Source organism: Culex quinquefasciatus, chromosome 3, assembly GCF_015732765.1.
Source record: "Culex quinquefasciatus strain JHB chromosome 3, VPISU_Cqui_1.0_pri_paternal, whole genome shotgun sequence".
Lineage (NCBI taxonomy): Eukaryota > Metazoa > Arthropoda > Insecta > Diptera > Culicidae > Culex > Culex quinquefasciatus.
This window is the reverse complement of record NC_051863.1, coordinates 42,246,566-42,534,923: the sequence shown is the minus strand read 5'-3', so window position 1 is coordinate 42,534,923 and position 288,358 is coordinate 42,246,566. Positions and strand designations below refer to the sequence as shown.

At 37.6% G+C, this 288,358-nt stretch overlaps 18 protein-coding genes, 1 long non-coding RNA gene and 1 pseudogene across 23 annotated transcripts in view; 8 read left to right on the top strand and 12 right to left on the bottom strand.

Moving 5' to 3' along the window:
* LOC6047723 (gustatory receptor for sugar taste 64a) overlaps positions 1–19 on the top strand; it is a 1,424-nt gene extending 1,405 nt beyond the window's left edge. The window contains exon 3 of the mRNA XM_001864709.2: positions 1–19. This exon is cut by the window's left edge and continues 174 nt beyond it. The gene's annotated coding sequence lies outside the window, so the exon portion shown is untranslated.
* An 8,885-nt stretch (positions 20–8,904) lies between these two features.
* LOC119768936 (mevalonate kinase-like) lies at positions 8,905–9,542 on the bottom strand (the record flags this gene model as incomplete). The annotated part of the gene is given in 3 exon segments (XM_038260755.1): positions 8,905–9,034; positions 9,037–9,287; positions 9,522–9,542. Coding segments are annotated over 3 exon segments (402 nt in total), but the record flags the coding sequence as incomplete, so codon positions are not given.
* Positions 9,543–14,551: 5,009 nt separating this feature from the next.
* Positions 14,552–16,759, bottom strand: LOC6047724 (integrator complex subunit 10). The gene is made up of 3 exons (XM_001864710.2): positions 16,465–16,759; positions 16,141–16,399; positions 14,552–16,075 (listed from the first exon to the last, which is right to left on the bottom strand). Exons 1-3 carry the CDS (start codon positions 16,653–16,655, stop codon positions 14,639–14,641), a joined length of 1,887 nt encoding a protein of 628 aa, XP_001864745.2. The 5' UTR covers positions 16,656–16,759; the 3' UTR covers positions 14,552–14,638.
* A 1,156-nt stretch (positions 16,760–17,915) lies between these two features.
* LOC6047725 (GPI mannosyltransferase 3) lies at positions 17,916–21,370 on the bottom strand. The gene is made up of 3 exons (XM_001864711.2): positions 20,945–21,370; positions 19,049–19,903; positions 17,916–18,990 (listed from the first exon to the last, which is right to left on the bottom strand). The coding sequence occupies exons 1-3, from the start codon at positions 21,073–21,075 to the stop codon at positions 18,417–18,419; spliced, it is 1,560 nt and encodes a 519-aa protein (XP_001864746.2). The 5' UTR covers positions 21,076–21,370; the 3' UTR covers positions 17,916–18,416.
* A 1,072-nt stretch (positions 21,371–22,442) lies between these two features.
* LOC6047728 (SUMO-activating enzyme subunit 1) lies at positions 22,443–27,984 on the bottom strand. Its single transcript, XM_001864712.2, has 2 exons — positions 27,753–27,984; positions 22,443–23,448 (listed from the first exon to the last, which is right to left on the bottom strand). The coding sequence occupies exons 1-2, from the start codon at positions 27,842–27,844 to the stop codon at positions 22,539–22,541; spliced, it is 1,002 nt and encodes a 333-aa protein (XP_001864747.2). The 5' UTR covers positions 27,845–27,984; the 3' UTR covers positions 22,443–22,538.
* A 111-nt stretch (positions 27,985–28,095) lies between these two features.
* LOC6047729 (dynein light chain Tctex-type protein 2B) lies at positions 28,096–36,015 on the top strand. Its single transcript, XM_001864713.2, has 2 exons — positions 28,096–28,459; positions 35,651–36,015. Exons 1-2 carry the CDS (start codon positions 28,282–28,284, stop codon positions 35,905–35,907), a joined length of 435 nt encoding a protein of 144 aa, XP_001864748.1. The 5' UTR covers positions 28,096–28,281; the 3' UTR covers positions 35,908–36,015.
* Positions 36,016–37,387, top strand: LOC6047730 (sialic acid synthase). Its single transcript, XM_001864714.2, has 2 exons — positions 36,016–36,166; positions 36,229–37,387. The coding sequence occupies exons 1-2, from the start codon at positions 36,050–36,052 to the stop codon at positions 37,255–37,257; spliced, it is 1,146 nt and encodes a 381-aa protein (XP_001864749.2). The 5' UTR covers positions 36,016–36,049; the 3' UTR covers positions 37,258–37,387.
* Positions 37,274–42,595, bottom strand: LOC6047731 (zinc transporter 7-A). 2 transcript variants are annotated; one of them, XM_038260638.1, is made up of 3 exons: positions 42,388–42,595; positions 41,851–42,152; positions 37,274–38,566 (listed from the first exon to the last, which is right to left on the bottom strand). In XM_038260638.1, the coding sequence occupies exons 2-3, from the start codon at positions 42,029–42,031 to the stop codon at positions 37,629–37,631; spliced, it is 1,119 nt and encodes a 372-aa protein (XP_038116566.1). In that variant the 5' UTR covers positions 42,032–42,152; positions 42,388–42,595; the 3' UTR covers positions 37,274–37,628. The 2 variants fall into 2 exon arrangements, with proteins under 2 accessions (XP_038116566.1, XP_038116567.1); XM_038260639.1 differs by having other exon boundaries at positions 41,851–42,104.
* A 6,217-nt stretch (positions 42,596–48,812) lies between these two features.
* Positions 48,813–49,671, top strand: LOC119768935 (annotated as a pseudogene).
* A 2,471-nt stretch (positions 49,672–52,142) lies between these two features.
* On the top strand, positions 52,143–53,295 carry LOC6047732 (40S ribosomal protein S25). The gene is made up of 3 exons (XM_001864716.2): positions 52,143–52,229; positions 52,707–52,983; positions 53,053–53,295. The coding sequence occupies exons 1-3, from the start codon at positions 52,227–52,229 to the stop codon at positions 53,130–53,132; spliced, it is 360 nt and encodes a 119-aa protein (XP_001864751.1). The 5' UTR covers positions 52,143–52,226; the 3' UTR covers positions 53,133–53,295.
* Positions 53,296–57,806: 4,511 nt separating this feature from the next.
* On the top strand, positions 57,807–59,381 carry LOC6047733 (vacuole membrane protein 1). Its single transcript, XM_038264454.1, has 2 exons — positions 57,807–57,939; positions 58,026–59,381. Exon 2 carries the CDS (start codon positions 58,055–58,057, stop codon positions 59,285–59,287), a length of 1,233 nt encoding a protein of 410 aa, XP_038120382.1. The 5' UTR covers positions 57,807–57,939; positions 58,026–58,054; the 3' UTR covers positions 59,288–59,381.
* Positions 59,382–67,847: 8,466 nt separating this feature from the next.
* On the bottom strand, positions 67,848–68,886 carry LOC6047734 (nucleolar protein 12). The gene is made up of 2 exons (XM_001864718.2): positions 68,708–68,886; positions 67,848–68,644 (listed from the first exon to the last, which is right to left on the bottom strand). Exons 1-2 carry the CDS (start codon positions 68,791–68,793, stop codon positions 67,891–67,893), a joined length of 840 nt encoding a protein of 279 aa, XP_001864753.2. The 5' UTR covers positions 68,794–68,886; the 3' UTR covers positions 67,848–67,890.
* A 120-nt stretch (positions 68,887–69,006) lies between these two features.
* LOC6047735 (protein FAM114A2) lies at positions 69,007–71,063 on the top strand. The gene is made up of 2 exons (XM_001864719.2): positions 69,007–70,754; positions 70,814–71,063. The coding sequence occupies exons 1-2, from the start codon at positions 69,120–69,122 to the stop codon at positions 70,886–70,888; spliced, it is 1,710 nt and encodes a 569-aa protein (XP_001864754.2). The 5' UTR covers positions 69,007–69,119; the 3' UTR covers positions 70,889–71,063.
* Positions 70,951–72,161, bottom strand: LOC6047736 (probable dimethyladenosine transferase). The gene is made up of 2 exons (XM_001864720.2): positions 72,001–72,161; positions 70,951–71,941 (listed from the first exon to the last, which is right to left on the bottom strand). Exons 1-2 carry the CDS (start codon positions 72,056–72,058, stop codon positions 71,079–71,081), a joined length of 921 nt encoding a protein of 306 aa, XP_001864755.2. The 5' UTR covers positions 72,059–72,161; the 3' UTR covers positions 70,951–71,078.
* A 13,421-nt stretch (positions 72,162–85,582) lies between these two features.
* Positions 85,583–199,576, bottom strand: LOC6047737 (histone-lysine N-methyltransferase trithorax). The gene is made up of 6 exons (XM_038264934.1): positions 198,652–199,576; positions 104,039–105,260; positions 91,725–101,193; positions 91,522–91,655; positions 86,552–86,727; positions 85,583–86,397 (listed from the first exon to the last, which is right to left on the bottom strand). Exons 1-6 carry the CDS (start codon positions 198,979–198,981, stop codon positions 86,224–86,226), a joined length of 11,505 nt encoding a protein of 3,834 aa, XP_038120862.1. The 5' UTR covers positions 198,982–199,576; the 3' UTR covers positions 85,583–86,223.
* Positions 199,577–209,449: 9,873 nt separating this feature from the next.
* Positions 209,450–210,485, bottom strand: LOC6047739. The gene is made up of 2 exons (XM_001864723.2): positions 210,300–210,485; positions 209,450–210,225 (listed from the first exon to the last, which is right to left on the bottom strand). Exon 2 carries the CDS (start codon positions 210,216–210,218, stop codon positions 209,631–209,633), a length of 588 nt encoding a protein of 195 aa, XP_001864758.1. The 5' UTR covers positions 210,219–210,225; positions 210,300–210,485; the 3' UTR covers positions 209,450–209,630.
* A 2,300-nt stretch (positions 210,486–212,785) lies between these two features.
* Positions 212,786–217,429, bottom strand: LOC6047740 (histidine-rich glycoprotein). Its single transcript, XM_001864724.2, has 3 exons — positions 217,325–217,429; positions 216,911–217,141; positions 212,786–213,349 (listed from the first exon to the last, which is right to left on the bottom strand). The coding sequence occupies exons 1-3, from the start codon at positions 217,337–217,339 to the stop codon at positions 213,152–213,154; spliced, it is 444 nt and encodes a 147-aa protein (XP_001864759.1). The 5' UTR covers positions 217,340–217,429; the 3' UTR covers positions 212,786–213,151.
* Positions 217,430–231,973: 14,544 nt separating this feature from the next.
* LOC119770268 lies at positions 231,974–233,301 on the top strand. 3 transcript variants are annotated; one of them, XR_005278741.1, is made up of 5 exons: positions 231,974–232,009; positions 232,068–232,134; positions 232,204–232,462; positions 232,844–233,074; positions 233,141–233,301. It is a non-coding gene; the product is annotated as an uncharacterized LOC119770268 (long non-coding RNA). The 3 variants fall into 3 exon arrangements; XR_005278739.1 differs by having other exon boundaries at positions 232,193–232,462; XR_005278740.1 differs by lacking the exon at positions 232,204–232,462.
* A 22,045-nt stretch (positions 233,302–255,346) lies between these two features.
* On the bottom strand, positions 255,347–256,018 carry LOC6047742 (general odorant-binding protein 72). The gene is made up of 3 exons (XM_001864726.2): positions 255,928–256,018; positions 255,706–255,873; positions 255,347–255,641 (listed from the first exon to the last, which is right to left on the bottom strand). The coding sequence occupies exons 1-3, from the start codon at positions 255,997–255,999 to the stop codon at positions 255,444–255,446; spliced, it is 438 nt and encodes a 145-aa protein (XP_001864761.2). The 5' UTR covers positions 256,000–256,018; the 3' UTR covers positions 255,347–255,443.
* Positions 256,019–265,100: 9,082 nt separating this feature from the next.
* On the bottom strand, positions 265,101–288,273 carry LOC6047744 (putative mediator of RNA polymerase II transcription subunit 26). Of its 2 annotated transcripts, none has more exons than XM_038265302.1 (3): positions 287,853–288,273; positions 267,223–267,500; positions 265,101–267,159 (listed from the first exon to the last, which is right to left on the bottom strand). In XM_038265302.1, the coding sequence occupies exons 1-3, from the start codon at positions 287,868–287,870 to the stop codon at positions 265,524–265,526; spliced, it is 1,932 nt and encodes a 643-aa protein (XP_038121230.1). In that variant the 5' UTR covers positions 287,871–288,273; the 3' UTR covers positions 265,101–265,523. The 2 variants fall into 2 exon arrangements, with proteins under 2 accessions (XP_038121230.1, XP_038121231.1); XM_038265303.1 differs by lacking the exon at positions 287,853–288,273 and adding an exon at positions 287,250–287,267.
* Between the last annotated feature and the right edge of the window lie 85 nt (positions 288,274–288,358).

Below are 288,358 nucleotides of genomic sequence, written 5' to 3'. Positions count from 1 at the left end.
GTCTAGTGCCCACGTGGTTTTTGGATAGCCCTACAGCATACACAGAAAAAAAAATGTAAAATTACACGTCACTGAATCGATGTATTTAACGTAAACAACCTTAATTTAAAACTGAAATCCGTCGTAAAGTGTTAAATCACACATAAAGAGGGTTCATGTAATTTGAAATTGAACGTAATTCTTGTTTTTCATGTAAATGAGAATGAAATTGCTGTTTATCGGCGAATTTGTAAAAATAAAGAGCATGTAAACGATTATTCAATGTAAATTTACTCAACGTAAAAGTTGAATGTACTGTAGTTTCAATTGAAACATTGGCTATTTTTGTCAATGACAGTTCAACATTGTTTACGATTGAAGAGAGTGGTGCGGAAGTGTTTACGGATAATTTTTTTCATTTGTTCGGCACAATTTAGGACTTTAGTGGGTAGTTTGGCATGCAAAGGTTTTGCAAAGAACACTCGATTACAATTGTAATTGGAATGGATGGAGAAGGCAAAATAGACGCCAAAGTTGCCACATATTTTTTCGCGCAGGTCGTACCCAAAACAAAACTATTATGCCGGAAGTGGTCCTTTCGAATCTGATGTTTATGCGTGAAATCAAATAACGGGAAGATCATCAGGACTTCCAACTATATTGAAACGAGTTAAACAGGTGAGCAAAATACTCTAGCATTTGATCAACTTACTCATTAATTGGAACAATTCTGCAGATTGTTATTCTTGCTGGCATCAGGAGCTGTCTTTTCGGCAAAATAGACAGCTTTCACCTTGCTGCGGCGGCAGCTTCCTCCGTCAGTGTCCATTTGCTCGCGTTTACTCCTTGTTCACATCACGGACGGAAGGGGCAAGTTCGTCCAAGGCAACGGCCAGCTATGTTCCTTTACACATCGGCGCTGACCCGGGCTGTAGATTCCTCAGCGTAGGCCGGCAAATCATCCGGAACTGCTGACCGATGGAACGGTTGCTGCGGAAAATGTTGTTCGGTGAGGCCAGTGATTCAGTTCGCCTTTGCAGAACTCAACATACGGACCAGGTTCCCGTTTCGTTCCTAATGGTAAGAATTCTCCGTGTTATGGCCATCCTGGCAAAAACTGGGCGATTTTGTGATGGGTACTTACGAAATAGGGGAACTATACCCTTTCTCAGCCTATTTCTATTATCGGCCTATGAGTACTTTGATCATGAATTACAGCTTTAATAAAGTGTTTTTGACTGTTCTAAAGTAATAAATAGCTCAAACAAAAGTGAGCAAGCAATTCTCCATTGTTGATACATCTGAAAATATTCATTTAATAGAGGAAAACAGCAAAAGTGATGATAATTGGTCGAACGGCTTAGTGTGATTAAAATGGGCATATTTCCCCTAGTTTTATAAAAATTAAAACTCAAAAAATTCACACAGTAGGGGAACTATACCCTTTCTCAGCCTATTTCTATTATCGGCCTATGAGTACTTTGATCATGAATTACAGCTTTAATAAAGTGTTTTTGACTGTTCTAAAGTAATAAATAGCTCAAACAAAAGTGAGCAAGCAATTCTCCATTGTTGATACATCTGAAAATATTCATTTAATAGAGGAAAACAGCAAAAGTGATGATAATTGGTCGAACGGCTTAGTGTGATTAAAATGGGCATATTTCCCCTATCTTTTGATTTTCAAATTAAATTTGACAGAACGTTGAAATTGTCGGAGTACACGGTAAGCTTTAAATATCAATATTCTTTAAATTTGATTGGTTTCCAACTCCGACAAGCAGAGTAGTCTAATTTGAATAGGCTACAATTTAACCCCAGTCACGACGTTCTAGCAGAGTTCTAACACAAAGCTGGATATTCTTACAGCACTCAAGCAGAAATCTAGAGTAAATTTTCAAAACAACCTATGAGTCATGGTTTTCCTATGCAGGTAGGACCTTTTGAATATTCAATCTAGAAATGTTCAGGATTCTGATAGAACCAACTCTGCTAGAATATTTCGTGATTGGAAAAAAGTGAGTCATATTCTTGAAGGTGGCTATTTCGAAGGTTATTTTTCCAATTTTTTCCTTCTCTGTCTAATTCGTTCTCTTTAGTACCAGTAAACTCTCTCCCCATTTTGAACAAATCAGCTGTTGAAAGGTAGTCCATATCTCAGCTCAGGATAACAACTGCACCAATGTAATTGTTTAAGCAACCTAATAAAATGAAATGAAATGAAATGAAATATTCTTGAAGGGGATAAAGGAGCGTTCTTTTATTACGTAACAATAAATATGTTTTTTGGACCCTCTTCCCACTCCCTTGTAACAAAATATAAAATGTCCATACATTTTATTTAATAATAGGAGCGTAACACAGGTTCGCAGGTTGCTAAAATAATACAACCCAAATTTGTGATTTCAAGCCCTCTTCCCATACAAATTTAAATTTATTTATATGAATTGTTACGAAGCTCCTCTTCCTCGACTTTAACTGCGTTACCGTGATCTGGGCGAATCGAGACATAGGGGCAAATCAGGACAGCTGTTTATCTAAGATTTCCAAATTTACAGGTTTTAAGTGGTCTAAAAGCCGACAGCTCGTAGAGATAAACGACTAACGAGCCCATCGTGACTGGGCTGTAGACCTGATTTTCCCTTGTTGACGGTACGTAATAAATAAACTTTTCCTTTAGAGATAGTAATGAAATGTCATAGTAGGTTTTATATTTTTATAATAATTTAATTAATTTTTCAGGAACTCTTTCAATAATGTGCCAAAAAAATCACAAAAGAATAGAAGTTCAATGGACACCTGAAAATGTAAAAATGTTCCAAAATTACTAAAGTTTAACGATGAATTTAGGCAAACTAATTACCCCTTTTTCTAGAGCTTGGGAGTTTAGGTGATAAAAAAATAGGCCCGTTGAATCGATTGTGCATACTTTTTAACAAACCTTAAATTTAAATGCGATCAATTATGTAATAAGTAATAAGTTGTATTTCAGCAAAATTGAATATCGCGTAAGTTTAATTTTTTCATGTTCCGTTACACTTGTATGAGATTTTAGAGTTCACTAGGATTGGGACCATCCATAAACCACGCGGACACTTAAAAAAATAAGAACCCCTTCCCCCAATCCCCTGATGTTAACAATAATTGTTCATACAAACAAAACTTTTCAGTATGCAGCGTGAACATGTCTAGCAAAATAATGCAAAGGGCCGTTGTGGGCTTGTAACCAAAGAGTGAATCTCTTTCATGTCAGATGTAAGCACCCTCTTTGTTTACAAACACACAATGGCCCTTTGCATTGTTTTGTTAGATTTTACGTAGTGAACAATTGCAACCACCTCCCTCCCTAAAGTGTCTACGTGGTTTCTTTTACAACTTTTCAAGTTATCATAATTGGGTCCTAAAATGAAGCTTAGATTGCTGATATTATTGTTTACAGCGATAAAGCTTATTTTTCTTAGTACAATGACCCTTTGTACGAGTACAAAGAGTTTAAAATGGATTTTTAAATCAATTTTGAAAAATTAACCTCGCGGTCCTTCTTGACAGAAAAGCTCCTACTTGACAGCTCGTTCCAAGGGGACCATAGTTGATCCATCGAAAAAATGTTGTCTTGTCAAACAAAATTTTTTCATTAAAATGAAAAAAACTGATCAGAAATGGTTTTTAATCGTGTTTTTTACCGTTGTACATAAAAATTGACATAGGACTTTAGTACCCAATTGCACTAATTGTAAAAGTGTGTTAAATCAAACTGGAGTTGGTGTTATGCTAGTCCCAGTGTACTAGTGGACTAACATTATGTACCCTAAATTGAGTAGGTGCGAAGCAAACACCAACTCCGACAGATTCATACCAGTCTACTGTTTTTTCATGAACGTGCATGTTATTGAATTTCAAATGTCAAAATTTTCAAACAAAACAATGTTTTTGGTGCCCAAAATAAATCTGCCAGTTTTGTTGGATTTAGTAACAAATGCTAAATCTGTTTTTTACACTGGTTCAGGGTGTTCGTGTGGAAGGTAGGTGAAAAGACTCCTAGGGAATGGTAAATTTTAGAGTACAATGAAAAGTTCGCAAGAAGTCCACGGTCGGGCGCCGAAAAGTGGAGAAGATCGAGCCGGAGTCACAACAGCCAATTAGGAGGAATTGGACAAAAGATAATTTGCTCCCAAAGGTAGATTCGTCGGAACCGAAAACGGATAAACTCTCCGCAACGAGTAGAATTCCAATAGGATCGTGTCGTCCAACGAATACGCAACCTAGCCAGGATTTGTGAACAGAAAACAACCGGAAAGTGATCATATTTGTAACCGAAATCATCGTCCTGACTCGTTTAGATGCTTTACAGATCCGAAACGTGGGTGCCTTAAAGGCAACGGTTGCTTCCCCCTAGATTCTCTGTGTTTAATCACAAATATTTATTTGGTTTTAACGGTGTTAATTAGTGGTGTCTAAAAAGCACGTCCAAATATTTAATTCCCACGAGACTGGAACCGTATTGTTAAACTAATAATTTTGGTGGATCGTTTAAACCTTTTCGTCGCACAAATTTAGCACACATGCCAGGATGATATTTGGCAAAGAAAAGTCGATCCCCGCTAAACTTTTCCCCGATATGAAATCTGGAGTTTTTTTGAAAAGGACCAATAAACCAAATTTTCAGTTTTTGCTTTTGGGTGTTTTTAAACATTAAACATAATAAAACATTAAACAATAATCCACCAAAATTATCAGTTCAACAATACGGTTTGAGAGTTCTTCCTCTTCCCAGTGAAAAAAATGTTGGATTTTCGTGGCAAATTTTTTAATACCGTTGTGAATTAAAACAAAACCTAAAACTTTGATTTGAACTTTTTTATTCCACTTTTTGGACCTTGTCCATCAGGAAGGTTGGACACAATGAAAAATCATGATTTCTATCTTGAATTTCCAGGATTCACCAGTCTGAAGTGCTCGCATGGCCCAAGGAGCCTGGACATAATACGAGACAAGTTTATCTGGGCAGTAGCTGTAACCACGATATGATACTGGCCAGATTCTAGACCATCCGTAAAACAAGTAACGGTTCAGGGGCCGGGAAGAAACATGTATCTACGTATTGGCACGGAATCATTACAGACTGTCTAGGGAAACAGACTGGCCAATGCAAAATAAACAGGCACTGGCAACGTATGTTTTGCGCTTGCAACACTGCCAGTTTTGCTGGGTGTAAAGGGCGGTTGGTGTCCAGCGCGTTTGGTGTCCAGAAACATTGGCCAATCTGTTCCCTAGACAATCTGTAGGAATCATCCCTGTGGTGTATTGATGACGATTGGAAGATAAACCGTAAGTTAAATTTGTGAATTATTTTTAACAGTTTTGTCATGCTCATGCTCCGTTGAATTTTGAGTTCGATGTAGTTTTTTTAATGCTTATATTTCATACTGTGTTGCTGTACGTTGCTCAAAGATTATGCTTAAGTTAGCTGATACATAACGAAAAGCATAGCTTTTGCGCAATACAGTAAACAATGAAACATAATACGCATTGAAATTACATCGGATTCAAAATTTAACGGGGTAAAAAAAATTTTTGGCTTTTGTAAAATTACATCGACTTCATCGGAAAATTACATGTTTCTGAAGCTATGTTTGTTCGGCACGTTTACGACGGATGGCATTTAAATTTACAATGAATTTCATGTAAATTAGCATCATTAATGACGTGCACTTTTGGTACATCATAAATGATGTAAATTTACCCAATTATTTTTTTCTGTGCACAGAAAAAAAAATGTAATTTTACCCGACACTGAAATCATGTTTCATACGTAAACATGCTCAATTTACATTTGAAATGCAATGTAAAACGTTGTATCGCATTTAAAGTACCTTCATGTAAAATGAGATTCAACGTAATGCATAAATCTCATTTAAACAAAAAAATTGTTTCCACCAAATCGTAAATTTGAAAAGTTGAAAGGCATGTAATTGTATTTGTAATGTAAAATTTACTAAATGTAAAGTTGAAAAGCATTTATATTTAAATAAAAAGTTTGTTTTATGAAATGACAGCTCAAGCAGAATACAAAAGCAAATCAGATCAATGTTGTGATGTTTGGTGCGCATTGCAGTGGGAGTGTTTTCCAATCAAAATTTCGATTTGGCTACAATATTTACGTTGATATCTGCATTAAATTCCCGGGTTCAAATTGATATTGAAAGTGAGACCAAGTAATTAGTTAATTTCGGTTAATGTTCAGAAAACCGTAAACGGTAAGTCCTAAAAACAAGAGTCAACATAACAAAACAAAGAAAAGGGCCGTTGTTGGTTTGTAAACAAAGAGTGTATCCTGTTCACGCTAGAGGAAGTTTACATATAGCACGAAAGGGATACATTCTTTGTTTACCAACCCAAAACGGCCAATTGGAACTTAAACTAAACATCACCTTGCAGTGTCCCGCCGGTGGCGCTCAACGCCACCAGGATTTGCTGGTCCAGGCAAGTTCCACGTCAACGGCCGCGTTGAATTCTTAACTCTTATTGGATCGAACTCCACTCTGACAGCACAGATTGAAAATTGTGGCTCTCGAAGTTTTCCGGTGGTACGGCAACCAGCTGGAAAGATTCCTGCACGCTGGAACTAGATTTATAAGCAAACCGGGACTTCCAGAAGTGCCGATGCGGACACGCTTGCTTCTGGCGCGGCAAGATTCGGTACGACCTTGAACAAGCTGCTCAGGTTCCGTCACTGCGCCGGTTTCGTTCCGGTTGTGCAATTTCTTCCTCGTGACTGTTCCTTGCTCACTCACTACAATCTCGGCTTGATCGTAACTCAACGTAAAGGGGACGGAGCGTAGGGAATCTGCAACCGGATCTTGGACCAGAACCATTCCGAAATGCTCAACAATCCACATCAACGGTTTCACGGTTTGGTCAGCAATTTTGAGCAAATTTGCGCTAAAGTTGTTTGCAGAACTGCGTTGATGGAGGTTTATGTTAAACTTTTGCAAAACTGGTACCATTTTTTCAAAAAGCAAAAACTTATTTTCAGCTAAATTTTCTTAACATAATATTTATTTGACAGATAGACAGTTCAAACGTCAGGTGAGAACCCCTGTGACTGAAAATGCCGGTGTTTCAGCGTACCAAGGAGATTTATGATGGAGGTAACGAAAAATTGGGTGCAATAAGAAATTAATATTGTCTGTTTCTCTAGAAGGTACACGCCGCGCGGTATTTCAGAATGAGCCGTAGACGTTGTTTTCAGCTATTTTCAGCACTTTTGATGCAACAAATTCATACCTGGCAAGAACAACAAATTCAAAACGTGCAGTATGGGATTTGACAGCGCGCTTTTGCCGAAAGTGCGTAGTTCGAGGTTGATTTGCCGCGTACCTTTTAACATTGTGAAATTTTTAAATAGTTATTTACCTGTTGGCTCGAAATCTGCAAAACACGATGCCTCCACAGCCATCGGATAATTAGTATGGACTGTTATTCTGATATAACTTCGGCACCTGTTTTTTTTTTAGTTTTAGCAATAACAATTTAGAAAAATACAAAAATGTTAAAATACAAATATAAGAGCTTAGTAATTTTACGCCATCTATTTACAGAGCACTTTGTCTCAAGCTAATATATATTTGGTATTTCATTTTTTTAAATTCTTTGATTCTAGAACCATTACATTATAATGGCCATGACAAAATGCAACATTGCAAAGAGAAAATAAATTTTAGGATCAGTTTTGAAGCAATGTTTTTTATGACTTTTTAAACATCAATCGTGATGAGCAAAAGTTAAAGATTGGGGTTCCACATTTATTTGGTACGAAAAGAGGAATTTTTATGAAGATTTTCAGAAAATGTGGCAATTTTCCGGGTAAAAGGTTTTTCATTGTAAGGTTGTTTAAGAGCCAAACTAGATCAAAATCACTTTTAAACGAAAAACTTGCTCTGTTTTCAAAAAAGTCCAACTGAAAGCGTTTTCTATTCAGTTTTTCATGTTCAACAAACTTACATAGTAAAAAAAATGTGAAACAATTTGTCTGTTTGATCATATACAGAGTTATATTTTCGAAAAGATCCTTTAAGCTGTTATGTTTCATATAATTGGGTCCTAAAATGAAGCTTAGATTGCTGATATTATTGTTTACAGCGATAAAGCTTATTTTTCTGAGTGCAATGACCCTTTGTACGACCACAAAGAGTTTAAAATGGATTTTTAAATCAATTTAAAAAATAACCTCGCGGTCCTTCTTGACAGAAAAGCTCCTACTTGACAGCTCGTTCCAAGGGGACCATAGTTGATCCATCGAAAAAATGTTGTCTAGTCAAAAAAAAAAAAATTTGCAATAAAATGAAAAAAAGTGATCAGAAATGGTTTCTAATCGTGTTTTTTACCGTTGTACATCAAAATTTACATAGGGCTTTAGTACCCAATTATAGGACCTTTTAAAAAAATAGGTTTTTACACTTTTCTGAAAATCTCCTTACCTTATCTAATACATTTACATTGAATGTTGTCTGTAACTTTAAGCCGGGACTAAAACCCTGTTAACTTATCTAGTTCAGTAGTTCACCTGCTTGGCATGCCTCTGCAACACTCAGTCGCAGGGTGACAAACGTCATTTATCCAAATTCAAAACATACAATTTTTTGGGAGCACCACCTCCACCCGGAACGACTCGCGCCGAAATCCAGAAGTGCCTCGGGTTCCAATAGAAAAGTGAAAGTGTTTGCTGTTGCAGCTCGGTAAACATCACAATCCGAGTTCGAAACGATCCCGTCGGAATTAGGGAATCGTCGCTCGGCACGATACGTCCGGTTCCACGTTCGGCTTTTTTCAGAAATAATCAGCGAGTGCTGTTCGAGCAACTGTAGCAGGTGATTCAGGTCATCGTGACCGACGAAATGCGGTTCCATCGAAAAAGGGTCTTGCGTAGTCCTGCGGCAAGAAGACCAACGCACAGCTTCCACCACCCGCTCCGGTCAACTTTGCACTAAATCCACTTTCTTCAGCCAATCGGAAGATCCGCTCCAGCGTCGGATGGCTTACGCCGATCGCCGTTGATCAACGAGATGTCCTATCGAGTCCAACATCCCAGGGTGGCGATTCTTCAAATCTGCCACGCCCGCCACCAACTTCGCCATGGTCCGACTAACTCCGGTGTCCACGATCGGGATGTTAACCTGCTGGCGAAGCTTCAGACCCTCGAGCGGTTTTCCACGCTTGAACTTGATGAGATTTCCGTACGTGCAGATCGTGTTGTCGATGCCGGAAGGCCGCTCGTGCATCACAATTTCCGAATCGAACGCCCACTTCTAGATCTTCTCCAGCACTTCGGGTGAGTCTTGAAGCGAGAAGTTCGCCTCGAGTTCACCTTTAATGATCTTCAAGAGTAGAAACGCACCAGCGGAAACGCAAACGCCATATCCAGCGGGTCCATGTGAAAGAAGGTGCTTCAGAGTTTGCCGAGCGAGTCCGTTTTGCCGCTTTTACCAGTACGTCTTCCAGAATAATCGATCGGAGATGTTGGCTGGCTTGGCCACACATACTCTCGTTTTCCGTGCCGTCATAGAGGTGGGTTGTTGCTGTGCCTTGCCTCTAATGCCAAGAGATTAATTTTGTTTGTTTATTTTTATAGGCATAACATGGGTGTGGCCTACCAAGATTTCGCCAATTCTGCGACAAACTGGATCCCTAAGCAGCTTCCGGTTCACAGCTGGCTCCGTCCAGCGCAGGGTGTATCGTTGTTCCACGGCGAAAAGTTACACTTGATCAGGAGTGCATGTGGGCGATCGGCTTCTGGCACTAGAGATTCAAGAGGACCTCGAGGCTGTTGGATTGACCCCTAGCAGATTTTGATCAGCCATGTAGTAAAACTGTGAGTAGGTATTGTATATTTTTTTTTTTTCAAATTTCTTGTAACATCCGTAGAGTTGAAATCACAATTATACTTATAAAACAAGCTTTCTTTTTAATGAGTCTAATTTTGTATTACTCCGTTGAATTTTAAATCCGATACTTTTTTCAAGCTCAAGCCCAGTTTTTATGTTTGTACGATACAATTTTGTCTTTTTTGATCAAAAATAAGCAATGCATGAAAACAATTTGTTTACAATGTGCTTAAATTGATTAGAATTGATAAAATAATGCAACTTTACAAACATTATTTGGGCGAAGTGATTGAAATTTACATCGGATTCAAAATTCAACGGAGTAAAAAAAAATTTTCAACTTCGGTAAATTTACATCATTTTCATCGGAAATTTAAACTTTTCGAGGTCGAATTTCTTCGGCGTGTTTACGTTGCAAGGCATGTAAATTTCAGTTGAAGTTGATGTAAATAAGCATCATTAATGACGTGCACTTTTGGTACATCATAAATGATGTAAATTTACCGGATTTTTTTTTTCTGTGTAGAAGGAAAGGCCGACGAGTTGATCGGGTCTTGGGGTTAAAATGCTGTTGCACCTGGTCTTGAGGTAACAGTTCCTGGTTCCAGGGCCCAGATGCAAGCAGTTACTGCACGGGGTCACGTTCGGCTGCTTGTTGCGGTAGGCCTCCCACCAGATGATAGTGCTTGCCACATTTTTTATTGCAGAGCGCTTCTTCAGATTGGTGAATCCCTTGGGGAACACAACAATATATGGAGTTTCGTCCACGGTGGACTTTTCCTTCCGCTTGACATGTACTTCCAGCGCTCCAGCTTGAGATTCCTCTTTAGCAGATACTTGACCTCATTAGGTTTGAGTTCAGGTAAACCACGAACAACTACAATGGTGAGATCGTTCGCTCCGTCGTCAACTACAATGGTGAGATCGTTCGCTCCGTCGTTCGTGTTTGTAGAATTCCACTTTGTTCTGCTCGAGGAATCCTTGCAACTTGTCAAAATCTTTGACATTAAAACATGTCACTCTGTTTCCAAATCGGGTTAGTTTGTAAATCGGCTCGAACCAAATTTACAACCGTCCACTATCCTCAAGAGCTTGTAAAAAGCCGTGGTATATTTTTCACAAAGGTGATTGCCTTGGCTTGTTTGCCGACAGGCCGGGTGCTGCAACCGCCGGGGCGTCCCCTCCTCCTGCTGGCGGCCTGAACTTGTTGTTGTTGATCAGATTCTGCTCCACCGATGATCTCAACGGACTTTTTCTCTTCCGATTCCCGGGGATGGAATGCTAATCACCAGCTTCCGAGGACTCCTCCGCCTCCATTCGTCAAACACGTCAAGGCACGCAACGATGCATTCAGATCGCACGCAAACACGTCTACTTCTGTCAGGCTGAGCAACGAGACTGACGAGTGACGAGTACACAGCCACTTCCAACTGAGAATATTGGCTCGAGCCTCGAGTCGATCTGGCTCGAGATCAAGCCTCAGCCGAGTCGAAGCTCGAGCCGAAATTCTCAGTAGGTACTGTAAAAAAAAATGGTCGGAATACCTACTAGACGAATAGCGACAAGCAAACCAGTCGGATGTAATAAACAGTTTACGCTAAACTAACTGTCGTTCTGTAGCCTAGCCACCGCTCTTACACTAATGTAGGGGAACTGTACCCTTTCTCAGCCTATTTCTATTATCGGCCTATCAGCACTTTGATCATGAATTACAGTTTAAATAAATTGGTTTTGACTGTTCCAAAGTAATAAACAGCTCAAAGAAAAATGTGCAAGCAACTAATCATTAGGTCTATTCCCGTATTTGCAGAATTGCAGAATTTCTGCAGGATCTGCAGAATTCTGCAGCCAGCATAAGTCACTTTTTTGCAGCACGTTCCCGTACTTTTCAGCTCGCTCTCTTCAACTCTCTCTTTTGCAGAAGTTCTGCAAGTAGAGAAGCGGCAAAACTTTTGCCTGGGTAACGCATTCCAGTACTTTTTCTGCAATATTGTTCACAGATGAGTGGATTTACTCAAATTGGGAATTAAAGTTTTTTAATTATTTCAAAATATTTAAAAAAACATGGTTGCCGAACTTGTTGCCGAAAAAGTAAATGAAACAAGTTTGCCTCTAGAAAAGGGAATTTTTTTTTATGCAGCACAACATTTTATTAAATCAAGGATGTATTATTTATTAAGTAACTAGAGATTAATTATGCTTAGGTAGACATTAATATTAGAAACAACTAAAAACTTTTACATTAGGTAAACCATTTTACAAATGAGAGTGGCAAGTACGTTTAATAAACCTGATTTGAAAAAAAAGACAAACAAAGGTTTAATATAGAAGGGACCAAAAATACATGTTTTAATAGCAGAATATTTGAAAGATTATTCAGGATAACATAAATAGATTGGTACTGGATGTCTCATGAGAGAACAAATTTAAAAAAAAAATAATCGCAAACTCAAAATTTTTAAAACACATAAATTAAGAAATCTGGAATTAGGAAATCCATAACTGAAAATATAAAAAACTAATATTTTCAAATTGACAAACTTAAATAAACATAAATCGGATATTTGAGAATTTTAAAAATGCAAATAATTATATCAGAAAAATAAAAAAATAAACAGAATTTAAAAAAAATAACAGAATTTTTTAATTTTACTTATTTTTTAAGCTATAATTTCTTTAATTTTCTGTCTTATTATTTTTAACTAGAGCTTTTGAATTTTTGGTGTTCTGCACTCATAAATATTCAAACTATTGTTTTTTTTTATTTTGATTTTTTTTTCGACCTTTATTATGTTTATTTTGAATTTTAAAAATTAATATTTTTTTTAAATTTTAAACATTTTGAAATATTTAGTGTTTATGTTTAAAATTTAAAAAAAAATATTAATTTTTAAAATTCAAAATAAACATAATAAAGGTCCAAAAAAAATCGAAATAAAAAAAACAATAGTTTGAATATTTATGAGTGCAGAACACCAAAAATTCAAAAGCTCTAGTTAAAAATAATAAGACAGAAAATTAAAGAAATTATAGCTTAAAAAATAAGTAAAATTAAAAAATTCTGTTAATCAAAAATTTTAAAACAAAAATATAAATAAAATAGAAACAGTCAAAATTTCCAAACTCTAAATCTAAATATGTGTTTCTAACCTAAAATATGACTCCAAAAAATGTGTATTTTTTATGATTCGAGATGGCGAAGAAATTAAGAATTTAAGAATTTAAAAATTGAAGAATTTCAGAGTTTCAGAATTTCAGAATTTTAATTTCGACAAAATTACATCATTTTTTGGTTGATATAAGAATACAAATTGGTACAATTTGTTAAAGGTACAATTTACGATTTGCCAATTAAATTTACCTATCATTTTAAAACACATATTGAGTATCTTCAAAATCAATTTATGATCAAAAATAATTCTTAAACAAATATTTATTTGAAATTATTAAACTCAAAAGAAATGTGTCTTTTAAAAGTTTTTAAAAACTATTTGTTTTTAAAGTACATTTTTTGTAGGGGTACTAGCCGTGCTGTACCACTATGGCTTAAGTTGTATCAGGTAAAAATATAAACACTAAAAAAATCGCTTTATCATTTACATGAATGAACTAAGCCTGAAATCGTTAACATAAAAAAAATCGTTCTCAATAAAACCAGACATAAAAAACAACCCCAAAATCATTTATTATTACAAATAATAATAAAATGCTTGATTACACCCAAATTGCAAATTTTACGTAAGCGTTTACTCAACATCCATCACACCGATCACACCAAATTGCAGTAACTTTTCAACAAGAAAGACAAGAGAGAGCTTGCAGAAAAGTACGGGAACGGTTTTGCTTCAACTTCTACCTCTCTCATTGCACAAGTTCTGCCTGAGAGAAAAGTTACTTTTGTTGCAGAAAAGTACGGGAACGCTCTAGAGATCCTAAATTGGGAGACTGGACGAAGTGAATTTGACGTACCCAAACAGACGCGAGTTTGACGTATCCAAACGAGCATTTGCCTTTACGCACAGCAAAACTTATCAGTGTTGCCAAGCTCAAAACATACGTTGCCAGATCGATTTAGCAAGCTTAGACCAGTCTCCCTATTTAGGGTCTCTAGAACGCTCTGCTGCCGTTTTTGTGCAGAATTGCAGAATTCTGCAGTACGGGAATAGACCTATTGTTGATACATCTGAAAATGTTGATTTAATGACGGAAAATGGCAGAAGTAATGAGAATTGGTCGAACGGCTTAGTGTGGATTAAATGAGTTTATTTCCCCTACTATGAGCTTTCATTATAAATATTTGAAAGACCTTTCCAACGAATCCAACAAAAAAAAAGATTTGACGACCCTATCCCGATCGAGACATAAACTCAAGTTATGAGCATTTCAGGTGATATTTATGTATTTTTTAAGCCGGATCTCATTTACCTGTATGCAAACTAGGGGAACAGCATCTAATTCCAGCGTGCCTCTAATGTTGGCAGGTCAGAACTTTGACATTCAATTAAAGCTAATTAAAAACGTTTTCAACTGAAATCAAGTGATAAATAGATCAATAAGAAGTGAGCAAGCAAGTTTCTATAAAAAATTATGCAAAATTAGTTGTTTAAATAGTGAAAATCAGCAAATTGGATGGAGTTAGGAGCGAGCGCTTAACCTGCCAAACATACGAGAATTTCCCCTACGTACGGTTTCGAGAAAATAAAGCAATTTAAAACATTTATTGTATATTCTCAGCTTATCCATTCACAAATTTCATCCCCCACAATCTCGCAGCATCATTTCTCGAAAATATTCTGCAACAACGCCAGATGGTTCTGCTGCAAAAACTGCACCAACAGCTCGTCCAAATCCTCGTTGGCGCGTGCGATCTGCCCGCGGATCACCTGCTTAAAGTCCTCCTTGACGCCCCGATCGGCGCCACGCGTCCCTATCCGTCGCGAACCAGCAGTGCCGGCTCCAGCCGCCAGCCCGCCTCCCGGCTGCGCCACGGCAAATTCCAGCTTCACGTCCGGGCAGTTTTGCCACAGGTACATGAACTCCTCGATCATTTCCACGTTGATGATGTAGCTGGTGGCGTGGAGGTAGCTGAACTGACGGCGCGATTTGATGATTTCGAAGATGATCTCGACGATCGTGGACTCGTGCGGCCAGTTGAGCTGGCAGAGCACTAGTAAGTTGCCGAGCAGGGCGTTGGTGCACTCGGGGTCGACCAGTTTGGCTTTGAGAAGTGTGATCAGGGTTTGTACGATGTAGTGGAGGATCGCACGCTTAGTTAGGGGCATCAGCATGAGGACTCGGGGAGCTGGGGAGAGGGACACGTTCTGAAGGTAGGTTCCGTTTGTGGAAGGGAGATTTTGAAGGATGGAATTCATTAGCTCGAACAAGGGCACGTTGATGGTTCCTTGCACGAGGGCTAGGCCGAAGAGACGAACGTCTTTCTCGAGCTGAGACATGCTGCGCGAGTTTTGTGATTGCAGCAGAGAGTGCGTTTCCTCGTGCTGACCGACGTAGACGGAAAGATCTATGAGGAATTTTTGTATCCACAGAGATAACGCTGGAATGCAGATGATAAGCTGGGTAAAATCTGCCTTTAGGATTTCATTTGAGTGAAGCAACTGCCAACAGTTGTACGACGTAACGAGGCAGTTCGGTGCGTCTGGATTGACGGGACCATTCACTACGACCTGGGGAATCTCCAGCACTGGTTCCCTGCGTTTCATGTCTATTTTGAGCTCCTTTAGGCTTTCTACCAGGATAACTTCAATTTCGTTGTCCTTTCCCTTCAAACGAGAAAAGTTGATGTACTCCTGAAGCGAAAGCACAAACACGATCGTGGCGCAGAACAAAATTTGCTTGTTCTCCGAGGGTCTCGGCGGTGCGGACTGCACCAGCTGGATGATCTTCTGCCAGTAAATGTCCTTGCTCCAGCCCTTCTTGTACGGCATGAACGGTTCCCACTTGAGAATCTTGCCGCAAAACTCGAGCATTTCGAATATCTTGCGCCAGCATTCGGCCGTCACCCGTGCCTTGTCCTCCGTCTCCGCTAGCATCTGGTTCAGATGGTACTCGAAGCAGATCGCCATAATTTGGTGCACAAGCTTGTGGGGCAGATCCGGTGGCCGATTGTACACCATCGGAATCGCCTCCTGAACGAGCATTTCCTTGAAGCCGGGAATCGTGCTGTTTTGAACTAATGTTTCGAGCAAACGAGGCTGAAAAGAAGCAAGACCTTGATCAGTATATACGTTGACATCCAAACCCACAAACCCCAACTCACCGCATGCGTCGATATTGCCTGCGGAAAGCGCTTCAACAGCAGCAGAATCAACCGGCAGTGGTCCATGCTGTTGGAGTGGGCCGCCGTTAGCATCAGAATCTTGTGCTGCACCTCGTACGAAATGTACTGAAACATCCGCACGAAAAAGTCCTGCTCCGGCGTGGTGGTCCCCTCCGGTACGCGCAACGCCGACGTCATGCACGATATCTCGTTCAGCAAACTGGCCGGCGTTTTGTGCGCGTTCTGGAAGGTCATTATTCTACAAACGAAAACCGGAACCGTTAATTACCCGCCGTTCGATCACCAGTTCCTCCTTCAACCTACATGTAACTCAAGCATTTGGCCGCCTCCTCGAAGTTCTTGGCGTTCTTTTCGATCTCGTACGCCTCAAACTGCACGCCGAAATCGTTCGGGAAAAGCGTCTTGGCCGCGATGATCCACGCCTTAGCCGTGTACGGATCGGTCGTTTCCTTGGCCCTCGCTATGAGGTACTTTTCGCTGGACAGCACCTCCATTTCCCACAGCCGATTCTATGCCCTAAATCCGGAAAGAATTCAAGTTCTGAAACGCTGCAGAACAGAGTCCGATGGTTCTATCTGGTCGGGTGTGTGTTTACAATAACGAGTTTGACAGTTCTTAACGTCAAAGTGCACTGCAGCAAAAAGTTCATTTTCGGGGGGTCCATCGCTGTAGGGAACGCTTGCGTTCGTGTAAATACCGCAGGTTTTCATTCTGGTGGAGAGTAGCACAACAAAAAGGTTTAACCGACGACTTTTAGGTGTCACGCTTTGTACTGTTTTTCGGATCGTATCGCGAATTTCAGAGATTGTGTATGTTTAAAAAAGCTCTACAATAATTGGGTACTAAAGCCCTATGTCAATTTTAATGTACAACGGTAAAAAACTCGATTAGAAACCATTTCTGATCACTTTTTTTCATTTTAATGCAACAATTTTTTTTACAAGGCAACATTTTTTCGATGGATCAACTATGGTCCCCTTGGAACGAGCTGTCAAGTAGGAGCTTTTCTGTCAAGAAGGACCGCGAGGTTAATTTTTCAAAATTGATTTAAAAATCCATTTTAAACTCTTTGTGGTCGTACAAAAAGTCATTGTACTCAGAAAAATAAGCTTTATCGCTGTAAACAATAATATCAGCAATCTAAGCTTCATTTTAGGACCCAATTACCTATATATCTTTACAAGTCGTTTTTTTACTTTAGTGAAAATTGGCCTGGTCCACAAATTGGCCTGGTGGCTTTTGAAGTCCTTGAATTGGGTCCTAAAATGAAGCTTAGATTGCTGATATTATTGTTTACAGCCATAAAGCTTATTTTTCTGAGTACAATGACCCTTTGTACGACCACAAAGAGTTTAAAATGGATTTTTAAATAAATTTTGAAAAATTAACCTCGCGATCCTTTTTGACAGATAAGCTTCTACTTGACAGCTCGTTCCAAGGAGATCATAGTTGATCCATCGAAAAAATGTTGTCTTGTCAAAAACATTTTTTTGCATTAAAATGAAAAAAGTGATCAGAAATGGTTTCTAATCGTGTTTTTTACCGTTGCACATAAAAATTGACAAAGGGCTTTAGTACCCAATTGATTTTATAACGACTTGCAAAAATAGTTTCAAATACATTTGCCTAAGTTATTTTTATTGCTCATCTGAGTTCCGATTTTATTGATGAAAAAACGGACAAATATCAATGTTGGGCAGGCCTGATTGAAAGCCTTTAGGCTTTCGGAGACAAAAAAAAAACCCGAACAAGAGTTTCTTCAAAATATGAACACTTTATTATTTTTTAAAAAATATGGTAAACTTATCAAGCAAGGTATTCGGCAATCCCTGGGAATCTAAATCTAGGTTCATGGTGGTGTCATTGTTCGTACTACTTTAAAGGACATCTAGGAAATCAAACAAACCTTACTACCTACTGGCAGTTATCTGGGATAAGATCAAACACATTTGTTAAATGCCATTCTCTTCCTTTCTCAAAGAAAGTCAATTGCAGTGCTTACTAGCTATCAGATGGACAGAGTACGTTTCTTGATAGAATTAAAAATAGAATTTTAGAAAATTGCTAAACATCTCGTCCAATATTGCCTCGCTTTAGTAATGTAAACTTTTAGCTCGTTTTAAATTCTGCCACCAAATTTTAAATAATAATTAAATTTAGTCACGTACTCCAAAAATATATACTATTATGAAATGAAGGAAAACCAAGTCAAATGCACACGAAAAACTAAACTAAAGAATTACGAAAAGCCTCGTCTAGGCTTCCTCTGCCTCCTCTTCTGCAGGATTATCGGTCGTTTCCTGCGCGATCGGCAAGTCCGTAGTAGGTTTCGTCGGATCAAACCGCTCGTAAATTACAACATTCCCACCAACCCGATCGGTGGTGTAGTCCGAATGGAAGAACGACTCCTTCGGTCTGTACACCGACAAAAAGTCCTTAATGCGCGGCTCCAAGCTGTCGAACGCGATCACGTGGCTGGGCAGGGCGCTACGAGGGTGAACCGGCAGGTTCTTCCTAATCCAGCCCATCGGGTCGCTGTAGAAGGTGTCCGCTTCGTCCGAGTAGTTTTCAACCCCGTTGAGGTTTGGCTCGCACCGCAGAAAGCGCATCGTCGTATTGTGGTGCACGTGGCTATGATACGGTGTTGAGTGACAGGGCATGAGGAATATAAGCTTGGCCGGTTGATCGAACTCGTCACGGTAGGTGCGCGAAATAGACTGCAGCGACGACATGACGTCCAGCGTTCCCCGTTGGTGAACCCAGCTAAGGTATCCTGCCGGCAGGACGTTGCCAACCAATAAACCGATGGCAGCGAACCAGACCAGTTTCCTACAATAAAAATATTCTTTAAATAATGATTTCAATGTATGATAGAGTGCAACCATACCCGGAAGCCTTTCTACTCCAGCGAGACAGATAATCGGCTGACACGTACAGGCAAAGCGGTAGAATCTGCAGGATAAAACGGAACTCCTTGTGTGGAAGTAGAGAGTAAATCACCAGCGTGAAAGTGATCACGGTCAGCAGGATGGACCGTTCCTTGAAGGTTTGTCGATTTCGGATGGTTTCCACCGCAGCGAACAAGAACGGTAGCGTTCCGATTCCTAGTACGGTTGGAAGACCGACATTAGCGTACCAGTACCACGGGTGCTCTCCGTAGAAGCTACCGACACCCTTGAGTACGTTATAACGGAGAAACTCGTACGGCGATACCAACAGCGAACCATGCAGGAAGCTGTCCAAACCCACGGTGGCGGTCCCGACAATTAATCCGTAGAGTAAATAGCGCTTCAACAGCACTTCCCAAATCGGGTGGGTTGACTTCTTCAGATGGTACAAGCAAAGTGGAACCCATGGGATAGCGGACGTCGGTCTAATGAATACGGACAGCGCAACCGGCAACAAAAACTTGGTACACTCGGACGCGCCCCACGGGAAGTAACTGAGCGCAATCACCGTGAGCGAGGTTTCCAGTGTGTTGGATAGGGTACGCGACGCCGTGTAGAACCAGAACCACGAGGTGGCCAGCACGAAAGCGGACCACTTGCTCTTGTTTGACCACAGGTAGAAGCGATAGTCGGAGTAGGCCGAGAGCAGGGCTTGCAGTATGCGCGGCAGTAGCACCAGCAGCTCTACGCAATCGAGATTAACAAGGGCCAAGAGCTTGTAGAGGCCGGCGATCAGTGATGGGTAGACGTAGCTGCGAATTCCTTCGGTCCATTCCCAGGTTAGATGACCGTAACTGAAATGAAGAGAAAAGATGCATCGATCAAATGGGTTAAATTTCAATATCGATTTCTAAAATTTTCTTTAATCGCACATTATTTCATCATTAATTTAACGTTCAATACTTACCAAGGTAATTAATGAAAGAACCCGGAGTTGAAATAGGTAAATCTTGTCGGTTAATAGTTAAAGAAATTATTATGGTTCAATGTTGGTTAATTTTGGAGACTTATAGTCAAAATTATGAACTGCATTAGGCAAAAAAAGCCCATTTAAACTTTAACTAGCCCGATTCGTCGAAAGTATATTTAAATTTAGGGAGTCAGAAGTTTAAAACTGTCGAAGTTGAGTACCTACGTCAAGTATTTTGAAAATATTTCTTTTTGCATACTTTTCGCTGCCCTCCTGGTTAAGTTCGAATAAAAAAGAAAGCAAATGTCTGTGTCAACGGTTAAAGTATTATTCGATTTTCTCAACCATGACAAACCCATTTTTGGTCAAATAATTCGTTTGATCCAGTGTTGAATTTTAGAGATCCCAATTTAAAATTATAAAGCCTGACGATTTTTTTAAATGTATGAAACAACGGGTTTTTTGAGGATCCAAAAGATATGTACAAAAGGGGAAATATCGTAGCAATAATCATGCCTGAGAAGTATTTTTTTTTTAAATCTATCACCTGAACGGAATTGAAATCAAATATAGTGAACACATAATTTGTTTGCAATCTGTAAATTTGATAGACCAGATGATAGTTTGTTTATGAAATGCGAATTAGTTCGGACTCACATTTAAAAATTTTGAAATTCATCCCAAATTCTTTTTGATACCCCATCAATTACACACAATTTATGCCATCTTAGCACCCCTCGTGGAAAACCAAAACAAACAATCTAGCATGGACACAAACCCCACGTGATGAGAGTTCATTTCTGAAGCGTTTTTTCATGCCTCCCCAAATGAACACAAAATTTAAAATTCTTCCTCCCCGCAACGCCTCAGGACTTCCCGCAGACACCACTTCCCCCCGGAGAACAACAACAAGAAGACAACTCACCCAAACGCCAGCCGATGGGCCACCTCCAGACTCTGCCAGTACTCGTCCGGAACGTACCAGGTCCTGACGAGGAACACCGACGCCACTCGGAGGGCCACAAAAAACAACAGAACCTTGTTGAGCAGCAGCATGATTCTACCGACGGTTTGAATTTCACTCCAAAATCCGGCCTTCCGCCCGGAAAGAGGAAGAAGAGTTGACGCGTGCTTTCGGGAATTTGAATTTCTCCGTCCAATCGTGCGTGAAACCGGCCACAAATTAGCACTTTGGCGAAACCGTCACTGGCCGAGCATGGCGGGATCGACTTAAACTGAGAAACTCGCGAAAATAACGGGAAAATTAGTGGAAAAGTGAGCGGTCACCCGCGCCGAACCGGGGCCTCCTCGAAGAACTTGGCAACGCACACAAACTTGCGTGCGGCGCGTTGGAAACGAAAATAAACTTCTCGCTTTGAAGGCTGGAGTAATTTTTCAAAATGGTGTAATGTTTGATGTTGGTCATACGGTTTGGACGAATTTGAAATTCATAAATGGTCGCTTGAAGGAGGATTTTAATAATTTTAATTAGAGTAAAACTCAAACTTAATACGCCATCTCGAAATAACTCGCTAGAACCATTGATGACGTACTTGTTTTCATTTCACTTGCCTCGCGATTATGCGTTCGCGAGCGAGATGCCGTAACCATGGCGCGTTTCAACCGTTTCAACGTATTTCCTACTCGACGAGGGGTTCGTCGATGGAAGAGAAAGTTGGTAATTTCCTTCCTAGCGGCCAGTAGGATAATAATTAAAAATATATAAATATAATATATATAAATAATTAAATTATTTCGTCTTGGGACTTTGCTGTGTGATTTGACGTAGGACTACCCGTTAAACTTGAATGTTCCGGGAAAGATCCGACAGCAGGTTTGTACTGGTTTGTTGAGTGTGACGAAAAGTTTGGATATGTCAAACAACAACAAAGCGCCAGGCATGTACCGGGTACGGCAGTTTCTCAGAGATGCCGCTGTTCGGGTGGTGGAACATTTCGTATAGACGCCCTTGCTCCCATCACGTCATTGAAGTTGTGGAGCGACGAGAAATTAATAAGCATGCTACCCCAGGCCAAACAACCAGTAACACGCAGAAAAATAAGGCATATTTGAATCAACAAAACATTTTGTTGATTTGAAAATCAAGATTTTTGTTGAATCAACGCTAAACGTCAAAGCAACTTTTTCAAAACAACAAAAGATTTTTGTGGAATTGAGAAAATCAAGGTTTGTTTCAACGCAAAATCGGCGTTGATTATATTCAACAAAATTTTTGTTGAAACAATCCTCGTACAGGCTGATTCTACAAAATATTTTTCTGCGTGAATGAAGCTGGCATTCCACAAATCACAGCGAACGACCAAGGGAACACCCTACCGCGTATATAGTAAAATTGGCGTGGTCTTATATTTAAATTTGTTCGATGGTCTGAAACACTTGAAACCACATAACACTACTCAGCATTTACGTTAGTGGAACTTGTTACATTTATTGAATGGTTACATCTGCACGGTTAGAGTTGATATTATAATGTCTTAAAAAATAATCCGCGCGCGCTCCTAAGCGTCCGCGACCCCGATCGACTCGATGAATCCGCAGCAGCTCTCCGGATCAAACAGGAATACGTTGTGGTGGGGTGCCTCCTTCTGGGAGACGGTCTTGATGATCTCGTGGGCGACCGCTCCGCCCACGATGGCCGCGGCCGGCGAGATCTGGGCAAACACGTGCACCAGGGCCGAATCCGGCACCAGTTCGGGCGCGATTTCGTCGCGTATTTTGCGCAGCTTCTCCAGCTCGGCGTCCCGTTCCGTGTACAGCGGGTCGCGTCCCTCGACGTCGCGGAACTTTTGCAAAACACGCAGCAGCGGCAACGCCGGCCCCGATCGCTTGAGCTTGCGCGCGTACGACTGGGCGGTAAAGTCGAAATCGAGCACCGCCTGGTAGGCGGGATAGGACAGGGTGCGCTTCACCGTCGACGTGACCAGCTCGGTTTTGGTCTTCTCGTGGGGCTTCGAGATGATCTTGTGCTTGACGACGTCCTCGGCAAAGTTGTGTTCCTGCAGGTCGGCGAAGCTGAAACCGAACATGCCCCACAAATCGGCCGCGAAGAACTTCACATTTGCGCTGCGACACACTCCGTCGATGCGAACCAGCTGTTCGGTCGGTGCCCCGATGATGCACACCACGTCGAACCCTTTGAAATAATCGTCGGCCTTATCCGCCAGCTTATCCGTGTCCGCCTTCAACTCTACCATCGGGTTCAGATGCTGGGCACGACCGAGCGATGCCTCGGCACGGTTTGTTCCCAGTGCGGTTTGCGGCGCCAGAAATTGCGAGCAAAAGTCCGACTCCTTAACGAGCTGGTCGTCGAGCAGCGTGACGGCCTTCACGCCCGACAGGATGATGTTTTTGGCGATCTCGGCGCCGAGACCGTTCAGGCCGGCGATCAGGATGCGGGCGGCGCGAAGTCTGGAATGAAAAGTGAGGTAATAGTTACATTACGATTGGATTCAGTGATACTCAGTCATAATTGAGCAAAATCAACCTGTAACATTCTCCAGAATGTCAACTATATCGTTGGTTGCTTAGTGTAACAATGATCAATGGTTTACTATGATTGTTTCTGTATGGTACATCTCTTCCTTGTTTTAAATAAATTTGAAATAGACATGTCCTTTTATACGTTCAACTTTTTTTTTTTTGGGAGGGTGATCCAGCCGCACATCGTTGATGTCGAAACCTCTAAACTGGGCCCTCGTCCTGTCACGTCCGTCAGTAGTCTTGTCGAACATTACAACTAGAATCAGATCTGCCAATGAATTAGTACACTTCGACCAAATAAACACTGACGCTGTATGGATCTGACTCTAGAATAAATGCACAGTTGTGTGTTATTCATAAGTCCAAAATGTTCAATTATTCATATTAGTCCAAATATTCATTTGCGGATAACTACCTTACTTGAATTGAATACAAGATTTAAAGCAACCTATCCGAAAGCTACTCTTATCTCAAATCCCCGACTTTTTAATTATTAACCAAAAAAAAAACTTTTCTTTTAAAACCTGTCTGGCTTCTTTTAAAAAAACAAAAAAAAAAATAAAAGTTGATATTTTACAAGTCGTGAATTGAAAAAGAGACGACCATTTGTTCGTCAGAATTCCAGTAGATCCTCGATACGCAACAATGGTCGATACAATCATAATCCGACAACCGTTAGTTCAACAGATCAACGAATTTAGTCCGATATCATTTCACTATTGATTGATCGAGACTCCATGGAAATTTTGACAAATCAGAATGGTTTTTATGCTACTTGAATGAAAATCACCGATTCTGATAGAATTACTAAATTCACTGTTACTAATTTTGTCCCTAAATAACTAAAGGCAAAGTATAAAAAGTTGATATTTATAGTTAAAATCCTAAATTCTACAAACACTATTTTTAAACCCGCATCCTAACCTGACACCCACATTAAGATAGGGAAAAATCACATATGTAGCGGTTCATTGTACAAATGTGATATTTCCACTATCAGAGAACCTCCTTGTCTCGATGACAGCTTACCGGCCATCGATTAAGCCCTGAGACTACGCCAAAGTGGGTTCTCGTAGCATGAAGTGGTGTCCATGTGTAAAAATGGAAGCTTCAGCAATATACTGAACACTTCGATTTTAATTCCACATCGAATCAAATCATACTCTTTGCCAAACAAGCATCAAACCTATGACACTCATTATGACAAAGCCCAGGGCATGTCCTTTTATACGTTCAACTTTATCTAATAACAAACATTTATAATCTGTAAGACCAACAATGTCTCATGACGATTCATTGCTTGAACAATTATTTAATTTCACAAATTTGTTTGTTTTCTATGCTTAAACTCCCTTCGGCATCTTTCTCCTTCTTCTTAAAATGAAAAATATTTAGAATGTGTCGCAAATGCAATATTTTCCCTAATGGAAAGTATTGAAAGTATTGAAAACAATGTTAAATAATTTGTAACTGCTATTTTGTGAATAACTAATCACAATGATCATTATCTCTTCAATCGTTTTATCAGTTCGATTTCTTGGTAAACAGAACTCAATCGTTTATTAAAGGACACTAATTTCATTTAATCTCATGTTATGTCTACATTGACTAATGTATGAGTAACGTAACTCTGTTTGACCAATCGACGGATCGACCTGGCACGATGAACATTTAGTTCCACCGATTTCCTTTGTCAGACCGGAGTCTCGACAAAATAGACCGAACGACAGGATCGTTCCAATCCCGGCAGACCAGAGTCCTACCGTTACTTTGGCAGACCTGAGTCTCGCCAATAAAGTCGAACGACAGGATCATTCCGATACGATAGACCGGAGTCCTATCGATTTTCTTTGTCAGACCGGAGTCTCGACAAAATAGATAAAACGAACGGATTCATTTCGATCCCGACAGACCGGAGTCCTGCCGATTTCTTGCCAAGCCGGAACCCCGACAAAGTAGACTGAACGATAGGATCGTTCCAGTCCCGGTAGACCAGAGTCTCACCGATTTACTTGCCAGACCTGAGTCTCGACAATTAAGGTTAAACGATCTAATCGTTTCAACCCCGGTAGACCGGAGTCTCATCGTTTTTTGAAAACATTTCTTAAAACTTACAGTCAATTACAGCTCAATTTGATATTCGCAATTCGCAATTTTCAGTGTAAGAACGGGCCTTGACCGATCTTATGCACTAGGTTCTCGACGAACACGCACTGCCCTTACACCTACATCTCACCCTTGCTCTGAGTCAGTACGAGCAGCACGCTAGAACACGCTTTGAGTGTTCGTGCCAGGCATGCACACCTTCTTTTCCGGTTACGCATTTTAACTCGGCCGGGGGTGGTACATTACGTAGGGTTTGATGTAAGTATAAGCGCCTAACCATTTATAGTGTGCCTATCAACTTTTATTAAAGCAAAAAACTGTTTTATTTTTAGTTTGAATTCAAAAACTAATTGTTATTTACTGTGTATTGTTTTCTCCTGAAATCTTCCATATTGTTGAGTCTTGTTTATCTGTTACTATTTCTTTTGTCGCGGTGTTTTGTTACAATATTTTGGTTCTAAGCATTTTATAAAAGTTTTTCAAAAGTACAATAGTAATATTTGTGTTAATCCTTTGATCATTCCATAAATTGAGTAAGGGCTCGAACCTCACTTGCTTAAGAAAAAGGTGAAGTTTCAAAACAATGGACAGTGAAGGAAATATACTATGTAAAGAATCAATAGTAAAAGAAAGATAGTAATTTATGAAGTAGATAAAGAAATTAACAATAGTTAATAAATAGAGGTAACAAACAAGCTTGGATTGTATTGAGGGCAATTTACAGGGAAGATGAGAGATTATTCAAATAGATAAATAAAGAAAAGGCACATGATAAACAAAATTGACATCGCTGCCAAATTAAGGGAAAGCAGACAGTTTTTTACAGCAGCTTCAATTGGTAAAATAGAGTGGAAAAGCGTTGAGAAATAAGAGAATCAAATAAGTAAAATCAAAATCAAATGGAGGATAGTAAACAGAAGCCATTTTAGAAAATCAGTGAAACAAAATAAACAGAAGATAGCTGTTAGCTGAAATGGAAAGAAGAGAAACCCCGTTCTGCGATGATCAGGTACATCCACAGCAGTTGACTCAACATACTGCGAATCAAAACAATACCGTCTACAATCACAAATTACTTCCCTTTCCCACATTGTCGCGCCCCTTTCTTTTAGCCGTCTCTACTCTGACCCTCGCTGGTCAAAGGTTTACGAGTCGTTTCCACAGGCCACCAGCTAGGTTACACCTTGTCATCATGATGACTAAACCAAGCCAACGTGGAGGTAAGAAAATAGGACACTTGCAAGGAACCAGAGCCATGCTGTTTTGTCCAAACAGCACTACGGATGTAGTTGGGCTCCTTCCGGGATGTTCCTCGCCTAGGTGTGTCAACCGACGAGTATCATCAGTATCATGCACCCTTGGCCTGCAATTACAGCTCAATTTGATATGTGGACAAATCCAATTTAACATTATATCAATTTGTAATTTTTCTTACTCGCAGTTTCAACTTACGTGTTACCTTTCACCGATTATTAGGTAAAGGGAATATCAGGATAAAACAAATTCCAGTAGGTTTTCAACATCTTCATTTAGCTTAAACTAAATAAAATCAATGAGTCAAAATAAAACAACTTATTTTCACCAATTTGCCAATTAGGCGCTTTCAAGCAGCAATATCACATTATTCGCAATCATTTCTCTGTTCATTTTTTGACATTTTTTCCTTATTATTCGCTTGAGCTTTGATTGCAATATAAATTTTCTTGTTATTTTCACAATTTTCAATTTTTTCCTCGTCGCCAATGTAACATTCTCCAGAATGTCAACTATATCGTTGGTTGCTTAGTGTAACAATGATCAATGGTTTACTATGATTGTTTCTGTATGGTACACAACCCATTTCAACGATTCATCTGTGCGGTAAACGTTGCCTGGTAGGTCTGGTCAATCTGTGTTCGAAATTTATAATTGCATTGAAAAGCAGCAAAATTTCCAAATTGTTAATATTGGTGAAAATACGTTTAAACAACTAAAACTGTTGTTTATACAAGAAATAATTGAAATAATTATTATTGTAAAAAAGTAATATAACAAATCTCATAAAACGTAGTCCCAAGTCAATCGCATTAGCCTGCAACAAGCTCCCACTAACTTTGAGGTTAGAATGCACCCCGGAGGCTTCTTACCTCTTTTGCGAGTCGAGTCCCCAGAGGCGAATCTGCCGGTCGTACAGCTCCGCTTCCTGCTCGGTCAGCTCGATTCCGTTGGCCTCGACCATTTTCACGTAGATGCTTCGCCCAAACGCGACTTTTACACCAAATAAAACCTGATTTCTTGCTGCACTACGGCGTCTTTCGTTTGCAAATTTTCGGGAAGCGGCTTTTGTTTGAGGTTTTTCTGACAAGTCGATGAACTTGACACATCGTGAACTCTTTGCACTGAAACAAAAAGTTTTTAAGTTCATTCGAAATGTTTTGCGAAACCCACCAACCTTGAAGTTTTGCTAAACCTTGCTCACCCCGGGAAACGCGAAATCAAAACAAACGCAAAAAAAAAAAACTGCAAATTTGAACAAGATCTCACAAGTTTAATTTAAATAGTAAGTTTTGCTTGAAAATTGTTAGTAAAACATCAAACAAGTTGAAAATTAAACCATCTTGTAAAGTGCCATCTACTCAACAAATCTGTGATAGCGAAAAAATCTCTAAAAACAAAATGCTCCAGCAAGAGCAACTGCTCAAAGTGGACCGGCCGTGTCCGGATCCGGACCCGAAAGTTGCCGCAGAATCGGCCCCTCCGCCGCCGGCCACCTACCAGATGAGGCCCACGCAGACGTTCAAGTCGGAAAAGATCAAGCAAATCATCGGCACGGTGCTGAACGATACGTTGAGCGGTAAGTTCGGGGGGAACCGTAAAATGGGGCGAACCGTAAAATGGGGCGAACCGTAAAATGGGGCAAAACGGTAAAGTCTTTTTTATGTAATTGTTAATTTTAATTCTCAAATAAAAAAACAGCATAAAAATATTTTATTGACCAAACGAACGTTAGTAAACTAATGAGTTTTGTAATTTTGAATTTTGTTTGTAATGCTTTTACAGGAAAATTGCAGAAAATACATCTTTTAAATAAAAAACTTTAATAAACCACTTCAAATTCATATGAAAAATTATGCCATCCTAACACGTGCTAACACTCTGATAGGCCGAAAAGTTGCCTTTCTTCGTGCGGTTTTTGTGTGCAATATGTTTGGATGAACAAATCAAATCAAGCGAAATAACATAAATGGGCCAGTGTAAATTTGTTAACAAAAAGTGTATCCTGCTCACTCCTAATGTAAATATCCACTGATATACTCTTTGTTGACAAACTTTCATTGGCCCAATTACACTGTTTTGCCAGAAATAATTGGAAATTGATATTCATATATAAAAAAATATTTTTTTTTTGCATTCTTTAGTTCTTATGTTTTAAAATTCTATTATTCTAAAATTCTATTAATCAAAACATCCAAGACTCCAGAATTCTTCGATTCAAGGATCATAAAATTAAAAATTATCTCATTGTAAAATACTCAAATTTTAAAATATATACATTCAATAAAATCTGGAATTCTCATGAATTCCAAAATTTTTAAGTTCCAAAAATTTTAAGAAGAATTGTAAAATAAAAAATTAACAAAAAATAAATGTATAAACTTGCAAAATTTAATAGCTCGGAAATTGAAAATAAAAAAAAACATTTTAAGGATTTTTAAATAACATTTTTTTAAATCAGATTCAAGAATTCACTCATTTTAAAGTTCTACCAATAACTTATAAAAAAAACAAACAAAATTTGAGAGAACTAAAATTTATTCAGTTAACATTTAATACCTAACTTTACAAATCAGAGTTTTTTTTACAATATGTAAACAATCAAAATTCAAAAATTAAAATTTAAAATTCTAAAGTACACATAAAAACATAACATTTAAAAATATAAATAAAGTTCAATTCAAAGGCTCAGAATTTTTGAATGTCCAAAAATTAAAAAAGAAAGTTAAATCTTAAACTTGAGAATTTAATGGCTCGGAAATTAAAAATTCAAGGAAATAATGTTCAAATCATTCATAAAATAACATAATCATAATTCTGAATTTGAAAAAAAAAAATCAAGATTTCACAAATTTTAAGATAAAAAAATGTTTTGTTAATTATTTAAAAAAAACCAAAATAAAAAAGAGCTAAGATTTCTTCAGTCAAAATTTAATAAATCAACAAATTTTAAGTCCGCATTTTTGGCTCAAATTGAAGTAGGGGGCAGTTATCGATTTTTCTGAAGAAAATTTCTTTTTTTTTAAAAAAAAAGCTCAGCATTGTAAATCTAAAACCAACAAAAATCCAAGACTTCAGAATTCTAAAGCACCCAGTTAACTCAATCCGAATTCTGAACCGGAATCTGAATCTTGCGATCCGTTTAGAATTCGGATTGATTTGACTGGGCATAAGCTCATAAATATGAAAATTCTGGAGCAACATTTGAAAAGGGCGCATAAGTATTTTGACAGCCAGAACTTTTTTGCAAATTCCGAACCAACAAGTAACTATTTGACAAAACCCGCAGTGCTAAAAGGTAGCTGAGAAGGCCAACTATTGTTGTCAGCGATGGAAGAATCTTCATCAGAAGAAAATCTTTTGACGCTCATCCAGAGAAACAATCGGAGGGAACTTGGATCTCCTCTCTCGCGCACGAAAAATCTGTAAAAGGAAACTGAAAAAATCATCACAAAGATTCTTCGGCGGTAATATCACACGTCCAAAAATGACCTATCACTGAACAATGTTTGTAAACAAAATGAAATAAATTGATTTAAGTGGTTCTAACAATGAGAATCACAAACAAAACTTCTACTGATTGATTTTTTTCGAAAAGTTCGGGAACGATTTTCTTTTTGTTATAGGTACATTTCGAGTTTTGCGCAAAAGTTACCGGTTGGCTCGGAATTTGCAAAATAGTTTTAGCTGTCAAAATGCTTATCCGTCCTTTTCTCGTGTTGCTCCAGAATTAAAATAATTTTTTAATATTTAAAAATTTAAAATTCAAGGATAAAAAATTGAAATTCTGTTATTCTAAAATATACATTTAAAAAATCTAGGAACAGAAAAAATAATTCAAAAATTCAAAACTTATGGTTTTAAAAATTATTTTTTTTTAATATTTTAATATTTTAAAGTAAATTTTACGTTCAAAAAAAACTTGTAAATTTAATAGTTCGAAAATTAAAAGTTTCAAAAGATAATATTTTAGAAAGTCAATTACTCTGAATTTCAAAAATAAATTGAAGTATAATACTTCAATTTATTTCAATTCAGCAATTTTTAACTTGCACAAAGTCAGCTAAAATCTTGACTAAAATTAATCTAAATTCATAGTCATTATTTCGTTTACGTTATCCAACCATTTTTTTTACTCAAAATTTAGATTAATTAACAAATAATATGTAGAAAATTCGCAATTCGCAATTCGCAATTCGCAATTTTCAGTGTAAGAACGGGCCTTGACCGATCTTATGCACTAGGTTCCCGACGAACACGCACTGCCCTTACACCTACATCTCACCCTTGCTCTGAGTCAGTACGAGCAGCACGCTAGAACACGCTTTGAGTGTTCGTGCCAGGCATGCACACCTTCTTTTCCGGTTACGCATTTTAACTCGGCCGGGGGTGGTACATTAAGTAGGGTTTGATGTAAGTATAAGCGCCTAACCATTTATAGTGTGCCTATCAATTTTCATTAAAGCAAGTACTGTTTTATTTTTAGTTTGAATTCAAAAACTAGTTGTTATTCTACTGTGTACTGTTTTCTCCTGAAATCTTCCCTAATATTGAATCGTGTTAATCTGTTGCTATTTCTTCTGTCGCGGTGTTTTGTTACAATGTTTTGGACCTAAGCATGTTATTCAAAAGTTTACCAAAAATACAATAATTTTATGTGTGTGATCATTCAATAGTAAGGACTCAAACCATACTGTTTGAAAAAGAGCGTAAATTTAAACAATAGACAATAAAGGAAAGCAAACTACATAAAGTTCGATACTGAAAGAATAATTGAAGTTTGAAAGAAAGAAGAGTAGGAGCCCATGAAAATTACATTTTAATAGATAAATAAGTGAATGGGTTAAGGAAAGATCAATGATAAACAGAAGTTAACATCGTTTCGTTTGCATATTAAGGTAAACTGTTCTTGTTAGGGAAAACACGTTTCAGTATTTATTGGGAAATGAGAGCAGAAAAGTAGACAGATGAGTGAAGCAAAATTAAAATACAGCACTTGTTCGGTAACTGAGCTTGTTTGACTGAACTACTTGGGCTGTAGCTCACTTAAAAAGCAGACAAACATAAAATAACCAAACAACCTGTAATGATGAGGGGCCAGTGGATGCAAAAGCAAGTTCAGCAAATTAGAAATCATATTTAAGTTTTAATGAACATCAAACATCAAAATTTAAGGAAAAGGAAAACCATCCATCAATTTACATTTTACATTTGCAGAGAAAATGTTATGCATCGGTCCCCTAGTCATTTTTCGTTCAGCCCAGTTTGCGAGCAGCATTCGGTGACTGTGCTACATTCTCAGCCAAGTTACCGAACAAGTACTGTTGTTGGAAATGTGCAGAAGAAATACCCCGTGCTGCGATGTTCTAGGTACATCCACAACAGTTCGTTCAACATGCTGTGAATCAAAACAATACCTTCTACAATCACAAATGACTTCCCTTTCCCACATTGTTACTTTGTTATTGTTGTCCATGCTCTGCAAAGAAAGGGATGTTAATAAAATATAAAAACTATAAAATAACGATACTAATACTTTCCGGAACCTGAGTGCCATCAAGTTGTTGTTGTTGCTGTTGTTTCCAATGTGATAGATATCACACCGGAGACTTCTTGATTCGGTTGTCCTGGTGCGACCGTCCTCCAGTCGTAGGCCCAGGCATGACATGAAAATGAAGACAAAAAGATGCATTAATACGTGAACTTCTTGCTCACGAATAACCCAATCCCACCCAAAACAACACAGCTAATCTAGGTATGCACCCAAACCAACTGCGTTGTTCCGTGCCCTCCTCATTCGGCTGCAGGGTGACCACTCAAACTTCATTTTCAAATTCCCGACTTTTTCCCGACTTTTTTCCAGACTTTTCCAGAATGCTCAAAAATAGGCATTTCTTATTTAAAGAATGATTTCAAACAAAAAACTTTCTTAAGATAAGTCAATATTAACCACCTAAAAAAAATCTCAATGAATTAAAAAAAAAACCCAAATGTAGGTATTTTTTGTAAATAAGGAAACTAAACAATAACTAAAGAAAACTTCAAAAATTTAATTTTATTATTATGATTCAGAGTAGAAACACAAATAATTAGTTTTTGAAAAAATAATCAAAAGTTCAACAATACTTATAACTTCCATGGTATTTTTTAAATTGGCAAACGTATAGTTTTTGATATTTTTATTTAACTTCATAATCATTTTAAATCGAAGAATGATTAAAACATAATTGCTGTCATTATTCATTAAAAGGATTTAGAAAAATTTCAAGGAATTCATAAAAGAAAATGTTTTTGCCAAGTTCCTTTTTAATTTTGTAATTATTGATATTGATTTTTTTAATCATTTAAATTATTAATCAATTTATCGGTATGGTATGCAGTATTTAACTGTTTTTTTTTATGTTTTCCCACTTATTTTAAGCAAAATGTTTGAAGATACAATTTTTTAAACAAATAAGCAATAACTCAAAATTTCTTGGATTATTTTTTTTGCAATTTTAATATTTTCTTTATGTTTTCAAAACGTAAAAAAGTTTTTCAATTTTGGATTTTATTCGATATTTAAGTTTTCCGCAAACTGAAAATCAAGCTTTATCTATGGTAGGTAATTTACCCATACTCACAAAAAAAAGATCAAGGGAAACATTTGGAAAAAAAAACATATTTTAAATTACTTAATGAATTTAGTTGAACAATCACAAATATTTACCCAAAAAAAAACCATTGCCAAACTCAAGGTTAAATATTCAATTATGTGACAAAATGAAATAGAATCATTATTCTAAGCTGGCCATTGGGCTCTATTATTATATTAGTTTTTCATTAACTTTACCTTGTTTTATGAACAAAAATTAATAGCGATCATTTGATTCATAAAAAAAGACTCAAATATTCATAAAGATTTTGAATGTCTTAACGTGAAGACTTCCATGATTGTCATGATTTTTCGTTCAAAGATATAAATTTTGCGTCGCTTTCAATATTGTGACAAAATTCTTTCAGAAAGTTGTTTAGAGTAGTGCCCTACACATGCCGATTCCTTTTGGTAACAATTTTCCCATTCCTTGTAAAGTTATGGAAATCATCATTAATCAATGATTGCCAACTAGGACGTCAATGACTGTGCCACAAAATCATATAAATTTTGAAGCACAATTGATTTAGATCAAAAATTGTTTCAGTGGCTTCAAGAAGGCAACAACCGGCACATGCTGATTTCTTTTGGTGGAGAAATTCGTTAAATTGAATGTAATACAGAATATTTTATAGTGATGATCAATTTTCTTCGAAAATGACCAACGGCTTCACCTGAAACAGCTTTTCCATACTCAAATATATTGATATAGTGAAAAAAAAAATCGAAAAAAAAAACAAATTATTCGCTCTACAGCATTTTCTTGGCGTTCTCGATTGCGAGATTCCTACTCGAAACTAGGTGTCCGAAGGCTTGATTGTTGAGGCAATTGCAAACCTCTTTTTACACCTCCACCCCGGGATACGAACTGACGACCTTTGGATTGTTAGTCCTACAGCCTATCAGCGACTCCACCGAGACAGGATCCAGGGAGACGACTCCTACACCTGGACTGAGCTAACGACCTAACCTTTAGGTTAGTCCGGTGCCAACATTTACTTCCCGTCCGACGGAAGGCGCGATCAGACAAATCTCGTCTCGAAAAATGCCACCGGGACCGTCTGGGATCGAACCCAGGCTGACTGGGTGAGAGGCAATCACGCGTACCCCTACACCAAGGTTCCCGGCATAGTGAAATAGTGAAGAGAACCTTAAATTTAAAGTAAGTTACTAGAGTAGAAATGAGTAAATTCAAATTGAAAATTGTAAAATATTACAAAATTATTCAAGAGTTAAAAAATAATTTTTAAACAAGTATGCTCAGAATTCCCGACTTTTCCCGACTTTTTGACAAACAATCATGAATTCCCGACTTTTTCCCGATTTTTGGCGAATTTTTGCGAATTCCCGACTTTTTCCCGACTTTCCCGATTTCCCGACTTGAGTGGCCACCCTGGGCTATTTCAATATAATTGTCCTGGAGAATCCTCCCTAAGGATCGTTAAATTCCGAAGTAACTTCCCAAAAGGGCGCAACCCCTGTTGCAAATAAACAGTTCACTTTGAATGTGACTGGAATAGGCTGCCTGCTCACACCCAAGGCTACGCTCCATTGAAAAATCACTACGGAACTCCCTAGTGATGGCCGTCCACGCAATCATACTTCGTCATGATAGTGCTACCTTGTCACTCGCCTATACGTCGGTTACGTAAATACATGTGACAAGACAGGGCAATCACCACGATTCGAAACATGGACATCATCGACCGCCAGCTAGACAGATGTTCAAGTCATCATCTAGCATACGGGGAGGCATGAGGATAGGGAACTGATGCAGGACCAGAGCTATACTGTTCAGACTCTCATAACCAGGAATACTAACAACCAATATTTGGCAGATCGCTTCCCTGATTACGACAGTCCCAAACAGGACTGCCGATACAGTCAGTTCCGCTCCTTCCAGGATGTCCTGCACCTGGGCATCCCTAGTATCCAAAGGCATTAAAACATAGTTCAAACTAGCAGGACTGGGAACTTTATTTATTGCACTGTGGATACTTGGAATCTTGCAGCCCTTGGCCGACAAATAATATGTAGAAAATTATAAAAAAAAAACCGGTAAAATCAATTATCAAATATTTTTTTTTAAATAAACAAAAATGTCCTAAAAATCTTATCTCCACTCTCCTCCCCCAGGCCAAACCTACACCGCCCTGGACGCCGCCCGCTGGACCAAATCGCTCGCCGACGAAATCAGCCTCAAGGTGAAGGACCTGGAGATGAAACGGTACAAGCACGTCGTCCAGGTCGTCCTGGGCCAACAGCTTGGCGCCGGCTGCAAGTACATCGCCCGCTGTCGCTGGGACGCCGAGTGCGACAACCAGACGTCGGCCGAGTTCAAGAACGCCACCATCTTCTGCATCGTGACCGTGTTTGGGCTGTATCTGTATTGAGTATTTTTTTTTCTGTAAGGGTTTTAATTGGGTTTAATTGATTGTACACTATTGATGCTTGAGCGAGACGAGCACCAGAACAGAATAGACGGATCTGCTTTTGCGCAACGTTTGGTGTTTTGGTTTTGGTCGGGCTCTAGTTATGAAGATTTCCGGGAGGGACGTCGGGGATGGTCATCCGGTGTTTGTCGTGGCCGAGATTGGGCAGAACCATCAGGGTTCGCTGGAGGTCGCGAAGCGGATGATCGTAAAGGCAAAGGTAGTAGATTGTTTTGTGTTGTTTTATTGTTGACTTGAATCACTTTTGAACTTTTGTTCTAGGAGCTCGGTGCTGATTGCGTCAAGTTCCAGAAGTCTTGTATTGCGGCTAAATTTACTCGGAATGCTCTTCGTAAACCCTACAGCGGTGATAATTCGTGGGGAAGCACCTATGGCGAACACAAAGCATTTTTGGAGTTCTCCCTGGAAGACTACAAAGAACTTCAGCGATTCTGCGCCGAGCAGGACATTCTCTTCAGTGCTTCAGCTATGGATCCAGTGTCGCTGCAGCAGCTGCTCGAACTGCGCGTCCCATTCATCAAGATCGGCTCCGGCGACGCCGACAACGTGCCGATGTTACGAACGGCGGCCGCTGCAACCTCCGTACCTTTGATAGTATCAACCGGGATGCAGAGCTGGTCCCAGGTTCAGAACATTTACCCGATCATCAAAGCTCATCCGTCCGCCGCCCTTCTTCACTGCATTTCAGCCTATCCGACGCCCCCGGAGCAGTCCCTGCTGAACCTGGTTCCCCTGTACAAGGATCAGTTCCCCGAGTTGGTCATCGGATACTCCGGCCACGAGATGGGACTTCAGCTGAGCGTTGCGAGCGTGCTGGCGGGAGCAAGAATTGTGGAAAGACACTTTACCCTGGACAAGAGCTGGAAGGGCACCGATCATCGTGCCTCGCTGGATCCGGCGGAATTTGGCCGGTTGGTGCGGTACGTGAGAGCGGTTGAGGGGATGAAAGTGGAAGGGGAGCGGATTGTGGAAGTGTTGTCATCGGTGCTTGAAGCTCGGGACTTTAATGGGGAAGAATTGGCGCTAGCTTTGAGGTCGGTTACGGGCGAGGATAGAAAGTTGCTGGTTTCGGAAGTGGCCTGCCATAAGAAGCTGGGGAAATCGTTGGTTTTTGCCGGGGATTTTGCGAAGGGACACAAACTGAGGGAGGAAGATGTTGCTGTGAAGGTCAGCGATCCGCACGGTTTGTCACCGACGTGGTATGATCAAGTTGTTGGACGAACCGTTGCACGAGATTGCCGTCAGGATGAACCCATTTGCGGCGAGGACATTGCTGGTTGTTTCGGATGAATTAAAATGCGCACGCTTCATGCTGATTTCAGGGATTCCTCTATTCGGGAACAAGGTATATAAAATTAAGTTCTTACTCTCTGTAACATTTGTTTTAAAGGACAATAAAAAGTAACCTAGGCTTAGCAAATAGAAAAATTCTTAATTTACTCGGTCCACTCGGCTGTGAACCGCTCTCCCTGGTTACAATCGTCCCCTATATTGTCACTTCAAAAAAGTGTACCTCAAAAAAACATTTAACATAAAGAATGTGTGTGGCTTGGACTACAACCTAAATATCTCTCTGAGCTTGAACCGAATCAAACGCACTCACACACACAATTGTCCAAGAATACTTACTATCTCAAGCGCGCACGCGGAATGCCTCCCTATCACATGGCGGCGTAGTCGAGCTGGATGTAGATTTGCCGCACCCCGATCGCCTCGAAGATCATGCGCGTGTGCTGCACGACGTAGCGCGCGTCAACGTTTTTGGACACCTCTAGCTTGATCGCCCCGACGTACGCCTCGCTGCACAGCGTCCAAAAGTGGGGCTCCTGCACGCTGTACACGCCGGCCAGTCCCGTCACCTTCTGGTAGCACTGCGGCAGCACGCGATCCAGCGCGACCGGTTGACGCTGCATCAGCACCATCACCGACTCCCGGATCAGCGAGAGCGTACTCAGCCCGATGGTGAGCGCGATAAAGATGCTGCAAATCGGGTCCGCCCGCATCCAGCCAAACAACTGCATCAACACCGCCGAAATGATCACCCCGACCGAACCCAACGTATCGGCCAAGATGTGCAGAAACACCCCGCGCATAATCTGCGAGTTGTTCGAACTGATCGTGGGCTCCACCGAAACCGACGTCGACCCGCCGTGATGATCGTGCGAGTGCCCATGACCACCGTGGCTGTGGTTGTTCAACAAACTCTGCGTATCACCGCCATGCGAATGCCCGTGACCACCCCCTCCCCCATGCGAGTGCCCGTGACCTCCACCACCCCCGTGACTATGCCCGTGGGCGCCACCATGCTGGAACGCGTAAATGCCAACCAAGTTGACCAGCAGCCCCAGCACCGACACCACAAACAGCCGCTCGTGCTTCACCTCCGGCGGTTCGATCGCGCGCTCCACCGCCTCGGACATGATGAAGAAGGCGATAAACAGCAGGAACAGACTGTTGACGAAGCCGGCCAGCACCTCGGCGCGCACGTACCCGTACGAGTACTTGTCGTTGGCCTTCCACTTGGTGATGACGGACGCGGCCAGGCCCGCGAGCAGCCCGGTGCAGTCGAAGAACATGTGGAACGAGTCCGAGATGAGACCTGTCGGAGGTGGGGAGAAGTGGTTATTGTGGATAATCCGTGGCATGACGTATCTTTCAAAAACGCTATCAAGGGTAGTCGATCTATAACAATGGACGAGTTAAGGCTTCGATTCTGTTCACCTAAAGGTGAACGTCAAAGTGCTCAGAGTCAACATTAGGTGCCCGTTGGAATTACATGCTGTTTGTTTAACCTTTAAAGCCTGATTTGTTTTAGCATTGTTCAGTTACAAATTTAGTGTCAGCAGTTTAGTTTTGCCAAAAGTGTCCTGGAGAGCGGTCAAAAGTGAACGCACATGAAGTTGAAACGAACGAAATCGTGTTCAGCACCCAAGTAACTGCCCGACACGTTGCTGCGCATTTGAAAGCACTACAATCCTGGAATACAGATTTTAAAGTATACCGCCATAACAGCACAATTCTACCCAGTTTTCGGTTATATTTCATATTCGATGTTGTGCTTGGGAACCTTCGGCATCACTATGAACTCTGTGGATCACTTTTGGGATTAAGTAGGGGAAATATACCCTTTCTAATCAAACACCTATCTTCGTCTTATAGAGAGTTTGATGGTCGATTAAAGCTCCAAAAATACTATTTGGGCTATAAACTTACCAGCAACAGCACCGCCTTGAGTAAGCACGCAAATTTATGCCATTTACTGGCCAAAAAGATCAAATTTAATGCACTGATCATAATTTCTAATTTGCGAGACCATTTCTCATCATTTTGGTGGCACACACATCCACACGCAAGAGCAGAGTTCACTGTTTAACGAAAGTCGCCATCAATATCTTTTTACTTGATATAAAATTGCTTCCAACTACCGGCAACATGTTCCTTTGCACATTAGTTAGTCACTCACTTGAAAAATATCCCCGAAAATGTAAATAATTAGCAAGCACCATAAAAAAAACAAACGCGCTAAATCTATTGACGTTTCAATTTAGACTACCCATTCCAATCGAAGGCTGAAGAAACCCGAGCGAGGAGCGAAGGCAAATAAAGAACAAAGGGTGGCCACCAACACCACCAACATGCTGGGGCAGCGCCTGTTGGAGTGAGCAAGTGCTGCCAGGAAACTTTCGCTATAAATGCTACTTTTCGTGAGTGTTCGCTTAAAATTTCATCAATTTTGGCAGCACTAAGCAGACCCAAAAGAGCGCTGGAAGAAAAAAAAGAACTAAGCTGAAAATAGAAAAATGGGCGTGGCACAATGCACTCGACTGATTAGAATGCATTTTTTAAATATTTTTTTACATGCTTGTAAAAGGAATAGCATAACTTTTAATAAAAGTGAAAATAAAAAGAAATGTTCACAGAAAGTTGCTCTACTGGTTGGTGTACTTGGTTTTAGGGAATTTCAAGGAACAATCCAGATTATCCAGCATCATTCAAACACGACCGCTTATTAGGCTTAAAATGGGCATATTTCCCCTACTGTAAAGTATTACAACCTCTGGCCTTTAAGTTCTTGGAAGATAAATCTGTATTATACAGATTTTTCGATCCCAAAAATCACTGAAATCTGTATATGCAGATAAAAAAAATGATTTTATTAAAAATTTCAACAATTTAGTAATTGAATTATGCTTTAATATGATTAAAAAGCTTAAATCTGTTGTTAAAAGACTAAAAAAAATCTTCTATGGCTTCAAATTTGACATGATACAGATAAAATACAGATTTTACAGATCTCCCATAAAATAATATGGCATCGTTGGCTGGGACGACCTGACTTGTTCCCCTTTATCGCATGAATTCAATGAGCGGTTCAGATAGGAGTAACACAAAGGTGCATGTCACACTACCAATATGACAAAGAACTTTGTAAAAAGCTCTTGATATAAATGCATTTATTTAAATTTCAATTATTTTATTTCAAAGTCCAAATATGTTTATGTCCTCTCTTCTAAGCCTATTGCTCAATATCGTTGGGTTTGGTAAATATCTATAGCACCGGCCACTCCAGAATGAGGCCACTACTGTCGAAACGACTATGACCATGTCCAGTGTCAAAACATTGAAGTTTGATACCCATGTTGCCCAAACAGGTATGATTTGGTAAATGGTCCGTCCATTGGAACACCCCTGCTGGGCCTATCTAGGCTACCTGCTTCCAGGTATAATAATCGGCCGTCAGTGATAGATTGATTTGCTTGAACTGACCGAGCCGAGTTTTAGTGGCCTATAACGGAGATGCATACTCCGCATCTTTGCACAGTTTCTCCGATATCTACTTCATTAGCTGTTTGTGGCAACTGGGTTGAAGATTTTCGCGTTGTGGACCTCTTCCCTAACACGGACGAGAACTTCAAGTATCTGAATGAGAATCGTCTTGTAACGCGCAACACTTTTCTTTTTTCTGGAATGACACCTCATCAGAAAAAGAGCCCAAGGGAAAAGTTATTTCCCAAAGGTCAATAAAACGTAGTTTGGGATGTTCTACCATTTCTTTGAACACAATACAAGCATTAGAAATTGTGACCTGCCAATATTTAAAAATACTTAAATCCATCACCTTTCACATTTTCGGATAAAGTCGTATAAGAAGACGATCCGTAAGGCGTGCTCGCCACCGTAAAAGCAATGGCTTCCGAACAGCTCACAATAGAACGTTCTCCCGTGCTTGACTTTCTTGTAACTTCCGTGTTTTGGTGGCATGGTGCACAACCAGAACCTTCTTAGTGTCTTGCCAGCAAATGATGGTCAATCAATTTATCAGTAATATTTCCGCTCTTGGGTGAGTAGATTCCTCCGGTTTCGTAGAATGGTTCCGTTAGCAATAGCATTTCAGATCGCAGCGTTCGGTCAGGAACCTTTTTGTCTTTGACAAAATACGTTTGCATGTTGTAGACGTATCCAGTATAAAGAGCATCCGCACGGCACTTCTGTTTTATCAGTTTTATACCCCTTTTGATGGGTTTCAGTGGATTGTACTGTTTGAATCCACTTCTTTCGTACTCCACTGCGGTAGACTTCATAATCTCTATTTCAGCATTTGGTTTTCTTAGAAAGTCCCAAAAGTGGTCCAAAGAGTTCAAAGTAATTTCCAACGAAATTTATTGATGGATTTTATAATCACGAGAATTCCTTCAAAATTGTGGCATTCTAGCTACTTGAATTTGACATCCGTGTTATGAATGCTTTTTTACTAAAATTTGTATAGTATTCAATATTTTATAATTATTTTCTGTAGCGATTCAAACTAATTTCTTAAGATAGAATATTTTTAAAAATAAAATTATTCTGAAGAATAAAAAAACGAATCTCCTTTAAACTCACCTAAACTGTTGGTCCAGATGCCGTACATCAGCTCCACAAAGGCAAAGCTCAGATTCAGCAGCAGAAACAGGAACAGGTTGCGCGAGTTCCGGTCGGAGAAGATCAACCGGGTCAGGCCGTTGAACTTTTCCCGCACCTTGTAGGTGAATCCCCGCGAGTCCTTGTGCGTCAACGGAAGCATCTTGCCGGGCGTAGAATTATGCTGTTTTCTTCAATACTCCTCTCTTTCACTCCAGGGGCCTTCGTCCTCTGCTCTGTCAACTGGAGAAGATGAAAAAATCGGTTCCAAGGGCTCTCACACTCTACAATAAAACGATAAGAAAACCCCGTTATCAGTGTTGAGCCTCAATTCGGTGACGATTGTCAATGCTGCGAGCGGTGGCGCCGCACAAAGATAAACATTAACGATTTGATTATTGCCTACGTGTTCGTCCCCCGAACAGAACACCCTTTCGGCCGATCGACTCATCACCGAGCCGAAAAAAAGCTCCCAGACACAGGTTGATTTTATAAACAAATTTTCCTCAATGGTCTCACCTGTGGAAGCCAGTAAATTGTAGCACCAAACGACGCACACTCAGCGGCGCGTCATTTTACGCCAAACTCGGACACTTTAACGATTCACAAACGGACAAATTACCGGTCCATTATTGCGGAACGGCTACGTGAAAAGTTGGGAGGAATTTTTTGGGAAAATCCTAATCGAATGTTGATTCGCCGCGTTGACAAACGGCACTTTGACAGGTGGCAGCTGTCAAAGTTTGCGTTTTTCGAGTTGTTTGGATAGTGGTATCGCAACGGGTTTAAAACTGGACAAAATTTATAGGTGGAGGTGGTTTTTTTGAAGAGGTTCACCTAAGGGTTATTCACTTCGAGTATATTGCATACTGTGTACGGCAGCATACCATACGCGCGTACCAAGGTTGACACAGAAAAACGAAGGCAGAAAAAAAAATGATGATGATGATAGATTTTGTAAATTCTGTACCATTTTTCTGAGCGGTCAAACCTCTTCAAAGTCTTCGGCAAAGTTGTGCCCTGAAACTCAAACTATAAGCTCATGAGGTTTTTGAAAAATCCAAAAATCGTTGATGGACTCAAAAATGGCAAAAACCATAACGCACCGATTTTACAGGTAAAATCCCATTTAAACTTTGAAGCCGGAGCGCCAGGTCTTGTCGCAACCAATCGAGCTCATATTTGGGATTCTGACTCAGTACACCTAGGGGATCATCCCCTGAAATGCCCGCAAAAAAGTGTGGTTTTGTTACATCCTAGGCGTACAGTCTTTCCCAAACCGCCAACCAGAATTGCCGTCATGTTTTCTTATGAAACGGGGTGCAACATAATTACTGAGAATTTCAGCAACAAAAATCACGTGTCCCGAACATTTTAGCACTCTTATCGGATATTTTGGAAGTAGGGATTCAGATTTCTAAAATAATTTGGCCACTTTTCTCCGGACCTCGAAAAAACACCACCGTTTCAAAAGAAAACACAAAACTTTTGACAAGTACTTTTCCGATTTTTACCCAGCAACCCCCAGTTTGCTGCGATTTGTTTGGCGGGTTTTAAAAATCATGCATGTCAAACAGCGGGATTTAAAAGTCATTGTTTATGTATTTGACATTAGTTTACATAAAGAATTCTCGCCCAGCTGTAAAATCTCAGAGGAATCGACTCGTAGTACGATGTGGCTTTTTATACCAGCTGCGATACCCTGGACTTTATGTTGATCAAATCGTTTTTTCCCGGATCTTTGCGTCCGCATCAGGATTCCTTCTATCTATTCACTTAAATTAACAAAATTTTAATCATCTGGCCGCTGAAATTCAAACAATCTATCAGCTCGATTCCGTCCCCAAATGTAGATGAATTGCCGACAGATCAAGCAACAGATTCTTTTCCAGAACTCGAAATTTCCCAATGTGTTGTTTATTGTTTATTATTTTGACCGATTTTGACAACTACACCGATATAAATTGTATCCAAAAGTTGACCATACCATGTCAGTATTATGCGCGTATGGTACGCGCGTATGGTATGCTGCCGTACACAGTATGCAATATACTTGAAGTGAATAACCCTTAGAGAAAAGTACTTTAAAAGTTTTGCTAAAAAACGATTTGGCTAGAGTTTGAAATATTGTAAAAAAGGTTGGTTTTTGTAAGAAAACCCGTTATGCTATATATTGTTAGAAAGGTATTTGAAAGACCATTCCAACGCGTTCAAAAGATTGAAGATCTGACAACCCCATCAAAAGTTATGAGCACTTAAGTGGTACGTATACACTTTTTTGATGCCGGATCTCAAATATTTTAATCTAATCTAATCTAATCAGACCCTAGCGCAGCCAATCTTTCGAAGGGATCCTGGAGAGTGCCTTAGGTTAGATGACGCCTAGCACTCTTCTTGTCATTTATTAACATTTGCAGTGCGCCATTGCATTAGAATGCATTGAAACATCACAAGCGTTAAAGCGGCCAGGCCTACTGCGTAAAGCCGTATCGCAGAGATGATTCGTAATTGGGTTGAGTTTGAGCACTGAGTGTTCGAACAACAACACAATTCTGAATCGACAGGGGAGGAAGAAGCGTGGGGGCACACCACCATACGCTCCGAGATTTTGGTTATATTCGTTGGGAGCACCATGCTAAGAAGGTTTGGTACTCCGGGACCCTCTGGGATGGGACATTGTATTTCCACGAATGCCCTGGACATTATTTGCCGTGGTTATAGCGCCACAACTCGCTCTCTGTAACAGTATTCCTAATTCCAGTCCAAGCTTACCAAGTCGTCATGGCCTAGTGGTTAGCATTTTTGCTTACCAACCCAAAGGACGGGGGATCGAACCCCGCCTCGAGCGACTTTGATTTTAGTTCATATTCATCATTTCAAATTCTGTGTACTTAACATTCTCGTTGGGAGCAGATGGGAATCGAACCCAGAACCATTCGTTTACAAAGCGAACACCGTAACCAGTCAGCGACGGCTGCTCCTTGATGCCGGATCTCAAATATTTTGATGAAAAAGTTGTCCGGACCTATCATGCGACCCATCGTTGGATAGGTAATCGAAAGGCAGCCCTATCAAAAGTTATAAGTACTTTAGTGTTTTTAATGAACGCTTATTGAGGCCGGATCTCATACACTCAGCCAAAAAACTTCTTACCAGCCATAGGTAAACCATATAGATTTTTTCCATACGCTAGCCATATAGATTTTATAGGAAAACGAATTGATTTTTTTCCATAAGCAAACCTTATAAATATAATGTTGGAGAGTTGTTTGCTTTCATATGCAAACCTTATAAAATTCAGATGAGAGAATATAGCAAATTTTAATACTTATATTGCAAACTTATGAATATATTTAAATTATTTTTATTGAGAATACATTGATTTTTTGCTGATATGTTAATGTTTATTTCAATTAAATTACAATAATAGAGAAAACAGAACAGAGCACTTATTTCTTATAAATCTAAGACCCGTAACGTTAAGCTGATGGAATGTCTTTCCACATTCTTCTGTTAACGGTTAAGGCAAGATTGCTTCATTGTTGAAGCCGCACCGGGAGCAATATTTCGGTCAATCGGAGGAGTCTTAATTTGGCCAGGACAGACTTGTTAGCCCCCAGCTTTCTGGTGGCCTTCTACCTCTTCATTGTTGTGTCGTCCCCGAAGGAGTCCGTTTGACACCCTGGTTCCGTCATCGTCTTAGTATGCGTTTTCGGAATGACCTTGTCGACAATTCTCTTGTGCGGACCCTTCAAATGAATAAGTGCGGTCACGGCCTTCATAGCGTTGAGTTGCTTCGTTCCGGTGAACTTCAAGATGCCATAGGAACGTGCTTGACGGCAGCGGGTGACAATCGTTCCGATTATGAGACGGAGTGATTTTGACGGCGCCTGTTTCGAAGACCAACACACGAGGGTTTACCAACTTCTTCTCTTGTGGACCAGGTTCGTCACGGAACGATGTGTGTCACTTTGTCGAGTTCTCGATGGGTTACGTCAGAGCCTAACATAGATTTAGCGATCCGGTCCCGTCAGATGGCGGCGATTGTCATGTTTGCGCTGAAATGTATTACATTTTTTTAACTTTGATTCATTTAGTTTACTTCAAAACACTCACGTTATTCTGTCTCAGCGTATGGCATATTAAAAGAATCCGGCAATGTCTCGGCTTTCCGGAGCGACGACTCTGGATTCGGTGTGCCGAGTAGGTATCACATAGAACCGCAACATTTTCTTCGATTTTCGGTTATACACTCAACCCCCGGTGGTTGGTCACTTTTTCGTTTGACACTTTTTTAGTTTGTACCCCGTTGGTTGGTCAAAGTCAAACTAAAAAGTGACGAACTGTCACTTTTTACACGGCGCTCACGCACACTATCAAAACAAACGTTTGGTAGTTTGTGTGAACTCCGTGTAAAAGGGGTGTCAAACTAAAACGTGACCCCGTTCGTTTGACAACAGTTGGTGTCAAACCATCGGGGTTTGAGTGTATTCTATTCAAAATGCACCTGGAACAACAAAAAAAAACAGATTAGTTGCATTAAAAACGAAACAATTCATTTAAACTTACGTTTTCAAAAAACTATTCATAATCTCTCCTTTCGACTGTCCTGTTTGTTTCGCCATCATAAAATTTGTTTTCATATGGTCTGCCATATGGCTTTTTCACATATGCAATGTTGGTAGATTTCATAAGCTCACCATATAAAATCAATAGGAGCAACAATGAATCATTGAGCAAACATATAGATTTCATAAAAGGTGATTTTGATATCGTTTATATGGGAGACCTTATGAAATTTAAAAGTTGTTTTGGCTGAGTGTATATTTTGATAAAAATATGAGAGGAAGGCACCAACCACCTAAAGGCGGATTAAGTAACGTTTTTTAACATACTGTTTAAAACTTTTAAAAATTAATATAAAATCAAGCCTAGAATCAAGCTATTTTTTTTGAAATTCTCTTTGTAGTATTTAATGTTGTTTTTTTTTTTTTTTTTTTTTTTTTTTTTGAATTAAATATACTTTATTGAATCTTTCTTATAATAATTACATTTGGTTTACATAATAAGTGGTCAGCTGTGGCTCTTCAGCTTTAGTTTGCTTTTCGTGATTTAAACACTGTTCATATTCATAACTTTAAAAGTATATGATTTATCATTTTTGTAACACTAGGTACAATGAAGAAAAAAAAAATTAAGAAACATAACCTAACCTAAAACTAACTTAATCTTACCATAAACTAATTTAATGTTGTTTATTCTTGCTATAAAAGGTTTCTTTTCCAGTTAAAGGCTAGTACGCTGATCGGAAGGAAAGGGGTCAAGAAATGGCTTTACGAACAGCAGAACAAAGGAGAGGGAGTGATTCCTTGGGGCTTTTCTTCACCCTCTCTGGCTTGCTTTAGCTGCCGCTGCTGCCCATTTGATTTTTTTCTTGACCGGTTTCTTCCGAACTGCGTATACCGCTTAAAAGTAAAACACTTTTACCGATACAACGATTTTGTTCCATAAATGCATGGTAGTATCAAAAACTTTCCAACTTTTAAATTGAAAAGTTTTAACTTGCTACGAATATTCACCAACGCGAACTTTTAATCCAACGAACGATATTTTTAAATTAAGAGTATTTTTTCTTTTTTTCTATCATAATTGATAAGTATATGGTAACTACATCTCTTTTAGTAGTGATATACACTGTAACTGAAAATCGCACTTTGCTGAGTTCGTTTTCGCACTTTTTCATACGATTTTTTCAGTTCAACTACGATTACACTTTTTTGTGTAATCGCAGTCGAACTGAAAAAATCGTATGAAAAAGTGCGAAAACGAACTCAGCAAAGTGCGATTTTCAGTTACAGTGTAGTTTGGAATATTCCCCCGATGGTTTTTGATTATGCGGGAAGTGGTCCAAAATCAGTCATCTGAAATCCGGTCTTGCACGCATTTTTGAATTTTATGAAGATTTTTCTATCTTGACTAATTTAACCCAAACTTAAGTAATTCCGCGTGCGCGTGCACACTCCAACATCGAAAAACCCCAATCAAATCGTTTTCCGCTTGACGGGTTCATTCCGCTTCGAATTCCGCTTCGAAAATTGGTTCGAAATATTCTAAACAGATTGTCTGATTGGGTTCCGTTTCGATTCCGTTTGAGCATTTTTTGCACAAGGGCGACACCTGCTGGTGTACGGCGGAACCTCGATGACATTTCGCCGCGTTTCGCCGAAGCGGTTTTTCTTTTAGTGTGTGAGTGTTGCCTGCTGAAGCAAATGTCAAACTTGCTCAATCAGGTTTTTTTTCGAGTGCCGACGCTTTTTGACAAGCTTGCCACCAGTCTGGTGCCGACAAAGTGTGCGCCAGCAAGTCTCGTGATGGACGCAGCAGTCGAAGCCCCCGCGGAGGAAATCGCGCCAAGTAAATACTTTGTTCGCGTTTTAAAAAATTTGCTGGCCCAGGCCCCCTTTGGATTAATTTGGATTGATCTGGAGATTTCTTTCATTTTCTTCGCAGCATGTGGTGAACTTCCGCCGGAGTGCTGCGGTCTGGGATCATCAGGCCATCAAGTACGCCGGCATTACGGTGTTGGTGGCCCTCGGCGATGGTCTGTCGCGGCTTGCTCAGCGCGCCATCATCGACGGTGTGGCCGCGGTTTAGGGGAAGATGGCAAGAGTGGGAAGTGTCGATCGGTGGCGCAGTACCACATTCCGGATTGTTGGTTGCGATGGGCGTCTTGTTGTGCCGTCTAGCGCCGGGGTTGCGATCAGATTCTTCCGATTGATGTCAAGGCCTCGACATCGCTGAATGATGCGATATAATAAGGACGGGTAAGAATTGTATTAGTTTGATAATTGGACTAGAAAAGTAATATATTTATCTCTTTTAGGGCTCGTGAATAAGCCGGTTAAGGAAGAAGAGAAGGCGCTGGAATAGCTACGAGAGCCTAGAAAACCATCGAGATCATAGATGACCCCATTCTGCGCCACTTTTACGACAAGCGCATAGGTGTGGAAGTTGGTGCCGATCATCTGGGCGATGACTGGAAGTTATACGTCTTCAAGATTGCCGATGGCAACGACAAGCAGAGCGTGCTGACCAACCCCCGTGTCCGTCTGCTGCTGAAGAAGGGCCACTTTTGCTGTCGGCCGCGTTGTGCCTTCCGATACGATCGTGCCGCGTCGTCTTGAATCGAAGCGAGCAACCAACATCCGCAAACTGTGCATCCTGACCAAAGATGACGACGTCCGCCAGTTTGCGGTGAAGCGCTCACTGCCAGAGATGGACGGCAAGAAGACCAAGTTGAAGGCGCCCAAGATCCAGCATCTCATCGCGCCGGTGGTGCAGGAGCGCAAGAGACGTCGTCTCGACGTCAAGAAGCTTCGCGCAAGGAGGTTCTGGCCCTGTGCCGTCGCCAGCAGCATATTTGTCGCCGGTCCCGACTGTCGTCGATACGTGACTCGCGCAGGTTGGTCGGTTCCGGAGGAGGACAATCAAGGCTGCCAAGAAGGTCGCAAAGAAGGAGGCCTAGAAAGTGACCGAAGCCGCCAAGAAGCGCGACGAGGTCAATACTGCCAAGAAGTCCGAAGAAGACGATAAGAAGACCGACACCTCAGAGGTGCTGTCTAGACCTTTAAGTGTATTAATATATTGTGAAACTTACAAATTTATGTAATTAAAAACCTAGGGATTCATGGTGGGGAGTGTTTTCTTGTTTAATTTTTAAATACTAATAAAAATTGCCTAAATAGGCCAAAACAGTTAAATCAGTGTTAAATTTCGATCTAATTTCAACAAAAAGAAAATCAAGGGGAAAACCACTCTGATCAAAGAGCCCTGGGCACCATCGGGCACGTTCTCGGCACCTTCAGGCACGTTCTCGGCACCTTCAGGCACAAGCTCGGGCACCTTTCACTCTGACTTTGACATTCGAAAAAATCTTTTGGAAATATCAAAGTAATCAGGACTCTGTCCCAAACATTACAAATTATCCGGAGAACTGTTTTAAGTGCATTTTGTTCAATTAAACTGGTTCAAGTGCATTTTGTTCAATTAAACTGATTTGTGAGCAATAAAATTTGAGTTTGTTGTGAAATCCTGTGTAGTGAAAATTAGTATTCTTCGAAAGAAGAAAATTCCATACAGATTTGAGATAAATTGCTAATGTGGACATTCTGTTTATAGGCCAAAGGAAAATAATTTCTTAATTATGACTTTACACTTGTTAAACCCATCTTTGTTTTCTAGATGCAGGAAGAAAAACTCGTGCCTAAGGATGAGTTCGATTGAAGCAAAACTTCAAAATTCAAAATCCGGCTGCGGAAGAGCTTAATCTTTAATATTTTATAATGTATTTAAATTGTACAAAAATAAATATATCAATGGCAAGCTTCAGGTGTACCATTAATGAAAACTGAAAAAGAGTCAGAACGAGGTTTATGGTTTTGAAACTGGCTTTGTCTGTGCGAATCGTCCAGCAAATGATCATATCAAATCAAATTATTCGCTCTACAGCATTGCCTTGGCGTTCTCGATTGCGAGATTCCTACTCGAAACTAGGTGTCCGAAGGCTTGATTGTTGAGGCAATTGCAAATCTCTTTTTACACCTAAGCTTCCATCCTCACCAGGATTTTAACTGACGATCTTTGGATTGTAAGTCAGACTGCCTACCAGCGACTCAATAGAGACGACTCCTACCTAGACTCCTACACCTGGACTGAGCTAAAATCATCTAACTTCTAGGTTAGACCGGGGCCAACATTTACTTCCCGTCCGACGGAAGGCGTGATCAGACAAATCTCGTCTCGAAATTTGCCACCGGGACCTTCTGCGATCGAACCCAGACCGACTGGTTAAGAGGCAACCACGCTTATTCCTACACCACGGGTTTCGGTCAAAATGATCTTATATCGACTTCAAATTTTAATTTTGGAGATCGTCGATTTAATTACATTGTTTTGAATATGATGAAATAGATGTAACCTTGTTGATCATTAGAACATTGCCATATATTGTAAAATCGGCCCTTTGATTCAAGTAAAATTTCAATATTCTTGTTATTTCTAATAAACACGAGTTTTTTTCTTAAAATTTTATTGATAGTATCGATGATGGTGATTTTGTTTTTTTTTCTTGGCACGTGTTCCAGGCCCAGCAGCCGTATCGTGGACATGTTGTCAATGTGGAACCAGGAGCAGTCTCCGAATTCGGCGCAATTCCTCGGTGATTTTCCACTTGTACACGATCACGGGTTTGACGAAGGCTGAGATTTTCTCGCTTTTAAAGTCCTGCAGGCTTTTGTACTGCTTGATGCCGAACTCGACAAGTCCAGGATCTGTCTAAGGCTTTTCGGCCGCGCGGAACAGATCTGAAACCAGCTTTTGGTCATCACCAAGATATTTAGTAAAAGGGTGAGCTGGCGGGGATCAGTTCTTAATACACTCAAACCCCGATGGTTTGACACCAACTGTTGTCAAACGAACGGGGTCACGTTTTAGTTTGACACCCCTTTTACACGGAGTTCACACAAACTACCAAACGTTTGTTTTGATAGTGTGCGTGAGCGCCGTGTAAAAAGTGACAGTTCGTCACTTTTTAGTTTGACTTTGACCAACCAACGGGGTACAAACTAAAAAAGTGTCAAACGAAAAAGTGACCAACCACCGGGGGTTGAGTGTAGTAGTAGAATGACTTGCTTCATTTTTTTTTCCTGGAAAGACAAAGTTTCCGATCAAATAAATTCTTTAGCTCACATAATGCTTCTTACCAATTAAGAAATAAGAAATGTTTGCAATACTAGAATTATTTCAGTGATTTTAAACTGGAAATTAATTTAATCTAAGCCAAACCAATAACTCAACACTGACAGGATTGACAAAATTTACTAACAAACATTTTAACACGGTTGCTAAGCTATGTTTTTTTTTATCTTGGCTTCATCGCTCAATCGGGCACCCTCGGGCACGTTTGGGCAATTTTCGGGCACAGCCTACCCGCGGGCAATGAGCAGAGTGGTTTTCCCCTTGAAGAAAATAAAAAAGAAAGAAAAACAAGAAGAAGAAGCAGCTGTCAAATCTTATCCGTCCATTCGGATTCGATTCCGTTTGAATTCCGCTTAAACCGATTTGCGGCGAAAACTCAAACGGAACCGGTTGTTGCGTTTGAAACGGAATGCGGTTTAGAATCTAAAACGAACACTGTTTAGAATTCGAATCGAACTTTTTTCGCTCAAGCGGAATTCTAAACGGAATTCAAACGGAACGCTCTGAGTGGGACGCACCCAGCTGTCAAAGTTTGCGTTCGGCTGCTTCCGTCTTTCATCGTCCGTCGTCCGTCGACGTTCTTTTCGAGTACATTTGCCAAGATGGTAGGTTGTGTTTTGTGCTTTTTCGATGATTTTATCGTAATTTTCCGCCTCAAATGCGACCGCAACCGGGTTTAAAGTGTGATTTACGGCCGTGGCTTGTTGAAGAGATGAAAATTTGGTGTGGATCTATGTTTTTATTGGCACAATTGACTGAAATTGTGGCCGGAACACGAAACGTCAAAACAACAATCCCGACGATGAAATTGTTTATGGACCGGGTTTCTCTGATGTGGCCAAGCTAAACTTGACTGGAATCGTATTGATTGCGAGTGCCGTGATTGGCTTTAGTTAGAAGTGTTAATTGAAACAAAAAAATAAAGTTTTTGATATTCTCAGTTACTCGAAGAAGTGAGCCGCAAGTTGTTTGGTTTAACCTCAAAAGATTCCAGGACCGGATTATGGTGGTCGTCGCATTTGAGCCAAGAACAAAATCATTGGATAGTATCTTAATCTAAATTCGATCTCCGTCCGTTTCAGCCTCCGAAGAAGGACACCAAGGGAGCGGCAAAGCAGCCGCAAAAGACCCAGAAGAAGAAGGAGGGGTCCGGCGGCGGCAAGGCCAAGAAGAAGAAGTGGTCCAAGGGAAAGGTTCGCGACAAGCTGAACAACCAGGTCCTGTTCGATAAGGCCACCTACGAGAAGCTCTACAAGGAAGTGCCCGCCTACAAGCTGATCACCCCGTCCGTCGTGTCCGAACGTCTGAAGATTCGCGGATCGCTGGCCAAGCGCGGCCTTCGGGAGCTGTGCGTCAAGGGTAAGTTTCCCGTTGGAGGTGTTCCCGAATCAATTTGTCTAATTGTTGTTTATCTTTTTTTTTTTGCAGGACTGATCAAGCAGGTCGTTCACCACCACGCTCAGGTCATCTACACCCGCACCACCAAGGGAGACGATCCGGTGGCGTAAGCTTGGGATTTATCAATCCTATGTGTATTTGTTGAACTGGCGCGCGGAGGTAGGTTAAGGCGGAACATTTTTTTCCCGGGTGTGTGTACCATCCACAAGAGAATGTCAAAGAGGACGGAGCAAAAAAATATACTTACTGCTAAGTAAAGAAAGCCTGAAGAGCTCTGGTTTGCGTTTGTTTGTGTTATGAAGTGAAGAACTCGATGACCACGTCCTCGCAAAGAACCTGTTGCCAGTCGGGAGTGTGCACTGGTTAATGAATTGTTTGTCTACAGCACAAATTGGAGATCCTGAGATCCATCAGCAAGGTCGGGATATATCTTGTTTACAAACTACTGCTTTGCTTGTATCCAAAGTACATGAAGTTGACATCTGTGTTTGAGAAGCGCGATTTTTCGGAGAGCGATTTTATGCATTCTAGGTACCTACTTTAAGTTTACGTCGGTTTTCGGTAAGCGCTTTAATGTTTTTGAAACATTTCTTTAAAATACCATTTCTGGCAAAGAATTTTGTCTTAAAGCTCCATCTGCGGTGTCAATCCAATCTTTTTGAGGATGTCGCGCGTTACCATCGCATGCCTTCGGCGTGATATTCTAAATCTTACGTCCCAAGCAGAGATGATGTCTGCAACGCAACAGTTATCTGTTGCGTGGAAGCAGCAACATGCCGTACGATACTACATAAGCTAACAGATAGCCGCTGGAGGGTTTAGTGTCGATCAGACTTTCATCAAAGACGGAACCTACGTTGGGAATTTTATTATTTTATTGAATGATTTGGGGCAGCAGGGTAGATGATACGGATGATACTCGTCGGTTGACGCCCAGGCGAGGAACCCAACTACATCCGTAGTGCTGTTAGATCATCTTGTCAAAACAGTATGGCTCTGGTTCCTAGCAAGTGTCCACGTTGGCTTGGTTTAGTCATCATGATGACAAGTTTGAACCTAGCTGGTGGCCTATGGAAATGGTTCGTAATTCTTTGACCACCACTGGTTAGAGTCGAGACGGCTAAAGAAAAGGGCGCGCCAATGTTGAAAAGGGAATTAATTTGTGATTGTAGACGGTATTGTTTTGATTCGCAGTATGTTGAGTCAACTGCTGTGGATGTACCTGAACCTCGCGGAACGGGGTTTCTCTTCTTTCGATTTTTATCTACCATCTATCTTCTGTTTATTTCAAAGTTTATTTTGTTTCACTGATTCTCTAACACGCCATCTGTTTACAATCGTCCATTTGATTTCGATTTTACTTTTTTGATTCTCTTATCTCTCCACGCTTTTCCACTCAATTTTACCAATTAATGCTGCTGTAACAAACTGTTTGTTTTCCCTTAATTTGGCAGCGATGTCAATTTTGTGCTGTGGGTCTCGTGGCGCAGGGGTAGCGGCTTCGGCTGCCGATCCCGATGATGCTATGAGACGCGGGTTCGATTTCCGCCTTATCCACTGAGCTTCTATCGGATGGTGAAGTAAAACGTCGGTCCCGGTTTCTCCTGTCTCGTCAGAGGCGCTGGAGCAGAAATCCCACGTTAGAGGAAGGCCATGCCCCGGGGGGCGTAGTGCCAATAGTTTCGTTTTTTCGTTTTTCGTCAATTTTGTTTATCATGTGCCTTTTCTTTATTTATATATTTGAATAATTTGCCCTATAAATTGATCTTAATACAATCTAAGCTTGTTTTTTACCACTTTTTATTAACTTCTATTTGTTTCTTTATCTACTTAATAAATTGCTATCTTTCTTTTACTATTGAATTTTTTAAATAGTATATTTCTTTCACTGTCCATTGTTTTTAATCTTCTATTATTTCTTCAAACACGTAAGATCGAGCCCTTACTCAATTTATGGAATGATCAAAGAATTAACACAAATATTACTATTGTACTTTTGCTATATATTTTTTAAATAAAATGCTTGGGACCAAAAATTATAACAAAACACCGCGACATAAGAAATAGCAACAGATAAACACAATCCAACACTAGGAAAGATTTCAGGAGAAAACAAAACACAGTAAAATAACAACTAGTTTTTGAATTCAAACTAAAAATAAAACAGTTTTTGCTTTAAGAGCGAGTTTTTCACCAATGTGTAACAGGTTGTATCAAGGTGCTCCGATTTGGATGAAACTTTCAGCGTTTGTTTGTCTATACATGAGATGTACTCATGCCAAATATGAGCCCTCTACGACAAAGGAAAGTGGGGTAAAACGGGCTTCGAAGTTTGAGGTCCAAAAACCCTAAAAAATCTTAAAATTGCTCGCATTTCCGTAAAACTTCATCAATTCCAACTCTTGTAGATGCATTTGAAAGGTCGTTCGAAGCACTTCAAAATGGGCCATAGACATCCAGGATTGGTTAGACTTTTTCTCATAGCTTTTGTAAATAACTGTTAAAAATGGATTTTTTTTTAAACCTTAATATCTTTTTGCAACAGCCTCCAACACCCATACTCCCATATGGGTAATTTTATGGACTATAAGCCTACGGCATTGACTTTTTGGCCAATTGCAGTTTTTCTCATAGTTTTCCGATTTTTCTACAACAAACATTTAACAACGTTAGTTTTTGCCCTGTAGGCCTCCATAGCGGCACTTTTTGGTCTCAATTTTGTCATATTTGGAATCCTCGGAAAATTTCACGTTAGTTAGAAGTATTGGAGTGGTAAATTTGATTTAAAAAATAATTAAATAAAACATTTTTGAAAAAAGAAATAGATTTTACTTACCCTGCGATCAATGCGTCAAATGCTGTATCAAGTAGGCGAAAACCTGTTTCACCCCTAATCCAACAAATTGTTGAAAAAATATTTTAATTCATTCTAAAGGCAATTTTTCCAATCAAATTTATAACTCCAATACTTCTAACTAACGTGAAATTTTCCGAGGATTCCAAATATGACAAAATTGAGACCAAAAAGTGCCGCTATGGAGGCCTTCAGGGCAAAAACTAACGTTGTTAAATGTTTGTTATAGAAAAATCGAAAAACTATGAGAAAAACTGCGATTGGCCAAAAAGTTAATAGGGTAGGCTTATAGTCCATATAATTACCTATCTTTTGACCCATGGAAGTATGGGTGTTGGAGGCTGTTGCAAAAATATATTAAGGTTTTAAAAAAATCAATTTTTAACAGTAATTTGCAAAAGCTATGAGAAAAAGTCAAACTGATCCTGGATGTCTATGGCCTATTTCGAAGTGCTTCAAAAGACCTTTCAAAAGCATCTTCGAGAGTTGGAATTGATGAAGTTTTACGGAAATGCGAGCAATTTTAAGATTTTTTAGGGTTTTTGGACCTCAAACTTCGAAGCCCGTTCCTTTGTCATAGAGGGCTCATATTTGGCATGAGTTCATCTCATGTATAGACAAACAAACGCTGACAGTTTCATCCAAATCAGAGCACCTCGATACGACCTCTAGAACAAACCGAGCAGAATTTACAAATATTGCCTCTTATACTTACATCAAACTCTACGCAATGTACCACCCCCGGCCGAGTTAAAATGCGTAACCGGAAAAGAAGGTGCGAATGCCTGGCACGAACACTCAAAGCGTGTTCTAGCGTGTTGCTCGTACTGACTCAGAGCAAGGGTGAGATATAGGTGTAAGGGCAGCGCGTGTTCGTCGGGAACCTAGTGCATAAGATCGGTCAAGGCCCGTTCTTACACTGAAAATTGCGAATTGCGAATCTACACTGAAAGCCCGACCATGGTAATTTTAAGAACATTTGCTAAAAATGTTGCTTATTAAATTAACTGCGGCTTTTTTATAAAAGTAAACGCAAATATGGTAAAATGAACCATGCTTCCACAAAATTGCATGGTAGCAATTACGAAATCATTATCATTCTCTACGTATTGGAGGGTTAAAATTTCCATACCGCTCACGACATAGTAAAACTGACTGCGTTAATCAGTCAATCCAAGCACGGAATGTTTTTAGCAAAAATACGTCGGTGTGTTCTCAATAGACGTATCCAGTTTGAAATGGCCGCTAGGTGGCCAATGGTGTTAGAAATGACAGCTTCCATGTATTTGAATATGGGAGCTCAGGAAAACTCAATTTTTAAGCAATAAAATGATTATTTATGATAAAAGTATTGATTGATTAGGTGCACAAAATGTGTCTAGAATATTATTAAAATAAAAACTGTTCAAAAAATTTGCAATTGAGATAAGTACACCATTCGATTCAGCAGGAATTTTGGGCACCAAAAATATATAGTTTTCATATGTTAAGTGTTTTATTTTAGAAGAAAATTAACAAAAAGTATGAAAATCGAGACATTTAGTATGGGAGCTGTCAAATCTCTCACCATCAAAAAGCAGCGTTGAGCTTTCGCTGGATTTGTCTATTTAACCCTACAATATGGTAACAACTACCTTGGTTGGGTTTTCAGTGTACGAGAAATTCGATTTCAAAGTCTTGGTGCTCTGGTGTTACCATGAGCGTTAGAGAGTTAAAAACTTATGAGCAATGTGTTTTTTCTAGCTCAAAATCATAATGATTTTGATGATTTTAATAACTTACAAGATTTTATCATTATTTTTTATATTTAATTTAATATTAAATTTTAAGTTCTATTTTTCTTAAGCCAGACCTTTGCTTCCAAAACGCTGCACTTTGACAGCCGTAAAGGTATCCAAAACTGCAAACTCACCTCCTACACCTCATGCTTGACGCTTCTTGGGTGTGTTGTGTGTGTCATGTGTCATCCTGACTGCCTGTCTTGCTCTGCGCTAATGAACTTTTCTGTCTCTGACATGGCTAAAGTGGCGTGAGACTGGTCGAACAAAAATTTTCTTTAAAAGGTACTTACTTGTTTTCGTGGTGGCGCTCGTATGGCGTGATCGTGTTGTGCTTAGCTAAGACGTAATCGTTACATTGGACCTTGCAGAGAGCCTCGAACTGGGCCAGCTCGACGAGATGTCTCAAACGACCAAAGAACCACGGAACCGACGCGGAAATCACCAGAAAAATGGAAACGGGCCCTTCGCAGGTAATACGCCGTCGTCGTTGTCGTCGAAGCAAAAGGAGGGGAAGAAACAGGTCAACAACAAGCCCGACCCGTCGCTGGTGCTGTGGAAATCTCCCCTGAGGACGTTGAAGTATGCTGGGTTGGAGGTGGCCTCGTTGGTGCGCTGCTATGGCAAACAGATTACGGGCCGTCGGAAATTGGCGATTGGTTTGTTTGTGGCTTTAATGACCGCCCTTTGCTACCTGCCTGGACCTCATCAAAGATTTATCCAACTCATCAAGACTAATGGATTTTTCGTCGTTTACTGGACGGGCCTTGGGGTGCTGTCCTCGGTTGGCCTTGGCACGGGACTGCACACGTTCCTGCTGTACCTGGGGCCACACATTGCGAGTGTGACGCTGGCCGCGTACGAGTGCAACTCGCTCAACTTCCCCGAACCACCCTATCCGAACGAGATCGTTTGCCCGGACGATGCCAAATCGACGCTGGTGCCAACGATGTGGGCAATCATGTCCAAGGTGCGGCTCGAGGCGTTCCTGTGGGGTGCCGGAACTGCCCTCGGCGAGCTGCCACCGTACTTTATGGCCAAAGCATCGCGACTGTCCGGAGGCGGAGAGTTCGAGGAGATCGAGGAGCTGCAGCAACGCAAAGACCGCGGCGACAAGCTGGGCATGTTCGAGCGTGGCAAACTTGCCATGGAGAAGATCGTCCAGAAGGTCGGCTTTTTCGGCATTCTCGTGTGCGCCAGCATTCCAAACCCGCTGTTCGATCTGGCCGGCATCACGTGCGGCCACTTTCTGGTGCCATTTTGGACCTTTTTCGGGGCGACCCTCATCGGAAAGGCCATCATCAAAATGCACATACAGAAGATATTCGTTATCATAGCTTTCAATGAGCATCTCGTAGATAAGGCCGTCGACTTGCTGGTTTTAGTTCCCATCGTAGGTAAAAAACTCCAGGAACCCTTCAAGACCTTCCTGCAGAACCAGAAGAACCGACTTCACCGCGACACGGCGGGTTCTTCGCCCAACTCATCCAACATCATTTCAACCATCTTTGAGTACTTTGTCATCGCCATGGTCTGCTTCTTCGTCACGTCCATCATCAATTCGCTTGCTCAAAGTTATCACAAAAAGACACAACAAACACAACATTCTAAAAAGAACGCTAGGAAATCTTAAGCTACATCAGTTTAATTTAGTGCTGTAATTTATTTCGAAGGGATGTAAATAAATAAAACAAACAAATGCGAACGCCAAATAAATAAAAAAAAAAAACAAAAAATCTCAGATTTCGAAGCTATTCGACCTACACAAACAAACACACACACACACACTCTTGCTCTAAATTACTTTCCTCTGTAACCCTCCCACTATATATGAATGACACTTCTCTAAATGAAAATTTAAAATAAATTAGACACGGTTGAAAATTGAAAAAAAAAAAACAACAACTTCTCTGTACGCTTTATTTCTTCTGATAACGAGACAAAGAATCCTCGCAAAAACGCTTTTTCAATTTGAGCCCGGAAAGGTGGACGTCTAAAAATAGGTTGCTAATCTGGTTTTAATGAGAGTGTGAAACGGGTTGACCTTATTATTTTTAACTTGAACAAGGCGAAGACATTCTTTGTTTTTTTTCTGCTTAAAATGCTACATTTTCTTATTTTTTAGCAGGTTTGTTTATCAGAGCTAGCAGCTGGTTGCTGATTCAGCTGTTCTCGTATGAAATTTTCTATTCAAGGCTGGGGCTTCATGTGAAGAAAAGCCACAGTCAAGCATGAGTAAGAATAATGCGATCGGTAAAGCTCATCAGTATTTGATTGAATGCAAGATTGAATGACTATTTTTTAATGTTTGAAGTTTAAATTTTAATACTCAAAATATAAATCATGAACAAAAACTTGAACAATCGACAGTAAGCTGTATAGCATAATTGAAGCCTGTTCAAATTTCGATTTTCTGAACCAATATTTTAAAATTAAACGTGGTGATTATTGCACTCTATGATTAAATAGTCCAGACTCGCTTATCCAAAGCTTTGATTGTCCGAAGTTCAATTGGGTACTAAAGCCCTATGTCAATTTTTACAAACAACGGTAAAAAACACGATTAAAAACCACTTCTGATCACTTTTTTTCATTTTTTTACAAAAAAAAAAAATATTGACCAGACAACATTTTTTCGATGGATTAACTATGTTCCCCTTGGAACGAGCTGTCAAGTAGGAACTTTTCTGTCAAGAAGGACCGCGAGGTTAATTTTTCCAAATTGATTTAAAAATCCATTTTAAACCCTTTGTGGTCGTACAAAGGGTCATTGTACTCAGAAAAATAAGCTTTATCGCGGTAAACAATAATATCAGCAATCTAAGCTTCATTTTAGGACCCAATTTATTATGCAAAGGTTTGTATGGAATTTTAGGGTGTAATATGATGACCCGTTTTGGAGTCCTAAAAAACTTCTCAAAGTTTGGAAGTGATTGGTTACGCTGAGCGAGGAAATTTTTGATACCTTCTGTGTAATTACTTAAATGCTTAATTTTCCGTCTAAAAATCTGAAATTATTGGAAATAAAGCGAACAGACGCGTGTTTTTAGAAAAACTAAAATTAAAAAAAAATAATTATGAAATAAGGAAATCAAAAAATTATGTAATCATGAAATAAGGATATCAAAAAATCAGGAAATTAGGAAACCAGGGAATTAGTAAATTTGGAAATTATGATATTAGCAAATTAGGAAAATATAGAAAATAAGAAAATTAAGAAATTATGATATAAGGAAACAAGGAAATTAAGAAATTAGGAAATAAGGAAATTTGGAGATTATTAAATTAGGAAATTAATATGAAAGGAAATTAGGATGTTAGGAAGTTAGGAAATTTGGAAATGAGGAAATTAGGAAGTTAGGAAATTTGGAAATCAGGAAATTTTTAAATTAGGAAACTAGGAAATTAGGAAGTTAGGAAATTAAATTAGGAAATTAGGATATTAGGAAGTGTGGAAGTTGGGAAATTAGAATATCCGGAAACTAGGAAATTAAGAAGTTAGGAAGTTAGGAAATCAGGAAATTAGGAAATCAGGAAATTAGGAAGTTAGGAAACTAGGAAATTAGGAGTTTAGGAAGTAAGGAAGTTAAGAAATTTGGAAATATGTAAATTAGGAAATTAGGATATTCGGAAACTAGGAAATCAGTAAATTAGTAAATTTGGAAATAATAAAACAAGGCTGTTACAAATGATTTTTTCTTGAATTTTTAAATTCCTCTATTCTTAAATTCTTAAATTTCTTAAATTCTTATATTCTTAAATTCTTACATTCTTAAATTCCCTAATTCTTAAATACTTAAATTCTTAAATACTAAATTTTTTAAATTCTTAAATTCTTCAATTCTTCTTTCAATTCTTCAATTCTTAAATTCTTCAATTCTTAAATTCAAAATTTTTATAAATTTCCAACCTCTTAAATTTTTTTAAATTTTGGAAGAAATAGAGTTTTTTATTGTTATAATTTCGGGATTTTCGGAAATTTGTATTTACGAATTTCTATATTTTCAAACTTTTTGAATTCAGACTTGTACATTCGTTTCGAATTTTAACATTTTTGAGCTAATGAATTTATAAAAACTTTTATATTATAATTATTATTCAATTGCAGGCCAAGTGCGAATGATGCTGATGATACCTCTTCAGTTGACGCTCAGGTGAGGAACATCCTGGAAGGAGCGACACTGACTACGTCCGTAGTCCTGTTAGATCATTCTTGATCAAGACAGTATAGCTCTGGTTCCTTGCAAGTGTCCTATTTTCTTACCTCCACGTTGGCTTGGTTTTCATGATGACCTAGCTGGTGGCCTGTGGAAACGGCTCGTAAACCTTTGACCACCGCGGGTCAGACTCGAGACGGCTAAAAGAAAGGGGCGCGACAATGTGGGACAGGGAAGTAATTTGTGATTGTAGACGGTATTGTTTTGATTCGCAGTATGTTGAGTCAACTGCTGTGGATGTACCTGAAACATCGCACAACGGGGTTTCTCTTCTTTTCGTTTTTATCTACCATTAGAGAGCCTGGAGCGAGTTCGTTTCGCGGTGCCTGTCCGTCGGGACGCATTTATTTTCGCGTTCCGTTTTCTTCGTTCGTCGTCGGTGTGTATTTCGGGTGAGTTCGTGCGTGTGTGTGTGAAGGTGCGGCTAGCTCTGGTTGTCATGATGACAGCAGATCTGAGCCAGTTCGTTTCGAGGTGCCTGTCCGTCGGGACGCATTTTTTTCGCGTTCCGTTTTCGTCCATCGTCGTCGGTGTGTTTTTCTCGTTAGTCATGTATTTGATACACATCACAGTCGGATTTCTTTGTTCTATGATTTGCAATTGTTTCACGGGAAGATTGTTTTTAAATTGCGTCAGCAAAATATAAATTATCATTCAATTCGACCATTCGTTTCCCGCGAATCACGGCGACAAATATTGTTTCAACGCGATTGTTCAAGTCCTCCAGATAACATCATAACTCTTCAGTCATTAATTGGTCGCTCATCTTATAATAATTTAAAAGTATAAATAGTCTCAGGGCAACTCTACGTAAATATGTTACGCTGAGTTTAATATTTCACCTTTTAATCACACATAATTTTGATTCTATCTTTCCACAGCCGGCTGTCTAAGATTGAATCATTTATGTTAAACTCAACACCAAATAACCGGGAACGGTCTCATCCGCATCATCCGATTGTTTGCCTTGAGAATACATAATACATCACCCTATTCAACAAAATTCATTGATTATTGGGCCACATCATCATCCTCTATGATGAATCCTGGCCATTACCCTTCCCCACTAACAAAATCCCAAGTAGAAGTAGTTTTCCGGCACACGCGGGGTGTGGATATCGTATAGAACCCACCCTTGGTAGCAGCCTGTGCTAACTAACATTCCCGTCCCATCCCCTCGAGATCTACAAACTGACATGGCGGGCGCCGTTGGTGGCCAACGACTGTTTCCTATTCGCACCGGCTCTAGTTTTGATGATCGTGATGTTTTATCTTTTCAGCGCATTCATGCATGCTGTTGATAAGGGAAACATCATTTGATCGTTGAAGCGTGTGACCGGTTGTGCTGATGGGATATTATGGTCCTGTTCAGCAACGGAGAAGGACAACCATGGGTGGTCTCTCATGCTCATGCTCATGCTCATGCTCATTAGAGAGCCTGGAGCTTGTTAGAGAACGGACATCTCGAGCCTGAGGTGCCAGTCGAGGCACGGGAGCTGACAAACGTATGGTGCCTATCGAGCAAAATCCTTTGTGACGGTTCTCGTGCTTCGATTGGTGCTTTTGATTTGAGATGTCCGTTCTCGAATAGGCTCCAGGTTCTCTATCTACCATCTATATTCTGTTTATTTTGTTTCACTGATTCTCTAACACGCCTTATGTTTATTATCGTCCATTTGTTTTCGATTTTTCTTTCATGATTCTCTTATTTCTCAACGCTTTTCCACTATATTTACTAATTGATGCTGCTGTAACAAACTGTCTGTTTTCCTTAATTTGGCAGCGATGTCAATTTTGTTTATCTTTATTTATCTATTTGAATAATTGTTCATCTGCCCTATAAATTTCCCTTATACAATCTAAGCTTGTTTGTTGCCTCTATTTATTAACTATTGTTAATTTCTTTATCTACTTCATAAATTACTATCTTTCTTTTACTATTGATTCTTCAAATAGTATATTTCTTTCATTGTCCATTGTTTTCAATCTTCACCCTTTTCTTCAAACAAATGAGGTTCGAGCCCTTATTCAAATTTTGAAATGATTAAAGAATTAACACAAATATTACTATTGTACTTTTGAAAAACTTGTATAAAATGCTTAGGACCAAAAATTGTAACAAAACACCGCGACAAAAGAAATAGCAACATATAAACACGACTCAACTCTAGGAATGATTTCAGCAGAAAACAATACACAGTAAAATAACAACAAGTTTTTGAATTCAAACTAAAAATAAAACAGTTTTTGCTTTAATGAAAGTTGATAGGCACACTATAAATGGTTAGGCGCTTATACTTACATCAAACCCTACGTAATGTACCACCCCCGGCCGAGTTAAAATGCGTAACCGGAAAAGAAGGTGTGCATGCCTGGCACGAACACTCAAAGCGTGTTCTAGCGTGCTGCTCGTACTGACTCAGAGCAAGGGTGAGATGTAGGTGTAAGGGCAGTGCGTGTTCGTCGGGAACCTAGTGCATAAGATCGGTCAAGGCAAAACCGCTCTTTTTAGGAGCCGCTCATTTTCGTTCGCTCTTTAAAAAGAGCCGCTCTTTTGAACGGCTCTTTCGCTCTTTTTCAAAATTTGGATGAAAAGGGTTTTTTTCAAGAATCGTGTGATTTTGTAAGTTATTTCACATTGGACTTCTATAAATTCGGCCGCACCAAATATTTTTTGAAATTTATGTCCCTCAGCTCTGACCAAATCACAAAAAATACACGTCCCCAGTTGCATTCATTAGTATCGAAGTATGATGAACTTTTTTTTAAGCCAAAAAGGAAACTTTTGTTTTCAGTTTATAAGACTTCTATTTCCATTGAAATTTGAATGTTTTTTGAAAAAAATATTGTTTTGCCCCCTGATTTTTCGGACCGATTTTGAAGGGGAGGGGTGACATAAACTTTGAAAAATATTTATAACGGCCATATTTGATAAAAAAAAACTGAAAACGAGAAGATGCCCTTGAAAATCATAGGTCTTGGTGGTCTCTATGTCATGATTTCTATTCAAAACTGAACATTCGAGTAATTGGATGGCATCCAAACTTAAATCTAGGATGCTGGAAAAATTCATTCATCATCATCATTTTAAAATTGCGTTTATTTCTGCATGAATTGAACTAATGCTGATATTTTATTTGGAGAAAATATTCTGTGAACTCTTCTCTACATTCTGATTTAATAGATAAATTCTATAAACGCTAAAGTTCAATCGCACAACATGATTATTTTTTCCAAAATCTCTCGAACATTCAGTAGATGTATGGTAATATTTGACAAATTATGCTTTTCGAAATGCTCAAATTTGTATTCCGGTATTACTTTAATGTACACTCAGTTTTACAATGAAAAGTTTATTCCATTTTGTTTTGAAAATCATTTACTTTTGGTATACATTTTTATAAGCATTGAAATTTTTGAAATTGCATTTTCAATTCTCAAAAAAAAAATTTAATTAGCATTAGTATTAGCAAAAAGGTCGCACAATTCCGGATGGCTGCACAACGCCTATTTGCTGTTTAACTGTAATTAAACGTATAATAGCAGCTCATCCGGTTACAATATTCCAACACGGGAGCGTGTAATACTATCCAGTAAGATAAGGGGCTCCTGGCCGGTACCTTGCTAACCTCGGGGATTGGAAGGCATGTTAGTAAACATCTATCTAGAATGCGCAGAGATCTCTCTCTCTCTTTTTTTAACCTAGGTTTTGACTCAATGTTAGTAAATTGAATGTTCTAATTCTCAAAAACAAATTTAACACTATTTTTTTGGAAATTCAATAAATTATATTTATAACAAAAATCATGCCATATTGAAACGGTTCATTCAAAAGACCGGAGTTTAAAAAAGAACCGCGGTTCTTTTTTTGTGAACCACGGTTCGTTCGCTCTTTTCAGTGAACCGGCTATTTGAGCGGTTCGCTCTTTTTTTGCCCACCTCTAGTCAAGGCCCGTTCTTACACTGAAAATTGCGAATTGCGAAAAATCCACGTTGCACGCTGTAATAGTCGAAACGAGCATTTTTTTTTTAATTTCGCGTAAAAAGAGAGGTAAAGCATGAAATGTGTAATAAACCGGCTTTGGCTTTAAAAAAATCTTTAAAAAATATTCGCAACAGCCTTAAGTACGGTTAAGTTAAAATAAAATCGGAATTGAATAGATTCAAAATGTTTATTCAAAAACTTTTAACAACAATTATGAACAAAATTAAGAAATCAATAATTGAAAATTTCTTTAAAAAAAAAAAGCAAAAAATTAGAAATTCTTGAATTTTGAAACTAGAAAAACTAAAATTAAAAAAAAAAATGTAATTATGAAATAAGGAAATCAAAAAATTATGTAATGAAATAAGGATATCAAAAAATCAGGAAATTAGGAAACCAGGGAATTAGGAAATTTGAAAATTATCTCGGGAAATCAGGACATTTTTAAATTAGGAAATTAGGAAGTTAGGAAATTAAATTAGGAAATTAGGATATGAGGAAGTGTGGAAGTTGGGAAATTAGAATATCTGGAAACTAGGAAATTTGGAAATTAAGAAGTTAGGAAGTTAGGAAATTAGGAAATCAGGAAATTAGGAAATCAGGAAATTAGGAAGTTAGGAAATTAGGAAACTAGGAAATTAGGAGTTTAGGAAGTAAGGAAGTTAAGAAATTTGGAAATATGTAAATTAGGAAATTAGGATATTCGGAAACTAGGAAATCAGGAAATTAGTAAATTTGGAAATTATAAAACAAGGCTGTTACAAATGATTTTTTCTTGAATTTTTAAATTCTTGTATTCTTAAATTCTTAAATTTCTTATATTCTTATATTCTTAAATTCTTAAATTCTTAAATACTTAAATTCTTAAATACTAAATTTTTTAAATTCTTAAATTCTTCAATTCTTAAATTCTTAAATTCAAAATTTCAAAATTTCTAACCTCTTTATTTTTTTTAAATTTTGGAAGAAATAGAGTTTTTGATTGTTATAATTTCGAGATTTTCGGAAATTTGTATTTACGAATTTCTATATTTTCAATTTTTTTGAATTCAGACTTGTACATTCGTTTCGAATTTTAACATTTTTGAGCTAATGAATTTATAAAAAACTTTAATATTATAATTATTATTCAATTCTGCCTTTTTTTTATTTTGAATTTCCAAATTTCAGATTTTTATTGAAATTTTCTTTATTATTTTTTAAAAACAATGTTATTTGAAATATCTGAAATGTTTGTTTTTTATATTTTTGAATTTGTTGTTTGGTTTGATTTCAAAATTTCAGATTATTATTGTATTTTTAGTAAAAACATAAATAGATATTTGTATGATTATTGTCAAGTTTAATTTCACTCCGATTTACTTCCTTTTGGACCCGCGAGTGTGGATCAATCGGACAGCGCAGGGGACTCATAATCCAGAGGTAGCTGTTTGGTACTAGCAATAAATAGTTAGTGACACGATGGCCGACATCTATAAAGACAACTTCTTTTTTTTACTCTTCGACCAAAAAAAAAACTAAATCTGCCCTTTTAATTTCAATATTCTGGTTTTTAAGATTCGGCGGGAATTTCAAATATTTTTATATACCCAATACAAAATTATTAAAACGTTTGTAATTATCAGTCGCATTCAAAATGGAAAATTACAATTCTTTGATTTTTTCATCAAAACATATTACAAACAAGCACCGCGCGAAGAAACGTCAAACGCAATCTTTCCGTTTCTGTTACTTTTCAGCTGCGTACCGCTTAAGAAAAATCTTTTCGTGACCCTTTCTTGGGCGTTTTTTATATGGAGTTTGGCGTTCCTTCCGATCAGCATACCAGCCTTTATTTGGAAAATTTGATTTTTTTAGACAGTTTTTTTTTATTTGCGATTATTCTTTGGGTATAAATAATTAATGTTCCAGGCTTTGGCAAAATCGGAAAAAAAAGTCGGGAATCTGAAAATGGGACACTCTGGATATTTCTCATTAAACTAAAAGAATCATTTTTAGCAATAAACTTTATTCAAAATCCAAAAAAAAATCTCCCTAATCCCGTCCTCCGCGCCGTTTCCCACCCTTACCCCCTCCGCCACCGCGCCCTCCGTCCCCAGACGGTAGCTTTCCCTGCTTCTTGAGCTTCTTCTCGCGCACATGCCTCACCCGGCGCGACTTCTTCAGCTGTTTCTGCTGCTGGGCCCGCTGCGTCTGCTGGTAAGCTTTGCTGTTCTTCAACGATTTGAGCGCGTGCCGTTTCAGCTTGTGCTTCATTTCCTTCTTCGAGCGGATTCCCTCCAGGTTGAGCACCGGCCCTCGCTGCTGGTGCTGCTTTTTCGCCGGCGCTTCCTCCGGCTGCTCGTCGTTTTCCCCGTCCAGGTTTAGGTTGGGCTTCTTTTTCCTGCTTGCCGCGTCCAGTTCCATGCCCGGGATGGTGTCTACCTCATTTTCGTCGTCTTCTTCCTCGCTCGACTGCTGCTCTCCTTCGTCATCGCTTTCGTCCTCGGCCTCCTGGTCCCCTCGCACCATTCCGTGGTTCTCGCCGATCCAGTTGTTCTGCTTGGCCAGCTCCTTCGTGGACAGTTCGACCACCTTGACCGTGACGTTTTCGGTGTCGTATTCCTGCTCTTCGCGATCCTCCGCCGTCAGCTCCGGAATCGGCTTGTACGAGTGGTACAGCTTCTTTTTGTTCTCCTTGGCCTCGGTTCGGATGCGGCGCGTTTCCTCCTTCAGTTTGCGCTCCAGCTGGCCCTGGGCGACCTTTTTGCGATGCAGCTTGCGCTTGTGGAACCCGGATAGGAACTCACTGCGGGGGCGATTATGGATCATTTAGTTACAATTTTAACGCCTTCAGTCCATCAATACTTACGTTCTTTTCAGAGGGTCAAAAACCAGTTCCGTTTTGCGCTTCGCGCCGGCACCTGGACGGTTGCCTTCCTGTGATTTTCGCTTCATTTTACTGGAAATTTAGTTTGGATCACGAACCACATGAAACTATCGGCAGAGTGGGCAGAGTATTTAACGTAAACAACAACACCATGCGGACCATTTTTGACAGAGTTTTGTTTACAGCTGGCAGCGTTGCCAGCATCCATATTCGCGACACGTGATGAATCGTTCCCGGTCACTGAACGCAACGACACCTGCAAACGCAATCACCTTGCTCCAATTTGACGTTTCTTTGTGTTTACGAATTCAGTTTTGCGTGATAAAAATTTGCAACTTCAAGAAGCAGAAAGTAATTTTTTTAGATTATTCTTGTAAATTCTCAAACATTTAAAATGTGCGACTCCGACAACGAGGAGTTCGAGTCGGCGGACGAGGATTTCGACGTAAAAGAGCAGCGAAAAGAAGCAATCAAGAAAACAGAGCGAGCTCCCTCACCAAAAACATCGTCTCCAGCCTCCACGGCATCTGACGTGGAACCTAACGTCGCTGCTGACCCAGTGGAAGAGGAGCCGAAGAAATCTTCCGGGGTGCGGAAAATCGTGCGACCCGATCCGGATCGGCTGAAGGAGGCCAAACTGCTGGTGGAAAGCAAACCAAAGCCGAAGGAGGTTCCCGCCGCGGTCGAGGACGGCTGGGACGACTTTGACGATGACTGGGGTGACTTTAGCGTGGAGGCCAAACCGGACGAGAAGAAGAAGCCGGATCCGAAGGTGAAGACCAGCTTTAAGGACGTGGACATCGACGAGGTGGAGCACAAGCTGAAGGACTTTATGAAGGGCCAGGATGACGATGCGTCGGTCAGCTCGGTGCTGGATCGTTTGGCCCAGGAAGAGAGCAAGGCGGCGGCCGGGCAATCGTGGTCCGGCTGGAAGCCCAGCTGGGGTGGTGCGGCGGTGTCCTTCCTGTCGTCGGCTTCGAAGAGTGTGGCTTCCATCACGACCAACATCACGCAGGTCATCGAGTCGGGCATCGGAGTTCCGACGCCGGAAGAGATGGCCAAACGGCAGGCGGAAGAGCAGGCCAAGCTGAAGGCAGATGGGTACGTGCCGGAGGGAGACGTCGACCAGTCGCCGGGAGATCGGTTCGGGTTCGACCAGATTGTGTCCGGGGTTACGCAAATCAGCAGCAAGGTCATCTCCGGCGGACTCGACACGTTGGAAGGCATTGGCAAGAAAACAATGAACATCCTGCAGGAGAACGACGCTGGTCTGTTGAGCAAGCGAAAACTGCTCGGGATGGGCAACGACGACGGCATGGTGTTGAGTCAGGTTCTACGTGAAGCTAAGGAGAAGACCGAGGAGCGCGAAAATAATCTGAAACAGGTCCAGAAGCATCTGTACAAGAAAAAGCTACACTTTGAAACTCTGTTTGACGATTACCACGGCCTCGTACACCTGGAAGCGCTGGAAATGCTTTCCAAGCAAGCTTCCCTCAAGCTGGAATCGCTGCTGGCGCCACTCAGTGGAAAGGCTCTCGACGACCTGCAGGAAACGATGAACGAAGTCAAAGAACTGTGCGAGCTTCCCGAAGACGAAGATGACGGCTCCGCCGATGGCCGGCACACCGCGCAAGAGCTGGAATCCAAACTCAAAGAGGCCGTCGTCGATCTGGACGATGTCAAGGTAGACTTCCAGGACCTGCTCAACTGTTGGAAGGAAAACGTAGAATGGCTCGAAAGCGCTTCCCCCCGATCGGCGCAGCAAATCTTTGAAAAGGCCATGCACGGCCTAGCTCAAACGACGGCCCTGTGCGTCCTGCGGATGCACAAACTGGCGGAGATTCTGCTCATTCTGGACCGCCACAGCACCGCGAACGAGGCGGACGCGCTGGTGCAGCTGACGGGCGTATTTTGCTGGCATCTGAGCGGACTTGCGGCGCGGTTTTCCGCCGAGCTGAGCAAATCAAACGGAGAAAGCAAGCGCGGCGAGGACTGCGACAATGCGTTGATCACCAACATTTTTCTGGAGGTACGAGCATCAGAACCTAGTTGAAACAGCCGGTAACAAAAATGGCTTCTTTTTTTCAGGGTTCAAACAGCATTTCGTACGTGCAGAATGCGTTCCAGCTGTTCATCCCAATCCTGCAGATCGGTGCTGCGTAGACAACCATCCCAATTGTGTACTTCTTTTTACTATGGTTCACGGAGCAAAACAAAAAGTTTTATTCTTTAACATTACAACGTGTGTATTCCGGCTTACGGTACTCTTTGCGCCTATACACCTTTCTAAAGCATATATAAAATATGATGTATTAAATTATTGTTAGCCCACCCAAAACCGCGCTCTCCTCCCTTAACTAAAGTGAATCCCTTCCGCATTGAACGCGTGCAGCACCGCCATAAAATCGTCCGTGTCCATCGTGCGGGCACGTTTGCTCCCGGCATCGATCCCGTTCAAAATGTCCTCCACTTTGTCCTTGATGTTGAACTCCGCCGGCAGATCCACGTTCTTCAGCGAGCAGTGCATTTTGTAGTTCTGCTCCAGCGCCGTCAGCACCGTAGTCTGCTTGAAGGCTGCCGACAGCGTTTTGTTCTTTCGGAGGAACGCTATCCGCGTCAACCCGTCCCACTCGGTGTAGTTGATCGGCGGCGGAGGATTTCTCGGTTCGATCCGCACCACGCTGGACTCGACCTTCGGCGGAGGTCGAAAATTGTTCTTCCCAATCTTCATCAGCATGTCCACCCGTGCCAGCAGCTGTGTGTTAACGCTCAACCGGCAGTACAACTTATCGCCCGGTTTGGCCACCAACCGCTGCGCAAACTCAAGCTGGAACATGAGCACGGCACACCGAAAAAAAGGCCGGTGCAGCAGCAGCTTGAACACAAACGGCGAACTGATCTGGTACGGCATGTTCGCGACGCAGCAATCGAAAAACGGCAAATCCGCCTTCAGCACATCCCCGATCAAGATCTGCAACTTGGACTGCATCGGCGTGCCCTGGACACGCTTCTGCAGTTCCGCCACCAGGCGGGGATCGATTTCGCACGCGATAACCTTCTTGACCTTTTCCAGAATCTTGACCGTCATGTTGCCGGTTCCGGGGCCGATTTCCAGCACCACGTCCGTCGGCCGCAGCGCCGCCTTCTCCAGCATCGACGTCACAATCAGCGGGTTCTTCAGGATGTGCTGGCCAAAGTCCTTGTTGAAAACGATACCTTGGAAAACAAAGCAAAAAGTTCAAACGACCGTACAGTGCGACGCCAAGCGATCTTACCCTGTTTGGCCACCTCCGTGTGGACGCGGGTCTTCTTTTCGGCACGAACTTTGGGCATTTTTGTGGTGATTTAAAACTCCGGATCGCACCAGGAATCAAAGAACGTAAACAAGCACGGACCATGTGCGAGGAGTTCAAACAAGTGCACTGTCAAAATAAGAGAGAGGTAAACAAATCCAATCCAGAGACTGGGAACGCCGTGGCTGTGATGGACTAATGCTAACGCTCGCCGTGTTGCCAGTAAAAGGGAATATACTTTGAACAATTGGGTCCTAAAATGAAGCATAGATTGCTGATATTATTGTTTACAGCGATAAAGCTTATTTTTCTGAGTACAATGACCCTTTGTACGACCACAAAGAGTTTAAAATGGATTTTAAATCAATTTTGAAAAATTTACCTCGCACTGGTAAACAGCATTACACTTTTTTCAGTTCACTTTTACACACTTGTATGGGATTTTTCAGTTCAAGTATGATTACACACTTTCGTGTAATCATACTTGAACTGAAAAATCCGATACAAGTGTGTAAAAGTGAACTGAACAGTGTGTAATGTTGATTATCAGTGCGCGGTCCTTCTTGACAGAAAAGCTCCTTCTTGACAGCTCGTTCCAAGGGGACCATAGTTGATCCATCGAAAAAATGTTGTCTTGTCAAAAAAAAAAAAATTGCATTAAAATGAAAAAAAGTGATCAGAAATGTTTTTTAATCGTGTTTTTTACCGTTGAACATAAAAATTTACGTAGGGCTTTAGTACCCAATTAATTTGAGGATTTTTGTAATGGCCCTATAAACTTTTTTTCCTTATTTGGGTGTTTTTTAAACCGCCTTGAACCAGAGGTACTCAAAAACACCCAAAAAAGCTATCAAAAATATCACTGTAACAAGAAAACATTATTTTAAAAGATAAAAAAAAGCTAAAATAGGATCCTAAAGCCCTATATAAATTTTAATGTAAAACGATAAAAAAAACTATTTAAAAGCATCTCTTAACGCTTTTTTTTTCATTTTAATACAAAAAATAAATTGACAAGACAACAATATTTTGTTGGATCAACTATGGTTCCATTGTAATGAGCTGTCAAGTTGGACCTTTTCTGTCAAGAAGAACCGGGAAGTAAATTTTTCAAAATTGATTTTTTAATCCTTTTTAAATCCGTTGCGGTTGTACCTAGAGATCCTAAATAGGAAGACTGGCCGAAGTGAATTTGACGTACCCAAACAGACACGAGTTTGACGTATCCACGAGCATTTGCCATTACTCCCAGCAAAACTTGTCAGTGTTGCCAAGCTCAAAACATACGTTGCCAGATCGATTTAGCAAGCTTAGATCAGTCTCCCTATTTATGGTCTCCAGTTGTACCAAGTGTCATTGTGCTTAGAAAAACAAGCTTTATCGTTGTGTACAATAGTATCACAAATTTTGGCCTCATTTTAGACCCCAATTCTTAGTGGGTATTTAAAGAATTCGGCGCGATGGTTCAAGCGTGGTCTTGTGCGAAAATGGTTGGGTTCTACACTTTTTGGCGTAATTCTTATCTTCAGTGAATGGTAAAACCAAGGGGGTTGACACTCGATCATTCTGGAATAATTCTTGTTTCATTCCGGAATAATTGCAATGAGGAAGAGGATTGTCCTATATTTCATGAGTATTATCACATACACTGTAACTGAAAATTGTACTTTGCTGAGTTCGTTTTCGCACTTTTTCATACGATTTTTTCAGTTCGACTGCGATTACACAAAAAAGTGTAATCGTAGTTGAACTGAATAAATCGTATGGGGAGGTGCGATTTTCAGTTACAAGGTAGCAGTGCACAGTGGTCCAGATCGCAAAATTAAGTGGAAAACGGATTTTCCGAAAAATTGTGAAGTTTTGGAGCTTTGTTGTCTTCAGAATAGTTGTTGCAAATGGAAAAGGGCAACTTTTGGTTTTGTTGCAAATTAGGGTGGTTCACTATTAGGGTGATTTTGAAAAACTAACTTTTCAGGAATATTTTTGGGATTTTTTTTTATCTTCTAGAAAGTTGTTGAGCTTGCCAATCCAAGCAACTTTGTCGAAAACACCAAAATTTTATCTCGTTATCTACGCCTTCTACGACCAAATTAATAGAAAGCATCTGAGCAAACCTTCAAAAATCAGTTTTTCGAATGTGGTAATTCAGGGTTAAATTTTAGAGAAAAGTGGTGTTCGGGGCACTTTAAGAGCTTTAAAAAACAAACAATTTTATTTTTTGACAGGTCAATTTGGACTTGAGAGTCAAAAGTTACAGCCATTTTAAGGTACAAAAGATGCAAATTTAAAACTCAAATATCTCGAAAAGGCGCAAGCCAAATTTTAAGCACTAGGTTGCATTTGAAAGAGGAGATCCAGCACTACTAACGCTTTAAACCCGAGGGGTGTTTTTCTTTAAACCCGAGATATCTTCATTTGAAAAAGGCTAATTATCGAGGGAAAACCTTATGGGACCACCCTAACGTATTTCAAAAATTGTCCAAATACATGTTTTTCCATGTAATTTTGCCCGCTGAATTTGAATCTGCCTTCTGAATTGACCCAAAGTGTCGCAAAATCGATTTTTGGTCATATTTTGGGTTCTAATGATAATTTTACATGGAAACCCAAAATATGACCAAAAATCGATTTTGCGACATAATTCAATTACCAAATTGTTGAAATTTTGAAATATAGCCATTTAAAAAAATGTATATATTAATTTGTAAATCAAATTTACAACTCCAATTCTTCAAACTAACGTGGAATTTCCCGAGGAATTCGAATATGTAAAAATTGAGCCCAAAAAGTGCCGCTATGGAAGCCTAAAGGGCAAAAACTAACGTTGTAAAATGTTTGTTATAGAAAAATCGAAAAACTATGAGAAAACCTGCGATTGGCCAAAAAGTTAATACCGCAGGCTTTATAGTCCATGAAATTCCCTAACTTTTGACCTATGGGCACGGTGCTCAAAATACCGTTATTATGAAAAAAATATGCACTCCGATATTTTGGGGTCTATCGATTCCTTACACCATAGCGCATCTCTGTGCAAAAAATAAAAACATTCACTGATGTAGTTTTCGAGATACAGCCCTTTTAAGATGTTACATCCGATTTTTAATGAGAAAACCAAAACAATCAATTTAATTTCAGCATTTTAAAGAATATGCATTTCGAGATAATGATGTTTTTTGCTTCATATGACTGTCAAGTATATCTGGGCCAAGTTTCAGAAGGTTTGCTGATGTAGTTCTCGAGATACAGCCATTTTAAAATGTTATTTCCGATTTTTTCAAAGAAAATCCATAAAATCAATACAATTTCAGCACTTTAAAGAATATGAATTTCGAGATAAAGGTGTTTTTTGCTTCATATGACTGTCAAGTATCTCTGGGCCAAGTTTCAGAAGGTTTGCTGATGTAGCTCTCGAGATACAGCCATTTTAAAATGTTATTTCCGATTTTTTCAAAGAAAATCCATAAAATCAATACAATTTCAGCACTTTAAAGAATATGCATTTCGAGATAAAGGTGTTTTTTGCTTCATATGACTGTCAAGTATCTCTGGGCCAAGTTTCAGAAGGTTTGCTGGTGTAGCTCTCGAGATACAGCCATTTTAAAATGTTATTTCCGATTTTTTCAAAGAAAATCAATAAAATCAATACAATTTCAGCACTTTAAAGAATATGCATTTCGAGATAAAGGTGTTTTTTGCTTCATTTGACTGTCAAGTATCTCTGGGCCAAGTTTCAGAAGGTTTGTTGATGTAGTTCTCGAGATACAGCCATTTTAAAATGTTATTTCCGATTTTTTCAAAGAAAATCAATAAAATCAATACAATTTCAGCACTTTAAAGAATATGCATTTCGAAATAAAGGTGTTTTTGCTTCATATGACTGTCAAGTATCTCTGGGCCAAGTTTCAGAAGGTTTGCTGATGTAGTTCTCGAGATACAGCCATTTTAAAATGTTATTTCCGATTTTTTCAAAGAAAATCGGAAATAACATTTTAAAATGGCTGTATCTCGAGAACTACATCAGCAAACCTTCTGAAACTTGGCCCAGAGATACTTGACAGTCATATGAAGCAAAAAACACCTTTATATCGAAATGCATACTCTTTAAAGTGCTGAAATTGTATTGATTTTATTGATTTTCTTTGAAAAAATCGGATGTAACATCTTAAAAGGGTTGTATCTCGAAAACTACATCAGCGAATGTTTTTATTTTTTGCACAGAGATGCGCTATGGTGTAAGGAATCGATAGACCCCAAAATCTCGGAGTGCATATTTTTTTTCATAATAACGGTATTTTGAGCACCGTGATGGGAGTATGGGTGTTGGAGGCTGTTGCAAAAAGATATTGAGGTTTTAAAAATCCGTTTTCAACAGTAATTTGCAAAAGCTTTGGAAAAAAGTCCAACCAATCCTGGATGTCTATGGCACATTTTGAAGTGCTTCAAAAGACCTTTCGAATGCCACTAAGAGAGTTGGAGTTGATTAAGTTTTACCACAGACAAACAGACATGAAAGTTGAGGTCACTAACTTGTCCCAAAAATGTAACGGTCATTTTTCAAAAATCATACAGCATGGTTTATGCTTTCCGGATTCACCGCCAGAGGCGCCTTTGTGCTCAGCGGCCAGCGCTTTTTTTTAAAATGACAGCTTTGAGCTATCTTTCTGTTTTGTTTTGGTTGCAGAAAACACGTGGAGCATTTTTTCGAAAATCTTCGGATCAAATTCGTTTTTCATGTGACCTCGCGTCGGATCGATGTTTTCTTCTGCTGAATTAACAGAACCGCGAGGTGATTACGCACGGCCGCTTTCAGAATCTATTGATCCGGTGGAATAGGCTCCGCTTGTGGCTATGAAGATGGTTCCATCAGTGCAGATCCTTGAATAACCGGTGCAAAAAGGGCAAGTTCCCTTCCCCCCTCTCCTCCTCCAGCTACACAGCCCGTTCTTCTTGGCGCGTTTGTTGTCACGTTAAAATTAACGTGGTGGAAGATTCCACGGTGCGTAGAGTGGCCAATGCCTTGTGCAGGCGCCCAACGGAATTTTCTAGCTGCTAGGTTAGCTAGGCCATCTAAAACAGACAACTGGGGTCTTCCATCACCAACCTACCCTGAGTCATCGTATTTTATCTAGGAACAGTAGACGGAAGAAACAAAGTGACCCTGGAGCCACGATTCTCCATCGGGCGTCTGAATGGGTTAATTCCGTCGAAACGGAACGTCTATTTTCTTTCTTGTACCTTCTGACATCCTAGAACCGGCGGCAGCGCCGAGTGCTTTGCCCACTTGATTTCAATTACATCCTGAGCAAAAGACCGCATCCCCAAAAGATGGAATCGCCAACATTGCAGCCGCCTTGAGTGATCAAGAAACGGCAGGAGGATATTCCGGCAAAATGATCACATTTTTTCTCTTAGCCGGCAACTGCTCAGTTTCAATGTTTTGTTTTGGTTTGCCTTTTGGTGCTATTCTTCATAGGTTGACATACACACATACGCATGCCCTAATGTCATTCAGGAAGAGGAGATTCTAGGAATCGTAGATAGGTGTCGTTAGTGAGCAAGCAAAATTCAAATTCAAATTGGTCCCACTTTTTGAACAAAAATGTGTTCTAAGTTTCATGTCTGTTTGTCTGTGGTTTTACGGAAATGCGAGCAATTTTAAGATTTTTTTAGGTTTTTTGGACCTCAAACTTCAAAGTTTTACCCCACTTCCCTTCATCGTAGAGGGCTCATATTTGGCATGAATTCATCTCATGTAGAGGCAGGGGGGAGGGGGGGGGACGCAGAATGGTCCGCCTTAGTAAAATGTACCGAAAACCTTACAAAAACTTACAAATTTATGAATCCAGTGTAGCAGGCTTATGCTTTGGGATGTTCCCTTCAATTTCGTATACTTGGTTGATGAAAATTTTCAGCTTAAAACTATTTTTGATGCACTTTAAAAAAAATGTTTTTTCGACTTTTCCTGGGTGCGGGGCAGATTGGACCACCCTGCGGGGCAGATTGGGCCACCTTAGAAAACAAGCGTCTAATACAACGACGAAGGGTGATAAGAAATGACTTAAGTAACCTTTCCAACATAGTTTCCATGAAGTTTGATCACTTTTATAAAAATATTCACTCAACAAAACAAACATTTTTGAAAATAATGCAATTGTGCCGAAATAAGACACTATTTTTACAAATAAGCGTCAAAACAATTAAAAAATCAACTAATATTGCATTAAACGTGATTTCTGAAGTTACCAGAAGTGAAATAATCCATTTAGCTAAAATTTCGCAACTTTTGATTGTTTTTATAAGGCAGGAAAAGGGTGGTCCATTCTGCCCCCAAGTGGATTTTTATTTAACACTTCCACCACCAAGACTCTAAATGATTTGAAGGTTCCGTTGTTGTTTGATTACCTTCGTGATAGCTTCTGGTAACATTCTAAACATTGAACAAACTTTTTCAAACAATCCAACTTTTCAGAAAGCTTATTTAAAAACCTCGAAATAACGTTTGCGTGGTTTTCCAAAAAAAAAACATTTTTGCTCATAATTCGAAAAATACAATGAATTCAAACGCCGTTTTCGGTATGGTGATGTAATTTGACATCCTTTATAAGACCTTTGCCTTACAGTTGGTCTAAATCGATTCTAAAGCCCAAAACCAAGGGTGGTCCATTAGCCTGTCCCATTTTGAGGTCATGTCGAGGAATTTCAGGTGCTCACTTCTTAAATGATAGATTATGATGTTAGGAACAATGTTTTCTTAGACAAGAAAAAATAATAAAATACTTTCTCGCACCCCCTAGTCGATTTACTGAAAAAAGTCACTTTTGAACAAATTTTCTAAAAACGCTTGGAATCAATACAAAAACTGTTTCGATCAGGTGTGTATTATCTTCAAACGATAGGTTTTTGTCCATAGATTAAGATGCACTATCAATATTGGACCAAAATTTAAGTTTTGGACTCTCCCAGGCGGATTTGTGTCGAAAAATCGCATTATTTCGAAACTTTTTTCAGAAATGTTCATTTAATTTAGGGTAGCCTATTTTTCCCAGTGAAACCAATACATGCAGCTTGTAGGAAATTTCATGGCGAACATTTTTCCCTCTGAGAAAATCCAATTTCGACACTCCAGAGCCGAGATATTTGAGTTTTAGTGAGGAAAAAGTGCCAATTTTCAAAATTTCTCAGAATTCAGAAGCAAGGCCTACTAATTACACGATGTAGCAAGCATATGTCTCAAAAGTCAGGGTATGCTTTTTATAGTAATTTTGGCCGCTGAATCCGAATCTGAAATCAAATTTTGTGTAAACAGTGATGTTTTGGAGCTACACCCTTTTGGAATGTTATTTGCGTGTTAAAGAGGCAGTTTTTGTAAATATTGCTCGGTTTGTTCTAGAGGTCGTATCGAGGTGCTCCGATTTGGATGAAACTTTCAGCGTTTGTTTGTCTATACATGAGATGAACTCATGCCAAATATGAGCCCTCTACGACAAAGGGAAGTGGGGTAAAACGGGCTTTGAAGTTTGAGGTCCAAAAAACATAAAAAATCTTAAAATTGCTCGCATTTTAGTAAAACTTCATCAATTCCAACTCTCTTAGATGCATTCGAAAGGTCTTTTGAAGCACTTCAAAATGAGCCATAGACATCCAGGGTTGGTTTAACATTTTCTCATAGCTTTTGTAAATTACTGTTAAATTTTTTTTTTAACCTCAAAAGTAAGGGACTATAAGCCTACAGTAATAACTTTTTGGCCAAACGCAGTTTTTCTCATAGTTTTTCGATTTTTCTATAACAAACATTTTACAACGTTAGTTATTGTCCTGTAGGCATCCATAGCGGCACTTTTTAGTCTCACTTTTGTCATATTCGAATTCCTCGGAAAATTCAAACTTCAATGCCCGTTTTACCCCACTTCCCTTTGTCGTAGAGGGCTCATATTTGGCATGAGTTCATCTCATGTATAGACAAACAAACGCTGAAAGTTTCATCCAAATCGGAGCACCTCGATACGACCTCTAGAACAAACCGAGCAATATTTACAAAAACTGCCTCTTTAACACGCAAATAACATTCCAAAAGGGTGTAGCTCCAAAACATCACTGTTTACACAAAATTTGATTTCAGATTCGGATTCAGCGGCCAAAATTACTATAAAAAAGCATACCCTGACTTTTGAGACATATGCTTGCTACATCGTGTAATTAGTAGGCCTTGCTTCTGAATTCTGAGAAATTTTGAAAATTGGCACTTTTTTCCTCACTAAAACTCAAATATCTCGGCTCTGGAGTGTCGAAATTGGATTTTCTCAGAGGGAAAAATGTTCGCCATGAAATTTCCTACAAGCTGCATGTATTGGTTTCACTGGGAAAAATAGGCTACCCTAAATTAAATGAACATTTCTGAAAAAAGTTTCGAAATAATGCGATTTTTTCGACACAAATCCGCCTGGGAGAGTCCAAAAACTTAAATTTTGGTCCAATATTGATAGTGCATCTTAATCTATGGACAAAAACCTATCGTTTGAAGATAATACACACCTGATCGAAACAGTTTTTGTATTGATTCCAAGCGTTTTTAGAAAATTTGTTCAAAAAAGTGACTTTTTTCAGTAAATCGACTAGGGGGTGCGAGAAAGTATTTTATTATTTTTTCTTGTCTAAGAAAACATTGTTCCTAACATCATAATCTATCATTTAAGAAGTGAGCACCTGAAATTCCTCGACATGACCTCAAAATGGGACAGGCTAGTGGTCCATTCTGCCCCCCCCTGCCCCTATAGATAAACAAACGCTGAAAGTTTCATCGAAATCGGAGCACTTCGATACGACCTTTTACACATTGGTAGATTCTTCAGCCCCATTATTTTTAAATTTTAACTATTAAATTTTAATTATTTAAACTTTTGAGTTTTATCAAAAAGCTACATATTTCGGATTGCTTTGATTGATTTTTTTTTTCGGACAGAATGACAACGACAAACTGCTAATTTTTCAATTACGTTTTATTTTGAATTTTTATCGCTTAAATTGTTCAATTCAACATAATACTTCAAATGAGAAAGAGAACTAAACTTAATAAACTGCAATTACATTTCTAAGTTGTATTTAGTAGGTCTGTTTGTAATAGTATTGTGTGTGTGTGTGTGTATTTGTGTGTATGCCAAAAATGTACACAATTCAAGCCTGTTGTTGATTGTGTGCTGTTTGCATGCGTGTGTGTGTGTGAACTCTTTGCAGTAGCTTCTGTTTAACACTACCAAAAGACTCTTTCCACTAGGATTCTTACATAGTTACGGTATTTGTGTTTTCCTTTTCTGATTTAAACATTGTATTTGCATCATGTGATTAAACTATGCACTATGCATACTAGTTATTGTATCTGTGAGAGTGTGTTTGTGTTTGTTTGTGTACCATTTAGTAATATCGTTTTGTTTTCATTATTTGTGTGCATTTCTACGATTCAAAGTTTACATTCATTGTTTGTTTGTAGTGTGTAGTAGCGTTTTTTTTTTCTTCTTTAAGTTAGGGTAGTTCAAATTATCATGATTTCTCTTTACCTTCACTCTTTCTCGTTAGTATCACATTTGTTTTCACTTCACCATTCGCTGGAAATGTTTCCAACTTAAAAAGAAACTGAACTCATTCTATTAGGCATACTTTTGATTATTTTCTTCACCTTCTCAAACCGGACAATGACTACAATGTCGCGAATAGCACGAAACGAGTTAAGGGTTTTGTTGTTTTTTTTTTGTTTGCTTTAAGTTATAAATTATTAGTTTTAGCATATTTTTATAGTTAAAAGTAGCTGACGGCGAACATTTCAGATGTTCGTCGTTTAATGACTTATTACAAACATTTAATGTTTTGATGCTTACGATGCTGAAAGTTGATTAAAAATAATAACAAACAAAATGTGTAATAATAATAATAAAAAAAATAGGTAAAACGGAAATGGCAAGATAACGTTCACTGCTTCAAAGAAATAGCGTAATAATCGATAGGAATTTACTTGCAGCAATTTCCCTGACTGAAATTCGATGCTTGTTTTTTTTAGTTGTTGTTTTTATGTTTTGGGAAATACTAACTTAAGCTTAAACGCAAACTTAAAACCTAGAAAAAGCGTAGTAAAATTGTGTGTGTGTGTGTTTGCTTCTGTGTGGGCGTAGAAATTCAACTTTTAAAACGAGTCATACTTTCTTTTTCGTTAAATATATTTACAACTTTCTGCGACGACTATTTCCTTGCAAATCTATGCGTTTTGATTATTTGAGGTGAGCTAACACGGTGAGAGTTGGGGGGGAAGAAATCGTAAAATGCGACGACTTGTTTGAACAGCAATACTACAACCTTGAATCTCCCACAGGTAGATGGTTACAGTTAGAGTTTTGTATTTTGATTTGTTTTATTTCGAACAATTCGCTGAGACTGTGAACAATAGTTTTTTTTGTTTGCTCTAATTTTTTCTGAAACTTTTTTCTTTAACCCTGAAGGTTATTCTGCATTAAAACTTTTGTTCTGTTTGTTGTCTTCGGCGTTAGTTTCGGTATTATATCCTATTCTGTTTCAAATATTTGCTCAAAACAAAAAGGTCAAAAAACCATGTTTTGGCGAATTAGGATAATGAATAATCATGATTCAATTTCCAAGGGTAAACCATGTTGGCCCGTAAATGAGGTATTAGAATGTGACAGACAAACAAACAAACTAACCCTTTTTGTAGTTTGCCTGCATTTGTTCGCAGAACATCAGTCTGCATACATTTTTCATCGTTTGCGAGTTTGGCAAACTTCCAAACACGAGAAAGTGCGAATTTGTCTATTTGCCACAGTCCAATACCTCCTTAGCCCTGCCTGCTAGTACCGACGCACGACCATGCTTTTGGTAAAATTTCTAAAAGGCAGCAGCGGCAGCGCAAGCAAGTCAGAGAGGGTGAAGAAAAGCCCCAAGAAGACGCTCCCTCTCCTTTGTTCTGCTGTTCGTACAGCTGTTTCTTGACCCCTTTTCTTCCGATCTGTGGCACCAATCAGTCACCTTAATTTTTTTTTATAGAAAATTCCATATTATTTGCATTTTGTTCGATTTTCAAATGACTTTGAATCAAAATTTACCATAATTCAAATGTTAGGCTTTTTTATTGAAAAATTTCTGTGTAAAATCGCGTGCAAAAGCATGCACATTAGGGTGGGTACGGATTTTGAAAAGTTCTCAGATCAAGTTCTGGTGTGGTTCCCCTTGTAGGGCATACCCAAAGGGACTCTCACACCAAATTTCAGCTCATTTGGTTGAAAACTGGCTTGTCTCAAGCGGGTTCAATTTTACATGGAAATTACTATGGGAAATTTTGAATTTTCGTTCATTCGCTCCTACAGGCCTGGGGAAAACATGTAGAAACTTCTAGGATGGCCAGAAATGAGCGGAATCGTCTAGAGAACAACTTTCCCTAAGAGACCAGGTCGATTCGTTCAACCCCCATCGAGCTCAACGGCAATACATCCGGGGTTTTCGGAACCAACGGTTTTCCTCAGAAAAGCAACAAATTTTCCTTAGCATGCTATGAATGCTTGATGAACACCGCGACGCCACATGTCAAACAATTACCACGTGGACTAGCATCGCCTATAAAAAATTACTTTTTATTACTTTTTGAACCATAGAATTAAAATTTATGGTGATCCTGATACTATTTAACTGTATTCTAAACCTCCAACTAAGAAAAAAAATGTTATGGTGCAAATTTTACAATCACGTGGTAGCTGTTTGACATGTGGCGTCGCGGTTTTCATCAAGCATTCATAGCATGCTAAGGAAAATGTGTTGCTTTTCTGGGGAAAAGCGTTGGTTCCGAAAACCCCGGATGTATTGTTGTTGAGCTCGATGTGGGTTGAACGAATCGACCTGGTCTATTAGGAAAAGTTGTTCTCCAGACGATTCCGCTCATTTCTGGCCATCCTAGAAGTTTCTACATGTTTTCCCCAGGCCTGTAGGAGCGAATGAACGAAAATTCAAAATTTCCCATAGTAATTTCCATGTAAAATTGAACCCGCTTGAGACAAGCCAGTTTTCAACCAAATGAGCTGAAATTTGGTGTGAGAGTCCCTTTGGGTATGCCCTACAAGGGGAACCACACCAGAACTTGATCTGAGAACTTTTCAAAATCCGTACCCACCCTAATGCACATCACCTTTGTGAGCAAAAGCATGTAATATTGCATGAGAAAACGTATACTCAAAAAGCGTGTACTGAAGAAAAAATAAATTTTGCACATTCCAAAATTAACATCAATCATCTAACCTATCTCGCCGCTGTGAAATTAGCTTGATCAACACCGATGTTGCTGTAAACTCCCCATTCATCGTATACAGTAAATACAGTATACGAAGTACGAGAAATCTTCTGATACATCGGCGTTTAACCTAACATTTACAAGACGGCAAGATAGCCGAGAAGGTTGGGGCGCGGACTTGGCAATCTGGATATCACTCTCCCCAGATTCTTGTTATTTTTGGAGTATGCCAAATCTATTTTTTTCTTTTGTACATGTTTTTTGTGTACACGTTTTCTCACACAATATTACATGCTTTTGCTCACAAAGTTGATGTACATGCTTTTGCATGCGATTTTACCATCGGATTTTTTGCTGTGTATTATTTGCATTATGCGCAAAAAATAGATTTCAAAAATTGTAAGATTCGAGGAAAAAAAATGTTTAGGCAAAAAAAAAGTTCACTAAAAATCGAAAGAATTTTTAATTAACCCAAATGCATTTTAAATTGATTTCAGTTGATTGCACTTGAATTTCCATTAAAAATTCTAACTTTTTTGAAAAACAAATTCCCCCGCCTGATTTTTCGAACCGACTTTGAAAGGGGTGCGTGACAAAAACTTGAAATAAAATTTGTACCAGCCTTACGGAATTTAAATTATTTTTCAAGAAAAACTTTCAAAGCGTTTAAAAATTGTCTGTTTTTCTGCGAATTTTTGTATTTGCAACATATTTTTTTAACTTGATTTTTTGAAAAAAAAAGATGAAAAAAATCTTATTGGGTTAGTAATCTTTAAAGTTTGCCGAAACCACCAAATTGGTCAGAGAGTCAGATCTCAAGAAAAAAAGATATTTTTATGGACAGCTATCAAAATTTTAAGTCAACTTGTCCAAAGCTACTGAAGCAAAAAAGCCCTCTTTGAAATTAACGAAAAAGTGAAGTAAAATTGAAATTTGAGCCAAATTTTAAACACAAAAAAAAAAAAAAATGATTGTCCAAAGTCTCAGCAAATCATTCATCTACTTCCTTTCTATTGCCTTTTTAAAAACGTGAATTGCATTTAAAGACGGTACAGTTTGTTGTTCGGTGTGGGGGTGCAGTTTTAAAATAGTTTTTTTTAGTGGTTAATATCTGCGCTGCGCGAACTATAGGATGTTGAAGCCTTAAAACGGTTTTTGGTAAAATGGTTCTGTACAGATATACCCCCCTCTTCGAAAGCTTCTTTTCTTTACCCTTTTTTTTTAACTGACAGCGATTAAAACGTTGAGTTTCAAATTCGAGCTATTTGTTCTGTTTAAGATGGTTGATTCAAAATGTTTAAGCTATGTTTAGTATACTGCCTTTTGTTTTTGTTACAGTTGGACAACACGTTCAGAGGTTTAAGTTAAAATACACTGCTTGTTTTTTTTAGGTCAAGTTTCACTCGCAAATTGGTGCACAAGAGTAAGTTGGTTGTAATACAGAGGTCCTGTCCTAAACTGCTACATACATTGTCGGTTGTGTTATCTTGAAAGCACACTCACATGCGAGAATATGTACACTGAGAAATAAATAGCGTTCGAGCTTTCTCCTCGCGGGGGAGGGCGCCGAACTTCACACGGATTCAACCTGCTTTCTACGTCAAACAAACATTACTATTTTCTACACAACTATAGTTACATATATGCTAGTTACGATTATATAATACACTTTTTTTCTGGAGGAACTCCCCGTCTGTAATGTCTAAAATGTGTACGTTTCAGTTTCGAGCATAAAAGGAAACTTTCAAACTTATGGCCTTTTTGTTCAGTTTGCGTGCCTACAAATTAGTTGCTTCTTGTGATGCATTTCTCATAAAATATCATTCAACGTTGTCTCTAGGACAGCACCTTTTTTTTCGTTTTCGTTCCCCTTTCGTTCCAGCTATTGCTTATTGCCTAACCCTTCCAACCCTCCACTTATCTTTTTCTTAGTTGAGATACTTGCGACACTTTTTCGAACCGCACGAGCACGGTATCTTGACGTCCTCGAACGGGAACTTGTAGTCGTAGGTGAGCTCCTCGCCCTGGACGATGCGCCGCAGCGCGAAGATGATGATGTGCTTGTGGCCCAGTATGTCGACGACCTTCGAGTAGCAGTTTGGCTGTGAGTGAAAGGACAACGATTAGACGCGCAAGTTCAAGGTCAAGGTCAGCGCGGGGTGAAGGTCAATTTCGCGTCTGCGAAGAATCAACCTCAACCCACCCACTGGCTGAGAATTCCTCGAACAAAAGGACGACAAAAGGTGTAGTACGTACCTCGCACGAGTGGTTGATGAAGCGGGCCGCGTTGCCGCGCATCGTCGCGTCCACCACAAAGTTCTCGTCGATTTTGAACATGTAGCAGCCGATGCCGCGGCCGTCGTAGTACCGCTCCCGCTTGTCCGTCAGCGTCGACCGGATCAGCTCGCCGGCGTACTCGATCACCATTTCGCCTAAGGAGAAGAGTTAGGGAGAGAACAATAAATCATACAGAATTTATTTAGCTGATGATTTTTTATTTGTTTTGTCGGCTGCAACACAGACAAACAGGCGTGATTTCACTGTAATTTTGACTTCACCACAGCTTTTTCATACAGTTTGATAGTTTCAAGCAATCTTCAAACTAGTGTAGGCGAGTTGAGGTGAATTCGAATTTACAGTGGTGAGTTTCCAATCGTTTAAATTGGACGTTAACCCTCTACAACCTAACCCCGCCTTTAGACGGGCTTCGATCTGAAAAATTGCCAAAAATCCATTTTTCAACCAATTTTTGATCTTTTAAATGCATTGGAAAGAAAAACTCTTAAAATTTTAGAAAAATTTAGGGTTGGAAGTTTTACTTGTTTTATGTGACTTTGCCAATGTTTTTAAAAATGTCATTTTTTAGGGGTCAACTTTGGCTGTGATTTTTACTAACATTTCCTATATTTTAAGTAAAAATAAGTATGCAGTAATTTTTGTAGTGTCCCAGACTATGCCTCTACGCATTTTTTGCAATATAAATGATAATGGTGCCATTCTATAGCAGAAAATGTGAAAAACAAGTAAAAAATTAAAGTGACTGTAAAAACATGAAAAAATTTAGATAGGCAAAATGTAATGATAGGAGGTGTTAGAATAGGCCAAATACTACCAAAAACAGACATAAACTAAACAAGATAAATGAAAATTAAAATACTAAAAATAAAACAAGAAAAACATAAAACAAGAGAAGTGAAGTTTTTCGTAGAACAAAAGTTGCTCAAAATGACTTCCTGAACACGGGAAAAATAAAAAATCTCGAAAAAAAAATTTGGGCAGTAGGGGGTTAAATGGCTGATTGATGGATTTAAAATTGAATACCGTAAACCGGGGTGACTTTGATAGGATTTCAAATTGTTTTTAGAATATTTTCCAACAGGTAAGGGTTTTCTCATGATTATTATTTTTAAAACATGTACTGGGGTAGGCCACACAAAGTCCATGCATTATTTTGGAAGAAAAAGTTTTTTCAGTAGTGTTTAGAAAAATAGTTTCGTTAAAAATTCTTAGTTTTAATTCCGGGGTGACTTTGATAGTCATAGTTTTTCTTGCTAAAATCATATTTAAGATGTTCCAACTTTATTTTTACGTTAAATGTACCATCACTAAAGTAGCTGATATAGTTTGTAAGAAAAAAATCAATGTTTATGTTAAATTAACTAAGTTTATAAGCTTTTTAACAAAATACATATAAATTTTAGGTAAAATTGTTAAAAAGTCGAAATTTTGCCTGAATTTTGTTAAAATTAGTTTTGTTTATAAAATTATTGATTTATATTGCATTTTATACTGAATTCGAAGCACGAATCACAAGTTTAAACATTTTACATGAAATTTGTTCAACTGAAAATGCCTATAAATTTGAAGATTTTTTTAACTGTGTTTCAAAAACACATATTATTTATTATTTACAAACTTATGTAATCTTCTCTTAGTGGAAAATTGTCCAAAGAATCCGAAAATGCATTCCGTTTTCCGATTCAAAATCATGTTAATTGAGAAAATCATGACACTTTGAGAAGTTTAAAATAATGACTTTCATTAACATTTTCTTAACTATAGTTAACTAACTTTTTAAACTCTTCAAAATTTTATGAAAACTTCTTCTTGAGGAACTTTGAACACTTCTCTACCACGGTCAGTATGTTTCTGAACCATTCCTTCATTTTGCGGAAAAATCGCTAACCTATCAAAGTCACCCCGTTTTACGGTAACGCAAACTATGAAACATTTCGGAAGATGTGAGCTTTCACAAGTGGATGGATAAGCTGTCAAAAATAAACACGTTTTTCTGGAAAAATGAATTTCATTTATCCCGTATACAGTACTTGTTCGGTAACTGGGTGTTGTTTAATTGCAGTATAACAGCAGATAAACGTCAAAAACCAATAAAAAATTAAAATGATCGAGGGGTCAGAGGACACAAAAATGATTTTCAACAATTAAATATTCATTTTTAGGTTTTCATAAAATTTCATGTCATATTCAAAGGACATAAAGAGGTCTTGAACTATTTTTGAGCGACCTTTATTTTTATTTGTTGCTTAGAAAATATAATGCACCGATGTTCCCCTCCTCATTTTTCGATCAGCTCAGTTTGCGAGCAGCATTCGGTTACTGGGATACCTTCTCAGCCCAGTTACCGAACAAGTACTGTATTATACAAAGCCGGATTTGGCATTCCAGTTAAAAAAAAATTAAAATTATGAAATACATTTGTAGAACAAGCTTAAAAAGTAAAAAAAAAGCGACTTTCTCAGAAAATCCTGAATTAAATTACGGCAAACACACGCGTGTGGACCTGTGGTGAATTTATAGTTTGCTGGCCAAAGAAATAGGAGCCACCTCTTTTTTTTTAAATTTTCTTGTAAATAATTTATAAAAAAAAAATATTAAAGTGGTTCATTTGCATCATTATTTTTTTCCAGACAAGTCTCCATACAATTTTGGGAGCTGGTCATACAAAATGGGTATGTTAATGTATAAAGTTTTGTATCTTGAGAAGGAATTTTCTGATCGATTTGTTGTCTTCCGAAAAGTTGTAGGTTATGTTTAGGGCTTTGCAGAAAATAAAGTACACGGATATAATTTTTGTAACTTTTTATCACTAAAACTGAATTCCCAAAATATTTTTTTTATATTTATATTTTTACTTATATTCATCGATTCAAATGGCTGTAGCTCAAAAACTAATTGTCCGATTTTCAAATCTTGAGAGAGAAAATTGTAGGAAATTTTCATAGTTTTCAAAAATATTTTTTCATTTGTGAATTTCTTCGTAACATATTAAAAAAAACAAAAACTTAAGAATTTCACAAAATTTTGACCTCAAAGTGACTTTAACTCTAGGTGATGCATAGAGAGAATGCGTAACGTGATTTTTGAATGAACCCACTTTGTTTACATCTACAAAGTAGGAGGCTGTTCAAGCACAAGCATGACTTTTTTATTACTGGTAAATGAGCTGTTTTGCCTTCCTCACCTCAATGAGGAAAGGCTATAAAATCACTCGAAAAATGAACTTCTTTATTAGACCTCGTAGACCCAACTTCACGTATACCTATCGACTCAGAATCAAATTCTGAACAAATGTCTGTGCGTGTGTCTGGATGTGAGTCCGTGCACCGAAAAATATGCACACGATTATCTCCGGATTGGCTAAAACGATTTCAACCATTTTGGTCTCATTAGATCCGTCTTAGTTAATATTATGACCACCCACCTGAAGGTGGATTAAGCAACGTTTTATAATCAATAGTCTGTGTTTTTCTTTGTCTAGTTCTCGACATTTTTTGTTGGAAAATAGTCGCGTTTTGATCGGTTAGAAGAGATTTTTTCTTTTTTAGGGTGATTGCGGCAAGACTGTCATTCTGCGATGTCGCAGAGAAATTCCCTGGCAGATTTTGGAATCCTGCAGCTCTTCCTGGTCCAGCGAAAAAACATTGCTTATTCTAGCGAAGCTAATTCAACAAACAGAGACGATTTTCACTGAACCAGTAGATTTTCAAATGGAATCAAACAAAAAAGACAGCTTTTTTATGAACACAACCGCATCGACTCCATAAACAACTTCCATTCATAATTATAAAAAAATGACGATTTCGCCTTCAACTTTCTTGAGATTTTTTGACTTCAACGCCAGGTTCTCTAAAACTACACATTTTTCATTCTTGCAAAAAAAAAAAACAATTTTTATTTATCGATAACAATACTTTCTACTTTTGGCGAACAGTAAATTGGTTCCACTTTGACAGTTCAAAATTGAGGTCGTTTTGCGAACCAAGGTTAAAATGCACCCAGGTCTACATAATCTACAAATTTACCAGAAAATCACATCTCATCTGATTCAACGTTGCTTCTTTTAAAATAACAAGGTTTCAACAAAGTCTTCAAAAAAAAAAAAAAAATAAATTAAAAGAGTTTTATCCAAATCAAAAAATTAAATTTAAAAAATCGCGAACCAATTTGCGAATATTTAGAGAACTTTTCATTATGCTTATTTTATAATTATTCAAATGGGGCACCGTGCACGGATTTCAAAAAGCGTTAAATTTGAAGAAAAAAAAAAAAATTCCATGAATGTTTGTTTTTCGTGTATGTGGCATTTTGCGATGCATTTTAATTATTTTTTTTTTTCAAATCTGGCTTGGAAATTGAAAATGATATGTTTTTTCGATAGCTTTAGTTTTTGCATTGAGATTTTTTTTTCATAACTTATTTTTATTAGGTCCTTTTAGGTGCTGCGATCAGGTTAGGACCGAGGAACGATGATACAAAAAATAATAAAAAGAAGATGATCATTTTCCCGCGGCATTGAGAATTTATGAAAGTATTCGAATTGGCCTTGTGTTCTTGACTTGGTATTTGCATATTTTAAGTTTTCGGCCTATTTAACATATATTTTTCACTTATTTTTGTGCCATAAACAATTGAAAAATATTAAATAAAAATCATTTGCTTTAATGTCGCTAAAAAATTGTAAAGAACAAAACCATGAGCAAGCAAAATCTTTATTATTTTGACTCAAAATATTAAAATCTTGATTAAAGCTTTCCCTCAAAATAGTTGCAATGTTGTCAAAACATTAAACATTATGCAATTATTGATTTCATTTCTGGTTTGTGTAGAATATAAACATTTAGTTTAGTTTTTTTTTTTACAATCTATTTCTACACAAACTGGCGACATTTCGATTATTAAACCAGAGATCAAACTTTTTAACTCACCAGCTTCGATGTCCCGATTGCAGAACAGCCCACGTCCATGGATGTGCGACCGATACACCCCGACCGACTCCTTGGAGGTTTCCTTCAACGTGCGGTAGCGCATCGCCATCGGCAGGTTGCTTCCGCTGCCACGTCTGAAAGAAAATAAAATCAAAAGACATCAAGTTTAATTTCTCGATCTGTGTCGATTTTGCTTGACTTACCTCGGAATGATGGTATCGTCGACGGTTTGCGCCACGACCGGCATCGGCGGTTGCTTACGGTGGCGCGACGCCAACCAGCTGAACATGTCGTACTCGGACCGGGCGCTGTACGGCTCGCAGCGGGCCGCCCCGTACGGGTTCTCGCGGATGTCGTCAAAGTAGTCCGCGTAGAGGGCCGCCGAGGAAGCGCCACCCAGCACGGACGCAGTGATGTCCGCCATCGGTTTCTTGTGGTACTGGGGCTGGTACTGGGTGCACTTCTCCACACCCGGCAGCTGCTCGAGCAGGTAGCGGATGGCGTTCGTTTTGAGGCCGAGCATCTGCACGCCGGCCATCTCCTCCAGCTGACCCTCGGGCAGGGGCTGCAGGCCGTGGGCTTTGCGTGCGATCTGCACCGCCTCGAACAGCTTGTCCCAGATTTCCGCGATCGAGGTGGACTTGTAGGTGAAGCCGTCCTGCGATTGGATCTCGTACAGCAGTTTGGGGCTGTTGGACTTGGGCGATTTGGGCTGTGGTGGCTGGCTGCAGGTCTTCATCTTGATCAGCACTTCCGGCAGCTGTTGTTGTGGTTCGCTGCAGGTGGTCATCATGTTGCTGCTTGTGCTCGGAGCAGGACTCGCTAGGTTCGCGATCGGGTCGAGGTTCTCCTTGTAGCTGGAATCGCTGTCCTTTTTCGGTTCAGGGTCAAAGATCGACGGGATGATCAGTTCCGAGTGGTGGATCGAGCTTGCCGGTGACGAGTGCGTGCTGGCTTGCAGCTCCTGGTTCAGTTCCTCGACAAGCTTTTGCTCCTCCTGACTCTTGATCGGACTGGAAGCTCCCAGCGCGGGTTCCTCCTCAATCTTCAACAGCAGTTCCGAGCTGTCCGATTCGCGACACTCGCTGAACTCTTCCTCCTCGTTGGTTTGCGCCTCTAGGTTGTCCAAAATCTCCGAAATCTTGTTCTTGATCTCGGGCGACTCCGACTCGTCGTTCATGCTGCGCGAATCTACGCTGCTCGCACCGTCCATCGAGTCCTGCTGCATGCTCTTGGCGATCATATCTTCGGCGTCACCAAACAGCGAACACTTGACCATCTCCATTGGGACGTCCACTTCGTCGTTCGTCGATTCGATGGGTTTGATCTCGATGTCGGCGATGGTCGGCGGCAGCAGCGAGTTTGTGCTCATCGTCGTCGTCGCCGTGATTGGGATGATGGATCCGTGATGATCAATGTTCAGACTCAAGTGAAAGCTTGGCTGCGGGCTTGGTTCGAGCTGGCCGAATTGTTCTTCCATCTGGTGTTGGTTCGATTCCACCGGAAGCATCGGTCCGATGTCGATCGGATCGATCGGTTTGATCTCGATCTCCATGCGGGGCGGTGATCCCTTCAGGTGATCCTCCTTGGCCGATGCCGGCGGTGACGGTTCCGGACTGAACGCGGTGTGACTGGGAATGATCGAGATTTCGTCGATCTTATCGCACGGCAAGCCACTGCCGTTGAGCAGTTTCAGCGGTGGTGGCGTCTGCGGGACTTCGGGTGATTTAGGCAGAACCATCGAGGCTTGCATGGGTAGAACGCGGTTCGTGGGGCGGTTCGTCTGGGTGGGTGTCGTGTTGCTAATACTGTTGCTACTGTTGTTGGATTGCGGGATCGGGTTGACCACGTTGGTCGGAATGTTGGAGTACAGCGGTTGCATCGGGTACGGAGCCGTCGGCAGCGTGATGCTGGCCGTTTGCGTTGGCGTGATCGTGATCGACGAATTGCTCATCGTGGGTGGGATTGATGGAGTCATCGTAGAACTGGCACTGCTGGAAGCGAGTGACATCGTGATCTGGGATGGTTTCTTGTCGATCAGCAGCGACTTTTGGGGTTGTGGTTGCGTCGTCGTTTGTACGGACGTTGGCGTTGGAAGGATCTGACTGTAGGAGGTTGGGATGGCGCTGATCTGGATGGATTGTGGCTGCTGCTGCGGCTGGGCTTGACTAGTTTGGTACGCGTAGTTCGGAGTGTTTCGCTGTGGGAAATGCTTAACTTCGGGCTTCTTCAGTAGGGACGTTGACTTCGTTGACGGCGTCGGAATGAACTCAATCGAGTTCTTCAGGTGACTATTGTTTAGCTTGTTGGTAGCGATGCTCACGATTGGTTGAAGCAGTGACTTGTCCGAGCTGTTAATGCTGGGCTTGATCGATACCAGTTGGGGTTGGGAGATCGGGACTTGGGCAATCTGTTGCTGAACCTGGTGCTGTAGTTGCGGTTGTGGAGACAGCAGAGACTGGCGATGCTGTTTGACTGGCTTGGCCACGATTTTCGGCTTGTTCACGGTGGTGGTCTTGGTTATGGGCTTGATCACGTTGGACACCTTGGTGGTCGTTGTGACGGCCGCCGTAGTCGTGTACACGCCGGAAGCGTTGGCGTAGCTGACCTTCTGGGCCATCATCGAAGTGTTGATGGTGGGTTCCGGGTTAGTTTTGATCATCGTGTTCGGCATTACCTTGTTGATCAGTTGCGTTTGAGTCTTGGGAATGATGTTCTTGACCGATCCCGTAGTTGACTTGAGCGGATTCACAACGGTGGGTTGTTGCTGTTGCTGAACGAACGTGGTTTGCGGTTCAATCTTCCACGTTTGCATTGGTTGACTGACGACTGGGTTGGGGGTAGGCGTTGGTGCCGGTTGAATCTGAGCCTGCTGGATGATTCCGTTAGAGGTTTGCAGTTGGGAGGTGGTTCCGTCGTTGTTGAGCACCACGTAACCCGTCGGAACTTCAACGATCGGTTCGATCTTGCTTGCCTGGAATACCTGCGTTGTGGTGGCGGAGAAGCTCGAGTTTTGGCTGAGCACTCCGTGCATGGCTGCATTGGAAACGAACTGCTGCGATGACATGACCGTGTTTTGAACGATCGTTTCCAGCCCGTAGTACACCGATGGACTGGTCAAGTACATGCAGCCCGACGTAGGGTCGGTGACCATTTCCAGCGTTGGCGTGCCGGCGGTCGCTCCCAGGACCATCTGTTCCGTGGACATCATTCCGCACTGGATCGAGGTTGCTTGGGGCTGGATGATCGTGCCAATCACCTGCGGTTGTGGTGCGGTCGCCAACTGAAGAGCACTGGCCGGAATCATCGAGTAGCCTCCGGTTCCGTTCGGGATGAGGATGTTGTTGGCGGGCGAGGCCGAGAGTGTCCCATCGCCTGCGGTGTTGAGCGTAAACCCGTTCTGGGTTAGGACATTCGTCGGTGCCAGATACTGGACTTGGTTCTGGTCGGTTACGTACGAGATCTGATTGCCGCCAACTTGCTGCACGAGTATGGGTTGATTCGGTTGCTGGAATATGATCTGGTTTCCGGCCGTAGCCGTGGTTGCTTGCTGTGGCGTCGCCGCACTGTTTGGCCTGATCATCGGGTACGAAGTGTTGATCAGCTGGATCTGTTGTTGTTGCTGCTGTTGTTGTTGTTGCATTGTTTGGAACGTTGGCGCTTGTTGGATAGCTATTGGCTCTTGCTTCTTCATGTGGACCGTCTTGCTGGAGTTGGTCACCGTCGACGAAGGAGGACTTCGCTTCGCTTTGATCGGGGTGGGCGTTTGGCCGTACTTGGACAAGATCGGCTTCTTGGGTGACACCGACGGGAAGATGAGCTGTTTCTTTTGCGATTGATTTTGGATGAAATGCTGCTGCTGTGGCTGGTTCGGATTAGTCACAGTTACAATCTGCGGTTGACCATTGGGACCAATCGAGATAATCTGCTGCTGTTGTTGGTGTTGTTGCGGCTGTTGTAGAACCTGGATGCTGTTACCGGCGTTCATGATGTTGTTGGCCAGCGAAATCGTCTGGGGAAGTTGCGCAGTCTGAAATCGTTGCTTGTTCTGAACGAAACCTTGCTGGTTATCGAGCGTCTGCTGGAAGTTGACGGGTTGGGCAAATATTTGACCCTGATTCGAGATGATCATGTTTCCACCCAAATTCGAGAGGGTACCTTGCAGTGGAAGCTGATGGGTGCCGGCTGAAGTTTGGATGGGAATTCCGGAGGAGAGTTGATTGATCGTGATTGGCATCGATGCTGGAATGTTCGACAGGATTGCTTGATTTCCCAGGTTGTTCAAGTTGATGGTCTGGTTGTTGAGACCGGAGATCACCATTGTCGGATTTCCGTTATGGTTTTGGCTGATTTGACCGTACATGTCCGTAGAAATCGTTTGTGCCACCGACGTTTGGGGCAATATGAACGTTCCCGCTCCCAGCTGCGTGGCCACTTGAGCCTGTTGCTGTTCAGGACTAAGCAGCCGTGGCGATCGCGTTTCCGAGTCACTCTCACTGGTAGACAGCACTTCGCACGAGTTCAAATGTCTCTGGTAGGACTCCTGATTCCGGTACGTTGCATGGCACCGGTCACACTTGACCGGGGCTTCCATCATGTTTGACGAGTAGATCTTCATCTCTCCAGCGTCGCCGCAAAAGTCGTCCATTCCATCCAGCTGGGAGATCTTCAACTTTTCAAACACATTCATTCCATCGTTCAGACTTTCACCAGCACCTCCAGCCTTCTTGTTAGCACTCCATGAAAACTCCTCGTTCGGCAACGACTTCCTCCTCTCCAAAGCACTTCCACTCGCATCCTCCTTCATCCGACCCAGCGACAAAACATCCGCCAACTTGCTCATCTTTCGTCGCTTCGCGGCCGCCGCCGATTCAAGCTTCGAATTCCACGAGAAACTCCCCGATCGCTGCCCAGCGACGCGTACGACGGACTTGCTCCGCTTCAAATCCCGACTCGTTGACGGTTGCTTGATCGCACTGAGCAGTGCGTCCTCGATTCCGGGCGCAGATATCGTCTTCATCCAGCCGTCGTTGCTGAGCTCGCTGCCGGAGCACTTCATGATCGCCTCGTTGATATCGTCCTCGTCGACGTCCATGTCGTTCGTTCCGCCGGTGGCGTTGCTACTGTTCGAGGTGGTCGTACTGCTGCTGCTACTACTGCCGACACCTCCAACGTTGACTTCTTTGAGAATTTCCGCGTTGAAGTTGTTTTCGTTCTTCAGATCCATCGCAATGAGGTCGTCGTACGTCATAAGCTTCGGAAGGATGTCCAGCATGCTGATTCCATCCAGAATGTCATGCGGGATATCCTCGAAGATGGCATCCTTGATCTCCTGCGGAAGCAGATCGTTGTTGTTTTGCGGTTCTTCGTCGTTTGTGTCGTCACTTGGGCCGCAAACCGCTTCCAGCAGTTGCTTCATTGTTTTCTGCTCTTTCTGTAGCCCTGAGCTACCTGCCACAGGTTCGACCAGCTCTTGCTCATCGTTGTTCAAGCTGCTGTGCCACCGGTTGATCTGCGTGAGTCCCCAATGCACGGAACTACTGCTCATCGTGTGATCCACGGTAAAGTTCTTCCCGGCATCTGTTCCATGACAGTAGTTATTGTTTTGAATCGTTGTTTTGATCCTGTACTCGACAATCTTCCACGGTTCCTTCGAGCTCCAGTACAGACGGGTGCACTCAAAGTCAGTCGGAATGATCGTGTCCGGGTGATCGCTGAACATCGGTACGATGTGGCCGAGCTTCCTCACGCTCAGCGATCCCATCATGAACTGCACCTTGCCCGGCTCGACAAACTTCTTTTTCCGCCGATCTAACTCCACGTACACCGATCGGTTGATCTCGAAACTCTTCTCCACCGGACACTTCTTGCGCGTGGCATCGACCGTGTGCTGCGGACAGTACACCGTCTTGTCCTGCATGAAGGTACAGTTGATCTGGCGGGCGCACGGGAAGTGGTAGTGTTCGCCACAGTTCTTCACGTTACAACCGACGGTGGCTCCTTTGACGCCGCAGTGACAGCACTTGATCAGACGTCCGCGGGACGCGGCCGAGTGGACGTTCTGCAGTGAACCGTCGATTTCCTCAAAAACTTCGGCCGACCAGAGAGCGCAGTTTGTGTGCGTCCAGTTGTTTTGGCCGCAGTACAGCAGGCGGGACTCGTGCAGTGGAAGTCCCTCGCCGGGTTGTTTGCAGAGCATGCAGATTCGGGTGTCTTTGACGTCAGAAGATTCGTAAAAGTAGTCGTCGATTTCGTCGAGCGGAATGTCGATGCTCGGGACCTTTTGGTCCTGCTCTAGATGGACGTCTCCGGCTGGGACAAGCCCGTAGTCACCGCCCATCATTTCTTCGCCGCACATCGCTTCCTCGAGCGCGTCGGTGCAGGCCTTGGTTTCGTTCTGGAACCACGGGAACGTCTCGCTGAGGAACTCTTTGTACGCCGTGGACAGTTCTTCCGAGCCGATCGAGTTGATGAGCGTGTTCATGTCGTAGTTGAAGTCTTGCAGCGAGTAGTACTCGTTGGCGTTGATCTTCTGCTTGATTTCCACCAGGCTGATGTCGGACGGTTTCACCGGCTTCAACGAGCAGTAGCACTTGGTCGCCGGGGGGAAACTCGTGCTGCTGCTGCTGCTTTCGCTGTTGAAATCGTAGATTGAGTCTTCGTCTAGCTTGGGCTTCTTCGAAGCTACGCTGGACTCTTCCTTGGACGTTCCAAAGCTGAAGAAAGAGATGCTTTTGCCGGAGCTGACGAGACAGGTGCAGTTGCTGGTCTTCTTGCGGGGACTCAGCTTCAGCAGTGCGCACGCTTGTCGGCTTTTGCTGAGCAGTTTCACCACGCTCAGAAGACCTGCCTTGAACTCGGCAGCGACCGCATCTCGCCATACGTTGGCAGATTCGTTGTTTTTGCCACACTTTTTGCAGATGAATTCGATGTTTTCCGGCAGGGCACTCAGCATGTTGTACTGCTCGTCGGTCAGACCCTCGCACTTGGCGTGAACCCACCGTTGACAGTCGCCACACTCCATCATTTTAAGATCGAAGTCATTCTCCTCGTAACACCGCTGACAAAGCGGACAAAAGTTGCCCTTTTGTCGAAGCCGAAAGCACGGCGTACACATCGGAAGATTGCCGATGAATTTCGTTACGTTGGTCGTCGAACAGCTCTTGCACTTGAGACAGGCCGCACAGATCATCGGTCGATCGGCGCCGAGAAGTCGCTTGCTGGTGCCCAAGCAGGTGGTGTGATAGTTTTTGCAGCACTTTTGACACTTTACCTTCGTTCCGGTGGCCATGTTACAGGTGTAGCAAACCGTACACCGCGGACACATCCAGTTGAAGCGGTTTAGCGCTTGCTGTGCGGGTGAGCTGTTGACGATGGTCGTAGAGGTTAGCTCCAGCAGACTGATGTTGGTTTCGTCCAGCGATGCGTGCCGAATGTTGTACTCGTCCTTGACGCAGTACTGGTGGTACGGTTCACAGCAGCACACGCAGAACAACATCTCGTCCAGGCCGGAACTGCCACAAAGAAAGCACAGGGCCTTCAGCGGGACTTCCTCGGATAGGATCAACCCGAACCCCGTTCGGCTGACCTCGGCCGGGTCGTAGTTTTCCCAGAAATCGATCGAAATAAGTGGTGCGTTTGGCACTTCCGGAACCGTCTGTTGGCCGATCGCCGTAGCCCGTACGTTCGTGTTGAAGCTCTTCGTTATGGCGTTGATGTTCTGCTTGAGCACTTGCGGCCTGATGGCGGAAGTTGCCTTTCGCGTCGTTGGTCGTTCAATCTCCTCGATCTTTCGCGCTACTTCGATCTTCTCCTTGACGTCGAGTTCCAGTTTTACGACAACGGGTGCAGGAGTAGCTACAGGTATGACTTCTACAGGTGGCTCCGTTTCCGGCTTGGGCGGTTCAACCTCCTTCGTCGGCGTGCTCGACTCGGACACGCGATCTTCGTCGATCACGAGATCCTTTTCCGTAGAACCACTGGTATCGGCATCCGCCACGGGAGTCGCCGGAGGCGATAGGGTCAGGTTCGGCGGTTCCTCTTTGCAGTCCGCACACGGCGACTGCAGCTCTTCACTGGGCTTCGTCGGTTCTAGTGGTAGCGGTGGTTGCGGTAGTTGCGATACCGCAGGCACGTCGTCCGCGCCTTCGGCGGCACTATCGCTGGGTGGCGTTTCAATGTTCTCCAGCGTAGCGTCGACGGCGGCGGCCTCGTCGTCGGGGAACATGGCCAACGGTTGACCCAGCACGATCGACGCACTTCGACAGACGTGCTTGACGCGAGGACCTTTGAGGTCGATCCGTTGACGAGCTGCATCTGCTGTAACAGCTGCTGTAGACGTTGTAGTGGTGGCCGTCGGTGAAACTACGGTGGAAGTTGTAGTGACTACCGGTGGTGGCGAACTGACGCTCGCGGTGTTTGTACTGGTTGGCGTGGGAGTCGCAGGTTCGGCTTTGTTGCGCGGTCGCAAAACCTTGGTAGTTACATCTGGGTTCGTTGTGCTTGCCACTGGTTCGGGTTCTTCCAGGTTCTTTTCCACGGTTGGAGCCACAGGGATTTCTTCCTTGGCGATCTTCGGACTACCCAACGAACTTGGCGCTAGGATAAGTGGTTTGTCGCTGATGTTCAACTTGATCGGAGGTAAGCTACCGAACGTGCTGTTGTTTTGAGCTAACGGGTTGGACAGCGATGGGAAGGAACTTGTCTTCGGGAACTCGGACTTTTCCGTGCTCGTATTCCAAAGTATCCGCGGAGCAGCGACCGTGGGAAGTCCACTGCTGAGAGAGTTGGAGAATATGTTGTTCTCAATGGACGACTCCTTCTTGACTGAAGTGCTACTAGCAGGTGCCGTAGAATCGACCTGCCTGCTCATTGGCGGAAGAATTTGGGTAAGCGTAGTCTTTAACGACGGTGGCAACGGAAATCCGGTCAAACACCTTCGTACCCAGCAAACATGGCACCGTTCCTTGAATATGTGATTACTCCTCACGTGACTCGGTCGAACCATCGTTTTGACGGAGCACTTGCTATCGTTCTTACACTTGAGCACTCCGCACGGGTTCGGTCCCTTGGTGCGCTTCTTGATCATCGAGATGAACTTGCGGCACGTGTGACACCCAATACCGTGCTTCTCCGTCCCGGCTTGATGGTGTCGCCCACTGTCGGCGATCCCACAAATACTGCAACTCGGTCCAACCGCACCCGAAGCCCCCGACGGCGTTCCCTCGCTCGCTCCACCACTCGCCGTCAACGCGCTGGAGAATATCTTGGACGAATCCAACTCCGTCCCCGCCTTCAAATGCAACGAAAATGGCCCGTCCGAAACGGTGGTTCGTTCCGGGGCAGCACCGCCCGAACCACCATCCGACGCCAGCGGGTTCGAGTTGAGCAGCGAGGTCGTGAACTGTAGCCGCGGCTGGCGGAGAATACTTTTACCAAAGATTGACGTCGCGGACGCCAGACTAGATGACGTGGAGGCCGTCGCGGCCGACAGCAGTACCGCCGGTTTCATGAGCTTCAGCGTGGTACCGCTACTGCTGGTACAGCTTGCACTAGTGCCAGAAACTGCGTCCAGCAGACTAGTTTTCGCGAACGGATTGTTGATGCTGATCGAGGACGCGGGTCGGGCGGGGGTCGGTTCACTGGGGCCGTCCGACGGATCCGATGGTGCGTCTGGAAGAGAGAGAGAGGGAAAAGAAGGTCAAGTTGATGTAAATGGTGCGATTCTAATTCAGCAGTTCATATTGTATCATTTTAAGTCATTGTAAGTCCATAACTTTTAATTAACATCGGTTTCTAATTCCATTTATTTTATGTCCATAATTTCCTCCTGTCGCAGGTTCAGCACTATGGTTGCTCAATACAAGTCTCCATACAACTTAAGTCCTTAAGGCCTAAAATTTTAATACGAAAGAGCTGAAAAAAATGTCTCCAATCCCAATCTCACTCCTCAGACCAATGTCACCCCTGATGACGGTAAACAAAAAAAAACTATTTCCATAATTCCTTGATTTTTCATGTTTTAAAATTGTTCAAACTTTTGAGCCATAAAAAAACTAACAAAATTTTTGCTGCTGAATTAGGTATTTTTGTCGGAATTTTTTTTCAATGAAATGCATCATTTTTTAGATTTTTAAAAATAGTGTCTAGATTTCTCCAAACTTTCAAAATCTTAAAAATTAGTTGGTCTTGCAAAGAATGAAAAAAATATAAATTTGGTGTTTTCTAAGTGTCATCCAATTAGACTTATTTTTCAAAGGAAGATAGCTCGTTAATATTCCGTCGTATTTTCAATGTTAAAAGAAATTTTTTGATGTTAAATGTTCAATTTTAAAAGAAAATTTTCGACCTTTATATCAGTCCCGATTTAAAAAAAAATCACAAATGTTTCGTTTTTTATCATTCAAAAAAAAATGTCTAATCGGATGACACAGACAAACCTAGTTTTTGACGAATTGTGCGATTTTAGAAGTCCAAAAGAGAGAATTTTAGAGAAGCTTCAGCTTTTCGAAATAAATATTTTCTGGAATGAACAAAGGTAGACCACAAAACCAAAAATTAGGCTTGGGACCATCCATAAACCACGTGGACACTTTTTTGGAATCTGTTACCCCCTCGTGGACAATTGCCTATACAAAAAAACTTTTTGTATGGATCGTGGACAATCGCCATACCCCCTAAAGTGTCCACGTGGTTTATGGATGGCCCCCTTAAAATAGTTAGGCCATAGTTTATGTTGCCTCCCCCCCCTTCAAAATCGGTTCGAAAATCAGGGGCAAAAAAATGTGTTTTCAAAAAACTTCAAAATTTTAAAGGAATTAGGAGTCTAACCAACTGAAAACAATTAGAAATGCATTTTCCTGCGTTTGAAATCATAGTTAGCATGTCTGGGATCGATCAAAAATATTTTTAATTTTTGTGGAATTCCAATGTACAGCACCGCCATTTTTTTCGCAAAAAAAGTCTTTTCAGTACTTGGATATTTTGAAAAGTGATGATTGCAAAACAACTGGGCAGGTGTAAAATATTGTATAAAATGCACTTTAAAACACTGTTTTCATTTAAGTGTTGAGACCATGGCTTGTTATTAAAATTTTTATATTTTTTAGAGTCGAGGGACATAAACTTAAAAAAATATATTTGCAACGGCTTAAACTAAAAAATGTAGCATTTTATAGGTATGTATAAAAAATTGTAGAGTACTTTTCGATGCAAATTCAATTTTTAATATATTTTTTTGTAAGATTTCTATTTTTCCCAAAAACCACATTAAAAAAAAACTCGTTGGCAACATTTTTCCGTGCTCTTTTTGGTTTTAAACCAAACCAAAAGTCTGTCTTATTGATAAAACCTATTAACTTTTAAATTTCAAATTCAGTTTTATGGCTCACAAGTTGTGTGGATCCCCCTATTTAAAATAAAAAAAAACACAATTTAAAAAAAAAAACAAACAAAAATATTTTAAAATTTTAGGCTAGTTTTTCAAAATTTCAAATTTCGACGGTTATGCCACTAAAACATTTTTGTCATAAACTTTTACGTCTGTTAGGTGCTAATCTGTAGTCCCAAAATTCAAAATTGATAACAGATTAAAAAGTATACATATTACTCAAAAATAAGCGTTATATAAAGGACAAAAGTTTTCGAAGGTTAAAATTTGATGAATTTGTTGAATATTATCGTTACCTTTTTATTGATATATTTTTGAAAATATCTGGTAAATAGCAAATCTCTTAAGAATACTGGTATTTTTATTTTTATCGTAAATTTTTGTAAAAGTTGGATAAAAACTTGCGTGTTTACGTTGTTTATGGACTACAACTAACATTGTTATTTTGATGTAGAAAAAAAAAATACAATACGTGCTTTTCGATTTAACATTTAAACTGATATCTGAAAATAATATTAAACTGACTTTATTTAGGATGTTTCTAAAAATATGTTTTTTTCAATACATGGCAACCCTGGCAAATAAATATTGATATTGACAAATTATTTTGCATAATTTTATTAAAATAAATCAAATTGTTTAAAGTGCACTCTCATCAATATCTGTAACTTTGTATAAAACTGCGATATTGTAGCATGTTTTCAAAATACACATTTTTTTTTTAATTTTGTTATCACAGGCTAATATTGTGAAGTCTTCGTTATTCTTAAAAAGTACCTTCTCACATTTATTTTAGCCTACTCGAAAAGTCTTTTAAAGTCTAGTCGTCTAGTCTAGTCTAGTCGAATCAAGCTTCAACTCATAAGCAAATATTATAGATTAACGACCAGTCCTATTGACAGAAGATTGCAATCATTTATGATTTATGGTCTATATTCCATCTCTGGAAAAATGGTTTAAAGGACCCAAAACAGCATCGTTTGAAAATTAAAAAAAAAGCTTTGAAAACAAAAAAATATTTTGAAGCTCATGTTTTTTTTTCACAAAATTTGAATTTTTCGTAGTATTTTGAATTGATATTTGTTTGGTTATCTGTCGTTTTTTTCCAGGATGTTTTTTTTCACATACCTTTCTCACCCAACTTCCCGATCCGTCTGCTCTGCTCCTCGCTATCCTTTTTAATCTTTTCCTTCTTCTTTTTCCCTTCTTCTCCCTCCCCACTTTCCCCTTCCTTCCTGTCACTATCTTCATCACTTTTCGAGCTCATCACATCACTTTTAAACAGCTTATCACCAAAACCATCCCCCATCGTCGCACTACTGCCACTGCCATTACCGGCTGCCGATCCAACCGCAACGTCAGCTGCCGTGGACGTGGACGCCGACGCCGCCGCTGCAGCCGCTGCTTGTGCCGCGGCGAGATTCTTGTTCTTCTTCTTGATCTCCAGCTCGAACTCGTCCAGGAAGCGTTTGTTGGGTTTGATCACCCGACTAGAATGGGCACTTCGCTTGGGCAGAATAAAGCGCTTGTCCCCGAACTGGGTTCCGCCACTTTCGAGGTTGCGTTCCTCGCCCGACGAGCTGGACGCGGTGGCGTCCGGGGTTTCTGAGGTGATGGCCAGGGGATCGCTAAAGGCGGACGGTGCGACTAGCGACGTCGTTGGGGGCGGGGTTGCGTCGTCCAGTTTGCTGGATTTTAGGATGACCTCGGTTAGGCGGGAGGGTCGTACGATGCATTCGGGTTTGGAGGCCACCGCGAGCATGGCCAGTCGCTGTTTGCGCTTTTTCATCTTGCGGTTGTAGCTCTTGGTCAGGCGGATGGGATGGGCCAGACATTCGCGCTTGATGATCGGCGTCAACGGTTGGCTGGCCGGATTGTACACCTTCTTGACCACATTCTCGTCGGTCGTCTCCAGCGTGCTGTGGAAGGTGACCGACTTTTTCTTGGGCTTGGGAGGTGCCTCGCTAGTCTGGGCTGCTCCCTCACTGGGCTGTTCACCGGAGGTCGACTTGGACCCTTCTGCCATGGTTGCCGGAGAAGACTGCGACACGACTGACTCCGCCCCAGACTGACTACTCACGGCACCGGCCACGGCCGACAGCGACGATGGTTTCATCTCGAAGCTATTTCCGGTCGTGGATGGCTTTTCTTGTGGTTTGCTGTCAGCCACGGTTGCCGGGCTTACGGCAGGACATTCGTCACCATGTTCGTCTTTCGCTTCACCGGTTGAAGGTTGACTCGCCGCGAGGTCCGCCACTTCATCGTTATCCTCGTCGCTGTAACCCGACGATGATTCATCTTCCTCGTCTTCCTCGTCGTCGTCACTGTTGTCCGAGTCGTCGTCGGCGTGCTGGAAAGGGAAGAAAGAAAGGTTGCTGATTAGTTCACAATTCCGTCATAGCTTAAGGTTTAACTGGCATTCACTTTCAAATCCCTTGCTTTCGCGGGCCCTTAAGCTTCCCCCACTCTGGAACGCGCATGGGAGCGAAAACGCACGGCTCCGTAAACATTCTAGTGCGTCTTGAGCGCGTTGGCACCCCTGGCCTGGTCCTATTCTGGGACCCACCTCAATTACCCCTTTGTTTACGGCTGCTTTCCACACATTTATCGTGCTGCAGCGACGCCACCCTCCATTCATCCCCTTTGGCGGTACGAACTGTGTGAGGATTGAGTGATATTTACATACATCGTGCGTGCAGCAGTTCTTGCGGCGCCGAAGCTAAAGAATGCAAAACGTCATTAACTAATTCACTTATTAGACTTTGATGTTCGTTGCAATTCTTACAAAGGATATTTGGGAAAAATTACAGATGAGTTTTGAGTGTCTGGTTATTCTGAACATTTGACCGAAATTTGTTTCATATAGTCATGAATACCAACATTCATATTGACACTCACTTGTGGCAAAGGATTTCTGACTGATCTGAATGTATATTTTTGGTTTTTTTTCTGAAAGGGCACATGATTCAGAGCCAAACTGCATCTTTAACTCAACATGAAAATGAATAACGGACATTGCTGCAAACAGGCTTGTTTAAAACAATGGAAAAGTTCACAAAAAGCCTTTTATGCAACAAGTTGCAAAAAGAAGATTTTTCAGCACGTGTCGTACATTTATCCAACGAGGTTCGACGAGTGCTGAAAAAAAAAATCAGGTTTTGAAAAGAGTGCTGAAAAAATGAAGTTATGCAACTAGTTCCATACAACATTTTTTGCATTTCAGAAAAGCACCCATTCTAAAAGGACCTAATAAAAATAAGTTATGAAAAAAACACCCATTGAGTGAAATTATAAGTCAAATTTTCATGTATTTTGTCAATAAATCGTTTGAATCAAAAAATGTTGAAAAGTATTATTTTTCGATACAAGTGCTAAATAGTTCAACTTTTCAGCACCCATTTTAGTGCTGAAAAGTTGAACTTTTCAGCATTTATTTTAAAAAGTGTTGCTATTCGATTCTGTTATTTTTGGTACAGAAAAGTAGGCTATTTCGTCGTTCAAGATTGAAAGGAAAAGTCTGTAGTTAAACGACGGAATTGCAAAAAAACAATGTATTAGGGCATCTCCACCGCAGAGATCTAATTGCGTGGCAAACCTATCGGTTGGATCCCCAGTTTTAGCTTTGCTCCGTAGCTAATACACGTTTCCGCACCGCTGAGAGCTAATTTGGCTACTGAATCAAGCCCACCGCGGGGATCTAATTTATTCATTTTCCAATTTTAGCCGTTTTGTTGACCAAAATCAATGAAACTATGTTCTAGTAAGATAGAACATGCTTCCAATTGCATTATATGTCCTAATTGTTTGCTTACATCTTTAAAATATCATTTTCAAATTTTTAAAAGCGTTCATCCGATTTGCTCCCGACATGTTTGCACCCCAACATTCGCACCGCGGGTAGCAAAACTAAAGCTAAATTAGCCTTCGAATTCATTCAGCGAAGAAAAAGTTCATCGGGGATCCGTCGAGTAGCCAAGATAGGTGCTCGAGAAGTCCCCGAGCTGCCGGTGGCTAATTTTTTCAGCGATTTTTAGAATTATTTGCATTCGTTTTGATTGAAGATGCATTTATTTTGATGATCAAATTTTAATAAATATTAAAGAAATGAGTTATTTGGTTCAAAACGACTTTATTAAATTGAAAAATTGTGGAATTTCTATTTATTTTGGTATTTTTTAAATAAAAAATAATCAGCTACACATGTTTAATATAAGCAAACCATCACAAAAAATTTAAACACGAATATTCAAAATTTATAAAATAACTTAACCGATTTGACGTTTCTTCGCACGGTGCTTGTTTGCAATATGAATCGAAGAATTGGAATATTCCTTTTTGAATGCGACTGAAAATCACAAACGTATTGATAATCTGGTATACGATATAATAATATTGAAAATCCCCGCCGAATCTCAAAATGCAGAATTTTGAAATTAAAAGGACAGATACAGTTTTATGGTCGAAATGGAGTAAAAATAGAAGTTGTCTTTATAGCTGTCGGCAGACATGTCGGCCACTATTGCTAGTACCAACCAGCAACCTCTGGATTGTGAGTCCTGTGCGCTGTCCAATTGATCCACACGGACGGGATCGAAATGAAGTAAACCAGAGTGAAAAAAAACTTGACAATTATCATACAAATATCTAGTTTTTCAGTCAACTCAATAAAAAAAATCTTAAATTTGGAAATTCAAAATTAATAATATGCAGAATTGAATAATAATTTCAATAAAAAAAAAACACTTTATAAAAAAAATTAAATAGAAATTACAAGTCGAAATTCCAAAAGCTTAAAACTCTGAAATTTAGAAATTCGAAAATAAAAATTTACGAAAAAAAACACTATTTTTATCAAAAATACAAAAAAAATGAAATTTGTAAAATGGAATTTGAAAATTTAAGAAATTAAGAATTTAAAAATTTGAAAAAATAAGAATTTAAGAATTTAAGAGTTTAAGAGTTTAAGAATTTAAGAATTCAAGATCAGGATTGCATGTTTTCGAATCCGTATTGGCTTATTTAAAATGTTTTGCTTGAATTTTGCTTTTTATTCAATACAAATGACTTGTCTCTTGCATGTCCAGCAGTTGATCGACAATGCGTTAACCCAAATTAATCAAACACAGCCTCAATCTGACCTCAAAAACTAAACTGCATCACCCCAGATTGCCAAAAGGTGGCCAAAAGTCATTTTTCATGCGTAAACTTGCAGTATCCAAACTCGAAGAATTGAAATCGAAAAATCAATCATCACTCCTAATGTAAACATTTACTGACGTGGATAAACTCTTTGTTTACAAACTCACATTGGCCTAATTACATTGTTTTGCTTGAAAAAACCATCCGTCAGACGATTTGCTCCCGGTAGATCCCGGAGCTAACCTGAGTTTTGTTTAGATTCGGATGAACACGGATGAACTCGAACCTAAATTAGCTCTCGCACAAGTACCGCGGTGGGCTTGACGCGTGTGCCAAATTAGCTTTGCAACGCAATTAGGTCCCTGCGGTGGAGATGCCCTTAGGCATCTTATTTTTTTTTGTAAATTAGCACACAAAAAAATAAGCACAAGAATTATTAAGAAAAAAAATGATGAACATGCCTAACTTTAAAAAAATCTTGCCAAATATTTAAAGAACTGTTAATATATGAAAATTCGATAAATTCTGAATACAAAGAGACGAGTTGTTCCTTTTAATTCCGCTATATATAAAATCACAAAAATATAATTTAAACAAGAATTGATTATTTAGAAAGAATAGAAACTAACAAAAATACTATAGAAATGAAGCATGAGCATGAGCATGAGCATGAGCATGATTGACTGGCAATGAGCTGCTACTCCGTTATTTACAGATCAGCTGAAGTTAAACAATGAATCTACTTTATTAGTCAATACCGGCGCCCTCCCAAGAAGCCTGCAGTTTAACGAAAGGGAGGAATGTTAGTCCGATAGTTTAAGTTGCATAGTTTTTCGCTATATACTTGTTGATACCGCTTGAGACCGTTGAATCCACAGCATCTCCTTCAAGCATCACGTGATTAATATTTTTTTGGGTTAGTAGGATAAGGTATTGGCTTTTCGATGCCTCCCGAGCTACGACGCTATGGGGAGGACTTTCATAACAGACCCGTCGGCGAGCCTTCCGAGCAACGATGCTATGGGAAGGTCTTTCTGGTTAACACACAAAATCACTCACACACAGTTATTTTGCCCTACTATAAACGCGTCTTGCGTCTTTCGATCATTATATAGAAATGGCTTTTTCACCGCAAAAAAATAAAACCTTAATCGATAAATTTAAACACAATCCACCCGACGTCTGCCTTCCGATCAACGATGATATAGGTAGGGCTTTGAAAACCACAAAAAATCTTTTCACTCCGAATATTTTTTACGACCACGCGCTCCTTTTGCCAATTATGCACTCTAGAAACTCACAAAAATACTATAGAAATGAAGACAAAAAACTTAGAAATATGTTTGAATTCTGACTATTTCTAAAAAAAAAATATAAACTGCACTTGGAAGAACAAAAATCTCACACAAATATAAAAAAAACAAGAATAAACTATATTAAAAGAACATTAACATTGACAGGAATTCAATTTAATTTTCAAATATTATTCAAACTGTAAGACTTGTCTCAAGATTTCTAATTTAAAAACATGTACGAGGGTAGGCCACGCAATGTTCATGTACGTCATTTCAAGAAAGTTTTTTTGAATTGTGTCGCTGTCGTTGAATAATTGTTATTTAGATAACCGGGGTGACTTTGACCATCACCGTGTTTCTTGCAAATTTCGCCCTAAAAGTGTGCAAATAGCATTGAAAACGTCAAATTGACTATGAGTAAAGTTACTTCCAATGTTTATTCTGAAAAAGTTTATAAACGTTTTTTTAAATGTGTATAAATTAAAGGTAAAGTAAATAAACAGTTTCAAATTTTATTAGAATTCATTCAAAATTGTTTTTTTTCATACAAAAATAGCTTCAAAAACAATCTTTGATCAGATATCTTTAGATTTTTAGGGCATTTTAAGTAGAACAAGTTTCTTAGTAGAAAAGGAAAACAAAATGTTTATTAGGGTGGTGCAAATCCGGGTTTCCTCCTTAATGAAGAACTTAGTTCCGAGAATTGGTAAGAATTGGATAGTTATTGCGCCTTCCACAGGAATTCCAATTTGGAATGTGGTGAGTCAATCTTTGATTTCGGGAGGTAGCCCCGATGAAGTCCGGATTTGGTCCTCCCTTATAAATGATCCCTTATGAATTTTCATGTTCTATTAAAAATGCCTTAAAAATCTGAAATATGTTTGGAAACTGAATTTAACTGATTTAAGTTTAATACTGTTCAATGAATTCGATAATGCAGTCCATTTTCCGTTTCGAACTAATTTTCATTGAGAAAAAAATTACACATTAAGAGTGATCAAATATTCCTTTTTAACAATGTTTTCCTAACTATAGTAAACTAAACTTGAGACTTTTTAAATTTTGTTACAAATAATTTCTTGAGGTTTTTTGAACACTTCTCTACCAAGCTCACTACGGTTTTATACCATTTCCTTTGTTTTTAATTTGTATTCTCCAATTTGCATAAAAAATCTTCAACATATCAATGTCACCCCGGTTTACGGTACTTTGAAATATGTTCAAGTAAATTCTTTTTCTCGTAGAACTGTTCATATTTAGAAAATTGGAAAAAACAGCTAAAATGATGGAACTCACAAAACAAGAATGAATTAACTTTAAAAATAATCCATTGCCCTTTTGTACACTATCGACCTTTTTCCCTTTTGACCTTATGTCTTTCGACCTTTGGCCTTTCCTTTCAACCATATGTCTATCGACCTTTTGTTTTACATCCAATAAATACATAATAAATTGGAGAAATTGCAGAATAAGTTAATCGGTGAAATCGATGGAACTTGGTAGAAAATAATTTAAAATAAAAATTCAAGTGATAAATTGTAATTAAAAAAAGCTTTGTAAAATTTAAAGCAATAAACACACACAAAAATTCTAGACTTTCTCCACATGAAAAGAAAAGAAAAAAAAAGCCTTCAAAACATCCAAAGTTGGAATGGAACCGCCTGCCGTCACGCAGGGTTCTGAAGGGAAATCGTCGCCATCGTTAAGTGAAATGTACCCTTTATGCAGCTTGCAGTGGAGTGAGCGTGGAGAGGTGCATGTGCTAGTTCTGGCCGTTTCGTACCTTTCGGCCTACCATATTATTTTTTTGCTGTTTTTTTTTTCCTTCCCTCGCTCTTTAGTCCCATTCTAAGGCAAAATGGGCGCATTTTTATTTAATGCTGCATTTTTAATTAGTGTACACAGCGACGACACAAACAGTCAACCAGCGAGTTTGAGACGAGGGGGGGATGAGGGGAGGACGCTAAAGAAAAATCATAATCTTAATTACCCTTCTTTTGCTCACTTTTCACGTTTCCAGCCGGGACGCGAACCCGTGGTGTTTGCAGCTGGAACGACGACACCGTTCTGCGAAATTAACTCTCTTTGTGGAGTAACGAGTCACCTCTGGCGCGATCGATTTCTTTTAGGTTTTTTTTTTATTTTGGGGCTTAATTTTTTACTTTACTTACTGCACACGTTCTAGCGCAGATGCGCTGACGACACATTTGAAAAAAAATGCAAATAAAAAAAAACGAAAAACTGCGCAGAAAATAAAATTATCACTTTGATCTGGCTTGCATCCATTATATTGAATGGCAGCTGCCCCGAACGGCCTGACCCATGGGAGAGCACATCATTAAAACTTTGGGGCCAGAGATGGTGTTAAGTTTGGGTCAAATCGTTTAAAATTGCAAACAAAACGTAGGTGTGAACTTTGAAAGCGGATTTAACGAGCTGCTGCTAATGGCTGTCTCTTTTTTTTGTTCGGAAGGGCCGAAGGAAACATTCCAAAATAAATTGGCGGATTCAGAAGCGCTGATTAAATTCAGTGGTTTAATTCGAGACAATTAATGCACACGATCTCGTCGCGGGCACGACGTTTTTAAATTGGACCTACTTAACACTTTGCAGGTCTTCGCTGAAAGCGTTTCGATATAGTTTGGATTTGAATATCTGTGATTCATTTTTGGGTTCGAGACAAAGTGAATGCAAATTTTTAGAACGAAAATCTCATTTAAAATTTAAAGTATATCAATGCATCATTTTGACTTCATCCCACATCCAAATGCATAAACTCTTTATCATACCTTTTTTTGCGTTTTGACAATATTATTTTTAAAGTTACGTACAGGTTTTAAACCTCCGAGAAGTCGCGTGCTTTCGCCTTTCTTACAAGTGTCCTTATAAACTGTGTACAAAGTACAAGTACGCGACTGCCGGAGGGTTGCTGTATTATTTTAATTTTTAATGTAAAGTATTTTTATGTATGTGCTGATAGCCTAGGGCTTATTTTTCATCTTAAAACAATTATCTAGGCTCTATTTATTTAATGTTTTTCATAGCTTTTGATTTTACTTGTTTTTTTACAATGTTTAACAATATTTAATAGCAACTTCAATTCAATTTTTAATAGCAAAAACACAAGACTCTTGTTAAAATTTGAAAAATAGGAGTCGTTAGTCAAATAAATGAAAAAGAAATGTTGTTCTATTAAATGCTTTTAAGAAAACTAAAATTGAATGACAATGGAGTTCAGCGATTAAAAATTAAATTCACCCTGTTAAGGAACGGCTTTGTAAATTCATCGTAAAAACTTTGTTTTGCAAATATTTTTCTTTTAGCGAACTTTTGTTAACCAAATCTTAAATGAAATTATAAACAATTCAATCATGTTTTAACTTGAAAGTTCCAAACTAAATTTATTTAGCAAACTTGAAATGTATTTCAAGAATTTGCTAATTGATTTGGTGCCTTCTCAAAATTTATATATCTTTTTCAATTTTTGACATAATTTAATACGCTCCAAACGGACAAAAAGACATAATGCTAATAATTTTATAGAATTGTTTAAGGAATCTTCGTAAATAAAAATTTCAACTTTATTATTTAACTAAAAAATCGCAATCGAAAAACATTTTGTAAATTCTGATAATGTGTCCCGTATGAGTTTTTGTGCCTTCATTTCGATATCTCTGCAAATATTGGCTCGAATTTTGCTGCCTAAAAAACGAACCTGCCGTGAAATTTACAATATTCTAAAAACTAGTCTAACTTTTGAAAAGGGACAGAATAATGTTCTTTTAATTTAACGTTTTGAAAATCTTTGCTTAGTAAAATTATACATAAAATTTAAACGAAACATTTTTTACATAAAAAACAGGAGAATTTTATTCAAAGTTTTTGCCTCTCGGCCCTGGACGAAATCGAGGGAATATCGCAGGGCATTTTTTTAAAATATTTTTTTTTTAAATTTAAAAATATCAAAAAATGCTTTGAAAATTATTACAGTTATGTTGCCATCAAAAATTTACAAAACACCAATGAATTCATGCAGCAATTCCCCACGAAAACAGCATGATTCAAAAAAAAAAGTTCCCCGATCGGGCTCAAAATTTTTCCGGGGGTTCCTTGTCCGAAATAATTACGAAAATTTTGGTACCCTAACATGTATAGGTCATCGCTGAAATTTTCAAGTTATCGCAGTTTTAGTGAAAAAAGTCGATTTTTCCCGTTTTCGTCATTTGCCCATTTTTGTGCGTGGCGCGTCGAAAAACCCAGTTTTTATTTAAAAAAAATCGTATCTCAGAGTATTAAAAACATAACTTCACCATTTTTTGAAATGTCATGTAAAACTTTCCGATTAATCTGATAAAAATATTTTCAGACATAGGCTATTTGGTCCCGAGACCTTCAAAACAGCATTTTAAGTTTTCATACGACCTTTTCAAATATTTAGCTAGATTTTTGGAACTACTATTTTTCACAAATAGCCAAACTAATCACCTATCTTTTGCGACCAAGACAGCTAAAATCGGATGAAATGGCACGGAGATATGATTTTTTGAAAAAAGTGGTTTTTGCGAAAATCGACTAAAATTGCCATTTTTCGGACCACCCTAACACGGCGTAGGTCACCCTAATGGCCAAACAAAAAATACGGGTCTAATTGTTTCGGACAAGGAACCCCCAGAAAAGTTTTGAGCCCGATCGGAGAACTTTTTTTTTCGAATCATGCTGTTTTCGTGGGGAATTTCTGCATGAACCTATTTTTTCATTTAAATTATACGTCTTTTTCCGATCTGTGGAATCAAAATTGGTTAAAAGCCTCAGTGATTGATTTAATTTAAAAAAATGCAAAAATAAGTGTTATAAATTAAAGTCCTTATCGTTCGATCAATCGTACGCGTTTACCATCAACTCCTTGGTTGATTTTATTTTTAGCAATAAAATTTTTTGAACTTCTATCTAGATTTTTAAGAAAAATATGGAAAATAAAAATTTTACTGAATAAATTGGCAAGTAACCATCAGTTGAAAAAAACAACAAAAAAAGCTTATTAAATGAAGCTTAGAAAATATAATACATCTCTAATTTTATTTTAGATGCATCAAATTTCCGGAAAAAAAAATGCAGAAGTAAAATAACAGATAATAAAATCTATTTGCAAATGCAAAAAGCACAGTTTATTTAATATTAACGAAATACATAAGCATTGCATATTAAGTTTGCCAAAGAACAAAAATGTCGGAAAAATGATAAGATGTTCAGGAAATCTTCATTTTTAAACTCGTATACAGAAATTCCTTTCTTAAATTAATTTTTTGACAATGCTTGACTATTTGAATGAATATATAAAGAAAACAAGCAACAAATTTGGAATCTTGATTTAAGCTTAGAATTAAATTTAAAAAATAATAATGTAAAGTTATCACAATTTGAACGAAAAAATAAATAAATAAAATAAACATGATGATAACAACCCTACTCTTTATTGCCTCTTTATTGAAACTTAACTGAGTAAATTTGCATCATAACAATATAATTGCTCTGTTGCGTTTACAATTTATGAATTTATTTGCTTTTTTAAAATTGCTTTCAAAATGTTGACCAAAAGTTCGAGTTCAGTATTCAAAAAGTACTGGCTGCGAATTGCTAACTGGAATGCCCTGGAGTTGTTTTTCGACTAAACGGAAGCGAACGATAATTTAATTATTGAGGAAGAGATTCCCGATGTTTGACTTCGTGAATGGCCCCCGGCTAATGATACACTTGCTATACAAAACCACAGAAAAACAACTCAACTAGAATGCTCGAGAACGAAAATTAACTGCCATGTCGTAACTTTTGAATGAATTTTAGCTGTTCCTGGTCATGTTCTTTTCCCTTTTGAAAAAAAAACTGCATAATCGTTTCTGCCAAATGTTTACAATCAGTTTGATGAGCGGAATTACATAATTATGCAACCGCAAAAGGCCAGGCTTGTAATTGAAAACACCACCGGCACTGGTAATATCGAAATAATTACAATTTCCCCCCTCTACGGTTCAGTACCCAAAATTTGCGGTTTCGACAACCAACCGGGGGTCGTATTCCCATCATCCGTATAAGACACACACCCCAAGAACCGTACTTTACAAGTCAACACTTGTCCCCCTCTCCTCCGTTTCGGGTTTCCAACACTCACTTCTGCCGGACGGTATGCTTCTATTGAGTGAGAGGAGTGCCTGTAATTAACACAGAAGAGAACCATGTGCATCAAATTGCCGGGACCAAACCCGTTGCAACCTGCAAGGCTTCAATTCATCATAAAATGTCATACCACACGAGGACCTGTGGGGTTGTTGAAGGAAGAGGCCACCACTGACCAACGTGTGTGTCTTTGGAATGCAGGGGTCGTCCTTAAATTGCGGAACTTTTTTTTCCGAAACACATTTTCCTGTATGATAATTATCCTGAACAGTCTACAAACTCTTGATAATTAGAGTTGCAACGTTGTTTAAGGATGATCCACTATAAGACATACCGAGGAAAGAACGAAAGAACTCCCAGGATATGTTACTGCGTGCGGCCATGTTTGCGCGCCAGGTTCCCTTCCCAAAAAAATGAAGGCAAAAAAAAACCTGAAATAAAGCAATCACGTGATAACCATTTATGGTCAAGTACTGCATTCTTTCAGAACCAAACCCTCTCCACTCTTCAAAAATTGCGCGCACATGAACAGCATGCACAAAGTGCAGTGTCGAAAAGTGCATGCGGTTGCACACATACAGGGCGAGGCGTTAGTGTGCTGTAATGAATAGTTCTTTTTTTTCAAGAGTTAGGATGCGAATGTGAGCGTTTGCGTGTGGCTGAAAGAATGGAAAAAAAGAAGCAATGAAGTGGGGTTAATTTGGGTACTTTTCAATTAGAAAACATCACTAATTTTTAATACACATAAAAAATCGAAGTATTTTGCCTTAAAAAACCAATCCTGTTCTGAGAATGGATGGATTTTTTATAATTGAAAAAAGAGGAAAATATAATCTATATAATATTAACTTGTAATTTTCAATCAAACTTAACTTGAAAGTAAAATTAAAAATTAAAAAAACAAAACAGTGGTATTACAATTTAAATTTTATCTGTAAATTCGACAAGTGAATTTGTTCTGCGAATTTTAATTGAAAAAAGAGTTCTTTCATAAAGTTGTCATTTCGGTGAGTCAAATTTATCTTTGTTAAAAAATACTTGAAAAATATTCTTTTTTTTGTTTCATTGACATTTTGTTTGAGGGATCATCCATAAACCACGTGAGTACCGGAATTTATGAATAACTAAACAATGAAATAATTTTAGGTAGTTAAACAAAACTAAAAAATATATTTTAATTTTGGAATTAAATTTTTTGTATGAATTAAGTTTGTATTCCTAAGTTAACTTGTTTTTATCGTTTTTTTTTTTCATTTGATAACAGTTTAAATCTTTGAAATAAAATTGGCCATAATGACACACCAGATCAACCATATTAACAAAATCTATTTTTTTTTTTTCAAACCAGGATTCTTTACTACAGAACTCTGACAACTATTTACTGAACCTTAAGTAAATAATTTTCCGATATGTATCAAATGATTTGATTTTTAGCTAAAAACATAATAAGCAATTTTTTAGTCGTAGGATAAAAAACTAACTTAATCCACCTATGTGGTTGGAGCCTTCCTCACTTATTACCAACAATGGCTGATATGATGGAATTGTACAAAAATTTCATCTAGTTTTTTAGATCCGCAATAAAAAAGGACATAAATATCACTTAAGTGGCCATACCTCGAGACAGGGTTGCCAGATCTTCAATGTTTTGAACTCGTTGGAAAGGTTTTTTTAAAAACCTATTCAACGATGTGTCGGATGGTGGATCCGGACATAGTTTACATACATTTAAATGAGATCCAGCTTTAAAAAAGTACATAAATGTCACTTAAGGGACCATATCTCGAGACAGGGTTGCCAGATTTTCAATGTTTTAGGCTCGTTGGAAAGGTTTTTTGATAACCTAACCAACGATGGGTCGGATGGTGGATCCGGACATAGTTTACATACATTTAAGTGAGATCCGGCATCCAAAAAGTACATCAATATCACTTACAGTATGTAAAAAAAGTATTTACACCCCATGGGCACTATGCACAGTTTATGATGAAACATGCTACAATTTAAAGTTTGACAGAAACCTAGTACTACGTTTTGTTCAGAAGCTTATGCCGAACATTTTGCTACAAATAGCTCATGAAAAGATGTTTTCTATAAAAAGTTATATAACAAATACTATTACACGACGATAACTAATAGTTTATCGATAACGGAGGAAGACAATTTTTTTGCGATAATTTTATCGTTTATCGCCAGAAAACTATGCTTAAAGTTCAGTCCGGTTCCATCATCCAACCCATCGTTGGTTAGGTTATCAAAAGCCCTTTCGATCGAGTCCAAAACATTGAATATCTGGCAACCCTGTCTCGAGATTTGGCCACTTACAGTATGTAAAAAAAGTATTTACACCCCTTGGGCACTACGCACATTTTGTGATGAAACATGTAAACAATTTAATGTTGACAGAAACCTAGTACTACGTTTTGTTCAGAAACTCATGCCGAACATTTTGCTACAAATAGCTCATGAAAAGATGTTTTCTATAAAAAGTTATATAACAAATACTATTACAAAAATCAAAAAAGGTGCAAAATAAGTCTGTACACCTTTCGAAAAATTAACATAAATAAAGTTATTTGTTGACAAATCACCATAAATCCAGTCTCCCAACTCCAAATAGGCATCCTTGACTGATTAAAAAAATAATTTGGTTTGAATATAAAGTTTACTAATTACTTAGTATAAAAGTTGATATAACTCTGGAAATTCTATATAAAACTTATCAAATCTTAATTTTGCAAACTTTCAATTTAACTAAATGTCAATATATTACCATAAAATTGCTAAATAAACATTCTGGAGTGGGTATATCACCGTTTCGGGGGTCTTTGTATCGATAGAATAGATTTTTCGTTGGAATTTCGTACCAACCCGAAATTACGTCGTCGGAAAATCCGCCGGTATCCGAACCGGTTCACAATTCACAAGTCAACCTATGTGGCATCGGAAAGGGCATAAAATTTCCGATCTTTTGATACCCAGACATCTAGGTTTTCTATAAAACCCACGTTTTTAAATACCTAGGCAAAAACGTTGTTATGGTTTCGTTTGAGCAATCTGCCAAAAATGTATGGAATTTCGTAATTTTTGTTCTCGTGGATCAAACTTACTTTTTGCCCAGGTATTTAAAAACGTGGGTTTTATAGAAAACCTAGATGTATGGGTATCAAAAGATCGGTAATTTTATGCCCTTTCCGATGCCACATAGGTTGACTTGTGAATTGTGGACCGGTTCGGATGCCGGCGGATTTTCCGACGACGTTATTCCGGGTTGGTACGAAATTCCAACGAAAAATCTATTCTATCGATACAAAGACCCCCGAAACGGTGATATACCCACTCCAGAATGTTTATTTAGCAATTTTATGGTAATATATTGACATTTAGTTAAATTGAAAGTTTGCAAAATTAAGATTTGATAAGTTTTATATAGAATTTCCAGAGTTATATCAACTTTTATACTAAGTAATTAGTAAACTTTATATTCAAACCAAATTATTTTTTTAATCAGTCAAGGATGCCTATTTGGAGTTGGGAGACTGGATTTATGGTGATTTGTCAACAAATAACTTTATTTATGTTAATTTTTCGAAAGGTGTACAGACTTATTTTGCACCTTTTTTGATTTTTGTAATAGTATTTGTTATATAACTTTTTATAGAAAACATCTTTTCATGAGCTATTTGTAGCAAAATGTTCGGCATGAGTTTCTGAACAAAACGTAGTACTAGGTTTCTGTCAACATTAAATTGTTTACATGTTTCATCACAAAATGTGCGTAGTGCCCAAGGGGTGTAAATACTTTTTTTTTACATACTGTAAGTGGCCAAATCTCGAGACAGGGTTGCCAGATATTCAATGTTTTGGACTCGATCGAAAGGGCTTTTGATAACCTAACCAACGATGGGTTGGATGATGGAACCGGACTGAACTTTAAGCATAGTTTTCTGGCGATAAACGATAAAATTATCGCAAAAAAATTGTCTTCCTCCGTTATCGATAAACTATTAGTTATCGTCGATACGAAGATTAGCGCAGGTTTAAATTTTTACTGGTTTTTTTTAAAGAAAAAAAAACTATTATTTCTAATGAAGAACAGTTTTTCAAATTAAAAAAATTAACAAAATGCCTATTATTTTTAAAACACTTCAATTTTTATAATATACAAACAAGATACCAAACACAGAAATTTTGGAATGGATTCAAACTACAGTCCAGACTATGTTATCCGAAGGCCTCGGAAAAAAATCACTTCGGATGATCGAAACTTCAGATAATCGAATCACGAAAAAAATTCGTTGTCTAATTTGTGATTGAACTTATGAACTTATGGGTCATAAACTACGCTAAAGTTATTTAACAAATGCATTTTAATATTTAATCGGCAATCGACTGTTCAAATTTGACTAAAATGGGGTAGCAAAACTCGAATTTGATGTTTAAAACAATAAAAGAAAAAAAAAACGAAAAAAATCGTGATTCGATTATCCGAAGTCCCATACAAACCTTCGGATAGTCGAACTTCGGATAATCGAAATATCGGATAATCGAGTCTGAACTGTACATAAAATGTATTTGTTTTTTATTTATAATGTACAAGACACCAATTTTCAAACGTAAAATGCTCAAATCCTATCGACATAAATTTGTACTAGATTTGTCCAGGGGTCATCACAAATACCTTTATCAAAATATTTCTCATACGAGTGTTTTTTTAAACTATACTGTATACAAAAATAAAAAGAAATATCGGATGATTAGGAAAAAATAAAAAAGCAAATAAAAAGAGCAGAGTATGTTCTGTTCTGTTAAATTAATAGAAAAAATTGTGCTGCCTGTGTGCATGTTTTATGTTTCCGTAGATTCTTATCAGTAAACAAATGAATAAACATCAAAATATAATAACAGGAGTCAAATCGTAATCAAGGTATGAAACATGCAAAAAAATACACTCACACGCACACAAAGTGTACATTTCAGTTAATTAATTACCCAGTTTAAATCGGCGCTACCAAACGGTAGCCCCCCTTGCATTTCTGACTTTCTCGACCCAAAAGGGTTCTTTCTTGGCAAGCTTTTCTCGTGAATGGTATGCGCAAAAAAAAAAACTCCCGAGAAGCTAAAGCCAAAGCACGTATTGTAGGGTAGAACATGATATGCACATGCAAACACTGCCGACTTTGCCGCCACCAACAGCAACATCACGACGACACGCATCAATACGGGGCGGCTTTGCCTCTATGCACATGCACACACAGACAGCAAACATCAACAACATATAAAAACATTGGCAGCTTGAGAGGCTCGCTCTCGCTCTTGCGAGCATTGAGGCATTGCAGCGGTAGCACCTTGGCAGCATAAGCTCTTGGTGCGGGGAAATGCACCTGTTTTCGTCATGGACTCAATTTTGGTCATTTCTTTGGAGTTTTCTACATTTTTGACGGTCAAAAACCTTTATTTTTGTTGCATTTCAGATTTTATGACCAAAATAGGTTTAAATGTCAAAACTAGACCCCCTTTCGTTGAGGACCACTCAACTTGACGGTTCTTCGGTTGTATTGCTGCTGCAAACTGCAAGATATAGATGTGCATAAATCGTTGCTGCACGAGGAGGGCCTTGCCTCCTTTGCGTGTGATGCACCGCCGCACCCTGGTCCTCCTTCTGCCCATGGACGTCGTCGATGTCGAGTCGTCATTGATGGGAATCGTCGTTGTTTCGCGCTCGAAACTCCGGCACTTTTGCCTCCGAAAAAGGGTAAACGGGCAACGACGACAACAACTTGGAACTTGGAAACCGGAGTGTGTGGGGAACTGGGTAATATTCCGTGCCCTGGTGAGTAGCTTTGGCAGTGTGGAGAGAAAATTTTTAGACGTTTTTTGATAAAAAAAAAATTCTGAAATTATCAAACAGAGGAGTTGTTTTCTTGAACAAATTATTTCCAAATAAGTGGCCACGTGGTTTGATGCTCCCTAGGATATCAGTGTAATTTTTTTAAATACAAATGAAGACGAAGAGACAAAAACTCTCAAATACATTTTTAATATCCTAAATCGAATCTTTACGTTTAAAAAATCTTTCAAGTATAATTTCGAACATGTTCACCAGTACGATTCCAGAAAGAAATTAAACCTGAATTAAATTTGTCTGAAACTTAATATGAGCCTTCAGGGCAAAAAGCAATCAAACTAGAGAAGCAACATCATTGGCAATTTTCTTGGTATAATAATTGTGAATCTGGACTCTGAAGAGAATGATTGACATGTGGTTTCCACATCTTTTCATACGGCAAGGATCTTCAAAGAAACAAAACCCACGGTGGTGATTAGGTTGATAATTTCTCCGGCGGTATGATATTCTCCACAAAGAAACAGAAAACCTCTCCAAATTAAGTTAATCGAGAACGAATCAAAGAACGGAAAGACGTTTTCGTCAATTTACATTCCACCACCACGAACGATGACCAACAGCCTTTGGTTGGATAATTTCAGCCAAGCTGGCTGCTCTTCCCGGGAATGATTTGAGCTTAATCGTTTTTTAATTCGATGACTCCTTTTCCTCTCGGCCAACTTCTTTGAAGCCGACCCTTCAACCCGTTCGAAGTGTGAGACCGGTGTTTATCTATTGACAACCGTGGAGCGGGTATCCTATTTCTGGGTGGCGTTATGGGGAACTATTATTTGCTTTGCCGACGGAAAGTTCTTCCTGTCGTGGTGATTGACAAGTTGATGGGGATCTTGGGATTTGGTGATTCGTTTTTAATAGTCCTTAGGTAATTTGAGAAATTCTTGGTATTAAATGTAAATAACTTGAAAAGAAAAACTTCCAAATATTATTTTTTGAATAAATTCGTAAGTTTTTTTTAAATTACAAATTTCAGAAGAACATAAATACAAATGTAGAGCTTTTTTTTAAAGCTATTGAGATTCATATGTTTATAGGACCTTTTAAAAAACTTTTTTTTCAAAAATAAGGTTTTAAATAATTACATTTGGGTTATTCTCTACCATCTCTCACGAAATCGGAAAAAGTAGTAACGATCCCTCTCAAATTTATTTTAAGGGGTATTTCTGGTTGAGATTGAGAGAAATGTGTGTTTTTTATGGGAAAATAAATGTACTTTTCGAATCTGCAATAACCCAGAGAGGTATTTTTTTTCATTTAGAACAAAAAGTTTAATTCTAAAATTGCGTGCTTTTTAACTGTGCAGAGTTACTTTTTTGAGTGCATTAATTTTCTACAAAGTTGTAGAGCAGACAAAACAAAAAAAAGATGTATCATTAATTTACAAAGTCTGTAGCAAAACTGTCTATTGAATATCAAAAATATCCATCGAAAAAAGAATCTAAATATTTGACATTTACAGTTTAAATATAAATTTAACAACAAATTTATGAAAAAATACTTAAAAAATTACAGCACTCCTAACTTTGATTCAGAGCGAATTTAAACAAACAGTCTTTAGAAAATAGTAAAAAGATTTACAATAGATAAGGCCGTTGCAAATATTTTTTGAAGTTTATGTCCCCCGGCTCTGACCAAAGTCAGGGGGAGGAGGGGAATAAAAAAAATAAAAATTGAAATCACAAGCCTCGGTTTCAACATTTGGATGAAAAAAGTGTTTTAAAATGCATTTTACACGCATCCAGTTGCTTTCCAATTATTAGTTTAAAAATATCAAGGTATTGACGGAAATTTTTTTCGCAAAAAACAAACTTTTCGTGGGACTGTACATTGGAATTTCATGAAAATTTAAAGAAATTTTTTCAATGGAGTTCAAACATGTTAAATATGATTATAAACGCAGGAAAACGCATTTTATCTGATTTTAAGTTGATTAAACTTTTATTTTCGAAAAAAAATTTTTGCCCCCTGATTATTCAGGCCGACTATAGAGCAGGGAGGGGGGACATAAACTTTGAAAAATGTTTGCAACGTCCTGACTGTTCAAGCAATATTTAAAAAAAATTCCAATCATAATTCTCCATCTCCACCGTAATCTAACATCTTTGCTTGAGAAGAAAAGGGAATGGCAAAAAGTGAAAAATAAATAAATTTAAAACTTTATTATTTTTCATCAAAAAGAGTTTAAAACATGATCACATATATTCTTTCAATCAATTTCGAAAATTGGTGAATCTCGTTTTTTTTAAATTTTCACAGTTAATATCTCTTTATATTTTTAAAAAATAAAATATGTTTTTTTGAATTTAATTTGATGGTTAAGTTAAAGTTAAAGCCATTTTCAGGTAACTTTTTTGAAAATAGTCGCACTTTTCAATTTTTAAAATTAGTGCACATGTTAACCAACTTTTGAAAAAAATATTTTTGAAAAGTTGAGAAAATTCTCTACATTTTGCTTTTTTGAACTTTGTTGATACGACCCTTAGTTGTTGAGATATTGCCTTGCAAATGTTTAAAAACATGAAAATTAATGTTTTCCAAGTCCAAATATTCAATATTACGCCTTTTTAAAATGTTAGTCTTGGCTTAAATTTTTTTTTTCGAAAAGCTCGGAAAATTTCACGAATGTTTCATATTTTAACATTGCAAATCGGACTATTAGCTGCTGAGAAATCAACATTAGAAAATTGTGGGTTGTTTGGGTGAGACATGGAAAACATCAATTTTCATGTTTTTAAACATTTACATGGCAACATCTGTGTATATTTTTTTTCCGGTGTAATCCATATCCATACCTACAACTTTGCCGAAGACACCAAATCGATCAAAAAATTCCTTCAAAAGATACAGATTTTTGAATTTTCATACATCATTTTGGTATGGACAGCTGCCAAATTTGTATGGAAAATTATATGGACAAACTAATGATGCAAAATGGCTTCTTTGGGCATACCGAAGGCAACAGAAAAGTTTCAGTCGGATTAAAAAATACAAAAAAAAAAATCGAATGACCGAAATCTGAGAGAACTGCTCAAGAGCAATGTCGTACCGCCCCTTTCAAATGTAGCTCCAAGTTTACAGTTACGCTTTGATTTTAAAAAATAGACAAACATTTATCATAAAAAAATAGTTGAATGAATATTTAATTTCAAGTTTTGTGTAATTGATATGCTGTTGTTAGTCAAGGCGACTTTAAGTAATTGATATGAATATTACAAGATTATTTAAGAGTAAGAAAATATTTTTCAAACGATTATGCTCGGGATCCCCGATATTTTAACCACTTAAAAAAAATCACAAATTTTCGAACTTTTTCCATTTTTTTGGTGATTTTGTCGAATTCCATGCGTGTTCCCGATTTCCCGACTGTATTTGCCACCCTGTTATAAGGGATTTTGAGTTATCTGTATTTTACAAAAAAGTTTTTTTGAAAAAGTGATGATTTTGGCTATTTTGACCAGCATTTTTTATGTTTTCACGCCTAAAACTCGATCTTGTGCTTTTCCAAATTCTTTTTATATAGTTCAACATTTGCTTAAAGAATGACACTTTAAACGTTTTCTGTGGCTCATGCGCTGCAAGGAAGAGATTTTTTTTTCTAAATTTGACCGAACCAGTAACAAAAACGACTGGTTTAGCGAAAATTATATACGCGCTGATCCCTGTTTTGCCTGATGGGATTAAAAGTTTAAAGATAGTTCGAGGACCCGTCTGGTTCTTGCTCTATGTTTAGGCGCGGCCAGACAATGCCCAATGACCTCGGAATTGGGCCGCTAATGTCAACCAGAGGTTTGTTTGTAGTTTGTTCCAGCAGGCATTTCGCGGTTTTATGCGCTGCGTTTGTTTTGAGCGTTTTTTTAAGCAGCATTTTTTTTACCAAATCAAAATGCCCTGTTCTGAAAACACAATCGTGATTTATGCAGCTGCCGCTTTCAGAAGGGCTTCTGCCAGTGTAGAAGAATATTATGCTAAAACAGCACAAAACCCCGCTGGATTTTCTGCTGATGGATATTTTTGGCAGTAAAATGTAAAAACAAATCAACAGAACAAGTTGCTAGTTTTGCGATTTGGCAAATACCAGCAATATCTTTCTACTGATTTTGCACCGGAGCCCCGTTTTAAACAGATTCAATTGCAAAGCTAAAACATCCTGAGTATTTCACCAAAAAGTGTCCCAACAATTCCGTTCCTGACTGTAGACGCGCGCGCGGGACCCTCAGTAGGGGCGCGAGAGAGTGCCCAGAATTAAGTGCTTGGCAATAAGAATGGGATGCAGTTGCATGATATGCAGCGCCCGAAACAGGCCCTGGTACCGACTGACGATTCGACCACCAAACCCAGAAGGGGAAGAGGGGGTGTGGGGAAGGAGGGAAAAATGCGATCATAAAATTGATATGAACGCTGCGCGAAGTCCTGGAGGGTGGCCAAGGCAGAGAAAAAACTGCATCACCTTGCACATAAAAATGGTAAGTACCCTCCTCACCCTTTCTCCTTCCTTTAGTCCCTCTTCCAGCTATATCGTGCGAAGGTGATCATCGTCGTTAACCGGCTTGGGTGCCAAACCGTGGTATTTTATACATAAGAGAGCCCAATTCGAGCCTTGTCTTGCCGATATGTTTGGTCGGTGTGGTTTCAGCGCACTACACTAGAAGAAGCTGTTGCACGCACCATACTTTTAGCACCAGAACACACCAGCGATAAGAACCGGAGGGGATTTCTTGGTGGGGAGGAGGGGAACCCGACATGCCTGAGAACCAAGCCCAGTCAAGGGGGCCAAAACTTTCAAAGTTTGTTCAAGGGACACCATCACCATATAAAAACAACATCATTTGCATTGCAAGTCTTGCCTGCATTCTTAACGTGGTGCCCGTTGCGTGTTCTTGCGAGAAGAGAAAGGTTTCTTGCCGTGCTTTTGCTGCCCTATTGGAGCGTTGTTCCCCCCTTGCAGGTTCGGAACATTCTCGCGCTGTTGCCGACGGGAAGCAGCCTTGGGCGGTTAACTTTGAAGGAATGGCTTATTATTGTTTGAAATATTGCTGTCAAAAAATTGCAAAAAAAAACTTGTCCAAACCTCCTACATCGGATAATCGAGTTGAAACTACATCTCGCGTATGAACAGTAAATTGCTCTTTTACGATTTTCTCTCTCAGTGAGTTCTCAGTCGAACTCTTTTGATGAAAATTCTTCCCTGATAATTAAAATCTACGGATTGTTCATTTTATACAATGAAGAATCTAAGATGCTTGTGAACTTTTTTTCACGCTAATAAACATTAAAATATTGTTGAAACCCCACCGATAAAAACAATTTTAATGTAATTACTGCAGTTAACAAACCAAGCTGCTGCACACCTTCCATAAAACCAACATTATCCTCATTACACAACGCACTTCAGCCGCCAAGATTCTTCAAAAACACCCCTCCCCATTCGCGCAAAAAAGCGCCAATTCCCACAGGGGCGTCTAATTGCTTCTAAATTAGCGCTGTTCTACACACACACTCTCTCTCTCTCTATCGCATGAGTCAACCTCTCGTCGTGAACTCCCCCTTTTTGCTTCTTTGGCACCGGGTAAAAGTGATATGCAAATCCCGGAGACCAATTTTCCAACGACACGTCACGCTTTGCACCTTTTCGTGTGCTTTGACCTTTGAGCGACGCTCTTTCTCTCTCAAGTGGCAGGTACTGCTTTTTTTCGTTGGTTTTTTTTTGTTGAGGGTTACGGTTTGAGCTTTACAATGCAGGGTGGTCACTTATTTTTGATTTGAAATGACTATTTCACAACTTTTTAATTCTATTTTGTTCACAGTGCACACTAAAAAAATATGAATTGTACACATGACATAATCTGTAATGTGACATAAAATCAAAGCACGTAATTTGAAGTTTAACATTATTTTATTTCTTACGAAACTTAACTATCACAAAAATCAGTGAAAAAATGATTTGCAATAAAAAGTAAAACGTGATTGGCAATCGTTGTTCATTTTATGTAATTTCCCGTTTCTTCTGATGTACATAACTGGAGCATCAGAATAAACATAATTTTACATCTAAAAAAAAAAATTACATCTAATGAATCTTAATTCTACCAATTTTGAACAGCGAAATTGATGAAACGCACCGCAGCGTGCAAATGTTTCAATAATCTCAGAACCAGATAAAATTAAATTTCCAATCGAAAAGTACTTTACAGATTTTTTGATAAAAGTATCTGTTTGAGATCGATAGTTGCGCCATTTACCCTATACATTAGGTTAGTTTCGGGATGAATCGTGAGAGAGAGAATGAGTGATGAGAGAGTGTATGAGAGAGTGAGAGAGACCGTACGGGAGTGCCCGACGGGTTCAGTTTGTTTATGTTTGAAATAAATGTTAAGTCTTCAGCCAACACCCAAACGGCTCGGTTCGTGGAAACCCCCGCGTATTTGTACCGCCCGATCTCGCGAAATAAAGTTGTTTCAGTGCGCACAACAAGTTGTGTTTCTACTCGGTCGTGTTTTGAAGAAAGATCGTTGACCCGCGTGTGCTCTGGACGAGCTAAAACCTCCCCACAAATACAGTCCACAACTTGAAGGGCTCGATCCGGAACAGTCTCTGTTTTCAAGATATTGCCACCGAAAGTTTGATTTTAGCGAAATATTTGCAGTTTTTCGATTTTTAAAAATAGTGACCATGAGTGACCATTTCTAAAAATATGTTTTGCAAAAACTTCAGAAAATTTGCTATAAAATTGTCTAAGAGACATTGAAGATTGGACCTCGGGTTGCTGAGATACAACCGTTTTAAGGAAAAAAACACGAAAATTGAAGTTTTCTAAGTCTCACCAAAACAACCCACCATTTTGTAATGTCGATATCTCAGCAACTAATAGTCCGATTTTCAATGTTAAAACAAGAAACATTCGTAAAATTTTGTGATCTCTTCGAACAAAATATTTTGAAAAAAATAAATCAAGACTAGCATTTTAAAAGGGCGTAACATTTTATGTTTGCCCCTTTTAAAATGTTAGTCTTGATTTAAAAAAAAATTCAAAATATTTTTTTCGAAAAGATCGGAAAATTTCACGATTGTTTTATGTTTTAACATTGAAAATCGGACCATTAGTTGCTGAGATATTGCGCAATTCCCACTAACTTGGACTTCGCACTAAATTATTGCTATCGATCGCACTAATGCGTTTTGCCAAACTGCCTTAGGAAAATTTAAATTTTCTAAAAAATGATCAAAGTGCTCGCTTGTTTTTCAGCTGTCAATCGCACTTTTAAATTGCGAATGTCCAGTTTGGTGGAAACTGCGATTGGCAGTGTAAACAAACAACAACTGGTTGCCTAGTTTTTCGAATCCTTGTTGTCAAAAGTGCGAGAGAAAATTGCTGGCAAAATCCAAGTTACAGTGCAAAGATCAATATCGACATTAAAAAATTATGGGTTGTTTTGGTGAGACTCTTAAATTTTCTTGTTTCTTTTTTATAAGCGGTTGTATCTCAGCAACCCGAGATCCAATCTTCAATGTCTCTTAGAAAATGTTATAGCAAATTATCTGAACTTTTCTAAAAAAAAATATTTTTAGAAATGGTCACTCATGGTCAGTAAAATCGAAAAACTGCAAATATTTCGCTAAAATCATACTTTCGGTGGCTATATATTTAAAATAGAGCCCTTTATCAAAAAATCTGTAAAGTACTTTTCGATTGGAAATTAAATTTTACATAAAAAAATTATGCATGAAATTTCAATTTTTTACAAAAACCACTATTTTTTCAAAAAATTATAACTCGGCGGCAGATTTTTTGACCATGTATCTCTATAGCTCAAAAGTTGCGTGTTTTTGTCCCCTAAAACATATCAAACAATCTGGACAATCAAAAAATACGTATTTTGGGAAATTGAGTTTTTGTAAAAAAAGTTATTGAAAATCTGCATTTTTTCCATGTACCAATTTTTTTCTCAATAGTCCTCAACAATACCTACAACTTTGCCGAAGACACCAAGTTGATCAGAAAATTCACGCAAAAGTTACAGCTGTTTGAATATTTGCGTACCAATGACACAAAATAGCTTCTTTGGTCATAGGGAAGGCCCCCACAAAGTTTGAGCCAAATAAAAAAAATACAAAAAATAAAAATGGCTGAAATCGGCCGATTTCGTAGAGAGTTGCTCACGTGAATTTACAAATGTATAGTGGCGATATTACACATTTTTCCTGCACAAAATATGACAAATGACATATGGATGGGAATGTATCTCAATTGTAATATTACCATGATTTTTAGTTGTGTAGATATAACTGTTTTACAATTGACGTGATTTTTTTAAAGGATCAGAACGTTTCAACTTTTGAGTCATAAAGAACACGAGCAAAAATGTAGTTGTCGAGTGATAAACTATAAAAAGGGAACTTTGGGAAGATATCAATTATTCACCATAATCTTTTTTAATGTAAAATTGAAAATATATTTTTTAGGTTTTCGTCTTCTTTCTGCGTCTTAAATAAATGGTAAAGCGGAAAAAATACGACGAGTGGTTTGGGGGAAAACATTCAAAAAAAAATTAGCTCAGTTATTTATTGAAAATACAAAACAATCATGGTAATATAGCATCTTGAGCTTGAATTTACCAATTATCCAGTTTAAATTCAGGTTGTATTACATCATAATAGAGGTAATATTTTTTTTTTAAATCTTTTGTTGACACTTTACTTTGCAACTAAGTTTGATGCATTTTGAGATACAGTCGATTCTCTGGTTGTCAATATCCAAGGGACCGTCGAGGAAGAGATTCATCAGTTTACAGAACGATGCAAAATGAAGACTCGATTGAAAATATTTTTTTCTTGATACCCAGCTATGGGAGAGAATCATGGCAACGTCCAGCAAACAAAAACAAACTAATGTCAAACACCTTTCAAAGCATCGTTTCGCAAAGAAAAATGTCTATGCAAGCCATGAGAAAGTGAAATTATTGATAACTGGAAAAGATTTTTAAAGCAAACAGAATCGAAGAGACCGTCGAGGAAGAGATCCTTCAAGCAAGAGAAAATATCGAGGAATGAACAAGTGAAATATGCAGATTGAAGGGACTGAAGAATTTATCGATAGATGGAGCAATATTGATATCGAGAAGATCGACAGCCAGAGAGTCGACTGTAGTTTTTCATTAAAAAAAAAGATTTTTTGTCAAAATTTCCCAAAAAATACAAAGGTAAAGAAACTACAAAAAAAACGTTTATTTTCTGACTGAGAAAAACTTTGAATCGAGGTCAATAAATCCGTGATATTTCGAAATTTTACAAACTTTTTTGTCTGAAAGTTGCAGCCAGACCACGTTAAAAATGTTTGAAATCAAATTACTTATGGCTATCTTGTGACACGTCTGCTGTCAAAAAAAGATAGGATGTGTCACAATATAGCACACAAGCAACGATTTTCTCTCTAAGGTACAGAGCTTAAGTAGCAAGCACATTAAAAAGTGTTTGCAACGGACTTATTTTTTATTTGAATAATCCAAGAAATCTTCTCTAATTGAATTGCGTAGACCGATTTTTCAAAAATAATAACAATTTTTTTTCAACAGCACTTAAACTATGCAAAAAATACCAAATAGGATAAAAAAATATTTTCATGGACATTGATGATTGAAGCAATGATGCAAAGAGATTTTTCAGTATACGAGAAGGGCCCGGAAAGTTAAAAAAAGGAAAATAGTCTTGCAAATAGTAAACAATTTGTTGATGGGATTGCTCAATTGGCACTGTAGATGCTGGGTTTTTAAACTTTTTAATCGAATCAGGAAATGCTTTAAAGAAGTGTGTTTTAGCTTGTAACCGATTACGATTTACAAACTTAGTTGCCACCCTGCCCATCATGCTATTAATTTCTCGCTTGTAAAGAGAGGGAGCGATATTAACCAGGATTTTTGCTTCGCTTCTACAAGTATACACTTTCGACACCTCCAACCAACGCTGGCCGGGGTGTAGCACTACCTCAATCCCTCAATCAGTCCTTGAAGCCGGCCGCCATCATTAACACGAACCGCTTTCCACATGATGGTTTCGGAACGAGAGTGAGCGAGGGTGAGACGATGGAGATTGAATATGCGCAAAAATGGCTTGTTTACATATTATTCAACCACCTTTTGCCACCTCAACAGAGAGCCAAAGCAGCGGCGAGAATTGCGCCGTTGTCCGTCTACTACACATAGAAAGTACCACCACCTCGCCAAGACCAGACTCTCGCAGGAGTTCACACAGGTTGGAAGGAGAAGGCGGGTGAGTGAAAGACACAGGGCGCGATTACGTCATTTTTCGGCGTCCCCTCTACCACTGCCGGGCCAAGCCTAAGCGACGTCGGCGACGCCAGTTAGGTCCTCTATATCAGGCAGCCATGTTTTCGATTATGGGGTGAAAAACAACAAAACCGCCGTGGCCGATCAACGTCGGCATGGCTGGGTGTGTGTGAAGAAATGATTTAACGAGAGTTCCTGGCCAGAGTTTTGAAAACATGTCCACCCCTTAGTAACTGCAACTAGGTGGCAGGGCCTACACACGTGAAGAAATAACAAAAAAAAAGTCAACAACTTCGAACAAAGGACTTGTACCGAGCGTAGTAATTATTGGCACATTGGTGGGCTATACTCTGGCGGACGGAAGACCTTATGACCCCTTGGGTTTATGACCTGGTACTGTAAGAAGTACACGTTATTGAAGGGTGGTCTGCACAAAAGAAGGGATTGACTGTTGAGTCGATAATAAACTTTTTAAATATTATATTTAAACATATTACAGAACTAATTTAATTATCCAAAGTGTTTTAAACGACCTCGGGATAGTGGAACTTTGGTAAGTCTTAATTCAATTGTTGAAAATTAAAAATTCCTCTTGTCTATACCACTGAACATCAATCTTTGATCAAAGTAAAGAAAAATCATGGCAAACTGGGAAGCCAAACGCTTGCGAATTCTTTAACTCATTTAAAAATACTAAATTCTAATCCATTAAGTTTCAAAGGAAATGATGTAGGTCATCATTTGCGTAAACACCAAAATACCATAAATCAACCCGACTGAAAGGACAAATCATCACCGCCCATAAACTAACCATTTAACACAAGAAGGAACAAAAATCTTCAAAATATCGTTTCACTAATATCACGTCTCAACCCCCAAATCTGCGGCCATCAAGTGACAAATCACCTCCACAAAGTTTGATGGTTATCCTCCGCTTATACATACATACATAATACACACATTCGAGTCTATGTGTGTCACCTATTAGCTTGACCTCTACGCTTACCGCGCGCGTCCTCCACCAGCCACAAGTCGTCACCGTCGACTATTAAAAAGGCAGTCGTCGACAAAATGTCAAACAATCACTCATCAAAGATAAACTGAGTCAAAGCGATTTTTTTGTTCGTACCAGCGTGCAAAACACATGGATATCTCTCAACATCACTCTATGTATTCACGAAACACACACACACACGCGCGAATCGCCGGCCACATTTGAATAGCTACATTTATCATGTCTCTTGATCTTTGCACATACACCCGCGTCCTGATCTCTATCCGTCCGTCGTTTTGTTCTCCAACGGCTCCACAAACGGCTCCTCTGCGTCTTTTTTTTTTGCGCCTCTATTTAGCACTTTAGCGCTGACTTTACATGCTTAATTTGAAATTTATTCCCCTCATCTTTGTTTGAGGAGCAGCGCTGATTGGGGTAGGGTGACCCTTTAATGTTGACATTCGATGCTAGCTTGGAGTGTTGACTTCTGACATTGACTTGAATTTTTGACTTTGACTTCCAACATGGAGTTATGTTTTCGAGTTCTGACCTGGATATCGGCGTTAACTGTTGTCTTTGATTTCGAACCTTTGAAACCCCTTCTTTTGACATTGACTTTAATTCCTGACTTATACTCTAAATTTTGACTTAGAGTTGTGACTTGAACTTGCTTCTACGAGTGCTAGCATGGATTCCGATTTTGACTTCCGGACCATCGATTACCAAACCATGATTTTTACTCAAGCAAGATACTGACTTGAACTCTCAACTTTGACTTGCACTTATGCGTTTGATCTCTGACAGTTATTAAATTCGATTTTTTTATAGTTCTCATCTCAACTGATTTGAACAGTTGATTTTTATAACGACTTTGATATCTGATTTGGACTTGATCCTTAGAATACTTATGACTCTTGACTTCAACTCCCTCTTTAAGATGGACTTCCAAAATTATTGAACATACACGGACCCAATCCTGCAGCAATCTGATTGTAAATATAGTCAAACTTTCTTACACAATATTCTGTAGACAGTACTTTAATAAATAAATTAATTCATGTGATTTCAATAACCAATACTGTTAAAATATCAGAAAGTGTTATGGAATGTTCTAGCAAAATCGATTTTAGCATAAGAGTTTAATAACAGTTTATGTTATCATAACAAAATGAGTTATATCCCGGGCAGACGGTAATAACAAGATTAATGCCATTTCAATAACGAATACTGTTAAAATAACAGAAAGTGTTATGGAGTCTTCTTGAAAAATCCATTTTTGCATAAGAGATTAATAACAGTTTATGTTATCATAACAAAATTTGTTATTGGTCTGATATTGGTTGAAAGCCAAAACAACTTTGAAATAACATTTTTTGTTATGGAAGAATACCTCCAACTGTTACTTTTTCCGCGAAACCTCGTGAAATTTTATATTTGTGTGAAAATGAAACGATTTTTCTCAAAATAATTGATCAAACTCAAATAGGAATAAACATTATTTTATGAAATACTGTAGAATTAAGCGCCCGCCCGTGTGGATCAATCGGACCGCGCACTGGACTCACAATCCAGAGGTCGCCGGTTCGAATCCCGCGGCGGGCGCTCTAAAATTCTTTGTGTAAATATGGGTATTCGGCGCCGTCGCTCCGTGCCATACTTTCATACACTTAGGAGCCCAGGGCGGCGAAGTCCTTGTAGATAAAAAGGAAGACACTAGTGGTTGGTACTAGCAATAGAGCTATCTAAGCCCGATCTCACGCACACTAGCACACCATTTGTTTTGCTGGCTGGTACAAAATTTAACCTCACTTTTTTTCGTGTACGTACACGCAATACATGCGCACGTAGATAACTCTATGGTGGCCGACAGCTATAAAGTCAACTTCGTTTTTTTTTTTTCGTAGAATTAAGCGAGTGAATACCCTTGTTTAATTACTAATATAGGGTAAGTGATTTGACGATTTGCGTATTTTAATTACGAAAATTTTAGTACCCTAACATGTATAGGTCATCGCTGAAATTTCCGAGTTATCGCAGTTTTAGTGAAAAAAGTTAATTTTTTGCCGATTTCGTCAATTTCCCGTTTTCGCGCGCGGCGCGTCGAAAAACCCGGATTTTATTTTCAAAAAATTATAACTCTGAATCCTGTTAATGAACCTCGCCCAATTTTTGATATGTTATGTAAAATTGTCTGAGGAATCCGTTAAAAATATTTTCAGATATAGGCTCTTTGGTCCAGACACCGTCAAAACGGCATTTGATGTTTTCATAAGACCTTTTCAAATGTTAGGCTAGATTTCTGAAACTTCACATTATTTTTTCTTGGAAGTCAAACACATCATCTTTCTTTTGCACCCAAGACAGCTGAAATCGGTAGAAATGGAGCGAAGTTATGATTTTTTGAAAAAAAGTGATTTTTGTGAAAATCGACGAAAATGGCAATTTTTCGGACCACCCTAACACGGCGTAGGTCACCCTAATGGCCAAACAAAAAAATACGGGTCGAATTATTTTGGTCAAGGAACCCCCAGAAAAATTTTGAGCCAAATCGAAGCACTTTTATTTTTTTTCTTTAACTTTCATATGGAACTGCTGTATACATGTGTGTCAAGTTGATATAGACCATTTTCAGATTTTTGAGTTTTTTTAGAAACTAGCCAAATTTAGTTATATTTTCATTCGCTGTAATGAAAAATTTCACTGCTTTTTAATTTGAAATGAATAATTTCGAAAAGCTAAAAAAGTCAAACTTTGTTTTATTCAAAATTAAAGGAAGAGTTTTTTATATCTTTGAAATCACATATTGAAACATTTAAATTTATTCTGAGTTCTGTTTAATTTTAACGATATTTGTTTACTTGGGTGGATGATTTCCGTGAAAGTTAAAAAATAATCCTTTTTTTGTTTTCTTTTCTCATTTAAAATAAAAATTGCGATTTTGTTAAGAAAATATATCATTTTTGCAAATTGATTTCAAATTTAGTTTTTGAAAAGTAAGCTAAAAACCTAAAAAATATGTTTAATGGGCTAAATGTCGCAGAAAATTCAATTTATTTTACTCATTTTGGCCGGACAAGATTGTTAAATCTGGCTTTGATATGAAATTCAATAAAATATATAATGATATAACAGAAACAAATAAGCGAAAACTATTTAGCTTTATTAGTCGAATATTTAAAAGCAGTTCAGTAAATGAGTGTACGCGTGCCCTACATTTTGTTTCCAAATATATAAACCAGATGGAAACTTTTTTGAAAATTAGGAGATTTTTTTGTGTCACGTTACGTGATTTTTTTTAAGTTTATTGAAGAATAATAAATAATGAAGCATAAAAAGTAGTTTCTGTGATTTTCAGAGTTATTATTCATTTTTCACGTTCCGCGAAATTTGCGTGAAATTTGGTGTTTTGAAATTGAGGTCCCCGTGAAATTTGCAATTTTCGAGCGTGAAAAATCACTAAGCCTAAAACAAACCAATAACAAAAAAATCATAACGACGAATAACAAATCTTGTTATAAATAAATAAAAATGTTATTGGCCAAGTATTTTCAAATATTAAAAAATGTTATTCCCAGGTTATTTCCGTCTGCTCGGGATTGTCTTTCATATGTTTTAAGGAACTATTCAAAAAACTCTGGAAGTCCTAGTTAGACATGAAAATATGAGTAGAAATCAACATCAGTCAAGTTGGTAGTTGATATCTCTTGACTTAGACTTGACTTCAAATCAAAGCCAAAAGTCCAAGTCCAAAAAAGACATGAAGGGATGAGTTGAAGTCAACATTATTCAAGTTGGAAGTTGAAGTCTCTTGACTTCGACTTGAATAATGTCTGGCTTCACAAGATAAAATTCAAAACCAGAAGTCCTAGTCCAAGTCAGACATTTGGGAATGAGTTGAAGTCAACATCAGTCATGTCAGTAGATGATGTCTCCTGACTTCGACTTGACTAATTACTGAGTGCAGAAGATAAGAATCATAGACTGTTAAAGTTCAAGTCAGACTTGAAGTCAGTGTCGATTGTGTAGTCAAAGTTTGACTTTCGTTTTCCGACTATTTTAATGGTCACCCTATATCCAAAGTATCGCTCTTGACGCCGCGGCCGGCTTCGCATTATTAGCTTAATTGTGACGTGCCAAGAAGTGTGCGCCAGCGAACATCACCAAAGCTATACTTCCTATCATAGCCGCTCAAGTGTTGCTCGCGGGTGGAGGCAGAAACAACACTCGAATTTGACTGCTTGCCTAGGTGTATTACAATCTGCTCAAAAACATGCTAAGCGTTGAGGGAGTGTGACAGCGCCGAGTATTATACACAGGCCAGAATGACCGGGCGCTCTTCTTGGTCACGGTTCGTCGCGTACCAAACTGCTGGAGGTCTGAGGGGGCTGTCTTCCCCCCCTCTCACTCACACTTATTGAATAAGCGCGTTTAGTGTATAGTGATTAACCTTGAGATGAAACGATTATTATTAATTCAAAATGGCGACCGCGCGTCCGCGCATATATAAGCAATTATTTATACAAAAGCGTCGCTCTCGCTGTGTCGTCGACGCCGGCGGCGGTCCGACACTTGGCATTGCTTGGCCCGCCGATGCTGGATCTTGGACAGGTGAACACTATACACGGTTGGGCGGGGAGGAGCGTGGAGAATCTACGCGGTCGCGGGACGCACCGCTGTTTATGTGTGTATATTTACATTTTTTCGACTTGTTGACTTGAACGCGGCACGGTGCTGGATTTATCGCTGGTGTTGTGGGAGATGGGTTCCCTGGCGTGGATTGGGAGACCACGGTGGCCGGTTTGAACTTGTTGGGCATGTGTATACAATATTGTGGATTGTAGATGGACTAGGGATGGTCAAAACAGTCGGGTTGATCGTTTGATTGAGATTTTGTTAGCAGACTGCAGTTATGCTCAAAACAATGTCCGGTAGTTATTTGATGTATTCTAGACTTCCCATAAACCATCAAACTCCAAGCGAAAATTATTTGGTGATACTGTGGAGCTTTTCCCTTGTCCACTTTAAAAAGTGGAGCATAAACACATCCTGGATCTGGTACAGATGAAATTAGTTGTTTTCCCAATTACAGTCATCCCACATATTCGGAACGGTTTCTAGATCGGCCAATGTTCAAAAAATCATAGCAAATCGATAATTGAACTTAATGATTCGCTTTTACCTTCATTTGAAAGCTTTTCTTGCGATCTTTCGAATGCTGTATCGAACATCTGCAAATTTAAACTTTTATATGAAGTTTTTGAAGAATTACTTTGACCCTTGAAATCCACAAATTCGGAACACTTTTTTCTTACGAATGTAAAAAAACTTTGGATCTCTCCAGGAGTACATATTTGTAACAAAATAATGACTTCACACACTGCAACCAGTGAAACTCAAGCTAAGTGATGTTTTATCCATGGTTTGACAACTTTTTTTGTAAAAATATCAGTTAAATTCAGGTGTTCCACAATTGTGGGAGGCACAATAACATCCCACAATTATGAAACAGGCCATTTGGAGGCAATGTTTTGCTGCTCTGGACAAAATAGTCTTGGAGTGAAGTTTTTTGTTCAAAAAGTACTACTTTTACTAGTGAAATAGCAAGATAATGTCCAAATGAAGGTTCTAAAAATAGTAAGGACGACAGAAAAGCTACTTTTGGCATGCTATTGACAAATTATCATAAAAGTGTTCCGAATTTGTGGGTGTTCCGAATATGTGGGATGACTGTATCAATCCCTAGGCAATCTGTTTTGGAAAATCATCATATATACATGGCGAAATCCAGCCTGCGATCGCTAAAATCACTGTCTCCAAGCGAAGCGAAGCGATTCGCATCCCAATATTTAGCTAGATTGTTACCTTGTTCACATATGTTATTAGGAGGACACTCACCTGTAAAGAGAGAAGACAAGTTATGGTTAAGTATTTTGCTAACTATAGAAATACTGTATTGTATAAAAAGTGCAGATTATGATAAGATAATCGAAACACTGACTAGAATAGACTTTGGAAATATTTATGTAAAATTATTGTAAAAGAGATATAAATATCTTTCAGTAAAAGTCAAAATAAACAGAAATGTTCACAAAACGCTGCTCTACTGGTTGGTGTACCTGGTTGTAGTAAATTCAAGGAACACCCTGGATTATCGAGCATCATTCAGACACCACCATTTAGAGTGATGGGAACGGGTATACTTCCCCTATGATCAAAAAAAGAGTACATTTGAAACTTAAAATCGGTTTGGCTTCAGAGTTTTGAGAATTTGAAAATCCGCATGCACATAAACATTACATTTAAAGTCATTTTTAGAGATTTGTTTGAAAAGGTCTTAAAGACAAATGAAACAAAATAGTTAATAGGACTTCGGTGACTCGATAAGTTTTCAATGAAAAGTTGTTTTTATGTTAATAGCCTTTTCTAAGTGAGAAAGATAAAAAGACTTTTCTACCACGAGCGTGCTTCTTCCTCTGGGACTCAATTCAAATGCACTTCTTGATCATTCCTACCTCCACACGGTCGTTCTCAGTGGGGTACCCATTCTTTTCGTGACTCTTTTTTTCGGTCAATTCTTCGCCGTTTCGGGTTTTTCAAGTTTTATACCACATTTATAATATTTATAATTTTGACACCAGCCGGTCGCCGCCACCACTTGTCGCTGGTGTGTACATTGAATACACGACACGAAATCCGGTTGAACGCCGGTGTCAGTGATACCTATTATTATAATTGATGGCTAGTTCACGATCGCGCCGAGTTTTCTTGCCTTCTCTTTCCGTCGCGAGATCCAACTGCGTACTAGTGGTGGTGGTGTTAGTACACGGTAGTTGGTTGTCGTTGTAGACAGGTTCGGGACGGAGACGAGCTATATAGAGTACGAGCGCGGATGATGATTTTAGTAGCACACGACCTGACAAATCTCTCGACTCGAACCTGTTCCGAGCCGCCGCAGGCACGTGCGTGTATTGATGATGGCTCGTAAAAATATTTGGCGTACACGATCTCCGCGCGAGGGTGTATGCGTGTGGTATGGCGATCTTCAATCGCTACACGGTAGCCGCGGTCGCGATCGCGAATGATGAATGTTGGTCATGGCGTGGAAAATGTGCTCATTTATGAGCGGCGTTGAATAAATTTCAACTCGGGAATCTTGGAATTTAACAACATTTTGGTTGATTTTGTTGTTGTTGTTGTTGTTATTTTCTCTGTTTGCAAACAACTACATTCAACCGTGGTGATGGGGAATCTCCTGTACTCATGTGGCGCCGTAACAAACATCAAAGCTAATAGAGCGATTCCACGTTGTAGCATAGTTGGGCAGGTTCTTCAGGTGTGTAAGTGATCGAGCTTCTTCCTCTTCACGGGGAGATATCGCGCTGCGATCGGTTGGCGATGTTTACAAAATGCTAAATTTGAGGTTTCGGGAACACGCAGACGAATGGATTTAATGAGATCTAATTGATTTAGGGGCAGCATGAGGAGATGAGTAGTCGTGGATGACGAGGGATGAGATGTTGGTGCTCGTGCGTGGTGGTGTAAATAAGAAGCGATTTGTTCGCACGGTTTCTCGTCGTCGTTTTAAAATTGATTTGGAGGTTAGGAGTGGGGAAGCCCCCCAGGAGAAGCAAAGATCGCTATTTTTACGCGTGTGTGTATGTTTATTTTAACGTGTTTTGTTCGATAGATGATCTCGTCGGAGGCAAATTAGGCGTTGAAGTCGGAGATTGTTGAAAATGTGTGAATTAATTCGCCATCAGGCAAGGTTGTTTGTTTGCGTTCGGAACAGAAAACAAGCAATCTTGGGTGTGTGTGTGTGTGTGGGTTCTTTGTGTTTGGAGGTCAGTTTGTAGATGTTTTCTGATAACGCTGATTCTAATTGAGGTATTGTTATCGGTGACGGATACGCGTTCCACCGAGTTCAATTTGAATGAAACGTTGAAATGAGGCTATAAGTGATTGAATTTCGGCATTGTGTGAATCTAACTAGTTGTTAATTACTACTTTCAATTGGACAGAAGATGACAGTTCAAGATAGGAGTAGAACATCTAATTGATTTTAAATTGATATTCTCCGTCTAATTGTTTCTTCAATTATTACGAAATTTAGCCAAGAAGTGAAAGTTTGGAAAACTCACACAGGTGTTTTTCGACTCCTTCTAGATTTTCGTGGAACTTTGTTCTACGAAGCAATTCGATAATATTTTCGAAATGTCGTGACGAAGGGCAGGCGCCCTTTCCATTTTTAACTATTTTTTACTAAGACGTGTTTTTCACCAATTGTAGCTCAAACACATGCAAAAGTATTACAAAATGGTTTATAAAGTACACAAAAAAATGATGGCAATATTCATCAGGAAATGGTGACAGATTTTGTGTAGAAAAATGATTAATTTTACCTCAGAAAATGATGAATTTTCATCAGTTTTTGATGAATTTTCATCAGGTTCACAATATTTAACGTACCAAATTTTCAACATTTCTAAATTCAACTTTTTTTTTCTGTGTACCGCAATCACACTTCTGTCAAACATTTTCAAAATACAGTCCAGTCTCGATTATTCGAAGGTTTGTATGGCACGTTAAATTTTCGATTTTTTTCAACATCAAATTTGAGTTCTGCGGACCCATTTTTGTCAAATTTGAATCACTTTAGCTTAGTTTAGGGATCATATTAAGAAAGACAATGAAAAATAATACAGCAAATTTTTTTTTCGTGATTTGATTATCTGAAGATTCGACTTTTCGAAGTGAAGTTTGTCCAAGACCTTCGGATAACGGAGTGAAGACATTTTTCAATTATTTCTAAGTACTTGATTTTTAATACAAAAAAAGTTAAACAATTTATCCTACACAGAAAAAAAATCAATTCAATTTATTCATAAGTATGGTGCATTTGCACTATAAACGTGAATATTCGTGGTTCTCGCATTCGTGAATTTAATTCACGATTTCGAGAATTGTTTTTTTTTCAGTGTAAATAGTTTACAATCGATTTTTTAGTTATTATTCTGGTATTGTATGGATTTCTTATTATTAACTGATGTTTGATTCTTAATCCTTTTTTTAAGAGTATTTGGCTTCTTTACGAGTTTTTTTTATTTTAATCTAATCTAATCTAATCTAACCCTAGCGCAGCCAGTCTTTCGAGGGCATCCTGGAAAATGCCTTAGGTTGATTAACGCCTACACGCAAACCTGGCTCTTATCAGACCGATCTCTGATAATCGATTATCAGAGATTCTCTGATAAACTATTTGGTTTGAGTTCATCCAAGAAAATAACTTTAACGCACACATGAGCACAACATTGTATCATACACGAGAATTCACCCCCAATTCATCCAAAGATCGTTGCGCTCCTAGTGGCGGATATCGGCATAAGCCGTCATCTCAGACGGGGTGCATTCAGCGAATATGTGAAAAGGGGCATTCAAAAATTACATAACCCAACAATTTCTTGGATAAATTTTGAAAATTCTTTTTAAATTGTTCAATTTTGTTATGGTTTAATTGTGTAATTGTTTTATTGTTTAATTAATTAATTGTTTAATTGTTTAATTGTGCAATTGTGTAATTGTGTAATTGTGTAATTGTGTAATTGTGTAATTGTGTAATTGTGTAATTGTGTAATTGTGTAATTGTGTAATTGTGTAATTGTGTAATTGTGTAATTGTGTAATTGTGTAATTGTTCAGTTGTGTAATTGTGTTATTGTGTAATTGTGTAACTGTGTAATTGTGTAATTGTGTAATAGTGTAATAGTGTAATAGTGTAATTGTTTAATTGTTTAATTGTTTAATTGTTTAATTGACAATTTGACATTTTGACAATTTGACATTTTGACATTTTGACATTTTGACATTTTGACATTTTGACATTTTGACATTTTGACATTTTGACATTTTGTCATTTTGACATTTTGACATTTTGACATTTTGACATTTTGACATTTTGACATTTTGACATTTTGACATTTTGAAATTTTGAAATTTTGACATTTTGACATTTTGACATTTTGACATTTTGACATTTTGACATTTTGACATTTTGACATTTTGACATTTTGACATTTTGACATTTTGACATTTTGACATTTTGACATTTTGAAAATGTCAAATAGTTTTGAAATTTTCAATATGCACGTGATAAATGGATGACCCCTTACATTCATTTGCTTCGTTCTTTTTGAATGATCCCTCGCCAGACACTTCGATCGAAGATGGCTGAATTCGTTAGGACCGAGAACAACTCCGCCTTTTTTGTTTGCAAACGTTTTCTGTTGTAGAATCTTTAAGAAAGTTTAAATTTGAATACTACCTGTTTGTTACGGCAGTAAGTACATAAAATTGAAGTGAAAGTCAGTGCAAGTGAAATTCAAATCAGTGTAGTTTTCTAGCAATTGGTAAAGCTTGATTTGGATGAAATTATCTTCTGTTGTTAAATGCCGACTAATATTCTTATAAAAAACGGGTTTTCTGTTGCAGGTCACAGCAACATGTTAACCAACCGAGTGAAATTGTCACATGGCAGGAAGGAAGACAGGCAACGCTGGAAAAGACGGACACCGTCGCGGGTCCGGAACGACCAAGGCTGATCTTCCCAGTTGCTTGCTCGGCAAGAACGAGGATTTGGCAAGCGTCTCCATGATTGGTGGCAGCAGAAAAAAAATGTGTGCCTCAAACGTGGTGTTTATTGAAATTGTGATAAATTTAAGGAAATAAATTTTGATTCGAATCCCTCATTTTTTTTGACGATCCGACACACAAAGAATGGCATGAAACACACCAATACAAACGTAACACTGCAAATGTGTATGTTTATTTTGTAAGCACAGCGCTGCCCAAGCGGTGGGATTTGGAACTAGCGTTCATTTCAGTTTTGTTTACCAATACATAGAGAGAAACGTCAAAATCGGATTGAATGAATTTGACAGAGAATCTCTGATAAAGCTTTGACGGAGAATTCTCTGATAGAGACGCTCTATCAGAGAATTTCTGATAAGTTTACCGAGTTTTTCGGTCAATTTGACCGAAGTCTAGGTTGCGTGTAGCATCCTCTTGTCATTATTAACATTTGCAGTGCCCCAATGCAATAAATTGCTTTGAAACATCACAAAACGTTAAAGCGGCCAGGCCAACTGCGTAAAGTTTACCGCAAAGATGATTCGTTGAATTGGATTGAGTTTGAACACGAATGTTCAAACAGCAATACAGTTCTGAATCTACAGGGAAGGAAGAAACGTGGGGATCCCCTGCTCACGTTCCTGTTTTACAGGCAATAAATCGTTGGAAGCCACCATGCTAAGAAGTTTTGGTGCTTCGGGACCCTCGGGGATGGGACATTGTATTTCCACAAATGCCCTGGTCACTATTTGCCGTGGTTATAGCGCCACAACTAGCTCTTTACGAGTTTTTTTTATTTTTCAAAAAAAAAGTGGAGCAAGCAGGGATGGAATAATTGCGAAAAAATCAATTTCACTTGTGAACTTCTTCACCCAAGAAAGAGAGAGGACGCAAATCACGCAAAAGAAAATCGCTCCCGAAATTCTCAAAAAAAAAAAAAAAAACAATCTGCTGGTGATGTTTTCTGAATTTCCTTGTCAGCATCACTTAAAATATTTATTTCACTTTGTTTACACACATTGCCCATATACAAAATGTGACAGGTCTTTTTTCGACGTGTGACGTTACACTTGCAAGTGTAGTAGTGAAAAAGATGCTCCGCCGAATAATCAAGACGATGATTTTTTTTTTAGATTCCTTTTACCGCTCTTTCGTGCGCGAGAGAGGAGAACCAAGCTCCCTTCGGATTTTTTTTATCTTGATGAACGTCCAAAGATTTTCTTTTGATGATGATCATTCCATCGCTGCGACCAAGTAATATTAATGATTTTTTTTTACCATTAAAGTATAGTATTTCTATATTTATGAAATTCTTCAATTTAACATTATAAAACTTACCTAATTTATGGAAAAAATGAAAAAAAAGTCAAAATATATTGTTTGGATTCAAAATACAAAAATTGGCTTAAATGAAATAAAAAAAAGAACTAAATTGAATCAGATTGCGGAAAAGTTTAATTTTAGTACGGATTATTGAATAATTTTTAACATAATTATTTCCAGCAAGAATTATGCACATATACTAACTTAACTAAAACACTGGATTGAATTTCATCTAAAATTCATCAATTCAACTAGCTGGCTAATTTTGCGGTTGAATCCACTAAAAATCTTGTGTTCGGAGTTGGCTGGACTAACTAGAAAATATCGAAAGAAAATCTTCAAATTTAGCTAAAGAAACCAACTGAAAACAAGAGGCTTTCAAAACTGGGTATTTCCAGCTTCTAATATAGTAAAATATTTTTTTTTGCTAGATTGACTAGTTTAAAATTAGGTTAGAATCGTCAAATTTATATATTTTAAAGGGTTTTTTTACTTTGAAAAATGCAGGTTCAAAAATTACTCAAACTCATTTTCGTATCTCTTACGATAAACATAAACCCCGATCTATCAATGGGTACAAATGTTCTTTAAGGTATTGTAATAAATCTCTGTGTCAACAATTTGCAACGTTTCCACCCCGGACAGCATCGTTTGAACTTTAGCAAACCTAATCGAGTCTAACGTTTTCCTCCTTCTGCTCGCGGTCCGTCCGCCGCCCGGTCGTCAACCAAATGGGTACAAATTACATAAAGTCATACCAATTATGCAAAACAAATTGCCGCTAACCACACGGTCTGTTTTGGTTACACACAACCCCGCGCGACATCCGTCCACCTTGTCCTTAGCAGCGGCAGCACCCCTCGGCGACCATCCCCTCCCTTAAGATCTGCGCCCTCCGTTCTAATGGCCAGCGCCAATAACTGCGCGCGCCCTCGTTAGACGGAATCCTCAAAGCTTCCAGCATCTCGCAGAACTACAAGACACACACACACACGACATTGACTACGGTCAATGACACCACGTGTTCTCCTAAGAGGGGGAGCGCTGCACATAGAGCTAGGGCTATAACCAGCAGCGTTGAGTTCTTCTGTAGCGCTGCTTGCTGCCACCGACCGCCGGAATCTATGTCTCGTCTTACGTTGGGGGTATCGATTGCCGTGGTGCCGAGTCAAGTTCTGCACCAGCGTGATCCACAGCAGCGCTCAACGCGCCAGGGACACTGTGAGAAAGAGTGGATGCTAAACGAGGGTTGGTTGAGGTCGTCACGTGTTCAACCAGGACTGTGGAGTCCGAATTGGAATCTGAGTTCCTGAAGTCACTTTGTACTAAAGTTTTAGATAGACTTGAAGTATGTGTAGTCTGAACCAATGTTTCTACACTCTATGCAGCCTGCGTCATTGCATTAGAATACGTTGAAACATCACAAAAGTTAAAGCGGCCAGGCCTACTGCGTAAAATATACCGCAGTGATGATTCATTGAAGTCGGTTGAGTATGAGCACGGAGTGTTCAAACATTTACACAATTCTTAATCCACAGGGAATCTATATACCCTGGTTGTTGTGTGGTACGTAGAACTTTTCACAGTGTCCAACCGCGTCATTTATCATAGGATAAGACGAAGGAGTGTGTGAGCGTGCGCGCGCGCTCAAATCATGGGAATAATCCGTTCACCGACGTGACGCGCGGCTACGGCTCGTTTTAATTGAATAGCCATTCATTACTCGCACATTCTCTCTGCCTGTGGTGCACTAATCGAATGATTGGCAACAGCCAGGGCACACGGAACCTACCGTACCTCTTTTGCTTTATGTGGTCAAACTCGCACTACCACCACCGAAGAGATTCTAGGATCTCTTGGGGCCCGCTAAACTTGGTGACGGGCCCAACGATTGGTCCCCGAAGAGGGGGGATGTTGTGTCGCTGAACGCGAGAAGCGCAGCTCCAAAAGTAGCTACAAACTTGCTAATGACATTACGTGTTAATCCTGGGGTCCATGGTGAAGAAATAGATAGAAAAAATAAGCGCACAGAAAACAAACAGGTTTTCGTCAACTTATATAGCAAAAGACATAAAAAGTGGGAGATGGAGAGGAAAAAAGTGCGACACGGTTTTCGCGCAGCTATGAGGCTCACACTCGATTGGGGTTGGGGAATTGAACCGGTTTTGAACTACCGCGGACTGCACTAGTACACGGGGGGTAGCGAGTTGTAATTCCGACAAAAGGATATCTGAAGAATCCAACAGTCTAATAAGATTCCCACCAACTACCTCTTATCAAACTGTAGTTCAAAGTACCAAACCCACCTTCAAATCACCCTAATCGAATATTCTATTTTAGTTTTGGAAGGCTCACCCTAAACGTCAAAGTGGCAGTGATTGGAGAGCCCCCTCTCGATTAGGAGTGTGATGCAACTTCGGGCGATAGTTATACCCACCACTCCGCACAGAACACTATATCCATATCCACGCCGAGCGCGGCACTAAATTGAGTGTGTTGAGTGGCAAATTGGGTGCACATTAAATGCTAATTTACAGCTTTTGATTAATTTAAATGGAGCCTGCTGCCGCCTGATGCCTAGCGCAATAGTGTGCCAACACAGACAGACTCCAAAAAAGGGGAGAAGCCGCTTTTTTGAAGCCGGGAGACACGTTTTGCTAATCGGCGCTGTCACTCTGCTGCTTGGTCGTTGCACTTTTGGAGGGAGAGCAACCCGTTAATTGGATTAATTTATTGATGCCAAATGAGAGCTGGGCTAGGTGGGAACCTGCTGGCGGATGGATTTAATCAATGAATGCGAAATTGGAATCATAATGAAACTGGTCCTAAATTATAGTTGAAATTCTGTTAAGAAAACCAAAAAAAAAAAAATGATAATAATAATTAAATGAGCAATTCTCTGAAATTTATGATAACGATTATTTTAAAGCGATTGTTAGGCATGATTGGGTTAATTTGAACATATTTTGAATTTTTAAATTGTTAGATTTTAGTATCCTAAAAAGTTTTTTTTTCTCACTATTTTTTTTTGTTTTCGTCAAATCTTACTTTTTTTTTGAAAACTAGGGGAAATACTAGGGGAAAACTAGGGGAAATATAGGGTTAGATTAGATTAGATTAGATTAGATTAGAAAACTAGGGGAAATACACCCTTTCTAATGAGACACCTATCTTCGTCATATAAAGAGTTTGATGCTCGATTAAAGCTCCAAAAATACTATTTAGGCTATAAACTTACCAGTAGCGTGGCTCACGGATATATGAAAAAGACAAAAGTGTTTAATTTCGAACGCCTCGACCGGAATTTTGTAGCAATATGGCCCCAGAACATTACCTCAAATTTTGAGCGCATTTGGTTAAGGTTTAGTACTTCCACCATTGACCTGAAGTTAGTATGAAACTTCTAAAAATTCACTATGGGAAATTTCGCTTTTAACCTCTTCTTAGAGAAAGTTTCCCAAAACCCAATCAAATGTTCCTATTCTCAGGTTTCTTATAGGTTTTGATCCGGGGAACAACTTTGTAGAACATTGCAAAGCGCTAGGAATTGATTCCGAAAAGATACAGGATATTTTTTGGAGTACGGAAACAAAATTCAACGTTCTCTAAAAAATTTTCTGTATCTTTCCGGGATTAATTCCTAGCGCTTTGCGATGTTCTACAAAGTTGTTCCCCGGATCAAAACCTATAAGAAACCTCTATTCTGAAAAAAAAATCATACGGTATAGGAAAACTTTCTCGAAGAAGAGTTAAAAAGTTGAAAATAAATAAATTAAATTTATTGAAATTTCTTTATAACTTCAGATTAAGAGTGGAACAACTAAACATTAACAAAATGCGCTCAAAATTTCAGGCTAGCTTCTGCGGTTATAATGCTACAAAATTTCGGTCGAGGCGTTCGCAATTGAACACTTTTGTCTTTTTCATATATCCGTGAGCCACGCTACTTACCAGCAACCCTACCGCCTCAAGTAAGCACGCAAATTTATGCCATTTACTGGGCAAACAGATCAAATTTAATGCACTTTTGGTGATAATTTCTATTTTGCGAGACCATTTCTCATCATTTTGTTGGTACACACATCCACACGCAAGATGAGAGCTTAACTGCTTAACGAAAGTTGCCATCAATATCTTTTCACTTGCGCTAACCCCGAGCATGGGTAAATAACAAGGGAAATGCGTAATAATACCTTTCTCTGGTATCAATACCAAATTTTGGTATTCCTGGACCCTTTAAAATTTGTCTTAAGGATTATGCAAGAGCAAAATGTGGTATCATACCAATTTAAGGTATTGTTTTGATATTGCAAAATTGCAGAATTTGTCAATGATTGAACACCACATTTTGGTATTCTTTTGGTATTACAGTATTTTAGCAAATTCCTCTGAAACTATGGGAAAATTTTGACCAATTTTGACAAAATAATTAATTTTGCGCTATAATGATGTCTCAAAGCGAATGCTTTCATTCAAAACCGGAAATTTCAAACTTGATTTTACACATTTTCGATATACCCTCTATAGAAATCACTTGAAGTTGTGGAAAATTTTCTAAGTCAGGATGGCACATTATGGTATTATTTTGGTATTAAAGTGTTTTATCAAATTCCTCTGAAACTATGGGAAAATTTTGACCAATTTTGACAAAATAATTAATTTCGCGCTAAAATGATGTCTCAAAGCGAATGCTTTCATTCAAAACCGGAAATTTCAAACTTGATTTTAAACACTTTTGATATACCCTCTATAGAAATGACTTGAAATTGTGGAAAATTTTCTAAGTCAGGATGGCACATTTTGGTATTATTTTGGTATTAAAGTGTTTTATCAAATTCCTCTGAAACTATGGAAAAATTTTGACCATTTTGACAAAATAATTAATTTTGCGCTAAAATGATGTCTCAAAGCGAATGCTTTCATTCAAAACCGGAAATTTCAAACTTGATTTTAAACATTTTTGATATACCCTCTATAGAAATCACTTGAAGTTGTGGAAAATTTTCTAAGTCAGGATGGCACATTATGGTATTATTTTGGTATTAAAGTGTTTTATCAAATTCCTCTGAAACTATGGGAAAATTTTGACCAATTTTGACAAAATAATTAATTTCGCGCTAAAATGATGTCTCAAAGCGAATGCTTTCATTCAAAACCGGAAATTTCAAACTTGATTTTAAACACTTTTGATATACCCTCTATAGAAATGACTTGAAATTGTGAAAAATTTTCTAAGTCAGGATGGCACATTTTGGTATGATTTGAATATTGAAAGGTTTCATCAATTTTCTCTGAAACTATGGGAAATTTGTTGAAAAAATTTTACGAGTTAATTAATTTTGCGCTAACATGACTTGAAACCCAAAAATGTTAAAGATGATTTTAAAAATTAGTGTGATATACCCACTAATATTTTTTTCAAAAACGTTGAAATATCTCTAAGTCGGGATAACCAAATACTTTGAAAAACGAGTCAATCGACAGATTAATGAATTTTGGTGAATTTCAATTCAGTTTCATTTTAATAATACTTATTTTTCAATCTTGTTATTTTTCAGAAGCTTCAAGAACTTCAAGCACAGGCCGTTCATCAATGACAAATACATTCGGTGTGGTGAAGAATATCACTAATAACAACATGGAATCATCAGGTGAGTAGATTTGGCTGTTGCATATGAATAATTTCCGTTTTTTCACTAACTGCAACTGATGCACTAAAAATGGTATGAAAATACCAAATTTTGGTATTACTTGTCCAAATACCAGCGACCATAATGTGCTCTTGGTTGCCCAGTAATAGATGGTAAAATACCATGAAATCATACCAAAATCATGTATGTGTTTTGGTATTCAAGCAATGTTCAAAAATCCAGAAGACCTCAACTTGGTATTGAAATGGTTTTATTTTGAGGTATTATTTTACCCTTGGAATAACATGGTTTGGTATTGTTGTGCCCTTACACATACAAGACTTTGGTATGATTTCATGGTATTTTACCATCTATTACTGGGCAACCAAGGGCACATTTTGGTCGTTGTTATTTGCCCAAGTAATACCAAAATTTGGTATTCCCGTGTTATTTACCCCTGCTCGGGACGATTTCAAAGCGCTTAAGATATAAAATTGCTTCCAACTACCGGCAACATGTTCCTTTGCACATTAGTTAGTCACTCACTTGAAAAATCTAAAAATCTAAAAATTCAAAAATCTGAAAATCTTAAAATCTAGAAATCTAGAAATCTTAAAGTCTTAAAAATCTAAAAATCTAAAAATCTTAAAATCCAAAAATCTAAAAATCTAAAAATCTAAAAATCTAAAAATCTAAAAATCTAAAAATCTAAAAATCTAAAAATCTAAAAATCTAAAACTCTAAAACTCTAAAAATCTAAAAATCTAAAAATCTAAAAATCTAAAAATCTAAAAATCTAAAAATCTGAAAATCTGAAAATCTAAGAATCTAAAAATCTAAAAATCTAAAAATCTAAAAATCTAAAAATCTGTAAATCTGTAAATCTGTAAATCTAGAAATCTAAAAATCTAAAAATCTAAAAATCTAAAAATCTAAAAATCTAAAAATCTAAAAATCTAAAAATCTAAAAATCTAAAAATCTGAAAATCTAAAAATCTAAAAATCTAAAAATCTAAAAATCTAAAAATCTAAAAATCTAAAAATCTAAAAATCTAAAAATCTAAAAATCTAAAAATCTAAAAATCTAAAAATCTAAAAATCTAAAAATCTAAAAATCTTAAAATCTAAAAATCTAAAAATCTAAAAATCTAAAAATCTAAAAATCAAAAAATCTAAAAATCTAAAATCTAAAAATCTAAGAATCTAAGAATCTAAAAATCTTAAAAATCTAAAAATCTAAAAATCTAAAAATCTAAAAATCTAAAAATCTACAACTCAAAAAATCTAAATATCTAAAAATCTAAAAATCTAAAAATCTAAAAATCTAAAAATCTAAAAATCTAAAAATCTAAAAATCTAAAAATCTTAAAAAATTACAGCTGGAACTAGGGGAAATTCTCGTATGTTTGGCAGGTTAAGGACTCGCTCCTAACTCCATCCAATTTACTGATTTTCACTATTTAAACAATTAATTTTGCAAAACTTTTGATAGAAACTTGCTTGCTCACTTCTCATTGAGTTATTTATCACTCGATTTCAGTTGAAAACGCTTTTAATTAGCTTTAATTGAATGTCAAAGTTCTGACCTGCCAATATTAGAGGCACGCTGGAATTAGATGCCGTTCCCCTATTACGAGCCATTAGGTAACTTTTCCAAAAAAAAACGAAATGTAAAACCACAGTTGGCCTTCCCAGCTACCTTTTAACACTGTCGGTCTTGTAAAATACTTAGGTACCTGTTGCTTCGGAATTTGCATAATAGTTCTGCCTGTCAAAATGCTTATGCGCCCTTTTCAAATGTTGCTCCAGAAATATGATCCAGCTTAACCATCTATGAAAAGCATAAGGGAAATTGAATTGCTTTCGGCTGGTCGTTTTCGCCACTTATATAATCGACGATATTATTGATGTGTAAAAAACTTCAATGAACAGTGAACGATATATATTTTTTTCAAAGTACTTTTTGAATTGGAACAAAGGACACTTCAATCCTTTTTTCAACCTTTCTAAAAAATATGATTTTTTAGAAAAATGCAATTTTTTCATCTAAACATATCTAGTCATAAGATTTTGTTTTAAATGGTTTTGCGCAATCAAAAGTTGTGAAGCCGAATTATTTTATTATGTCGAATTATTATGTTCTGCGAAATCTATTTGAAACTATTTCGAAGACAGCAAGTGATCAGAAAATCTGTTTTTAAGAGAATCCTCAAAATAGTCGATTTTGCCAAACATAAAAATCTCACACTAAAACCGTTCAAACTTTAATCCGAAAACAATGTTACCACAAGGGTGACTTGACCGTTCAAAATAATAACATACACTTTAAACGCGATAGTAACCACATCGCCGGGGCCGCACCCAGAGGGATCATTAATTCCGGTAATGACAGTGAATCGTTTGTCTTCGCCCAATTACGACGGTCGGCAAGGCAGAGCAGCGCCTGTAAACGCATTGACAGTCGCGCTCATTAATTGAAACAGCTGATACCCGGTGACCTCCGGGGGGTTATCTCAAAATAGCCGTATAATGCCGTCTGGACCATCATCGCAGAAAAATTGAAATGAAAGACCGATTTGTTTCCCCTATTGAGCACGTTTGACGGTTGATGATACTTGACGGATCTTTTGTTGCTGTTGTGGCATCTATTGAACCGGTTCGCTTGTCAATCAGCAGAAGCCGCTTGCCTAACTTGCTAATTGACTCGTCCCAATGTTTCGACAAGGAAGAAGGTAATCGATCACCAAAACTCGTTTTCGGAAATTTCTAGTTTAAGATTCTAAAGTGTGAATCCTTTCTTAATCATAAAAAAAACAAGTCAATATTGCACCCTCATCCAAGTTCCAGATCAGCCTCTGAAAAGGGTACACATTGTAAAAATTTAAGCTAATTGACTTGTAACCAATGTTTCGACAATGAAGCATTTGATTGATCGCCTCCACACGGGTCGGAATGACTGTGAAGAAAAAAATCACAGAAAACGGGTGACGCGACCAAATACCATCATAAAACTGCGGCGCCACTCGTCACCCTGAACCCCCGTCAATGGAGCTATCGTGCCGACGAGATCTTTGTTGGCACGGAAATTTAGGACCGCGACCGCACTCGTTTTTCCAACTCATCCATTTTATAACCACAATTCGCACCTTTTAACGTGGGCACACGCAGCGCCACAGTTACTACTGGATAGTGGGAAAAGTATCGTGGAAAATGGTCAAAACTCGGACGTTTGAGTTGAATGTTATGACAAACTACAATCGTTTCGTTGTTTTCAAACTCACCCTGCTACTCCGGAACTAGTTTCCGATGGCCGCGGGGGGACACTTCCAGAATATGCATGAAACCCTAACATGCGACATATCAATCTTCAGAGCATTGAAAGTTTTGACAAGCTTTGGCCATGCCATTGTTCTCTGACCTAATTTGGTCACTCCGGAACCGGTAACCGGTGGCCGCTTGGGGGACACTTCCGGAATATGCAAGAAACCATAACATGCGACATATCAAACTTTATAAAATTGTTATGACAATCTTCAGTCATACTGTTGTTCTCTGACCAAACCTGGTCACTCCGGAAAACGAATAAAAACTTCATCTTGCATCCAAAAGTTCGCAATTTTCCCATTGTTGATCAGGTTCGGAAGTACACAACACAAGTATCCTATTTCACAGCTCAGCAGTGCCGAAAGGGCGCGCGCTCGCACCCCTTACTGGTTCCTCTTCAGTTTTATTGTTGTTATTTGGCCAAACTATCTGCGCTTCGAGCCTGTTCCTACTTTCTAGCGTCTATTTACAGCAAACCTCAACAACAACGACAGCCTGACAGCCCGCTCTCTCTCTCTCTCTCTCTCCGCTCGACCTTCTGCGCGCCAAACATCATCAATCATGGATGGTTGGTTCTCTTCTAGACGTTCGTCTGAAGTGGCGCGCACAAGACTCGGCTTTCCCTCTCGATGTCGGTCCACCGTGAAATCGTGTAAGGGTTCCCAATTGTAGGTCAACCCGGACTTCAAAACCTAAGTTTTGGGAAGGCTTTTTTTTTGTTTTTGTTTTTTTTTTTGTTCGAAAGAGGGAGAAACAGCCGACTGAGCGGAGACGCGAAAACATATGGTACCTAACCTTTCGTATTAGGGTCTGGTGCACACACACACACAGTTCTTTAAAACGGAAAATTTATTGACGCATCATCTGCGGACAACCTTTTGGAGGTCGCACCCTCACGTGCGCGGTTCAATTCGATACGTATTTACGCGGTTGGTTCAGGAAAAAAATGACCTGGAGAAGGTAAGGAATTTGAAAGAAGGAATGGAAATTCAAATTCGTTGTCCCTCTCAACGACACACTTTGGTAGACTGGTGGGTTACAAATCAAACGGCTTATTCTCGATTCTTGACGGGGTAATTTTTTTTCTCGCTCAAATAATCTCATTAAAAGTTGTGTTAACTAAAAATTAAAGTCTACCAACTTCGTTTCCTTCATCAAGGCTCCCCCACTAGGAAAAACCTGGGAACCTACGGGAAAGACAGCCCATGTTTGCTGGTGAAAGAGAGCAGCAGCAGCATTATGGTACGCGCGCGGTAAACAGCCCCCGATGGTGGCCATTTATCTTCGTCAATAAAAATGTCTTCCTTTTCCCCGCCGCGGATCTGACCCTCCGAGTTGAGCGACAGACGGCCGTTCGGGGGTGGTGACTCAGAGCGACGCAAACTCTTGTGAATTTATTTGTAACATTTTTTTTTGTTTCTGGAAAAATGGGGAACGGGAAGACTACAGCGGAGGATCACAGGGTGTCTAATCGATTTGGGAAGTGGATGAACCGTTTCGAATGGTTTTTGACGCGCGGGGGATTGTGAGGTTTTCATGGTCGATTTTCGAAATCGATAAGTGATTGTGAAAGAATTGGAGTTGAATGTGTGATTATTGGGAATAAATTTAATAGTTCGATCTCATCTTATAGAAAATTTAATTGTTCAGATGTTGAAAGTTTAATAATACAAATGCTTTTTCTTGTAACAATATCAATAAATTTTAATTTATATTAGTTTATGAGCTATGCATAATGCTTTTAAGAAAATTTAATGAAAACGTACACTGTTAAAATTTTACAGTTACTTTTATTTAAATTTTAGAAAGAATTTAAACAAAATAGACACTTTCAAATAATTGTTACTGCTCACACGTGACATATGTGATTGCGTATACAAAATCTTATCCATTGTGCAATTTTATGAACTTTAAAAAAATTGTTTCAAGGGGTTACATACATGTGGAAAACCACAAAATTTTAATTTTTGTAAATCCACTCAAAAGATGATTTTCAATCACTCCTCTAAGTTTCATGAAGATATTTCATGATTAAACTGAGTAACAGACGATTAAAGCTCAAAATTTTGCCATGCGCAAAGCGCACTTTGTTAGCGTTTTTTCTCGAAACACCGGGTCGATTTACGGGTGCCATGATATCTCGAGATGGGATTAAACCAAATTGGAAGAAATTTTAGGTGAATACTCTCAAGATGTATTCCGTGTGCATGACGAAGCCCGATTTTTTTACTTAGCTTTTTAAAAATTTATAAATTCAAAAACTGACTTGTTTTTAATATGAAAACCACAAAAATATTTTTATTTTGTTTGTAGGAGAAATTGTATATTTTAATGTCCTGAAAACAGAATTTAAAAAAATTGAAGTGTGTGCTCATATCAACCTCTGTTTTTTTTACTGATTTACATGTAAGTAACCCCTTAAGTACCATGTTTTCTGGGTGTGCAAAACTGTTCATGGGCCATACAAAAAAAACAAACTTATTCTAATAAATCTATGCTTATGCAGTAATGTGACTGTATTGCTTCATCTTTAAATAAACGATAAATAGTCCCACTGCAAATTGCAAAATGTCAAAAAATATTTAAATTTAAAAATTCAACCCTCTAATGCCCAATTGTATTTTCGAGAGCAGTGTTGCAAATGAGTGATAGAAAAGCTATCAATAGATTATCTCTGCACCAAAAATATCCGAGAGTATAGCGGCCGTCATTATACACAGCAACTTTCTTTCACTGAATTTCAGTAAAAATTTACTAAAATCTGCACTACTGAATCTTCAGCAAGTTTTTCAGTAAATGGTAAATTGCTGAAACTTCAGTTTCCTGAAACCAATCAGGATGACAGATGGTAAACTGGATTTTCAGTAAGTTTGAAAATGTCAAAATGACGTAATGCTGAAATTCTGAATTTTCAGCAATCGAAGATCTGTCAAACTGAACTGAAATTTCAGTAAATAAAGACATGTCAAATAAAACTGAATTTTCAGTAATTGATAAGTTGTCAAATTGAACTGAATTTTCTGTAAGCCCGAATTGTCAGGCAATACTGAATTTTCAGTAATTCTTAACTGTCAAACTGAACTGTGTCTTCAGTTAATCCGTATAGGCCTGGGTTAACTGGAATCACTAAAATGGCCATAACTCAACCAATTTGCAAACTTCTTTATTAGTTGGGACCGAGCCACGTAGCCCAGTGGTAACGCTTCCGCCCCGTAAGCGGTAGATCGGGGTTCAAATCCCGGCTCGGAACAACACAACTGGTGATCTTTTCCCTTTTGGAATCGATTGCTTAGTAAAGGGAAGGTAGTGTATCGTCACAAACTGGACCTTATCACGACACCTTAGGGAGGCGACCTATGGAATGTTAACATTAACCTTAACATGTTAACATTAAGTTGAGAATGAAACTGCCACTGAATCCGCTTTGTAAATGCCGGCCCCGATACTCTTCAAGGGTGTTCCCCTCAGGAACTGGGAAAGATTTACTTTTACTTACTTTACTTTATTAGTTGGACTCGTTAGAATGTCTTTTTTCCGAAAATGACCCGCAGAACTCGGAATGTTCCGATTCCGGTGGCCGAAGATTTTCCGGTGAGTCACTGGTTCAAACAGTGGACGTCGGAGCAAGTCCAGCTTTTTTCGCTGGTTGCTTTTTCGTTTTCGCGAGGAAAAAGAAGTGGGAAAGTGAAAAAAAAGAGAAATGGTCTGCCAGTTCTGCAAAAGATCGCGTTGCAGAAAGTCTTAAGAACAATAAAAATGCCTTTATGTATCACTATATACGATTTCCAAACACAAAAAACAACAGGAATCCACTTCCGGCCGCAGCGAGAACCGATTTGTTCGGACAAGGATAAAAACTCGACTTCCAACGGCACGCTTCCAGAACAAACTAAAATGGCGACCAAATAGACTGGCAGAGTAGGTAAATGTCAGAAACATAAATAAACTGGCAGAAATGTTACTGATTTTCAGTAAACTTATACGGTTTACTGATTTTCAGTAATTTCAAAAGACGAATGCTGAATTTCAGTAAAAATAGGATTACTGAAAATTTTAAGTAAACTTATTTACTGAAAACGAACATCAGAATTTGGTGTGTAGCTTGTGAGTTCTCTTCTTGTGTCTCGTGATTACCAGCGATGTCAGTCTCTCTCTATCACTCCTCCTCTTTTCCTCGACTATGCGCTCTCACCGCGGATTCTCTCAATCTCTCCGAAAACAGCAATGAGAGCACGCGAGATGGCGATTAGGAGCCGACCACGCATGACGTCCCGTTAAACTGCGTTTGCAAAATTGGTTTTGTGGCGTCTTTTGTGGTTAAACGCTGTTGCGGTAGGATGATTGTGGAAGCGGGAATGAGAGAGAAAAAGAAAATGTCAATCGCGAGTGGGTAAACACGAAAACGTGTTCGGCTATGTTCGGTGCTGAGAGTTTCAATGAGGAGAGAAGAACAGTTGTATTTGAGGCATGATTATTCAGGCGGGATAATTGTTCGAGAGTTTTAATTTCCCTCATGTTTAGTGGACATTTTTTGCAACTTTTATCCTACAAATAATTTTACTTTTCTTATTTTATCTTATTTTTGTTTCTTTTTTTTGTATTTTAGTATTCATTTATCTTGATTGTATTATGTTTGTTTTTGATAGTATTTGGCTTGTTGTACCACCTCCTATTTTCACCTTTTAACTTTCTATGTTATGTTTTTTTTTTCATATTTCCATTGTCATATTTTCAATGTATTGCTGGTTTTTACGATTCCAGCTATACAATGCAACCATTATCATTAAAAAAAATTAAAAAAAAACATGCATTAGAGCAATAGTCTGACAAAGTTGACCCCTAAATATTTATTTTCTAGACACATAAGTAGAGTCACATAATGCAACCAAATAAAGTCCAACTTCAAAATTGTCTTATATTTAAATTTTTTTTAACGATTTTTAAAGATCAAAAAATGGTTTTAAAATTGACTTTTGTTGAATTGTCAGCTCTAAACCCGGAAATATATAAATATAACAGCAAAAAATTGTGGAAGCAAGGATCCTGATTTTCGGTTCAAAGATCAGAAATCACTCACTCATCGCCGAGCGAATCTTTGCCGACTGGAGCTCGCAACCAGTCGCGAGCGAACACTACACTCAGGCTGCCAGCGACTTGCTCAATCGCTTCTCCCAGCGACACAAATACTTCGTGAATTTCCGTGCCCACTCCGTCCGTCGACCCGAGTCACACACGAATACGTTCAGAGGGGAGAGAATCTAACAACTTACCAGCTCGGCGCTCTTTAGGCCTGCACTACCACAGTTTACCGTAAATTTGTATTTGGCATGATGGAAATTTCTTGTAAATGTGTCTTTGATGTCGTGTTATCAACAAAGTCGCAAAATATTTTTGATAACATAGATTTTAAGCAGCTTGATAACTGAGAAAAACAACAAAGCCTATCGCAAACTATTTCGACTCAGCGACTGAGCGACACAACGCAATCGGTATCTCTAAACCATTCGCTGTACTACCCGATTGTAATGGGAGTGAGAGCAAAGAGAGAGTATTCTATAACGATTGGTGTGGAAGCGACAAACTACCGGAAACGGTCAGAGCAGTTTTTTATCGCTTTCACGAGTGAATGAGTCGTTTTGGAACAATCAGGACCTTGTTTGGAAGGTGTAATTAAGGAAGGTTAAATGTTATCTCTTTTATTATGTAATTTTACCTCAATTCAGATTGAAAAAGTGACATTACACCAGAAAAGTGGCAAAATTACACATTTTCGGAGGCAAAATTAGACATTTTTTTCACTGTGCTGACAAACTGAAATTTTCATTGAAATACTCAGTAAAAAATTGTGTAAATTGTCACCTTAATTTGTAACCTAAATTTTGAAAGTCCGGAAGCCACTGCGTTTCTTAAAAAAAATAAGATTACAAGTGTTGCACATTGAATTGATTACGTCAAATGGTCCATTAGAATGGTTGTTTTGTCATGTTTACCATTTAAATATCAATTTAAAGCAATGTTCAAGGATTAATTAAAAATGTTTTAAATTAACTAGGAAATTTGGTCCACTAAAAATGTCTATTAAATTTAGATGTTTTAGCATTATTATTTCAATAACATTTGAAGTTGTCTAACAATGCAGTCTTTTTTCTATTAAAACTTATTTTTGTCGAGAAAATCGAGACACTGAGAGAGAAATAATATTATCGAATTTGCCAACGGTTTAGCAAATATAGTTAATTAGCTTGAGGTACTATGAACACTCAGTATGATTCAAAAAATGAATTGAATAGAATTTATAGAAATGGAAACAGATAAAGGAAAATGGTATCGCAAACCAAAATGTTGTTCGACTAAATAACAAGACAAATTTCACCAACTCAGAGCGATACAAAGTAATATACTAGGAAGAAAATTGACTTTATTTTCAAGAAGAATTGTCTGCAATTGACGGGATTACCGACACATTTGATCAAAAGAAGAATTGCTAGAATTGTTTCAGATTGATGTAAAACAGCAACATCAGTTGATTTCTTCATTTTTTTTGCTCGAGGGGGTGGTTTCCGTTCAAGCTCATCGAATTAATTGGATTGAGGAAAACGAAATCAGATATGATTTTCCGAAATCCTCTCGCCGGGGCAACTTTGTTCGAAGAAGCATGTCTGTTCAGCCAGAAAAGACCGGCTGTTTCGGTTCTAGGACTCGTGCAACAAAAACAGGAAAAGGTAGGTAAAGCTGAAAAACAACAGTCCAAGAATCAACCTTGGCGCTGGTAGACACGGTGGTGTGTACAAAAGTAAGTGGTATAATTGTCGGAAGAGACTCTACGGGAGTAGACAAAACACGAGAAAAAAAAACAAAGAGCAAGGAAAATAAACCCAACTCTGGCAGGAAAGGGTGAGAGGCTAGACACGCAATAAAAGTCCATAAAAATGTAGGAATCCAACTTAACGAAAAAAAAAACAACAAACTGTTCAGTTAAAAATTTGGCTTTGGGATTATGTGCGTCGGGTCTGGGCATCGCGTCGGAACATCTGGAACTAGTTTGCGCCCATTTTCGGTGTAGATTCTTTGTGTGCAAGTTTATACCCCGCCGCGGCGCGTCTTGGCCTAGGACGTGTGTGCGGCAGATGGTCCGGGACTGTGTCGCTGACGACGGAACATTGCTGTGTTTAGCTTGGTTGCGCTTTTAATTGAGTACGAAAGGAGCCGGCAGCAGACTGTGAAATATGGTTTTGCACTGATGATTTGACGTTGCGGTATTAAAGAGTAATAATGGTAGGAATTTTAGTGGGAATAATTGGTAGTGACTTGTCAAATTGTTTTCGAATCTTTTTCTGAGAACTTGTTCTTCTGTGTTCTTCTAGGTATACATTTTCAATTTTCAAGAGGTTTTTAAAAATACTTCTTGAACGAAAAGCGCTCTCGGAAAAATATATTTTCAGGAAACTGAGAAAATTTCCCACAATTTTTTCTCTGGATTTTATAAATCGAGGAAATTAGTTACTAAGATACAACAACAGAGAATTCAAATCGATGAAAATGATTTTCTCTAAATGTCACATAATTAGCCTTTGATTTTCAGCTGACGATATCTCGGTTACTATTGATCCGATGTTAAAATATTTAGTCTTGAAACTTTTGCGGTTTTTTTTATCTCTTCAAGAAAAATATTTCAAAAAATTATAATCTTGTTTCAAATATGAAATAAGGAATGTTATCTATTAGAAGACTTTTTCAAAAATTAAGGTTTGATCTAAATTTTTGAAATTATTTTTATTGGAAGGATCAGAAATTTGTGTACATTGAAAATCGGACAAAAAAAATCCGAGATATCGTCAGTTGGAAAATCCAGGCTATTTAGTTAACACTTAGAAATAATCATTTTGATTTATTCGATTTTTTGTGAGTTACGACGCAAAATTCTGAATAGTTTTTGAAATAATTTTATTTTTTAAATAATAAATATACCGAAACCCCTAGAATCTCCATGAATTTCTCGACTTTCAAGAGTCTATCTGCAAGTAAAATGCAATATTTTGTGAAAATGTTAGTACCGTAAACCGGGGTGACTTTGATAGGATTTTAATTTGTTTTTGGAATATTTTCCAACAGGTAAGGTTTTTCTCAAGATTATTATTTTTCAAGCATGAACTGGGGTAGGCCACTCAAAGTCCATGCACTATTTTGGAGACAAGTTTTTTCAATAGTGTTTAGAAAAATAGTTACGTTAAAAATTCTTCGTTTAAATCCCGGGGTGACTTTGATAGCAATAGTTTTTCTTGTTAAAATCATATTTAAGATGTTCAAACTTTATTTGTTCTTAAAATGTACCATCACTAAAGTAGCTGATATAGTTTTTAAGTAAAAAAAAAATCAATGTTTATATTTAGTTGAATAAGTTTAAAAGCTTTTTAATAAAATACATATAAATTTCAGGTAAAATTGTTAAAAAGTAGGAATTTTGTCTGAAATTTGTTAGAACTAGTTTTGTTTATAAAATTATCGATTTATATTGCATTTTATACTAAATTCGAAGCAGGAATCACAAGTTTTCACATTTTATATGAAATTTGTGCAACTGAAATTGCCGGTATAAATTTGTAGATTTTTTTTAATTGTGTTTCAAAACACTTATTATTTATTATTTACAAACTTATTTAACCTTCTCCTAGTGGAAAATTGTCCAAAAAATGCGAAAATGCATTCCGTTTTCCGTTTCAAAATCATGTTCATTGAGAAAATCATAACTTTTAGAGAAGTTTTAAATAGTGACTTTTATCAACATTATCTTAAGTATAGTTAACTAACTTTTTAAACTTTTCAAATTGTTATGAAAAGTTCTTGTTGAGGTACTTAGAACACTTCTCTACCACGGTCAGTATGATTCTAAACCATTCCTTACGTATTTTAATTGTACTCATCATTTGCTATTAAATTCACCCCGTTTTACGGTACTTTGCTCAAAAAACTAGAAAGATCAATTTCAATCTGAAACTTTATATTTTTCAACATAATTTAATATTTTGTCACAATTTAAGTATTTTACCCAAAAACTTAAATATACTAAAATTTTTCTAAGTTTACACCCATCTTGCAAATAAGCAATACTTGTGAAAGTTTATTTACCTTACATACATACCAATCAGCTTAGAACACCATACGCGGTGCCCGTGCTGTATCAAGAAGGTTGTTCCATGTTGCTCGGTTCTGGGCTGCAGCTCGCCAGTCTCCTAGGTTGCAGATCTTTCTTAGGTCCGCCTCGATCTGATTTCTCCATCGTGCACGCTGTGCTCCTGCTCTTCGGCCTGTGCCGCCATCGGGTCGCGCGCGGTCAAAGAGCATCCTGACAGGATGGTCTTCGTCCATCCTCGCGACATGGCCGGCCCACCTGAGCCTCCCGATTCTCGCCAGGGTGACGATTGTCGGTTCTCCCAACAGCGCGTGCAGTTCGTGGTTCATGCGCCTTCGCCACTCGTTCTGAGCTGTACGTACTCCACCGTAGATCGTTCGCAGCACCTTCCGTTCGAAAACTTCAAGGGCTCGTTCGTCCTCTTGCCGCAGCGTCCAGGTCTCATGGCCATAGAGGGCAACCGGTCTAATCAGTGTCTTGTACAGGGTCAGCTTCGTGGCGCGTTGCACTCGGTCAGATGTCAAGGTTTTCCGTAATCCAAAGTAGGCGCGATTCGCGGAGTGGATACGAGTCCGGATCTCTAAGCTGGTGTCGTTGTCGGCCGTTACCAGCGATCCCAAGTACACGAATTCGCTCACCTCCTCCAGCACATCGCCATCCACAGCTAACGGGGTGAGTCTTCGGGGGTCAACGTCCTTTGAGCCCCTCCCTTTCATGTACTTTGTTTTCGTCGTATTCATGGCCAATCCAATCCGTCTTGCTTGCGTCTTTAAGGCGGTGTAAACCCTTTTCACCGTCTCTAGGTCTCTTGCTATAATGTCAATGTCGTCCGCATAAGCAAGAAGTTGGACTGTCCTGTTGCAAATCGTGCCTCTCGTGTCTATACCCGCTCTTCGCACAACTCCCTCAAGTCCGATGTTAAACAGCGCATTGGATAAGCCGTCACCTTGTCGTAACCCTTGGTGCGATTGGAAGGGGTCCGCTAGCTCCCCTGCCACTCGCACGTGACACATCACACGATCCAAGGTAGCCTTGATCAGCCGAGTCAGTTTGTCCGGAAATCCGTTCTCGTGCATGATCTGCCATAGCTGTTCGCGGTCAACTGTATCGTACGCTGCCTTGAAATCGATGAAGATGTGATGTGTGGGCACGTTGTGCTCACGACATTTCTCGAGGATCTGCCGGAGCGAGAAAATTTGGTCCGTGGTGGCCCGAGCGCCAGTAAACCCCGCTTGATAGGGGCCCACGAACCTCCGTGCGTACGGTGTCAGCAGACGGCAGAGGATCTGGGAGAGGATTTTATAGGCCGCGTTGATAAGCGTGATGGCACGGTAGTTGCCGCAGTCCAGCTTATCGCCCTTTTTGTAGATGGGACACACGACACCATCCATCCATTCTTCTGGTAGTTTCTCCTCCTCCAGATCTTAGAAATCACCAAGTGGATCGCCCTCGCCAACTGCTCTCCTCCATATTTGAAGAGCTCACCGGGTAACCGATCTTTACCGGCGGCCCTGTTGTTCTTCAGCTGCCTGATCTCCTTCTTCACCGTCTCCAGATCAGGTGCCGGGAACTGTTGGTCAGCAGCGGGCGGTCCAAGTTGGGTTTCAAAGCCGTCTCCATGCGCTACATCGCCGTTGAGGTGCTCGTTGAAGAACTGCTGCCACCTGTTCAACACCTCGCCTTTGTCCATAAGAAGGTTTCCCTCGGCGTCCCGACAAGTGTTGGCTTGCGGCGCATAGCCTTTGCGGGACCGGTTAACCTTCTCGTAGAACTTTCGCGTCTCGTTCTGCCGGAACAGCTGCTCCATTTCGGCGCGATCGCGATCTTCCAGCTGGCGCTTCTTGAGCTTGAAGACCGTTCTCTGCTGTTTCAGCGCTTGTTTGTATCTGGCCACGTTCTCATCAGTTGCGGCTCTCAGCTTCACCGCGTAAGCTGCTTTCTTCTCGTCAAGTAGCCGCTGGCACTCCTCGTCGAACCAGCGCTGCTTTCCAACTCGGACCGTACTACCTAGCGCGGCTTCAGCGGCACTGCCGATGGCCGAGCAAATTCTGCTCCATCCATCGTTGAGCGAGGCAGCGCCGAGTTCCTCCTCCGTTGGCAGGCTCGCTTCCAGCTGCTGCACGTAGTGCTGAGCCGCAGCCGTGTCCTGCAGCCGCTCGGTGTTGAACGGCGGTGGGAGCCGGCTCCGTCGTCGGTGGTACGTCGTCGACAGTTTTGAGTGCATGCTTGCACCCACCAGGTAGTGGTCCGAGTGGATGTCCGCACCGCGGTACGTGCGGATGTTCCGTATGTCCGAGAAGAATCGGCCGTCGATGAGGACGTGGTCGATTTGTGTTTTTGTTCGTTGGTTAGGCGATGTCCAGGTGACTTTGTGGATGTCTTTCCGGGGGAAGAATGTGCTCCGTACCACCGTACCGCGGGAGGCTGCGAAGTTGATGCACCGCTGGCCGTTGTCGTTGGTGACGGTGTGCAGGCTGTTCGGCCCGATCACCGGCTTGTACATCTCCTCCCTTCCTATGCGGGCGTTCATATCTCCGATGACGATCTTGACGTCCCTCTGCGGGCAGCTGTCGAACTTCTGCTCCAGCTTCGCGTAGAACGCTTCCTTCTCGGCATCGGATGATTCCTCGTGTGGGCAATGTACGTTGAAGATGTGATAGTTGAAGAAACGGCCTTTAATCCTCAACCTACACATCCGGTCGTCGATCGGCTCCCAATCTATCACACGACTCCGCATCTTGCCCAACACTATGAAGCCGGTTCCCAGCTTGTTTTCGGCTCCGCCGCTCTGGTACATGGTGAGCTCCAAAGCATCATCCTCCCACATCTTCGCTCCTTCCAGCACATCTCCTGCAGTGCTACAACATCGAAGTTGCGGGGTTTGAGCTCGTTCAACAGAGCGTACTCATACCCATCGAAACGTAGCGATCTGCAGTTCCATGTTCCGAGTTTCCAATCGGTGTCCTTTTCGTGCCTAGGTCTATGCCGTTTGTTCCGGATCCTTATTCCTTCTTGATTGTTCGTAATGTTTTGGTTTCGGTATGCAGCCGGATTGGGGCTGCGATACCTAGTCTCGGGGTGGGGCTGCCACCTTGAAGCTACCGAGACCCAGCTCCGGTTTTCTCTCGACACCGTAACGGGGCCTTTCTCACGAGGCCTAACGGCATAGCTACACCCTCCGAAGAGGATGGAGCCCCCTTCCCTGTCAGCATACTACCAGAGTTCCCACCGGGGTTGGTTACCCGATCTCTCCAATGGTTACTAGTATCCCGGCTAGCGCCGCGGGGAGGCCAGGGTATCGGAGTTACTGGACAAGAGGCTAAAGGACCGCTTGGTGGGTCTATTTTATTCCTGCGGTACTCGAAGTACCTATGGTACGCCATGTCCAGTCGTTCGCTAACCATTTATTTACCTTACTTTTGTTTATTTACCTTACTTTTGTTATTTCCTATTGAAAAGAAAGAAATATTAGAAAAAAAAAGTACGCAAAATATTTGTATGCAGCTTTTCTTGAGAAATACACTGCAAAATGTTAAAACATGGTTTTTCTCACACAAAAAAAATTATTATACTGGATTGTAGTGAAAACCACAAACCTGCCCGTTAAATTATGGCGAGCACCGTTTTGAAAAAATCCATCCAATAATTGATATCAACAATCAGGAAAAAAAAGGGTTTTAATACAAACTGCCCCGCAATAAAGCACCGATCGCGCAAATACCTGATCAAAGTTGTAATTTTATTGGCTATTGTTTGAATAAGGAAAACAGCATATCTCACTTTTGACCTTTGGCGGACGCAATTTTCAGTTTCCATAACGAATGATTTTCCAGCCGAGATACAATTGTTTTTGCGAAATTAATTGCCATGGGAAGCGGGTGGCTTGGTGGTAATTCTTGAGGATTGAAATATTCTGATACCACACCGCGCCGGTTTAATGTTTCCCATGAGGTTTATTACAAATTTTGGGTTCGATAACGAACGTTAAGGATAGTGGCCATAAATTTGGTTCGTTCTGCTGGGTGAAATGAAATGTTAATTTATCAATAAATTCAATAAATTTTCCATGTTTTTTTTTTACTTCTGCGGTGCGCCCAGACGTTCCCAGGAATTTTAAACCCGTGTTAAGCACGGGGAGGAGCATAAATTGGAACAAATTTGGCCAAGATGCGCCACTGAGATGAAGATATTTCGTATTAAAGTAAATCAAGTGTGGTAGGAGGAAAAAACAACAAGACGCGCGCAATAAACAAATGACAAGCGTATGAAATTTATGACGTCTGCCCCGAACTGCACCTCTCGCGCTTTTGCTCAAAATTGTGTTCATTAAACAAACAACAGCGAGTTATTTGATACAAAATTTGCCAAACAAGACAATGCGATTTATAGCGTATCGCGCTCCTGGATTGCGAATAAATAAGCGAAAATTGATTCTTCATTAGGATCCTTATTCAAATACCAGTCCCGGGCGAGGATGCATGTTTGCCATAACTCAAAAGGAACCATTTGGCAGCTACCTTAAAACTGAGAAAAGGAGCAAAAAAAAAAAAAAAAAACGTTAAGGAAACAAACTGTGAGCGCCCAGCACGAAAAATGTTCGCGGAAAGTATAATGAAATAAATACGTGTACTAAAGCCAGTCGAAGCTCGAAATAAAGAGTTGAAGGTGAAAACGACGTCTGCAGAGAACGAACCAAACAAAGCACGAAAGAATAAGAAACAAACGGAATGAAACAACGCAGAATAAAAAAAAAAGATAAAAACGAAAAAAAAACACGCGGCAGATAATTTTCTGTATTGGAGAAGTTTGGCGAGTTTTCGAATTTATTGAGCAGTTTATAAGCGTTAAAAACGACGACGTTTCGTGTTCCCTCGTGCTCGCACATCCACACACACACACAGAACTACACATAAGTATAGACTCTCTGACCTCTCGCGTTGTCCCCCTCGGGCGAAGCCCTCTGTTTCGTTCTGCCGGTTCGACCATCATTAGCCAATCATTTGCCACCGATCGCAGTCAAGCGTGTATTTATACGTACTTCTTCTGCCAGCAAATTTTGGGGCGCAACTTTGGAAAAGGGCTCTTTGAAAAATCGATAAGAAATGGATCTTTCGAGCTGAAAAAGTTATGTAAAATAATTGTATAGTTAAAAAGAACATATATTTTTTGTAGGTTTTTGGTATTAAAATTCACTCTAGAACTATAAAAAAATGTTCGGTAACTGTCACGAATCCTTAATTTTTTTATCGAAAAGTCGGGAGGCATAAACATATTTTGTCAAAAGAGTTCAAACTAAAATTAATTTTAAATACATGGGTTAATTCAATAATCTTTGAAATTATAGTAATTTTTGCATGTACAAACCAAACAAAAAACTGTATCTGTACACACAATAGTGTTTTAATTGAAATGTTGAAATTATGGCTTGTAATTTTAATCATCATATTTTTATTATATTTTTACAAAATTTAATTTTTATTTTACATTTTTTGTGATGAAATGTACCGTTTTCGAGTTGTAGCTTCACAGCGAAAAAATTGATGGTAAAATCGCATGCACAAGTATGCACATCACCTTCGTCAAAAAATACACTTTATATTACACACATTTTTTAAACACAAAATAAGTTGCAACGGACGGGATTAAAACCTAGCGCCAACAGTAAGGATTGGAGCCTTAGCCCGCTCGGCCATCAGACCACTGAAAATTGGAAAGGATAAACGCGATTTCCTATACTTCTGGGCTGCATATTTCAGAGTGTAATATTACATAGAATTTCATAAAATAATGCAAAATTTATTTTACACCCAGGCCTTTTGCACTAATCCTTTTTTTCATCGAAGAGATAGGCAAATAATTTGAATTAATCAAAATTAAAATAGAATCAGAAGTAATACAAATATTCACTAGATTTAATTCAAAATATTTTTTTTCTGCCTATTTTAACATTTCAAGTACAATTGGGATCATCTTAAAATATTTCAAATACCGCAAGAACCGCAGAAAAAAAAAGATTTTCGCGAAAAAAAATTAAAGATAGTTTTTTTTAAACTAATGGTTTCAAATATTTCAAATATTAATCGATCATAAATGAATGCATTTTAAATTACACTTTTGTTGAATTTTAGTATTAGTTTGCAAGGCCGTAAAAGCCATCACGACCACCGACATTTTCTTCTATTTTTCAGTGATGAGGGTTAAATTGCGTGCATATAAACAATCTAAAGCATCATTTATAATTTTTTATATTACATTTAATTAATATTTCTTGATCTTGGCTCTCTCGTTTTTTTAAATGTATTTTTGTTAACCTGGATTTTTTGAGTCAATGTTTGACTCTATGTTCTGCCACTCATTTTATGCCAAATTTTTGATTAGATAAATTCTTCTAACATATTTGTAATAAGGCTGGTACAAATATTTTTAAAAGTTTTTGTCACCCCCCCCCCCCCCCTTCAAAATTGGCCCGAAAAATCAGGGGGCAAAAAAATATTTTTACAATAAACTTCAAAATTTTAATGAAAATTCAAGTGCAACCAACTGAAATCAAATTAAAATACATTCTCCTGCGCTTAAAATCATTTTTAGCATGTTTGGGTTTATCAAAAAATATTAAGATTTTTTGAAAATTTTCGATGCAAAATCTTTTTTTTTCGATACAATTTTGGTTTTTGTCAGATCTTAGATTTTTTGAAAACTAATGATTGCAAAACAACTGAACTAGTGTAAAATGCATTTTAAAACACTTTTTTCATTTAAATGTGAAGACTATGGCTTGTTATTAAAATTTTCATATTTTTTTTTTATTTTTTTGCCCCCCCCCCCCCCCCCCCCCCTTAACCTCGGCCAGGGCCGAGGGACAAAAACTTTTTTAAATATTTGCATCGGCCTAACCCAAAAAAAAAACAATTTCTTGAATGATTTTTTGCAATTTAAGTTTTATTTTTATGTGTCAATAAACCAAATGGACGATCCATAAAAAAAAGTTTTTTTTTGTATGGACAATTGTCCACGAGGGGGGAAGGAGGGTAACAGATTAGCAAAAAAGTGTCTACGTGATTTATGGATAGTCCCTAAAGAAAAACGTTTGAATTTTATTTAAGATAAATAGAAATCAAGCTTTTTGTACAGCAACTTACTCACACTCACATTTTTTAAAAGGATTCATATATATGGAAAACATATTATAGCGACTAAAAGAAAAGAAGAAGATTTGAAAATATTCAACAGAAAAAAACTATTGCCAAACTCAAGCAGGGGTCATTGTTTTGTCAAATAAGTAATGTGACAAAATGAAACGGAATCATTACTGCACGTTGGTTATAATTATTTTCATTTAATTTTATTTAAGTTAGACATTGATTTTTGTTCGATAAACTTGGTCAAAAATGAATATAAATCTTATGATTCATAAAAAATATTATGAAAATTAATGTCAAATGCATGCCACCCTAATCATTAACATTATTAGGATTTTTTAAAAATACCTTTTGCATTCTCAAATAGACTTAAAAAGTTAAAGGAACCTTTAAATTAATATTTTGTGCTAAAGACTAATTGAGTGTTATTATGTTAATGTTGCAAAATTATTTAAGATTAAAAAATGATTTTCATACAAGTAGGCTGGAGATTTTTTTTCACAAATCCCCGAGTTTTCCCGTTTTTTGTGGTTTTTGCGAATATGTGATCTAGGTTTTAATGTTTTTTTAAGCAATTATGGTCGATAAATGGCCGACAGTCTTAAAATCAACAGAAAAAAAACCACCAAAATAATTCTAGCTTACTTTTCATCAATTCCTTTTTAATCTCTGGCAGCCCTGTTGAAAGTTATGCGTACTTAGGTGAAATTTGTAAAAAAAATCAAGGTTGGATGTGACAAAATTGTATGAAAATGTGTTGTAAACATTATAATGATGATTTAAAACGTTTTCATTTTGGATATAGTTATTTTGAAGATATTTTTCAATTAGTCAGACGGCGAAATAATCTGGCAACCCTGACTTGAGATATTGTAATTTTTCTAAGATTATATAAATTAAAGCCCGGTGTTGTTGACAACAACTAATTTTACATAAGAAGTGGGGTATTATAGTGTTCTGGGAACCTTGTTAGGAGATAAGGATAACTTATAGAATTCAAAGTTACAGAGAGAATCTTCACTTCCTTGTGTTTGCAACATAAACCAAGTCAAGTCAGGCCTCAAAAGAACATATTTGCTTTCCCAGCAAATCAGCTATTGAACCGAAGCTCATTAGCAAGTGCTTTGTGTACCTTTCTCGTTAGGCCCTTTCGGCATCATTTCACCCCGCGTTGTAGATTTGAGAAGCCGTGAGTCAAAATATAAACAAATACACCAGGCCAGCCAGGACGAGCAGCCAGGGCAGAACCGTTTATAATTATTATTTCAATATTCTGTTTGCTGTTGCTCTTGTTGCTGCTGTTGCCAATTTCTGGCCCATCATGGGTAATGGGCCATTCGGCAACTTGACGTACCGATAGTTTATGTGTGTGTGTGTGTGTGTTTGACAAATGAAGAGCCGACCGATCGCGTGCAGTCAGGTTTTTTTTGTTGTTGTTGGATAGATTCGCGAGATATGTGAATGATGGCTTTTTTTTACGTCTGTGTGCACCACGTCTTGGTCGTTTCAGGTTAGGCCTTTATTGTTTGTAGTTATTATTATTATAGGGCGCATTCAAGTCAGGCCAACATGACAACATGAGCAAGTGAGCGGGCAGCAGGTTTCAATTGATTTAGTGCACCAGATAACGACTCAATTTCGGTGCAGGAATTGAATTTTTAATTTCCAGCTGCTCTCGTGTTTTTAAAGGTGCATGTTGGTTTGAGAATATGTGTTTGTGTGCAACGTACAACGGCAGTGTGTTGCACGTGGTTTTAGAGAGGTGGTGCCGGTGTTCGTGTGTCAAGGTTAACCGTTTTATTCACGCGGTGACACGTGATTGTTTTTACATGATGATTCTAGCGTGGAGTCGTTACTAGCTGTAGATATCTTTGAAAAGAAATCAAGTCCAGAACTGTGACATTTTTAACCTAATGTTTCGTTTTAATGACATATAGATTTGCTTGTTTTTTTCGTCCGTTTAAATCAACATCTTTGAATAAACTGTAAACATATTATAGGAACTCCATTTAACCGACTCCATTTAATCATAAAACAAAAGCAATATTTTGACATATTGGAACCTTACTTTTCCCTTTGAATAACAATGAGGACACTCACCTGGAAAGAAAAGAAAAAATAAATAATCAGTACAAGTTTGTTATCGAAGTTTTTTTTTATATCTAACTACTATTTTTTCTACTTTAACGGTGCATATAAACCAGAACATTTGCTTCAAGATTTTTGTTACAGATATTTTAGTATTTTCGAAACTACGGGAACTATCGAAATTTTTTTTTATTCATTTCTTAAAGTACTGTCTACTAAGCGATTTACAACACAATTTCCCTATTTTTACAATCAGATTGTTGCAGGATTGGGTCGGTAAGTTTGACAATTTTTGAATAAGAAGACAATAACTTCCTTAGTTGCTGTGCACCCTTAACCCTCTATTATTTTTTTGATTTTTGTTTTTTTTCCGTTTGCAGATTTTAATCTACGAATAATATTTGAATTTGTCAAGTTTATTATTTTTTAGTAGGATCACGCACTACAGTACTTGTTTGGTAACTGGGCTGACAACGTAGCCCAGTCACCGAATGCTGTTCGCTAACTGGGCTGAACGAAAAATAACGAGGGGACTACCGATGCATAATATTTTCGTGATGAAATATAAAAATAAAAGTACTCAAATTTTTTTACAATGAATACATTTCATATTTCTTGATTTTGACTTGAAATTACATAACATTTTGAAAAAAGTATTTTTTTAAGTTTAATAACATGATTTTTGCATCGAATAACCCCTCGGTGATTTCAGTTTGTTTTGTTTTTTTTACGTTTGCCTGCTTTTTATCTGGGCTACAGCAGCAGCCCAGTTACCGAACAACTACTGTATTTGAAAAAATGGGGTGCCGTTTTAGTAAAACATGGCCACAGGGCAGGTTTCACTTCTGTTTTCTATAGGGTACGACGACTGTTTTGTTTTTTGGCCAAGCTATGATTTTTTGAAAAAAAAAAAATTGTTTGTTTATTTGTTACTTTATACATCGTCCAACAACTTGTGGTGAAAATGCAGACTTAAAAGAAATCATTTTTAAGATCTAAAATTGAATTCTAAATCGAAGAGTACTATAATTTTAGTACCGTGAACCGTTTTTGTGTAATACAGTCCAGACTCGATTATTATTTGAAAAATTTCACTTCGGATAATCGAATCACGTTTTCTTATTTTTGATTGTTGAGCTTTACTATGACCCTTAAATAAGTCTAAGGTGATTCAGAATTTTTATCCAAGATGGCGGCCAAAATGGCGATGATGAAATATTGAAAACATGCTTTTTTATTTTACAGGCAATCAATCATTCAAATTTGACTAAAATGGGGTCGTAGAACTCAAACTTGATGTTTAAAGATAAAAATTAAAAAAAAAAAACACAAAAAATCGTATTTTTTGGCACTTGTTGTTTACTAAAACATATAAAAAATTAATCAAATCGAAGGGGGTGAAGTTTTTTACAGCTTTTGCGATATATTTTTAATGGGTATTTTGTTTTATTAAAATTTAACTATTTTTTCTGAATAGTAATAACCATAAACTCCAACTTTGAAAAATACATCGAATCCATTAACAAATATCTGCTTGAGATAAAGATTTTTTTTAAATGCATTTTACACTACACAGCAAAAAATCTGATGGTAAAATCGTGTAAAAAAAGCATGCACATCACCTTCGTCAAAAAAGACACTTAATATTACACGCTGCATGTACAATTTTTGTAAACACAAAAAAAAAGTTGCAATCGACGGGAATCAGACCCAGCATCTACAGTAAGGACTGGCGCCTTAGCCCGCTCGGCCATCAGACCGATGAAGAGTGAAAAGGATAAACGCATATATTAGCTCGACATTCAAGTAGGTTTCCGATACTGATGGGCTACATACTTCAGGGTGTAATATTACATAGAATTTCATAAAATAATGCAAAATTTATTATACACCCAGACCTTTTACCCGCAGCTGGATTACTACTTTATTTGCTGTGTAGTTGAGTTGTTTTGTAATCAACAATTTTCAAAAAATGAAAGATTTGTCGAAAACAAAAATTTTAGCGGAAAAAACATTAACATCGAAAATTTTCAAAAATTCAAAAGATTTTCAAATCAACTCAAACATGCTAAAAGTGATTCTAAACGCAGGGAAGCGCATTTTAAATTGATTTCAGCTGACTGTACTTAAATGGAGCCTATCATTTCAAAAGGGCACATAACTTTGTTGTATCCTTTTTACTCAAATGACAGTTTAGGAGGGACAAAAACTTTAAATAAAATTTGTACCAGCCTAATTAAAAATAAAAGCAAACTTTAAAAAATGAAAGCGGAAGAGGGTTTTCAACCCTTAATTTGTGGTACAGAAAAAAAAGAAAAACTGCAAAATAAAATCATTGAATGTCAGAGCAAATTATGCGGTCACCTTTGCGATTTACGTTCGTCTGTTTGCGAGTGTGTATTTCTCAGGGCAGTTGCATTCAATTGTGCGGTTTGTAAAAGTTTCCACGTCTCTCTTTTTTTCTGCTGTTGGATAATGAGAGGTGATCGATTGTGATCGTTTCATTAAGCACACCTCGGTCGTCAACGAGGAATTTATATTTGTTTCGGTTCGTTCCCTTTGAAGTGGTGTGTCGGGGGGGACTCTGCCCGTTTCGATGATGATTTAACACTCCGTCGCAGTCGTTACGAATTGTGTGTGTACACGCTAAACGGGCTCTCTGACTAATATGGGCACACTTGAAATTGAAATGCGAAGGAATAATCCTCTCGTTGGCAAAAACGTCAACCAACCTCCCAACTTCCTGTGACAACATTAACCTTTCGCATATCAATTACCGCGCAGTTTTGTGGGGTGTACTACACCAGAAGAGAGACCTCTTGGACCTTCTTGGACTCGAAACAGGTTTCGCGCTCATTTTCGAATATCTGCTGCGCGCAGGAATGGAACCCATGGGCATGACACGACGACGCAAGACTGAAAACCGGTATTCAGATTGACCGCGGCCGGAGATGATTTAAGGCACCACAGCACAACCACCACAACTGGTGCGGGACGCTCGAAAGGTGAATAATGAAGACCTTTTTCTTGCATATATATTCAATAAAAGTTTTTTTTTTCTTTTTTGATAATGAAGCAAATCAGAAGGGGTTGTTTGTGGGATGCACTTGCTGTTGTAATTATAATTGTAGTTTTGATTTATTGCATCCCGGTGTATAATTAGATGGAAGACTACCCGACCCCTTCCTGTGTCTACAAATCTTGGATGGAAATCTGTACAAGTAGTGTAACAGGTGTCGAAAGGTCGTGACTTCCAACTTTGGTTTGGAAAATTACCAGTTTGTTCAATTAATTTATTTTCTTTAGAATTTTGTCTTAATTAGTTTCTAAGAGATATTGCATGTGAAAAAATACGAAAGGAGGAGAGGGGAAGGGTTAAAAATCCTCGAAAAAATTCTACTTCTTATGAAGATTAAAATCGATTGATAGATAATTTTGTTGTTCTTTTATATAAAAAAATCTGTATTGGAAGAGTTTATTCGATTTTAAAACAAAACTTTACTTCGAAATACTCAACTGAATTCAATTAATTTTGTATTATTTCAATCAACTCGACACCCAATCCTCAGCATCCATCACATTACATTACAGACACTTTTAAACATTGTACACGACCACAAACATCCAAGCAATTGCGCCGATTTTTTTCCATTCCTCACTCTCACCAGACTCTCTTTACGTAGATTTTTTTAATATTTCATCAACTTCAACTACAACTCCGAACAACTCTAAACATCCGAAGTTGGGCCGAACGACACCCGAGAGTCAAGAATGAGCGTGGTGTTCGTGGCGAGTTTGTGTGCGGTTTTTGTTTTATTAATTTGCGTTTCGCGCGCGCATATTATTGCTCACTTATCGGGGCCCGAACGGGCCTGCGAAACAAATAGGAGAAAAACGAGCAAAAAAAAAAAAAGAGGCATTTTTAGATGTACTTGTAAAATATAGTTGGTGTTGAGTGATTTCCATTTTTTCTGCTTCTGGTTGGTCGCCACACGCTTCTCTTTGTTCAACAAGCATGGCAGCACTTTCGCACTTTTGGGAAACCATGTTCACGTGGACACTAATATTTACAGGGGGGAAAATGCACTAAATTTAATTTGTAGACGTTGATAGTCAGTCTTGGTGGATTTTATATTTTACGTAATGTTTTCAAGTTATGATAAATTAAGGTAAAAATCAAGAACATTTTTCCGTAAAAAAAAGGTGGCCACCCGATTTCAGTTATGAAACCCCCGGTTTTATCCCGCGACCAACATGATTTTTTATAGAAATTAAAATAATATAAAAATTGAAATAACGAGCCTAGGTTTCAACATTTGGATAAAAAACAGTATTTTAAAATGCATTTTTTTTTACGTCTGCGTACAGTTGCTTTCCAATCATGAGCAACTCTCTACAAAATCGGTATTTTTTCTTAAATTTTAATTTTTGTATTTTTTAATCCGACTGAAACTTTTTTGGCGGTATGCCCAAAGAAGCCATTTTGCATCATTAGTTTGTCCATATAATTTTGCATACAAATTTGGCAGCTGGCCATACAAAAATGATGTATGAAAATTCAAAAATCTGTATCTTTTGAAGGAATTTTTTGATCGATTTGTTGTCTTCCGCAAAGTTGTAGGTATGGATACGGACTACACTGGAAAAAAAATATACACGGTAAAAAAAATGGTGATTTTTTATTTAACTTTTTATCACTAAAACTTGATTTGCAAAAAAACACAATTTTTAATTTTTTTTATGTTTTAGAGGACATCAAATGCCTACTTTTCAGAAGTGTCCAGGTTGTGCAAAAAATCTTTGAGCGAGTTATAAATTTTTGAATCAATACTGATTTTTACAAAAAATCGAAAAATTGGTCGCAAAAAATTTTGAACTTCATTCATGAAATATTTAAAAAAATTTAAAACCTAGACTAACATTTTAAAAGGGCGTAATATTGAATGTTTAGCCCTTTTGAAATGTTAGTCTTGGTTTAAAAATTTTGAAAATATTTTTTTTGAAAAGATCGGAAAATTTCACGAATGTTTCATATTTTAACATTGAAAATCGGATCATTAGTTGCTGATATATTGACATTACAAAATGGTGTGTTGTTTGGGTGAGACTTAGAAAACATCATTTTTCCTGTTTTTAAACCTTTGCATGGCAATATCTCAGCAACTAAGGGTCGTATCAACAAAGTTCAAAAAAGCAAAATATAGAGAATTTTCACAGCTTTTCAAAAATATTTTTTTCAAAAGTGGGCGAACATGTGCACTTATTTTAAAAAATGAAAAACTGCAACTATTTTCAAAAAAAAAGTCACCTAAAAATGGATTTAACTTGAAAACGGCGCACTTTATCAAAAATTCACTTAAGTACTTTTCGATTGCAAATTTGATTTTACATCAAAAAATGAAGTTGAAAATTGTTTGCGACCAATATTTCGATTTTTTGAAAAAATCTGTATTGATTCAAAAAATCATAACTCGGTCAAAGATTTTTTGCACAACCTGGAAATTTCTCAAAAATTGGCATTTGATGTCCTCTAAAACATCAAAAAATAAAATAAATAAAAACAGTGTTTTTTTGCAAATCAAGTTTTAGTGACAAAAAGTTAAATAAAAAATCACCAAAATTTTGTTTACCGTGTACCATTTTTTTCCAGTGTAATCCGTATCCATACTTACAACTTTGCCGAAGACTTCAAATCGATTCAAAAATTCCTTCAAAAGATACAGATTTTTGAATTTTCATACATCATTTTTGTATGGCCAGCTGCCAAATTTGTATGGAAAATTATATGGACAAACTAATGATGCAAAATGGCTTCTTTGGGCATACCGAATGCACCAAAAAAGTTTCAGTTGGATTAAAAAATACAAAAAAATCGAATGACCGAAATCTGAGAGAACTACTCTCACTAGTTTTGAAAATATCGAGGTATTGACGGAATTTTTTTTCGCAAAAAAAAAACTTTTCGTGGGACTGTACATTGGTAATTCATGAAAATTTTAAATGTTTTCAAAGGAGTTCAAACATGCTGAATATGATTATAAACGCGGGAAATGCATTTTAACTGGTTTTCAGTTGATTAAACTTAAATTTTCATTAAAATTTTGAAGTTTTTCGAAAAAAAATGTTTGCCCCCTGATTATTCAGGCCAACTTTGAAGGGGGGGAGGCGACGTAAACTTCGAAAAATATTTGCAACGGCCTTATTTGTGAATAATCAAATTACAATTTGTAAATATCATGAACCTAACAGAGTTTTTTTTGTTCATTTCAGCTGTGTGTTACATCATAATTCGGTTTAGAGCAAGTGTTACTGTTAGTTAATGCATAAACAAGAGTAAGAGCCAAACATTTCATTAGGGCACAAAATCAAAAACCGTTTTTGTTTTTTTTTCAATAGGTAATCGTTTTTTTTATTTTTTCAAAAGGAAATTGTTTGCTATCAAGCTGATGCCCTCCAAGGCATGCAGGGAGTCTACTAATGAATGGAGTAGTAGAATAATCCCGAGTGTTTAAGTTTTGGTTTTGTGCCCTAATGAAATGTTTGGCTCGCAGTTCTATTTTTCAGCCCGGTTTTGAAAGGCATTAATTTTTCATTCTGTTATTTTTGGCAGAGAAAATTAGGCTGTTTCGTCGCTTAAGAATGACAGAAAAAGTAAGTAGTTTCACGACGGAATTGCAAAAATACTTATAAAATGCATACATTTTTACAGGATTTTTTTTTAATTTCTATCTCTCATGGTCAGTTTCAAAATGTCGATAGCATTATTTAAATCGATCGAATTATCTTAAATTCTGTGAGTTTTTTTTCTCTAGGCAAAACAGCCATTAAGCATCATTCGTCCCCCCCCCTTCTTTCGACAGATATTTGTTCTAAATTTGTCCGAGGGGTCATTCACAAACACAGCAATCACAATATTTCCTATGCGTGTGCCCCCTCTTCACAGAAAAAAAAAAACAATTTCCGTAATTGTGAATTGTTCTCATGAATTTGAGAGCCACGAAGGATTCTATTCATGAGTATGGTGCATTTGCACTAAAAACGAGAATATATTCCTTCGTGGTGCTCAAATTCGTGAATAAAATTCATAAAATTGTCTTTATGACAACTGTCCAAACAAAAATGTCATAAAAAGTTTAAAAAAACGGTATTTACATTGAAAATTTATGGTTATAATGCTGGAATTCTAGAAAAACAAGTTAAAGCAAAAAAAAATAACCTTTTTGCAATTCCGTTGTGAAACTACTTACTTTTCCTGTCATTCTTGAACGACGAAATAGCCTACTTTTCTGTACCAAAAATAACATAATCGAATAGGAAGATAGCAACACTTTTCAAAATAAATGCAACACGTTTCAAAATAGATGCTGAAAAGTTGAACTTTTCAGCACTTGTTTCGAAAAGTAATACTTTTATTTTGATTTAAACGATTTATTGACAAAATAAATTTGACTTATAATTTCACTCAATGGGTGTTTTCTGAAATGCAAAAAATGTTGTATGGAACTCGTTGCAAAACTTGATTTTTTCATTCGAAAACGGAATTTCGCAAAATATTATTTTTTGATGTTTTTAATAATTGAGAATTTCATCTGTTGAGTCATAATACGGGATGGTCAAACATGTTTTGACAGCGCAGCGATTTTTTTTAACAAATCGTAAATTATTTTTTTTTGCCTAGAACATTATTAAAAAAAACTTTTTTGTCTGTAGAAATTTGAAATAAGCTTGCCAACTCTGAAAAATTCCATAATCTGTAATTTAAAAAATTGAAAATAATTTTCACTCGAAAACGGAATTGCGGATTTGTTTATCATTTAATAATTGAGAATTTCTTCTTTTCTCCCAGGCTCAACCACGGTTGAATTACAGTTAAAACAGCTTCTTACAAGCTGAAATCTGCTGAAAGTGCTGATTAGTTAACATTAGGTGTCGTATTGAAATACATGATGTTCCCCTGTAGAGTCTCAAAACATTTTTTTTTTGTATAATTTCAAATTCTTAATCTTAGCAACCATTAAAAATCTAATGCCTTATTTTTTCCAAAATAAATATCACATAACTTAACCCTTTTAGGCCTGATGGGTCATATATGACCCATACCGAAATTCGGTTGTCTAAAATCACACAGTGCTTAAAACATATAACATTGTTCAGCAAAGTTGTAATTTGTGATTTTTTTTTTTTTTTTTTTTTTTTACGATCGTCTTCCGTAGCGCTATTGTTTGAGCGAGACAGTTTTTGACGAATTATTCGAGCAGTTGCCCCTCTCATTCCCCAAACCAATCACTCAATGCCATGCCACACGAGCACGAGAGACCGATCCGAAGACGTGGAGATGAGCGAGATTGAGGAAATCTCGTTTATTTTTGACCCATCTAGAGATCGTTACCGATCATATAGCCCAATCTTCAGCTCGAATTTTGCCTGAGAGCATGTGACCGAGTCGAAAGTAGCATTTGAAGCTCTTCTCTGTGTATTGCTGCAGAGTTCTTCAACGCTCAGACTCAGTCGCCAACAGATCGTCCGAGAGATTGGATGTGATGGGTTTTGGGGAGGCTTGGGACTTGACAAATCAATTCCCGCAGCAGCCGAAATCCCCTCTCGACCGCCACCTACCCCTTTTGCCTCGCCAGATGGGTTTCAAGCCATCGACCTTCCGCTTACAAAGCGAAACCCGTACCACTAGACCACGGGAGTTCGGCGAAAAATTTGTGAGTTCCTCTACCTTGGAAAAAAAATTAACATCCTGAAAACCTGAAATTTGGAAACTTCAGAGAATCTTGAATAAAAATCAAGCTAATATCGATTTTCCAGGCAAATGTAGTTGAGTTGTTACCAGCCACATCCCTCCGACCCTTTGGCACCACTTCGATCCCTTTGGATCTCCTTTGGGATGATCTACACAGAAAAAAATGATGGTAATATTCATCAGGAAATGGTGACAGATTTTGTGGCAAAATAAATGATAAATTTTAAATATTCATCAGGTTCACATTTTTACACATTTTTTATGTAATATTACTCAAAATAGAGGTAATATTCAGCCTACCAAATTTTCAACATTCCAAAATTCAACTTTTTTTTTGTGTAGGTCCTCCAAAGTGTCCTGAAATACAGATCTTGGAATCTACCGCCGTAACAGCACGAAAGGGTTAAGACGGGGTTGCCAGATCTTCAAAATGTTTGACTAGGTTGAAAAAAAATTAAGATTAAAACCCGTCTAGAGGCTGGGTTGGGTCATAGGAGATAATCTATCATGGTGTAATCTGATAGAAAATCCTTGCCATGATAACCATATCGAATTCAAGTTTCACACTGTTTTTTTCTCTATTACATCTACTCGTTTTAACCATATCGAACATTGATGTTGGCGCCCTTTGGTTTTCGAAAATTGGCCCTAATTAATCCCTGCATAGTGCGGGACAAAAGAAATTCAGCATGACAGCTTGACAAGGGTCAAAAGTATACAGAAGAATGCAAACCAGGGGGCGGTCGCTTTATGGTTCGACAACAAAGTCAAACCGGGTTATCCCTTTCAGGAGGTATTCCTGAGGAGAAATTGTTGGTTAAGTTATATTTTTTGATTTTGCAGGTTATGATTGTTGAAGAACTGAAAGATGTTGACTCAAAAATTATGTATAATTGTAGTACCTGGCAAAGCAGAAGCATCACAACTCTACCTTGACATGGGTCGAGGCTGGGTTCAAAATTACGGGTTTTATGATTCAAGCCGAAGTCTTTGACTTAAGATAATCCTAATGCTCTGTTGTAAGTATTACAGGTTAAGGCTCCTTAGTTAAGGCGCTTTCAATTCTACCTGCGAGTAGGATTAAAACCTGAGGTTGATTGGGGAAGGGCTAATAACACTTGACGTAGCAGGAAAGTTGTCCTTTCAACTGACCTCACAGCTTGATATTTCGTCCTTGACATCAACTTGATGTCGGCACTTCAAGCGAAGATTTTGCACCGCGTTCTTAGAATTTAGGTTTAAATTGAAAAAGGATCTTATTAAACTCTGCTTTAATTTTCTGACTTTTCTTCAATCCCAATTGATCCCCGAGTTAATAATCGCCAAATGTATCAGCAAAGGTTCATTAATCTAACCTCGAGCATTCCCGCTGTCAACTAAGCAGATATTGAACACTCCGCTGGGAATTTCCACCCATAAATCAACCAACAAAGGTGAAAACCATTCCACGCGCGCCTGGTAATGATTCAATTAGAACTATTTAGCGCCATTCACGCGGCGGACTCCAGCGGGCCTCATGAAATTAGCGTGGGCGTTGTTGAATGACGTCGCAGTGACGCAACCACACACAAAAAAAAAAAACAACCAAAAATTAATCAATATCTGGTGAAACAAAGCAGGTGAAACGGTTCAAAAAGCTCCGCGTGACGTTCGTACCCGGGTTGACTTTTATCTGATTTTTTGCTGCTCCAGAGGACATGGGCACACAAAAAAAAAGTGGATGCGCACTACTGGGGCACGCAGGTCACGAGAATGTTCCACCCGACGACGACGACGTTGACCGGAGGAGGATGCACCTCGCCGGATAATGAAGTGATGATGGACGGGAGTGGGGTGAGGAAAAAGGGGGGTTTTCGGGTGAAAATTTGAACAAACAATCGTGGGTGGGGAAGGAAAAAAGTTGATATGATGCGTCGAAAATGATGAATGCCAAATTGAAGCGGTTTTGTTCGAATGACTGGAGTTTATGATAAATTGGATTATGATTGAATGTGGGAGATTTCACGGGAAAAACAATTTCCAGTCTATCTATGGCGATTTTTTCCCCCGTTTTGTGCCAAACTGAGTCGAGCTGGGATGATTTTGATAATTAAGTTCAAGTTGGGATTGGATCGGTTGTGTTCGATTTGTTTCGAATATAAAAGCAAAAGCCTCTAGAATCTAGAATGAGATCATCATGTTCCCAATAGATCAAACCAATGGTAAATCAAACAAATAAGGAATGACATTTTTCACTATAAGACTTTTTGTTAAAAAATGATGACCTTGGGAAGTTTATTTTACCACAAACGTTATACTTTTAGCATTAGTGCTGAAAAGTTGATTTTTTAGCACTTGCATCGAAAAGTGATACTTTTCAATATTGTTTTTATTTGACTAAACATACCTTTTTTCAAAAAACAAAAAGCCAAATAATGTAACCCAGGCCCGCGGGTCAGTCAGGCCAGAATGTCTAAATTCCAAAAATAAGCTAGTGATCAAATTTTCACACTTCAAAACCAAAAAATAATAATCAAAAGCATTTATTTGTTTTCTATGCTGAGCAGTTCTCTCAGATTTCGGTCATTCGATTTTTTTGTATTTTATAATCCGACTGAAACTTTTTTGATGCCTTCGGTATGCCCAAAGAAGCCATTTTGCAACATTATTTTGTCCATATAATTTTGCATACAAATTTGGCAGTTGTCCATACAAAAATGATGTTTGAAAATTAAAAAAAATCTGTATCTTTTGAAGGATTTTTTGATCGATTTGGTGTCTTCGGCAAAGTTGTAGGTATGGATATGGACTACACTGAAAAAAATGATACACGGTAAAAAAAATGGTGATGTTTTATTTAACTTTTTGTCACTAAAACTTTTTTGCATTTTTGATTTTTTTTTATTTTTGATATGTTTTAGAGGACATAAAATGCCAACTTTTCAGAAATTTCCAGGTTGTGCAAAAAATCTTTGACCGAGTTATGCATTTTTGAATCAATACAGATTTTTTCAAAAAAATCGAAATATTGATCGCAAAAATATTTCCACTTCATTTTTCGATGTAAAATCAAATTTGCAATCAAAAAATATCAAAAAATTGGAATTTTGATAAAGTGCACCGTTTTCAAGTTAAATATATTTCTAGATGACTTTTTTTGCAAATAGTCGCAGTTTTCACTTTTTTAAATTAGTGCACAACTTAAAAAAAAATATTTTTGAAAAGCAGAGAAAATTCTCTATATTTTGCTTTTTTTGAACTTTGTTGATACGACCCTAAGTTGCTGAGATATTGCCATGCAAGTGTTTAAAAACAGGAAAATTTTGTAATGTCGATATCTCAGCAACTAATGGTCCGATTTACAATGTTGAAATATGAAACATTCGTGAAATTTTCCGATCTTTTCGAAAACAATATTTTTAAATCAAGACTAACATTTCAAAAGGGCCAAACATTCAATATTACGCCCCTTTTTAAATGTTTGTCTTGTTTTAAAAATTTCGAAAATATTTTTTTCGAAAAGATCGGAAAATTTCACGAATGTTTCATAATTTAACATTGTAAATCGGACCATTAGTTGCTGAGATATCGACAATAGAAAATGGTGGGTTGTTTGGGTGGGACTTAGAAAACATCAATTTTCCTGTTTTTAAACCTTTGCATGGCAATATCTCAGAAACTAAGGGTCGTATCAACAAAGTTCAAAAAAGCAAAATATAGAGAATTTTCTCAGCTTTTCAAAAATATTTTTTTCAAAGGTGGGCAAACATGTGCACTAATTAAAAAAAAATGTAAAACTGCGACTATTTTCAAAAAAGTCACCTAGAAATATATTTAACTTGAAAACGGTGCACTTCATCAAAATTTCAATAAAGTGCTTTTTGATTGCAAATTTGATTTTACATCGAAAAATGAAGTTGAAAAATTTTGCGACCAATATCTTGATTTTTTGAAAAATCAGTATTGATTCAAAAATTCATAACTCGGTCAAAGATTTTGTGCACAACCTGGAAATTTCTGAAAAGTTGACATTTTATGTCCTCTAAAACATATAAAAAAATAAAAAAAAAATAGTATTTTTTTTGCAAATCAAGTTTTAGTGACAAAAAGGTAAATAAAAAATCACAATTTTTTACCGTGTATAATTTTTTTTCAGTGTAGTCCATATCCATATCTACAACTTTGCCGAAGACACCAAATCGATCAAAAAATTCCTTCAAAAGATACAGATTTTTGAACTTTCATACATCATTATATGGACAAACTAATGTTGCAAAATGGCTTTTTTGGGCATACCGAAGGCACCAAAAAAGTTTCAGTCGAATTAAAAATACAAAAATTAAAATTCTTAAAAATCCAGACCTTTTACGCGCAGCTAAATCACCTGCCCGCTTAAACTGTACTCAAGAACTGAGCAGGATGCACTGCTTGTGAATGGCCCCTTCGGTAATTTTAAATTGTTTTGCTCGATTTAACGGAAAGCATATTAAATGCAAAACTCTATGACAAAACAATAACAAAACCACCAAGGTTCCGCCCTTTCATCTGCTTACTTCGTACTCTGACCCTCTGGCCCGGAAGACACACGGCAGTACGGTCGTCCGGGTGTAGTTAGTAGCCATCAACCCATAACAACACTTATGTTGGAGCGTTTTGTTTACATTTTACCCCGAGACCGAGCCAAAACAAATTCCCCAGACAGTGTGAGGGCACTTCAGCACTCAGCCCAGCGTTGTTGTTGTTGTTGTTTGTTATATGAACACTGTTGTTGTTATTGTTGCTGTAGTATGTTGTCATCGAGGTGCTGCCAGAGTGATACAAATTTTTCACAACCTTTCACCAACACCACCTTCTCGTGCACCGTGTGCACAACCACACACAAAGTCGTGTAAAAATAGAGAAAAACAGCACGAGGAACTTCACTACGAGTGTTCTCTATGTATTCGTGCAAGAGCACCATTTGACGGTGTTTGTTTTGGGAGAGAGAGCGCGCGCGTTGAGCTTTGGCAACACACACACACATTCGCGCGAAACTCAGCGAGAGACTGAAGTGAAAGAAAGAAATGCCGGCAATGATGCCAAATTTGCATGCAAATTAATCACTCTTCTCATGGAGTGCGTGATTTATAATGCATTTAAGCGAGCATGTCATAACAACAAATAGGCGACGACGACGACGACGACGAGGGCACGGCAATAATAAAATTAATTCGAGCCCGACTGCTGTGGGATTAGCCGTCACGACGTTTTGTCTGCCGCTCGAATGTCATTAATGCAAATAAAAAGAGTGGATTGTTTACATGGCGCCGGAGAGGATAATAGAATGGCAGGTGCAGGTTGTTTTATTGTAGTTTAATTACACCCATTATGATAGAGAAATTAATCATTTATGAAAATTCGAAGTAAACGTTCCTAACCAGCTGTTAATTTTCATTAGGGCGTAAACTTGAATGTTAACAATCATTTAATCGGTTGGTCTAATTCTAGGTTGAGTCCTTTTTAAAAGTGACCTTAGAAATAGAGCTTTTGGACGTGTTGTCATCAAATTATTAGTTGACAGCTATTTTTTTACTAAAACGATTGATTCCATTGCTATTTTAAATTCCTGTCTTTAAAATCTACAATAATTTTCAAGAAATATAACTGCAGTTCTGCGTTTTACTATGGATTTAAGTATCCATCGAGGACGAGCAGGATGCATGTTCCTAGTATTTCCAGCGTGGCAACTCAAATTTCATTTCGGAAATATTTATAAAAATTTTATACAGTCCGGACTCGATTATCCGAAGGCTAAATTTCACTTCGGATAATCGAACCACGATTTTTTTTTGTGGTCTTATTTTTGATTGTTGAGCTTCAGTATGCCCTCTTAACTACTCTATGGTGATTTAGAATTTTTAAGTCCAAGATGGCAGCCAAAATGGCGGTGAAGAAATATTGAAAAAAATGCATTTTTCTTTTTAATACGCAAATAACCATTCAAATTTGACGCGCAGAACTCGAATTTGATGTTAAAGAGAATAAAAAATACAAAAAAAAAATGTTTGTGATTTGATTGTCCGGAGACCTATACAAAACTTTGGATAATCGAACTTCGGATAATCGAGACTTCGGAAATTCGAGTCTGGACTGTATTGCATATTTAGCCCTTATAAAATGTTAGTCTTGATTCAATAAATTTCAAAATATTTCTTTCGTGAAGATCAGAAAATATTACTTTTTTTAAATGTCCTATAAACATAGAGTTGTTTTTGAAAAGGTCATATAAACATATGAAAAACAATAGCTTATAAGCCCTTTAAAAACTTTAGACATGCGACACAATGTAGAACAATTTAATAAAAAACAAACTTTAGATTTGTTAACATTGAAAAATGGGCCATTAGTTGCTGAAATCTGGAGTTTTTTTTGAAAAGGTCCAATAAACCAAATTTCCAGTTTTTGCTTTTTGGGTGTTTTTGGAACTGCCTTGAGTCAGGGGTATTAAAAAATACCCAAAGAGCAAAAACTGAAAATTTGGTTTATTAGACCTCTTCAGAATAAAAAAAATCCAGAAATATTGATATAACAACAAAATACGGTGTTTCGGTTTGACTGAAAACTTCAATTTTCCTGATTATTTTTCTCTCATCAGCTGTTTCTCAGCAAACACAAGTTAAATATTCAAAGTTTCTTAGCCGAAATTTGAGGACATTTTTTTGAACTTTTCGAAAAAATATTTTCAGTAATGATACTATTTAAATTAAAATCAATCTTTTAGTGGCCATACCTCGAAAACGTTGACCTTTATCAAAATTTCTGTAAGATAATGTTCGACTGCGAATTTCAATTTTTATTTTTTTCTAAAAACATTTGTTTAAAGAAATTATAATCTGTCGGCAAGATGTTTCTCCTTTTGCTCTATGACTCAAAAGTTGTGGCTTTTCAAAACATTTTTTTTTTTTTCAAAAGTTCAAAGGTACGAAATTCGGCAAGTTAATATCTTGTTAAAAAAAATTGAGTGGAAATCGGGCAAAAAAATCCATGAATCTATTTTTTTACAACTTTGTCGAAGACACCAAATCGATCCGAAAATTCCTTCAAAAGATGCAGATTCTTTTGTGATAAGGAAAGTCCCCAAAAAGTTTGAGCCAAACAAAAAAAAAATCAAAGAAAATGCAAAAAATTGCTCAGAGTGAAAGAATGTGTTCGCTAAAAGTATGTTTTTTTTTTAAAGTGGTTTGAAATCATGGTTAAAAAATACGTAATTTTTAAATATAAAATCGAATATGCAATCGAAAAGCACTTTATACTTTTTAAGTGCACCGTTTCCAATTGTAAGTCTCTTTAAAGGTTTGTTATTTTTAAACTTTTTCAACAGTCACAATTATTTACCTAATAATTTTCTTTTTCCTGGAAATCCGAAATTTTTCAAACATATTTCTTCAAAGGCATTTATTAAACCAAAATTACTGAGATTCAGCTTTTGAAAGTAACACATATAGGAGAAAAATGATGCTTTTTTAGTGTAACCCAAATAACGTCAAATTTTGAAATTTCGATTTCTTAGCAAATAATGTTTAGCTTTGCAAAGTCATAAAATGAAACATTAATGACATTTGCTTATTTGATAAAATTATTACATATTATAATTTTATATTTAGGCCTAGCTTATGAATAGGTTATAATTAACTGTTTAGTGTTTAAAAGTTAGGTCTGAATTAAAATTTTAAAAATACGCAAACAGGAGAAGTAAGGTTTTGTAAAACATAGGTCTCTGAAGAGTTTGTTTATCTAACAGAATTTAAGCAGATTAATTATTTTTAAAACAAAAGTTATTTCAACAAAAAAATTATCAATTAAAATGCACCCATAACAGAAAATAAATTGAAAAAAGTTTTACTTTAACGTTTCTTTGTGTGAACGTGAGAAAACCACACACAAGCTGTACTGATTGACGTAGTTAAATGATGTGTATTATGCTAATTTATTTAAATTCGCTTACACTTAGACTATTAGCTGAGCTTTCGTCACAACGAGTTTCAAGTAATCGTTTAGAGCAAAGTTTTCGTCATGGTCATGAACACAGAAATGTAAATTTGTTATACTTTTATGACAACAAACATGAACATTAGATCAAACATGGTATAATTTTTTCAATTAATTTCTTTCAAAGTTAAAACAATCCTAAAAGGACTTTCAAATAAACTCTGGATACGTTAGAAAGTGTGCCCTTAATATGGTTCAAATGGTTTCCTATTGTTCAGTGATGGAGGTAATGTCCCGCAGGATCTGCGATACATTTGACATGATTAAAATGTGTGTTATACCTTTCCGGTCGCCACTTATCCCTCTCTCAATTGACCATATTGTGAGCATTCGAACCCTTACCAATAAACGAACTACGTTTGCCGCAGGTATAATTTGATAAATGTGGAAAAGTACTAAAATCAACCCCAGTTTAGAGAAGCGATAGGAAATGTTCCACGATTAATGATACCCATTGAACAGCCCACCCCAAAACAAAACGACGAATTAAACATCCGATAGAGTTTTTCAGTTTTTGTATCGATGACAGCTGCACGTGGGCAGTTCTGACTCACCTTCGCGGTGTGGCTCGTTAGTCCTTTTTGCCGCACGTGACCAGGTAATTTCTACGCATCTGTCTGAACTATTTACGGCGAGAGGGGGTGGGCAGTCTTTTTTTCCATTAACTGATTGTGTTTATGGGCACGAACAATGGAGCGTGGTTAGGATTTTCCGCAGAACGGATTGTGTCTGTTAATTGTTTAGGAACATAAATGTTTGGGCCCTGGGACAATTGTGCACGTGCAAATGTTTTCGTTGAAAGGATAAATGAGCCTTAATTGAACTCTTTCTTCGAGGTTGGACAGTTTTTCGCTGGGCTCAATAAAATTGAGATTAATGGTATATTGAACTAGTATGACAAACCATTGTTAGTTCGGTACAACGTCTGTCAAAATATACCAAAGTTTATATTTGTTTTCAATCTTTAAATAATTTAAGTTTAAATGTCAGTTCTGCTACAGGATACATTTTCAGTTCAGGGATTTGAAGACCCTTTCAGTTTAAAACTGTTCAGAAGCTTTCGCAAGGAAGAGATTACTAGTCGGGTATTTTTGGATCTCGGAAGATCTCTAATTAGATCTAATCTAACACTAACGTAGCCAGTTCAATGAAAGCATGCTGGAAAGAAAAGCACTTTTCTTGTCAATATTAAAAAAATTGCAGTATATCCGAAAATGTATTACACAAAATAAAGCGGCCAGCCCTACTGCATTTTGTTTACAGCAGAGAGGACTCAAAGAACGAGTCACATTTCTCAGAATCTACAGGGGAGGAAGGATGCGAGGACATACCAAACGGCCCAGTTTGTAGTTTGAAAAGGCCGATTCGATCATAGTATTCGAGAGCTCGGGAAATTTTACGAAACTTTATTTTTTCAAGTAGAAAATCGGACGCATAACTGCTAAATTATTAGTTATCACTCAAAAATTCAACGCTATTTTGGTGTTTTAGAGAAACTTAGTTTTCAATGTGTGAATTTCTTTCGAAGGCTGTATCTCAGCAACCATTGGTCCAACTTTTAATATCTTCGTAGTAAAATTATACGAAATTTTCGGATCTTTTTGAAACAAATTCATGCCAGAAAAGTGTAAAATTTATGTAAAATTCTTTTCGATTGCAAATTTGGTTTTACAAGTCTGTAGTTTTGTAATTGTGGAAAAGACCTAGAAGCAGGGGTGTTTAAAAAACTCAAATGCCAAATGAATTCTGACCAACTTGTACCATATTTTAAAAGATGACATTTTTTGTCATCTTAAGAATATCCAAAAATGGTTAATTCGCGCAATAAATTTTGTGTGTGAAAAGTCGAATTAAAAAATTGGTAACTTTATTAGAGGGTCCTCAGCAATACCTTTAACTCAGTTTTTCTCAACCGGTGAGGAATTCCCCCTTGGGGTGGAATTTAGCCGATCTTGGTGAGGAACTTTTTAAATTTTTTGCATGTTTTTTTTACATTTTCTGCTATAAAATGGCATCATTTGAATTGTAAATAAATGCGTAGTCTAGGGCGCTAGAAAATTTACTGCATACTTCTTTTTACTTAAAATATAAGAAATGTTAGTAAAAAACACTGCTAAAGCTGACATCTAAAAAATGACAATTTTCAAAACATTGGCAAAGTTACATAAAACAAGTAAAACTTCCAACCCATAAATTTTCTAAAATTTTAAAAAAAATTCTTTCCGATGCTTTTTAAATAAAAAAAATGGTTTAAAAATTGTTTTTTGGAAATTTTTCAAATCGAAGCCCGTGGAAATTTTTCAAATCGAAGGCGGGGTTGGGTTGTGGAGGGGTAAATGGTTGTTAATATATTATGGGTAATTCTCTACCAACTCACACGAAATCGTGAAAAGTTGCCCCGACCCCTCTTCGATTTGCGTGAAACTTTGTCCTAAGGGGTAACTTTTGTCCCTGATCACGAATCCGAGGTCCGTTTTTTGATATCTCGTGACGGAGGGGCGGTACGACCCCTTCCATTTTGAACATGCGAAAAAAGAGGTGTTTTTCAATAATTTGCAGCCTGAAACGGTGATGAGATAGAAATTTGGTGTCAAAGGGACTTTTATGTAAATTTAGAAATGTGCTATATCTGAATACCCTTTGATTCAAGGATTGGTTTAGTTTATTGTAAGTTTAAGTTAGTTTTAGGTTAGGTTATGTTTTCTTAACATTTTTTTTTCCTCATTGTACCTAGTGTTACAAAAATGATAAATCATATACTTTTAAAGTTATGAAAATGAACAGTGTTTAAATCACGAAAAGCAAACTAAAGCTGAAGAGCCACAGCTGACCACTTATTATGTAAACCAAATGTAATTATTATTAGAAAGATTCAATAAAGTATATTTAATTATTTAATTATGTAAAATTAGACGCCCAATACTCAAAATTCCGAAAAAGCTTATTTTTCATCGAAAAAAAACACTAAAAAAGTTTTAAAAATTCTCCCATTTTCCGTTACTTGACTGTAAAAAATTTTGGAACATGTCATTTTATGAGCAATTTAATGTACTTTTCGAATTTACATTGACCCAGAAGGGTCATTTTTTTTATTTAGAATAATTTTTTTATTTTGAAATTTCGTGTTTTTTCTAACTTTGCAGGGTTATTTTTTAGAGTGTAACAATGTTGCACAAAGTTGTAGAGCAGACAATTACAAAAAAAATTATATATAAACATAAGGGGTTTGCTTATAAACATCACGAGTTATCGCGATTTTACGAAAAAAAGTTTTGAAAAAGTTACTTTTTGCGTTTCTCTTTGTTTCGTCGTCCGTGTCTGTCGCGGGTGACGATGAACGGCCATGATCGATGACGACCAACTTTTTCAAAACTTTTTTCCGTAAAATCGCGATAACTCGTGATGTTTATAAGCAAACCCCTTATATCTTTGTATCAAAATTTTTGTAATTGTCTGCTCTACAACTATTTAGAACATTGTTACACTCTAAAAAATAACCCTGCAAAGTTAGAAAAAACACGAACTTTTAAAATGAAAAATGTTGTTCTAAATGAAAAAAATGACCCTTCTGGGTCAATGTAGATTCGAAAAGTACATTGCATTTTCCATAAAATGACATGTTCCAAAAAAATTTACAGTCGAGTAACGGAAAATGAGAAAATTTTTAAATATTTTTTAGTGTGTTTTTCGATGAAAAATACGTTTTTCTGAATTCTGAGCACGCCATCAAATCGGGCGTCTAATTTTACATAAAAGTCCCTTTGACACCAAATTTCTATCTCATCACCGTTTCAGGCTGCAAATTATTGAAAAACACCTCTTTTTTCGCATGTTCAAAAATGAAAGTGGTCGTACCGTCCCTCCGTCACGAGATATCAAAAAACGGACCCCGGATTCGTGATCAGGGACAAAAGTTACCCCTTAGAACAAAGTTTCACGCAAATCGAAGAGGAGTCGGGGCAACTGCTGTGTGAGTTGGCGTAGAATCACCCTTATATTTATAAAAAAAAAAACACCCACTTAAGCCAAACTAATGCTTTTTTTGCATGGCTACAGGGGCTACAGGGAGGTTCTTGAAAATTAGCCGAGGGGGAATGAATCCAAAAAGGTTGAAAAACACTGCTCTAACTTTTCAGAAGACACAAAATCGATCAGAAAAACTGTTCCCAAGATCATATTTCTAAATATTCTAATAGCCTTTTGTATGAAAACTTGTATTGATGACCTTATGATGTTAAATGAATTCTTTGGTCAAAGAAAAAGTACAAAGAATTCACAAAGTTTCATCCAAATAAAAGAAATACAAAAAAAAAACGTTGTCCCAAGTCTCATAGTACTGCTTTATACTAAACTGTGCTCTATAGAAGACTGTCCGAAATTGATTTGAAACCTTCAGATAATCAAGCTTTGGATAATCAGATTTTTAATAATCGAGCCTTCTTATCACTAGCGTGCCCAGCTCTTTGAGGAAGGTGGGGCAATAATATGGATGTTTTGAAAAATACGTCATTTGTGGACACCCCCTGGCCAAATTTAGAACAAAATTCTGAGGATGGTGGGGCAGTTGCCCCATGTTGCCCCACCCTGTGCATGCTAGTGCTTCTTATGTCACCTGGAAAACATAAATAATTTCAAAAAAAGGGTTAGGGTAGGGTAGTCATCAATGAGACACTTTTGGTTTTTAACTTTCAAAGATTTTTCTAATTTTTTCATCAGCATGTTTTAATGAGCTTTTTGTTGCATTTTCTTTCTTTCAATGTGTTCTAACATTGACCAAAATATGAGATCGATCCGACATCTACAGCCAGAGTTATTGAACTGTCTCATTGTAGACGCACTTGGCAGGAACAATGAGACAGCTGGGGAACAATGAGACACACTACGAAGATCAAGATTTTTCTAGTAAAACACCATGTTTTTGTATTGTTCCATTGCAGGTAACTTGCCTTGAACATTTTAGAGCAATTTTGCCAACATGAAACTTTAATTAACAAAAGTTATACTAAAAAGTATTTAAATTTTGTAAAATCCGTATATTTATACCAAACAACTTTGTATTTTTGGTTAAATGAAGTTAAAACTCTATAAATATGCCAAAAATCACTTTTAATTCATGTTTTGAAAGATTTCCATCGATTTTGAAAAGTTTAATGAAGAAAAATCAAAGTGTCTCATTGTTACCCATGAGCTGAAATGAGTGGGGAACAATGAGACAGTCCTGGATACTGGGTATATTCTAAATTTTGGCCAAATCTAATGAAAGGACATTGTAGCCCAACTTAATCCCTATGGAACGACGAAAGAAATTTGAAGAAATATTAGTTTTGGTGTTAATGGCAGCCTACGAGCGAAAAAGTAATTTTTGTCCATAATTTACTTTTACACCCCAGAATCAAACTTTTATGAATAACTTTTCAAGGGAACGTCCATAACCAAAGCCACTATAATGGCAGACGTGTATCCAGTAGACACACCTTTCCCCCAAATATGAGCCTGATTGGTTGAAACTACGACTTGTGAGAGCCATTTTATCATTGTTCCCCGTGTCTCATTGATGACTACTCTACCCTATTAGTGTCGAGTCCTTTCAACGACTCTAATTACAGTTTTAAAAGCCAACGATTAGAATCAAATATTTCACCACTCGCTCTCTCCAAAAATCAAAGAACAAAAAAAGAACACTCCCAAAGCTCACCACATGCGCATGATTAATCTTTTCTGCGCGCCCCTTTTTTTCAAGGGCAATAAAAATTCTTACGTTTTTACTACGAGAACGCACACACAAAACCCACTCCAACAGCAGATTTACGAGGTTTTCTGGAAAGAAAACGGAAATAAAGCCGGCGCACCACGTACACGTACGATCGTGGTTTTTGAGCAGTTGTGCTGTTCCATTCAAGAAAGCCCTTCAACTTTCTGGAGAAGAATAGACTTGGGGACGACAACACCGTCTTGAGGAACAACATGGATAAAGAAACCGTTTGTTTTGACGAAATTTCCTGAATTTTCTTTTATGTGATTTGTTTTTTTGGTGTGTTTGTGACAGTTGATCTACATCACACAAACGAAAAAAAAAAAACTTTCAGGTTCAACGTATTCCCCGTGTACAAAAATTGATTTTGACGATTGAGTCATCGTCTCATCGTAACCCCGAAAGTTTTTTTCTTTTTTCATTATTATTATGTGGGAAAACGAGGGGGAGGACAGCGTAGTTGCTCGAGCAAAATTTTGCGCACTATTTTTATTTATTTTTTTGCTCCTAAATTTTTCATGCAACCCGAAAAATGCACGACCACACTTGCGCTACCTGTGCATGTGTGCGGAGATAGACGAATTGCAGCACGCGCTCGTGTGTCTATTAAGAGGGCGCTACTGCTGGCTTCGTAGTCGCAGTCTTCGTCAACTTTTAGTCTTTTTCGGATGTTTTTTTTTTTGTTTGCGTTTCATTGACGCGCTCTCAGTACGGGTTCATACAAGCACATTAAGCGCAGAACATTCCCAAGGAAAGGTATTGGAAACGACGACGGTGACACGCACACACACACCTTGATATGCGCGATGACGACGGTAGAGGAGGTGCCAGTGGTGCCAGGTTGGACCAGTTTATGGTATTTAAATTACGCCAAATTATGTCAAACCATGTCGTGAGTAAATTTTCAAAACAACCTATGAGTCACGGGTTTCCTATGCAGATAAGACCTTTTGAAAATTTAATCTAGATTTAATCATGATAGTTCTGAGCCAAAAATGAGGCTTTCTTTGAAACAATAAAAGACTAAAAATATGACAAAATAACTAAAACATCATCTTTTCATTATGAAAATTATAAATATCATCTATTGCATAGAAGGCCATAACAAGACAGCGAGCAAGAGAGCAACGCTGTCGGTTAATGTGCATTCATTTATTAAAGTTTACTTTTGTTCTGGAGAAAGAGAGCGGGAGTGAAGCATAGGAATAGGAGGAAAGAGAGTTGCTCTCTTGCTCACTATCTTATCCTGAGGATGGATGATCTTATGTTGTTCAAGAAAAATAATCGTTTGGTTGTGATTAGTATGCTATATGAAATTTGACAACGTTATCAGCTACCGGAAAAATGGTAATCCACATTTCATTGCAAAAGGTATCATCATCAAAAGAAAATCTTTGGTACATCAAGAGAAAAAAATCCGAAGGGAGCATGGCTCTCCTCTCTCGCGCACGAAAGATCGGTAAAAAGAATCTAAAAAAATCATCATCTTGATTATTCGGCGGAACATCTTTTTCACTACTACACTTGCAAGTTTAACGTCACACGTCGAAAAATGACCTGTCACATTTTGTAGATGGGCAATGTGTGTAAACAAAGTTAAATACATTTTTTTGAGTGGTGCTGACAAGGAAATTCACAATAAATCATCAGCAGATTGATTTTCTTGGACAATTTCGGGAGCGATTTTCTTGGAGAATTTCGGGAGCGATTTTTTTTGCGTGATTTGCCTCCTCTCTTTTTCTCAGGTGAAGAAAGTTCGCAAGCGAAATTTATTTTTTCGCGATTATTCCATCCCTGGTTGTAGGTATACTTTGTGTTTGACCTGTTGTATGAAATGCTTTTAACACTTAGAGGATATAAATGGCATTCCGTTCCTTACATTTTAAATAGTGCTATGCCTCATACAAAGCCAATGATTATGCCCCTAATTGAAATGTAAGCGTCTGTTTGTAAAATGCTCATTCAGTTCAAAGTCATGTTTGCATAATGTTGCTTATCAAGACATTTTTATTATTTTACATTTAGGTAAATTTATCTCATATTTTGCATGTATAAAATTTGATTTCTTTTACAGTAGATTTCTGGTTTTGAAAGCATTCCTATTTCCCAATAAATTTTGGATACAACAATCACATTTTTTTTATGGATTTCTACGTGCAAAAATAAACTGGATTTAAAATGTTAGTCTATCTTTCAATTTTTAAAATAACATGAATCATTAATTGCTTTACACATTTTACACATTAGTACTCATTACAGTGAATTTATGAAATATTCTACATTCTTCATTATTACGTCTTTTCCGATCTGTGGTCCTAAAATTCAAAATTGATTTAGCTTTTAAGGGTGCACAGCAACAAAGGAAGTTTTTGTCTTTTATTCCAAAATTGACAAACTTACGGACCCAATCCTGCAACAATCTGATTCTAAAAATGGGCAAATTTTACTTTAGGAGGTGCATAGTTCGATAGTTCCCGTAGTTCCGAAAATACTAAAATATCTGTAACAAAAATCTTGGTGCAAAAGCTCTGGTTGATGTGCACCGTTAATCAATTTTGCATTTCAAAAGCCCTTGCTTGATTGTAGGGCATTTAAAGATTAAACTTAATAGTTTTTGGTTTTTCAATGAAAATTTCAATTTATGACAAAAAAAGTAAATAAAAATAATAAATTCAATCGAATCAAAAATCCAATTTGTTCTGCACGAAGAAATGAGGAAACTTCCATTTCCATCTCGATATCTCGTGACGGAGGGGCGGTACGACCCCTTTTATTTGTCAGGAAATTTACTAAGACACGTTTTTCAGTGATGTGTAGCTCGAAACCGTCAACTTCGTAGCTCGAAACCGTGAAGAGATAGGAACTTGGTGTCAAAGGATCTTTTGTGTAAAATTTGACACCCGATTTAATGGCGCACTCAAATTTTTTAAAAAACGTATTTTTATCAAAAAGAGTTATAAAATAGTTTTAAAATCGCTGCCATTTCGCGTTACTTAACTGTCAAAAATCGTGAAATATGTTATTTTTTGGGAAATTTTATGTACTTTGAGAATCTGAATAAACTCAGAAGGGTATTTTTTCATTTAGACCAAACATTTTCATTTAAAAATTACGTGTTTTTTTGTAACTTTGTCGGGTTACTTTTTTGAATGTAGCAATGTTCTGCAAAGTTGTAGAGCAGAAAAAACTAATGTGTTGATATATAAACATAAGGGATGTGCTTGTTTTATTTACTATTTATCAGAATTTTACGAAAATGTTTTTTTTTCTGAAAAAGTGATGATTTTGACCATTTTTGACCAGTTTTTCGAAGTTTTCACCCCTAAAACTTGATATTGTGCTTTTGAATATATTTTTTCGAAAAGTTTAGTCAATTTTACATCAAAATGACCCTTTGGAAGCTTGTTGTGGCTAGTGCATTGCTAGAATAAGGGGATTTTTCTTTGAAAATATTTTTTGGGTGAGCGGAAGTATCAGGTGTTTCTTTTTTTTTGAAAATTCGGAACATCGGAAAAGTTGGATTTAACAGTTTTGGTTACACCTAAAATCTTTTAAAAAGTGAATAACCTGACCACTCTGCCACAGATTACCGATGGTTTTATCGGGAACACTTCCAGAATATAAATTGAACATTTCCGTGTTGCATACTGAACTTAAGGAAATTTTTCCTAATTTTTTTAAGAGGATTTGGATCTACGATAAAAATTACTAGTTTTGTTTATATGTATGAATTCGTTTAAGACCTAATTTTTATTAGATTTTTTTTTAATTTGATGAAAGTTTAAATGACTAAATGAGTTTAAATTTCTCAAGGTTTCCCGTGAACATAAAAAATACTGGAATAAACAGTCCAGATAGCTCGCTATCATTGACAAGTCATGCAAACAACACCAGAGAAGTCAGCTGTGTATATCAGCACCACTGGCACCGCTGCCGGAATCTCCGTTCAACACGTCAAAATATGAAAACGTAGAGTGGCCTTCCCGAGCCCTCGGGGGAAATTTTTTGACACTATCGAGGCCAACTGCAGCTGCCACATCAAGTCAAGCAGCATACATTACTAGGTCAAATCCCTCTCTGTGGCGAGGTTTAACGTCCTGAACTCCAAAGTTTTTGTGGAATAAACGAAAGGGGGGTTCGCGGGTTATACAAGAAAAATGTCAACACGCTCGGGAGTGTGTACTTGTACTAACCTTACTAACATCTTCATCGCCATCTTGATCAATTTCTTCATTGTCTAATAACGTTGATGCCTTCGGTGACGGCTGCTGCTGCTGCTGATTTTGCTTTTGCTGCTGCTGTTGTTGTTGTTGCTGCTGATGCTGCGAATGTATTGGTGATTGCTGCTGGTGGTTCAACTTTTCCGTGGTCGTCGTCGACGACGAATTTTCCTGGTGCTGGTTGTTGTCCTCATCGCTGCTGCAGCCGCTGGCCAGGGTGCTGAGCCCGGCCCCGGACAGCACCGAGACGCGCTTCTTGTTCACCAAACGGGACGGCTTGCCGGGAAACTTGGACTTTCCCATCGTGGTGGACAACCGGGAACCACGAATTTTTACACATTACTTGCCAGGTTCTGCCCGTGACCGAAAAACTGCACACACATATACAGCCGGACGGACGGACGGACTCGCACGCACACACCTTCTTTAGCTACAATTTTTGGCCAACCAAAAATTTCTTCACAACATTTTGAAACTTTTTCCTTCCTCTGCAACTGAGCTCTTCCTTCAACCTCACACACTAGCGCACCACCTTCTCTCTCAATGTATTGAATTCTTGACTTTTCCTTCGCAAACGATTATGTTGCCTCCCTTTGCGCAGCATAAAAGCAGCTGCATTTATTGCATATCGGGGCTGCAAATTAGCTTTGCATTCTCCAAGTAGTGCGTATACCCTTTTCTTGTTTGCTTGCTCGCTACCATTCAACAAAATACAAGCACAAACATCTAGGCAAAACTCTACTGCTGCTGCTGCTACTGAATGGCACAAACACCACCAATCCACACACGCACACAAATACACGGGGCGCGGGTAGAACGCGAACACACTCTTCCTGCAGGGTTTTAAAAACACGTCCGATCCGATTGACAGCACTCTGTACACTGAGTTTTGAATGGAGCGCAGGGTTGCCACATTTGATTCTGTATTTTTGATGGTCAAAAATCTGTATATCTGTATCAGGGGGACGAAAATCTGTATTTGGAATCTGTATTGACATTTTTAAACAATTTTTCAAAAAACAAAATATTTTTAATTGTTTTTTAATGGATAGAAATGCTATACAATCTAAAAAGTAATGTTTGGGCTCATCAGGGTTGCGAATGAGCGAGCGAGCCAGAAGCCGTGCTCGCTCATTCATCAGCATGAGGACTTAACAGGTAGCTCGTGCTCGCTCATGCTCATTGCATGCGCTCGCGCTCAATGAGCGCTCATCAGCAATTCAGGTAGATTTTTAGTATTGTAGATTAATCTGGCACAGGCCAATTGGACTGCCACTTTTGAAGATAATTTCATCGCGAAAAAGGGACATGAACTCATCAAAGTTGCATTGCTAAATTAATTTTGGTTAACCGCGGTAAATTTTCATGAAATAATTCGTTGGCGTCGAGCTGTCAAAAATTGATTGCGGTGGATTGCGGGAGATACTTTTCTACCACAGCTTTTTTTGTGTGATCAATGTGGTAATGGTAAATGCTTTAGTGATTTTTTTTAATTCGAAATATTCAAGAAAATTTACCACGATTAACCAAAATCAAATTAACAATGAAACTCTAATATTGTCAGCCTATATTATTTTTCAGAGTTTGATAATTAAGAAAACTAGTATTGATTAAATTCCCGATAAATGAAAAATGGCTGATTCGCAATTAAAGTGTCTTAATTTGCTTAGAATCCCAGACACTCTTTTTAGCTTATTTATCTTTCAAATTTAGAGTAAACTGTCAAGGAACTGAATTTTTAAGTCTTAAATAAGCTGTAAATAGGATGGCAATCGATTTTTTTTATTAAAACATATTTTTACTTGTGAGCACGCTCATTTTACATTTATTTATTTGGATCGGCTCCAGCATATAAATAAGATTATTGATGTGAAAATTATCTAAGACACAGATTTGACATTTATTATGCAAAATTATTTATAAATAAATAACTAAACAAGATGAGGTGCCCGGGAATTAAAACATGACGAAACGTATTATCAAGAAAACATTTTTGTGTTCCTTAAAAGATACTTTTCAGCTTTATTAAATAGTTCACTTTCACGTGTTACTCTATTATTAACTTTAACTCACCACAATATTCCTCTAATTGGTCGCAGTGGTATCAAGGCTCAACAAAAAAAAAAAACTTTATTTTTTATTAATCGAATTATTTCCACACAGTTAAAAAAGGGTACATTTGGAAGGTGTAATTTTGTAAGGTTGAATGTTACCTCGATTTAGACTGAAAAAGTGGCATTACACCAGAAAAGTGGTAAAATGACACATTTTCAGAAGTAAATTTACGCATTTTTCTAACATAAAAGATGTACCCCTTCCCAGATGTAATCTTACTGTGTTTTTTTTACTGAGTAATGATCTTAATGTAACACCTTAACTCTGACTCCAAAACAAGCTTCAAAACAAAAATTATGAAAAATAACTTCATCCAATATTATTAAGATTAGCCTATTCAAGCCTCCATTTAAAAAAAACAACCTCGAAGTTCTGCTGAAAAAAAAAGTTATTATCGTTTACCCGGTATTTATCGTTTACCGCTCATTTTGCTCAATGAGCAAAAATGAGCGCGAGCAATGAGCATTTTCGCTCATAAAATAAATGAGCAAACACGAGCACGAGCAAACGTGAGCTAGCTCGCAGCGCGCTCCTCCTCACGAATGAGCGAAAAATGCTCGCTCATGAGCGGATGAGCGCTCAAAATCGCAACACTGGGGCTCATCCAGCAATTGAAAAAAATATTTAAAGAATTAAAATTATTTTATTTTAATAAAAAATCGGGAAAATCTGTAAATCTGTATGTTTTTCTTAAAATCTGTATTTCTTTATATACAGATTCTGTATGACCTCATCACCTCAAAAATCTGTAAAATACAGATAAATCTGTATTTGTGGCAACCCTGATGGAGCGGAGCGACCAAGGTGAGCAGATGTCAGGCCTTGCTTGGCCGCCGGAGAGAGCGCCGCTGAAGACGTTCTCTCTCGCAGTCACGTGGAGCGCACAGCACTGTCGAGCAGGTCGAGTTCGCTGATGGAAAGTGCTGGAAAGGGTTTTTGAACTGGAAGTTGGGCGTCTACGGTTGGGGACGCTGGCAAAGATCCTTTGACCAGTTCATGCGTCTTCACTGTATTCGGCCAACCGTTTGTACTCCACCGTAGATCTTTCGTAGCACGTTCCGTTCGATAACTGAGACAGTTCTAGTTTTTAGGACGTAGATGACAATCGGTCTAATCAATGTTTTGTACATCGTCAGCACTGTGCGAAGTTGCAATCGATCAGAAGTCAAGCTTTTCCGTAATCCAAAGTAGGCACGATTTCCAGCATAAATACTAATGCGGGTTTTATTGCTGATGTCGATGAAGGCGCTTCCCAGTACATCAATTAGGTCATGACTCTATCAGTAGTCCTAATAACCTGCTCCTGACTCTATCAGTAGTCCTAATAACCTGCTCGATTATTTGACCTGCAAAAACAAAATTAAGGCGTTAATTATGGTCTTTGTTTAAAACTAGTTTTTATGAGAACAATATGTTGAAGGGTCATAAACTGAAGTCGGGAATATGACAAAAAAAAAAACACTACAAACGCGATTTTCAACAACCAATCTATCCTTTTTGCTGAAGTGGCAGTTCACGTCAAGTAAGAGGGGGATATACTGCTCATCACATAAATTCCATTTTTATCTTCCTGTTTATTATTTTATTTATTTGATTATGATAGCTTGGATTTTGCACTGATCTTAATATATTTTATTAATCAAGTGTTTCTGTTTTATTTTATATGACTATTATTAAAAAATAGCTAAATTTCAACCAACAACGACCAGCTTTGAATGAATGTTCTGTTTCATTCTGTTTAATTGCATGATTTTGATTTATTGCGAAACCTTTGATATCTTAAAAAAAAAACAAATCCAAAAACTATCCAGATATAAAACGAAGATGGCGTTACGAATGTTGCATACCCGAAATGTCAAATCACGCAGTGGTACCAACATTACAAAAAAAAGTATGCTATGACATGACAGCCACACTTTCTTCCTAATGTTGGTACCACTGCGCGATTTTGACATTTCGGGCGTTCACCGTTCGTAAAAGCCATCTTCGTTTAAAAATCTGGAGACATTTGAAAAAAAATCTACTGTATGTCTACTTCTTAAGGGACCAACCACAAACCACGTGGCCACTTTTTTGAAATCTTAGACTCCCCCCTCCCCCTCTTGGACAGTTTCCATACAAAACAAATCGTGGTTTAGATGCTTTGGTGGATTTTTGACAGTTCGAATTATTCCAAGAAAATCCACCGCGGTTAACCAAAATCAAATAAACAATACAACTTTGATCAACATATATTTTCCCACGATTTCCGCCATCTTGCAATTAAAAATTCTAAACCACTTCAGAAACGTCAGCCTGCATAAATTTTGCTTTGTTTGCGAATTTGTCGCAAATAAGTGAGCGTTTGTGTGTTTGTTTGCCATAGTCTAATACCTCCTTAAGACTGTCTTTAAGTCTAAATTTTCAATTCGTCGCTTGTCTTGTAGGGGAGTTGGGGGTAAGACGGTCATGCGCTTGTTTTACTACTAAACATGATAAAAGTTACCCAAATATTTAAACAAACAAACAAATAAATATTTAATGATACTGTACCTTAGGTTTAATAAGTTACCCTGAGTCACTTTTTGCAAAACAAAAAAAGTGATTTGTTAACAAAACTTTGATAATTAAGAAAAAAAAATCGTAATCATTAGTGTGACGTAATATTTATCATTTGAAAAAGTGCTTTGTATAAAAACGTTTTGGAGCATATTACTAAAAGCTTTTCATTTCACAATGTCCTTAACAATATCAGATACAAATATTAGGTTTTTTTAGATAACCAGTTGCAAAAAACGATGGCCGTCTTACACCCGCAAGAGGAGGTAGAATCGAAAAAGCACATTTCAGTGACAACTTTTCAAAAGGGCGGAACCCTCAGATGTAAACAAAATGGATTTTCGGCAGAATCATGTAAAGCGAACAAAACTGATTCTAAAACACCCTCCAACATCTCAAAATTCCGAAAATACGTAGTTTTACAAGCAAAAAACAAAAGGGCTAATCAACAACATCAATCAAAACAACCAAAATTGAGTTTCCGCCCTTGTGTTTTCACCCAATCACGAGGGGCGAATGTAGTGTTTTCTGCAAGTTCCGACGTATATTTAGAAACACTAAATTTTCGTTATAATTTAGTGAATTTTAACCTGACAAACCTCAAAATGGATCAAAATGTATATTTTTGATGTCTCTGACCACAATTCTACAAGAAACACAGATTTTTGTGATCCTAAATACATAACTTATTAATTTGAATTATTGTACACTGAAAGCCCGACCATGGTAATTTTAAGAACATTTGCTAAAAATGCTGCTTATTAAATTAACTGCGGCTTTTTTGTAAAAGTAAACGCAAATATGGTAAAATGAACCATGCTTCCACAAAATTGCATGGTAGCAATTACGAAATCATTATCATTCTCTCCATATTGGAGGGTTAAAATTACCATACCGCTCACGACATAGTAAAACTGACTGCGTTAATCAGTCAATCCAAGCACGGAATGTTTTTAGCCAAAATACGTCGGTGCGTGTTCTCAATTTAACCCTACAATATGGTAGCAACTACCATGGTTGGGTTTTCAGTGTAGTATCGGATCTGGTCTGGTTTTACAATCTAGACATGAAGGTCCATAATTTACCGGTTCTTGGGACATCCGGGGATTCTGGGTCGAGCAGTTGCAGGAAAAAATGTTATTATAGGGAGGTTTAGGAGGAATGCCGTACAAAATCATCGTCTCCGTAACCATTGAAGCTACGCAAAGATTGAGAAGGCAGGATGGTGTCGCGGGGAGGCCTAGTCGTCAGCTGCCATGTCTCCCACTTCCGGCGGGGACACCCCAAGGAACGCCACTCCAATATAGACCACATCCTCAAACCAACTTGCTACTTACTGTGTATCATAGCCGTGATCTTTGCTCAACGATTCTTGGGCTTATTAGGACTCCTTCTGAAGGCTTTCTAGACCCATTTTTTATCACTGAGGTCGCAAATATCACTGTATTATCACTGACTGTAACGTTTCTCAGTGATGAAATAGTTGTTTCAACACTTTTTTCTTTAAAAACCCGAAAATGAAAAAAAAAACACACACACACACACAAGGGCGAATCGGTTGTTTACTTCTGCTTTTTGGCGTAACCTGACGGGCGATACCGTTGTTTTGATTTGGTGGGTGGCGAATACGGTGGGGCGAAAATGAAGGCACGCTCTTCTAAAAGGCGTAATTTCTTTTTCTCAAATTTTAATAGCAAAAACACCTTAATTGATTTCAAATTGCTCTCTATGATGAAATTATTGCTATTTTCTATTACGTATTGACAAAATTGATGGTTTTCATGCTTTTTGTGGAAATAGGAATTGATCGAAATTGCAAAATTTTGCATGTTGTTTTTCCCGAAACGGCAGGATTGTATGTTTCGCCCTTTTGAAATTTGTTTGAAATAAAAAAAGTAAAGAAAAGTTAATTTTAAGATACAAAGTTGGGTCATTTCTATAAAGGAGAAGTTCAACAAAGATCTGTACTAAGCTGGGGTTGAAAATAACGATTTATTTTGATTTCAAATGAGTTTTTACCTCAGGGTGGCCGTCTTACCCCTATTTCCCCTATGTTACTAATTGTCAAAAGATGTAAAATCATGGTCCAATTTTACTGGAGATATTCCGAACTCCGATGGATAACCAATTGGCCAATTTTCAGGGGTTGTTTGGACATATAAGCCCTTTCAGATCCATTTTAAATTTTTAAATTTGATTGAGTTTTGTCTAAGTTACAGCCTTTTTAAGATTTTTGATGTTTTTGAATCTTCAAACTTAGTCCTGGTTTTCCCCACTTCCCGTTGACTTAGAGTGTTCATATTTGGCCCAGACGCTAGTTTTATATGTCCAAACAACACCTGAAAACCCCAGGCAGATTTGTGAGGTTTTGTTCGTGGACTCGCTCTTAAAGGCTTTAATTTCTTAAAGATTAAGACTGAATTCAGTCAAATTTTGATCCATCCCGCGGCAGACGGAGTTTGAGTTGTAGAGGTTTCACAACCTTCACAACAAAGTTTACAAACAAAATTAGATATGTAACAAAAAAAGTTTGCTTACTTCTCTTCTACCTGTGTGGCATCCTCCGGTTCTGGCTCCACCTTGCCGCTGATTGAACCCTCAAACTGGTCATCGATTTAGCCTAAGGAAGCTTGGAAGCCACAATCCGGAACACAGAACTTAGATCGCGAACCCGAAACGAAACCACGAGACACGAACGTCGCGAGAAATTTTTGTTTGTTTTCTTTTCTTTAGTTGTCAACATTGCGTCGTTTGCATGCGTCGTCGCATACGAAAAATTCGAATTTCGAGGTTCGAGCCTCTACTACAAGAAAAGCTTAAAAACCTGCCAAATCATAAGATCAACTGTGACGTTTGAGTCTGAACCAGAAGCTTCAAATTTTAGTTGCCTACGCACAGGCGCTTATTAGGTCTTTTTACCACTGGCAGGGTTGTTACGGACGGCGCGGATCGCGCGGAAGGCGCGTATGGCGCGTATCGCGCGGATCTGGCGCGGATTTGCTGGCTAATTTTGCTCAGGCGCGGATTTCGCGCGGATAGCAATTTTGATAAACAAATTAATTGAGAACGATAGAATTTCTTTCAAATTACAAAGGAAAATATTATTAACAATTAAATAAATTCAATCTTTTTCGTTGAGTGCGAAAACATCAATTTCTAAGAAGTTGTTAATGAAGAAAATTTTCTTCTAAAAATTATTGATTTTTTTCTTAATGCGAAACTTTGAAAAAATCTTCAAGGAGTGATTTTTTAATGTATTGAGATTTGTTATATAAATTTAACATAACATTACAAATCATTATTTTTAAAACATCTGCTTAACAATTCAAAAAAATACCAATTTTATTAAAATCAAAATAACAAAATTCGAAAAATCACATGATTTAAAAAATTTGAAGCTATGAAACTTTTTAGATTTTCTATGTTTTTTCAATATAAAAATTTAAATTTTTAAATTTTTGGTTTATTGAAAAAAATAAAAATTCTATCGCCACTCTGATTCAGGTAGAATTGATTCTAATCCCAATCATCACAACATTACGAAATCCACTTAGAAATCTGTTAAAGTCTCCGTCTAAAAGCGAAATGTAATGTCAAAATTTAAAAAAAATAAGAAATCTGGAATTCAACAATTTGAAATTTCAGAATTTACATATTCAAAAAATAATAAAAAATAGAATTCATTATTAGATATTGTCAAAACTTACAGACTCAATAAACGTAAAAAAGTACGAATTATTAAATTGAAAAATAAGAAAATATTACAATTGTTTTTTGTTAATTTTTTAAGAAAGTTCTTAAGTTATCAAATTATTAAATTATTAAATTATTAAATTATTAAATTATTAAATTATTAAATTATTAAATTATTAAATTATTAAATTATTCAATTATTAAATTATTAAATTATTAAATTATTAAATTATTAAATTATTAAATTATTAAATTATTAAATTATTAAATTATTAAATTATTAAATTATTAAATTATTAAATTATTAAATTATTAAATTATTAAATTATTAAATTATTAACTGCCCACCATTGAAAAAACGGCTAATATCCACTTTTGGCAAAAACGAGATATTAGCACCAGGTGGTAGAGGATGTTCCAACGCATCTTCTGAAACTTGAATTTCCCTAAAATAGCGTTTAGATTTGGCTGCTGATGCGAAAAACCAAACGGCTAATTTGCCACTCTTATGGGAAATTGCCTTGAAGGAGATTTGGTGACAAACACTAAAACGCGTTTTTCTCGGAATACACTGAAAAAACCTAACATAGCAAAATCAAATGTTTTTTCACGTGAGCTACTCCAAAAACCAACACGATAACTTCACGTGATTTTTCTTTGACTCTGACATGCTTTTCATTTCAAATGAATGTGAAAATCATTCAGCTCCAGCTGATCATTAGGAAAAAAACATTCACTCATCTGTTGCATGGTGTTCACGCGGGATTCAAATGAATTTCACTTTGATTTGCCCCAATCGGCTTGTCCTTTGGTTTTGAAGTGGAAGTCACGTGAGATTCAAATGAATTTCATTCTGATTTGCCCTAATCGACTTGTCCATTGATTTCCAAGTGAAATTCACGTTAGTTTCAAATGCTATCGATGATGAAAATTAATCCTAAAGCGAGATGGCAATTTTCAATGGGTACGAGTTGTAGCTCGCACTTTTAATTTGCTCCCGGAAAAAGTGGTTTTTATATTTTAAGTATTTTAGGATTATGTGGTAAGTATTTTCATATATTTTTTTTTGCAGAGTTGAATACTAAGTAGACAATTTTATGCCATTTTCCAGGAAATCACGGATAGGCTAATTTCCAGCGAAACTTAGGGATTTCCATGGAAGAGATTTTTCCAGGACCTCCGTGAGGTGAGAGCTCCGGTGTTTGGCCAAGGAGTCACGGATCGCTGATCGTCCAGAATGTACATCTTATTTTTAAGTGTGAATTGTTAAAGTTGAATTTCTCGAAAAAGTTAAGTTTGTGTATACGTTTAAAAGTTTGTTAAGTTTTATTTATATTTTAAAAATAAAAGGCGAAACTCAAAAACATATGAAACGTATTTTAATAATATGCTACATAAAATATTCACTTGAAACTGAACAGAAAATCATTTGATATTAATGTGCAATCCATTTCATTCCCATAAACATTTCATGTGATAATCATGTGCAATGACACGTGAGGTTAACGTGATTTGCCTTTGAATCTACCACGTCGCGCGATGAATTTTGTTCAAGTGATTTGCACATGACATTCCCATGTAAAGTCGTATGGGGCAGAATCACGTGTGAAACATGTGATATTGCTATGTGTCTTTCTTTCAGTGTACTTGATTTGGCATAATAGCCGAATTTTCAATTATGGGCAGTTAAATTATTAAATTATTAAATTATTAAATTTTTAAAATTTTTAATTATTAAATGATTTAATTATAAAATTTTTAATTATTAAATGATTTAATTATAAAAATTTTTAAATTATTATTTTTTCCCATTTTCTTAGTTGGGATCATTTTCGGAGTCATATTTTAGTTTAGAGAAATTTAGTTAAGAAAATAATAAAAAATTCGTGTTTCAATTTTCCCGAGTAAAGTTTTGGCGAGAATTATCAAGTACTAAATCCCTTGATTTTATAATTTGGTGATTTATTTTATGGTTTTTAGTTTTTATATTTTCGAATTTAAATTTTTTTCCTGAATTTCGTTTTAAAGCAACTATATTTAAAGTGTTGCAAAAAATGGTAATATTGTTTCAGAAATGGCAAAAAATGTTCCATTTGGTACAAGTGGAATATGATTCCACAACTGATCAACGGTACTGATCCAAATGCCTTCTGTATTATTCTTTTTTCGTTTAAAATTTCATTCATTTTTTACTCTCTTCTATGTTTGTCGCGATTTTTTTATATGGCGCGGATTTTTTCTCGACTTTTCCGTAACAACCCTGCACTGGTAATCATGCAGTCTGCTTTTGCTCGACTAGAAATCACTTATATTACATTTTTTGAATTTGAAGCAAATTGGCATATTTTTTTTCGAATTTTCATGCGATGCTGTGAAATTTTTCTTTAAAAAAATGTATTGCTCACAATATAAAAAAAAAACACGATTCAAAGCGATTATTTAATTTATTAAACATTGTGTTACATATTATTAATGCAATAAATCTTCAGTTTCTATATGCGATTCCGAACAGTAAACTAAATCTAGTATAAAGCATAAGTATATTCTCATCATGAACTCACATTCAATAAATAAGGAATTCCAATTTCCCCCCTCTAAACCTCAGCTCAAACATCCTTATCCTCCCTTTTCTTATCGACCAACCGCTGCTCCAACTGGTCCAGCCGATCGTTCATCCCCTTGAGCGAATCCTTCAGCCCGGTTTGGATCTCGTTGTAGCGCTGCATCAACGCGACCATACTTTTCTCCAGCTCCTCGTTGGCCCGCGTCTGCTCGGCCGTTGCCGTGGTCATCGTGCTCAGCTGGTCGCTAACGTCCGGAAGATTGCGAAAGTATTCCGCGCCCAGTGTCGGCTCGAGCGTTTTGATCTTTTGCAGCGTTTCGAACGTTCCGGCCAAATCGTTCGCGATGGTGTTGATGTAGATCTCCTTCGCCTTGATGTCCTGCTTCTCGTCCAGGTACGACGGATCCAGATACGTTTCCAGTTCGTCCTTGCGCTCGAACACCTCCAGGATGCTGCCCCGGGCGCTTCCGTCGGCAAGGTGGCCCGTGCTGGCGGACGGCAGAAAGGACGCGGCCGACAGAACCGAGTCGGTGAGGTTCTCGACCTGGCCGCTGGCATCGCCGGCCGGGGCAGAACCGACCAGTTGGTACAGGTTGTCGATGCGCTTGGAAATCACGTCCAACGATTCCATTCTGGGCCTGAAATTTGAAGATAGCCCCGTTACTTGAGGATCGTGACATCATTGCACAATGCATGAAATTGCTTATGTTACCTTTTATTCAGTTTTCAGCAAACGTAAATCAATCGATCACAATAGCCGCAAAGGTTGCACAGGGAAACCGCGGGATAAACCACCTTTAAAACTTTAATTTAGTTTTATTTGCAATTTCATTTACTAACTCGCAAGATTTGATTGCGATTCCCAAAAGATGACAACAACAAGAACAACAAAAAATTAAACTCAAAATCAAAACGTCAAAATATTCCTGCAGCTGCAGCTGAATCTACTCGAATGCGATAGTGTGATCAGAGCTTAAACTGCTCGAAAACAGCTCGAATATTGATGGCACAGATAAAGAGACCGTTGAACACGCATTCGTTAAAATAACGCAAAGTTTTTGTTTTAAGTTTTGTTTTCATTTAAATTTTTTTTTCTTAACACTAAATTTCCATTCGAGTAGTCATTTGTACCACAGGAATCCAGTGCGTTTACAGTCAAGACTAGATTATCCAAAATGTAATTAACCGAAGGTTTCTTCACAGAGTAAGAAGTAGTACCATGGACGAACGGACATGACACTAGGAACAAATTTGCTTCAAATTTCTGAAGCAAACTATCACTTGCACCATCTACATTCAAGTTGTCGAAGTAGCATCTCGCGATCACGCATGATTTCTCAAAATTTCTTATGTAATAATTAATTAAAACATTTAGCATTAGTAGAAACGATTTTTTGACATTAGGTTTGTCTTTATGATCTTATGTAATTTATCATGGATTATAAAATTGCCGAAAAATTGATAGAAATTGTATTTTTAATAAAAATTTATACGACCATTATAAAAAGCGCTCATGAATTGGCATCATCAGCTGATGGCCTTGTTTAAGTTTTAAGCCACGTGACGCGAAGATTTTGACATAAGCGATCTCGCTTGCGCAGGTTTTTACCAAGAAGAAGTTAAAGAAACCTGCTTCACTTTTTGAAACCCCGTGTCATGTCCGTTTGTCCGTGGTTGTCGTGGTAGTATACCGTCATCTGGGGCGACACGGGACACATGGGGCGAATTCGGACAGCTGTTTTAGCTTTGTTACTGTACAATATTTGGATATTTTTTTATTAGGGGAAATCTACCCTTTCCAATCAAACACCTATCTTCGTCATATGGAGAGTTTGATGCTCGATTAAAGCTCCAAAAATACTATTTGGGCTATAAACTTACCAGCAACAGCACCGCCTCGAGTAAGCACGCAAATGTATGCCACTTACTGGCCAAAAAGATCACATTTAATGCACTTTTGATCATAATTTGTATTTTGCGAGACCACTTCTCATCATTTTGTTGGCACACACAGTGACACACACGAGAATCCCTCAAACGCTTAATGAATATCGCCAAAATTAACTTTTCACTTTCGCTTACTTTTTCACGGCGCTTAAGATATGAAATTGCTTCCAACTACCGGCAACATGTTCTTTTGATCATTAGTAAGGCACTCACTTGAAGAATAATCCCGAAAAATGTAATAAATTAGCAAGCGCCATCAAAAAACAAACGCGCCAAGTCGTTTGACGTTTCAATTTTCACTTTGCATTCCACTCGAAGGCTGAAGAAAACCGAGCGAGAGACGAAGGCAAAAGAACAAAGGCTGGCCGTCAACACCACCAGCAGCACAGCCAGCGATGCCAGGAAACTTTCCCTATAAATGCCACTTTTCGTGAGTGTTCGTTTGAACTGTCAGCGCAAATGGCAACACTCGACAGAGTGTTGGAAGAAAAAAGAACTAAGCCGATATTAGAAAAATGGGCGTGGCCCAATGCATTCGCCTCGATTAGAATATAGAGAGCCTATATGGAGAGGCGAAATGTCACTCTCAGGGTTCCAATCGAACTGTCAAATCGGGGTTCCAGTCGAGCAACAAGATCATGCAAGAACAAGGTTGGATTCAATTGAAAATAATTTAGGCAAAAATCGAGACTTATAACAATCAAAAGTATTGTAAAACTGTTGTTGATAATAATCTGATAGTTTTTTGTTATGTTTGTGCTTGTTCGGTACAAGAAAAGTGCCAGCACCAAAGAAAAAATACAAGCTTTTCAACCTTAAATTTGAATGACTTTGGGTGTTTGAAATTTCTTCCAGAACATTTCATTTCCCTATGTAGGTCCCTATTAGAATACCCTTGGGAATTTTTTTTTTGTTAAATGCTTGGTAAAGAAATAGAATAACTTTTAGTGAAAGTGAAAATAAACAGAAATGTTCACAAAAACTTGCTCTACTCGTTGGTGTACTTGGTTTTAGTAAAATTCAAGGGAGACTCTAGATTATCCAGCATCATTCAAACACGACCGCTTATTAGGATTAAAATGGGTAGATTTCCCCTAGTTTCGGATAGAACAGACACAGAACATCTAAAATAGTGCATCGTTTTCCTAATTTCAAGCTTTTCAGTGCTCGAAAAACTGCTGTCCCTATTCCGACTGTAGTCCCGATTCGCCCCAGATGACAGTAGTTTTTTAAGTGATAGCTAAAAGACCAGTTTTTTTATTTATATCTTTTATTATTTTTTTTTTACTCTTTCATTTGTAACAAAATTAATTGACAAAAACAAAATGTAACAACGGATGATTTCAACTACACATGTTTCATCTAATCAAAATGGAATTATCCATCAGTCGAATAATGTATAATAATAATACAACAGAGCAATACTTATCGAATAACTGACTATATCACATGTATACATTTACGATTCCTTTCACGCCATCACCGGAACGATAACAACGATCTGGAACTTGGAGGGGCACCACCATGCTGGCACCTTAATCTTCGCGTAGGAATATGCCAAACGCCGACAAGCTTTTGGCAGAAAATTTTGTAAATCCAAGCCAGTGTGGTTCCAGTTTAACTGTCGTCCTGTTCCTCCAGCTGGTGGCCCCCGTAGTGGTGCTCGTATTCTTGGCTGTAGTCCTGGGCGATATGTTCCGATCCGGCATGTCCCAGATCGTATCCGTGCCCTCCGTGCAGCTTGCTGTCAAACTCGCTGTGGTTTTCCAGCGTTAGTCCGTGACCGTGGTGGTGCTCGGTTTCGGGGTGGACAATCTGAAACAGTAATGTTGTTTTTTTATTAAATGATTAGGTACTTAAAAAAAACTGTTGAAAAACTTGTAAGAGATTTTTTTTTATCCGGTGCATTTCAGAAAGCTCTTTATACAAATTACAAAAATTATTGAAACAGTTTTAAGCTTTTTTTTTTTCATTGTGAAAGCAGATCAAACTGTTGAAACTGGTAAAAACTGAAATTGAATTCAAAATTTAAAATACTTTTTTTAAGAACTGCTTGTCTCTAGAAAATTTTCATTACAAAAATCAAAAAATCATTTAAAAAACTTAAAATGAATTAAATTATTTTATTTTTCATTTTGCCAAACCACACAATAATTTTTTTTTAAAACAATCTTGTTATTTTCAAAAACATTTGAAATATGTTTGAACTGAAAAGAATTGCATAAACTGAGAAAAAGGTTTCTGGTTATGTTTAATACGGTATTTTAACCATTAGTGGACCCCCTAGTAGAATCGAAGCGCATTTGAAAAAAATCAATATTATAAGCACTTTTTCATAACCCTTTGTACAAAACAATGAAATCTGAAGTCTTTTGAACAATTTTTACTATACTATTTGTTTCATCAGTTATTTGTTTTTGAGCAGAAAAAAAGCCATTTAAAAAAAAGTTTTTTTTCCTGTTATGGACCTTTTACTATAGTGGACCCGGGTCCATAATCCGATTGTCGACCCGGGACCACTATAGGAAAACTGTTAATTTTGCATCGAATTTAAACGATATTTGGTGACATTTAAACAAATTTATTTCCGAAAAGGACAGAGAAAATTTTTGCAAAAGCTGCTGTAAACATTAAAATAATTCAAAAATGTAATTTTGATACACATTTTTCCTTATTGATTACATAAAAAGTTGACCGAAACAAAACAATCCAGCTTTTTAAGCAAAAATGGCGTTCGAATAGTGAACGCCCGAAATGTCAAAATCACGCAGTGGTACCGAAACGAAACTATTGGCACTACGCCCCCCGGGGCATGGCCTTCCTCTAACGTGGGATTTCTGCTCCAGCGCCTCTGACGAGACAGGAGAAACCGGGACCGACGTTTTTACTTCACCATCCGATAGAAGCTCAGTGGATAAGGCGGGAATCGAACCCGCGTCTCATAGCATCATCGGGATCGGCAGCCGAAGCCGCTACCCCTGCGCCACGAGACCCAGTGGTACCAACATTACGAAAAAAGTGTGCCATGGCATGACAGCCACATTTTTTTTTCTAATGTTGGTGCTCTTTCGCGATTTTGACATTTCGGACGTTCAACATTCGAACGCCATCTTCGCTTAAAAACCTGGATAGATTTGTTTACAGTTGCTGATAAAACTACGCATGTTTATTTCCAAAAAAATGTTTTGTTATTGATTTATTATTATTAAATATCATTTCAAACTTTAATCATGATGCTTCAGTTAAATACAACTAATTATAGGTTTTTATTAGTTCTGCATTTTTGGTACTTTCAAGATGAAAACAGCTATATTTATACTCATAATTGAAAAAAAACGCAATTAGGTTGATTATAGCAAGCATTTATTGTATGTTTAAGAGAAACTTTTGCTTAACTACACAGTTCTCTTAATTTTTGAAGGTTAAATTAACAGAGGTCCACTTTTGGAAAAGTTAGGATTTTCGTTGTCCTATATTAGACCCCCCTAATTTTTGCTCGAAAATGAGCAGTTCTTCGCTTTATTTTAGTATAAATCCTTAAATTTACATTATTTCGACTTACTGAAGATAAATAACCAGTCAGAATGATTGGATAGTTAATTCAATCATAAAATAGAAATGCTGTTTTGTTGTTAAAATGCTAGCGGCCATGGCTGATTTCAGATGTCGAACTTAAAACACTTATTTTGGCGAAAAGTACAATTCAATGTCAGTCAACATTCCTTTAAATGATGTGGAACATGCCAAATAAAAGATTTGTAGACAAATATACGCTTGAAATTGTGATTTTATTGATTTTTACATTAAATAATAATGTAATGGAGCACCCGCCGTCGAGCAGTTTTTGACAGTTCGTTCCATAAGAAATACATTATTGAAAAAAGCAATAACTGCTCGACGGTGGGTGCTCCATTGAAAAATAAAAATACAGCTCACGTTTGAAAAAATGCAAAAAAAACTCACCGAAATGTCATTAGGAAAAATGAATATTTAAATAAACTGTTGGGTTAAAAATACAAAAAAACACTCAGAGAAATTATTTTGTTACCAATTCAAAGAACTGCTGATTATCACAAAAATAATAAAAAAAATGTTTTTTTTTTTCAAAAATGCAAAATGTAATCAATTATTTTTTTAAGGGAAAATGTTCATAAAATTACAAAAAATAAATGCTTTGTTTTTGAAAATCATTATTTGATTTTTTTTTCACAATGAAATAACAAAAAAGTACCAAATTTTTAAATTCTGGGAATTTCGGCACCTATTCTTATTTAGTAATTTAATTTTTTGGATTACGTCATAAGAAAAGGAGGTAAAATTCCTAGAATTTATTAATTTGTTTTTTTTTTTATTTCAGTGTAAGAATGCAAAACGTACCAAAAATAACTTTCTTTGAAAAAAAAATCGAGTTAAGTTTGAAACAATAAACTTCAGACTTGAACACAGCTCTTCTAGTGTGTAGCTTTTTGTTTTAATTCCAAAGAGTGTAGCAATTTGATTTAAATTGATAATGTAATTTTTGGAATATATATTTAAATAAGTTACAATTTCATACGCATTTTTTCTATAATTTAATCTTTTGTTATTCATCTGATTAGAAAAGATCAGGTAAACAAAAAAAATATTAACCCGTAAAAAGTAACATAAAAAATTTGATTAAAAAATAAATTTAAAAAATTCAGACTTTTCAAATGCGTTGAATTTGGTTCAGTTTATCTAAACATCATCAATTTTTACCTTATTTAGTAAATTTCCATACATAGATTTTTTTACCAGATTCGGTTGGTAAAAATCCGTAAAGTAAGAATCATTAAACAGTCTGCCAAATAAAAATGAACAAAATCCGGTTGCAATAATTAATTTAAATAGCACATCTCACTAAAATTTTAACTTAAATAATAAAGGTATAGAAAGGTAATCTAAATGTTTAACGATCGACTGTACAAGATTTTTTTTAAAGAAAATTTTCATTTGAAAACACAAATATGATTTCTTGAATCCTTTCAAATACCACCAAATAAGAATTGATTCCTTTTAACCCTGTACTGGCAAATTTTTTGCTTGTTTTTCACATTACATAGAGGAATTGTAAGTTTAAAAAATTACATTCTTTAAAACATTGGCGAAGGTACATTCAATAAGTCACACTTCCAACCTTAGAATTTTCTTAAATTTTAAGATTTTTTTTTAAGAGTCCAATGCTTTTTAAAGATCATAAATTGATTGAAAATGATTGTTGGCGAATTTTAAGTTGTAGAGGGTAATTTTTTATAATTCTTCCACAAAATTTTGCAAACAAAATAATTGAACTTCATCAGTAGTCAGTAGTCAGTAGTCAGTAGTCAGTACTACTTTCGACCCTCTATCATCACTCACCTTCAAATTATGCTTGATACCGGACACCTCGACCGGGTGCTTCAGGAACTGCTGGTCCTCCTTTTTCACGTAAACCGGCACGGCATGGAAGTGGTGGAACTTGAAGCTCTGGTGGGAGGTCGCATGCTTGTGCTCGATATTGTGATGATGCTCCGTTTCGGCAACCTCTTCGTCGTCCTGCCGGTGGTGGATGATTCCGGCGAAACAAACCGCAAACAATGTCACAAAAATCTGTACCAATGGAGAGCAAACAAATCACGCGTGCGTTAGAACAGCCTTTATTTCACCATCTCACTCAAATAGTAACTTTCAGTTACTTAATCTTTTATAAGAGTCCATTTGTTAAAAAAAACACTTAAGTCCGCAATAATTCTTCTGAAAATCACTAAAGATCACTAGAACAACCACACTCACAATCGATCGGAACATGTCGGCACGTGGATGAGCTGGGCAACGGCGAAAGGGGTCACACACGTGGAATAAGGCACTGAGAGTTCGAATGGCGATTCAAGTATGATAGAAAAGTTGCCACTGTTTAGTGCTTTATACTGGTGGTCCCCTCCTCCGTGGAGCTTTGTGCTGGAGCAGAAAGCTTTTTCCGATTTTGAGTCGAGGGCTCTCGTACAAACAGCTACCAATACAGCTACGAATGAGCCACCAATACGGTTCCAGTTGGCACGTGGTGGCGCGGTCTGCAGGGAAAACCAGAAGAAAAGTGCACTTTTTCCAACTGTGAGGGTGAGGGAGTGAGAATCGAGTGCACTTTTTTTTTGTTTTGTGCGATTTTTAGGGGGTGGCACACGCATGGCGTGAGAAATTGCATACTCGGTGCGCACCAGCCAGGCACGTTGTGACCAGCTTTTGGCGTTGGGTCGGCGGTAGCACTTCCTATTTAGGTTTAGTGGTTAATTAGGTATGAAAATGAGTAGGCTTGAATCGTTGGTGGTCACGAAGAAAGTGAACTGTAATGGTTTTTTTTTGTATTGGTTTGGTCGAGGAATAATCTGGCTAGTTTATTTCAGTATAAACCTTGACAAACATAAATCAAACATAAAAATAGTTTACTTGACCACAGGATGTGCAAAATTACATGGTTTAGGGACCATCCAGAAACCACGTGGACACGTCCATACAAAAAAAGATTTCCAAAAAAGTGTCCACGTGGTTTATGGATGGTCCCTTACCAAATACACATAAAAAGTTCGCTGCCCATTATTTGAAAAGTATCGGGACTGCAGTCTGAAAGGAAAGTGCTTATTCTACTTTTATCAAGTAAAAAAAAATGCGAAATCATGATTAAAATAGTTGTTTCAATTAAATCATATTTATATGTTTTTCAATGAAAAGTATTTTTTTGCAAAATCCAAAATCAAAATTTGCGTTGATCTAACTGAGTCCTAAGTATTTTATGACACAGGGCTGCCCAGCGTACGACCCGCAGGCCGGATCCGGCCCCTGAAGCCATTTCATCCGGACCGCGACGGCTTTTCAAAATAGTTCTATGACCGGCCCTTAAGGCTGTTCATGAAATATTAAATAAGTAAATTGATTGCCTGAATTTAAAAAAATGCTTGAGATCAAATTTTAACATTATAACAACATTCTTCATGTTTGAGTTTAATACTTATAATTTCTATGATGTTATTTGTAAACTGAAAAATGGTGCTAGAAAACAAAATTATCCATTTCGAAAAATTGTTAAATTTATGACAAAATATTGATTTTTGACTAAAAATGTACAAAAAGACACTAAATTTAAATGTCTATCAGTTTTATCTCTGATTACTTCAAATTGAAGTTTTTTTTCTATATATTTTTTTTTAAATAAATAGGTAAGCAAAAACTAATGTATGCATCCAGAACAACTTTTCACACGGTGTGTTTCTTAGAACAAACTTAAGACAAAAAATTCGGCGCAAGTCTGATATTTGGCACCATGAAAGAAGGGCTCTTTCCCGACATTTTGCGGGGTCCGGCGAAATATTTCGTCGGGGGATCTAGAGTAACTTTTTTTAAAGTTTTTTTTTTCGATTTCATAGGATTTTTCTTCAGAAAGTCGATAGAAAACGATGGGTTCATGTTCATATCCATCAAATTTCTTATGAATGTGCCTCAAGAGACTCTAAATTACACATTTGACCTCAAATAAAAAGTTTCCAACTCAAATTTACCAGATTTATAGTTTTCTTTGAAACAATCCCAATTAAAATCGTTTCTTTGTACAATTTGTCGTGAAAATAAAGCAACAGATTGCCCGGATACAAATTCGAGCTTAAAACATTACTAAACTTATAGTATTTAATTTCAAAGTAATTTATTACCCAAAGGGTTCCCAACATTATTTTTTCAATCTTCTGCCATATTACACCATGACATTTTAAAACATTTTCAATCAATCACATTGTAGAGAACAGTTTTCTGATAATTTCCATAAAAACATATTTGTTTTGGTACTAAATAGATATACCCAATTTCGTAAAATAAAAAGTGACTTTCTCGAAAATTTTTGAATTTAAAATTTCTGTTCAAACGATGAACATCGCCTACTGAGTTTTTATATAATTCTAATAAAATAATTTCCATAAATTTCATCAAAATTTTATATAAGTATGTTTAAGCAAAATGTTTTCATATCTAAAAAATCTTAGTAGGCAGTGTTCACTGTTTGAATGAGAATTAAATCCAGAAATTTTGAAGAAAGTCACTTTTCTTTTGAAAAAAACTTAATCCACCTATGTGGTTAGAGCCTTCCTCACAACAATGGCTGTACACAAATTTCATTTATTTTTTTAGATCCGGCTTCAAAAAAGTACATCAATATCACTTAAGTGGACATATCTCGAGACAGGGTTGCCAGATCTTCAACGTTTTGGACTCGTTGGAAAGGTTTTTTGATAACCTAACCAACGATGGATCGGATGATGGATCCGGACAAAGTTTACATACATTTAAGAGAGATCCGGCTTCAGAAAAGTACATAAATGTCACTTAAGTGACCATATCTCAAGACAGGGTTGCCAGATCTTCAAGGTTTGAGACTCGTTGGAAAGGGTTTTTTGATAACCTAACCAACGATGGGTCAGATGGTGGATTCGGACAAAGTTTACATACATTTAAGTGAGATCCGGCTTCAAAAAAGTACATCAATTTCACTTAATTGGACATATCTCGAGACAGGGTTGCCAGATCTTCAACATTTTGGACTCGTTGGAAAGGTTTTTTGATAACCTAACCAACGATGGGTCGGATGGTGGATCCGGACATAGTTTACATACATTTAAGTGAGATCCGGCTTTAAAAAAGTACATCAATATCACTTAAGTGGCCATATCTCGAGACAGGGTTGACAGATCTTCGATGTTTTAGACTCGTTGGAAAGGTTTTTTGATAACCTAACCAACGATGTGTCGGATGATGGACCCGGACATAGTTTACATACAGTTAAGTGAGATCAAAATATTTGTGGAAACACATTTTTATACATAACTTTTGAACTACTTATCGAAACTTCAATCTGTATAAAACTCGATCTATGGGACCCTAAACCAAGTCGAATGCAACAGGTTCGGTTCAAATCGGTTCAGCCAGTGCCGAGAAACATGAGCTGGTTTGTTGGTCACATACATACATACACACACATACACACACAAACATACACACAGACATTTGTTCAATTTTCGATTCTGAGTCGATATGTATACATGAAGGTGGGTCTACGACGTTTTTATACGAAGTTCATTTTTAGAGCAGGATTATAGCCTTACCTCAGTGAGGAAGGCAAAAATGGGTATATCTCTACTTATATTCTACCAAAATTGATACTTTTTTTATGGAAAATGTTCAAAAAACTGTTCTCTACAATGTGATTGATTCAAGAATATTTTAAAATGTCATAGTGTTATATCTCAGAGGATTCGAAAAATTATATTGGGAATCTTTTGGGTAATAAATAGCTTTTAAATGAAATACTCTAAGTTTAGCAACGTTTTAAGCTTGAATTTTTTGCGACCGATATTGCGATATTTAAAAAAAATCAGTATTGATTAAAATATTCATAACTCAGTCAAAGATTTTTTGCACAACCTTGAAATTTCTGAAAAGTTGGCATTTTATGTCCTCTAAAACATATAAAAAATGTGTTTTTTTGCAAAACAAGTTTTAGTAACGAAAAGTTAAATAAAAAATCACCAAAAAATTTTTATACCGTTCATCATTTTTTTTCAGTTAAGTCCATACTACTTTGCCGAAGACACCAAAGCGATCAAAAAATTCCTTCAAAAGATACAGATTTTTGAATTTTCATACATCGTTTTTGTATGGACAACTGCCAAATTTGTATGGATAATTATATGGACAAACTAATGATGCAAAATGGCTTCTTTGGGCATACCGAAGGCACCAAAAAAGTTTCATTCGTATTAAAAAATACAGAAATTAAAATTCTAAAAAAGACCGATTTCGCAGATAGTTGCTCTATTGCAAGCACTAGTTCTTTTATTCATTTATTTTAAAAGAACCCAACCATTAAAAAAAAAAAAATGAAAAAATGTGTTTACTTTTTCAATTTATATCGAATATTAGTTCCGGCATTGCTCCAGAAATATAAGATTTGGCCGCAGGGCCATAAGGTTGGGCACCCCTAAATCTTGGCAAACGCAACCTGTAATTCTGAAGTTTTTTTTAAAAAAGGTCCAATAAATCAAATTTTCAGTTTTTGCTTTTTGGGTGATTTTTAATAAACCTGACTCAAAACGGTTTCAAAAACACCCAAAATTAAAAACTGTAAATATGGTTTATTGGACCTCTTAAAAAAAAAACTCCGGAATTCATTTTTTTTGCATGAAAATAAAGTATTAAGGGAACTTTGGTTTACCATTTTTAAGTTCTACGTTGCGAATGTTTAATTATGTTTGAATATTATTAAAATCATGTTTTTTTCAGCATTAGGGGAACTATACCCTTTTTCAGCCTATTCCTATTAGCGGCCTTTCAGCACTTTGATCATGAAATACAGCTTTCATAAAGTGTTTTTGACTGTTCCAAAGTAATAAATAGCTCGAATTCAAGTGAGCAAGCTACTCTCCATTGTTGATACATCTGAAAATGTTGATTTAATAGCGGAAAACGGAAAAGAGATGAAAATTGGTCGAACGGCTTAGAGTGATTAAAATGGGTATATTTCCCCTATTTAACAATGCCAGTATTTAAAAGAAAATTGTTTGTAAACAACAAACTGCATGTTCAAAGATCAACATCGACTAACTTAATGAATCAGAGCATAGGAGGTAGGGTAAGTGAACCAGTCGCAGTAACAAGTTTTATCAACCACTAATTAAGCAAAATAGGAACAGTTTTAGCGGATGAGCAGCGAGCAAGGCACTGCAACGCTTATTTGCATGGCCCCATGAACACCGACCGTGCCGAACAGGATCACGGTGGCAGTAAATTGTAGGAAAATCGTCTATGCCGACAAAACTTGATTTGTTTTACGGTTACGGGCTAAAGCTATATTACGCAACGGTTGCACAGGGTGCTGTACGTTGAACTGTGTGAAGACCTCTGCCGTAAATGGGGCAAAACGTTACAGGGGCGTTGGGAAATGCTCAGAATTTGGTGAGCTTTTGGCGGTAAGGAATTAGTGTATTGTGCACTGAGTTGGTTATGTGGCATTTGGTAACTAAACTTATTGTTATAGTATTATATAGCACGGCTCAAATACTACTGATTTACCTAGAGTCGTACTAAGCTCATACAATGCGTGTGGATGTGTTAACGTATTATCGCTTCCAACGTCAAATTTTTCAAATCAACTTTAAAATTTGTGTTTGTGATGCGTACAATGTTACGTTGAGATGAGTTTTATCTGGGGTAAATGTCCCTATTTGGGCATACTAAGCAACAATGGTTAAGGAAAGGAATCTAAGTTGGGTTTAAAGATACAATTTCACAGTAATCAGATCAACCAAATTGCGTTTTTAGTTCAGAATTAATTTTCAAAATCTTTCCAGCTGAACAACTCACGCCGGGATGAGATAATGCAGCCCAAGGCACCATTATGCTCGCGGTGCTCTGTTTTCTCAGCCGATGATGATGGAGCTTCTACCGCCATAACGCAACCCAGGCCGAGCTTTTGGCACGAATGTCAAACTTTAGTCGCTCACATGGCACAGCAAGCAGTTGATGGCGGTAAAGGTGGCACAATGCAACTTTTCGGAGACAGACTCGCAAGATTTAGGCTAATTGGTCTTACGTCTGAATTGGAACAGTTCCATTGTGAGGCACTGAAAATAGAGGGAATGTTTGTAATAGGTTAGTGCGATTTTGACTTTGGAACAATTTTTTCATAACAATTTCATAGATGTAAATAAAAATGTGAATCGATAAATCTACTGCACCGATCCTAATCGCTCCCACCTGGTAAAAACTGTTGCATAACCAACAATATCAATGTTAGCAATGCAATTCAACTGCATTCATGCACGGAGCGGACCACTCTCAAAGTCTTGAACCTGATCAGCTCCAACACCTTAGTTAGTTAAACTACTTTCTACGCCATCGTACCAGTTTATCACGAGCCTGTCATGGCAAAAGTGGAACCTATACGCGCAGAAGTACCATCCTAACCACTTTATTAGTGTGACCACCGCAATCATGTGACGATTTGTATGCACCTAATGAGACCCTGTTGGACAAGATTTATATCTCGGACCAACACACCACCGCGCACATATCGATTACCAGCGATGATCGCTCAAGAAACGATTCGTGACCGGACTACCGTTACCGAGAGATGTCATCAACGGAAGCGCAGCTTAAAAGTGATCGTTTAGAATCTGCCGGAAATCGGTGTGACAACGCTCATCAAAGTTGTTTGGTTAACTTAAATATAGATGTTGGAGATTTATCGGTCAACAGGTTGAGATTTATGGTACATTCACCTCCCGAAGCCAACTGCTCCACAGAAACTCGAAAGGTGCAAGTTATGCCATAATCAAGTCCAATCTCCCATAAATAATCGTTCAACAGCTGACCTACAGGAAGTTTATAACGAGCCTCGAGTTGGAAACCCATGCCGTTCAATAAACCAAAAACGCTTCAAAAAGGTCAAAACGGTGTTATACACGTTGCGTTGTGTAAAACTTTCAACCGCATCGCGGACCGCCACCAATAGACCAATTTAATTTTAATAACGAACTTTTTTACGGTACCTCTTCGACGGCCCGCTAATAGTGCACAATTGGTTAATTTGTTGCGTTATTGATATCTATAGCCCAGCATGGAATTGTTTCTTTTCTTCAATGCATCGTCGAGGTGGTCCCTTTCACTGGCGCGGTTCATGCTTTGGTTCATTCATCACTTGCGATCATGCCGAAACTGCCAATCATCTGTGAGCTGTGTTGTGCGGTTTGGTGGAGGTTTCTTCGAGAAATTGATTAAATTTAGCTTCTTATTGAAAAACTAGGCTTTTACCGAGTATCGAGTTGAAAAAAAAAACAAAACAACAAAACAACAAAACAACAAAACAACAAAACAACAAAACAACAAAACAACAAAACAACAAAACAACAAAACAACAAAACAACAAAACAACAAAACAACAAAACAACAAAACAACAAAACAACAAAACAACAAAACAACAAAACAACAAAACAACAAAACAACAAAACAACAAAACAACAAAACAACAAAACAACAAAACAACAAAACAACAAAACAACAAAACAACAAAACAACAAAACAACAAAACAACAAAACAACAAAACAACAAAACAACAAAACAACAAAACAACAAAACAACAAAACAACAAAACAACAAAACAACAAAACAACAAAACAACAAAACAACAAAACAACAAAACAACAAAACAACAAAACAACAAGACGTGTTGAGCTCTAAACTAATGAGTTATAATGGTTATAATTGCCAAAATGACTAATTGTGCGCACAACGTACGGAGAACGGGTTCAACACCTAGGTTCAAATATGCCCAAGACCAGACTGGCGCAGCGACTAACTTAAAAGGACGACGTAGGCCATTACATAACTTTTTCCAAGCATCGATTTGAGCTATTGCTGCACCACAATTTGCGGCAGATCAGAAAAAAAGCATATCGGGATCGTAAAAGCATCGCGGCCTAGAGAGTGGCACGTACGTTTCAGCATTATTGGCAAACAAAGCAGACACACTGCGGAGTACTGCTGGAGATAAACGGTGCTTAAAGTATGAACATTAATCTAATTCCATGTCAGCGCGGACAATCGGCTTTATGCTCGGATCGGATTTGTGTGTGAAATATCTTTTGATGTTTTATGGAACGATCGCCGATAATCTAATTTTCAGGTTTAGTAAATATCATTTATTTTTTCAGACTTTGCTGACATGTTTGAAGAAAAATCGTATGGTTAAAAAAAGTCAGCTTCCCAGTTCAGTCTACACTCCCCTATGAAATCCCGAAGCTCACATTGGAGTCACCACCGTCAACAGTGTTGAGTGCGGTGGTTACATAAATTATTAAGCAAAAGTCATGCTGGATGACAATTCATTGCTCTCGCGGGAGAGGGTTATCCCGTCAACTCGCTACTCAACTGTCTTAACGGTTTAAATTTGATTCGGTATTTCTTGCAATGACCAGCAACCGTTGACTTGAAACGGTTTATGGCCTATCTACAATCACTTAACTTAGAAAATTTCACTTAGCTTAGGAGTTTGAATCAATGGAAATGAATCTGATCTTCTACAATGAAAAGGAATAAAATTAGAAACTTGACGTATGGTTTGGAAAATTTCAAAATCTACGGTAAGTTGACGTTTCCATATCAAAGGTAAACAAACAACTGCATAGCAACGTATATCAGCCCAGCAAATTTTCTAAGTTGATTGTGGATGACGGCCGTAAGTTGTGTACATTTTCTAAGTTTTACTTTACTTAACTATTCTAAGCTAAGTGATTGTAGATAGGCCATTAACCTGTCGTGACGTTTGATGAAACTTCAATGTACGAGTATTGTTTGATTGGACAAAGTGTCGAAATATTAGTATTTTTGAATTTTTACTGTTGAATAGTCAAAATAGTCCTCAATCAAATAATAATTATTTAAATGAGTTTCTGTAAAAATATTGTTTTCAAGTTTTGAATTTTTATTCTCACAGAGTGATAAACATTCCAGCACCTACCTTTTACGAAACTATAGCTTAATGTTAATTAATTGAATTAATCTCTTTCTCACCTATAATCGCCTCCACATGAGGAAGTGTTGCACCGCCGTAGACCAGTGATAGCGAAATAATTGCCTCGTTTTAGCTGCTTTGAACATGCTTTTCGTAGTGTAGTGAGAGATGCATGGAGAAAAGTATTCATGATGTTACACTCAGTTTCGTTTTAAATTCTTACTATTTGGTGGTTAGAAATTTGCTATTTAACGATTTTTGGAAAAAATAAGATATACACATTTTTTATGTAATATTACACAAATAAAGAGGTAATATTCAACCTACCAAATTTTCAACTTTCCAAAATTCAACTTTTTTTTTCTGTGTATTCGAGACATGTACTTTGTCAAATGTTATTTTCGATGCAAAGTAATTTTCAGGTTAAGTGTGCCTAATTCATCGTATTTTTTAATTTTAAGTTGTTATTTTATTGAATCTTTGAAAACTTTGTTCATAAATTTCACAAATTATTGATTTTTTGATTACTTTTAAATTTCAAATGCATAAAAATCAGAAACGTTAAAATGAACGACAATTAAATCTTCGAGCTTTAAATTTGAATATTTTTCATAAATAGTTAAAAAGAATTGTAGCTTATATTATTCTGAATGTCTTGAATTTTATTTATTAGCATAGAAGGCTGTCAGCAAATTAATTTGCAAATAACTTTATTTTAAATTTGTAGCTAATAGTTGTGTTTTTAATCATTATAAGAAATTAATATTTTTGAAATAGGCAATGTTATCATTTCTACTCTAGTTAGTGCGTCCATCCCGGGAATTCCCGGGACAAAAATCCCGTCATTTTTCCAAAACCGGGAATTCTCGTATCCCGGGAATTTTCATAATTTGTCCCGGGCATTCACGAAATTGAAAAAAAAAATCAAATTTTGGTCTGAAATCCAGATTTGGTTGTAGAAATAGATGAACAGTTGAATACATAGTAATCAATCCGAATTTTAAAGCATTAAAATTTGGATTTGGCATATATCAGCTTTAATTTGGTTTATTAGGGAAAATGGTTAAAAATTTTAGTTCACAGATCCACAAAATGCCTGGCGCTTTGAATATTTTCTTTTTAATTATATGTTTTTAAAAGACTGGGTATTATATTTATATTAAGGATTTGAATTTTGAAAAAAATATAATCTCACATTATTTTTTCATCAAACATCGGAATCAAAACAGTTAGTACACCGATTTCCAAATTTATTGCTCTGAAATCCCCTGTACCTTTTCAGCCTGTAGTACTGATTTTCCTCAGTTGGCGCAAGTAACTTAATGATAATTAGTAAAATATGTTTGATATAAAATAAGACATTCAAAACTTATCTGAAATTTTACATTGACTGATATTATTTTGTTTCTAGAGTTTTTTTTAAGTCTCTGTAATTACTCTTAGCATCAAGAAAAGTGTAATTACAAAGGCTGACTCGGTCCTAACCAGGTCCCAGTACCGAGAAGGACCTAATAAAAATAATTTTATGAAAAATGCTTATAGGACCTTTTTTTAAAATAAAAGTCTGGTTTTGATGTCGCTTCTCGTTTTTGTAGACAGTTTTTAAGAAATTTTTCAATCTTTTCTAGTTATGGCATATAAAAAATATATAAATGAAATATATTTATAAAATACTTATTTAATTTGAATAAAATTGAAAAACAAATACTGAAAAAAATATTTTTAATTTCTTTTAAATTGTTTAAAAACTGTCGTCCATATTTAGATTGAAGTGTAGATTTTCACCAATTATTATTATTATTGAGCTAAATCTACAATTTTAAGCTTAAAAAATATAAAACATTATTAAAACATAGATTTTTTGACTGCTTCAAAAATTTCCCGGGATCCCGGGAATTCCCGGGATTTTAAAAATATTTTTCCCGTTTCCCGGGAAATTCAAAACCCGGGAAAATTGGACGCCTTAACTTTAGTGAGAAGATATAAATTTCATTTTAAATTAAACTGAGTGTTGGAAATGCATATTATGTATATGCTAAACCTGCCCCATATAAGGTAGCAGCATAAACCTACAAAAATCCGTTGTATGGTGGGTAAGATCAGCCGAAAAGGGGGTGCAATAAAATTGCACCTTTGGCTGGAAAGTCCCACTTTCTGCCGGAGACGTCGGCTGACTACGGGTGAATGGCACAAATTGACCGAAAACGCATCGAAATGAAGCATAGACAGGGGCATGGCTTGGCCAGATTATGCAACGGATCTTCATCACTTCTGGAGTTTTTTTTTAAAAGGACCAATAAACCAAATTTCCAGTTTTTGCTTTTTGGGTGTTTTTCAATACCCCTTGACTCAAGGCGGTTTTCAAAAACACCCAAAAAGCAAAAACTGGAAATTTGGTTTATTGGTCCTTTTCAAAAAAAAACTCCAGACTTACGGATTCGCACGTTCGTTTAAAATTTATGCCTAAAGGGAAACGGCTTTTGTCTAACGCTTCTTGAAGCGTTGCGTTGTGTACGTGGAATCGTGAATTTTTAAGGTGGATTTTTATTTACTTGAATATGACATAAAGCAACATATCTAAGAACTAATAAAAGGATGAAATACGTAACAGAACTCTGGAGTAACGTAAACGGCATTTTATTATTTCGTTGAAAAAAAAAATGTTTCAAAACTTGTCGACTTTTTTTCATTTTTAATGTCATTGACTAAATTTAAAAAAAATGTAGTAAAAATTACGCCCTCGACTTACGCTATTCAAAAATAAACTAAGTACCAGTTGGCTTCAATTGTGATCGATCAATAGTTGAATGCGCGTGGAACACTAAATCAAACCGCGTGTATGCGAGACTCTTTCTACAAACGTTCCGCCAAAATGGTCACCTTTGCGCGTGCAAACGAGGAAAAAGGAAACTGGCCCAAGCCGCATCTAATAGTAAAGGCGCGATCAGTTTTCCTGTTAAATGGTGAAATTGAAAGTTGGTCAACTTTGAATTGGGACACTTTTGCTTTAAAATGTAACTGTATTTGAAATAGTTACAAAAATATAAAAAATATATCGATTATATTATCAACAGTTACCGTTCATTTTCTTCTTCAAGTGTACAAATTTAATAACTGATCAAGCTTTCTTACAAACCGAATTGGTTTGAACCACCAACTTACTGCTGTGGACGCTTGATATTGGCGTCTGGTCATGCATGTTTGTTTACCTGTTCCACGCGGGACCGTTGCGAGCCAAGTTTTCCGACGCAGTTGGAAAAAATATGGCTTAGATAGCGCAAACGTTGTCCACCAAAGCTGACCATGCGCACTGTCAAGTTCAATGCGAAGAGTTTATTTTTTATGTAACTGCTTATCAAATTTTAAAAAATCCATTTTTGTTTTTGAAATTTTGTTTGAAATAGGCGGTACATTTTTTTAGTTGTCTACAGTAAGGCCGTTGTAAATATTTATTTTTTTGTTGGTTTGAAAAATCTGGGGGCAAGCCATAAGACACTGTCATTGGATTTACAAAAAACTTTTTCTTAAAATATACAAAAATAATTTACTGATTTTACTACTGTCGGTACCCCTAATAAAAGTACAAAATCTGATCGTTTTAAGTGAATGCATTTATGAAATGTTGTTTCTGTGTCAAATACTAGTACCTCTAGCCAGTTTGTGACAACTTTGAACTTCTGATAACTTTGTTTAGTTAGTTTATATGTATTAAAAATTGGTTTAAATTTAGTTTTTTATGTAAAACTTTTCAAAACATTAGTTTACAACTATTTTTTATAAAATTGCTATTTTATGCTGTAAGAGTCTCTATTGAACAAGTTTTAACAATATTTGTTCAAAATATACATTGTTTTCATCTTTTTTATTGACATTTTTCGACCAAAATACTGTTTCGGAACAATACCGTTAAACAATCCGGTATTGTCCCGGAACCGGTTTAACCCCTCGGAGGGAAAAAAACTACCTCTTGCATTTTGAAGCATCCAATTTCGTCCACTACAGCCCGATTACGAGTCCCTAGTCTAAAAATTTAAAATTTTTACTTTCCGTGCTGAGAATTTCTGTACCGGCCTGAGTCAGAATGTTTTGCTTGGGGAATTTGAAAATTTCAAACTTCAGTCTAGGGACTATTGTACTATTATAACACAATTTTTTTTCGTACGGGGGTGTACGAACAAATATTTGACTCACTGTATATGGAATTTGTGTCCAAACCCATCATATCACCAAATGTTGGTAAAAAGTGAGGAAGGCACCAACCACATAGTCTAATCTAATCTAATCTAACACAAACGCAGCCAGTCCGATGAAAGCATGCTGGAAAGTCTTGTGATTAGATTACGCCCCAAGCACTTTTCTTGTCATTATTAATAATTGCAGTACATCCGAGAACACCCGAAAATGTATTGCAAAAATTAAAGCGGCCAGCCCTACTACGTTGTGTTTACCGCAGAGAGGATTCTGAGAACGGATCACATTTCACAGAATCTACAGGGGAGGAAGGATGCGTGGACATACCGTACCAAACGCTCCTGTTTACAGTTTCATTTGTGTTTTGTATGATGTGTTAAGTGTAAAATATAGTGTGGTTATATAGTCAAATAAATATAATAATGCAATATAATGATCATTTAATAAAATCCCTTCACCTATATATAATAAACAAGCACCCCAGCACACAAACAGCGGCACACAGAAATGAAAATGAGCATGCAAAAACAAGACAGCGCGTTCCCGTGGTCAGCGCACTAATGATGCCATTATTTAATTATAATAACCACTCACCCAAGCACACAAACAGCGGCACAAAAGAAATGAAAATGAGCATGCAAAAACAAGACAACGCGTCCCCGTGGTCAGCGCACTAATGATGCCATTATTTAATTATAATAACCACGCACCCAAGCACACAAACAGCGAAACAATAGAAATGAAAATGAGCATGCAAAAACAAGACAACGCGTCCCCGTGGTCAGCGCACTAATGATGCCATTATTTAATTATAATAACCACTCACCCAAGCACACAAACAGCGGCACAAAAGAAATGAAAATGAGCATGCAAAAACAAGACAACGCGTCCCCGTGGTCAGCGCACTAATGATGCCATTATTTAATTATAATAACCACTCACCCAAGCACACAAACAGCGGCACAAAAGAAATGAAAATGAGCATGCAAAAACAAGACAACGCGTCCCCGTGGTCAGCGCACTAATGATGCCATAATTTAACCCTCTAACGCCCATGGTTGCACCAGAGCACCACTAATTTTTCACTAAAAATAGAAATTTCTAGAAAACTAATAAATGAAATGATCTCATTCTTCCTGCACAGTGTTATTTAAGATGTTTACTGCCACCACACAGAAAAAAATATGTAAACATACACTACATGTAAACTACGTTTCACATGTAAATTCAGCTAATGGATTTTTTAAATGTGATGTAAACGGTTAAATCTCATGGAAAAAGCGATCATGTAATTTAAAATCGAATGTAATTAACGATTTTGATGTAAATCAACTTTGTTTTTGTCAATCTGAAATCGCGGAAATAATGTAATTTATGAATCTAATGTAAACTTGCGTCATGTATTTTTAAAACAAATGTAATATTCAATTTCGAACTAAGTTTGCAATTGACAACTGAACAAAACAAAACAGATTTCATTCTTTGGTGGGAAGTGGAGCAAGAAGTTTTCGGATGATGCACTTATTGAACGCATTTTAATCGCCTTTTGGTAGGCAACTACGTGCTGCACTTTGTGCGCTGCACCGGTTGAAAATCAGCGACGGGTGGATCCCTCGTTTGCGTCAGGTCGGACGTCGGAGAGAAACGTCAAAAATCATCAAAATAAACATATCGGATTTTGGTGGCTGGTGAGTAAAAGATGCAGGTGCTTGGAGTTTTTATGCTGGTTTGCCGGAGGTAAAAACATTATCTTGTTATTTTAACAGTTTTTACCTAACAAATGTTTTCCCATAAGTTTTTCTACAGGCACGGAAGATTGTGGAATTTCGGAAATTGTGGAAGGTCGTTTGATGTCATAGCCGGTGAGTAGTAATGTTTTGATGTTTATCCACTAATTAATGGATTAAAATATGAGAATAGCTCTTTTCTAGAACTGCATAAGGTGCGGAGCTGGTACGTTTAAGAGGAGATCATTCACTAGAGGTACCGACGGGTCACCTTGGCCTCGGAGTAACCGTTGTTGGCCTTCAGGAGCTCCTCATTAAACGTTTTCTGGTCCACATTGCGCTTCTCCGCCTTCTCGACGATGCTGTCCTTCTCGGAGCGGGAGTATGCTATCAAGTCTCGTCGCACGGGACAGTTGTCGAGGGACAGACGCGTCGCACGAGACAGTTGTCCTGACATAGACCGGTAAGATCAGCACCTCCCTTCTTCAACGTCTTGTGGTTTCGATTTCCGGAACCCTTACAGATCAACGACGTAAACGGCAGTTAGCTAGACTCTTGAGTATGTATAGTACAGCGCCATCCGGTCGGTGATCTTGCCCTTCGGGAAGCGACGTACTCCTCCTGCAAGTAGCATGTTATTGAGGCCGTTCGCGAGCATCCTTTTCTGGTCACCCCCGGTTTTGGCCGGGCGGCTTTTTCCTTGATCGTGTCCATCTCGAAACACGTATGAACTCCGAGAAAAGAAATTTGATTAGCATTTTATAGTATTGAAGAATGTTTTACTTGCTTGAAAGTATTATACCAATTTTGGCACATTAAATTGTTATTATCTTTTCTTTCGCAGTCATCCATACAATCGTTTTTGAGATTTCAAAAAGGGAAGATGATACACTGATCAATGGAACATTTGACGTGGAAGCTGGACAAGCGTTCTGGGCAATCGCCATCCGACATATTATGAAAACTAGATCGTGGCTTGGAAGTTTTGCCACCAAATGACCATGGCTGTACAGCCTATAACTTGTAATAGATAAATCCGACTATCTCGACGGTAACGTTTTTCTGCAAACCACAGGTGAGTTAGGCCAATTATGAAAGTTTCTAAATATCTTAACTAATTTGCCCTCTATACTACACACAGGTTTCAACCCGATCAACACGCTCAGTGTGACCTCGATGTCCTCGGCGGCCCAAAGCGCCGCTCATCCCGTGCATCCAAGACTCGAACCAATTCTAGAATTGTCGAACTCTACGCGAACCTTCCCTCGGATCTGCTGACAGGCCATCACTTACACATCTCCTGATTAAGTCGTTTTTCTACCAGCTCCGCAACCTACTGTACTTGGTGAACCTTTTTACTAAAGGTATTCAATCTTCAGAACGCCATACCCACCTTTGGCCAGCAAAGAGGGAGACTCGTGAGTAAGTTCTCTAGTGCTAATATCAAAATTTAGAATTTTTTTTTGGTACTAAAGTGGTAGGAGTGAGTACCTCGTTAGTCATCGAATGTATATTTTTATCGCTCCGTTGCATTTAGAATCTGAAAATTCTATCAGATTCTAGATTCAACGGAGCAAAAAAAATTTTTGGCTTGAAAAATTTACATTATTTTCATTGGAAATTTACACGATTTCATAATATTTTGGTAAGGATCGTTTACAATGAAAAACATGTAAATTTCCGATAAATCTAATGTAAATATACATCATTTATCATGATACCTTTTGGTACATGATAAATAATGTAAATTTACAGGAATATTTTTTTCTGTGCAATTCAAATTCCATTCAATTTGGTCAATTCTGTAGAAAATGGCAAGGAAAACCGCAAAAAATCTCGATTTTGCTCTGGGCGGGAAGGGGTTAATTATAATAACCACGCACCCAAGCACACAAACAGCGAAACAATAGAAATGAAAATGAGCATGCAAAAACAAGACAACGCGTCCCCGTGGTCAGCGCACTAATGATGCCATTATTTAATTATAATAACCACTCACCCAAGCACACAAACAGCGGCACAAAAGAAATGAAAATGAGCATGCAAAAACAAGACAACGCGTCCCCGTGGTCAGCGCACTAATGATGCCATTATTTAATTATAATAACCACGCACCCAAGCACACAAACAGCGAAACAATAGAAATGAAAATAAGCATGCAAAAACAAGACAACGCGTCCCCGTGGTCAGCGCACTAATCTGAGGAAGGCACCAACCACATAGGTGGATTAAGTTAGTTTTTATTGAGAAAAAGATGGAATTTGTGTCCAAACCCATCAGATTCACCAAATGTTGGTAAAAAGTGAGGAAGGCACCAACCACATAGGTGGATTAAGTTGATTTTTATAATCTCAAATTGGCACAATGAAACCGATTCCTTACAGACAGTTTTAAAAAAGCTCATGTTGAAATTAAAAAGATCACGGCGAGTCGGAGTTCGAAAATCGAAAAAAAGCTTGTGCGTACATGAAAGTTCAGGTGTGTTATGTTTCACAGGAAAGCTTTTACCGGGCAGTTAAAGCTGTCTTTTGGTGGTGATGGTTTGTTGTGCTTTTGTTGCTCACCAATTTTTATTTGATTTCAGTTTTATTTTAGCTAAAAAGTTGAAGCGTTTCACGCTTTAATGTAGATTTCATTTTAATGGCTTAGTAAGCCAATATTGCAAAATTACTTTTAAAAAAAAGTTTTGTCTTATCTGATCTGATCATTTTACCACAAATGGGCCAATAATCGTTGCAAAATGTGTAGTTTAAAATGGATAGAAAGGTGTTTTCAACAGTTACTCCTTATTTTTTAAATAATTAAATTTATGATTTCCTGTTTTTTTTATGGAATTGGCATGAGTGAGTAAAGAAAAGTAAATCTTTCCCAGTTCCTGAAGGGAACACCCTTGAAGAGTATCGGGGCCGGCATTTTCAAAGCGGATCCAGTGGCAGTTTCATTTTCAACTTAATATTAACATGTTAAGGTTAATGTTAACATTCCATAGGTCGCCTCCCTAAGGTGTCGTGATAAGGTTCAGTTTGTGACGATACCCTAACTTGTAACTTCCCTTTACTAAGTAATCGATTCCAGAAGGGAAAAGATCACCAGTTGTGTTGGTCCGAGCCGGGATTTGAACCCTGATCTATCGCTTACGAGGCTGAAGCGTTACCACTGGGCTTCGTGGATCGGTCCATGAGTGAGTGGTGTATATCAATAATAGTTGAATGTTGATCAGTTGTTAATAGTATTGACCTTATTTGAATATTGTCAGTCAGTTTTTTTTTGTCAATTTAAAATTGGTTCACAAATTTTAATTTCAAATTAATAGTTTCCCGAGCAGACGGAAATAACTTGGGAAGGTCAGTTTTTGATATTGTGAGAAGATCGAAATATGTTATTGGAATGATCGGATTAGTTGTTAAAATAACAAAAATCAATAACAAAGATTTGTTCGAAAAATAACTTAAACTGTTATTATGTTGTTATTGCAATAACAAACCAATAACACAGAAGGAATCATGAAGGAATAACAAGATTTGTTATTTTGTGCGGAGAGGTGGAGCAGCATAATAACAAAAAATGTTATTGAACTGGTATGTCTCCATAACAAAAAAAGTTATTGTTTTGGTTTATTTGTAATTAGCAAATAAACCTGCAGTTGCCATATCTCTTCTGTACTAGTCAGGGCTGCAGAGTCGGGTACCTCCAAGCGACTTTGAATCCATACTTTGAAGACAACTCCGACTCTGGATGCAGGATATGACGTTCAGCTCTCCAAAAATACCCGACTTCAAAGTTTCCGACTCCAAGTAAAAGTTGCTAAAAATTTGCTGAATCTGATGCAATCTCCGAGGTCTCACTCCAGCTCGAACTTCAACGTCAGCTCCGACTTCCTGGCTCTGTGAAAATAATAACAGTTTTTGTTATTCACACTTCAAAAATTCTCAATAAATAAATCAATTCCTTTTGGGAATATAACAAAATTAAAAAAAATTAACTCTCAAAAGTTAATTTTATCGGATTAATTTCAGCTTGAAACCCCATTTCATGGTGAAATAAATGACCCCGATGAAATTGGTCAAAATTATTTCACAGTTTTAGCCAATTTTTGTAAAATCTCTTAGGGGGTATATCAAATAATTAAAAGAATCAACTTTGAAAATTTCAACTTTTAAGAATAATTTTAGCTTAAGGACCCCATCTCTTGGCCAAAATAATGACCCTGACGAAATTGGTCAAAATTATCCCATAGTTCTAGTCATTTTAAACAAAGTCCTTTAGAGGGTATATCAAATAATTAAAAAAAAACAGCTTTCGAAATTTTAACTTTTCAGAATAATTTTAGCTTGAGGATTCCATTTCATGGCCAAAATAATGACCCTGACGAAATTGGTTAAAATTATCCCATAGTTCTAGCCAATTTTAGCTAAGTCCCTTAGGGGGTATATCAAATAATTAAAAAAATCAACTTCCAAAATTTCAACTTTTTAGAATAATTTTAGCTTAAGGACCCCATTTCATGGCCAAAATAATGACCCCGGCGAAATTGGTCAAAATTATCCCATAGTTCTAACCATTTTAAACAAAGTCCCTTAGGGGGTATATCAAATAATTAAAAAAATCAACTTTCAAAATTTCAACTTTTTAGAATAATTTAGCTTAAGGACCCCATTTCATGGCCAAAATAATGGCCCCGATGATATTGGACAAAATTATCCCAAAGATCTAAACATATTTAACAAAAGAAAAAATAATAACAGATTGTGTTATGGACACTTTGAAACTTTTCCATTTGGGCGATTTATAGTAATTTTATTTCTATGTCAGTATACCGAACGAATAACAAATTTTGTTATTAGGAGAGTTTTTGGAATGTATAACATTTCCTCTTATTAGCGTGTTATTAAACATTTTCAATATAATATCACTTCAATACCAAATTTTGTTATTTTATCAGAAACTGTTATTATTTTTTCTTCTTGAAATTGAACTTCAGGATAAAATAATAACACTTTTTGTTATTTTAACAGGATTTGTTATTGAAATATTATAAATTTTGTTATTACCGTCTGCCCGGGTTGGCAAAATTATAATTGGAAAGCCAGGTTTAAACCAAACGATCCCAAACTTTGAGAGACTTCCCGAGCAGACGGAAATAACTTTGGAATAACATTTTGTGTTATTTGAAAATACTAGTTCAATAACATTTTATGTTATTTATAGCAAGTTTTGTTATTCACCGTTATGATTTTTTTGTTATTGGATTGTTATTGTAATAACAGACTTATAACATCTTTAGTTATTCTTCGAACAAATCTTTATTATTATTTTTTGTTATTTTACCAACTAATCCGATCATCCCAATTACAGTTGGAGGTATTCTTCCATAACAAAAAATGTTATTCCCAAATTCTTTAGGCTTTCTACCAATATTAGATCAATAACAAATTTTGTTATGATAACATAAACTGTTATTCAACCCTTATGCAAAAATGGATTTTCAAGAAGATTCCATAACACTTTCTGTTATTTTAACAGTATTTGTTATTGAAATGGCATGAATTTTGTTATTACCGTCTGCCCGGGTTGACTTAATGTTATTAGAAAGTATCTGTTCTGGTTAAATTGAGAATATTTAAAATTTTGTTTATTAAAAAAATTGGAGCCACCGTAATGATTACAAAATCGGAATCGATTTTATTTGAATTTTGAAACCAAAGATGTCATTTTGTGTGATTAGTTCATCCATACAAATGGTTCGAGAATCTGTAACTTTTGAATGAATTTTTGGATCAAACTGGTGTCTTCCACAAAGTTGTAGGTATTGAGGAGGACTTTTCAGAAAAAAATGTTTGTTTTTGGGATTTTGGGTAACTGAGTTTTAATTAAAAATGTTAATTTAAAAATCGGCAATTTTTTCCGCGTCTCTATTTTGTATTTTTTTATAAATTGTATGGACACTTGTATGGGTGAACCAATGACAGAAAATGGCTTTACTCGTCATAAGGAAGGTCCCCACAAAACATATCTTGTACATCGGTTTCCAAACTAACAACTTTTGAGTGTAGACTATGTACCGATTCGCAAAGTTGACGGTTTTATGAAATAATTGTATTATTTTATGAACGTTGAGAGAGACATAAACCGTTACAGTTGTTTGAGGATATTTCTTAGAAATGAACAATTTTTAATCCCTCCCGTGTGGATCAATCGGACTGCGCACTGGACTCACAATCCAGTGGTTGCTGGTTCGAATCCCGCGGTGGGCGCTCTCAAATTCTAAGTGTATATATGGGAATCCCGGGCAGACGTTAATAACATAATTCATGCCATTTCAATAACAAATACTGTTAAAATAACAGAAGGTGTTATGGAATCTTCTTGAAAAATCCATTTTTGCATAAGAGTTTAATAACAAATTATGTTATCATAACGAAATTTGTTATTGGTCTGATATTGGTTGAAAGCCAAAACAACTCGGGAATAACATTTTTTGTTATGGAAGAATACCGTCAACTGTTATTGGGATGATCGGATTAGTTGTTAAAATAACAAAAAATAATAACAAAGATTTATTCGAAGAATAACTAAAAGTATTATTAGTCTGTTATTACAATAACAATCCAATAACAAAAAAATCATAACGACGAATAACAAATCTTGTTATAAATAACATAAAATGTTATTGGCTTAGTATTTTTAAATATCAAAAAATGTTATTCCCAAGTTATTTTCCGTCTGCTCGGGATCCGGCGCCGTCGCTCCGGTCTTTACTGCGGTGCCAAAGGAAAGTATGACAAAAATTAAAATTGTTAAAATTGTTTTCAAAAATTGTGCTCAATAATATCTCATGGCTTTCGGATAAATGAATACGGGTTTAGTCGTGGAATTATGTCATCAATCATCTGTATAATGTGAAGTGTGTGTTGAAAACATAAATTGATTTACTACTTTATTTGTGATAAATTATTGGTTGATTAATTTTCATCAAAATTCTAAGCAGATAACTAAGTTATAAAAAAAATCTGTGAGAAAGTGCAGAAATAGTAGTTTATGCAACAAGTTGCAAAAAGAGATTTTTTTCAGCACGAGTCGTACATTTGTCCAACGATCGTTGGAGGTTCACCGAGTTGGATAAATACGAAGAGTGCTGAAAAAATCAAGTTTTGCAACGAGTTCCATACAACACTTTTTGCAATTCCAATTTTAAGTAAAATTTTCATGTATTTTGTCAATAAATCGTTGAAATCAAAAAAATGTTGAAAAGTGTTACTTTTCGAAACAAGTGCTGAAAAGTTCAACTTTTCAGAACCCATTTGAGTGCTGAAAAGTAGAACTTTTCAGCATTTATTTTGAAAAGTGTTGCTATTTGATTCTGTTATTTTTGGTACAGAAAAGTAGGCTATTTAGTCGTTCAAGAATGACAGGAAAATTGAGTAGTTTCAAGACGGAATTGCAAAAACTAAATTATAAGAACATTAGAAAAAGATTTTGAAGCTTGGAAAATAATGTTTAATTTCCTAAGTATAAATTTAAATGAATTTTTAAAATTATATAAAAAAAAATCCATTTCAATTTGTATTCATGTTAAAGGTATTCAGCTAATTATAAACTATCCTTAAAGTGTTTACCTTAAAAGCTAGTTGGTAAATCATAAATATTGGTCATGGATTTATATGTTTCTTATAAAAATAAATCTCCCCTCCCACCAGCATTTATACACAAGATTACTCTTAACTTTAAGAAAACTGTGATTACAAAAGCGTAACTAGGTCCCAGTATCATGAAAGACCCAATAAAAATAATTTTATAAACAAATTCCATTAATACCAAATATCAGTAATTTCTCAATTTGTTTAGTATATTCAACACCAAGATACAAACCATAGACCAATTTTCAAACCAGCAATCATTTTATGTTCACCACTAAACCAATAAAAGATGAAGTTTACAAAATGATGTAAAAGGCGGTTAAACTTCAAGTCGAAATCAACACGGACCAGATGATTTGCAGCAATCAACGGCTTATCAGCTGTACCCGGCCAAGACCAGTGTTCGTTTAGTTCAATTGGCATGTAAACACTAACCCTAACAATAATTATAACCATTTTCTTTTTCGATCAATCTTGCCGTCATAGCTGCAATTGCTTGAACACCTCCACCTCACCACCTCAACGAGCGTTCGGCTTGCCACGAAGAAGGTAGGGAAGCTCCTTTCAACTCGAAAGCTCTTCCAAATCTTGACACCGACGCCGATGCCCAAGGAACACGTGTTGTTGGGGAAAATGAATGCTTTTGCAAAACATTGTTTTTATTTCGCGCAGTCTATCATCGACGCCCGTTTGCAGATCAACCACCCACCAGCTCAAGTTATGTTTTTGTATGCTTTTCCAACGAAATAGAAACTCAAAAGCGCGCGTGAGGTTCCCGTCAAACACGCAAACATAACTGCAAAGGAATGTGCAGCACTTTTCGTGGCGATGTTGCTCTTTTTTTTTTAAATCCAAGATTCAAAGAATAATTGCTGCTCAGCCAGGCTTGACCGATAAGCGCACTCATTTCACTTTCTTTTCGAGCCGGGCACGCGTTTTTGGGCAGATTTTTAGTAAGGCTTCCGAGCGCTGACAAAACTTCCTCACATGGTCCGGTTGGCGTTGGCGTGCAGCTCGGCGATTTGTAATTCAAATACGGATATGCCTGCCGCAGATAATGGTGGCACTTCCGAGCTATTGTCGTGAGCGAAAGAAGCTACGTTTTAATATTTATGAATGGCTCACGGACAAGAGTCGTAACTTTGTTACATTCGTGATTAATTGGGTGTAATTAGTTTACTTACCTTTTATCACTTGAATTGTATATTTTTCGACGACTCTTTAGAAATTAGAGGAGATAGAACTCTTTGAATGAAAGTGATGGAAACGCACTTCCTCTTAGCAGGATTTCGATGCATAGATCCCAAACGACAACCTGCTAAAAATAAGTACGTCCCCTTACGATCGTCGTGCTACTCTTAATACTTGGAAAGTCCACTTTATTCTCCAGATTCTGTGTGTGTCGTCGAAAGCGTGTGTCGTGTTGTTAGTTTATACAACAGCTACGGTTTTTTTAAAATTGTCAATAAATTAAAAAGCTGTCTCGAAAGGATAGAGTTAAAATTGGTCCGAAAAAACATCTTATCTAAAATAAGGTTAATACACTAACTCTCATATACTACTAAATATGTCCTATCTACAAAGGGATGATCACTTACAGCTGCTTCGGAAACCTCCGTATATTGCACAACACCTCCAAAGTCCACTAGAACTGCACGTTGCGTGACCTCCATGGCGCGTCGGATGTCTCCGCCTTTCTTATCCCGGGGGCGGCGGCCGCAGATTCGTGTCCAAGCTGGTCGCCGATTTGGGCCTGTTCAGCGGTGCCGGTTTGTTGGCCGGAATCTTTCGGTTCTCTACGGGAGCGTTCTTCTTCTTCATTACCGGGCTGATAAAGTGTCCGTGCGGGTACTGCAGGAACGCTTCCGGGTTGAACTCCCGGTTGGGTCGGGCCTGTGATTGATGGGAATGTTGGATCTGTTGCTGCTGCTGCGGCTGTTGTTGTTGTGATTGCTGATGATGGTGGGGCTGCTGTGGAGCAACCTGTCGATTCTGCCGGATCGGTTCACCCCAGGATGCGTAGTTCATCGAAGTGCTACCGATAGTGTCCGCACCCAGCAGCGGTTTCATCTTGAAGTCCTTGATCTTCGACGGAGCCTTGATCTTGAAGTTGCTGCCGTCAAAGTTGGTGCTGTACTTGAAGTTGCTAGCCTCGGAAGGCTGATGTTGGAAGGTCGGCATATTGGACGAGAATATCTGCGCAGGACTAGCAATCGTGGGAAGCGACAGCCAGTTGGAGCCCTTTATCTTCAGGCTAGGTTCTTGCAGCTTCAGAGGTTGTTGCTGCTGTTCAGCTTGCGCTTGAGCCAGACCTCCCAACATGTACCTATGGAGACAAACACGTTGAAATATGCATTCACTCTGAACTCCCACACTGAACTTACCTCAATGTATTAATGTCAATATTGTAAGGATTCGTCACCGGGATTCCGTTGATGATTTGAATCGGTGCGTCCATAGCCTCTGGCCCCAACTTGTGATCATCGTCGTGACCCTTGCCCCCACCGAAACTGATCGATGCTCCCACGTTGGCCGTTCCACCCTTGATTGACGAGTACGGAGAAGACTGTTTTAGGTTTTGCGATTCCTTAACGTTCGTCAACGAGTTGATGTCGTGGTACGTTTGTTGGTTGAAGTGTAATTTCGCTTTCTGAGCAGGAATCTGCACAACCGAGGGAGTCCCGAAGTTGTGGGAAGAACTCTTCAACGGTCCATTCGGCTCGTAGGTCGGTCCATGCAGGTACGATTGCCCAACATCGATGGCAGACAAATCAGGTTTCACCGTGGCTTTGGGACCCTTAACCGTCAAGTCAACGCTGGCTCCCAGCTGTTCCTGAAGACTCTCAATCGCCACCTTCAAAGGTTTGCCAGCTGAGTATGTATTCTTGGGAATTTTCATGCTTGAAGCAGTTGTTTTATACGAGCTAGAGCTGGGTACAGTCTTCATTGGTTTATACTGACTAGGATTAGTAGGAAGATTGACCTTTACTGGCGCGGGGTTCAACTGGAACTTGTGTTTCGCGTTATTTCCTTGCAACAATGCAGCTATGTCCACCTCTTCGAACGTCTTCTGCGTCTCGTCGGAATCTCGATCGTGTAAACTCGGCAGCTGTCCTGCCTCCTGGAGTTGCTTCATATACTTCATGACCGCATTCTGGACGTGTCTCATGTACTCTTGTTTGGTGATTTCCACTGGTCTTGTATTCTTCGTGTCTGGATCGACAACCCGCACGGTGGTTTCACTGCCCGAGCCATGCGAGTCCTTGTACTTGTTGTACGACGGGTGGGCAATATTCGGTGCATACTTGAACTTGTTGGTATTTGGTTTGATGTAGTGGTGCTGAACGTCGTCATCCAAATCCTCGACCGTTTCCTCGTGGTGGTAGTTGAAATGCTCGTGCGTAACCTCCGGATCTTCCTTGTTGCTTTCGCTGTAGTGGTAGTGAATTTCTTGCTTGATTGGTGGCGGCGTAGGTGGAGCTTGGGTAGTTGGTGGTGGCGGGGGTGGTCTCTTCTTATTATCTTCGATATGGTACAGTACAAAGTATTGATGCTTTTTGGACGGTTCGGCACTCATGTCCATATCGGGAACCTGTTGCTCTTGCATTTGTTGTATCTGCTGTTGCATCTGTTGCTGCTGCTGTCGCTGCTGTTGTTGCGATTGTTGCTGATTCTGTATATGTTGTTGTAACTGCTGCTGGTTCTGCATTTGTTGCTGTTGATGTTGCTGTAACTGCGGCTGAGTCTGTAGTTGCTGCATTTGCTGTAATTGGTGCTGCTGCTGAGCCAGTTTAATCATCATTTGGCCTTGGTTGTTTATTCCCGGTGGAAGGTACATGGCATTCTTCTTCGAAGCCTTACTGGGATCGTCTTGCAGGATGACTTCTCCGTTGGCGAAGAAAAAGTCCTCGTCGTCGTCCGTTACCTCACCTTTTTTATCGCTGATCTGAGGAATCTCTTTTTGCTGAAAGTAATGGTCCGATGGTTCAAATCCGCCCTCCATATCAGTTTCGTCTGCTGATCGATGAGTGTTCCGATAAATGGTTACGGTCTTGATGGCTTTCAATGGTTGTTTCTTGTAAACGATCGGCTTACTCTTTTTGTAATCTCTCATAGGCTTTGAGTCCTTTTGCATGGATTCAGATCCAACCAGAAACTCTCCATCGCGAGTCGGCGAAGGAACGGCATCCCAGTTGTACTTCATCGCAACTTCTTCAGCTAGTTTTACGGTGTAGTTTGTGTCCATGTATGACGTATCACCCGGATTGAGGCGGAACTCTGGGGGATTTTTCAGCGGATCATTGTCAATCTTGACTTCGGTTCCGTTAGCGAATACATAGTACGTAGTGTGCTCCGGATTGGAGTAGTATTCGGTCTTGGAGTCCTCAGCTGGGGATGGCTGAAATTCCACGTTAGTCGTACGGTTTTGCAGAGGTTGCAGTGTTGTTTCTTTGTGATGGATGTAAGAAATTTCGGTTGGTGATGGTTTCATGACGATTTTCGTACTTAGAGTCTTGAAAGGTTGTTCCGACGGATTGATCGTTCCGTACACCTTGGTTGACATGGTTGGCTCCGCGTACTTGGCGAATGATTTTGGTGATTCGCTCATGTGGGGGAAATCAAAAACATCTGGAGTGGGGGAAACGGGATACTTTGGAGAGTACGTGGTTGGTGCCATTGAAAATATTTTGGGATATTCGGATGACCCACTGAAGGTTTCTTGCGTGGACGAAGGAATGTAGTTGGAGATTGGATCGGATGAAGGGTACGCTTTTTTGTAGCCAACTCCGGATTCCTCAAAGTCTGGCATCTTGGTGGGAATATATTTGGGGAAATTTGTTGCACTCGGCTTCTGGAAACCGTGACTAACAATCGAGATTTCCGGCGTGGGATGGGGCTTGAACTTGTACGGATCGACAGTGGATTGAGCCCGATGGTAGCTTGAGCTGCCTTGGGTCGTATAAGTGGTGACCTTGGCATAGCTTGGAGCTGGGGATGGATCTTCGTAATATTTAGGAGGATGAGATGGGCCCACCTTTAGGATTTCGTGATGGTGATGAACTTCTTCCTGTTGCGATGGTTTGAACACTTCAACGGAATGGATCTTTGAAGGAATTGGTCTATAGGATTCTTCTTTTATTATGGGTTCTTTTACGTTTGATTTGTCATCAGAGTATTCGTAGTATTGATTCTTGGATGGTTGGTGTCGATAAATTTCTTCTTTTGGAACCTCAAAACGTTTTGGTTTTTCTTCGACATAACTTCTAACATGTTGATACGGTTTGTAAGGCTCTGGTGTTGTCGTGATTTCTTTGTGAAACTTGAATTTGCTCATTTCCTCTGGTGGGTAGCTTTTTGGTGGCTGGTATCGATAGGTTTCAATGCTAGGGCTAGCTTCGTGTTCATATTTGTTTGATATCTTTGTTGATTCATAAGGCTTCTCGTAGTGGTACTTGGTGAAAGGATCATCCGATGAGGACTCCTTGTGATTTTTCGAAGGATGTCGTTCAACAGTGTGTCGAATCTTTTCTTGGAAATATGCTGGATAGTTTTCAGGTTCAGCTTTGGGATAATTTTCACGTGGTTTCATGTGCTTTGGTCTGTGGCGGATTTCTTCGGAAGAAACGTGTTTCTTGTGCTTTTTCTCGTAGTATTCTTCAGCATCATCTTGGTAGTACATTGGTGTATGCTTCGAGTGCACATCTGTTGGTGTTTTTACTTTATGAACACTTACAAACGAGCTGGATCCATGAGAGTCCTTCAGAGGTAGATGTTGAAATTCTTTGAAGCTACTTCCGGTATCGTGATGGGTATTGTAGCTGGTAAAGACGGGTTCAATGGGCTTGACTTTCTGGACATACAGCGAAGAAGCAGCCGTATCTTGCTGCTTGACCTGGGTGTGCTTCGGAGATTTATGGTGGTCCTTCGGTTTCTCCTTGCGGTACGGGCTGGTAGGTTCAGCTTCGGGAAGGTCAAGGTCATTGTACGGCGTAACCGTGTTCACCGGTTGTTTGGTTGGACGAGGTTTCATGTGCTTAGGCCGATAGTTGCCTGGAGGCTGATGTGCTGAAGATTGTGCCGGTGCTTGTGGCGGCGGCGGCGGCGTCGGAGGAGGAGCCTTCACCTGAACAGGTTTGCTGTGGTGAGCTGGTGCAACTGACGGAGGCGTTCTGCTTGGGCCGAAATGATCGTACTTGACCGTGGTGTACTCCACGAACGAACTGGCCGGCAGCGGGGTAGACGCCTTCGCACCCGAACTTGTCTTCTTGAATTGGTCGCGAAGACGAAGTGCCTGCTGGACGAAATCCTGCGGCGTTTGGTCCTGGTCCGGTTCGTGGCCGGACGTGCGGTCGTTTGCACCCCCTTGGTGGATGATGACCTCATCATCTGGGGAGACGTTGATTATGTACTGGGACTGTTTACCATTTTCTGAGATGGGGGTGGTTTTGGAAAAGTTCATTAAATTATATAGATATTTTGTCACTTTAAGATAATGTCAACAGAAAGCTCTACATTACACGACCAAACCCAGTTAATTTCCGCAAATTTATCAAACATATGTGGGAAACAACCATCTATGTATTTTCATTAAAATCCACACTGTTACTGCTATTAACTTAATCGGTTGAACTCTAGTACCGTCACTTGGAGCGTATTAGGATACCTGTTTTACATAAAATTTCAAATATTTTGCACTGATTTGTAAAAAATAACATTTCATAAACTCTTAAAACTGCTCCCTATTCTGACTGTTGTGCCCCCAAATGACGGTACTCACTATTTTGAAGTAATCCAAATGAAAACCACTGTAATCCATTTGCAAAATGCAAAATTTCTAAGAACTCATAAAATACTTTTCCAATAAGCACTATGATCTTCATTCTCAAAAATTTTGATAATTTAAATAGTGTTTTTTTATTATTATTTAAATCAAATCTTCCCCGTTTTCTAGTATCAAAAGTGATCTTTTTCAGATGGGCTTATAAGTTGAGTTAGTGTTTGTTATTTGGGTTATTTACTCAACATAAATTTCAGTAAACTAACATTTGTAATTGCAATGAATTTTACTTTTAATTCTTGAAAACAATGGAGTATTAAAGATTTTAGATATTATTACCATTTTCGAGTATTCTCACATTTTAAAATTTTAATCATTATCAAAATCAATATTCTGTTTGCGCTTGTCTAAAAAATACTGGTATGATATGGAATCAGATTTTAAATTATGTTATGCTTTTTCATTTAATCGGAAAAATTGTGAAAAGATTTTTTTCAAAGTTTTTTCAAGCATTCAAATAATGTGAGCATTATTGGACACAACACAAACTAAAATGTATGCATATCAATATCGTTATGGGAAACCATGTTGAAAAATATTTTTTGCAAAACAAAATTTCTTTCATTTCGTCAGTTGCGTGCTATCTTGTGACAACAACCTTTGTTGGTAAATAATTTCAAAACTATGAATGGTAGAGCCAAACTTTTTGAAGCAATCGGTTCGTATACTATCGCTTAACAAACGCTCCAAGTTTCAACTAATTTGGTCACACCAGTTAAAAGATGCAGTAAATAATGTAAACAAAAATCTGAAAAGCACGTGTCACAAGTGTGTCTCGAAAGTAAAATTGTACTACGTGTCACAAGTGTGCACAGAATTCCCATACAAACTAAAATAGGCTGAAATCAATGGTTTAATCGACTTAATCAGTCTATTTTTATAAACAAAAGGTTGCATTGCCTTTAGAAAGTATGTGTGTACATAAACTTGTGAAAAACAAGAAAAAATTTCCACATTTTCCAACAACATGTATGACGTGTCACAAGTGTGCACAATCATTTTGATGATAAATTGGTCTATGTCACAAGTGTGTATTGCGATATCTGGGAAACGGAAGCGAGTTTCCAAAATCGGGTTAAAGCTTCTTGTAGTGTTTGTTAAGTATAGCAAAACGTCATCATTAACTCATTTTCGACCAAAATGGTCTATGTCACAAGATAGCACACAGCTGACGATTTGTTATACTTTGAAGAATGCAGGTTCAAAACATATTTTGAAAAATAAAATGATCTATCACTTGCTATAATTTTATTTTATTTTTCATTGCTTTGTTGTAAATTTATTGGTTTGAAATAATAATGTAATTTGCCAATTCTATTTAAAAAAGCTAAACGAATAATAATATAAAATTTAATCAAAACCATTATAATAATGAAATTACTAAAAATACTGTTTAAAGTTTTTATCAATTTCATTGTTCAACAAAATCACACTAAATGATTTTGCCTTGACAGCTTACCAGTAGTTTTGGCGACAATACGATTCGACGTCCAGGGAGATATCTCAGAATCAGATGCTATTTGGTCAACATAGTAAACCTGTTCTGTGTGCTCGTCCTCATCATATCTTTTTGGTCTATGCTTGTGGCTGCTGCTCTTGCTGCTCTCGGCGTTGCTTCCACACACTAGGAACTTTCCGGATGAAACAAAAACACAAATTAATCACAATTAGAATTTGCTGACAGCACTGGTTTATGTTTTAGTAAATGTTCATTCATGAATGTCCTTCGACGATTTTTTTTTCAGTATTTCACATGATGAATGTCCTTTTGCTTTCTTTTCACTTTTATTCACTGATCCCCCACATAAAAAAGTCCTTTTTCGTGCTAGCACACTAAACTTCCTCTTCTTTCTTCACAAAAAAAATCAGAACCTTCACTTACAATAAAGCTTATCAATAGCACCACGTGCACGGCGACGATGGACCTCATTGTGTGAAATGGCCCAGTCGGTTAACCGGATTGTAACGGACTGGTAGGACGACTACCCGGGCCTGCTTTTATATATAGACTTGGCCAAAATCCCTCAACTGTGGCGACGGCGGCGGTGGAGCTGAGCTGAGCCTGAGCTGCGTGTGAGTGTTCGATGAGGCATCTTCTTCTTGTGCTTCTTCGGCTGTGGGTGGGTGGTTGGCCGCCACCGCCGCCGCCGAAAACTTGCCGCAGGAAAATTGACGTGAGCAGCGCGGGGAAAGGAAAAGATGCAGTCCGGCTAGCATTGAACTTGGAAAAGCTTGGTTGTTTTTTCAGTTGAATTCGGTTTTGCGGAAGGAGTGCCCGGGTATGTTTCAAATTCTTTGCTAGTAATATGCCGTTGTAGAATATGTTTTTATTGGGCTTACCATACATTTCGCACGATTCATAAAAATAACATTTATGGATTTATACCCAGGATATTTTGAAAATATATAAATATAAATTTTAAAAATTGGAGGGGAGGGGGGGGGGGGGCACTATTCAACGGAAATATCACGGAGCCTGAAAACTTCTAATTTTCACAGGGGTATCAAATTAAATCCTCAAATTTCGTGAGAATTTTATTGGGCTATTAAAAACCTAAAACATTCCAGAAAATTGCTGAATTTTAAGATTAAAATAATATTTTTAAGTCCAAGTAATTTCATTTTGAACATGCCGAGTTTGAATCTCCAATTTTCTTTTGGCGTTCTAGCTTTCAAAAAAATAAAATTGATTTTCTCTTGAATATCAAAATGTCTATGTAAATAAAAAAACTAATTTAATTCGTCTTTGTGGTTGTTGTCTTCCCAACTATTTATCAAAAATGGGTGATATGATTAGTGTGGACACAAATTTAATCTATTTTTATTAGAAAATGAATGAAAAAGTACACAAATATCACTTAAGTGGTTAAAACTCATAACAAGACAGGGTTGCCAGATCTTCAAAGTTTTGGACTCATTGGAAAGGTATTTCGATTACCGAATCAATGATGGATCGGATAGTGGATCCGGACATCGTTTACATGCATTTAAGTCAGATCCGGCTTCAAAAAAATGTATAAAAATCACTAAGTGGTCCTAACTTGAGACAGGGTTGCCACATCTTTAATGTTTTGGACTCGTAGGAAATTTTTTTTGGTTAACTAAACAATAATGGGTCGGACCTAGGGTGGGTACGAATTCTCCTTAGCATGCTATGAATGTTTGATGAACACCGCGAAGCCATATGTCAGGCATCTATCACGTGGTGGAAATATTTGCAAAAAACACAAATGTTATATTCAAAGATTTAGTATAGACTTCATTATATCAGATGATGATAGATTTTGTGTCCTCGGCAAAGTTGTAGGTTATGGTTAGGACTTTTCATAAAAAATAGGTTTGCACACGGAACAACATCATTTTTATTATTTGTCTTTTTATTATTAATAGTTGAATTACATATGAGCAACTCTCTAGGAAATCGGCCGATTTCGACCATTTTTATTTTTTGTATTTTTTTTATTTGACTTAAACTTTGTGGGGGCCTTCCTATGACCAAATAAGCTATTTTGCGTCATTGGTTCACCCATACAAGTCTCCATACAATTTTTGCTGCTGTCCATACAAAAATGGTATGTAAATATTCAAACAGCTGTAACTTTTGAGTGAATTTTCTGATCAATTTGGTGTCTTCGGCAAAGTTGTAGGTATTGTTGAGGACTTTTGAGAAAAAAAAAATAGGTACACGAAAAAAAATGCAGATTTTTTTATCAACTTTTTTTTTCACTAAATCTCATTTTCCCAAAATACGTATTTTTTTTATTTTCGAGATTTTTTTACATGTTTTAGGGGACAAAAATCCGCAACTTTTGAGCCATTGAGAAACATGGTCAAAAAATCTGCCGCCGAGTTATGAATTTTTGAAAAAAACAGTGATTTTTGGAAAAAATCGAAATTTCATGCAAAAACAAGTTTGACATTATTTTTTAAAGCAAAATTGAATGTGCAATCGAAAAGTATTTTACAGATTTTTTGATAAAGGGCTCCGTTTTCAAGATATAAAAAAAACAAAAAAAAAATTTTTTGAGTAGTTCAGAAAATTTGCTATAAAATTGTCTAAGAGACATTGAAGATTGGACCTCGGGTTGCTGAGATAGAGCCGCTTTAAGAAAAAGAAACACGAAAGTTGAAGTTTTCTTAATCTCACCAAAATAACCAACCATTTTCTAATGACGATATCTCAGCAACTAATGGTACGATTATCAATGTTAAAACATGAAACATTCTTGAAATTTTTCGATCTTTTCGTGTTTCTTTTTCTTAAAGCGGCTCTATCTCAGCAACCCGAGGTCCAATCTTCAATGTCTCTTAGACAATTTTATAGCAAATTTTCTGAACTTCTAAAAAAAAATTTAGAAATGGTCACTTATGGTCACTATTTTTAAAAATTGAAAAACTGCAAATATTTCGCTGAAATCAAACTTTCGGTGGCTTTATCTTGAAAACGGAGCCCTTTATCAAAAAATCTGTAAAGTACTTTTCGATTGCAAATTCAATTTTGCATTAAAATATAATGTCAAACTTGTTTTTGCATGAAACTTCGATTTTTTTTTCCAAAAATCACTATTTTTTCAAAAATTCATAACTCGGCGGCAGATTTTCGACCATGTTTCTCTATGGCTCAAAAGTTGTGGATTTTTGTTCCTTGATACATATCAAAAAATCTCGAAAATCAAAAAATACTTATATTGGAAAATTGAGTTTTAGTGAAAAAAAAAAAATCCCTGTGCCTATTTTTTTTCAAAAGTCCACAACAATACCTACAACTTTGCCGGAGATACCAAATTGATCAGAAAATTTACTCAAAAGTTACAGCTGTTTGACAGCAGCGAAAATTGTATGGAGACTTGTATGGATGAATCAATCACACAAAATAGTTTATTTGGTCATAGGGAAGGCCCCCACAAAGTTTGAGCCAAATCAAAAAATACAAATAAAGTCCATTTCCGGTTTTGGTAGAGAATTGCTCATATTACAAAAAAATACAAATTTTATAATTCTTTTATTAAGGATCTTTGTATATGTTTATGAAAACTAAAAAAGGCATCTTGTGCACTAGAGTTAAGAATCTGGTACAGTCTTCCCTCATATTCGGAACAGTTTACAGATCGGCCAATGTTCAACAAATCATGGAAAAAATAAAAATTTGTATGACCCTATCTCACCCCACAGACCCAATGTCACCCCTGATGACGGTTCTTAAATTAAATGATTTAGTTTCATTTCATCTTCGTGAAAAAAGAGAGAAAAAAGCTTTGATGATTTATTTATGTTTTAATTTTTATATGATATCAGTGTGTGCGTTGCATAAATTCATACCTGTAGCTTAATGTTTACATTAAGATCATATTTTAACTTAAGTGTTACGGTCGTGTTCCCAATTTAATTTAAAAATATTACACAGGTATTCTTACTTTGGTGCGACTATTCCTAGTTATAATGTTTGCTTAAATTCAGCCATCGAAAAAAGAACATTGCTAGAGTTTTTTTTTAAAAGGTCCTATAAACATATGAAAAATAATTGATACTTTTCGTTAACCTAACTTGTGGACTTATTATGTTTCACTTTATTTGGAACATTCTGATATTACAGATCAAATTAAATAAGAAACTGGATAGGACAAAAAACCATAGCAAAAATAATGTCCAATTTAGTTTAATTGATTTTTTTTGTTCAATTTCAGATCCAACTGCTTCCGGTTCCAACCGCTCGCATTGCCAATCAACGTCCCCTTCCCGCTAATTGCATCTCACTTTTACTTTCTGATTCAATTATATTTTCATCGCCGATTTAAAGGATTCACATTTTAACGGAATCAGCCAGCTCGCGCATTAACCACCACATCATTATCAGGTTTTATTTTGCTTTCCCATATCGCCTCACCCATACTACCGTGTTGGCGTAGGGGGGCTTTAAAGCTGTGTGAGAGTGTTTTAAATTAAATATTTGCCATCGCATGCGAAATTTTCCTGCTCGGCCTTTTCCGATGAATTCGCGATCCTCGGTGGAAAATGATCGCTAATGTGTGAGTGTTTGCGAGCACGCGCGCGTGCACCCTCCTTCTTTGAAAGGTTGTTTTTCTTTTCTGTGGCGGTTTTTGATGTTGATGGGCCTCTTATCGTTGGTACATATATATTTTCCTAGCAAACTGACGTGGGGATGTGAGTGCAAAATCCTAGGCGATACCTGACGGTGTTGAAGAAAACCGACTGACTGCATAATTCATTGTTTTTGCACTGTTTTGGTACCTGTTGCTAGCCAGTTTGGGTGTTAGTGAGAAATTTTTCTGTTTTTTATAACTTTGGGTGTTTTTGGATTTTTTCGGTTTGTGAAAAAACTTCGCAAACAAACAGGCTGCAGCGTTCCATTTGTGCGATATGGAACTGTTGATTGTTTGGCAGCAAACTCGAGTAAAAGTGAAAATGATGTTTTGTCGTTTTCGTTTTTATCATCAAAAACGTAGTGTTTAGGTCATTTTCCAAAGGATTTGATTCTATCATGTGTTAGAGTTTAAAAAAATATTTGTGTTGGGAACACAATACATGAGCGATTTAGAAAGAAACATTTTTTTATCCGTGTTGCCATTAAAATTTCATCCGTTTTGATAAATCCGGTGCTAGAAATACCACCATCATAGGTGGTGACATTGGGTCATTCCAAAATTCAGAATTTTGTATGTAAATTCCAAAAACCTCTGGACGTAACATTTGAACAAACCCCAATATCTGGTCCAAAACGAGCATAAAAATTAAAAAAAAATATTGTGTTGAAATATTTGGAAAATTTGATACGAATTAGGAAAACATGTTTCAACATTCATGGCCAGGGTTTGGAAGATAGTGTTTGATAAGGCATACAGTTTAAAAAAATTGGGAACAATGTCCTGCGTCATTGTTGTATAATTTTACATGGTTGCATAAATAGTTAGAAAGATGGATGATAAACTCATAACGATGAATCATTAAGTTTGAATGGCAACAATGATGTTGTAAATTTGCTTGAAAACAAATTTGGCAATCATTTCTGTGAGCTAGTTGTGGCGCTATAACTACGGCAAATAGTGTGGAAATACCCATCCCCAAATACATTAAAAAATAATGTCAAACTTGTTTTTGCATGAAATTTCGATTTTTTCCAAAAATCACTATTTTTTTCAAAAATTCATAACTCGGCGGCAGATTTTTTGACCATGTTTCTCTATGGCTCAAAAGTTGCGGAAAAAATCTCGAAAATCAAAAAATACGTATTTTGGGAAATTGAGTTTTAGTGCTAAAAAAGTTGAGAAAAAAATATGCAATTTTTTTTTCCGTGTACCTATTTTTTTTTTCTCAAAAGTCCTCAACAATACCTACAACTTTGCCGAAGACACCAAATTGATCAGAAAATTCATTCAAAAGTTACAGCTGTTTGAATATTTACATACCATTTTTGTATGGACAGCTGCCAAAATTGTATGGAGACTTGTATGGGTGAACCAATGACGCAAAATAGCTTATTTGGCCATAGGGAAGGCCCCCACAAAGTTTGAGTTAAATAAAAAAATACAAAAAATAAAAATGGATGAAATCGGCCGATTTCGTAGAGAGTTGCTCAACTATTATTCTTCGTAATCCATGTGAAAAAAGTCTTGAAAAAACTAAAATTGTTCGAGAATATCAAATTTCTAATAACATTTTTGATTCACTTCAAAAAACAATGCGGGGCAATATACACCACAAAATACATTTTTAAATGTTTGGGACTCGTGTGTCACATTTCCAACTTTTTTGACCCCCTTGGTGCTTCGCGTAAGTTTTGACCCCGTTGGTGCTACAAGTGTTAAGCTTCTAATTTTTATGATTTTTCCCCGGAAAATTCTTCGCAATCCCGAGAAAAGCAGGGGGTGCATGAAGATTATGGCAAAAACTTTAAAAATCAACATTTATAATATCAAGAAATGCTTTGTCCCAAAATTATATTGTAAGTTCAATGAAAATTAGTTGAAAGCACATTATTTAAAAGTTTTGCAAATAATTTAAGCTATTTTTATACTACGATGCTCAAATTTTTCCAGCATGGTTTTGCAATGTTAACACTTGTAGCCCCAACGGGGTCAAAAATGTTGAAAATGCATTTTCACCGGCTCATACAACCCTTGGAAAAAAAGTTGGAAATGCCTTTTTTATTATAACTTTAGTTAGACGCATCTGTTTTGAATCTACCTTGTTGGAGGTTATTCTTGACATTCTTCCGGACCGAATGCAACAAGAATCATCGAAATCGGTTGAGTTTTCGCCGTGATACAGCCGGATGAAGTTGCATTTCCAACTTTTTTGACCCCCTTGGTGCTTCGCGTAAGTTTTGACCCCGTTGGTGCTACAAGTGTTAAGCTTCTAATTTTTATGATTTTTCCCCGGAAAATTCTTCGCAATCCCGAGAAAAGCAGGGGGTGCATGTCTTCCAACCAGGAACGTGAGTGGAGGATCCCCACGTTTGTTCCTTCCCTGTAGATTTAGAACTGTATTGTTGGAACATTCGTGCTCAATCTCAAAACATTTCAACGAATCATCTTCGCGGTTAACTTGACACAGTTGTTGGAAGTACTATTGAAGGATGTGAGTAGTAACCACTCCGACATTCTCCAGGATGCTTCCGAAAGGATGCGCAGCCTAGAGTCAGATTTGATTAGGTTAGAAAATTTCGCAACAATCACTGAAAAAAAGTATTAAAATCTTTTCGTATCCGGCATTCAATTTCAGAATCTAGCAACACAAAAAAGCGTGAGTGAAATTTATCGAACTTCAACTGTTTCAAAAATATTTGGAAGTTTATTGATAGTTCGTTTACCGTGTATCACGTTTAATAGGGTTGAAGTTTAAACAAAACAAACTTATGATTTTAGAAATTTGCTCATACAGTATATTCTTGAAAACTGCAATACTTAGCCTAATCCCACCTGCACTGCAATACTAATAACTAAAAGGACCTTTTAGGGGAAGAAAAATTTCGGATTATTCTTGTGCAGGCACTTGAGTAATGCATAAGCAACTTCACAGTTGTTCTTGACCCCGTCGCCTGCATGTCGGCATGTATCGAATGCCCTCTTAGTAGGTTCCGCGTATTCTGGAGGGATCAACAAATCAGCTTGCTTCATAGCACTATCGGCGACGATTTTACCCCTACGCATCTGCAATTGAGATTTAGTTTGAATTTCAGTTCTTGATAATCGTTACTCGCATTCAACAACTCACTCCTTGCATCAACTCAAGCACGCAGTTTGCGTAGCACATGATCTCTTTGCTTTCCGGGAATTTCCCCGAGGGAAGACCTTCCACGTGCTCCAAAGAGGGTTTCGCTTTGTTCATGCAAACTGATCGCATCATGTCGCCTGATTTGGTCAACTGTTCCATTGAGGCGTACTGGAATAATGATGAATAAGAAACTTGAGGTCTAAATCTATTCCAAAAACTTACACTTTCCACAGAGTTGACAAGTAGTAGTACCATGCTGGCTACAGTCACCAGCATGATACTTCGCCAGCTCATGGTTATGGTTTTCGGAGAGAATTCATGAAACTGAGATTCTCGATCGATTAGCGAGCTCATTTATACTTTCCTGCAGGTAAAAACTGAATTGTCAGCAATCATGGTGGGTGAGGTGAGCGATCTAACCATAGTCATCGAGAGATCTTTAATTGCACGCTCTAGGTGTAGACGTGGTGATTGGTGATTGCAACGCGGAACTTTTTCCGGCACGCGTAACAATGATTTTGTAAATTAAACTTGCAAGATCAGTATTTCAGAAAATTTTGGATTTGTTAGGAAAATTTAGTTAATGTGATTGATTCATTGCATAATTTTCCTGCCATCAAATTTCCTTTCATTCGATGCTCCTTTACACACGATTACTAACAAACACCCCCTCCCCTTTGTTATGTCGTAATTATGCTATAAAATGCGTGATTAACTCGTCCTCTTCAAATCCAAACTCGCACTTCGCACCTCCCACACCCTAAAGGTCCGATCCAATGCGCACTATAGCTTTGGCCAGTTCCGATTCGGTGCATTTTCCCTCTACTTTTTTCTCACGTGTCTAGTTTGTCGTTGGGGTGGTTTACAGTTTTTTTTTGCATTATTTCGATCAGATGTTCTGTTAGTTTTGTTTTATATGAGAATTAATTTATTTTTCTCTAAACGTCGAAAAGCGATATTTGGCAAGATAGCAACAAACAAATAACATTATTTTATTAGAAAATGGATCAATTAAGACCATTTTAAAGTAAAGTTTCACTAAAGCGATGTTTTCCAACATTGAAAAACGAAACCATTTACTGATGATCAGTTGAAAAATGAGGGGTGATCAGGTGACACTGAGAAAACCCATTAAAAAAACTTTAAAAAGCTGTATCTCAACAACCAACAGGCCAAAAAATCGTGCTGTTTTTTTAAAAGTGCCTAAAATGCCTTTAACTTGAAAACATTCCAAAATGAAATTATTCGCTCTACAGCATTGCCTTGGCGTTCTCGATTGCGAGATTCCTACTCGAAACTAGGTGTCCGAAGGCTTGATTGTTGAGGCAATTGCAAACCTCTGTTTACACCTAAGCTTCCATCCACCCCGCGATTCGAACTGACGACCTGTGGATTGTTAGTCCAACTGCCTACCAGCGACTCCACTCCACCCAGGGAGACGACTCCTACACCTGGACTGAGCTAACGACCTAACTTTTTAGGTTAGACCGGGGCCAACATTTACTTCCCGTCCGACGGAAGGCGTGATCAGACAAATATCGCCTCGAAAAATGCCACAGGGACCATCTGGGATCGAACCCAGGCCGACTGGGTGAGAGGCAATCACGCTTACCCCTACACCACGGTTCCCGGCACTTGAAATCATTACACATTCTAAAAAATAAACATTCTTAAACACAATTTTAGAAATTCGTTTATAAATGTTTTGCTTTATTTTTTCAAAAATCACTTTTTTTTAAATCATGTCTCTGGTATCAGATTATGCACCATCTTCACGGAACGGAATCGACGTAACACCTTATAATGTGGCCCTCTTAAACCTTGCGGTTTCGTCAACGGATCCACAGGCGTGAATCGTTCTTTTTGCGACAAGACTCCGCCTCCCGGGTATCCTAAGTGTGAAGGTATGGCACGGGGAGTGGGCACCGAATACCTATATTAACACTTAGAGTTTTTGCTTCTGCCTTGGGATTGCCATCTTAAACTGTAGTGCAAAAGAAGCCTTTTTTTCTTTTTTTATTCTATGTAATAAGACATATTAAAAGTTCCCCATATCTAAGTGTAATGCTACAACAACAAATAAATGGAATGAAATGAAAAATACGTATTAGGTATTATATTTTTAAAACAACTTATAGTGATAAAAAATTAAATACAAAAAAATAGTTTTTTCCGTGTAACTATTTTTCGCAAAATTTCATATGATAACCTATTACTTTGCCGATGACACCAAATCGAGCCATCAATTTCGTTCTAGAGAATTATAACTCAGAATGTCCGTGATTTTTGTGAAGATAACGAATAAGTCTACTTCGGAGCGTTTAATACGGTATGTCTACGCATCCTTCCTCCCCTGTAGATTCTGTAAAATGTGATCCGTTTACAGAATCCTCTCTTCATCATCCTGGTACGAGAATTGAACTCACGACCTCTGGATTGGAAATCCAGCACACCGTTAGATTAGATTAGATTAGATTAGATTAGATTAGATTAGATTAGATAAGATTAGATTAGATTAGAAAAGATTAGATTAGATTAGATTAGATTAGATTAGATTAGATTAGATTAGATTAGATTAGATTAGATTAGATTAGATTAGATTAGATTAGATTAGATTAGATTAGATTAGATTAGATTAGATTAGATTAGATTAGATTAGATTAGATTAGATTAGATTAGATTAGATTAGATTAGATTAGATTAGATTAGATTAGATTAGATTAGATTAGATTAGATTAGATTAGATTAGATTAGATTAGATTAGATTAGATAACAAATTGTTCAAGTCTACAAGATAATTGAATTGATTTAATCCTTACATATATGTATAATCTTTCAGAACCACCCTACACCGCGCAACATGTTTATCCCTTTCAATGACCTTGGCTTGCCGTGGGCAGCTGTATAATTGAATCAGCGAAAAACAAGCAACGGATTTTGACTGGCACTATACGAGCTGCTGCAGTTTTGTAGGAGCACCCATGCGTCCAAAGCCGTTCCTCAATTAACGCACCACGACGAGCTGCGCGTTTTCTTCCACATGGTCCTGGAAGTGAAACCACGCCAGTCTGGCAACACTATCAGTGATACCAGCCGGGGCCGGAGAAGATGCGTGATTTATATTAATGTGCACTGATCAGGCCGAGGCACCCCAGCTGAGTTTTCGCTTTTAATGACGAGGAAAATGGGCTTTTCCACCTCGCGAGTGCTCTGAAGCGAGTCCATGTGTGTGCGGCATTTTCCGATTCCTCTAATATTGATTCGTGAACGGGTGCTGGTACCGATGCCGAGCACCATTAAGTTTGACGGTTTGCTATAGCGTCAGCGACGAGAGGAGAATTGACCAATTTAAGCCGTTTTTTGCTGCTGCTACAATATTTGACCGTTTTGAGGGGCACTAAGACGGTTTACGGACACGCAAACCGTGGAGTTGTTAAACGACGAAAGGAGCAACTTAATATCCTTTTTTTTTATGATGTGCGGTAAAAGTTTAAACTAATAGCTTGTTCGGACCAGGTGATTTATGAATGGCGCTTATCATCGATTGACAGGCACGGCGTAGTTGGGAGTAGTGGCTTTTGATACTGTAATGAAAGTTGGGCTGAGATTACAATCGTGCATGACTAATGGTTATCGTTGTAACTAGATGCACAATGTGCTTCGTTATGCTGACTTAGTTTTGCGGAAATATTATCACTTGGTGGTTCACCGCCAGCCACCGTTGGAAGTGCATTGGCAGCAATAACCGGAGCAATTACAATGTGATGTTAGGCATTCCGATTTTGAAAAAAATAATGATTTATTTATGATTTCCGTGGACATAAATTGAATTTCAGTGCAGCACGATAGGTTGCAGCTATAAGTTGGAAAACAAATTAGCTATTTTTTCTTCTTTCAGACATTTTACTATTTTATTCATGTTCTTATAAATCCGTTGCTTATATTTTTAAAAGCTAATGTTGTCTCCTTTAAACATTGGCCTTAAATCAAGGGAAATAATATTTGCTCAACTGAACTTCTTAATTTTAAAGTAAAAAGAAGTCCAATCGACCGAAAACAATTTTAATTTTAGCATGTTTGGGTTGAATTAAAAATAATGTATTTTCATAAAAGAGTTTTGATTACTATAAAACATCGCTGAAGCAACAAAAAAATATCAACTGTGATTCGATGAATCAACTGTGGCCTTCTGATACTTTTTTTTCATAAAATTATTTTTATTAGGTCCTTTTCGGTACTTCGTTTTTCTTAAAGCTAAGAATAATTACAGAGTGGGAGGTGATGCCCAATGATACTTGGGTAATTCTCCGCCAACTCACACGAAATCGGGAAAAGTTGCCCCGACCCCTCTTCGATTTGCGTGAAACTTTTTCTTTAGGGGTAACTTTTGTCCCTGATCACGAATCCGAGGTCCGTTTTTTGATATCTCGTGACGGAGAGCCGGTACGACGCCTTCCATTTTTGAGCATGCGGAAAAGAGGTGTTTTTCAATAATTTGCAGCCTGAAACGGTGATGAGATAGAAATTTGGTGTCAAAGGGACTTTTATGTAAAATTTTCCCATTTTCCGTTACTTGACTGTAAAAAATTTTGGAACATGTCATTTTATGGGAAATTTAATGTACTTTTCGAATCTACATTGACCCTGAAGGGTCATTTTTTCATTAAGAACATTTTTTTTATTTTGAAATTTCGTGTTTTTTCTAACTTTGCAGGGTTATTTTTTAGAGTGTAACAATGTTGCACAAGAGCAGACAATTACAAAAATTTTGATATATAGACACAAGGGATTTGCTTATAAACATCACGAGTTATCGCGATTTTACGAAAAAAAGTTTTGAAAAAGTTGGTCGTCATCGATCATGGCCGTTCATGGTCTCCCGCGACAGGCACGGACGACGAAACAAAGAAAAACGCAAAAAGTAACTTTTTCAAAACTTTTTTTCGTAAAGTTGCTGTAACTCGTGATGTTTATAAGCAAACCCCTTATGTCTATATACCAAATTTTTTGTAATTGTCTGTTCTACAACTTTGTAGAACATTATTACACTCTAAAAAATAACCCTGCAAAGTTAGAAAAAACATGAAATTTTAAAATGAAAATTTTTGTTCTAAATGAAAAAATGACCCTTCTGGGTCAATGTAGATTCGAAAAGAACATTAAATTTCCCATAAAATGACATGTTCAAATATTTTTTACAGTCAAGTAACGGAAAACGGGAGAATTTTAAAACTTTTTTAGTGTTTTTTTCGATGAAACATACGTTTTTTCGGAATTCTGAGTACGCCATCAAATCGGGCGTTTAATTTTACATAAAAGTCTCTTTGACACCAAATTTCTATCTCATCACCGTTTCAGGCTGCAAATTATTGAAAAACACCTCTTTTTCGCATGTTCAAAAATGGAAGAAGTCGTACCGCCCCTCCGTCACGAGATATCAAAAAACGGACGTCGGATTCGTGATCAGGGACAAATGTTACCCCTTAGGACAAAGTTTCACGCAAATCGAAGAGGGATCGGGGCAACTTTTCCCGATTTCGTGTGAGTTGGCGGAGAATTACCCCTTACTGTCAGGAAAGGTTACACACGAGCAGTTCTCTAGGATTTCGGTCATTCGATTTTTTTTGTATTTTTTAATCCGACTGAAACTTTTATGGTGCCTTCGGTATGCCCAAAGAAGCCATTTTGCATCATTAGTTTGTCCATATAATTTTCCATACAAATTCGGCAGCTGTCCATACAAAAATGATGTATGAAAATTCAAAAATCTGTATCTTTTGAAGGAATTTTTTGATCGATTTGGTGTCTTCGGCAAAGTTGTAGGTATGGATACGAACTACACTGGAAAAAAATAATACACGGTAAAAAAAATTTGGAGATTTTTTTATTTAACTTTTTATCACTAAAACTTGATTTACAAAAAAACACTATTTTTATTTTTTTTTATTTTTTGATATGTTTTAGAAGGCATAAAATGCCAACTTTTCAGAAATTTCCAGGTTGTGCAAAAAATCACTGACCGAGTTATGAATTTTTAATCAATACTGATTTTTCAAAAATCGAAATTTTGGTCGTAAAAATTTTCAACTTCATTTTTCGATGTAAAATCAAATTTGCAATCAAAAAGTACTTTACTGAAATTTTGATAAAGTGCACCGTTTTCAAGTTATAGCCATATTTAAGTGACTTTTTGAAAATAGTCGCAGTTTTTCATTTTTAAATTAGTGCACATGTTTGCCCAGTTTTGAAAAAATATTTTTGAAAAGCTGAGAAAATTTTCTATATTTTGCTTATTTGGACTTTGTTGATACGACCTTTAGTTGCTGAGATATTGCAATGCAAAGGTTTAAAAACAGGAAAATTGATGTTTTCTAAGTTTCACCCAAACAACCCACCATTTTCTATCGTCAATATCTCAGCAACTAATGGTCCGATTTTCAATGTTAATACATGAAACATTTGTGAAATTTTCCGATCTCTTAGAAAAAAATATTTTTGGAATTTTCAAATCAAGACTAACATTTCACAAAGGCCAAACATTCAATATTACGCCCTTTTAAAATGCCCTTTTAAAATGCCCTTTTAAAGCTTTTCAAAAATATTTTTTTCAAAACTGGGCAAACATGTGCACTAATTTAAAAAAATGAAAAACTGCGACTATTTTCAAAAAAGTCACTTAAATATGGCTATAACTTGAAAACGGTGCACTTTATCAAAATTTTAGTAAAGTACTTTTTGATTGCAAATTTGATTTTACATCGAAAAATGAAGTTGAAAAATTTTTACGACCAAAATTTCGATTTTTTGAAAAAATCAGTATTGATTAAAAAATTCATAACTCGGTCAGTGATTTTTTGCACAACCTGGAAATTTCTGAAAAGTTGGCATTTTATGTCTTCTAAAACATATCAAAAATAAAAAAATTAAAAATAGTGTTTTTTGTAAATCAAGTTTTAGTGATAAAAGTTAAATAAAAAATCACCAAATTTTTTTACCGTGTATTATTTTTTCCAGTGTAGTCCGTATCCATACCTACAACTTTGCCGAAGACACCAAATCGATCAAAAATTCCTTCAAAAGATACAGATTTTTGAATTTTCATACATCATTTTTGTATGGACAGCTGCCGAATTTGTATGGAAAATTATATGGACAAACTAATGATGCAAAATGGCTTCTTTGGGCATACCGAAGGCACCAAAAAAGTTTCAGCCGGATTAAAAAATACAAAAATTAAAATTGAAGAAAAAAGACCGATTTCGTAGAGAATTGCTCACACCAAAATAAAAAAATAAAATAACAAAATCAGTTGTTAAGTTTTTTAAGTCGTTCAATATTCCAATGCGCTCAGTAAAATAAGTTTTATTGTTGTTTGAAATAAAACCCGATATAAAAACCCGATGTTAGACCCATTTGAAAATATTTTTTGATAGTCAACCCTATGAAATGTCCGAGAAAGGTTCTGGATGCTATTTATTGTTATTCAGCTACTTATCAGATCTTCAAGTAATTTAATAGTGCAATACAATCGATGTAACATGCCAAAACATATGCTCAATTTTAGATTATAATATTTATTAATTATACCATATTACATTATTGAGTGAGTATTTGCTTAAATTTACTTTAAATTCTGCATACATCTTGGCAGCTTTCTAGGACAGTGGTCACCAAACTGTGACCAGCGCGATGGTTTTGAAATTATTATGAAATCTGGCCCACTTGGGGTTCCTCATGTGAAGATCACTGGAAAAATGATGAATAAATGTTATTTTAGATAGAAATGTTTTAACAAATATTAAATTTTTATCAAAAGGTGGAAATTTGATAAACTCTACCTTAAATGCCAATCGTTTGAAAATTGACCCATTCTCACCTCTTAGAGGGAGTGACAATCGGTCAAATTAAACATAAATGATGTTCAAATACAAATACATGGTAAAAACAAGTCATGCAACAGTGTTTCTTGTTCGAGGGAATCGTTTTGACATGCTACAATGTTTGAACTAGAGAATTTCAAACATTTTAGTACTTTTTGAACAATACCTACGAAAATATTAAAAATGTGTTTTTTCGAGAGGTCATTTTTTGTCAAAAATGTACCTTAACTTATGACACCTGCTAAAATGACAGGATTTGTTCTAGACACGAGATCTTTACTAGCTAAGTCATCTTAAGATGTTCCCTACAAACTCTTTTAACAGAATTTAGTTTCATTGAGAAGTATCTTTTTTTTAGAAGATTCTGAGAACTGAGCATGATCATGGTTGACTGCCAATGAGCTGCTACTCCATTATTGACAGATCAGCTGAAATTTCATTGAGAAGAACCTAAGAAAAGGTGAAATACGTAAAAAATCATCTTTACCCAATTTATTTCCCAAGACCCAATTTCAGCCCCATTGCCGGTACTTATTTAAAATGTTCGCCAAATTTTCCTTCAAAAATTATTATTGACAATCAGACTGCCCATCATTGAAAAAACGGATATTATCCACTTTTGGCAAAATCGAGATTTTTGCTCCAGATGGTAGAGGATGTTCCAACGCATCTTCTGGAACTTGAATTTTACTAAAATATTGTTTAGTTTTGGCTGCCGATGCGGAATAACAAACGGCTAATATCTCATTCCCATTTGAAATAGCCGTGGCGAAGATTTGGTGACGACACCAAAAACGCCAAATTAAATGAAAAATCAAAACAACACGAAGAAAAAAGAGTTCCTAAAATCGAGAACAAGCGTTCATGAAAATGGGAACCACGAACAAAGTATTCAAATCCCATGTTACGATTTTGAAAAACGTACCATGAAATTTGAACACTTTGTTCGTGGTTCCCATTTTCATGAACGCTTGTTCTCGATTTTAGGAACTCTTTTTTCTCCGTGTTGGTTTGACTTTATATTGTTTCTAATTAGTATTTTTTAATCAAACATCTATTTAAATTCACAAGCCAACTAGATGGAAAATGTGCTTGCGCATTCTAAACTAATACAGAAGCATAAACTAGAAGGACTCCAGAATCAGGTTAGTTTTGATCTTTTTCCTTAAAAATATGAGTGGGTCGTCACAGCTGATTTACAAGTCATAAATGGCATGCTTAAAATGTGTATGGAGAAATAAAATAAATGTGATCTTAAGAAAAATCCTTTCGTGCTTTTCCAATGCATTTTCAAAATATTTTAAATGCACAGATAACTTTAGGTCAGTGTTATTCAATTCATAAAACTAAGAACGTGGCAACAAATAGGATGGGTGTCAACCGTTGAAAGCATGTTTAAATAGTTATTTTTCCTATTTATCGAGCTTCTAATTACTTAGAGTCTGTTTTTTTTGCATGCAACTCGAAGTTGTCATCAGTCATTGGTTATTGTTGAGTCGCGAAGAAATTCAACCATTTGTCATGTATTTACTTTTTATTGTATTTGTAATTTTCTACATTCTTACTACTAAATATTGCCTATGTGTCCTTGTCATTTCTTTACTTTTGTCATCATTCTTAGAAGATTAACACTGGATCTGATGGTTCACTAGAGTTTCGGTCCGATTGTTGGAGTCGTTGGTACTGCAAAAATTTCATTTTTTCCAATCCAGCTATCTGGGGGTCAACTCACTGTTGAGAGGTCCAAACAAAAAAAGGGGTCAATTTTGAAAAGCACATATCAATATGGCGGCACCCCAGCAACGGGACAGCTTTTCATAACACTTTTTAGGGTTATCTCTCGGTTCATCTCACAGCTTACGGGCTATTAATTTAAATAAGAACAATCTAACAGGTATACAACTAGATACTGAATTTGGGGAGAGGGGGTCAGCGAGTTCACTGACTCTTCTTGGTTGGGCTGGATTGACTTTGCGTGGAGGTCGTCGCAGCCGCCGCCGCCGCCGCCGTGTTCTGTCCCTTCTTTCGCATTCGGTGTACCATTTTGTTGACCTTTTTGAACTGATCCTCGGAGTAGGGGGCGTCCCGTTTGCTGGATGCCCGCTTCGATGTGCTACTGCTGCTTCCGCTAGCAGATCTGGTCGAGTGCATCCGGTGGCCGGTATTGACCCGTGGTGAGTGCGCGTGGTAGTTGTACAGCTGCTGCTTGGGCTTCTGGGTGATGGCTACGATGGGTTCCGTGTTGTAGCGGGGTTCGACATCCGGTTCGGGGGACGAACCGTGACTGTGGAGGTCGTTGATTGCTTCGGGCGTCACGGCTTCGACGTAGGCTTTGTCCTCAAGGTAGGGCATCTGCGAGGGGTAGACCGCCTGGTAGATGTACTGCTGTTGTTCGTCTTGCTGGTGAGGTTGTGCCTCGGGTTGTTCTTCTGGGGCTGTTGGTTGGTGTACGGCGTACGTGGGCTGCTCTTGGGTGGCCTCCTGAAGTTGGGCTTTGGGGGATTGGGATTTGTAGATGACTCGAGTGTGCTTGTCGCTTGGGTAGTTTTCTACCAGCTTGGGCTCGGGAAGGTATTCTTCGTGTTGCTGGTGGGGCGATTGGTGTTGGGCGTGGTATTCGGCAAAGTTGGGGTACTTGGGCGATTGCTGGTAGTGATGTTCATCTTGTTCTGGGGTGGGGGTAACGAAGTTGACCGTGGGTTTTTGGTAAACGTATTCCTGTTGGGGTTCTTCCTGAGCTGTTGGAGCTTCTTGGTGGACGTATTGATACTGGACTTGGGCTTGTTGCTGTGGAACAGCTTGCTGTGGGTGGTAGGTTTCGTACTGATAGGCTTGGTGTTCTGGAGCTGGAGAACTGTGGTATGCAATGTGCGTTGGTGCTGGTTTTCTGTATGCCGGTTGGGTTGGTCTGCTTTTGGGAGATTCGTAGTAATGACCTTGCACAGGGACGAAGGTATTGTGGTGTGTTTTGTACATCGGGACGTACACTTCCTGTGTGGCATAAGTATCTTGCTGGCTGTACTTAGGTTGATGTGCATGCTGGGGCTGCTGATGGTGGTGGTGATGATGATGAGCTTGCTGTTGGTGGTAGTGTTGCTGTTGTTGTTGTTGATGGATAAGTTGTTGCTGCTGTTGTTGGATAGCATGCTGCTGATGCTGGTACTCCTGTTCTTGCAGTTCCTTATACAGCTGAGCAGCTCGAACCTCCAAGTATTGTTGCAGTAAAGCTTGCAGGTGCTGAGCATACTTGGCAGGACCAGGAATCTTCAGTACAATTGTTGGAGTGTCTTCCTGTTGTTGCACTTGCTGTTGATGATGTTGCTGCTGTTGTTGGTGGTAGTACTGTTGCCCGTGCGTAGTGTGTTGATAGTGTCCATCTGGGTAGACCTGGTAAACTTCCTCGATCGGTTTCAGTTCATAGCTGTGCGAAGGTGTGATTTCCAATTCGGTGACCGTTTCTTCGGTAGAGTGCATTCCTTTCAGATGAACGTTGTGCTGGGCGTAGGGATATAACATGTATTTCTGCTTCGAAAAATGATACCCTCCTTCAGGCTGGTTACTGTAGTGACCATAACTAAAAGAAAGAAAACCGTTTAGTCAAAGTACCTTTTAAAACTGAAATCTGAAACCCCCTCACCCCAGTTCACCGTCAATGTTTCGTTTGGCGCTTCTCGTATCCGAACTGTTGTCGCGCTGGACCTTGATGCGGATCTTGCTGCCGTGTTCGTTGAACTGCCGGTCAAGCTCTTTGATGAAGTCGATGTCCTCCGGCGGCAGACCGGTGAACTCCTCGACAACGGATTTCCTCGTTTTGGTGGGCTTTGCCGAAGAGGCCTTCTTGGTAGGCCGCTTTTCGGGCTTCTTCTCGCTGGCTGCAGACGCCTGCAGTATCATCAGTGTGCCTAGCACCGTAAACTGTAGAAGAAGATTGAGTATTTTTAGTGTATTGGTGCTGATCAATTGAATGGCCGTTTGCGTCGCTATTACCACCACCGTAATAAACAATTCAAATTTATATAAAATTACAAATTTAATAATTGATCCAACCTAAGTTACGTTCCAATACCATGCCTTAGGATATACCAACAAAGTAGCTTTCACAACGCTTGAGGAAGAGCTTTTTAACGAAGAATAGCTCAAAGAAAGGCGTTACTTTCGTCATGGTAAAGAAAGCCTACCGTTGAATGAACTTCTCGGAAAGAAAGCTTCGTCAGGTGAGGTTTACCGAGGTGTTCATTTAATTCACTGAACGAATCTCCAACCGGTGAACACTTTCGTCAGTGCTCGATCGTGAATCGTCTCGAAACAATCGTAACCGTAGTAATCTCAACCAATTGGTATCGCAATCGGATCGAAACGGCTCTCAACGTGCGACCTTGGCCGTTCAAATAGTCGATGATCGTATACACATGCTCGATTTGGACTCATTTCTCCAGTCCAGTTCGGGGGGTCGAGATGAACGACTGGGGATGTGTGCCAATGTGGCTCGCGAAACCATCATTACTGGCGCTGAAGGCGCTAACGAGCATCTTGTTAGTGCGCGTCCGTGGTGTCGAATTTGCCATCTTTGGACGGGGGTGCAGGTGTCGGACGCACGGGCCACGGCCGGCCTAATGGGCCGTAAACGGTGCGAGATATGATTTCGGTGATTTGCTGATTTTGATTTTTTTTTTTTGCAATAGCATACATTCCATTATTTTTTCCTCAAATGGAATTGCAGTTTCGTGGCGTTCGTGCGTGTGTGACCAGCGATTGCTATTTCGTGAGGTTAGTGGAGATGAAAGGATTTTTGTTGGATGTAATAAATTGTTGTTTCGAATGGAGCAATGCATTCCCATATGGGAAGTTTCAACACACTGTTTATGATCGAAAATCACGTTTTAGGCAAGTTTTGAGGACACATTTCTTCAAGACTTTCAATTATTTCATTACTGCCTCAGTATCATTTTTTTAAAGGCGTTGCTCAAAATTGCAAACATTTGAAGAAAACATGAACAGAGATTTGGATTGAACGGAAGAAATCCCATTAGAAACCTATACTTTGGTCAGAGATTAACTATGCTATTAATTGACAGACGTTATCGTAAAAATTATTTAACTTTTAGTGAATGCTCACTTTTTTAGTTTTCTTTTTATCACAAAGAGTTAAATTCACAAAATATTATTTTTATAAAAGTTACATTTTGAATAAGAGTCATTGCCTGAGTCAAACCAAAGTAAAATGCGTTTTCCAGTGTAATGTGTAATACAATACAATTTCAGATAATTTCAAATCTTTTCATGCTTAAAAGACACATATAAGCATGATTAATTTATTCATGCTCGGGACCGTGGTGTAGGGGTAAGCGTGGTTGCCTCTCACCCATTCGGCTTGGGTTCAATCCCAGAAGGTCCCGGTGGCATTTTTCGAGACGAGATTTTGTCTGATCACGTCCTCGGACGTGGAAGTAAATGTTGGCCCGGTCTAACCTAGAGGGTTAGGTCGTTAGCTCAGTCCAGGTGTAGGAGTCGACTCCCTGGGTTCTGCCTCGGTGGAGTCGCTGGTAGGCAGTTGGACTACCAATCCAAAGGTCGTCAGTTCGAATCCCGGGGTGGATGGAAACTTAGATGTAAAAAGAGGTTTACAATTTCCTCAACAATCAAGCCTTCGGACACCTAGTTTTGAGTAGGAATCTCGCAATCGAAAACGCCAAGGCAATGCTGTAGAGCGAATAATTTGATTTGATATTTTTGCTTATTTTACAAAGTAAAAGAAGTTCATAACAGTCGAATAGTTTTACATTTGGCTTCAAATTTTAAGCCAAAAGGAAATTTTGAATTTTTGGTCCACAGATCAGAAAAAAACGGAATAATCATTAGATTTTAAAATTCTTCAAAGTTTAGCAAATTGTAAGGAGTAGCATAACTATAATCATGCCTTAATATATTGCATTTATATTTTTTTTAAAATGAGCTTGAAATTGTTTTTTGAACCCTTCCTTTAAAATTGATCAGATTTAAAACAGGTAAAAAATCATTGATAAAAAAATGAAAAGATGTAAACGATATCGAGATCCTTCATCCAACCCATCGTTGGTTAGGCAATTGAAAGACCTTTTCAACGAGTTCAAATAATGAAGATTTGGCAGCCCTGTCTCGAGTTATGACCACTTCAGTTATGGGAAATTCTCCGCCAACTCACACAGCAGTTGCCCGAACCCTCATCGATTTTCGTGAAACTTTGTCCTAAGAGGTAATTTTTGTCCCTGATCACGAATCCGAGGTCCGTTTTTTGATATCTCATGACGGAGAGGCGGTACGACCCCTTGCATTTTTAAACATGCGAAAAAAGAGGTTTTTTTCAATAATTTGCAGCCTGAAACGGTGATGAGATAGAAATTTGGTGTCCAAGGAACTTTCATGTAAAATTGGACGCTCGATTTGATGGCGTACTTAAAATTCCGAAAAAACGTATTTTTCGTTAAAAAAGATCACTAAACAAGTTGTAAAAACCGTGCCATTTTCTATTACTTAACTGTAATTTTTTTTGGAACATGTAATTTTAACGGAAATTTAATGTACTTTTCGAATCAACATTAACCCAGAAAGGTAATTTTTTCATTTAGAACATTTTTTTTCATTTTTAAATTTCGTGTTTTTTGTAACTTTGCAGGGTTAGTATTTGGAGTGTATGTTCTACAAAATTTTAAAGCAGACAAATACAAAAATTTTAATATGTAAACATAAGAAGTTTGATTGCAGGTTAAGATTGTAAGATTGTAACCATCACGAGTTATCGTGATTTTACGTAAAAAAGTTTTGAAAAAGTTGGTCATTGTTGATCATGGCCATTGATGGTCACCCGCGAAACACACTGATGACGTTTCAAAGATAAACGCAAAATAGTAGTTTATGCAACAAGTTGCAAAAAGAGGATTTTTTCAGCACGAGTCGTACATTTATTTAACGAGGTTCACCGAGTTAGATTAATACAACGAGTGATGAAAAACCAAGTTTTGCAACGAGTTCCATACAACGTTTTTTGCAATTCCGAAAAACACCCTTTGGACAGAATTATAGGACAAATGTCCATGCATTGAGTCGATGAATCGTTCAAATCAAAAAAATGTTGAAAAGTATAACTTTTCTTAACAAGTGCTGAAAAGTTCAACTTTTCAGCATCCATTTCAGTGCTGAAAAGTAGAACTTTTCAGCATTTGTTTTGAAAAGGGTTACTATTCGATTCTGTTATTTTTGGTACAGAAAAGAAGGCTGTTTCGTCGTTCAAGAAAGACAGGAAAAGTAAGTAGTTTCACGATGGAATTGCAAAAAGTTACTTTTGAACTTTTCAGCACTTGTTTCGAAAATTAACACTTTTCAACATTTTTTTGATTTAAAAGATTTATTGACAAAATACATGAAAATTTGACATAAAATTTCACTCAGTGTGTGTTTTTTGGAATTGCAAAAAATATTGTATGGAAATTGTTGCAAAACTTGATTTTTTCAGCACTCTTCGTATTTATCCAACTCGGTGAACCTCGTTGGATAAATGTACGACTCTTGCTGAAAAAATCTTCTTTTCAACTTGTTGCATAAACTACTATTTTTCTGCTCTACAAAGTTGTAGAACATTGATATACTCTTAAAAATAACCCTGCAAAGTTAGAAAAAACACGAAATTTAAAATGATTTTTTTTGTTCTAAATGAAATAAAGACCGTTCTGGGTTAATTCGAAAAGTACATTAAATTTCCTTAAAACGGCATGTTCCAAAAGAAAAAATACAGTTGAGTAACGGAAAATGGCAGAGTTTTGAGAACTTTTTTAGTGATTTTTCGATGCAGAATACGTTTTTCGGAATTTTGAGAACGCCAGCAAATAGGCAAATTGACTACATTGATCATTACTAATTACAGGTGTCAGGATCAGGATTCTTTCATGATTTGACAATACCAATTTCAACATTGAGCTCGATCAAAAAACTTGATTCCGAGTGCTGATACGCTTGACGTGGAATGACACAAAATTAAATTTGTTTCATAATGTGATGCCTTGCAAAACCAGCTCATCCGGTGCTCAAAAATGATTGACACAAACCGTGCAAAACCAACTTAAGTCTTTTACAGCATGCACGTTGCAAAAGGCCGTGCCATATTTGGCACGTTAACCCAATAACCACGAACAATGTAGACCGTGCTCAAATTAAGTCCGCACTTCCTTTCTCCAAAACGATTGCTAATTCCATTATCTAACGTTCGCTAAAGCCTTTGTCTCCACAATGTAGCGTTGCATATCTGGACCGCTAAAACTGACCACTGAAAGTGGCTTTTAGCACATGTTTTACAATGTAGCTTACGGCGTTCAAGTGGTCATTACTGGTTTTGAACATCCTCGTTGAAGCCCTAGTGACCGACAGGCCCCAGCCAAGGCGGCTTGTTTTGCTAGTTTGTTTACCATTTTTCACTCTCTCTCTCTCCCTCACTGCGTTAATTTATTTTTTAATAACTTACATTTTCTCACTCGTAGACACTTTCGACGGCTGTGCGTAAGGAAATTGCCTGTTATGCTGTGGAAAATCGAAGCCGGTCAATTGTTTTTCCCATTTAAGGGCACGTCGGCGAACGCACTGCTGCGGTTAAACTTAGAGGCAAGAAAAAAAATCCCATCAAAAACCTAAACTTGTTTAGTCACGCGGCAATTCGAGAGCTTTGGAGAGAACTTACGACTTGGTTAGAGCCTATAGTCACAGCCCGCGCCTGAACCGGTTGACTGATTATACAATTTTCCAATTCACGCATTCTCGAGGCACAAGCCGCCCGACTACGGCTAGTTGTTTGTGCATGGTGCTGCCAGAGTTTGGCAGGAGGCTCAGGTTTAGCCGGTTGCTCCCCACATAGCTTGGGCTGGAGGCGGTTTTTGCGGATTAGCTGCAGGTTTTTGTCCATCCATGTTGTTGCGAATGCAAAGGCCCATAAGGAAGCGTTTGCGAATCGGCACTAGGGTACCGGTTTAAGTGACGGGGCCTAAACGCTGGTGGAGTCGAATTTTCCGATAGTCACCTCGAGGACTTGGTGAAATGCCGTGCGAAGGTGTGAATGTAATATAAAGTAATAAATGTACATGAAGTGCACTCAAATTAAGACTATTTAAAGAATTCTGTATAAGGGGGTACAAAATTCCCGGGAAACGGGAAATTTTCAGCAAATTTTCCGGGAAATTAGAAATTAACGAAAATTAGTCTGATTCTGTTTCTGATTATTATTTTGCATCAGAACTGTATAGAACAGCAACTTGGCTGCTTGTAAAAAATCACGCAACTTTGAGAAAATATATAAATTTTCTAATTTTGTGTGCTGTCTTTCAAATCGTACCAAATCAAAATATATATATATATATACAGCAATTCCATTTGAAAAGAGCCTAAACCAAAAAAAAAGTTCTCCGATCGGGCTCAAAATAATTAGACCCGTATTTGTTTGCCATTATGGTTACATCGTTAGCAAAACATTTTCGCAAAACCACTTTTTTTCTAAAATCATTATCCGATTTAGACGCAAAGAAGGTGATGAGTTTGGCTATTTGGGAAAATAGTAAAGTTCCAAAATCTAGCTTAACTATTGAAAAGTCGTATGAAAACTTAAAATGGCGTGTCTGGACCAAGAGCCTATGTCTGAAAATATTTTATCGGATTCACAGGCGATGTCGAACCGTACGTTTCCGAGATATGATTTTTCGACGCGCCACGCGCAAATGACAAATCTTTTTCCACTAAAACTGCGATAACTTTAAAATTTCAGCGATGACCTATAGATGTTATTGTACCAAAAGTTGCGTCTCTCAATTACGAAAATTTTGGTACCCAGACATGTATAGGTCATCGCTGAAATTTTAAAGTTATCGCAGTTTTAGTGAAAAAGTTGATTTTTGCCGATTTCGTCATTTTCCCGTTTTTGCGCGTGGCGCGTCGAAAACGCAGTTTTTATTTTCAAAAATCGTATCTCCAAAACGTACGGTTCGACATCGCCAATTTTTGATATGTTATGTGAAATTTTCCGAGGAATCCGATAAAATATTTTCAGACATAGGCTCTTTGGTCCAGACACGGTCAAAACGCCATTTTAAGTTTTCATACGACTTTTCAATAGTTAAGCTAGATTTTTGGAACTTTTTACTATTTTTCCCAAATAGCCAAACTCATCACCTTTCTTTGCGTCTAAGACAGCTAAAATCGGATGAAATGGCGCGGAGATATGATTTTTAGAAAAAGTGGTTTTTGCGAAAATGACGAAAATTGCCATTTTTGAACCACCCTAGCACGATGTAGGCTACCCTAATGGCCAAACAAAAATACGGGTCTAATTATTTTGGCCAAGGAACCCCAGAAAAATTTTGAGCCCGATCGAGAACTTTTTTTTGGTTTAGGCTCTTTTCAAATGGAATTGCTGTATATATATATATATATATATATATATATATATATATATATATAAAATAAGTATTTTTTGATGAGATTTTTTTTAATCAAAGTGTTTGGACAGTCGTTATCTATGCTTCACAACAAAAATATTGCTTTTAATTTGTCTCAGTGACATTAAAATTGCAATGGAAAAAAAACATGCAAAAATAATGTTTTCCATGGCAAATAACTTATTACAAGACAAGTATTTTCAACGCTTGAATTAATAGATAATCATTGAATTTGCTCTAAAAATCTACTTTTTAGCACTATTTAACTTGAAACACTATTGCATGAAATTACAACTCAAAGTTGTAAAATATTTGAAGCAAGTTTTTGAAATATGGTTGCATACTTTGGGTAAATTTCATATGATACGAAGTTGTTTTTTAATGATTTTTCATGGTTCCATTTATGGTATGATTTTAGTTTAATGGTTATATGGACTAATAAATTCATTATATAGAAAAAAATCATGGTGCAAAAGTAGTTGAAATTAAACGATTTTTTTTTCATATTTAACCCTATTACGGCTTTAGTAGCTCACGTAAATTATTTATAACTTCAAATTCTTCTCGAACAACCCTTTATAAAAAAAATTTATTATATCAATCAAATTTTCATCCAATTTGGTCAAGGTAAACAACACTATTAAACAAATCTCAATTTTGATCTTAGCCGAAAGAGGTGAATATTTTATTTTCAAATGATATAACAAAAAACATCGTTAAAATAGGTTGTCGAAAATAAAATCTATTTAATCTAGTTAATATTCATTCCATAATAGCGTAGTTTTTGTTGCTCAAAATATAAGCAAACTAAATTCCTAGTTGTGAATGCTTCAGAAATAAATAATATTTGAATTAGACCTTGACATGACTTACAGATAAGCTGATTAGTTCAAAATGAACAGTTGATTGAAAGGAATAAAATCAAATCAGGTTCTCTAATTATGATTTTTTGAATAATTTCAAAACGTTGGTGCCAAAAAGGTAGGCAAATGTATACTTCCGCTTGTATTTCGGGAAGTAAATTTCCCGGGAAAATAAATATTTTGAATCATTCCAGACTAAATGATCAATCTTGACTTACAGATAATTGATAACCTCGTGCAATCTTGTCACTCCGCATATACATTTAATTCCGACAGATCTTTTAATTTCCTGGAATTGCAAAAAATGGCCCTAGAGATATTAAGTCAGTGATCGTTTGTTTATTTTTGCATGCACGTCTACCCGAAAACGAAACGAAACTATTGGCACTACGCCCCCCGGGGCATGGCCTTCCTCTAACGTGGGATTTCTGCTCCAGCGCCTCTGACCAGGAGATTCTTCAGATACTTGGATAAGAATCGGGTTAAGGGCTGCGACCAAAATGTGCTGGTTGTAATAGAAATACCATGAAATCATACCAAAATCTTGTATGTGTAAGGGCACAACAATACCAAACCATGTTATTCCAAGGGTAAAATAATACCTCAAAATAAAACCATTTCAATACAAAGTTGAGGTCTTCTGGATTTTTGAACATTGCTTGAATACCAAAACTTGGTATTGCCATGGTTTAATTTTTAGGTATTCCCGCGCCCTTGGAAAATCAGATTTTGGTATTCCTATGGTCTTCCAAATACATGATTTTGGTATGATTTCATGGTATTTTACCATCTATTACTGGGCAACCAAGAGCACATTTTGGTCGCTGGTATTTGCACAAGAAATACCTAAATTTGGTATTTTCAAACCATTTTTAGTGCAACAGTTGCAGTTAGTGAAAAAACGGAAATGATCCATATGCAACAGCCAAATCTACTCACCTGATGATTCCATGTTGTTATTAGTGATATTCTTCACCACACCGAATGCATTTGTCATTGATGAACGGCCTGTGCTTGAAGTTCTTGAAGCTTCTGAAAAATAACAAGATTGAAAAATAAGTATTATTAAAATGAAACTGAATTGAAATTCACCAAAATTCATTAATCTGTCGATTGACTCGTTTTTCAAAGTATTTGGTTATCCCGACTTAGAGATATTTCAACGTTTTTGAAAAAAATATTAGTGGGTATATCACACTAATTTTTAAAATCATCTTAAACATTTTTGGGTTTCCAGTCATTTTAGCGCAAAATTAATTAGCTCGTAAATTTTTTTTAACAAATTTCTCATAGTTTCAAAAAAATTGATGAAACCTTTCAAACCGTCCCGCCCGTGTGGATCAATCGGACCGCGCACTGGACTCACAACCCAGAGGTCGCCGGTTCGAACCCCGCGGCGGGCGCTCTAAAATTCTTTGTGTAAATATGGGTATTCGGCGCCGTCGCTCCGTGCCATACTTTCATACACTTAGAAGCCCAGGGCGGCGAAGTCCTTGTAGATAAAAGGAAGAGGAAGAGTACTAGCAATGGTGGCCGACAGCTATAAAGTCAACTTCGTTTTTTTCAATATTCAAATAATACCAAAATGTGCCATCCTGACTTAGAAAATTTTCCACAATTTCAAGTCATTTCTGTAGGGGGTATATCAAAAATGTTTAAAATCAAGTTTGAAATTTCCGGTTTTGAATGAAAGCATTCGCTTTGAGACATCATTTTAGCGCAAAATTAATTATTTTGTCAAAATTGGTCAAAATTTTCCCATAGTTTCAGAGGAATTTGATAAAACACTTAAATACCAAAATAATACCAAAATATGCCATCCTGACATAAAAAATTTTCCACAACTTCAAGTCATTTCTATAGGGGGTATATCAAAAATGTTTAAAATAAAGTTTGAAATTTCCGGTTTTGAATGAAAGCATTCGCTTTGAGACATGATTTTAGCTCAAAATTAATTATTTTGTCAAAACTGGCCAACATTTTCCCATAGTTTCAGAGGAATTTGATAAAACACTTTAATACCAAAATGTGCCATCCTGACTGAGAAAATTTTCCACAATTTCAAGTCATTTCTATAGGGGGTATATCAAAAATGTTTAAAATCAAGTTTGAAATTTCCGGTTTTGAATGAAAGCATTCGCTTTGAGACATTATATTAGCGCAAAATTAGTTATTTTGTCAAAATTGGTCAAAATTTTCCCATAGTTTCAGAGGAATTTGATAAAACACTTTAATACCAAAATAATACCAAAATGTGCCATCCTGACTGAGAAAATTTTCCACAATTTCAAGTCATTTCTATAGGGGGTATATCAAAAATGTTTAAAATCAAGTTTGAAATTTCCGGTTTTGAATGAAAGCATTCGCTTTGAGACATTATATTAGCGCAAAATTAATTATTTTGTCAAAATTGTTCAAAATTTTCCCATAGTTTCAGAGGAATTTGATAAAACACTTAAATACCAAAATAATACCAAAATATGCCATCCTGACATAGAAAATTTTCCACAACTTCAAGTCATTTCTATAGGGGGTATATCAAAAATGTTTAAAATCAAGTTTGAAATTTCCGGTTTTGAATGAAAGCATTCGCTTTGAGACATGATTTTAGCGCAAAATTAATTATTTTGTCAAAATTGGTCAAAGTTGTCCCATAGTTGCAGAGGAATTTGATAAAATACTGTAATACCAAAAGAATACCAAAATGTGGTGTTCGATCATTGACAAATTCTGCAATTTTGCAATATCAAAACAATACCTTAAATTGGTGTGATACCACATTTTGCTCTTGCATAATCCTTAAGACAAATTTTAAAGGGTCCAGGAATACCAAAATTTGGTATTGATACCAGAGAAAGGTATTATTACGCATTTCCCTTGTTATTTACCCATGCTCGGGTACTGTTTACATTTTTAGTTGTATCTCGAGACTCTGGCATCCAAATTTAACAAAATTTCTTGATAATGTTAAAAAACAGCGATTTAAAAAAATAAAAAGAGATCAGTTTTTTCTTGGTTTTCAAGATATTAAAAAATAAATTTTTCTATATATTTGAAAAAAATGTTCATGGTTCTAATTTTTGTTGGCTCAAAACAACTTACAGTACAGTACGAAGCAGGAAAAGGTGCACCTCCAAGCTCAGCGCTGAAGATGAGCTTTCTTCTCTTCCCAGGTGCATTTCTGCAGATGCATCGAAATTTGCTGCTTGGAAGATGCAAGCGGCTGATGAGAGGCTGCTCTTTGGATGTTACGTCCTGTTTTGCGGCTTACGTGTACCAACTAATGCCGCGTCGTGCCATGTTCGCTCATGAAAACTTATGTTTGCGCGAATATTTGTCGCTTATCGAGCGATACGAGAAAAGATCAATAGGTGAGCAGTGTTGCGCAATTTGATTGGTGTGCTGGCTAATGTGACAAGCGTTGTGGCCTTTCAGGGAAATATAGGTTAATTAAATGTCGATGTGTCAGCTTTTGATTTAGGTTCAAAACTATGCGAAATTTGCAAGGTGTTAATGTGGTTCCATTATTCACACTATTTGCATAATTTGGATTGGCTAATCCAATTAATGTTAAGGATTTTAAGCTAATTTGGTGGTTTGTTGATTCAGTTAACTGGAACATCTTTTCTTCTTCTGCAGTCAAATATCGCTCATGTAACCACCATTCAAGGTTCGGCTCGGTAGGGAGCAACAGGGTGATGCATCACCGGAGATAATCTTGAACATTTTCTGCAGAAGAAAACCATCCCATGCTGTGGTGCGTACACGTAAACTCCGCGCCCAATTGCCTGGTAACTCCCTACTTAAACGTGAAGTCACAGCCACTGAATAAACGTTGCTGCACCAGCAACTCATCAACTGCGGCAATCCATCAATCCGCGACGAAGACACCAGTAGCAGGAAAATGAGAGCACCAGGGTGGAAAACCCACTGCCCCAGTGAGAGGCAGCGCCGCTTGTTTGCACTGGCTGCTGTTGATGTTGTCGTCCCTCAATGGGGGTAGGAACGTAATGGGTTGATTATGATTTGGCGAGGTCGTTGCATGGACTGGAACGTCGAACCCTCTGGGGGTTTGGGAGCTTGTAGATGTTCGACAAAATGGTGGATTCAATTAAAATGTGATGACATTTTAAATTGAAGCGATCTAAGGTTGATCCAACTGAATGGAATGCTAATTTTTGCATGGCATTTAAAATAATATTTTCGGGGATAATCAATGGTTACATTATATAAACATGTTTCAAATTATTCTATCGGTTAAAATTTAGATTTTCGATCTATTTTGTATTCTGATTTTTTGGTACGGATTTTCAACAGACTTTACCTTATAGGTGAATTATAGGTTTTAAAATCATATCAATTCAACAATTTTGTAGATTAACTTTTCATGTAAATTTTGAGGGCACTTATTTATATTATAATATAAGTTGGTAGTGATAAAATTCGTCCTTCAAACAAACATTGACCGACAAAAACCACATTCAAAGAAGTTTTCACAAATAATGCATATCTGTTTACAAAGACATAAACATAAATAATAAATTTAATCCAAAATTTGCAAGAATAACCTCGACCTTGGTAGTCATCTGGAAATTGTACATTGTACAAATTTTCAATTGCATTTTTGTCTAAAGCAAACTGAATTTTCATGGTTTTTGAATTTAGAACATTTGGAGGACTTATAGATGAACAATTGAAAACGTTTTTGAAGTTTTTTTTATTTATCGTAAACCCTCCCCGGTTTACGATAAATAAACTTTGATAGGATTTCGATTTGTTTTTGGAATATTTTCCAACAGGTAAGGTTTTTCTCAAGATTATTATTTTTAAAACATGTACTGGGGTAGGCCACACAAAGTCCATACACTATTTTGGAGAAAAGTTTTTTCAATAGTGTTTAGAAAAATAGTTGCGTTAAATTTTTTTCGTTTTAATTCCGGGGTGACTTTGATAGTAATAGTTTTCTTGTTAAAATCATATTTAAGATGTTCAAACTTAATTTGCACTTTCAATGTACCATCACTAAAGTAGCTGATATAGTTTTTAAGAAAAAAAATCAATGTTTATATTTAGTTAACTAAGTTGAAAAGGTTTTGAATAAAATAGATATAAAATTTTAGGTAAAATTGTTAGAAAGTCGGAATTTTGTCTGAATTTTTTTTAAACTCGTTTTGTTTATAAAATTATCGATTTATATTGCATTTTATACTGAATTCGAAGCAGGAATCACAAGTTTTCACATTTTATATGAAATTTGTGCAACTGAAATTTCCTGTTTAAATTTTGAGATATTTTTTAATTGTGTTTCAAAAACACATATTATTTATTATTTACAAACTTATTTAACCTTCTCCTAGTGGAATATGTCCAAAGAATCCGAAAATGCATTCTGTTTTCCGATTCAAAATCATGTTCATTGAGAAAATCATAACACTTAGAGAAGTTAAAAATAATGACTTTTATCAACATTTTCTTAACTATAGTTAACTAACTTTTTAAACTTTTCGAAATTTTATGTAAAGTTCTTCTTGAAGTACTTTGAACACTTCTCTACCACGGTGATTCTTAACCATTCCTTACGTATTTTAATTGTACTCTTCATTTTGTGGAATATTCGCAAACCTATCAAAGTCACCTTGTTTTACGGTATTTATTTTCTCTTAGGGCCTTATGCAAACTAAATATTTCGGAAAAAAATGTAAAAGGACTTTATGTGGATAAAAAGGCCATTACATATTATTTGTTTTGTTTAAATTTGTCAAAACTAGACTACCATTCTAGCTCATTTTTTTAAATTGAAAATTCATTAATCAAAAACGCTTATTAACATGAGCATGTCAGTCATTCAATTTTGTTCTTGTATTTTTTAAAACGGCTGAAATTTTTTGGTGCCTTTGATATGGCCAAAGAAGCCATTTTGCATCACTAGTTTGTCTATATAATTTTCCATACAAATTTGGCAACTGTCCTTACAAAAAATTATATATGAAAATTCAAAAATCTGTATCTTTTGAAGAATTTTTTTGATCGATTTGGTGTCTTGGGCTAAGTTGTAAGTATGAATATGAACCACACTGAAAAAATGAAACAGGGTAATTTTTTTTTTGGTGATTTTTAATTTCACTTTTTGTTACTAAAACTTCAAAACACTATTTGAACTTTTTTTATATGTTTTAGGAGGCATCAAATGCCAACTTTTCAGAAATTTTCAGAATGTGCAAAAAATGTTTGACCGAGTTATGAATTTTTTAATCAATACAGTTTTTTTTCAAAAATCGAAATAACGGTCGCAAAAAATATCAACTTATTTTTCGATGTAAAATCGAATTGTCAATCAAAAAGTACGTAAGTGGCAGACCCCAGCATTACTTATCTAATTGATGAAAAATAAAAGCTCCCCCCACAATGCCCTGTAGAATGATTACAGTTGATTTTAAAAACCAATACCCGCCTTTTTTCTGCTAAATTGGACCTCTGGTGCCGATAGGGGTAACGCAGCGTAGATAATTTGAAACTTGCCTCCGATCTGCGCCACTGCTGCAGTCGTGTGAAATGTGGGAACCGTTTTTACGACGGCAGTCAGTGTTATTAATGGTTTCAACTGTTTACAGCTTACTTCTGTCCAGTTGCGCCCCCAGGAGGGTCGAACCGTTTTGAATCGGAGGATGACTGCAAGTGCCGCCCTTTAGATGTTATTTGAATGATATATCAGCAGACCTGGTGGACTTTAGGTTGTGGTTTATGGTTTAATTATATAATAATGGTTCAACTATTGAACTTTTTCGTAGGCCTCGGGGAGTGTATAATTTGCGGCGGGAGTTTAAATGACTCTATTTTCCAAGACCCTTCATCAACTTTATGCAACACGAACTTTGTGGTCATTTTGAAGGATTGCAACAGGTTGTTTTCATGGCGGTGTACAAATATTATAGAATATTTGGTGGTTTGTGTTTTTGGTTGCACAAACTTATTTTCTGATTTATTCGTTTCTAATTTATTGCTGGTTGAATAATTATCAATTTTAATAATTTTTAAAGTTCTTGAAAACAACTACTCATTGAAATTCATTTATGTTATGACTAAGGCTTCCAACTCTTGCTGAGTAAAATTCCTAAAATCATGCCGATATGACACCATGGTATAACAAAAACTATTAAGGAATTATTTATATAAATTTGGAATTAAAAATATAAAACTGTCTCGTTTTTACAGCCTACAAATATCACTTTGCTATCAGACTTCTCATGACTTGCAATTTTTTAAATATTCACAAAACGATTTGTTGAATCAAATCATCATGCTCTTCCATTTTTTTCATCGCTTAAAATTTTTCAAAATGTTTTTGCTTGAAAAGATCCTAAAAACATGTGAAATACAATAGAGCAATTCTCTACCAATCCGGAAATGGATTTTATTTGTATTTTTTATTTGGCTCAAACTTTGTGGGGGCATTCCCTATGTCCAAATAAACTATTTTGTGTGATTGGTTCATCCATACAAGTCTCCATACAATTTTGGCTGCTGTCCATACAAAAATGGTATGTAAATATTCAAACAGCTGTAACTTTTGAGTGAATTTTCTGTTCAATTTGGTGTCTTCGGCAAAGTTGTAGATATTGTTGAGGACTTTTGAGAAAAAAATAGGTACACGGAAAAAAAAAATTGCAGATTTTTTAATCAACTTTTTTTTCCTTAAAACTCAATTTCCCAAAATACGTATTTTTTGATTTTCGAGTTTTTTTGATATGTTTTAGGTGTAAAAATCCGCAACTTTTGAGCCATAGAGAAACATGGTCATAAAATCTGCCGCCGAGTTATGAACTTCTGAAAAATAGTGATTTTTGGATAAAATCGAAGTTTCATGTAAAAACAAGTTTGACATTATTTTTTAATGCAAAATTGAACTTGCAATCGAAAAGGACTTTACAGATTTTTTGATAAAGGGCTCCGTTTTCAAGATAAAGCCACCGAAAGTTTGATTTCAGCGAAATATTTGCAGTATTTCAATTTTTAAAATAGTGACCATGAGTGACCATTTCCGAAAATATTTTTGTTTTAAAGTTCAGAAAATTTTCTATAAAATTGTCTAAGAGACATTGAAGATTGGACCTCGGGTTGCTGAGATACAGCCGTTTTAAGAAAAATAAACACGAAAATTGAAGTTTTCTAAGTCTCACCCAAACAGCCCACCATTTTCTAATGACGATATCTCAGCAATTAATGGTCCGATTTTCAATGTTTATACATGAAATATTCGTGAAATTTTCCGATCTCTTCGAAAAAAATATTTTGTAATTTTTAAATCAAGACTAGCATTTTAAATGGGCGTAATATTCAATGTTTGGCCCTTTTAAATGTTAGTCTTGATTTTAAAATATTTTTTTCGAAAAGATCGCAAAATTTTACGAATGTTTCATGTATTAACATTGATAATCGGACCATTAGTTGCTGAGATATCGTCATTAGAAAATGGTGGGTTATTTTGGTGAGCTTAAGAAAACTTCAATTTTCGTGTAAGTATTTTTAGAAATGGTCACTTATGGTCACTATTTTCAAAAATTGAAAAACTGCAAATATTTCACTAAAATCTAACTTTCGGTGGCTATATCTTAAAACGGAGCCCTTTATCGAAAAATCTGTAAAGTACTTTTATATTGCAAATTCAATTTTGCATTAAAAAATTATGTAAAACTTGTTTTTGCACGAAACTTTGATTTTTTCCAAAAACCATTGTTTTTTCAAAAATCATAACTCGGCGGCAGATTTTTTGACCATGTTTCTCTATGGCTCAAAAGTTGCGGATTTTTGTCCCCTAAAACATATCAAAAAATCTCGAAAATCAAAACATTCGTATTTTGGGAAATTGAGTTTTAGTGAAAAAAAAGTTGCTAAAAAAATCTGTACCTATTTTTTTCTCAAAAGTCCGCAACAATACCTACAACTTTGCCGAAGACACCAAATTGATCAGAAAATTCACTCAAAAGTTACAGCTGTTTGAATATTTACATACCATTTTTGTATGGACCGCAGCCAAAATTGTATGGAGACTTGTATGGATGATGGATGTGTCTGCCTGTGTGGATCAATCGGACCGCGCACTGGACTCACAATCCAGAGGTCGCCGGTTCGAATCCCGGGACGGACGCAAAAAATTCTAAGTGTAAATATAGGTATTCGGTGCCCTCTCCCCGTGCCCATACCTTCACACTTAGGAGACCCGGGAGGCGGAGTCTTGTCGCAAAAAGAACGATACACGCCTGTGGATCCGTTGACGAAACCGCAAGGTTTAAGAGGGCCACATTATAAGGTGTTACGTCGATTCCGTTTTTTCCGTATGGATGAACCAATCACACAAAATAGTTTATTTGGTCATAGGGAAGGCCCCCACAAAGTTCAAGTCAAATAAAAAAATACAAAAAATTAAAATGGTCGAAATCGGCCGATTTCGTAGAGAGTTGCTCAATACCTTATAGGACCTTCTAAGAAAACTTTAGATTTGGAGAGAGTCAAAAATACGTACGGTAAGGAAAAATAGTTGGTAGCCTTAGTTTTGACTGATTTTACAGAGATAGTAAAAATTTGATCCATTTTCAGCCATTGTTCAAAAAATAGATAAAACGTGTCCCTAAGTTACAACCATCAAAAATTGATATGCATAAGAAAATCGTTCATTAAAATATTATGAAAAATGATATTTTGATAGTTTTACAACTTAACCAAAGTCACTAAATCGATCAAAAAATCGGTTGTCAAGATGTTGATTTTTGAATATTTTATAGCATTATACATCTACAGTTAATCTTGAAATAAAAAATATAAGTGGAGAAAATAGTATATTAAACGTTTTGGCACATAGACACAAAAGTTGCTCAATTTTGTGCTGTATTACTAAATTTTAAATTGAAAGATAAATTAACAAAGCATTTAAATTCTTCAATCATTAGGTAAGAATCTTGAAAAAAAATCAGATGCCTTATTCGTTGTGAAAGGCGGATATCAATAAAATTATACAATTTTAGAAATAAAAAGCTGTCAACTCAAAATTGTTGAATGCTCCACTAGATCAATGTTATTGTTATTGGCTTAAGCAACAATTGTGAACAAACATTTTGATTTGCTTTAAAAATATTAATCTTGTAAAGCTGAGATCTCAAATATTTATCTATGAGTTTTCAAATTAACCCTCTACAACCTAACCCCGCCTTTAGACGGGCTTCGATCTAAAAAATCGCCAAAAATCAATTTTCCAACCGATTTTTGATCTTTAAAAAGCATTGGAAAGAAGAACTCATCAAATTTTAGAACATTTCAGGGTTGGAAGTTAAACTTGTTTTATGTGACTTTGCCAATGCTTTTAAAAATGTAATTTTTTTAGGAGTCAACTTTGGCAGTGTTTTTTACTAACATTTCCTATATTTTAAGAGCGAGTCCACGAACAGGGCATACCCCTTTGTATGGGACGTCGTTTGGACCTCACCAATCTGCCTGAAATTTTCAGGGGTTGTTTGTACATATAAAACTAGCATCTGGCCAAAATATGAGCACTCTAGGTCAACGAGAAGTGGGGCAAATCGGGACACAAAGTTTGAAGGTTCAAAAACGTCAAAAATCGTAAAAAGACTGTAACTTGGGCAACATTCAATTTAATTTCAAAATTCAAAATGCATCTGAAAGGTCTTAAAAAATGCAACAAAATGCAGGGTAGAACATCCCAATTGGTTGAATCTAAAGGAAGTTATTGGCATTTTAGTGAAAAAATAGCACAATTTTCAAACTCAAATAAAAAAGTGTTCCATCCAGATATCAACTCGGTTCGACCTGCAGCTTGTAGGGGACATCTGGGACTACCATCTGAGACTGAGAACGCTTTGGGTAAGGCAGTTTAACACATCAAATAGATACTTTTACTTTAAGTGATTTTTTTGGCTGTTAATTTTTGCTCGGGGGACCCCTTAGATCCCATTTTCTGATGATAATTTTATCATATTCGTGTTTCTGAGACAATTTCACAATAGAAACATGCATAAAAATGTTTATTTTCATCCATTTTAACCCTTTAATAAATGAAAGTTAAAAAAAATTAGATGCTGCTTTTTTCTGGTGTCATCTAGTATCCTTGGAAACGAACTTGAATTTTAATGAATGTGAATCGAAGATTTTTTTTAACTTTCATTTATTAAAGGGTTAAAATGGATGAAAATAAACATTTTTATGCATGTTTCTTTTGTGAAATTGTCTCAGGAACACGAATATGATAAAATTATCATCAGAAAATGGGTCTAAGGGGTCCCCCGAGCAAAAATTAACAGCCAAAAAAATCACTAAAAGTAAAAGTATCTATTTGATGTGTTAAACTGCCTTACCCAAAGCGTTCTCAGTCTCAGATGGTAGTCCCAGATGTCCCCTACAAGCTGCAGGTCGAACCGAGTTGATATCTGGATGGAACACTTTTTTATTTGAGTTTGAAAATTGTGCTATTTTTTCACTAAAATGCCAATAACTCCCTTTAGATTCAACCAATTGGGCAGCTCTACCCTGCATTTTGTTGCATTTTTTAAGTCCTTTCAGATGCATTTTGAATTTTGAAATTAAATTGAATGTTGCCCAAGTTACAGCCTTTTTACGATTTTTGACGTTTTTGAACCGTGAAACTTTGTGTCCCGATTTGCCCCACTTCCCGTTGACGTAGAGTGCTCATATTTTGGTTAGATGCTGCTTTTATATGTACAAACAACCCCTGAAAATTTCAGGCAGATTGGTGAGGTCGATGCGAGATGGGTATGCTTTGCTCGTGGACTCGCTCTTAAATAAAAAGAAGTATGCAGTAATTTTTGTAGTGTCCCAGACTATGCCTCTACGCATTTTTTTGCAATTTAAATGATGATGGTGCGATTCTATAGCAGAAAATGTGAAAAACATGCAAAAAATTGAAAAAGTGACTGTAAAAACATGAAAAAATTAGATAGGCGAAATGTTATTATATTAGGTGGTAGAGTAGGCCAAATACTACCAAATACAAACAGAAACTAAATAAGATAAATGCAATTAAAATACTATAAAAGAAACAAGAAAAACATAAAACAAGAAAAGTAAAGTTTTTCGTAGAACAAAAGCTGCTCAAAATGACCTCCTGAACACGGGAAAAATAAATATTTTTGAAAAAAATTTGGGCAGTAGAGGGTTAAAAAAACATGGCTCAAGTATGTATTATACTTAAAACATACTGCATTCTTCAAGCTGCTCTCTAGATGAACCAAATTTCAAAATATTGCAAGTGACTCGAGTCCCCGTTACGTCCAAACTGTTCAAATCCTCTTCCGAATTTGCAATACACATTTCCAAGGTCACCTTACCATCACCAGCTTCTTTGCAAATACCGCTTTGTTACATCAAACCGTTCAAAGCTCGTAACAACTTTTTGCACATTCCACTAATGACTACCATCAAGCAGCATTTTTGCAAGGTTAATCAGGTCACTTCAAAGGTTCTTCATTACGTCTTTCTCTCTTCACAGTCCACACTAAAATTAAGTCGATTCATCACCATTGCTAATAACACCGTTCGTAACCCCAATCCAATATCACTTTGTTTCATCTGTTCTGAATTCATTGCAGGCCATAGTAGAACCACACAGTTGTTAATTATATAACACCAGCCCCAAGCCGCGTGTAGATCCTTGATCGTTGTCTGCTGGCGCAACAAACAAGTCTTCTTTGAACACACACACACTCGTTCTACATCTGCCACAAGTCCTTCAGTTCTGATCTCGCAGATCATTTTGCTTGGCGTGTAATTGAATCTCGTTGCACAGCACAAATTACCCCGGTATCGGTATCTTATTAAACACTAGCAAGCTCTAAATTCTTTGCGTTGCGGTTAAGTATAGAGGAAAAGAAGCGACTACAAACGGCGGAAATACCACAGTAACACGCCAAAAGCCAAAATAATCGACATACCACAATAATCCACTTCATTCTGTATCAACAGTCCATACGATACTAAGAGGTGCTAAAATGCGGAATAACACTTTTATAATTGCTTCCAAATAAGTCACTCGGCTCCCCAAGGGTCGTCGTCGTCGTCGCAGGGAACTCTCACTCTCTCGGGCTCGAGGGTCCGTCCCCGTCCACGAAAGTGGGTCTCACTAGCTGCGCTCTCGCCGCAGTGGTCACCCGGGTTTAGTCGCTTGCACTAAGACGCTTCGCGTCCTCGACCAGCTCTCACTTTCGTTCGGTCTGGTCTCTCGGCACGCTGGAGAGCATCCACGTGGAACTCACCCCGCGCACACGTGCTTCTGGTTGAGCAAAACAAAAAAAAAAAAAAAGGTTGGTTCGAGGATTCGGGGGAAAAAACACGCGCGAAACGCACTTACGCCACGACGGTCGGTTGGCGTCTGCCGTTGAGCCGAGCTAGGGTCTCAGGCCCAGGTCGTCAGTCAGTTTGGTGCGCACGGGTTCCTCGC

Bases quoted from the DNA above. Each gene is read 5' to 3' on its own strand.
- LOC6047737 (XM_038264934.1), bottom strand. From the start codon at position 198,981: ATGGGAAAGTCCAAGTTTCCCGGCAAGCCGTCCCGTTTGGTGAACAAG. The intron at 105,261-198,651 runs GTTAGTACAAGT...TTCCCTTTCCAG, and splicing joins GCGATGAAGATGTTAGTAAG to CACGCCGACGACGACTCGGA. The intron at 86,728-91,521 runs GTGAGTTAAAAA...TCTTCTCCTTAG, and splicing joins CAATCGGGACATCGAAGCTG to GCGAAATGGTGATCGAGTAC.
- LOC6047732 (XM_001864716.2), top strand. The intron at 52,984-53,052 runs GTAAGTTTCCCG...TTTTTTTTGCAG, and splicing joins TCGGGAGCTGTGCGTCAAGG to GACTGATCAAGCAGGTCGTT.
- LOC6047730 (XM_001864714.2), top strand. From the start codon at position 36,050: ATGAAGATTTCCGGGAGGGACGTCGGGGATGGTCATCCGGTGTTTGTC. The intron at 36,167-36,228 runs GTAGTAGATTGT...CTTTTGTTCTAG, and splicing joins GGATGATCGTAAAGGCAAAG to GAGCTCGGTGCTGATTGCGT.
- LOC6047733 (XM_038264454.1), top strand. From the start codon at position 58,055: ATGTCTCAAACGACCAAAGAACCACGGAACCGACGCGGAAATCACCAG.
- LOC6047744 (XM_038265302.1), bottom strand. The intron at 267,160-267,222 runs GTGAGGGGGTTT...TCTTTCTTTTAG, and splicing joins AACATTGACGGTGAACTGGG to TTATGGTCACTACAGTAACC.
- LOC6047724 (XM_001864710.2), bottom strand. From the start codon at position 16,655: ATGGAGGTGCTGTCCAGCGAAAAGTACCTCATAGCGAGGGCCAAGGAA. The intron at 16,400-16,464 runs GTAGGTTGAAGG...TTTCGTTTGTAG, and splicing joins GCCAAATGCTTGAGTTACAT to AATAATGACCTTCCAGAACG. The intron at 16,076-16,140 runs GTGAGTTGGGGT...GCTTCTTTTCAG, and splicing joins AGGCAATATCGACGCATGCG to CCTCGTTTGCTCGAAACATT.
- LOC6047731 (XM_038260638.1), bottom strand. From the start codon at position 42,031: ATGCTTCCGTTGACGCACAAGGACTCGCGGGGATTCACCTACAAGGTG. The intron at 38,567-41,850 runs GTGAGTTTAAAG...CACCTCCGACAG, and splicing joins CATCTGGACCAACAGTTTAG to GTCTCATCTCGGACTCGTTC.
- LOC6047742 (XM_001864726.2), bottom strand. From the start codon at position 255,999: ATGAGCTGGCGAAGTATCATGCTGGTGACTGTAGCCAGCATGGTACTA. The intron at 255,874-255,927 runs GTAAGTTTTTGG...TCATTATTCCAG, and splicing joins TTGTCAACTCTGTGGAAAGT to TACGCCTCAATGGAACAGTT. The intron at 255,642-255,705 runs GTGAGTTGTTGA...TCTCAATTGCAG, and splicing joins TGCTTGAGTTGATGCAAGGA to ATGCGTAGGGGTAAAATCGT.
- LOC6047728 (XM_001864712.2), bottom strand. From the start codon at position 27,844: ATGGTCGAGGCCAACGGAATCGAGCTGACCGAGCAGGAAGCGGAGCTG. The intron at 23,449-27,752 runs GTAAGAAGCCTC...TTTTCATTCCAG, and splicing joins GGACTCGACTCGCAAAAGAG to ACTTCGCGCCGCCCGCATCC.
- LOC6047729 (XM_001864713.2), top strand. From the start codon at position 28,282: ATGCTCCAGCAAGAGCAACTGCTCAAAGTGGACCGGCCGTGTCCGGAT. The intron at 28,460-35,650 runs GTAAGTTCGGGG...CTCCTCCCCCAG, and splicing joins GCTGAACGATACGTTGAGCG to GCCAAACCTACACCGCCCTG.
- LOC6047736 (XM_001864720.2), bottom strand. From the start codon at position 72,058: ATGCCCAAAGTTCGTGCCGAAAAGAAGACCCGCGTCCACACGGAGGTG. The intron at 71,942-72,000 runs GTAAGATCGCTT...TTGTTTTCCAAG, and splicing joins CACGGAGGTGGCCAAACAGG to GTATCGTTTTCAACAAGGAC.
- LOC6047740 (XM_001864724.2), bottom strand. The intron at 213,350-216,910 runs GTGAGTGATGAT...TTACTGTTTCAG, and splicing joins GTATCAAGCATAATTTGAAG to ATTGTCCACCCCGAAACCGA.
- LOC6047735 (XM_001864719.2), top strand. From the start codon at position 69,120: ATGTGCGACTCCGACAACGAGGAGTTCGAGTCGGCGGACGAGGATTTC. The intron at 70,755-70,813 runs GTACGAGCATCA...TCTTTTTTTCAG, and splicing joins TCACCAACATTTTTCTGGAG to GGTTCAAACAGCATTTCGTA.
- LOC6047725 (XM_001864711.2), bottom strand. From the start codon at position 21,075: ATGCTGCTGCTCAACAAGGTTCTGTTGTTTTTTGTGGCCCTCCGAGTG. The intron at 19,904-20,944 runs GTGAGTTGTCTT...TCTTCATTTCAG, and splicing joins GCCCATCGGCTGGCGTTTGG to TTACGGTCATCTAACCTGGG. The intron at 18,991-19,048 runs GTATGGTTGCAC...TTTTTATTGTAG, and splicing joins TGGAGTAGAAAGGCTTCCGG to GAAACTGGTCTGGTTCGCTG.
- LOC6047734 (XM_001864718.2), bottom strand. From the start codon at position 68,793: ATGAAGCGAAAATCACAGGAAGGCAACCGTCCAGGTGCCGGCGCGAAG. The intron at 68,645-68,707 runs GTAAGTATTGAT...TCGCCCCCGCAG, and splicing joins TTTGACCCTCTGAAAAGAAC to TGAGTTCCTATCCGGGTTCC.
- LOC6047739 (XM_001864723.2), bottom strand. From the start codon at position 210,218: ATGGAATCGTTGGACGTGATTTCCAAGCGCATCGACAACCTGTACCAA.